The sequence below is a fragment of the Odocoileus virginianus genome, chromosome 30 (genome assembly GCF_023699985.2).
Source record: "Odocoileus virginianus isolate 20LAN1187 ecotype Illinois chromosome 30, Ovbor_1.2, whole genome shotgun sequence".
Classification (NCBI taxonomy): Eukaryota; Metazoa; Chordata; class Mammalia; order Artiodactyla; family Cervidae; genus Odocoileus; species Odocoileus virginianus.
The window spans coordinates 12,475,896-12,764,253 of NC_069703.1; the positions used below are offsets into that span (position 1 = coordinate 12,475,896).

At 42.1% G+C, this 288,358-nt stretch overlaps 2 protein-coding genes, 1 long non-coding RNA gene and 3 pseudogenes across 3 annotated transcripts; 3 read left to right on the forward strand and 3 right to left on the reverse strand.

Annotated features, from left to right (window-relative positions):
• Window positions 1-4,288: 4,288 nt before the first annotated feature.
• On the reverse strand, window positions 4,289-211,345 carry PLEKHM3 (pleckstrin homology domain containing M3). The gene is made up of 8 exons (XM_020893655.2): window positions 211,169-211,345; window positions 184,998-185,907; window positions 163,766-164,701; window positions 129,934-130,079; window positions 118,880-119,073; window positions 101,140-101,203; window positions 39,908-40,065; window positions 4,289-10,503 (listed from the first exon to the last, which is right to left on the reverse strand). The coding sequence occupies exons 2-8, from the start codon at window positions 185,590-185,592 to the stop codon at window positions 10,326-10,328; spliced, it is 2,271 nt and encodes a 756-aa protein (XP_020749314.2). The 5' UTR covers window positions 185,593-185,907; window positions 211,169-211,345; the 3' UTR covers window positions 4,289-10,325.
• LOC139032173 (uncharacterized) lies at window positions 31,016-35,693 on the forward strand. Its single transcript, XR_011484688.1, has 2 exons — window positions 31,016-31,922; window positions 35,292-35,693. It is a non-coding gene; the product is annotated as an uncharacterized lncRNA (long non-coding RNA).
• Window positions 142,285-144,936, reverse strand: LOC139032137 (transcription factor AP-2 gamma pseudogene; annotated as a pseudogene).
• A 43,431-nt stretch (window positions 211,346-254,776) lies between the features above and the next one.
• Window positions 254,777-256,007, forward strand: LOC139032123 (succinate dehydrogenase [ubiquinone] cytochrome b small subunit, mitochondrial pseudogene; annotated as a pseudogene).
• Window positions 256,008-278,390: 22,383 nt separating this feature from the next.
• On the reverse strand, window positions 278,391-280,846 carry LOC110137357 (gamma-crystallin F-like). Its single transcript, XM_020893646.2, has 3 exons — window positions 280,838-280,846; window positions 280,516-280,758; window positions 278,391-278,663 (listed from the first exon to the last, which is right to left on the reverse strand). Exons 1-3 carry the CDS (start codon window positions 280,844-280,846, stop codon window positions 278,391-278,393), a joined length of 525 nt encoding a protein of 174 aa, XP_020749305.1.
• A 5,588-nt stretch (window positions 280,847-286,434) lies between these two features.
• Window positions 286,435-286,823, forward strand: LOC110137358 (ubiquitin-ribosomal protein eL40 fusion protein-like; annotated as a pseudogene).
• Window positions 286,824-288,358: the final 1,535 nt, after the last annotated feature.

The following is a 288,358-nucleotide window of genomic DNA, read 5'->3' on the forward strand; positions in this document are numbered from 1 at the left end:
TCTAGGAACCAACCCTGTGTCTTGAGCTAGTCCTTTCAATTAGTCAGGTATTCAGCATCCATTGGTAAGTCACTATCATCATGTCAGGGGTGCAGCCGACTCCTGAAGTGCCCCCTTTTCTCAATTAAAGACAACTTTTCCTCCAGCTTTGGTGCAGCTTTTTGAATGGAGAGGTCAAGGATGATGCACCCTGACAGTGCTCACTCTCGTGTGTTCTTGTCTGCTGGCTGCATGGGCTGGCATGAATGGGGCAGGGGGTACTGTCCTCCGAGGAGACTGGGACCCCTGCTCCCTAAAGAAGGAGAAAGGGAAGCTGGAATGGAGCCATAGCCCTTTACACTGTGGCAAGCCTTCAGGAGGAGCACCTTATTTTGTAAAATCTTTACTGTCAGAACAAACAAAACAAAACAAGGTATTTGGGGGACCCTGAGATAAATTTGATTTGGGATTGAGCAGCAGATGATAACAAGAAATTATTACTACTTTTGTTCAGTGTGTATTGGCATTGTGACTCGGTAGAAGAAAAATAAACATCTTTTGTAGATGTGTGCTAAAGCACATCAGCATGAAATACCATTATGTCTGAGATTGGCTCTGTGATATTATCTCAAAAAAAGAAGAAAAACAAGAGTAGGTGGAACAAACAAGGCAAACATCGAATTTTTTTTTATTTTTAAAAAAGCTTATTTTTAACCTCCAGATATCCCCATGGTGGGCTGCATATGAGCTGACTATTGGGGTTCCAGGGGCACAGGTTTGGGGCTGATTTGGGTAGAGCTAGTTCCCAGGACTTGCTGGTTGTTGGACCACATGTTGATTTTGATATACGTTTGCCACAAGTATTGGTGCTTGGCAAACTCCGTCAGTCAGCGCCGGGCCTCCGCTGTCCCCCTTCCCCTTGGTGTGGAATTGAACTTGCATGAGCAAGAAGTGTTTCCTGAGATGTCTGTCATTAGACATCTCCTCTGGGCACTGGGGCTGCAGCGGCTGCTTCCTTGGTGGCCTCACTCCTGGGCAGCAGTGAGAAAGCCATCTGGTGAGCTTGACCCAGTTTAGAATTCACATTCACTTCCCTGCCTGCGCAATTGGAATTTATTTCCTCTGCAAAAGGCTTGAATCTCAGAGCAAAATACCTCCAGCTGGGCTTGAGTATGCGTGCAGTGATCCTAATGGAGAAAGATTCTGGTTTATTTTCCTAACAGCATGCACCTTGCGGTCTCCTTGGAACCCGGCATTATTAAGAGTGTGCCATCACAATACAGTGCGGAAGCTAAGGCAATTTGGATGTCCTTGGGCCCCAAATTAATATGTGCTTTGTATAGTCTTGTAATCTGGAAGGTAATTTTCCATCATAACACAGTGAGAGATGTTCCTTTTATACATTTGAGATAATTTAGCTCAATGTTCATTTGAAAAAATGATGGTGCTAATAGCAGCTCTTCAGCTTCAGAACAACAGACCGTCCTGGGAGAGCACAGAAGCCATGGAAAGTGATTCTCATATCAGGCTGTCTGGAAGGGATTGGATAAAAGCTGGAGGAATTTCCCCCAGACCAACAGCTGCCTGAGATTGTATGGCAGGATCTGAAATACTGTATGAACCCATGAACTTGAACTGATTGGCTTAAAACCAGTAGTTCTTAATGGAGGAATATGAGATAAGAGTGAGGGGCGAGGTGGTTATTATGAATCTCCTGATTGTCCAGGTAAATTGTAAGTCATTGCACATAAATCAGAATTTCTGTATGCTCAGCTGTGGGAACAGTTTGTTCTTCCTGCTGGATCTTTCTATCCAAGCTATGAAGGAATAGATGCAAACAAGGGAGGATAAATGAATCTGCTGTGTGGGTTTTGCCTTGGGCTTCCTGAGTATTATATACCAGGGGCCATTGTTCTCTTGGGGAAGGAATCCTCTACTCCAATCAGAATCCAATACAGTAATAAAAATCAACTTTAAACACCCACCCCCAACCTGGCCCCGCTCAAGTCAATAATGTAATTTTTAGGGATGTTGCTTAGAATGAGTCCCAAGTTCATTTCTACTTGCATCCCTGCCCTCGGAAAACACTGTCTTTCTACAACGATTCTCAGTAAAGTCTTTGCTGTGGAGGTTCCCTCTCTGGTAAGCACTGTGGGAATGGAGCATTGTATACGTGCTCCATCAATGAGGAATATTTGTCATCATCAAAGTTACTGACTTCATAAAAGGAGGCGAGGGGAAGAACTAAGTTTCCATTCACCTGCAGCTGGCAGGAGAGCTTGAAGATTGTCAGTTCAAAAGATGCCTGGATTCAGAATGATTGTGGTTTATTTAAGGTATATAGTTTTTCCACGAAGCCAAGGCAAATCCAGACACGGCTCAGGTTTTTCCGAATCTCCCAGGCCTTTCTGGGCAAAAAGTGCCTAGTGATTTTCCATTTAAACAGCACTGTCTGGAGTGATAAGTCTCATGTTTGTCTGGTGGGCCTGACCAGGGAGCAGACTGTCACATGCATACATTCGAGGACAATTGCAGCATAATGAGGATGAATGAAAAAATGAAAGGAGGGTACAGGACTGTCTGTGTAGGCCAGCTTAGTCACCTGTGGCCATGACTTCTATTCATCCGGCTGTCTGGCAATGGTATATGCTGGATAAATAGACACAAACACACCCTGGAAGAAAATGAAGGGGGTATAAAGTTCAGGTTTTATGAAAACAATGGCAATCTATGAGCAGCAGGTTCCAAAGTACTGTATCTGTTCGGTGTCTGTTGGGAGGAAGGGAGACAACAGCTGTGAGCTGGAGGGCAACTAAGACTGCTCAGTCCCTCTACATACCTTTGACATCCTTCCCACTGTGGACTACCAGTATCCCAAGCATTTGGCTATTTCAGGGAAACTTGTTTCATTCAGTCTAGTGGGTTTTAACTTTCAGGATGCACAGGGATCACCCAGGGAACTTTCAAAAAAATACAAATACTCAGGTCCCATCCAGAAAATTTGGATTCAGTGTTCTGTGCTGGGATCCTGAGTTTTGCTTGTATTTTTGTGTGACTTCTGTGGGAACCACCAATTAAAGTCATCATCTAGTGGCTTCATCAAAGGACAGGACTGGAAATGATTCAGGGAGATTCTGATCACATCTCCTGAGGGTGGGCAGAGAGGAACAGAATGGTGTCTCTTTCCACCCTTTGGAAATGACTCGTGATAATGCGAAAACTCCCTGCAGTTATCCAGTCACTCAGGTTTGCTGCCACTGGGGGAAGGCTAACCAGTCCTGTAAATCACAGGAATCGGGGCTCTGGCTGCGCTGTGTCTAGTTTGGTTCAGTGAAACATTAACTTGTTTCTTTTTATTGTGGATTGTGGCAGGTTGCTTGTGAAGATGAGGTCCAGTTGTTCCTGGGACGGAATGGGCATGAGCTCGTCGCTTTCCTGGGGGTGGAGGAGGGGCAGCTGAGCATGAACTTGTTTAGGTGTGTCCTAGAGAGTGAGGCTCAGAGTCCACCTGTGGTAAATGTTTAACCAGAAGCACCTTTTCTGGTCTCTTCAATGTTTTTGAGTAGGTGAATTTCAATGGTGCTTTTGAAAGGTTCCAAGTGGATAGTGTGCCCATGGTCTTCTTTTGGGGCCGTGAGGGCCAGCCCTGGGGAAGGTCGTGTAGGTATTTTCCATCACCTCTCGGCTCCCAGAGGGCTGCTGTCCTCACAGAGACAAGTCCCCTCTACTTTCGCTCTTTGCTTTCAAAGCACGGTCTTCATGGTCTTCAGGAATGACCAGTGGCCTTGTCTAATGGCCCACCATCTGGCACTTGCTTCTCTAATTTGGAGAGTGCAGTGGTGATGAAAACTTGGGGAAGAGCTGGGATAGATGCTCTGTGTGGGAGCTGGGGCAGGTTGTCTCAGATCAGAAAGAAGTCATGGTCTGTTTTGGCGAATGAGGCCTAGACCACCACATTTGCAATTTTTTCAAAGTTTCACTATATTTTTCATAAGCATAGGGAGGGCTGATGAGAATATTGAGGTTGAAGAAATTAGGAAAAAAATGAAGTCTATAAGATTAATATTAAGAGCTGTTTTATATATCTATATATCTGAATCACTTTGCTGTATACCTGAAACTGACATTGTAAACCAACTACAGTTAAAAAAAAGAAAAGTAAAAATCTTAAGAACTATTTTAAGATCCCAGTAGCTCACTTTCAATAAAGTTTAAATCTTGACTTTGAATTAACATCCAGCGCTCATCTTGGGCTTTCACCACCCCCGCAAAAACAGCATTTGAATGGAGTTGTTATGAGAAGAGAAAGTACTTTCTGCATTGTTTATTGAGAGAGAGATAACTTTATACATCAGGAACTGGTGCACTTAAATTATATGACAGATGACCATAAAAACTAGGGGTCTTGTCCACAACACAGTTTCTTTTTTTATTATTACAGTTATTGATATTTTTAAAAATGATGTAAACAAAACTATGGATAACTTATGCCCAAACAAAAGGCGATAAAATCCAGAAAACAGAAACAATACATATATAAGTTACAGTAGATATTACAAATAGCTCAACACATAGTGACAGAGTAATAGCCCAAGCCCCGTTTTAGACAGTTCTGTATAGCATGAACAGAAATAAGGGAAAATGACATCTATCTGACCCAGGAGCGTTAAGAACAAGTTGTGCAAAGACTTCCGCACCCCACGTTTGATACTCTTCATTTGCAACCTACACATTTCCTCTCCTTTTACTGTTCTCTAAAGACAGATTTTTTTTTTTTTTTTTCTCCTTGAATGTTCTAGGATAGGCTATTCACAATAGGATCCTGAGAGGTGACCAAAATCAGAACCTAAGCCTTTGGTGGTGAAAGCCTAATGTAATAGTTTGGTGGACTGCCCACGCCATGTAGAAATGTCTTCACCACAATCCATCCAAGAGGCCTCTCACTTCCCACTTGGAAGACAGGTGGCAAAATAAAAGAAACCCTTTATACACTAAAGGAAAAGAAAATCCTTGTGTGTGTGTAATTTTTTTCACCTGAAAAAGGCTAAGTTCACTGACTTTACAGAGTCGAATCTGAATAACCAGTGTAATTTCTCTACCCATTGGCCTTGGTGACATCATGACATTCCCCTGAGTTTGGTTCATGAAAAGCAAGCAAGCAAACAAAAGGAGTAATTTGAGAAACAGCATAAAACAGATTCAAAACATTATGTGGTCGTATCTTTTGTGATTCCTGGTTTAGTGTCAATGGCGCCAAGGAGTGTTTCCACTAGTCTGCTCTGACAGTGTGTTTCCAGCAGGAACCCTTGTACTCATGAGGTTAAGGCACCAGGTTAAATGAAGGTGAAAGGTCTGACATGTGCATGGAATATGTGGGCTCCAAGCATGCCTGTGTTGAGAGCAGCCAGCAGGGAAGAAGCAAGGTGATCCATATTGAGGCAAAGGGCCCTGCAGGCTTCAAGTGGGTCTGCTAGGCTAGACTAGAAGCAAGAGGCAGTACTGTAAGGCACTCCTACGGGGAAAAATTCATGAATACGAGGGTCAGTGTGAGGAGCCACAAGCCCCAGAGGTCCACCAGCCAGTTTACCAGGCCTGAATCTGGGCTCAGGACTGCGGCAAGGAAGGTCAAGGGAAGGGAAGAGAGGCTGGTCTGCAGCTCAGCGGCCTAGGAGGGTATCTTACTGTGCAGAGTTGCCATAAGCGCCTGAATCTTCTACCTGGGTAACAACTGGCTTCACTGCAGACCTTCCTAACAAGATGGCATCTCTCTCTACAGGGAAAATCCAAGCAAATCAGCAGCTGTCTTTTCACTCGGGGTTAACAGTGCCTTCCATCACCTTGGAGGCCACTGCAGGAGGAAAGGGCTCTATCGCATGATCCCTTGGAGCCCATTTAAAATAAAAGCCCTGCCGGCCGTGGGTGTGCTTGAGACAGTGTTCCACACTTTTCTTCTGACTTTTGTCAAGGACTTCTGACAGTGGCTTGGGGGTGTTGGTACTTCACTGTTGAAACACTGTCCCCCATGATAGAAATCACATTTGTCTGTTTAGATGAGCTCAGCAGGGCTTGTCCACCTGTCACTGGGTTCAAGTAGTGAAGTAGGGCAGTGAGTTCTACTAGACTGAGGACTGGAAGAACGGTGCAGAGGACACAACACTCGGAGCTGTTGTTAATGCCCAGGTGTTGGCAAGGACCAGGGAAAGGAAAACAGAGAGTGGTGCCAACGAGGGCACGTTGGCTTCTTTCAGTTTTGCCCCAACTCTCTACTTTTCTCACATTATCTTAGAGGAAGAAAAGTAGCGAGGCAGGAAACTCAAGCAATAAGGGGGCGGAGGGAACTGCACTTATCTCTCTTTACCGGGAGAAGTAAAAAAAATAAAAAGGAAAATCACCTTGTGTTGACTCCAGGCAGTATTAGAATTAGGACCTGAAGATTTCCTTCACAGTCTAGTTACTTCAGTCAAGAACAGCCGGTCAGTGGAGGTGAGGAACACTGCCCCCACACATCAACAGCAGCATTGGCTTAACCCTAAGTTAGGAGTCGAGTGGATCTTGGCTTCCTCGGTCATGCCTCTCTTTGCAGAAAGTGCTCAGTGCAGCTTCACGCAAGTCCTACCCTGATACAGTGATTTATGTGTGGCCCTTTCTGGCTCATGGGTAGAGACAAAGCCACAGGTCTGGAAGTCATGACTTTTTGAGAAGCCATGGGAAGAAGCTATCCAGTGTCGGTGTGCAGGGCGTACAGATGCAGAGACAAACACAGGCGGGACCCCATGCAAGGGCACTCACTCCAGCTTAGCAGAGGTGGCCGACAGCAGCCACACCGCTGTGAACAGCTCGGCTCTCCGCGCAGCCGGAAGGAAGCCAGGCACAGTCCCTCAGCGGGGGTCCGAAGGACACCGCTGGGTTGGCTGGAAACCACAAATCCCAAGTCCTCACGATAGTCTCTTCTTGGTGGAGGCCTAGTCTGGAAGAATCCAAAAGTGATTGCCTTCTCAGCTCATCAAATATTAAAGCTCCTGGAGAGACTACTCTTAAGCACAATGATCGTGAAGACGACCATGATACAGTCCCCTGAAAAGGCAATGAGGCAAAGGGGAAGACGGGAGTTTTACATGGTTTTCACATACAGAGCTTTCAACTTGTAGAAAGAGCCACCCTGGAAAGAACACGACTCCCATCCCAGTTGACTGCTTTTTAAGTACTTTGTGGCCTTCCTGCCGTGGTGCAAACTGAGGTCTATTTTGGGAACTGGCTTTTTTACTGCAGGGTGAGATGCCAGCATTTCACTAGGCTTGCACTGTCCCACAGTTGAGTTTCTGGCACGGTGAGGAGGGATTTCCTCAAGTGATACATCAGGGAAGGGGCCTTTCAAGAGAAAAGAAGTTCCCTGGAGTCGGCTGCCAGCTCTAGGAGATTAATGGGCCATTTTCTCCTGGGCTTTATGTATGAGATATTTAATGTGGGATGAAAAATGGACCACGAGGGAAAGCAGGTATTAGCTTAGGTCTTAAGGAGGTGGTAATCCACAGATCTGCTTTCGTTCCGACAGTTTCTAAGCAGTGGAACAATTACCTACAGTGCACCAAGTAATTTGTTAGGGTCGAAAACAGTAAGGGCATTCAGGTGTGCGCTAAGGCATCCTGGGTTGAAAACAGCAATTTTGAATGTTCGTGGCAGACCCAACTGCTAAGCCGGCTCTGCCCTGTCCGTTCAGGTTTGCGGGTTGGTGGCTGCGTGTGTCATGTAGGCCTGCGGCTGGCACCAGCCAGGCTGTCGGGGCTTCACAAAGAGGAGGGAAACGGGCTGCTGGGGTATGCTTCCAGTTCTGGTAGCTGATGGTGAGAGCACATTTACTATTTTTTTTTCCCCTTTCGAAAATAAGCAACAAATGATGCGGGTGGAAAGGTCTCCTTAGAGGTTCACAGGGACTGCCAAGATTCTGCCGGGCCTCGAAACAACCTTGGTAAAAGCCAAGGCCTCGGGAGCACAGACCCAGAGTGTCACGCTGACTCTCAGTGGGTCTGACCCTGGGGCCTGTGAGACAGGACAGGAAATTCTGTACATGCAGCCAACATGCTGGAAGGGGGGAGGTGGCCCTGTCCTCCGGGTCTCCAACTGCAGTGTGCTGGGGATGGCCCTGCTGACAGTCGGAGTCACAGATGCATTAATTACAGCAAAGGCAGAGGTAAGCTACAGGGACAGGGAGCTGGGGGCGGAGGGAGAAGGCACTTTGCCATTGGAGCACATCTGTTTTATAATAAGCAGGTCTGTAATTCTCTTGTGAAAGATCACGTTTTGCTATCTTCTCTGAGGCTGGAATATATAAATACTGTATTTCATGAAGGGGAAGAGTAAAGGGGAGATGATCAAATTTGTTTGCCTGTTGGCCAAGCGCTTGTTTGAGATCTTCCACCCTTTTCTTTCGTGTGTAACAGTTTCTATAGAGTGGGGTGGGGCGGGGAGAGGGAGTCAACTTGTTTTTCTAAGAGTAAAAGGCACCGTAAGGCATCTCATGAATGGGGCCCCGGCCTTTTAATAAGTTTTCATGCCTTGGCTACAGCTACTATATAATCAGAAGATAAATGCACGAGTGTGCTGAGCTATTAACGTTGAAATGTGTGGTCTGGGGCCAAAGGAATGGGTATGAGTTGAGAGGTGAAATGCTCGTACCCAACAGTCTGCACACAAGTGAGTCTGAAATGTCACATCTCCAAACGGACAGAAGCATCGTGAGCTGGGATCGGAGGGAGCCAGGTGTGGGGAAAGGAGCAGTGGGGTTAACCGTCCCCATGGGCTGTGGGAACACTGGTTCTCTAGGTCCTGCTAGGAGTGTAGCTACTAAACCATGGAGGCTTTGAAGGCATCTGCTCAGAGGAACGGTAAGAATCTTCTCATATAACCTACTGAGAATTGCTTAAATATAAGCTTAGTTTTTGGTTCTGGAAAGAGTTAAGGTGGAAGGAATGGGAGCCATGCTTTCCGGTGCCCAGCTATCTGCCAATTTAGTCACCGTGGCCACTGCGCCAAAAGGATGATGCAGAGGAAGAATACCCCTGGCCAAGTGCCTAAGCAACTCATTCTCACTTTTATTCCCTATTAGCTTAGCACTTTGCACCTCACTTCACGGTGGCAATGATGCATGTGTGTATATATATATTTAAATAATATTAGATTTAATTCCTGAATTATATTTGTCAGTTTGGTATTTTCTTCATAGTCTAAAGTTGGTACTGTGAAATTCCAAGGTGCTCTGATTTTTCAAAACAATTAAGAAAGTATGAAAGCAGACGTGGTGACATTGACAAATGAAAGGTCAGAGTGAAAGGGCAATGAAGAACAATAAAAATAAATAAAGTGTAATGAATAGGTGGAAACTACCCACACAGGATTCTGTGAAAAGAAAACTGCAGATCCTCTCTTGGAATGTGTGTACTCTACACCCGACCTCCTGGTCTACAAACTGATGTATTTAACAATCCTAAGCAATTTCCTCCAGTCAGTGCCATTTAAAAAAAAAAAAAATCATCCTGTCACCCATGGAACTCCTAAGAGACTACTCTTCAGGGCCATGTTTCCAGCCTGGCAAATACAGTCACATCTCTGGGCGGGTGTTGGGATTCGTACCAGCAAACAGACGGACAACATGTAGGTTACCGAGGTCTCTTGTCAGGAAAAATGCTTTCTGAGATTAACTTCAGAACAATTTATCTAGCTCCGCTGATAAATTAGGGACACACGCTTTCTGTCAGAGGGAGCTCACGCTCCTGACTCCCGAGCTGTTTAACTCAGCTTAGGGATCCCAGCCTTTGCGAAGACACGGAGGTGAGAGCCGGGACATGGACTCCTGGAAGGATCCAGGAGTCACTGCTGTGTTTTGAAGCTTTTCTTATGAAACTTGATGATGGGTGCTTGCCTCAGTTACCTCATCCTCTGTGAAGGCTAAAAATAAATAACACAAAAATAACTCAAAGCACTCTTCTGGAGAAAATGCTTTCTCCTATGTCCTGGGTAATAAATGGCTCCTGAGAGCCCCACAATGTCTGAACTATAAAGCCTTGTGTGTAAACCACGTTTGGCTTGGGGGCAAAGCAGCTGAAATTCATGGCTAAGTGTAATCCCGCTATTGGTAACTTCGTGAGCCACAAAACTCCATGGACCTTTAAGACAACGACTTATACTGAACAGGACGTATAGGTATGTGTGCGTGTACATTTATAAATATATATATCTAGCTGAGGATGAGACGTTAACTTCTCCCGGAGGGGTCTAACTGTCTAGTTTGGAAGCCACTGGGGCTGATGGATTGTTGAGAGGTCACCGCCCGGCCTTGGACTCCTGCTGAGTCAGGTGTTCTGGTAGGACAGCTCAAACATGTTGCAAGCCTCCTCCAGGCTCTCGTCCATGTTCAACCTCCGCCAGAAAGACTTCTGCTTCATCTGCAGCTCTCGGCGGACACATCGCGGGCAGGGGACAGACTTCTCTTTGCATTCAGCATGGAAAACAGCTCCACAGCTTTCACACCTGCAAGAGCCAACCATGGAGATGATGAGTAAGGCTGAAGTGAGCAGGGCAGGAGGCTGGAAGTCCAGACCTCTGCACAGCTCAGGTCACAGCCTTTTATTCCTGACCCCTCGAAGAGATGTGACTCATAGAAGTGGGTTCTTTCCTTTTCCAAAAGACTCAAGGTTGAATTTCATTTGAAAAACATGTGTTTTTTTGTTTTTGTTTGTTTGTTTTTTCTGATTAGAACTAGCTGGAGACAGGCTTATGTTTTCCGGGTGGAGGGGAGTCAGCAGTCAGTTAGCAGTTTTGTGATCATGGTTATGATGGACAGCTCTAGAAGCTCCATGTGTTAGCTTGACTGAGAAAGAGGTGGGAGTAGTGACTCTAGGGTGAAGTGACAGAAAATAAGAGTGGAGTGCCCTGCCGACTGAAAACACCACCACCACCAGCAACAACCCCTGTGTCACAGCTGTGAAAATGTGGCCTTCACTTCCGCTCACAAGAGCCAAGTGGTTCCCTGTTACTCCCTACCTTTATTTGACACTTTGGAAAGTGGCAAAATGGCATATTTTCCATTTCTGAATGATAGGCTGTGGTCTGTTGCTCTTTTGAGTTTTGTTTTTTTAAATTAGAAACTCCCGCAAACCTTTCTATATCTAGCTTCATAACACACGTGGGAACAGTAAAGCATGAGAGAGTGGGGGAGAGGTCGTGTTTTTTAAGAAAAACAAAAAACACACAAATACTGTAATTTATGGAGAGGAGACATTCCAGGTGGATGATGTTGTTGGCTTGGTGGAAGCCTGTAGGAGTCTAAATGCCTTGTTTTTACTGCAAAGCCTTTAATAATGAGTAACTGACAAGCTTCCCTGGTGGCTTAGATGATAAAGAATCTGCCTGCAGTGCAGGAGACCTGGGTTCAATCCCTGGGCCAGGAAGATCCCCTGGAGGAGGGCATGGCTACCCACTCCAGTATTCTTGCCTGGAGAATTCCATGGACAGAGGAGCCTGGCGGGCTACAGTCCATGAGGCTGCAAAGAGTCAGGCATGACTGAGTAACACTTTTCTCACTTTCAACTGACAAGCACAACTATAATTGCTCCAGTGGGTGGCTTGCCAGTGAGGATTAAGTTCTCATCCTTCCTCACGTGAGTGGCAACCAACTAGGACCTCATCCCAGGAGCCCAGGGAACTGGGCCTGTGTGATTTTGCTCCACCGGCAGTGTCCACACAGGTTCAATGATGGCTGTGAAGGAGCCAGTCGTCAGGGCTCAGCCTTATGCCTCCTACTTTTCTTTGAGTTTCAGACCTGGATGTGGGATGGTCTCTGGAGCACCACTCCCTGGCCTGCTATTGGCTCAGGATTCAGAAAGTTTGGTTAAAGGAGGATCTTCCCACCCACCCTGGTACCCAGGAGAGAAGGCAGGGACTTAGAGGGAGAGGCACTAGTGTGTGGGGAGGGGCTGCATCTACCAGCTTAAAGCTGTATCTATCTTAAATCCGATAAATCTGTATCTACTGATTAAAAGACAGAAGCTTCACTGTACCCAGAAGTCTCTACCCCCAGCCCAGCTATCTGGCCTAAATACTGCATAGCAGTGGTTAGTAGGGCAGGCAGGGTGAGATGGCCTGATGCCAGTCCACATTCAAATCACATTCTGCCTACAGGACTGCCATGGATGGAGCTGTGTGCCCCCCAAATTCCTATGCTGATGCCTCAACCTCCAATGTATCTGTATTTGGAGATGGGGTCCTCAGGAAGTAATTTAGGTTCACTGGAATCATAAAGATACGTCCTGATCTGATATGATTTGTGTCTTCTTAAGAAGAGAACTAAAGAGGAACTAAAAGAGTCTCTTGATAAGGGTGAAGGGTGAGCGTGAAAGAGCCAGCTTAAGACTAAATATTAAAAAAGCTAAGATCATGGCATCCGGCCCCATTACTTTATGGCAAATAAGAGGGGGAAATGGTGGAAGTAGTGACAGATTTCCTCTTCTTGGGCTCTAAAATCACTGAGGATGGTGACTTCAGCCATGAATTGCTTCTTGGCAGGAAAGTGATGACAAACCTAGACAGTGTGCTGAAAAGCAGAGACATTACTCTGCCAACAACGGTCCATGTAGTCAAGGCTATGGTCTTCCCAGAGGTCACATACAATTGTGAAAGCTGGACTGTAAAGAAGGCAGAACGCCAAAGAATTGATGCCTTTGAACTGTCGTGCTGCAGAAGACTCCTAAAAGTCCCTTGGACAGCAAGGAGATTAAACCAGTCAATCTTAAGGGAAATCAACCCTGAATACTCACTGGAAGGACTGATGCTGAAGCTGAAGCTCCAGTATTTTGGTCATCTGATGCAAAGAGATGACTCACTGGAAAAGTCCCTGATGCTGGGAAAGATTGAGGGCAGAGGAGAAGAGGGTGTCAGAGGATGAGATGGCTGGATGGCATCACCGATGCAATGAACATGAACTTGGGCAACTCCGGGAGATGGTGAGGGACAGGGAGGCCTGGCGTGCTGCAGTCCATGGGGTCACAAAGAGACAGACATGACTGGGCGACTGAACAACAACAAGAAGGACAACTGAGGGCCCCTTCTCTTCCCCTGCCTGTACTCGGAGGAGAGGCTATGTAAGCACTGAGGCAGGAAGGCAGCCGTCTGCAAAGCAGGAAGAGAGCTCTGGCCAGAAACCAAGCCCTGCTGAGCCCTGACCTGGGACTTCCAGCTGCCAGCACTGTAAGAAATAAATCCAGTCTGTGGTATTCTCTATGACAGCCAGAGCTGACTAACAGAGTGACCTTGAGGAAGTTACTTCACTTCCCTGAACTTCAATTTCCTTATCTGCTAAGTTGGGTTTCCATTAACATGTACCTCATCTGGCGCTGTGTGGCTCCAACGGGATCACAGATACAGTGTTTGCACAGTTCCTGGCACCTGGTTAACACTTAATTACACAGCTGAGATGGCTTCTTCAGTGTCAGCAGCTACCTGCTGCCTTCCTGCAAGTCTTCATTTCAGCCTGATTTCACCTATGCCACCGTGGTGACCTGAGGGCACTTTGATCAACCCCGTCACTTCAGAGAGAGGAAAACTGAGGTTCTAAGGGGGATAGTAGTAGCTGTGTCACGAGGACACAGTGAGTAAAAGCCAGGGCAGAGACGAGAACCCAGGACTCCCGGCAGCCCAGCCAACGCTTGTACCTGAGGCCTGCCTTCCTAAGTGAGAGTAGTGTGTGACCATAGAAGGACACGCGGGGCTTCAAGTCAGCATCCTTGTGTCCCAATCTCAAATCTTCCTCTCAGTGACCTTGGGCACGGAATTTATATTCTTGGTACTCACAATGACTTCCTTCCTAGTCAGTGGGGTTCTCAGATGGAAACGGGTGGATGTAGGTGGAAGGGCCGGTCAAATGGCAAGTGGTTCGAGGAGCAGGCAAGGGGGTACACCAGCTCCCACTGTGACGCCAGCACCTGCCTTCTTGCCTGGAGCTGCCGGGCTGCCCACGTGGTGGGGCCATCCTTATCATCTCCCTGGCCTCAACCCCTCCCTCCTTCCCAGGGAGAGTGGCAAATGCAGGTGTCCTAGCGCCTCTCTGGTCTGGCCGGCTCGTCCCCGGTGGCCTGGCCTCGGTGGGTCACACCTCTGTCACCTCCTACTACCGAAGGGCAATGAATGATAACTTTATTTAATAAATTTCCTCCTTCCTGCCTCCTCTATCCTGCTGAGTTAGTCCGTGACTTACACACCTAGGGATGTTCCCCCAGGGAATGGCTGATAAGGAGACAGCCCTGGGTTCCTGCAGTACCACGCCCTGTCTCTGCTGATACCCCTCTCCCACCCCACTGTGAGTGGAGAGGTTGAGTCTTATCAGATATTTCTGGTGCAACAAACACCCATGGGGTGACGCAGGGACCAAGTACACCTGCTCTTTCTAGCCAAAGGTCACTAACTGGGGAAAAAAAAGTGTAAGATAAAAAATGAATGATTTCAAAATAGAACCAAGTCCTATTTTTTCTAACAATCTATAGCCAAGCAGGCATCTTTTGACCTGTATAAGTGGATAGACTTATCGATGTCTTTCCCAAATTCAGAGATTGTAGTGTTAAATTTTCCCCTGACCCTCCCTTTACAGAAAAGGAACAAGGGCAGGAGAAGGAAGGAGGGAGAGAGACTCTCACGTAAGAGTTATGAGCTCTGTAGTAAAAATGTAGTGTCCAGGAAAAAATATTTACATTAAAAATGCAATATGTAGGTATTCTTTTCTTTGAGAATAGGACTTTACTAAAAGGGACCTTTCACACTAAAAAGATTCACTGACCCCTTAGTTTTTACTGAATTTCCTAACTGTATTAAAAACACAAAATACAATTAAATGTAACTTTTAAGGAACACATCTTTTTTATAAGGCAAAGCTACCAATGTATTGTCTGGGTAGAAAATTGCTACAGATGATGAAGGAGCAACGTCCCTTTGGCATTCCTCAGTGATACAGCAAATGAAAGCCAGCACCTTCATTTCTGAGTCATCCAGTCCAGCAGTCAGCAGTTTTTTGGATGCTGCTGCGGCCCCTGGAGAACAAAGGCCGCGTGGCCTCCCTTTCCAGTGTCATGTCATGGAGGATGTGACCGCACAGACATATACTGGCTATAACCAGGGCCGTGCAATAGATTTTCCTATTTTTTCCTTGAAAGAATGCACTGCTTCACTTAGTCCAGGGGTCTCAACCTTGGCACTAGTGATGTTTGGGACGTACAGTCCTTCGTTGTGTGGTGCTATTCTCAACACTGTGGGCTTCCCAGGTGGCGCTAGTGGTAAAGAATCTGTCTGCCAATTTAGGAGATGCAAGAGACACAGATTCGAACCCTGGGTCGAAAGATTCCCCTGGAGGAGCAAATGGCAATCCACTCCAGTACTTTTGCCTGGGAAATCCCATGAACAGAGGAGCCTGGTGGGCTACAGTCCATGGGGTCGCAGAGTCGGACATGCCTGAGCAGACACACCACCACCTTCTGAGCACTACAGTATGTTTAGCCGTATCTCTGGCCTCTGCCCCCCTGATACTAGTGGCAAACCCTGCTCCTCCCATCAATGCCCCCAGACACTGCCAACTGCCCCTGGGGTGGGGTGGGCGGCAGGCAGGGGTAGGAAACCTTCTGGGCTGAGAACCCTTGACTCAACCTATCTGGACAAGGTATCATTGAGAGGGTACCCGGGGAGTACATAAACAGCGCCCTCTCCAGGTGGAACCTGCACGTATGCCCTGCGGGCTTAGAGTCAAATTAACCAATAAGGTCCAGTGTAGTGTGTTTATTCACATCACTTTCACTAATACATATTTTAATATATCACTTGATTAAAATAGCTGAAACTCACTTAGCATTAACCATCCTGTGGTTTCTAAAATTAGTCTGTGTGTTGTGTTAGTTGCTCAGTCGTGCACGACTCTTTGTGACCCCATGGACTGCAGCCCACCAGGCTCCTCTGTCCATGAGATTTTCCAGGCAAGGATACTGGAATGGGTTGCTGTTTCCTTCTCCAGGGGATCTTCCCAACCCAGGGATCGAACCCGGATCTCCGGCACTGCAGACAGATTCTTTACTGACTGAGGTATCATTTAAGAAGTCCATACCCATGGCTCAATTCTGCGCATTGACTGTGCTGTGCTGTGCTGAGTCACTCAGTCGTGTCCGACTCTTTGCAACCCCGTGGACTGTGGCCCGCCAGGCTCCTCTGTCCATGGGAGTCTCTAGGCAAGAACACTGGAGTGAGTAGCCTATCCCTTTGCCATGGGAACTTCCCACCTCAGGAATCGAACTGGGGTCTCCTGTGTTGCAGGCAGTCTTTACCAGCTGAGCTACCAGGGAAGTCCATGCATTAACTAGTAACCCTCAACTTTCTGTCAGCTCACCTTGATTTTTCCATTCTCCCCAAAGGCCATCTTGGTGACTAACCCTGTACCACATTTATCCCTTCTTTGGCCAAGAACTTCCAGGGTATTTCTCTGTGGCGTTCTTTCCTTCTTCGAGCCCTATCTAAGCCATCTAGAGAACCAAAACCAATACTTTTCTATTTGCCCCATAAAATAAATCCCTTTTACCTAACTGTGAAGCAGTTTGGTTTCAGTGACTTCTGCAATGGAAAGGAGACCAGTAAAATATCAGCGAGGCCACTTACTGCAGAAGGGAGAGCACAATGAGAGAGGAATCCTGAAATCATGGCCCTGGCATCACTGGGATCTTGGAGAACTTACTTCATCTCAGAACCTCACTTTCCCCAGAAGGCTAAGAGAAAGCTGGATGAGATGGTATTTAAGGTTCCTTCCAACCTGCAGATTTTGTGCAGGGGAAAAAGAGCTACTCTGGGTTTTATCTTCTTCTTCCAAACTTCCTTGGCCCCAGGTCTGTGGATGAATGAGTGGGAATGTAGCCCTGCTTGTCCCTTCTCAGAAAAATCTCAAACTGACAAGCTGGGCATGAATGAGCCTTAACATGAGATGAGCCTTAAAGTGAAGAGTGAGATTTTAAATGTTATTGGTGTTCATTAGTCAACTGATGAAATAGCTTATATGTACTAGTACATATAGCTCTGATCATCAGGAATTTGGCCAAAAGGAGTTGACTCTGCTCCTTCAAATAAAATTTCAACTAAACATTAAGGACTTCTCTCTAAGTCTTCTCCCAATCTTCATCAGCATCCCTTTTGCCCAAGAAAAATCCCCAGAATTGTTAAATGTTAAGGGGTTTTTATTTTGTGGGAGTGAGGACTGGCTAGAGGCAGTAGTCATTCACCAGCCTACACGGAAGTACTTACTTTTGTGTTTTAAACACTGGGACAGCCACACTGGACAGGACCAGGTGCCAATCAGTACAGTGTACACCAGAGGGTGTGTGAGGAGAAAGGAGCAACTCGAGGTCCGAGTCTGCGGAAGCCCTAGGGGTCAATGCTACTAATGATCGGTGCACGCCTGGCAAACTGGTCCCCTTCCTTGGAACGGGGCAGAGGAACATCTCCACCAGTTGGGGGAAACAGAAATCTCATTCTATGTCTTAATAAAGGCATCATCAAATGAGGCTCTATTGTTGTTCAGTCGCTAAGTCACGTCTGACTCTTTGCAAGCCCATTGCCTGCAGAGACTCCTCTGTCCTCCACTATCTCCTGGTTGCTCAAAGTCATGTCCATTGAGCTGGCGATCCTATCTAACCATCTCATCCTTTGCCGCCCCCTTCTCCTTTTGCCTTCAATCTTTCCCAGAATCAAGGTCTTTTCTAATAAGTCAGCTCTCCACATCAAGTGGCTAAAGTTTGGAGCTTCAGCTTCAGTCCTTCTGATGAATATTCAGGGTTGATTTCTTATAAACAACCCTAAAACTTGGCTTACTGACCTACAGCAAATGAAAGAGAGGTCCAGAACCCAGAAATTGAAGTCAATTGCCAAGAGATTGGACAGACAGGATGTTCTTATTATAAGCTATCAAATTTAAGAAAACTCACCTGTGACAAAACTAACAGAACTAAATATGTGCAAGGGAAAAGGCTTGCTTCTCAAATACTATGGCAAAGAAGCAAGAATTTCTGGCTGCTGAGAGTTTCCTGTTCTGGAATGCTGATGATGTGAAACCAATTAGAGACAGGCTGATGAGGGCTTTGTCTGTGCCCTTCCAGCTTCTAGCAGCACACAGGGAGGTCACAGGAAGCTGCTGGAGGCCTCTGCCTCAGGTTCAGGTCACCGAGATGCTTCTGCTCTGCTCATGTTGGGTTCCTCCCTGGCTGCATTTTTATTTTTGGCTCAGGCAGTGACCTCAGATATTTCACTAGGATTGAAATTCAGGCTTAGCTTGGTTGGATCTCTGACAAGGGAAAGACAGGCCCACAGCAGGGTGAGCTCTGGCTGATTTCCACTCAGTGGCGCCCACGACGAAAAGGGTGGGGCGCAGAGTGAATGCACGTGATCAGGCATGCGTGTGCGGTTTGGGGTATGGCTGCTCTGTAAGACGCCTCACAGGGTCACTAGTTATTATCGGTTTTTCTCAGAAACCAAGATGATTATTCAAATCTCTTAGCTAAGGGAGGTCAGTCATTGGGGCCTGGTTATTTTCATGTTTGGGGTTGGTGTTTCCTTCTGTTCTTGAGTCAGTCAATGGATGTCAGCAAACAATTTATAATTTGCTTAAATAGGAAACCAGCCAGTATCATGTACGGCATGTCTGTCTCTGTGTGTATGTGTGCTATGCATGTATGTACATAGCTGTAAGTATGCTGTTTAGAAGAATACACAGAATATGTTACTAAAATTCAAAGGTAAAATGAATTAAGTATGATTTAACTAGATGACGCAATCTAACAGATTCATTCTTTTGAATGAATGGATGAGCAAGCCTTCTGCTGGGATAACCGGAAATCCATTCCCCAGGTGCCCCTGGGTTCTGTCTGACCCAGGAGAAGCAGGTGGAAGGGGAAAGGGAGACAACAAAGGGTCCGGCTCCTCGGAGAGCGAGGGCAGGGACAGCTGCATCTGGGTCCATCGCATTTAGGGTCGTTAACTGTGATTTATTTTTTTGGCTTGGGGTAGGGAGGTGGGTAGTGAAAAGGTATCCCCTATAGTTTGACTGGAATTCCATGAGACTAGAAAAGGTCAATGATCCAGTGCCTTTAGCTAAATGTCTGGCAGATTTAGGCATGTTATGTGCTAATTTGTAAAGCTGGTCCAGTAGTTCTGAATTGTAAAATGCACAAATTAGATATTTAAATCAGACAACACCTATATGGCCCTTTGCCTCTATTTTTACATAAATTATCCTTAAAATAGCTCTCCTAGTTGTATTCCCTTTTTAAATAAGTCAGTCAGTAAATAGATAAACATGAAATGAAATAATAAAATAACTGGTGGCTTCTCTGGTCCCAGAACTAGTAAATGGTGGTCAACTTTAGCTGTGATTTCTGTCTTGTGATTTAAATCTGGCCCTCTTTCCACAGTTACTAGCCACATGACCATTTAAGTTATTTAGTATATCTGCAAATACCTGCTAAGACTCAAATCTGGGAAGAACAATTGGTATGCCCTGAAATGATCTTTTTATTTACCTTTTAATCCCTGAAGTTAATTAAGGAAGGTTTTTTCCCTGATTACAGCCCACAAAGCATTTGGCTTTCACATGTCTTGCACTTTTAGTTTGTAAACCCAAGCTCAGCTAATACCTTTGACAAGAGCTTTACTTAAAATCTTGGCTTTGGAAATAGAATGTAAACAAGGGTTAATTAATTCATTTGCTAATTTTGCTACCCTACTGGGGACAGTAACTCACCATTATCTTTAGTGCTAATGCTTAATAAATGCTTCTTGCTAATTTGCAGGTGGTGACAGGACTTCTCAGTAATACTCTGTGTATGTAAAATCATAATAGATTTGACCCTAATGAAATATCTTTTTGGAGATAGGAAAAAACTGGAATTTCTGACACTTCTAAGTTTCTTTTTTTTAATAGTTCACCTGGCAGTTAATATCATTCTCAACAGACAAACATCCATTACTTCTTGGGATTACTTTAGGAAAATCTTGTTTTAATATTAGAAAAAGTAAACTGAAGGAGGATTTTAAAATTTTCTACAATTTTTGTGAACAGCTAGGATACATCATGATTGTACCCATTAAAAAACCATAAATAAGAGCAATGACTTTCTGTGAAAACCTCTAAAGTAGTTCAAAATATCTAAGAGTCCAAGAGATGTTGAGAAATATCTTGCTACATCTAAGATAAAGACAGTAAATATAAGAATATTATTAGGCTAATGGAGATTTGAAAAAAATTATCTTGGCTTATATATATAGACTGCAGTTTAATTTACCAGCCTACCTTTAAAATGTAAAACTGAAAAATTTAACTGTCAAGGTTTGAAGTAAACCTCTTTAAAAGAAACAATAATTTATAAAGATAGATACCAAGATTCTGATGGGATTTACTTATATTTAACATACTACATTTCAGTTCTTCCTCAAGACACTTAATGGAACACAAATAAAAGAAACTTGTCAAGCATGGGTACATTAGAAAAGTGCAAAAATGTTCAGAAGGTAAATCTAATATAAACAGCATGATTAGTTGCTTAGGAATAAGTTAAATGATGTAAATTTAAAAGGAGAAAGGCAGTCAAATAAAAGACCCAAAGTGTTTTGTCATTACTTATTTTGCTATTTGTCTCTTCTCATCAATACAATTTTCCACAACACAGTATTACTTTATTTTCTAATACTCAATGTGTTCTAGGCCAATAGTTCTCAAAGTGTGGTCCCTGGACTAGCCAAACCAGCATCACCAGAGAATTTGTTAGATATGTAAATTATTGGGTTCCAAGCCAGACTTACTGAATTATAAACTGCAGGGTGGGGCTTGTCACTCTATTTTAACTAGCCCTCCAGAGAATTCTGATGAATAAAAAAGTTTAAAAACAACTTCTCTAGGCCAATCATTTCCAAAGGCAGTTGTTCTATCTAATATATTAGACAGAGCTATTCTATGTATTCTTGAGGTTCCCTGGTGGCTCAGATGGTAAAGAATCCGCCTGCAGTTTGGGAGACCTGGGGTTTGAACCCTGGGTCAGGAAGATCCCCTGGAGAAGGGAACAGCTACCCGCTCCAGTATTCTAGCCTGGAGAATTCCACGGACCAGAAGCCTAGCAGGCTATTGTCCATGGGGTCACAAAGAGTTGGATACGACTGAGTGACTTTCACTTTTCGTTCTAAATACTTAGAACAAAAACATGAACTTAGCAAAATGAAATAGGAAGTGCTGTTAATTACTGTTTTTACATAGGACTTTACATTTCATGTCTATTAATATTTTCCTATAGCTGATAAGTAAGCGTCTCAATTTTATTTTGCTTTTCTTTATCACAAAATGGAGTTGTTCTTATATTCATTGGCCATTTGCATATTTTTGCATATTGGTTTGTGTCCTTTGCACATTTTCCAATGATTTTATAGATTTTTTTTTTTATATTTGGGAAATTAATGCTTTGTTGCATGTGTTGTAATATCTCTCCGAGTTTCCTGTTTACATTTGCCTTTATCTGTAAAATTTTAGGCATTAACTTTTAGAAAATGTACTTAAGAGCATTTTGCTTTCATGGCTTCTGGGTTTGTGTCAAGTTTAAAGAGACCTTCCTCATTTTAAGATGATAAAAATATCCACCCTTCTTTTCTTCTAGTACTTTATGGGTTTTTGTTTTGTTTGTTTTATATATTAACATATTTGATACATTTGGAATTTATCTTGATGTAAGGAGTACGGTAAAATCCAGCATTATTTTTCTTTCTCCCATGGTTGTCTGGTTCCCAGTTCCTTTTATGGAATGATCCATTTTTGTGTCACTAATTTGCTGTGCTACCTTTATTGTGCATTAAATTTCCCTATAACTTGGATTTATCTCCATGCTTTCTGAAATCCTATTCCACTGATTTATTTTCCTATGCCAACACTATACTGCTTTTTTATTTTTAAAAATATTTTTATTTATTTATTTGGTTGTGCTTAGTCTTAGTTGTGGCACTGGAGATTTTCAGTCTTTGTCACAGTATGTGAGACTTTAGTTGCAGCATGCAAACTCTTAGTTGCAGCATCTTGGGACCTAGTTCCCTGACCAGGGAACTGGTCAAGCCAGGGCCCCCTGCATTGGGAGCGAAGAATCTTAGCCACTGGATGGATCACCAGGGAAGTCCAAACAGTATACTGTTTTATAATACATTCAGATATCTGGTAAAAAAAATAGTCTCCCTTCAAGTAAACAACTTTAGAATTAATCTAAAGAGTTACAATTAATATAACTAATTAATTATAATTAATATAATCTAAAGAGTTAATTAATCTAAAGAGGGCTTCCCTCGTAGCTCAGTTGGTGAAGAATCTGCCTGCAATGCAGGAGACCTCGGTTCAATCCCTGGGGCGGGAACATCCCCTGGAGAAGGAAATGACAGCCTACTCCAGTATTCGTGCCTGGAGAATGCCATGGACAGAGGAGCCTGGCAGGCTACAATCCACGGGGTCGCAAGAGTTGGACATGACTTAGTGACTAAACCACCACTACTGCCCAAAGAGTTATAAGATTCTGTCTTGACTCTATTAAGTTCAATGCTGCCCATCTTTACGGTTTTTTTTTAAATGAAAAAGGTTGAAATGTATATCATCAACCAATTACATTATAATTTCATTTCTTACTTTTATTTAAAAAGAGATGCACCAGTATAAACATATCAGGTAATCAAGGACCAATTCTGACTTTTTTTTTCAATCTTTAGATATTTGACAGTTTGAACATCTCAGTTATTTATTTTTATCTTTATACAGTGACAAAAGTATTAGCTTTTGGGGGGTTAAACTAATAAGACTGTGAACATGTTTATTAGATTAGAAAACATGGTTTAACTGCCCAATAATGTATAAGGTTTTAGCCTACTGTGCTTGAACCAAACACACTGAAAAAATAATGTAATAAGGCCTAAAACACTGAATGACAGAAAAATGCAGGAACAACATGCCTTTTTTTTAGCAGCTCCTTTGATTCAGTGAGAACATTATTTGAAACTTTGACTTCCACTCTGCATATTAGTAAAAGCTGGATGGGGATGGAACCCAGGTCTCCCACATCGCAAGCGGATTCTTTACCATCTGAGCCACCAGGGAAATCCAAGACCACTGGAGTGTTTGCCCTTCCCTTCACCAGGGGAGCTTCCGAACCCAGGAATCAGACTGGGGTCTCCTGCATTGCAGGCAGATTCTCTACCAGCTGAGCTACCAGGGAAGCCCCTGAAACTGATAACACAGTAATAAAAAAAAGTTATGGATAGTTATACGATGTACACAAGTAATAAGCAGACACATGAGATACCAGGACGTCACGGCAAGTTGTATTTCTTTCAGCACTGTGTATATTGACTCATAAGACAGGACTAGGGTGGAGAAGGCTAGAGGGTTGTATATCAGCAAAGGAAACTCTCAAGGGGAGCAATGTGTTCGTTCACTGGGAGAAGCCAGTGGGTGCCTTTTGCTTAGGTCCGGTTAACAACGTGCTTGCTAACTAATAACTAAGCCTTTCAGTGTCTCTGGGAGGTGACGTGGGCAAGCCCTCTAGACCCCTCAGTGAGAAAAACTGAGATAGGAAACTTTTGTGGGGTTAGGTGGGGAGGAGGGCTAAGAACTGCTCTTAGGTACTTTCTAAGCATTAGGGTTTGCCCGATTAGGTCTCTCTTTCTCATTTTTTAAGATTTATTTATCTTTTGGCTGTGCAGTGCAGCATGTGAGATCTTACTTAGTTCCCTGACCAGGGATTGAACCTGCGCCCCCTACACTGGAAGCTCAGAGTCTTAACCACTGGACCACCAGGGAAGTCCCAGGTCTCTCTCTTCTAAACAGTGGACTTTATATAACTCTCAGGAAAGCGGAGGAAGGGAAAAGTCACCTTTCATGCTTGCTGCTCTGACATTCACATCACTGGTGTCCCTTAGCCCCTGGGCTGGTGCCTCTTTCTGACTGCAGGAAAATCATGCCCTCCCTCAGGCTTCACTCTTCCACCCTAATGTCATCCTACCCAACTCCACCCCTTGTCTTCCCAGCGAAATTCTGCTTGCTTCTTCATTCTCAATTCTGAAGTTTTTCTTCCCAGTCACTGATACAAGCTGCTTTCCTACCTAAGTCTTTTAATTTAAATTTCCTTTCTCTCCACCACCTCTTTCTAGAAAAAGAACGCGTCAACTCCCCTCTTAAAGAAGAGCTTTAAGATACTTCAACTTCCCCATGCTGAAGCCTAACTAGATCTTTTAGCTTAAGTTACCTTACTTCAAATCAGTGGCTTCCAATATTTCCAGTGCAGTCTTTAAACCTGTCACTGGTTCATTATTTGCAAGTCAGTCTATTATGTTACTGGTTTTATAAAAGGCATTTCTGTTTTTCACATGAATTATTTTTAAAAAATATTTATTTATTTGGCTGTTTGGGGATCTTCAAAACGGGGATGTTCCTACATTGTGTCACGTGGGATCTCTTGCACATGGACTCTAGTTGTGGTGCATGGACTTAGTTTTCTGTGGCATGTGGGACCTTAGTTCCCTGACCAGAGATCGAATGGGCATCCCCTGCACTGCAAGCTGGATTCTTAACTGCTGAACCACCAGGGAAGTCTCATGAACCACTTCTTTTAATACTCTCTTTCCCTGTTCTCTCATCAAAAAAATTCTTCTCGTTAATTTTGGTGAGAACACCCACGCCCACCCTCATCCATCACCAGAAGTAAGTGAAACTAGCTAGTTAAGGCTACACAGCAGTCTTTTACCCTCCCCCTCCTAGGATGCTTTCTGCCTCCCTCAAACTTCAGGCAAGTGCTGGTAACATGGTGAGGCAGAAAGGATACTGCGCTGTTTGACAGCCTGAATCTCCAACTACCTACGGGAATGGTGTTGCAGGGGATGCTGGCATCCATGGATGGTGGGGTGGCATGGGGAAGGGGAGTGTGTTGCAGGGTGTGGGGGCGATGTGTAAATGACTGCTAAGCTCCCCAAGTTCTATGCTCTCATACAATTCAGTCTAAAGAGCAACTTTTGTACAGAGTGCAAATGTCAATGAACTGTGCCTTTAACTCTGTTTTACGTACTATGAGAGAATCAGGAACCAGACGATTCTTAATGGTAGCTATAGATGGCATAGGCAGATGTTTCCTGATGCAGCATTGAGTGGTTTACTATTCAAAATACTGAAAGGATTTAATAAAGATATGATAGTGCACATTAGATGCTGAAATAAAAACAAGAAAACAACTAACAGGATACTATCTGTACTCCTACAGTTGGATGAAAAAGTCTCAAACCATCATAAACCTATACTGACAAAACCAACATACTATTGTACCTCTTGTAATTCTAAAGTATAAAAACAGTTCATTTCAAAACATATTGCTCAGTCTGAAAAGTCAACATTTTTTTATATGGAAAGGTAAATACTCTTTCTCTTCTCCATTGTGTATTCAGGTTACTTATTTACAGTCCCACAGAGAAGGAAAAAGCACACACTAAGAAGTTACCTAAAAGATGTTTTGAAAATTAAGTTACCTGGGTAGCTTAGCAAAGCTCAAGTTTTGACAGTGAAGTCTCCACTGGGCCAGTAAAACACATCTGTCCCTAATATATAATTGAATGTTAGCGATCACTCGATAAAAGTCAGATATCTTGGCAATGTCTACATTTAAGCAGGCAAATTCCCTGAAATGAGCTTAAAAGCTATTTAAAATAAAATAGCTAAGTACGGATTTGAAAAGCCAAAGTAAAATAAACCATCCATTCATAAACGATTTATTGAGCATTTACTAGATGTAGAGGATGGAGCAGTGAGCAAAACAGAGTCTATTTTCTTAAGAATCCTACCTTATTTCAAAATGGTGGACTGAATCAATATTTGAATTTATATCTTAATCCCTTTGGGTGGATTGTATTTAAAAAAAGCAGTCAACTTCCCTGAAAACGTCATGACAAACTATCAAGAGACTAATACAAAATGTTAAGCCATGGACCTGAAGTAAAGCTGATTCATGTCAATATATGACAAAACCCACTGCAATGTTGTGAAGTAATTAGCCTCCAACTAATAAAAATAAATGAAAAAAAAATCAATTTTATTTTTTCACTAAAAAAAAAAAAGGTCTTACTTTGGTCAATAAGAGCTTAAAACAGTGTCACATGCCTGACAGGTAGGAGGGTAGGGGATGGCTTGTTGAAGGTCACGAAGCAACTGAGTGGCAGAGTTAGGAATGACATCTAGGCTTTCAAGTCATCAGTCCAGTGATTTTTCTGAGGACTAGCCTGCCTCTGTTTATTAAATGGATCTTCACAATTTTACAGCCAGTTACATTTTTTTCCCTGTAAAATTACGCATTAGTGAAAATATACAGGTTAAATACGACTATTTTCCTGGTTCTACTATGATGTGATAAAATGACTGGATGCAATCTCAATTTTATTAAAAAATATATATGCATACATAAGTATGGAGAATTCTCTTCATTATATTTTCATGTACTTTAAGCATTTTCTCTAATGAACATCAATCAATTTTACAGCTGGAAAGGTAAAACAGAAGTTAAATAACTTACCCCCCACTCCAAACCACAAAAAATTAGGTTAACTGAAAAACTTAGAGATAAGATGACTAACACAATATTAACCAGACACGTAACTAGAAACTTGGTAAGAAATATGTCTGGGGGAGACAAAAGCCATCTATTCAAGTGACCAAATGACTTCAAAAAACAATAGCAGCCTCACCAGCTAGGATTGTGTTTACAAATGCATGGTATTTATCAAGTGGCTTAATGGCATAAAGGGTCAGGTCAGTGCTGAGGATTACACAAAAGTCTTGCCTGTATCAGCAGACGTTCTGAAACATTTCAGTGTGTGAATATAGGAGCCACCAGGCCAAGGTGAAATGTTATTTACCAAGTTACTCTTTGACCAAAGTTTAAAAGCCAAAAAAACCAGCGTTGTGCTCCAGTTTTTATCAAGGAGAACCTTTACTCAATACATACACTGAAGAGCAGGCAGTCAGGTAGCCTAGTGGAGCAGAATTCCATCTTGGAAGTCAGTGTCCTCCTTCTGCCCCTCACAAAATCTGCATGCTCTTTGGGCTTCAGTGTTTCTACGCTAAAAATGTTGACATGGTCTCTACAGGTCCTTCCATCTTTGTGAGTAATTTTGATTCTAGAACATAGGCGGGGGAGTTGGAGAACTATGGAGAAAGTTCCTTAATATGCTCTTCTTCAACACCAGAGGGAGAGAGAGAGAGAGAGAGAGAGAGAGGAAAGAGAAAGAGGGCAAGCAGCATTAAGCAGATGCAAACCACTGGTTCCTCAGCAAAGGCACCTACGAGGAGGAGTCCAAATTCCCTCGAGCTGCTGGGAGAATCCCACACCTCATTACAGTACTTGCTGAGTGGCTGCGTCCCAAGAAAAGCCACAGAAAGGAAATATCATTAAAAAAGTGTATATGCATTGGGGGGAAGCTGTTCCCTCCCTAACACCCGACTCAGCCAAGGCTGTTGTTCCCTATTGTTGAACAGGATGTAACAGGACTGCCAAGCACAGCCCACGAACCTGCTAATTAGGTGCACCGACAGTGTTTGTTTTGGAACCATTTACCAACAGAGGAATGTGTCAGGCTGATTAGTGAAAAAAGGGTATGTAATGTATGTGTATTCGAGTCCAGATGAGGGCATAATCCAGGTATTTGGTCTGTTTGTGCAGGGACTCACACAAACTGAAGGCTGAGCAAATAGGAAGCTACAAGGGAAGACCAGCTTCTGCGTGGTGCGTAGAGTTTTCTCCTACTCCCCTGACTCCCACCAAAAGATTCCTGCCTAAACGTGAAACTCTCTTTCATGAAATGACAAACTCTCACAGGCTGCCCAGAAAAATGGAAGAGACTTTGTAAGGTCGCTGACAGATCCAGAGTTTGATAATTTTCTAGGCACGTTAAGTGACAACTTAGGCAAAACCATCTCCACAGTTACCTTCCATGAACAAATCAAAGGAAACTAGGGCAGTGGGAAACACAGCTCTTAATGGACTGTTGAAGCTGTGCTAAGAATTGCCCATCTCAGCATGTTCTGTGTGAAGAAGTAATTCTATACTTCATAATGAAGCAGTTTTCTTTCTCTCTTTTTAAACAAACCTTTTAAAGGTTGGACTACAGTTAGGCACTTGAAGCTTCATGTGTTTATGAAGCTTAAAGAAGGGCAGAGGGTGCCAAGACAAAGAACAAAGTCCATGCCCCAACAAGTTCGGGTCCTCAGGGGCAGGATGATATGAATTGCAATGAGATGCAAAATGACAAAGGCCAATTCCAGAGGTCAAGGTGTTGCGAGGAGTCCCTATGCTCTTTGGTACAAGCTAGACATTTCTGGAGTTTGGCCAAAATGGATGAAAGTGATGGGGCTTGAACTGAATTCTTTAGGAGACTTTTTTTCTTCTTCTGTAAGCTAACCTGACAAATGGCTTGCCTGGTGGCTCAAACAGCACAGAATCCGCCTGCAATGTGGGAGACCTGGGTTTGATCCCTGGGTTGGGAAGATCCCCTGGAGGAGAGCATGGCAGCCCACTCTAGTATTCCTGCCTGGAAAATCCCCACGGAGGGAGGAGCCTGGCAGGCTACAGCCCATGGGGTCGCAAAGAGTCGGACACAACTGAGCGACTAAACACAGCACAACCTGACAAAATAGATTTTAAAAGTGAAAAAGAGGACAGGACCTCTTAGAAACTCCCTGACTGTGGGCTGTTCCATGCGGCCAGTGTTTGTTCTCAATAGACCAATGTAGGGAGTATCCTGTGAATGTGTGCAGACTGGATGTGGGTCCGAGTGTGTTAACTCAACCGGTAAGAGTTTGGTGTTGGTACGTTCAGGGTCCTGTGTGCAATCGTGGTTTCCTGAAGGAGAGTGGGAAGCGGCTAACTACTAGCTCACACTCAGTCTGCTGCTCCAAGCCCCTAGCGCTTTAACAAAACACGTAACCCCTTTAGAAGAATACCCAGTAGCCGCAGATGCCCTAACACAGGAAGAACACACGCTCGGGGATGCCTTCCTAGGACAAGGGCATGTCACCACTCTCCCTAGGCCAACACTCACGCCCGAGAAATACTTGAAATGATAGACCAGCTGCTTCAACCTTATGTAGAAAGCTGCAGTGTTACTTCAGACTGAAACTGTGCTCCTCTGAATGTTAGTCGTTCAGTCATGTCTGACTCTTTGCAACCCCATGGATGGTAGCTCGCCAGGCTCCTCTGTCCGTGGGATTTTCCAGGCAAGAATACTGGAATGAGTAGCCATTCCTTTCTCCAGAGGATCTTCTCAACCCAGGGATTGAACCTGAGAATTGCAGGCAGATTCTTTATTGACTGAGCAACCAGGAAAGCCCAATGCTCCTCTAGTTTCGTAAGTATTTTTTCCCAGGTTTATTGAGATATAGTTAACATATAATATTGCATTAGGTTCAGGAATACAACATGATAATTTGATATAGGTACATGTTACAAAATGATAACCACAATAAGTTTAGCTAACTGTATCACGTCACATAGTCCCAATTTTTTCTTCTGCTGAGAACTTTTAAGATATATTCTCTTAGCAACTTTCAAATATATGATATGGTATTGCTATCTCCAATTCAATCTCTGTATTGGGAGAATCTCCTGGAGGAGGAAATGGCAACCTATTCCAGTATTCATGACTGTGAAATTCCCAGCACAGAGGAGCCTGGTGGGCTATACTCCATAGGGTTGCAAAGAGTCAGACATGACCTAGCGACTAAGCCTGCTGCTGCTGCCACCACCATGCTATACACTATTCATCTTATAAACGGAAATCTGTACCTCTGACCCCCTTAACTCATTTCGCCCACTCCATACCCCCACCCCTGGCAACTGCTAATCTGATCTAGCTATGAGTTTGCTTTTTTAGATCCCACATTATAGGTGATATCATACAATATCTGTCTTTCCCTGTCTGACTTTTTTCACTCAGTGCCAGTATTATAAATTCTCTTAAAATCACTGCAGATGGTGACTGCAGCCATGAAATTAAAAGATGCTCCTTGGAAGAAAAGTTATGACCAACCTAGACAGCATATTAAAAAGCAGAGACATTACTTTACCAACAAAGGTCCATCTAGTCAAAGCTGTGGTTTTTCCAGTTGTCATGTATGGATTGAGAGTTGGACTATCGAGCACCGAAGAATTGATGCTTTTCAACTGTGGTGTTGGAGAAGACTCTTGAGAGTCCCTTGGACTGCAAGGAGATCCAACCTGTCCATCCTAAAGGAAATCAGTCCTAAATATTCATTGGAAGAACTGATGCTGAAGCTGAAACTCCAATACTTTGGCCACCTGATGCAAAGAACTGATTCATTTGAAAAGACCCAGATGTTGTGAAAGATTGAAGGCAGGAGGAGAAGGGGATGACAGAGGATGAGATGGCTGGATGGCATCACCGACTCAATGGACATGAATTTGAGTGAACTCTGGGAGTTGGCAATGGACAGGGAGGCCTGGCGTGCTGCAGTCCATGGGGTTGCAAAGAGTTGGACACGACTGAGTGACTGAACTGAACTAATCAGTTTTTTAAAAAAGCTCTGTCAGTGTTCTTAATGAACACACATAGCATACTTGGGAGAGTTGGACCAAACAGTAAATACTTACGGGATGCTTACTATATGAAACCCACCAAATTCATGTGGTGGTGGTTTAGTCACTAAGTCATACCCACCTGTTGAGACCCCATGGACTGTAGCCTGCCAGGCTCCTCTGTCCATGGGATTCTCTAGGCAAGAGTACTGGAGTGGGTTGCCATTTCCTTCTCCAATGAATCTCCCCAACCCAGGGATTGAACCAGAGCTTCCCTTGTGGCTCAGATGGTAAAGAGTCTGCCTGCAATGTGGGAGACCCGGGTTTGAACCCCGGGTCAGGAAGATCCTCTGGAGAAAGAAATGACAACCTATTCCAGTACTCTTGCCTGAAAAATCCCATGGATGGAGGAGCCTGGCAGGCTATAGTCCATGAGGTCACAGAGTCGGACATGACTGAGTGACTTCACTTTCTTTCTTCTTTTCCTGCACTGCAGGCAGATTCTTTACCATCTAAGCCACCAGGGAAGCCCACTCCATATCTAAATACAGGAGTGGGGTCATTAAATCTTAAAGTGCAATGTTTTCCATACTGGAAAACCTGTGGGGATGGCTTGTCTGTGACATGAAAAATTCAACATGGCTGAATGTATCAGATTGAAAGGATGGAACTGATTTATGATAGCTGGTATATTTTGTAAGTCTTATGTTAAAACGCATGCAGAGTGTTATCTAAGAGGGAGCATTTATGTCCTTGTGATGTGGAAACATTTCACGGTTGAGGGCTGGCACTTTCACAGACATGTGTGAAGCAGGATGGCCTCCTCAGCAGCATTCCATCCTTAGTAACAAAAGAAGATCCGTGATATGCAGAGATGTTGGAAAGAAAGCTGGATAGAAGGTAATTTTAGGATTAAAAAAAACAACCACCTAAGTTCTGGGTCATTCTGTGGGTTTACGTGACTTTTTTGCTTTTATACTGACTGCTTTCCCTTACATCTTAGGGCTGTTATCCGTCTAATCTTCTGATTTGTCTTTCTGAGAAGTTAGAGCCCTTATTTCTTACTCTCCATCAAGAAGGCTGTGCTTCGTCATTCCTGCTTCCTCGGGATGTAGACCTGGACCGTTGTTTTCACGGAAGGTCCCGCTCTCCTAGAGCTGAGCTCTCCTTTCAGTCCTCTACAGGGGTAAATGCTGGATTGGGCTCAAAGTAAAGCAGTTTGTGATTCTCGATCTTCGCACTGTATTCAAAACCTTGCAACCTGGATTTCAGTGTTTTCCTACATAAAGGAGAGAGGTATGTGTTTAATCTGGGATGTGCCTTCCTAAACCTGATAAAGGCAGGCCCTCATTCCACAGGTACCCCTGGCCAAACATGGCCTGCCCCGGCGGCACAGAGGGGGAAGCCTGGCTGTGGTCCCCTTTCCCAGGTCCCCCGCCCCCTCAGGATAGCCCTTTGGCCACTTCACAAAACAAAGGCAGAGCTTTCCCCCAGCCCAATCTAACTCCAGCTCATTGCTCCAAGTATAAAAAAAATCCAGGTTGGCAAATAAAGGGAAAATTGTAAAGAACAGTTTTGCCGGGAAGTTTCTTTAATAACAGGTACATACGATTTTCAAATTTCTTTTAGGGGGTATGCTGCAAAAACAGTTTGAAGACTATAGGTACAGAAAAAACGGTGATGTACAATGGAAAAAGCACGGATTTTAGAGTCAGATGTATCTGGGTTCACATTTTGGCTTTATCTCTTGGGCCAAGTTAATTGCCTCCTCTGAAACTAGGTTTCCTCATTATAAAAATGGAGGTAACAATACTTCCTCAGATGACTGGTAGAAGAATTAAATGATGAGATATGAAAACTGCTGGCACTAGTAAGTATTAGTGCCATTCCTTTACAAGCCCAGAATAGTTGCTATGTCAGCCAGAGATGCTGTTCTAGAAATTAATACTAGGGTTTTATTTCTAAATTACACATTTGTGAAGTTTCCTTCTGCAGAAAAATTCATTTAATAAGGAAAAGAAAGTCTTAAGAGTTGACCGATGTTTGATAATGTTGTTTAATCACCAAGTCATGTCCAACTCTTTTGTGACCCCATAGACTGTAGCCCGCCAGGCTCCTCTGTCCATGGAATTTTCCAGGCAAGAATACTGGAATGGGTTGCCATTTCCTTTTCAAGGAGATCTTCCCGATCCAGGGGTTGAACCCACATCTCCTGGATTGGCAGGCAGATTCTTTACCACTGAGCCACCTGGGAAGTCCAGGTGATACATGGCCATAATCAAATAAGCATGTTAGAACTGGGTATATGCTGGTACTGAAGTGCATGAATCAGTGCTTTAGAGCTCAACATGGAGTTTTCTCCTCTGTTTAGAAATTGTGGAACATCTTTCTACCCACAGTGCATGTCATCCCCCTTAGGGGAACCCCAGGTCGACCCCCTCTCCTGTGGCTCCTCCCACATGTGAACACAACCGCCTGGTGTCTTGTCGGTCTCTTACCGGAGACCGTCAACTATTTGTGAGCAAGGAGCATGCCGAGTTCACTCTGTGTCTCCAGAACCCAGCCCAGTGCACAAACATAATATGCTCAGTGAATCATTTATTGAAGGAATGAATAGTTCTAATGCTTGTGGAATGTTCTTTACTGAATTGTAATTATGTTGTTCACATGATAGTTGGGTCTGAAAGGATATTAAATACAGTTCTGAGGGCACAGGGGTGCTGAATTTAGCCAAGAGGGTTAGACATGTACGTGGTAACAACTTCACTAAATTTCTAGGATTTTCACATATAGATTTTTAAAACATTTTACTATGGAAAATGTCAAACATATTCAGAAAGTAGAGAGGACAGGATAATAAACCCCTGCATACCTATCACCTCGCTTCAATGATTATCTCTTTCGTCTATACTTATCCTCTCCCTCCCACATCAGATTATTTTCAAGAAAACCTGATTTATCATCACTTCATCCGTAAAGATTTCAGTTACACATAGATTTTAAAATTTATCCCACTATTATTTTTATTTATGGATGTGTATGTGCTCAGTTGTGTTCCACTCTTTGTGACCCCATGGACTGTGGTCTTCCAGGCTCCTCTTGTCCATAGGATTTTTCAGGCAAGAATACTGGAGTGGACTGCCACTTCCTTCTCCAGGGGATCTTCCCAACCCAGGGACTGAACCCCGGTCAGCCGTGCCTCCTGCGTTGGCAGGCGGCTTCTTTACCACCAGTGCCGCCTTTACTTAGTACATCTTTATAGATATGTTTTAAATCTGCAACTCTAAATTTCTGATTACAGTTTTCCTTCAGTAAATCTTTTACGAGGGTTTCTGTTTGTCCTTTTCCATTGATGTGTACAATCCACGTCCAGCGTTTAAGTGGAAATTGAACACCATGAAAAAGCTCAGCAGGTTCCTGGAAAGTATTATGGACCTGGAATTCCAGGAAGGCTCAGGGCTCCTTCAGACTCGGACATCTGTGCAAGCAAATAAAGGGAGCTGAATCTGACTAAGGGAGAAACAGAGGATTCTGACTGTATTCCTTCCTACAGGGTAAAGGCCTTATGAGCCCATGGCTGTGCTAACGTGGTCATTTTGGTTGTGAGAATCCAGCATCTTGGATGACCACAGGTATCTTAGAGGAGGGGTTCTTTCTCCTGCATGTAACTCAGAATCACATGGGAAGTCCTTGAAGATACTGAGTCTGAGGATTAAAGAAGCCAGATCTCACAGGAGATCCAGATGTGCAGTGAGAGAGGAGCGCCTCTGCCTCGCAAGAGACAAGTACCGAGACTGGGGGCTTTAAACGCGTGTGCACCCCAGCACCCCGATTCTGGTTTCTAATATTCTCTATTAAAAAGGAGCAGGGGCCCCCTGGAGAAATGGCTGCTTCTACGATTAGGGCAGGGATTATGTAAGATGAGCTAGGAGCGTTGGGCAGTGCTAGAAAGTAAGGAACTGCTCAACACCAGAACCTCCATAATCACCATGATATGCCGAGGGGACACAGGAGCCAACTGAAAGAGCTTAAAAGGCTGAAACCGGAACGGTTCCAGTAACACAAGCACATGGTACTGGATTACAACCCAAAGTACAAAATACACACTTTTTATTTGTTTTATGTATTGTGGGCTCCCTGGTGGCTCAGATGGTAAAGAGTCTGCCTGCAATGCAGGAAGACCCAGGTTCGATCCCCTGGAGAAGGAAATGGCAACCTACTCTAGTATTCTTGCCTGGAGAATTCCATGGGCAGAGAAGCCTGGTGGGCTACAGTCCATGGGGTCACAAAGAGTCAGACACGACTGAGGGACTAACACACACACATAAAATGAATAAGCATGAGTCCATACTGATATGAATGAATAATTGAAAAAATAAATGGGAAAGAAGAAACAAATCTCTTGGGCAGAAGAATTCCAACTGACTTTGTACATATTGCACTCATATAAGTCCCCACTGCTTAAGTGTGGGTTGAACATACTGACTTCCAGAAGGAAAGTATAAAAAGGTGATGGGAGTGGGTGGGGGGATGAGTAACTCAGAAGTGAAGACACAAGGCTACAGTGATCAGTCCCGTTCACAGTATGTACCCATGATATGACATCATGATGAAAATCACGATGAAAATGATACTACCTCTTTGTTCTTCCTCTCAAACCCATAGAACCTGGTATAATCATAAGAAAGACAAGTGTGTCCCAATAGAAGGACTGTACAAAATACCTGACCAGTACCCTGCAAAACTGTCAAGGCCATGAAAACAAAGTCTGAAAGATTGGTACCACCATGGAGCAGAGAACGATGAAGCAATTAAACGTCATGTGACATTCTGGAACAGAAAAGATGACTAGGTAGAAACTAAGGAAATCAGAAAAAAAAAAAACTATGGATTTTAGCTAATAATTGTGTATCAATATTGGTTCATGAACTGTAACAAATGTACCATACTAACGTAAGATGTTAATAGTGAAAACTGGGTATGGAATACAAAGGAATTTTCTGTATTATCTTTGTGGTTTTTCTGTAGATCTAAAGTTGTTCTAATAAAGTTTATTAAAACTTTTCAGCTTTGATCTTTGAGCCAAATGTTCTGCTGATTGAACTGTTTTAACAAGTTTTATATTTCAGGATAGGGCTTCCCCGGTGGCTCCCCAGGAAAGAATCCACCTGCTAACACAGGAGATGTGGGTTTGATCCCTGGGTCGGGAAGATACCCTAGAGAAGGAAATGGCAACCCACTCTGGTTGCCTGGGAAATCCCATGGACAGAGGAACCTGGAAGGCTATATAGTACACAAGGTTCCAAAGAGTTGGGTACAACTTAGCAACTAAACAGCAACATTTTTACGGACAGTTGTAGGTTTACAGGAAAACTGAGTAGGTAGTACAGAGTTCCCATATTATGACTGACCTCCAGTTTTCCCGATTATCAACATCTTGCATTAGTGTAGCAGTTTGTTACAATTAATGAACCAATATTGGTATGTTATTAACTGAAGTCCACAGTTTAAACTAAAGAGTTATTCTGTGTTGTACGGTTCTATGAGTTCTGACAAATGTATAATGTCATGCATGCACTATTACAGAATCATATAATCTCATTGCCCCCAAACTTCCTGTGGTTCACCTATTCATTCCTCCCTGCCCTCTCTCAGAGAAGACCCTGGTAACCATTGATTTTCTTACCGTCTGTATAGTTTTGCCTTTTTCGTAATGTCACATACTTGGAATCATATAGTAAGTAACTTTTTCAGATTGGCTTCTTTCGCTCAATAATATGCACTTAAGTTTCCTCCACGTCCTTTTGTGGCATAATAGCTCATTTCCTTTATCCCTGAATAACACTGCACTATATGGATATACTACAGTTTCCTTACCCATACACTGGGTTGTTTCCAATTTGGGGCAATTAGGAATAAAGCTGCTATAAACACCCACATGTAGATTTTTAAGTGGACATAAGTTATAAACTCATATTATTTAAAGGTATACTGCTAATTTTCAAATATTTGGGTATTTGGCAAGTATCTTTCTATTATTGATTATAGTTTAATTTCATTATGGTCTGAGACCATACTTCACATAAATTCTATTCTTTAAAATTTGTCCAGATGTGTTTTATGGCCCAGAATGTGGTCTCTCTCTTAGTAAATATTCCATTTGAGCTTGAGAAGAATGTGTATTTTGTTTTTGGATGGACCACATGAATTGACATAGATGTCCATTATATTCAGTTGGTTGATAGTGCTTTTCAATTTAACTATACATTCACTGATTTTCTGCCTATGGGATCTGTCAGTTACTGACAAAGGGGTGCTGAAGTCTCTAGCTATAATAATTATTATTTGCTCAGTTGTGTCTGATTCTTTGTTTCCCCATGGACTGCAGCCCACCAGGCTCCTCTGTCCATGGGGTTTCCTAGGCAAGAATATTGGAGTGGGTTGCCATTCTCTTCTCTAGGGTATCTTCCCGACCCAGGGTCTCCCGCATTGCAGACACCAGGGAAGCCCAACCATAATAATGGATATACTTAAATATAATTGTGGATTCATCTGTTTCTCCATGCAGTTGTTGGTTTTTGCCTCATGAATTTTTGACTCTCTGTTCATAACACATTAAAGACTGTTATTTTTTTTTCAAAGAACTGATCCAGTTATTGTTATATAATGCCCCTCTTTATCATAGTGTAAAGAATTGGTGTTATTTCTTCAAATATTCAACAAAATTCACCAGTGAAGCCATCTGACTTCTTCATGGGAAGATTTAAAAATTACTATTTCAATTTCTTGTTGAAGGCCTATTCATATTTCTATTTCTTCTTGAGTCAGTTTTGTTACTTTGTCTTTCTAGAAATTTATCCATTTAATCTAAGTTGTCTAACTTGTTGGCATGAAGTTGTTTATACTGCCTGTTAAAAATTCTTTTAATTGCTATACCCTTTTTCTTTCTTGATACTGGCAATCTGTATCTTCTCTCTTAATTTTTTGGTCAGCCTACCTAAAAGGCTATCAAGTTTGTTAATCTTTTCAAAGAACCAATGTGTGGTTTCATTGACTTATTGCTTTTTATTTCATTGATATCTTCTCTAATCTTAATTCTTTCTTTCCTCCTGGTTGCTTTGGATTTACTTTGCTTTTTGTAAGTTTCTTAAAGAGGAATTTTAGGTTATTAATTTGAGAACTTCTTTCCTCTTTTCTGATATAGGTGTTTATAGCTATAAATTTCACTCAAAGAACTACTTAAGCTGCATTCCACACATTTTGATATTTTGTATTTCATTTTCATTCATTTAAAAATATTTTAGGGATGTCCCTGGCAGTGTTTAAGACTTCACCTTCCAATGCAGGGGTTGCAGGTTCAATCCCTGGTTGAGGAACTAAGATTCTGCATGCCTCACAGCCAAAAAAACCAAAACACAGAACAGAGGCCATATTGTAACAAATTCAATAAAGACTTACAAAAATTATCTTAAAAATTGATACATTAAAATGGTGAACTTAATGCTCTTTAAAATTTTTAAAGAATTTCTCTTGTGGTGGGTTTCTTCTTTGACACATGGGCTTTTAGAGCATATTATTTAATTTCCAAATACTTTGGGGGTTTTTCAAAATTTTTTTCTACTGGAGATCTTAATTCCATGTTTCAGAGAACACATCTGGTATGGTTTCAATCTTTTAAATTTATTGAGACTTCTTTTAAGGCCCAGAATATATGGCATATTCAGTTGGAAGTATTTTTTTTAATTTAATTTTTACTTTTTTATTAAACATTTTTTATTGCAGTATAATTCACATAAAACTCACTCTTTTAAAGTGTAAAATTCACTGCTTTTTAGTATATTCACAAGATTGTATAACCATCACCACTATCCAATTCTAGAACATTTATATCACCACCCCCCATTAAGTCCATGCTCATTAGTAGTTATTCTCTTTCCCCCTTCCCCAAGCTCTAGGCACCTACAAATCTACTTTCTGTCTCCATGGTTTTGTCTTTTGGGTACATTTCATATAAATAGAACATATGTGGCCTTTTGTGTCTGGCTTCTTGCACTTAGCATAATGGTTTCAAGGTTCATCCACTCTGCAGCATATAATTCATTCCTTTTTAGATGGAATGATATTTCACTATGTGGATAATATCACATTTTATTTATCTAGTCATTAGCTGATAGGCATTTATATTGTTTCTACTTTTTGATTACTATGAATACTGTTGCTATGAACATTTGTATACAAGTTTTTGTGTGGTATACATTTTTAAGAAGTATATAATCTTTAGGCTATGAGCTAAATAACAGTACTCAGGAAACTGGAGGCAGGAGTAGTGTGTGTGTGTGTGTATGTGTAGGGAATCTTATGTTTATGTGTCTGTCTTTCTGTGTGTGGGACCTAGACATTTACAAATAGTCTTTGGGTTTAAGAAGAGGCCAGAAGGGCTGAGTGGACTCTTAATATCTTAGCTCTACCACACAAGCTTCAACTCTCCCCGGCTACATGCCTCACCTTCTATTCTGAACCACAGAGTAAGTGAGCTCAGCAGGGTGGGAAATGAGCCATGACATTCATGCCCAGAGAAGCCAATGCACTTATGCACAAACAATGTATATTCCTCTTACGCTTTTGGAATAAAAGGAAAAGTGATATGTATCATTTTATGATGCAAGAAACAGGCAACAGGAAAAATCCTGCTCTTAAGTCAGGGGGAAAAAAATCATCCATCAATCAATGGAAGTGATGATACCCAAATATTACTTTGGTTAGAAAAATAATCCCACATGGACTCCCACTTTTCTCTCCTTTGGATCCTAAACCTTTCATCACTAGACTGTAGTGCATCTATAGAGAAGAGCATGTGGTGTGCCAGACAGCTGTTTAGCCTTGTCCTCTGGTTTTCTTCCTAGTCATCCATCCAGTGTGGGTCTCCCTCTGAGGCTACGATTTCCATAGCCTATCACTTGACCCTGGGATGGTTGTGAGAATTCTTCCACTGCCATCTTTATTCTAAAAAATGAAGCTGAATACTCTTTGTTACCAAACAAGGCAGATCTAGACTGGTTTTTTTGCAACTTTGTTTTATCATTCTGGATAAAGGTAGCAAGGTGAGTTGGAAATAAATGTAGGAAACCAAAGAGTAAATAATATTCTCCAGGAAAACGGGAAATCTGATGCAGAGGCAGAGATAGAGACACAGTACCTGACTAAAGGTTGGCCCGATCGGGCCCAATAACACTGCATGTGACATATCCAGGTATACTGTTATAAGACAAGAGATTCTGTACCTGCTTGTTGAAATGTCCTCAAAAGGGTAGAGGATCTCTCCATTGTTACAGATTTCACAGATGAACCCCTTCTGGCTACAAAGACTGCAGCTGTACACGTGGGAGGTGGCAAATTTAATGACCTTGCCCAAGAATGGAGCCAGCTTTCCCTCTATTACCTGCAGAGAGAGAAACAGAACAGGGAAGAAAGCAAATTTGTTGAGAACAAAAAAGTCTTGTAGATGCAGGACTGGAATTCCTTTCCTTAACACAACAGGAAAACCTCTAATTATAATTTCTCAGCAACTCTGAGAAAGGAAAGACATAGTATTTTCGCTCCAAAAGAACCCTCTGGCTTAAACCACTGGGGGTTGAAAAATGAAGATGTTGAAACTTCTTTTGTATTTGCTCTTTTTCTGTAGTGTGCTGTAGCGGATAGAGGACCAACAAACGGGGAAGCCTACTTTCATAGACTTAACAGTTACGGTGTGGTATACGAGGAATGTGGCGGATTTCCCAAAACACATTGAAAACATACAGGGTAACTACTGATGTAGAATTTTATGTTATTTTATATAGTCAATAATATCTGTTTCCTAATGAGTTACTAGAATAGTTTTTTCACCAGCTCACCTAAGAACATGTAACAAATGTGGAAAAATAGGTTTCTCTTGCTGCTGCTAAGTATCATAATAACAGAAGCTGCAATTTGGCAGTCTGAGGGCTATATTTAGCCTGAAGATGTTTTTTTAAATCTCTCAAGTGTTTAAAAAAATGAGCCAATTTAATAATTTGGGGGGGGTGTTACATAAAAATTCAGATTTTTGGCTTCTTTTGAAAAATCATTAGATCTGGCAAAACTAGGCCTGGATTCCGACATGATGATGATCCTGGCTGTGAGTGGAGGCTGCCGGCTCCTGCTGAGACACGTGCTCTTCAACTGACACTTGTCTCCATGAGGCCCCAATGTCGAGTCTGCCTGCATTCCACAGTCCCCTCCCCTCAAACATTCATGAGTTTGGAGCTGATGGTTCATCAGAGCGCCCTCTCACTTAACTAATAATGCACAGGCTTCAAAGACTTTAGCAGTTCCTATACTAACAAGATAAAATCTGCCTTTATTTCTCTCTTACTGAGGCACATGCATATATATGCTGATTTTGATATAAGAAAAAAATGAAGATTGACTTTAATTTGGAAATAGCTGGAAATAGATGGATATGTTCAAATGAATCATAATCAAAATGAGAATTCTACATAAAAATAACATCTGAGAGCAGTAAATCGTACTTAAGGAGATATTTCAAGGTCAAGGTGAACAAATAGTAGTAGCTGATAAAACAAAAGTAAAAGACTATAAGGAATATAATATATTCTGTAATTTCTTTACACACTAACAATGAAATATCAGAAATATCAGAAAGAGAATGTAAAAAACCAGCCCTTTTAAAGCCACATCAAAACAGTAAAACACAATACTCAGGAATAAACCCCACCAAGGAGGTGAAAGACTTATATACTGAGAACTATAAAACATTAATAAAGGAAATTGAAGATGATTCAAAGAAATAGAAATATATCCCATGCTCTTGGATTGGAAGAATTAATATTGTTAAAAAGGCTATACTACCCAACGTAATCTACAGATTTAATGTGATCTCTATCAAATTACCTGTGAAAGTTTTCACAGAACCAGAACTGATAATCCCGAAATCTACTGGCCTTTCCCTGGTGGCTCAGACAGTAAAGAATCCACTTGCAATGTGGGAGACCTGGGTTCGCTCCCTAGGTTGGGAAGATCCCCTGGAGAAGGGAATAACTATCCACTCCCGTATTCTTATATACTGAGAAAAACAAAACATTAATAAAAGAAACTGAAGATGATTCAAAGAAATAGAAAGATATCCCATACTCTTGGATTGGAAGAATTAATATTGTTAAAATGGCAATACTACACAAAACAATCTACAGATTTAATATGATCCCTATCAAACTACCCATGACATTTTTCAAAGAATCAGAACAGATAATCCAAAAATTATCTATACAGAACCATAAAAAGCCCAGATTTGCCAAAGCAATCCTGAGGGAAAAGAACAAAGCAGGAGGCATAACTTTACCAGACTTTTAGACAATACTACAAAGCTATAGTAATCAAAACAGTGTGGTACTGGCACAAAAACAGACACATGGATCAGTGGAAGAGAACAGAGAGCCCAGAAGTAAACCCACACACCTATGGTCAATAAATCTTGACAAAGAAGGCAAGAATATAAAATGGGAAAAAGACAACCCCTTTAGCAAGTAGTGCTGGGAAAGCTGAACGGCTGAATCCAAATTAAATTTGAACACACCCTCACACCATATACAAAAATAAACTCAAAATGGGTGAAAGACTTAAATAAGACATGATACTCCTAGAAGAGAATATAGGCAAACATTCTCCGACATAAATTGTACCAGTGTTTTCTTAGGTTAGTCTCCCAAGGTAACAGAAATAAAAGCAAAAATAAACAAATGGGACCTAATCAAACTTACAAGCTTTTGCACAGCAAACAAAATCATAAATAAAACAAAAAGACAACCTATAAACTGGGAGAAGACATTTGCAAATGACGTTAACAACAAGAGCTTCAGTTCAGTTCAGTCACTCAGTTGTGTCCAACTCTTCGTGACCCCATGGACCACAGCACACCAGGCCTCCCTGTCCATCACCAACTTCCGGAGTTTACCCAAACTCATGTCCATTGAGTCAGTGATGTCATCCATCCATCTCATCCTCTGTCATCCCCTTCTCCTCCTGCCCTCAATCTTTCCCAGCATCAGGGTCTTTTCAAATGAGTCAGCTCTTTGCATCAGGTGGCCAAAGCACTGGAGTTTCAGCTTCAGCATCAGTCCTTCCAATGAACACCCAGGACTGATCTCCTTTAGGATGGACTGGCTGGATCTCCTTGCAGTCCAAGGGACTCTCAAGAGTCTTTTCCAACACCACAGTTCAAAAGCGTCAATTCTTCGGTGCTCAGCTTTCTTCACAGTCCAACTCTCACATCCATACATAGCTACTGGAAAAACCATAGCCTTGACTAGACGGACCTTTGATGGCAAAGTAATGTCTCTGCTTTTCAATATGCTGTCTAGGTTGGTCATAACTGTCCTTCCAAGGAGTAAGCGTCTTTTAATTTCATGGCTGCAATCACCATCTGCAGTGATTTTGGGGCCCCCCCAAGATAAAGTCAGCCACTGTTTCCACTGTTTCCCCATCTATTTGTCATGAAGTTATGGGACCGGATGGCATGATCTTAGTATTCTGAATGTTAAGCTTTAAGCCAACTTTTTCACTCTCCTCTTTCACTTTCATCAAGAGGCCCTTTAGTTCTTCTTCACTTTCTGCCATAAGGGTGGTGTCATTTGCATATCTGAGATTATTGATATTTCTCCTGGCAATCTTGATTCTAGCTTGTGCTTCATCCAGCCCAGCGTTTCTCATGATGTACTCTGCATATAAGTTAAATAAGCAGGGTGACAATATACAGCCTTGACGTACTCCTTTTCCTGTTTGGAACCAGTCTGTTGTTCCATGTCTAGTTGTAACTGTTGCTTCCTGACCTGCATATAGGTTTCTCAAGAGGCAGGTCAGGTGGTCTGGTATTCCCATCTCTTGGAGAATTTTCGACAGTTTATTGTGATCCACACAATCAAAGGCTTTGGAATAGTCAATAAAGCAGAAATAGATGTTTTTCTGGAACTCTCTTGTTTTTTTGATGATCCAGTGGATGTTGGCAATTTGATCTGTGGTTCCTCTGCCTTTTCTAAGTCCAGATTGAACATCTGGAAGTTCACAGTTCATGTATAGTTGAAGACTGGCTTGGAGAATTTTGAGCATTACTAGCGTATGAGATGAGTGCAATTGTGCGGCAGTTTGAGCACTCTTTGGGATTGCCTTTCTTTGGGATTAGAATGAAAACTGACCTTTTCCAGTCCTGTGACCACTGCTGAGTTTTCCAAATTTGCTGACATATTGAGTGCAGCACTTTCACAGCATCATCTTTTAGGATTTGAAATAGCTCAACTGGAATTCCAGCACCTCCACTAGCTTTGTTTGTAGTGATGCTTCCTAAGGACCACTTGACTTCACATTATAGCATGTCTGGCTCTAGGTGAGTGATCACACCATTGTGATTATCTGGGTCATGAAGATCTTTTTTGTACAGTTCTTCTGTGTATTCTTGCCACCTCTTCTTAATATCTTCTGCTTCTGTTAGGTCCATACCATTTCTGTCCTTTATTGAGCACATCTTTGCATGAAATGTTCCCTTGGTATCTCTGATTTTCTTGAAGAGATCTCTAGTCTTTCCCATTCTATTGTTTTCCTCTATTTCTTTGCATTGATCACTGAGGAAGACTTTATCTCTCCTTGATATTCTTTGGAACTCTGCATTCAATGGGTATATCTTTCCTTTTCTCCTTTGCTTGTCACTTCTCTTCTTTTCACAGCTATTTGTAAGGCCTCCTCAGAGAGCCATTTTGCTTTTTTGCATTTCTTTTTCTTGGGGATGGTCTTGATTCCTGTCTCCTGTACAATGTCACGAACCTCTGTCCATAGTTCATCAGGCGCTCTATCGGATCTAGTCCCTTAAATCTATTTCTCACTTCCATTTGATATAGGATTTGATATAGGTCATACCTGAATGGTCTAGTGGTTTTCCCCACTTTCTTCAATTTAAGTTTGAATTTGGCTATAAGGGCTTCATGGTCTGAGGCACAGTCAGCTCCCGGTCTTGTTTTTGCTGACTGTATAGAGCTTCTCCATCTTTGGCTGCAAAGAATATAATCAATCTGATTTTGGTGTTGGCCATCTGGTGATGTCCATGTGTAGAGTCTTCTCTTGTGTTGTTGGAAGAGGGTGTTTGCTATGACCAGTACGTTCTCTTGGCAAAAGGCTTTTAGCCTTTGCCCTGCTTCATTCTGTACTCCAAGGCCGAATTTGCCTGTTACTCCAGGTATTTCTTGTACCATTACCACAATCAATTTTAGAACATTTCCTCCATTCTCCTCCAAATCCCCACACCCATTAGCAGTCACAAATTTTTTCTCCCTAACCCATCCCACAAGTAATCTCTACTTTCTGTCTTCGTAGCTTTACCTACTCTAGCTATTTCATGTAAATAGAATGCTATAATATGTGGTGTTCTATGCCTGGCTTCTTTCACTTAGCATAATGTTTCAGGGTTGATGTTGATTTTTTGAAAAATTTTTCTTTCTTTCTTTATTTTTGGCAGCACTGAATCCTCACTGCTTTATGTGGGTTTTCTTTAGTTTTAGTGAGTGAGGGCTACTCTCCACTGCAGTATGGGGACTTCTCACTGTGGTAGCATCTCTTGTTGTGAAGCATGGGCTCTAGGCATGCAAGCTTCAGTAGCATGCAGGCTCAGTTCTCGCAGCTTGCCTTCAAGTGGGCCTAGAGTGCAGGCCCAGTAGTTGTGGGGCACCGGTTCAGCTGCTCCACTGCATGTGGAATCTTCCTGGACCAGAGGTCAAACTTGTGCCCCCCGCATTGGCAGGTGGATTCTTATCCATTGTGCCACCAGGGAGGTCCTGATTTATTAATGAAATAAGATTCTGGTTTTATTTATGGATGATAACCTTTTTCCTTGAATCTATCCAGCATATATACTAATCAGGTTTAAACATTACTTTCACTGTGTGTTATCTCTTCCCTCAAACCTTTGGTTGAATCCTTATTTTACCATTAGTAAAAACTCTTCATTCATTCATTTCAGAAAATTGCATTGAATTTGCTGAATTCAATGCATAGTCGGCACTGAATATACTCGGCTATTGAGAGAAGCATGAACTAGACAAAACTGGAGCTTGTATTTTGCCTGGTATACAAGTGTCTCCATAGGCTAATTCCAAACTGTCTATCCAAATTCATTTTCCATTCCTTAGTATTTATGTTCTGTTGTAGGGAACTTTGCCCTGTGTAGAAGAATATGCTTGTTCTTCCTTCTGTGCCTTCACCAATGTATTTCTTTTATCTGGAGTTTCACTTCTTGTCTTAACACTTACTTAAATCTCACCCAGGATTCAGGGCTCAGATCTGTTCTGGCTTGATCTGGACAGTCATCTTTGGCAACTTCACCTGCCATGGATCTCTTGTGCTTCATATAACTTATTTTGATAACCACACAATTTAATATGGAAATTGATGTTCTCCTGTATTTTTTGCTATCCTTTAACATGTGATTGTTTTGCTTATCCAACTGTAGACTGAAAATGTAAAAGTGGAGGTACTACCTATAAAATGGTGATTTTGCCCATAAAAGTAAAATGGCAGTTTTACTTATAAAAATGGCAATTTTATGTAAAGCAACCTAAAAGAATGTAAATTGCTTAAAGGCAGACTGAATCTCACACTAGTCTTAAAAACCCTCTCTCTGCCAGGCATCGAGGTTCATGCTGAATGATTGAGGATGCTTTCCAGTCTTTTTCCTTTGCTGCAACAGTCATATCTTTGTGCTATTTTTGTGTCACAACATTTTGAATCATTCTGCTGTGTGATTTGGGGAGGAGAACGAAGAACATGTGGACTTGGTGGCAACTCAGCTAATTAGAAACCCCTTCCGCTTCCTTACACTTAAGTCTTCCTATTTGTCAGGTGAGGTTCAGGGCCATGTTTCAAAGTGCTGAAGTTGCTGGAATTTTTTTATTCAGAAAGTCAGGTAATACTCTCTAAGTTTATTTTAGAATTGACAAACATTTCTTTAATATTACAGGGAAGAAAACTTTATACTGATTTCCACCATTGCAACAAAAAGAATAAAATACTTAGGAGTATATCTACCTAAAGAAACAAAAGACCTATACATAGAAAACTATAAAACACTGATGAAAGAAATCAAAGAGGACACAAGCAGATGGAGAAATATACCATGTTCATGGATTGGAAGAATCAATATTGTCAAAATGGCTATACTACCCAAAGTAATCTATAGATTCAATGCAATCCCTATCAAACTACCAACAGTATTTTTCACAGAACTAGATCAAATAATTTCACAATTTGTATGGAAATACAAAAAACCTCGAATAGCCAAAGTAATCCTGAGAAAGAAGAATGGAACTGGAGGAATCAATCTGCCTGACTTCAGACTCTACTACAAAGCCACAGTCATCAAGACAGTATGGTACTGGCACAAAGACAGAAATATAGATCAATGGAACAGAATAGAAAGCCCAGAGATAAATCCACGAACCTATGGTCACCTTATCTTCGACAAAGGAGGCAAGGATATACAATGGAAAAAAGATAACCTCTTTAACAAGTGGTGCTGGGAAAACTGGTCAACCACCTGTAAAAGAATGAAACTAGAACACTTTCTAACACCATACACAAAAATAAACTCAAAATGGATTAAAGATCTAAATGTAAGACCAGAAACTATAAGACTCCTAGAGGAGAACATAGGCAAAACACTCTCCGACATAAATCACAGCAGGATCCTCTATGACCCACATCCCAGAATTTCAGAAATAAAAGCAAAAATAAACAAATGGGACCTAATGAAACTTAAAAGCTTTTGCACAACAAAGGAAACTATAAGCAAGGTGAAAAGACAGCCCTCAGATTGGGAGAAAATAATAGCAAATGAAGCAACAGACAAAGGATTAATCTCAAAAATATACAAGCAACTCCTCCAGCTCAACTCCAGAAAAATAAATGACCCAATCAAAAAATGGGCCAAAGAACTCAACAGACATTTCTCCAAGGAAGACATACAGATGGCTAACAAACACATGAAAAGATGCTCAACATCACTCATTATCAGAGAAATGCAAATCAAAACCACAATGAGGTACCATTACACGCCAGTCAGGATGGCTGCTATCCAAAAGTCTACAAGCAATAAATGCTGGAGAGGGTGTGGAGAAAAGGGAACCCTCTTACACTGTTGGTGGGAATGCAAATTAGTACAGCCACTATGGAAAACAGTGTGGAGATTTCTTAAAAAGCTGGAAATAGAACTGCCATATGACCCAGCAATCCCACTTCTGGGCATACACACCAAGGAAACCAGATCTGAAAGAGACACGTGCACCCCAATGTTCATCGCAGCACTGTTTATAATAGCCAGGACATGGAAGCAACCCAGATGCCCATCAGCAGACGAATGGATGAGGAAGCTGTGGTACATATACACCATGGAATACTACTCAGCCATTAAAAAGAATTCATTTGAATCAGTTCTAATGAGATGGATGAAACTGGAGCCCATTATACAGAGCGAAGTAAGCCAGAAAGATAAAGACCATTACAATATACTAACACATATATATGGACTTTAGAAAGATGGTAACGATAACCCTATATGCAAAACAGAAAAAGAGACTCAGATGTATGGAATAGACTTGTGGACTCTGGGAGAAGGAGAGGGTGGGATGTTTCAGGAGAACAGCATTGAAACATGTATATTATCTAGGGTGAAACGGATAACCAGCTCAGGTTGGGTACATGAGACAAGTGCTCGGGCCTGGTGCACTGGGAAGACCCAGAGGGATCGGGTGGAGAGGGAGGTGGGAGGGGGGACTGGGATGGGGAATACATGTAAATCCAGGGCTAATTCATATCAATGTATAACAAAAACTACTGTAATGATGTAAAGTAATTAGCCTCCAACTAATAAAAATTTAAAAAAAAAAAAAAAAGAAAACTTTATACTGATTTCAAAGGGTAAAGGTAAAATAGGAGATTTAATCTTGTTTCAAATATAACAACTAGCAACACTGGGAAGCTATTCTGGCTTCTGGTCTAGAGGCTCCAAGCACTAAGAGAAGCAGGCTCCAGGGATCTGGAGCTCATATCTCATAGCTATATCTTTACTTGAGATACTTGCTTAAAAAGAAATAAGATGTCCTACCATCTCCTCCTGCCCTCAAGAATCCTGCTTTTCATTCCCACTTTCCTAGCCAAGCTGGTGGGATGTTGAGGTTAGGACCATATTCCACAAACACCAGGAAGATGAAAGCCTCAAAGAAGACCAAAGCTCGAGGAGCCTTTCTTTTTCACTTTTTCCTGGTCACAGGTTAATATAACTTTACATCCTTCCATCACAAGTCACAAGGCCATTCAGCTTTAGCATTTAGAAGACTGGTGGTTTGTTAACCAGGCACTCATTTGGATATGTTGTAAATGCTGGTGAAACAGACCTCTGAGATGAGGTTTAGTTATCCTAGGCTTAGTTATTTTCCCCAAGTGCCTGTTAATGTGAACAAAATCATGACAAAGTAATTAGCAGAAAACAGGTAGCTCTTCATCCATCTCCTCAACCTCCCTCATCTTCTCCATATACCAAATTGTTCTATCTCCTTGAGAAAAAGGCATATGTCCAAAACATGGTGAAATAGTTTGCTTCTGTTTTCCATTGAACTTGATTTCTTATATGAAAGAAAGTCCTAGTCTGATTTAATTTGGAAGTACTGCATATATGATTATTCCAGGGGTATCATAGGGACTTCGTGTTCAACGAATACACACTTCCATTTGTAACTTAAAATTATGTGTCCTTTTTATTGCACTGTAGAATAAAGACAAATGCAATATCAAGCTGATACCTTCTTCAAGAGTTTTCTATTTTTGACTTTCACAGTCTCTTTACAAATTATTTTCACTCTATCAACTCAGGTACTTCTAGAACTCAAGGAACAGTCAAATGTCACTTTCCATGATCCCACAAACTGACAAATACACCAAATATGCTTACCCTTCTTGTGTGACAGCAGCCCACGAAAGCTGCTGGTCGAACTTCCAGCTCAAGGATACACACATTTTCCCCCCTCTTCTATTCTGGTCAAGATGGTCAGCACTGGAATTTGAGGCCTATGGCTTTCTTGCAGACTAAGACAACAGACTTTATTTGATTTGCCTTCTTGCAGAGCAATCAAAAATTACAATTAAGTTAAAAAATAACCTAGTGCTGCCTTCTCCAAACCACAGTTTCAGAAACAGCTGCTCATTACTCATGTGTGGCACCAGGAAATTGCAGTGTCATGTTCAAGGTCTGCAGCCAATAGAGATCTGTGGGATTGGGAAAAGGGCACAAATGATTCTTTTATGTCCGTTACCTTCACTCCCTTGGCACCACCACAAAATTCAAAATCTACACTGGGATAAAGACGGAGCACTGGGGGACTTAGACAAGAAACAAGAAAGAAAAAGCTCCTTCTCATTGAATGTATGCATCGATGCATTCCTTCCCCCTAATTTGTCAAGTTACCTTCCATTTCAATACTGGCCTTCCTCTGCCATTGTGTAGCATCTAGATTCTGGACAACTGTTGGGAAGACTGTGATGGGGAGGGCTGCTGCACTTGACAAATGGCCCCTCCTCTGAAAGTCTAACCAAAAGACCCCATTCATGTCCTACAAAGCCACCTGCCACTCACTACTAACAAGCAAGCTTGGTGAAATGGAAGAATCAAAACTGTCACACACTGTAAAATGATTTCAAATATAATTTCGTTTGCATGTGCTTGGCCAGAGGATTCTGAAAGACAGCACTCACTATTTTCTTTCTGAGTGACATTTCTTAGCGTTAACAGGTGGGGACAGTGATGGTTAGTGATCTAGGCCAGGTGAGTTCCTGAAGATTTAGGAAAAACAGTCTGTGGAGTCTGCTCAAGTTTGAAAAGCTAACACATGCAAGAATAATTCTGAATTCTCATTTGATTCTAAATTTTACTCCCTTTTTCTTAAAAAAATTGATATATAAAAATTGTTATATTAGTTTCAGGTATACATTGTAATAATTTGGTATTTGTATATATTGCAAAATATCACCACAGTAAGTCTAGTTAACTTAATTTTATTCCTCTTAATAATAAATCCTTAAAAACAGAAAATAGAAAGCATACTACCATATTATTTGTCTTAAAAACAGAAAATAAAAGGCATAAGGAATTTTCCTATTCCAAAAAGTTTGTTAAAATCCCATTTCTCCATAATTAGCCTTAAAGCTCCTTATCATGGCTCAATGCTGGGATGTTTGCACAAAAACAGGAAACTGTGTCTTCTCTAATTAGCTGCCCCCACACCCTTCTTTATCCATTATGGGACTGTTCTAACAGGACAAAGGTTCTGGCTAATCAAATACTTCACTCATGGTGGATTATGACGTCAGCATTGAGCTCTTATCTGATTCTCTCCCAAGGGTGACAATCTCTACTTAGATTCTGGAAACTATGTGGTAATTTAGGTTGTCTGGGTTGACGTAATTGGGTAGATTTGTAAGTGGCCATCACCATTCCTATCAAATTATACTTTGCTTCCTGGTAGAAACTATCTCAGGGACTAAAAGAATTTCAACTTTCTCCAATGGCTGAATGGTAAAGCTGAGCCCAAGAACGTAAATTTCTTAATTCACAAAAAGATATAGGACAGGGTCTACTTCAGTTTCTCCACATTATGGAAAGTGCCTCAATGGCTATAGGCTCGTGAAGCCATAACTTATGGAACTTCAGTAGAAGCATTTGCAAAGAGTAAGTACAATTATGTGGCCCACGTATTCTGAGCCCCAAAGCAGGCCATGTGGTCTCATATAAGTGCATGTGTATTATTTACGGGGAAAGTAGATTAAGATATTTTAAGTTGAGACAGTTCAGGAAATCCTTATGGTACGACCAGCAGAATCTTACTTCTCTATTGAGTTAATTAGCTATGTGTCTAATATAAATCTGATTTCAAGTAAGTAAAGTTGCTCAGTTATGTCCGACTCTTTGCGACCACATGGACTGTAGCCTAGCAGACTCCTCTGTCCATGGGATTTTCCAGGCAAGAGTACTGGAGTGGGTTGCCATTTCCTTCTTCAGGGGATCTTCCCGACCCAGGGATCGAACCCAGGCCTCCAGCATTGCAGACAGATGCTTTACCATCTGAGCCACCAGGGAAGCCCCAAGGTCTCAACTATTCATTTTGGCCCAGTTATGCCATTATTACTCACTGAATAGTATACAAGGAAAGGCTCTAAGTCAGTGGTCCCCCAACCTTTTTTGGCACCAGGGACCATTCCATGGAAAATAATTTTTCTATGGACCAGAGATGGAGGTGAGATGGCATCACTGACTCAATGGACATGAGCATGATCAAACTCTGGGAGATAGTGAAGGCCAGGAAAGCCTGGCATGCTGCCATTTATGGGGTTGCAAAGAGTTGGACATGACCGAGAGACTGAACAACAATGAGAGGTTGGGTAGGATGTGGTGGGAGGGGATGGTTTCGAGATGATTCTCATTAGGAATGAGCAACCTAGAGTCCTCACGTGTGTAGTTCACAATAGAGATCATGCTCCTATGAGAATCTAATGCTGCCACTGATGTGACAGGAGGCTGAGCAATGTGAGCAATGGGGAGCGGCTGAAAATAGAGATGAAGCTTCGTTTGCTGCTTGCTGCCACTCACCTCTTGCTGCATGGCCCAGTTCCTAACAGGCCATGACTGATACTGGTCCATGGCCCAGGGACTGGGGACCGCTGCTTTAAATGGCTTCTTTAACTTGGCTAAAGGGGCCTAGAGAGGTGATGGGGAGCACCCTGGTAGCTCAGATTATAAAGAATCTCCCTGCAGATCTGAAAGAGACACGTGCACCCCAATGTTCATCGCAGCACTGTTTATAATAGCCAGGACATGGAAGCAACCCAGATGCCCATCAGCAGACGAATGGATGAGGAAGCTGTGGTACATATACACCATGGAATATTACTCAGCCATTAAAAAGAATTCATTTGAATCAGTTCTAATGAGATGGATGAAACTGGAGCCCATTATACAGAGCGAAGTAAGCCAGAAAGATAAAGACCATTACAGTATACTAACACATATATATGGAATTTAGAAAGATGGTAACGATAACCCTATATGCAAAACAGAAAAAGAGACTCAGATGTATAGAACAGACTTGTGGACTCTGGGAGAAGGCAAGGGTGGGATGTTTCAAGAGAACAGCATTGAAACATGTATATTATCTAGGGTGAAACAGATCACCAGCCCAGGTTGGGTGCATGAGACAAGTGCTCGGGCCTGGTGCACTGGGAAGACCCAGAGGGATCGGGTGGAGAGGGAGGTGGGAGGGGGGGACCGGGATGGGGAATACATGTAAATCCATGGCTAATTCATTTCAATGTATGACAAAAACTACTGTAACGATGTAAAGTAATTAGCCTCCAACTAATAAAAATAAATGGAAAAAAAAAAAGAATATTAAAAAAAAAAAAAAAGAATCTCCCTGCAATGCAGGAGATCAGGGTTCGATTCCTGGGTTAGCAAGATCCTCTGGAGAAGGGGATGGCAACCCACTCCAGTATTCTTGCCTGGAGAATCCCATGGACAGAGGAGCCTGGCGGGCTATAGTCCATGGAGTTGCAAAGAGTTGGACACAACTGAGTGACTAACACACACACACATACAAGGGGAAAACTAAGGCCCAGGGAGGTGATGGGGAGCTAAGATCACCTAGCTGGGTTATGTCAGGCCTTGGGACCCCCACTCCTGTCTCCTAAGTACTCTTCACTACTCTCAGAAGGGGTCCTAATGAGGGCATCTAGGGTCAGAGTACAGCCTTGGGGTTTGGTTCAGCCTGAGAATCCTGAGGTCACTGGATACCCACTGAGCCACCATGGAGAAATGGAGGCTTTCTAAACCGACTCAGTCCCTGCATGGAAATAAGATGCACAGTCTAGATTGGTTCAGGTTTACTCCCACAGTTTTGATGTGAACTGGATCTGTCTTTGGCTTATGTAAGGATTTATTTTCCAACATATTTACCCCTTGTACAAAAATTCTCTTGTGTAAATTTCTAAACATGGAGTATCATTCTTATTACTGAGTGAATGACTGGGAATTCATGAATTAAAGTAACATGAACTTCAATTAAAAATTAAAAAAAATAAAGTAACATGAAATTCTATGATGAAAATGGACTTATTAACTTAAACCCTAGGCTATTTACCAAGAGAAGTAACTTTATTAAAGGAAGAAGCAACTACGGCTGGAAAAAACCAAAGCAAACTAAATCAACTCCCTGAAAGCACATATGTAAGAGAAAGTGAAGAAACAGTGCTTTTCAGAGGGACCTGTTGAGGACATCTTACCAACAACAACAAAAGACCCCATGTTTAAAGAAGTAGAGAAACAGTGGAGAAATTAGAGCAATGTTACCTGATTATGTATGGGAGTGACCCACTAAGGGTTAGGGGAGACGTAAGAGGTAGAAAGCAAAGAACAAAAGGAGAAGTATGTAAAGGATGGAGTTTTGAAAAGAAAGTTTTCTTTAAAAAAGGGAAAAGCAACTCAGACACTCACAAAGAGAAAAAAGGATTGAAACTGATTTGAGATCTGAGGTGGGAGCTAAACATCTTGACTTCTCTTCCCAGTTCCATCCCCACTAAGCTGTCTGACCTTTTTAATAAGTCCCTTAATTTCTCCATGCCTCAGTTTCCTCACCTACAAAATAAAGTGATCACACTAAGTCATTCAAAACTAGATGATCAATAAGGATTTCTCTCAGCTTGAAGATCCTATGATTTTGTGACTAACAGACAGGGAAAACATCAAAAGAAGCTTGTTGAATACCCCCAGGAATGTAGAAAGGAAATGTCTGGGGAGATAGATAAAAGGTGAGTTTAACCAGACTAATTAGAAGATACCCAAGGAAATTTTCAAAAGAAGTAAAATAATGTCACCAGCTTTTTATTCCTCTGCTTGCTGAGCGCCATTCAAAGAGAGAGTTAATGCTTTTCAGGAATCATGCCCGCCCAGGTGTGCAACCAGATCTCAGTTTTCCTGATGAAGTCTGCAAATCCTTTCCTTTCATCAATGCACTTAATTAGTTAATGTTTAGATGGCACTTAGGGATGAAAAGTACAATATAAGCGCCCAACATTATTACTCAACAGCTTTCATGAGACCATCAATGCCTAAGATTAAATGAGAAACAAAAATGAGTTCCTGACTAGAAGGTTGTGATCTAATAAACTGCTGGGTCACCGATGTGAGGAAAAACAAACTCTGCACGTAAGTGGAAATAGGTGTTCTTTATTAGCTTGCATGCCATTGTCTTAAGAATGAGGGCAGTTTTTTATTCTTTGCCTCAAGGTATCAATAAGTAGCAAACCACCAATCAGTACTGATTATAACTTCACACATCCTGTTTTTGAAGAATATTATCTGCTGTGTGTGTGGTGTTTATGCTGTATATCTGTATACCCAGAATATGGATTCAAATACATATGGAAATTTAGTATACAGTGAAAGTGAGGAGAGAGAAATTATTTAGTAAATGATGGTGGGGCAATTGGTTAGCCATCAGAGAAAAAAAAACAAAGCTGAATCTCTAATTCACTTCATGAAAAAATGTAATTCCAGACAAATGGAAAATTTCAATATAATAATAAGCCATAAAGGTATTTTTTAAATTATAAATGTATTAGAGAAAAATTTCAGATAAACACTTATGTGAGTAAATATTTTATAATCTTAGAAACCATGGAAAAGTGATAAATCTGAATATGTAATATTAGAAAATTAGTTATAATACAAAATACCATGTACAAAGTCACATGACAAAAAATTGGGAAAAATATTTCCTACTTAGATAAAAAGAATGCCAATTTTCTTAATATAATTTAATTACAGGTTAATGAAATAAAAAGACAATTAACAAAAACTACATATGGCCAATATAATACAAAAAAGATATTCAACCTTACTTACAAAGAAAAAATACAAATCAAAATCATAGTGTGAAATTATTTTTTATTTATCAGGATGGTTAGGATTAAAAATATTGTTAACACAGAAAGTTAATGTGGATATAAGAAAACAATCATTCTTAAGACACTGAATGGAAGTAAAAATTGGTTTCTCCTTTTCAAAAAGCAAGTGGCAATATATATCTAACTGCAAAGCATACATACCCTTTGACCTGGTAGTCTCATATTAATGAACTTACCCTACAGACCCATTCACACAACCGTACAAGAACATGTATGAGGGTGTTCATTGCAGTACTGATTCTAATAGAGAAAAACAGCACAGGTTAAAAAAATCAAGATAACTGTATTATGTATCTAATAAAAGAATGAGGTAAACCTTTATGCATACTGAATGGGCACATGTGCCCAATGTCCACAGTATACTCTTAGTTGGAAAAGGAAAAATGCAGAAACGTAGTATAGTTTGATCCCATTTGCAAAGCAATAAAAATATTCACAGGTGTACACAGGAATGTCTGGAAGAAGATAGACTGACTATAAAACAAAAGCTACCTCTGCAGAGTGTGATGTGAGGAAGAGAAAGACGGATGTTAAGAATAGAATTCTGTGATTATCAGAGAAATTAATACAATAATAATCCCATTTACAATTACATCAAAAAGAATAAAATACCAAGGAGGTAAAAGGCCTATACACTGAAAACTATAAGACCTTAATGGAAGGAATTGAAGATACAAGTAAATGGACAGATATTTCATGCTCATGGATTGGAAGAATCACTATTATTAAAATGTCCATACTATCCCAAACAATATACAGATTCAGTGCAAACCCTATCAAAATTCCAGTGGCATCTTCTACAGAAACAGAACAAATAATCCAAATATTTGTATGGAACCACAATACCCTGAATAGCCAAAATAATCTTGAGAAAGAGGGAAGCATCACACTCTAATTTCAAAGTATATTACAGAGCTATATTAACCAAAACAGTGTTGTACTGGCATAAAAACAGACACATTGATCAATGGAACAGAAATAAACCCATTATATATATATATATATATGTTCAATTAATTTATGACAAAGGAGCCAGGAATATACACTGGGGAAGGGGGAGCCTCCTCAGTAAATGGTGCTGGGGAAATGGAACAGCAAAATGCAAAAGAATGAAAGTGGAACACTATCTTATACCATTTACAAAATTAACTCAAAATGTATTAAGAACTTGGAAGAAAGATCTAAAATCATAAAACTCCTAGTAGAAAACACTGACAGTAAGTTCCTTGACATCAGTCTTAGAGATGATTTTTTTTAATCAACACCAAAAGCAAAGGCAGCAAAAGCAAAAATGAACAAGGGAAACTATATCAAACTAAGAAGCAAAGAAAACCATCAACAAAAGGAAAAGACAAACTCAAATGGGAGAAAATAATTTACATATCTGATAATGTTAATATCCAAAATATATGAAGAACACATACAATTCAATAGCAAAAAAAAATCTGATTTAAAAATGGGTAGAGGATCTGAACAGACATTTTCCCAAAGAAGACATACAGATAAATAGTTACATGAAAAGGTGATCAACATCACTAATCATCAGAGAAATGTGAATCAAAGCCATAATGAATCCTCTGGTCCCCTCACTAGTCCCTCCCTCTCCCGGTTGAGCAGGCACTTGCTCCCAGCACCCAAAGGCACCCAAACCCCTCCTGGTGCCCAAATGATTTCCTCTCACCCAGCAGCCTCTCAGTCCTCCCAGGGCAAGTGAAAGGGAACGCTCCTTGCACTGCATGTGGGAATATGAAATGGTGTAGCTGCTGTGGAAAACAGTCCAGCATTTCCTGAAGCAGTTTAAAACAAAGAGGTACCACATCCATTCCTCTGCATATACTTAGAGCATTAAGTACACGGGTCCACAAAGACTTGTACAAAAGTGTTTATAGCAGCATTATTCTTAGTAGACAAGAAGTAAAAACAACCTAATGCCCATCAGCTGATGCATGGATAAAGAAAATGTAATATATATCCATTCAGTGGAATATGATTCAGTCACAAAGAGGATGACTTAACTGATACATCCCACAACATGGGTGGACCTTGGAAATACTACAGTAAGTCCCCTTCAGCACCATCCTTCAGCTCTACCATTTCCCACCATCCTTCCTTCCTTCAGTCAGTAACTCTTCTTGCCCATTCACTCCATGCCAGCCCCAAGAGGTCAGCTGTTGTATTTTACTACTGTACTTTTCAAGGTACTATACTGTAAGATTAAAAATATTTTCTTAAAAAAAAAAAACCACACAATGAGATACCACCTCACACCTGTTAGAATGGCTGTCATAAAAAAAGACAAGAGTTGGTATAAATGCGGAGAAGAGGGAATCTTTGTGCACTGTCAGTGAGAATGTAAACTGGTGCAGACATTATAACAAAATGTTTCGGTATAGAAGATCCTCAAAACACTAAAAAACAGAACTATCATATGATATAGTAATGCAAATTCTGAGTATTTATCCAAAGAAACCCTGCTATTTGTGACAACACGGATGGACCCTGAGGGCATTATGTTAAATGCCGTAAGTCAGACAGACAAAGGCAAATACAGTATGATCTCCTCATATTTGGAATCTAAAACAAAACAAGCCAGCTTATAGTTACATAAAACAAATTGGTGGTTTCCAGAGGCAGTGGGTGGGGAGTAAGTGAAATAGGTGAAGGGAGTTAAAAGGTACAAACTTCCATTTATAAAATATATAAATCATGTGGATATAATTTACAGCATCATGACTACAGTTAATGACACTATACTGCATATTTGAAAGTTGCTAAGAAAGTAGATCTTAAAGTTCTTAGGACAAGAAAAGAAATTCTGTTACCTATTGTGGTGATGATCATTTTGCAATATATACAAATAGTTAATACTACATTGCACACTTGAAGCTATCATATTATATGTCATTTAAACCTCAATTAAAAAAAAAAACCTACCAGAGAGACTCACACAAAGATGATAACTTCTTAAAACTAACACAGTAATAGTAGCAGTGGAGAGGGAAGAAAAATTTTAAGAAAAAATTGAGTGGTGACATTGAAGAGCACATTTGGTGACTGTGTGAATGATGTTTGTGATAAAGAGTTAAACTCTGCTGATATTTGACTGCAAACAGCTTTTAAGCCTCACACCTGCTTCTTGTGCCCCACACCTGGGTCAGCTGATAAGGAAGCCCAAGCACCTACAGGAGATTCAAACCACCCACTCTCCTGCCTTCTGATGGCAGTCCTCACCTGGCCCACTCTCAACCACAATAAAAGCCCCAAGCCAGTCTGCTCTCTGCAGCCATTCTGGACCAGCCTGAGGCTGCTTTACTCATCCCAGAGACCTCAAATTATATGTAAGTAGTAAACCTTTTCATACCTTCGAAAAAAAAAATGTACATAATTCTGTATTTTTTAATGTTTACATGAATACGTGTGGCCGCTTTTTATAGTAAATGCTTAAATTGTTAAAAGAGACAACAATAACAGTGCCACAAAGCATGGCTTTGGAAATATGTATACATGTAGCTTGCATATGCATATAATGTATAAGCATTACAAAAATGTAAAGAACCTTCATTTTCTTGGTTGTATATGACCTGTGTTTTCACTTATCCCCATGTTTATTTTCACAAAAGTTCTTGAAAACTGCCTATCAGTGAACCTGTCATAGCCAGATCAGACTCAATGCTTGTATCCAAGGAGATCTGTCTGTCTAATCAGAATGTTCTCGTGACTTATGGGTTTTTAGGTTTGGGAAGGTAACACTGCCCTGCTCAATTAGAATGATTTATAAGATACGCATAGTGTCAATAGCCATATCTAATTCTAGGCAATTTAAGGTTGGTTTTTGTTTACATAATTATCACTGAATTCTAGACATTTAATCTTATCTTTTTAAATACCTAACTGGGAGTTAGTAAGTAAGCAGTTGGTTAGGATGAATATCCCTTTTTCTACGAATGGCGTTTAAATGTTTTAAATGCCCTTCTCCAGCTCTGCTGGGCCTTCCTGCTCTATCAAAATTGACCCTCCCCCTCAATGCTCCAACCCTGGAGGCACATTACTTGATCTGGATCACCTGGTTGGTCTCTCAATTCCTACTGTTTTAGATTGTATTTTTGCAATCAACAGGAAGAGAAACAGAATTGGTATCAGATTTTAAGAATCCATTCCCCACCTATTCTATTCAGAGGTCACAATCATTCCACATCTCCCAGGGCACCTGCAGGGGAAGTGTGTTGCCCCGGTTGAACATTCTTACCACTTCATTTGGTGTCAGTCCGAGAAAGGTCAATGTACTGACTAACCTGCTTTAGACATGGCCTTAAGAAAGAAATGAGAATGGTGGTTTTACAACAGGAGCACATTCAAAGATAAGATTAGCTTCAAAGAGGCTCAGTAAGATCTAAACGGAAAAGTGCTCTAAGGTAGGAAGCCCTGTAAAACAGTGGACTTTCCAGAGAGCCAAGGGTGGGCAGTCTGTAATCCAGCATCTAATACCCTTCTCCACAACACCTGGATGGCCCCCCTTTCTTGGTTCCAGCATCTTGGCACTCCTGGGCTGGAAGAAGACACAGACTCTCCTCTACATTCGTTCACTACTACTACAGGCAGCTCCAACAAAGAGAAACTATCCACCAGGTCAGAACTTTGTATGAGTTGTAGAGGTTTGTTTTCCTGGGGCTTCCTGTCCTTCAGAAACATGGTTCATTGAGATAAGGATTTCACTGGTTGTTCTTCAGTGGCCCAGTCGTGTTCGACTTTTTGCAACCCCATGGACTGCAGCATGCCAGGCCGGTCCCTCAAAGTGTGCCCAAGTTCATGTCCATTGCATTGGTGATGTCATCCAGCCATCCCATCCTCTGACACCCTCTTCTCCTTCTGCCCTCAATCTTTCCCAGCATCAGGGTCTTTTCCTATGAGTCACCATTCGCATCAGGTGAACAAAATACTGGAGAATCAGCTTCAACATCAGCCCTTCCAATGAATATTCAGGGTTGATTTCCTTTAGGATTGACTGGTTGGTCTCCATGCTGTCCAAGGAACTCTCAGGACATCAATTCTTTGGCACTCTTTCACAGCTCAGCTCTCACAACTGTACATGACCACTGGGAAGACCACAGCCTTGACTACATAGACATTTGTTGGCAAAGTAATTTAGTCTTTGCTTTTCAAACACTGTCTAGGTGTGTCATAGCTTTACTGCCGAGAAGCAATCATTTTGTGATTTCATGACTGCAGTTACTATCTGCAGTGATCTTAAGAGCCCCCAAAGAGGAAATCTGTCACGACTTCCTCCTTTTCCCCTTCTATCTGCCATGAAGTAATACAGCTGGATGTCATGATCTTAGTTTTTTTAGTATTTAGTTTTAAGCTGGCTCTATCACTCTCCTCCTTTACCCTCATCAAGAGGCTCCTGAGTTCCTCTTTGCTTTCTACCATTAGAGTGGTATCATTCGCATATCTGAGGTTGTTGATGTTTCTCCATCTTGATTATGGCTTGTAACTCATCCAGCCCAGCACTTCTCATGATGTGTTCAGTGTATAGGTTAAATAAACAGGGTGACAGCCAACAGCTTTGTTGTACTAGGAGAAGAGATTTCATTGGTTATCTAATTTATTACGTTTCTTTAAACTGAGGTATAACATAGATAAGGTGCATGGATCTGAAGTATACAGTGCAATGACCTTTTAAACTTATGTGTGAAACTACCTGTTTTCTTGGCCTCCAGCCACAACCACTCCAGTCCATTCTCTGTGCCATCGTCAGAAGGATCTTACTAAAATACAGATTTGACCAAACAATAAAAATAATGACATCAGCTTTTGTGCCACCCCCACAGCAGTGATTAGCTGTTAATATGTGCCAGTCACGGCTCTAAGCTTTTAAATTTATGATTTCCTTCAAGATAATACAAGTCAAGCACTTGGAACATTGGCAGGCATGCAGTGAATATTAAATAAATAAATATTATTTGCAAGAGCTCTAAAAGGTCATTATTGTACAGCACATGGATCTCTGCTCAATGTTATGTAGCAGCCTGGATGAGAGCGGATTTTGAGGGAAAATGCATACGTGTGTATATATATGGCTGAGTCCATCCACTGCTCACTTGAAACTACACAGCTATCCCCCGATACAAAATAAAAAGTTAAAAAAAAAAAGAGCCCTAGAAGGTCAGTATTTTTATTGTTAATAATTTATAGGAAATAGAACTGAGGCTTAGAATGCTTGAGTCATTTGCCCAAGGTCACCCAATTTGAATGTGTAGAGCAGGGAGCTGGACTCTCAGAGCCCAAGTGCTAACCACGAGCTGTTAGTGCTGTCCTAGAGCTGGCTTTTCCTAAACGAGAACTCCCAAAGCCTCTTTGGCCCCTATGGGATGAGGTCTCAACTCCTTAGCAGGCCCTACAAGGGATTCCCACCAGCTAGGTGCAGCCTGTGTTTCCACACTTGCTTCTGGTTTTTATCTACCTTGCACCTATCTCCTGCTCTCAGATGCCTGCCTACTCATCACTCCCTGAAAGAGTTTTGATCTTAATAGCTATCATCATTGCTCTCAGCATGTGTGAGTTCTGGGTGCTTCTGTATCTATTCCCAGTTCTTACTGCAACGGTCCGAAATAGCATTACACTCATTTTACATATAAACTGAGACACAGGAAGATTACAGGACTTGTTTCATAGTCAGTGAAAATGAAAGCGTTAAGTCGCTCAGTCATATCCAACTCAGTGATCTCATGGAGTGTAGCCTGCCAGGCTCCTCCATCCGTGGAATTCACCAGGCAAGAATACTGGAGTGGGTTGCCATTCCCTTCTCCAAGGAATCTTCCCAACCCAGGGATCAAACAAAGGTCTCTCAAGTTGCAGGCATATACTTTACTGGGAAGCCCCGTTTCATCGTCAGAGAGCCCATCAACGTTGGAATCTGAACTCAGGCTGTCTGACTGCCATGTGTGATCCGTCCTGCTCTGCTGCTGTTCCCTTCAAGCCACACGCTCTCATAACTGGCTCAAGTGTCACCTGGTTTCCAGGGCATTTTTCACTCTGGCCACTAATGTACCTGTCTTGCTCTGTTGCTTTCCACAGGTATAAAGAGATGACTCGTTAAAGAAGAATGGCCCATGCTCCTCTATTCTAGGCCTTTCCAAGTGCATTCAACCTCTGCATTAAAAAAGCTGAAACTGAATATTTCTGGAATATTCCCAATGCAGGCCCTGGAACCCAACATTGAGATGACAGCTCTGTCCAAACAAACTGGCAAGTCTTAGGCCAGACGGAGTTACGATCTGATGGTGTGAACACAGAAGGCAAATGGTGACGTTTCTGATGGCGTGAACACAGAGGGCAAATGGAGAAGTTGCTGCCAGTTAAACACCATGTGTATTTTAGCAGAACCTCTTGGGGCTGTGTGATTCATGCGCTCCTGGGACATGGGTAATTCCTGAGAGATGAGCTAGCCAGCTCCACAAACCTGAGGACAATGGGAGGATGAATTCTGTGGGCCACTGGAAAGGCCGGAGTGGGCAATTTTTGAACTGATCTTGAAAAGCATTTTATCACTGGAATAGCTAACATTCTTGTTGATTATGTAGAATGAAAATACCAAAGCATTTGAACATTTGATACATGTTCAGTTCCTTTTGTACCTAAAGAACGGATATTAATGCGCAATCTGTGAAAGTCCCACAACTCGACGGGGAGTGACTGGCTCTGTAATGAACTCCTGATAAATTGTGGCAGCATTCGATTGTCATTACTCAATCATACCTGTAGTTAAGATTATAAAATAAGTCACTTGATTCTTTAGCACATTATTCTTCCATAAATTTAAACTAATACTTGTTTTTTAATCCTTTTTTATTTATCTTTTAAACTTCAAACTTTTTATTTTGTACTGGGGTATAGCTGATTAACAATATTGTGGCAGTTTCAGGAGAACAGTGAAGGGACTGAACCATACATATACATGTATCCATGGATGGGAGGGGGGTTTGGGGGAGAATGGATACATATAAACTAATACCTGCTTTAAATTCCAAGCTAAAAAATCTCATTGTTAAGAAAAAGTACAGAAATCCAATTCAGAATGAACACAATTATTAAATTACAAAGTATATTGGTTGGACAAGGTGATTCCAAAGTTGATCTAGAAGAATAAAAGGGCAAGTATAAATAAAACAATTTGAAAAATGAGAATATGAGATTGTATTTATGCTACCAGACATCAAAATATATCATACAAGTCAAATAATTGGTGCTGGCAGCAGAACGGCTATTGAGGAAATAGAAGTGACTGCTCAGAAACAGATCCTAGAACACATATGTAATTAAATTATGATAAATATGGAATAAAAAGCACAGGAAGGATGGATTACTTTTTTTTTTTTTATATATAATTTTTTTTTTTAAATTTTTATTAGTTGGAGGCTAATTACTTTATATCATTACAGTAGTTTTTGTTATACATTGATATGAATTAGCCATGGCTTTACATGTATTCCCCATCCCAGTCCCCCCTCCCACCTCCCTCTCCACCCGATCCCTCTGGGTCTTCCCAGTGCACCAGGCCCGAGCACTTGTCTCATGTACCCAACCTGAGCTGGTTATCCGTTTCATCCTAGATAATATACATGTTTCAATGCTGTTCTCTTGAAACATCCCACCCTCGCCTTCTCCCAGAGTCCACAAGTCTGTTCCATACATCTGAGTCTCTTTTTCTGTTTTGCATATAGGGTTATCGTTACCATCTTTCTAAAGTCCATATATATGTGTTAGTATACTGTAATGGTCTTTATCTTTCTGGCTTACTTCGCTCTGTATAATGGGCTCCAGTTTCATCCATCTCATTAGAACTGATTCAAATGAATAAATGGAGCTGAAATCACTGCCTAACCATTTGTGGGAAAGTCAAACTATATCCTCACTTTATATCAAGAAGTAGAACAAATCCCAATATTTATTACATTATTAAATATATAAAGCTACCTTTAAAAAGACAAGAACATTCAACATGCAAATGATGATTATCTGACCTGAGCGTGGTGAAAGGCTTCTCAGCCTTTAAAGCAATGGAAAAAAATCACACAAGGGGAAAAACGGACAGATCTGGACACATAAGAGTTAAACTACTGAGCAAAAAATCATCATATATAAAATTCAATTCAAGGGCAAACAACCAAACTACTGAAAATGCCACCCATAAACTATTGATAGCCTAATACAGAAGGAACTCACATAAACTGAAAACACAGCTTATCCCCAAATGGTCAAAAGATATGGTCAAACAACTCATGAAAAAAAAAAAAAGTATTAGCAAGAAACATAAAATGTTCAGCCTCACAAATGAAAAGTAGATATGTAACAAGGAGAATTTTTTTTTTCTGCTTCTAACATTACCAAGTATTTGCAGTTTTTAGATGACAATGGCTAATGCTCCAGTGTTACAGAGAGAGCATCTGCTTACACTGTTGGCGTGGGTATGTGCTGTACTGTGCTTGCTTAGTCGCTCAGTCGTGTCCGACTCTGCGACCCCATGGACTGTAGGTCGCCAGGTTCCTCTGTCCACGAGGATTCTCCAGGCAAGAATACTGGAGTGTGTTGTCATGCATTCCTCCAGGGGATCTCCCCAACCCAGGGATTGAACCCAGGTCTCCTGCATTGCAGGCGGATTCTTTACTGTCTGAGGCACCAGGGAAGCCCTGGTGTGGGTGTGGGGATAGATACAGTAAATTGCATCTAGAGCTTTTCAAAAGTTCAGACCCTCTACTTTAGTAGTTCCTCATTTGAATTTATCTTAAATAGAAACAAAATGATTTTGGCACAAGGATGTATATCATAGTGTTATTTGTAATAATACAAAATTGGAAACCCCAAAATGTCCAATAAAAAGGAGGTTAAACTAGCTATAGCAATGGGGATTTTAACACAGGAGTTAACAATCTTCAGAAGCACTGGGTCTTTGTGAGTTAAAAGCAAGATAAAATTTTATATGCTGTGAAGAATGGCCATGCTTTACCCCTACGCATGCATAGAACAGAGCTTGCCAGATATGTACCTCAATGTTAACCTTTGTAGGGGGTTCACAGCTGCAGTAGCCAGCCCTGGCAGGGTCTGCGAGTCCCTTTAATTCCCACATCATCATCCTAGGGATCTTACCACCCCTGGTTCTATACAACTGAGTGGTGGGACCCAGACCCAGGTTTTCAAGGGCTGGGATCTGAACCTCTCTGCCATGCTGCTTGGGCGGTTCTTTTCTCTTCAGTAACTTCCCAAGTTTTCTGCAATGAGTACACTTTTATAATCCAGAAGAAACCCACAGCTTTCAAAACAGTGAATCGGGGCCAAGAGCCCCTGAAAGTTTTGTGTTCTGTCCCCTGACAGCCCACAGTGTGGGAGACAGTTCCGCCACTCTTCCCCCGGCTCCGGGTTCTCCTTCCCTTCCCTTCCCTTTCTTCTGCTCGTTCCAGTGTAAGTCACGGAGTCACTTGGCCGAGAGGCGGAGTAAAGCCCCTGGTGCACAGCAGAGCCATTCCAGGGCCAGCCTGGCCACTCATTTTCTTTCCTTTGCCTCCTTCTTTTCCTTCCCTCCTGGCCTTCCAGCACCCCCTGTGAATAAGCCTGGTTCAAAGTTCTGGCTTAGCAAAACAAACCAGGGCATCCTGGGGTTAACTGTGGGCTGGCCTTTCACAGTTCTGTGATTAAATTGCATTTTTCAGTGGTTCTGCCTTTAAACTCCAAGTCTTTTAAAGAGAAATTTAAGGAGAGCAAAACATAGGAAACAGTGCCAAACACCAATAACATATTTTAGTCGTTTGGGGAATGGGCAGCTTTAGAAACCGCAAATTCCCACTTATGCAAGGGCGACTTGAGCTTTTTCTTTATTGCTTAGTGACAGAAGCCTGGCTATAGACCATGGTCAGAGTTGCTCTCTTATTGTCTTTTCTCTCTCTCTCTCTGAAAACGGTTATAAATGGCCTGAGCTATCACAAGAAGAGTTGGCTAATCCAACATTTCTAATCAAATACCCAAAATCATTTCCCACTGATGCAGTTAGTTCAGATTAAAAGGCAGATCCAAGTCTCTGTCTCAGTAACCTGCTATACCTGCTCAACAAGCTCAATCACGTGGAAACACACACACAAAACTTGGGAGGCTCCGCCCATTTGACTTTACCACCAATTGGCAAGGCTTTGGTGCCATGTGTTCAAATAGAAATCTGTCTCCTTTCTCCCAAAGAAAACAACTGAAAATGGAAGATAAGATGTGAGTATTGTTTTGTGACTATGCTTTCCAAAACAAGGCTAGCACAACACAAAATGGAAAGAATCTCAGAGAGCTCTCTTCTGTGGCCTTATAGCTATTCTGACTATCAGGAACAATGAATTCTAACGCCAGAATCTGATGATGAGGTTCTTATAGACCCCTGCCATTGGAGCCTAGATGAAGGTGTGACCCAGCCAGTCCTAGGGCATGAACTGGTAAACTGTACTACATTCTCACCAAACAAATTGGAAATAAGGTGCCAGTGAGGTTGGGCTTCCATACCTACTCCTTAAATTACTAGCAAATGTGAACTAGCCCCACTTGAGAAGAAGAAGATAGCAATGAAGTTCTAAAACAACTTCTTTATATAGAATACTGAACATTTTTGGTAGTAAGCATGTGTAAGGTGTACAGAGCCACTATAAGTCAGGGAAACAGCTTTGGAATGAAGCATCTGAAGTAGCAACCAATTAACATGGGTACAAGAGTTTAGTTTTATACTTATTATTATTACTTTTGGCCATGCCATGAGGCACATGGGATCTTAAGTTTTCTGACCAGGGACTGAACCTGTGTTCCCTGCATTGGAAGCATGGAGTGTTAACCACTGGACTGCCAGGGAAGTCCAGATATTAATTTTACTAAGTAAAGGCTAAACTCAACTGATTCCATAAAAATTGCAAACAAAAAAACCTAGAAAGTAAGAACTACAGAAAAGTAGAAAAAAGATGAAAACATCCTCAGTAAAACACCAGCAACATATAAAAAGAATTATATGTTATTACCAATTGGGATTTATCCCAGGAATGCAAGGTTGGTTTAACATCTGAAAATCAAACAGTATAAGGGTTTGATTACATTAAATCACATTAACAGAATAAATGACAAAAACCACATAATGAATACAGAAAAATCATTTGACAAAACCGAGTGTCTCTCCACGATAAAAATACTCAACAAGTAGGAAAAGGAGCTTGTATCAGACTGAGGAAGGTACCTAACTATAAAAGAGTCAGTTCATTCTTAATAGTGAAAAACTAAACGTTTTCCCCTCTATTCTCAATAAAAGATTTACCATATCTATTCAACATTGTACTAGAGGTTCTAGCCACTAATTAGGCAAGACAAAGAAATTTAAAACTGCAGATTGAAAAGGAATACTTAAAACCATCTCTAGTCTCAGATGACAAGATCTGGTATAAAGAAAAGCTAGAAACATTTTGCTGACAAGAAAGTCATAAAAAGAAAAAAAAACTATTATATTTTTGAATAAAACTCTGTAACTATATCCATGTAGGCTGCTTATAGTCTTAAGAGAGTCTGACTGATTAACACTATCCAGTTCAGAGTTACGGAAACACTTACTAGAAATCCCATTCAACAAGCTAAAATGGTAATATTACTGTCAGAGCATGTAATAAATTCCCATTTCAACATAAAGAGGTATACATATATTTTTATTAGGAGAAAATCAGTATCTCTTCCCCTATCTATTAAACATATTACATATTATTTAAGTACCTACTGAAAATATCTTTAAAAGTAGCAATGAGTAAGATTCCAAATGGTTGAGTCCAGTTCAGTCAGTCAGTCATGTCCAGCTCTTTGTAACCCCATAGACTGCAGCATGCCAGGCTTCCCTGTCCATCACCAACTCCCAGAGCTTGCTAAAACTCATGTCTATCGAGTGGTGATGCCATCCAATCTCATCCGCTGTTGTTCCCTTCTCCTCCTGCCTCCAATCTTTTCCAGCATCAGGGTCTTTTCCAATGAGTCAGTTCTTTCACATCAGGTGACCAAAGTATTGGAGCTTCAGTTTCAGCATCAGTCCTTCCAACGAATATTCAAATGTTGAGCCTGCCTGAATATCCACATATTTCAGTCTGGCCCTGTCTCCTACAGGTATTCTAAGTCATGGCTACTCACAAGGGAACAAAGATGACATCAGTGTGGTAGGGCTGTTCCAGCTCCCTGTGTACGAGATCATAAAAGACTCCATATGGACATGGGGCTTAGAGTTGACTGGAAACAAGCCATGGCCATCTATGGCTAAAATTGAGGCCGAAGAGTAGATGAGGATGAGAACCTACATGTTTCTCTAAAAAGATCCTTTAAGGCACAAAGAAAAGCCAAGTTAAGGAGAAGACTACTCAGACATCTTAGAGTTAGTGAAAAATAAAAGCTCCATGTAATCCAGTAATATCCACGAGTCCACAGAGTGATCCAGGTGCTTGGGAATGTCTGGTCTGAGCCTAGTTTATATTCTCAGCACGATGACAATGGCAGTGATCCTGTTGCTTTGGGTTTGCTGACCAATGCTAGTCTTGAACTTGCCAGATCTTCCCTGGCTAACTCGTACATAACCTGAAAAACCACTTTAAATCTTGCTGGAGTCCTTCAATTTTGCTTCTTGTTTGTATTTTGGCCCTATAGTCAAACCTTGCAACTCCAGTCTCCTTGACTTTGGGCATTTTGGGCCTCCTCCTTTCCCTTTTACAAATCTTTCTGTATCTCCAAATGTAGCTCCTCTTTCTAGACCAACTTTGAAATCTCATGTAAAGTACTAATGTGTTGATTAAACAATGAAGAAACAGGAAAAAAAAAACCAACCTTTTAAAATTTTCTTAAATCTGTCCAAGTTTTTAGCTTCTCTTTCTCCTGAGTCCCAGAAACAGCAGCACCAATATTAAAGAAAAACAAAACAAGACACTCACTACTTAAGTATTTCTCAACCATGCTCTGAACTTTCCAGTCTGGAAGTGAAAATGAAATAAACATGTTAGGAAGTATAAGTATTCTAATAGACTGGTTGCTTACAACAGTTATTTCAGATATCTCATCTCTCAAGAACTATTTTATTAACAAGTAGCACTGCAATCCTGGCAGGAAAACTATAAACCTAGAGAAAAGATGTAACAGAATTCCACAAGCAGGAGCTATTTAATAATTTTCCTGAAGAAAATGCTTGAATGCACTTTATTATTATTTTTTTTTTTGAATGCACTTTAGAAAGAATTGGCATGATTCCACATCACCCTCTCAGAAGTACTCAAGGCTACTTGGGCAACTGAAAGGAATCATACTATGAGAGTGACTGAGCAAGAGCACCCAGATTTCATGTTTTCTGGATCAGTACAATTTTTAAAGGGGCTTCCCTGGTGTGTCAGCAGTAAAGAATTCACCTGCAATGCAGGAGATGCAAGTTCGAACCCTGGGTTGGGAAGATACCCTGGAGAAGGAAATGGCAACCCACTCCAGTATTCTTGCCTGGGAAATCCCATGGACGGGGGAGCCTGGCAGGCTACAGTCCATGGGGTTGCCAAAGAGTTGGACATGACTGAGAGACTAAACAACAACCTTTTAAAAAGTGCCCTGTTTTTAATTTTGCCTAGGAAGGACATTAAGAGCAGCTACTATCACCACATTTCACAAGACAGGACAAATTCACCACATTATATTTTTCTCCCTTCTGCATGACCTGGTGAGAGCTCTATCCCAGATAAGTCTTCAACCCACAGAAGAAAACTGAGATTTTTGTGTGATAAGAGAATAAGGATCTCACTACTTGCCAAAACTATTGCTTTAAAGTGAATTTCAAAATAGAAGAACTGGGAAAGTTCCAAAACTTCAATCATGTGAAAACACCTTCACGGATGATTTCAAAGCAACATTTCCACTTGTGTTCAGTTCAGTCGCTCAGTTGTGTCCAACTCTTTGCGACCCCATGAACCGCGGCACAACAGGCCTCCCTGTCCATCTCCAGCTCCTGGAGTCCACCCAAACCCATGTCCATCAAGTCGGTGATGGATCCAACCATGTCATCCTCTGTCATCCCCTTCTCCTCTTGTCCTCAATCTTTACCAGCATCAGGGTCTTTTCAAATGAGTCAGCTCTTTGCATCAGGTGGCCAAAGTATTGGCATTTCAGCTTCGGCATCAGTCCTTCCAATGAACACCCAGGACTGATCTCCTTTAGGATGGACTGGTTGGATCTCCTTGCAGTCCAAGGGACTCTCAAGAGTCTTTTCCAACATCACAGTTCAAAAGCATCAATTCTATGGCGCTAAGTGTTCTTTATAGTCCAAATCTCACATACATACATGACTACTGGAAAAACCATAGCCCTGACTAGACGGACCTTTGTGACAAAGTAATGTCTCTGCTTTTTAACATGCTGTCTAGGTTGGTCATAACTTTCCTTCCAAGGAGTAAGCATCTTTTAATTTCATGGCCGCCATCACCATTCACAGTGATATTGGAGCCCCAAAAACTAAAGTCTGACAGTGTTTCCATTGTTTCCCCATCTATTTGTCATGAAGTGATGGGACCAGATGGCATGATCTGAGTTTTCTGAATGTTAAGCTTTAAGCCAACTTTTTCACTCTCCTTTTTCACTTTCATCAAGAGGCCCTTTAGTTCTTCTTCATTTTGTGCCATAAGGGTGGTGTCATCTGCATATCTGAGGTTATTGATATTTCTTCCAGCAATCTTGATTCCAGTCGTGCTTCATCCAGCCCAGCGTTTCTCATGATGTACTCTGTATAGAAGTTAAATAAGCAGGGTGACAATATACAGCCTTGACGCACTCCTTTTCCTATTTGGAACCAGTCTGTTGTTCTATGTCCAATTCTAAACTGTTGCTTCCTGACCTGCATACAGGATTCTCAAGAGGCAGGTCAGGTGGTCTGGTATTCCCATCTCCTTCAGAATTTTCCACAGTTTATTGTGATCCACACAGTCAAAGGCTTTGGCCTAGTCAATAAAGCAGAAATAGGTGTTTTTCTGGAACTCTCTTGCTTTTTCGATGATCCAGCAGATGTTGGCAATTTGATCTCTGATTCCTCTGCCTTTTCTAAAACCAGCTTGAACATCTGGAAGTTCACGGTTCATGTATTGCTGAAGCCTGGCTTGGAGAATTTTGAGCATTACTTTACTAGCATGTAAGATGGGTGCAATTGTGCCATAGTTTGAGCATTCTTTGGGATTGCCTTTCTTTGGGATTGGAATGAAAACTGACCTTTTCCAGTCCTGTGACCACAGCTGAGTTTTCCAAATTTGCTGACATATTGAGTGCAGCACTTTCATAGCATCTTTTAGGATTTGAAATAGCTCAACTGGAATTCCATCACCTCCACTAGCTTTGTTTGTAGTGATGCTTCCTAAGGCCCACTTGACTTCACATTACAGCATGTCTGGCTCTAGGTGAGTGATTACACCATCATGATTATCTGGGTCGTGAAGATATTTTTTGTACAGTTCTTCTGTGTATTCTTGCCACCTCTTCTTAATTTCTTCTTCTGTTAGGTCCATACCATTTCTGTCCTTTATTGAGCCCATCTTTGCATGAAATGTTCCCTTGGTATCTCTAATTTTCTTGAAGAGATCTCTAGCCTTTCCCATTCTATTGTTTTTTCTATTTCTTTGCATTGATCGCTGAGGAAGGCTTTCTTATCTCTCCTTGCTATTCTTTGGAACTCTGCATTCAAGTGGGTATATCTTTTCTTTTCTCCTTTGCTTTTTGCTTCTCTTCTTTTCACAGCTATTTGTAAGGCCTCCTCAGAGAGCCATTTTGCTTTTTTGCATTTCTTTTTCTTGGGGATGGTCTTGATTCCTGTCTCCACTTGTGTTAATTAATTTCAATTGAGTCACTTGTTTGCTTAAGTAAATACATTTTAAAATGACAGTCTCATATGAATACCATAAATGGTAGGCCAGGATCCCTTGCCATAAAATCAAGATAACCTAACTGTTGAAAGGTCCTGAGCTTCCAGTAACTCTGAAAGGGAGATATGCAGGTATTAGGGGTTCAAGTCCCACCAGCAATGGAATGAAACTTTGCTTGATACAACCTCAAGGAAATATCATTTAATGCCATGACCATTACTGCCTAAAAGCATATCTTATACCAACTAATATCATTTTGGTAGACATTCCATAGAATCAGAGGTATCCTTACATAGTAATTAAGAGCAATGGCTAACTCGGTTCAAATTTGGAGACTTTCCCATGTACCAGCTAGTGACCTTCAGCAAGCCATTTACCTTCTCTGCTTAGGTCTTCGTCTATGAAATGGGGATAACAATAATACCCACTTCATTGTAAGGGTCAAACAAGTATCTACAGGTATAGTTCTTAGAATGGTAAGTGACAGGTGTTAAGAGCTCAAAAATGTTAATAGTTATTCTTCTTATCCTACACTCAGAGGAACACCAAAAGGTCTAGGCATCTGTTAGACTATATCAGGCCTACAGTGATACAATAATATGTTTCTGGAGAAAACATATAGCTAGAGAATAAGAAGGAAAATTCCTTCACTAATTTGCATTAAAATGAATAACTTGGTAGACATGCATCTAAGGCAACTCATTGTTCATTTGGTTTGTTTCCTTCCATGGCCCATTTTCTAGGTCAAAAGCAAGTCTGAATGATATATTTTTGCCTCTAAGGCATAGTACATGGTGCATTTGACACAAAAAGATTACACCATAGAGAAAGGCTTTCAGAATCTCAACTGCAAGTCACTACTTAGGTAAACAAGATCATCTAAATATACTAGGCTTCTAAGTATGTCGTCTCTATTTAGAGTAAACAATAGAATTAATGTAGGATTGAACCCTCAGAGTGGGGGGATTTAACCCTCACATGTTATGATTTAATTTATATTATGAAATACAGTTCAGAAGGACTTACTCATTACCAAGTCATCAAATAAATGAGCTAACATCAAAAAGCAGGAGTTCTAGGGGGCTCCTAAGATGGATTAGTTGGTCTTGAACAAGAAAGTCATATATTAACATATCCTAAGCTGTTGCCTTTCATGTGTCTCATCCCTTTTGTCCCTGGGACTAAATTTAGCACAGTGAGAACAGCAGCACTGCCAAGGCAGTCAAGTAGAAAGAGAGGGTATTAATTTAGTAGATCTTGGTCAAGGTTAGGGCAAGAGATAGTGGACAAGTACACATTTAGTTTATTAAACTACAAGATAAGGTCAAATTGAAAATTTATAGTTAATCTCTAGACCTTCTAATGGGTCTACTTGGTGGAGGTCTCATTCAAAGGAGCTGGATTATAAAGATATTTTCCCCAGTTTGTTCACCGTAGATCAGTTTCTGCCATTGCTCCAAGATGCTTCTTGGTAGCATCTTTTTCTCCCCCTCTTCTCCACTCAACTTTGGCTGTTTCTTCCTCTAATGTCTCAAGTTGAACATCTCAGCTTTTCCTTTTTGCTGTCATGACCCTCCATTTGTAACTTGCCTCCCTTTTCTCTCCAGCCCCCTTCCTTGCAAGGCTTCTCTTCTGATGAGACCAGGTTGTCATCCCCAATATCTGTGCTCTTCCAGGCAGGTCCCCCAACTTTTCTAGCGTATTTGGCATCAAACATTAACTATTCTTTCTAAAAAATGTAATCTTTCATTTCTTCACCTCTTCCTTCCCTACCATCAGGGATATTTTTTGGAAGAATTCCTTCACTCTACTTTTATGTCTATAAGTAACAGAATGTTCCAAATTTTGGAAGTGGAATTAGGTCACATCTTTTAATTTTCCTTTGTACCTTTTCCCTAGCACTTCATTCAGAAGCTTAGCTTGAGTTCTTTAAGAAACCAAAAAGAGCTGAATAAGCCCAGATGCAGGGCTTCCCTGGTAACTCAGTCAGTAGAGAATCTGCCTGCAATGCAGGAGACATGGGCTCGATCCTGGGTGGGGAAGATCCCTGGAGAAGGAAATGGCAACCCACTCCAGTATTCTTGTCTGGAAAATTGCATGGACAGAGGAGTCTGGCAGGCTACAGTCCATGGGGTTGCAAGAATTGAACACAACTCAGCGACTAAACCACCACCACCAAGCTCAGATGCAAAGCAGTGAATTCCCTTCCCCTTTCTTTACCGAGTTTGCATCTGGTCTGGGTATATAATCAAAGAATGCCCAGGACTGGAGCTCAATTAACCTTAACTACTAGCAGTGGCTCTAGCTTTCAGTGAACCCTACACCCTATCTATAAGTGGCCTCTATAGTCTGGTGTAAATTAACGCCTTTGGATCTGTCTGATTCCTTTACAATGATCTGAATGGGTCATTTATGAAAGTAAACAGTGCCTTAGAAATATCACTCCACCACCAAAATAAGGAACAAAATCTTCATATCCATTCATGGGGAGCCTGCAGAACGCTGGGCACTGTTCCAGGTGCTCAGGATATGGGTGGACAGCTCCAACAGGCCCTGTTCTCCTGGAGCAGCGACTTCCTGAGAGTATTTAAAGGCCAAGGAAAATCATCACAGTCACACTGGTCAAGGAAATCAGGCTAAAACCATCCTATTAAGGAAGAGGGGGGCAAGTCACTGGTGGATGGGCCGCTGTTAATAAAAGCTCCACCTCCCTGAACTAGGATACACATTTAAGAGTGGGCAGGAGGTTTAAAAAAAAAAAAAAAAACTAACCCAACCCAAAAGATAATGGGAATCATCTGTTCTGCTCTCATGTGCAAACCTATAATTTATGGAAAGATGGGAAAGAGAAAGTCCCTGAGGAGACCCAGCCAAGTTCTGCGGTGAAAATTCAACTCTACTCAAAGCTCAGACTGGAAGAGGTGGGGGTGGAGCGGAGCAAGAAGCCACAGGAAAAATAACACGTCCTGAGGTGGCCAGCTGCCTGTCCTTTCCGACTTCCAAGGCCATTACTGGGACAAGCTGCTTTCCTCCTCTTCTCCTGCCACCCCCAACCGTTCCCATCCACGGGTGATTGCTTTTTCCTCTTTATTTTTCATTCATTTTTTAAGGATCCCAAACTGGCTTTAGCGCTCATAATTCCTGTCACAAGGTAATGTCAACAGTATAAATTATAGGGCATCCGAGGAAGCAGGTAGTTAAGATCAAGTGCGAACATATGTTATTAAATTAAAAATGGAGTTACCAGGAATCTTATGGAGAAGAGACCATTTCCTTAAATATATGGCTGTGTATAATATATATTTGCATATATATGTGTGCACACTTACATATAAAGTAATTTACTACTAAAAAATATGCTATACAACCTGATAGTTGTACATGATAGCAAAGGCCATCATTAAATGCAGTGTCACTAGCAGAATCACTCTACCAAATTCTGATTTTGCATTTCCATTCTATATCCGAATGGCTACATATTGTCTCTTTTTTTTATTTTTGGTTCTTCTATTGGGGTATTGTTACTTAGCTTTATAATACTGCCTTTAAAGAGTATGGTTATTAATAAGTTGACTACTATTTTCAATGTAATTTTTTTAATGCCAGTATCAGTGCAGTGCCATTTGAAAACATTTTATTACATGTAATAATTAGCTAAGGTACTTGATAAAATGTCAATGTATACTTGACTAGTTTCCTTATCAGTCACATAAGGTAAATTATAATCCACGTCAGAGATGAAAAAATTGAAGGCATCCAAACTACGAGAGATTGGTGGTAGAGGCAGAAGTAGGATTTGAAATAAATGCCTAATTGTCCAGGGAGGGAATCCCCTTTGAACCATTTCAGAATTTCTATTGTCAGTTAAGGTGTTCTTCCTATTCACAGACAGCTAGAACTGCTAGTCAGACTAAAAAAATCCAGAGAAAGAAGCGCCGGCGTCATAGGGTGCAGCCTAAAGGCTCATCAGTGTGATAAATCTGCTGAACCTTATTAATATTACGGTGAGGGACTTTCCACAGCAGCATCCGTGGAGCTTTCACTATACACCAGGCATTCTTCTAAGCACTTTATGTATTTGTGACTTGCTTAACTTTGCCATCTTGTGAGGGAGGTACTTTAATCATCCTCATTTTAATGACAACTGTTTAAGTGACTTGCTCAAGATTACAAGATGCAAACCCAGGCTGTCTTGTTGCCAGCCTCTGTACTCTCAACTACTGGGCTACATGCAGAGGGCAAGCTGCAGCCACACAACAGGCCATGCTTATTTAAAGCTTTACTGCAAAGACAGGTGTCTGAACTCAGAACCAAATAGTGCCAAAGGTAAAAGAAAAAAGAAGATAAATGTCAGCCAAGCCTTCAGTTCACAAAGGCTCACCATGCAACAACGGCCTGAGGTAACACACAACTCCTTTCAGGTTCATTCTCATCCTTGTCTTGCTCTTCTAATCACTGATTAATTCAGCAGATGTTTACTGGGCACTTCCTCTTGCATATAAGATAGAGACTTGCATTCAAGGTTGACTCTTTCACTTATAGTAATAGAGTTAGTGGCTCAGTCATGTCCTACTCTTTGCAACCCCATGGACTATAACCCACCAGGCTCCTCCATCCAAGGGATTTTCCAGGCAAGAATACTGGAGTGGGTTGCCATTTCCTTCTCCAGGGGATCTTCCTGACCCAGGGATTGAACCCAGGTCTCCTGAATTGCAGGCAGACTCTTTACGTCTGAGCCACTAAGAAGCTTTCACTTAGTTATGGACTGCTTTAAAAGTTCCTGTGAGCAGGTCTAAGAGCTAAGCAACTCAGGTGACATTTTATTTGGGGAACGTGTCTTGTAAAGAATCATACTACTACCCTTTCTGCTCCCAGCTTGGGGACTGAGGGCACCCCACTGGGCCAGCCCCTCCAGATCCCACATGTGAAGGGTGGATCTTTCTTCCTAAATGTATCTCTTTCAGGGCACTACTCACTAGCACGTGTGTCTTGTTATATGCATTTTTAATTCACTGCATCACATTTCTAACAGTTAACAAATACCTGAAAAGTTGTAAAATACAGTCCATAAATCAAAGGGTGCCAGGAGTTTCCTGAGAAGCTCATGATCATTAAAAGTAACTTTTTTTTTTTTTTTACTGTAGTAAATATACATAGCATAAAAGTTACCATTTAAATATTTTTAGGTGTATCTGATTACTTTTGAATACACTTCATGGATTACTCTTCTAAATACTATAAACTACTACATCTTAACCATTTAATGGGTAATAAAATCACCATCCAGTCATTAAGCTGGTTTTCCTAACGAACTAACCATAGTACTGTCTGAGAGACCAGCTTCTCTCCAGATTGGGGGCACTTCTGTTCTTGGGGGTGCCCCTTTCCTCTCCACTGCTGATGGACTCAGAAGCCAGCTCGAGGTTTGAAGTTTCTTCGCCTCCCGCATCCTAAGCAGCTGAATCAACTTCTCTCTCCACCCCTCTCATTATCCCATTCCATCCACGCCATTGCCATCCATGGGGTGGAGACTCAGCTTGTAAGTGTGCAGAAGAAAACCCCAGAAGCAAGAAACTAGAATAACTTGCCCCTGCTAACAAAACAAACCAGAAAACACAGGAGAGGCCAAGACCTCACAGTCGCTGAGTTCCAAATCCTTCCTTATCCCAAGGAGACAGACTGCCTGCCTCTCTATTCTAAGCTCAGGCAATGTGGCTTAAGCAAACTCATAGGAGGAATTCAAGCCTCAAGATCCATTTTCAGCTTCTCCTGGATCCCCATGTGCCTTTTTATCCTTACTCCATCTTGGCCAGCCAAATGTGAAAGCCTGTGTAAAGACCATTACATGCCTCGCTTTGAAAGGGCTTTAATGCCCTTATGAACTAACTCCCGGCTGAAATCTTTGGTCCCATGGAAACAGAGAAAGCAGCGGCCAGTTACAAAACAAAACAAAACAACAACAAAAAAGAGCTGTTATCTCTGTGTTAAATTAAACTCAGAACTGCTTAATATCTTGGCCAACTTACGCCACAACTATTTTGGCCCTTTCTGCCACCCCAAAGTCTTCTGTGGCCGAAATGCACCATGGTGCTGCTGTCTGACACCGTGCCAGCAGGCCTGTGCCAAAGCCAAGTAACACCCTTCCTTCTTGGGGTTTTGAGGGAGCAGGGGAGGGTTGCTAATTCCTTTCGTGACCACTGACTAAGAGCTGAGTGGCCAACAATTTGGTAAATTATATACACACCTAAAATGTCAGCTGCATCAGAGATTTTTGCTCTCTATCTTTCCAGTAGCTGAAGGGAAGAGAACCTTGAGGCTAAAGGCAATTCTAGACGAGTTGGGTTTCCTAACCACATTTGGTAGGAGGGCTATTCGCAGGACTCTAGGCATGCAGGATCCCCAGCAGCAAAGAATCATCTTTGATAAGTGTATATGCCAATGATTCAAACCAATGGAAAGGGCTGGGAATTAAAATTAGTCACAGTTATAAACACACACACACGAAAGAGGAGAAAGAGAAGCTCGACCACAAAAGTCCTTTTTGGAATCAGACTAGCCGTAAAATACAAAAACACACATGACACGGGTCAGCCAGTTTTGAATGTAGAATGTGTTAACTCCAAACTTTTGAAATGCAAAAAGCAAATTCATAGCACAAAGAATCCATATGTATTTAGCCCTGCATTCCCTTTGGAACTGTAAGTTAATATATTCTGTGGATAATCCATTTCTGTGTTCTAGAAACTTGCTGTTTTTGACATCTACAGGTCAATGGGTCGGACAGTATGGAAATACTTTGACCACTATGGCAGAGGTCAGAATGCAAACATTTTAGGGGGTCTGGCCTGTGTGCGGGAAGCTGGGCAGGGCACTGGGCCTGACCACTACGATTCCAGGGTCTCCACTAAATGTCCTGGGCTCTGGGATCTCTTGCCACACATGGTGCTGGCCCTCTGGCACCTCATTCTCATCCCCCTTGCTTAGCATTCCCTCCCTCCACCCAGCGGAAAGACTTGGTGGGGCTTTGGCAATGGCAGGGCTCAGCCTTGCCACCTAGGGGATCCCGCTACCAGTTTGCCTTTAGAAATAAGACAGCATCAGTGCTTGAAGCAGATGGTACAGTGTACTGGCTTGGAGTGCGTGCCCTTAGCAAAGGAACTCCTGTAGCTTCAGTGGTAATGAGGTAGTGGCTGGTAGTTATTGATTTTTGTTTCGATAAGTCTGAAAATTTTCATACAAAATTGAAAAAATTTGAAAAATAAGAGTATGTGCTAAAACAGGATGGCCTGGGTTTGAACCCCAGCTCCTCTACTTTAACTAGGAGGCTTTGGGCAAGTTCATTCCACTGGCAAAAGATGAATAATAATACTCTTGTCTTACAGGGCTGTTGTGAGGATTACATGAGTTAATCCATTGTAGATTTTGAACCGGATTTGGCCTAAAGTAAGTACTCAAAAATAAAAATAACTAACATTTCTTGAAAGTGAAACTGAAAGTCGCTCAGTCATGTTTGACTCTTTGCTACCCCATAGGCAAAAAGTCCATGAAATTTTCCAGGCCAGAATACTGGAGTGGATAGCCTTTCCCTTCTTCAGGGGATCTTCCCAACCCAGGGATCAAGCTCAGGTCTCCCACATTGCAGGCGGATTCTTTACCAGCTGAGCCACAAAGGCAGCCCAGCATATAATAAAAAGTAACTATTGTTAATCTAATTATTAGTACAACCTCCTTATTTTAGAAAGATTTTAAGTGCCCGGGATAGAATGTGACTTGGTAAGAGATGGTTCAAGGTGCTCAGTCATGTTTGACTCTCGGTGTCCCCAAGGACTGTAGTCCGCCAGGCTCCTCTCTCTATGGAGTTCTCCAGGCAAGAATCCTGGAGTGGATAGCTGGGTAGCCATTTCCTCTTCCAGAGGATCCTCCCCACCCAGGGATCAAACCCACGTCTACTGCATCTCCTGCATTAGCAAGTGGATTCTTTACTACTAGTGCCACCTGAGATACCCTAATATGTATGAGCAAGGATAGGCTTCCCTGGCAGCTCAGACAGTAAAGAATCTGCCTGCAATGCAAGAGACCTGGGTTCGATCTCTGGGTTGGGAAGACCCCCTGGAGAAGGGAACGGCTATCCATTCCAGTAGTCTTGCCTGGAGAATCCCATGGACAGAGGAGCCTGGTGGGCTACAGTCCATGGATCACAAAGAGTCAAGACAGGACTGAGAAACTAACACTTTCACTTTTCAAAGGATAGGCTGCTGTTATTACTGTGGGTAGCAGGTTTCCTGAATGTTCCTCTCTCTCTGCTTGCTGCGACGTGACAGTGGAATGAGCCCTGGACCTTCAGTGAGACTGTGTCCTAACCACTCAGGAACAAAGCCCGCAGGGTGAGAATCCTGGCTCTTTCTAGTCCCTTTCTTCCACCTGTCAGATGATGAGTTCCTGCCTCCAGCAGGCAGTAGGCAGCGAAAAGAGAAAAAGGGGAAACTCCAGCCGGTAGTTTTATTATCCACTATTGCTGAGACTTTCTCTGCACCCTTGACCTCTGCTCCAGCCAAGAATCCATTCACAGTATCCTGCCTTGTTGTCAGGTCTATGCCTTCCCTTATGAATGCCCTGTCCTTTTATTGTCTGAGCTGCAGTGGGCTCTCTGCTATTAGCCCTGCCAAACATCAACCCACTGATCACCAGATAACCTGAGCGACGCTGCCCATATTATAGGAGCAAACCCACTAAATGGCATATTATCTTTCATATGTTTTTATTGGCCAACTTTTATATGCTGGGCATTATTTCTAATTGCTAGTAGGTAATAAGGTATTAGGAAGACAATTTATCTGTTGAAGAACTGATGCTTTCTAATTGTGGTGTTGGAGAAGACTCTTGAGAGTCCCTTGGACAGCAAGGAGATCACACCAGTCAATCCTAAAGGAAATCAACCCTGCATATTCATTGGAAGGACTGATAATGCAGCTGAAGCTCCAATACTTTGGCCACCTGACGCGAAGAGCCAACTCGCTGGAAAAGACCCTGATGCTGGGAAAGATTGAAGGTTGGAGGAGAAGGGGGTGACAGAAGACAAGATGGTTGGATGGCATCAGCGAATCAATGTACATGAGTTTGAACAAACTTTCAGAGGTGGTGAAGGACAGTCCTGGCATACTGCAGTCCATGGGGTTGCAAAGAGTTGGACATGACTTAGTGACTGAACAACAGCAACAAAGGGATGTACAAAAATCAGTATATTTGGCTTATTTTTGTAAGCTGTCATTTAGCTTGTATTTGCAAAAATGCTTAGAACTTCTATTTAATGACAAAAAGTTGAAATACCAGTTGACCTTTGGCATATGGAAATCTTTCTGTTTGTTGCTTAGAACTGAAGGAGCTGAGAGCTGGTTCTCCTCCCAGGTTTCTGGCTGTGCCCCAAGCTTGGCTGTTTTACGCAGACTGACTGGGAAACCTCAGAAAGTAGGTACAGGTAGAGTGGCTTCCACAATTTAATTGCTTCTCAAGGATCCTAAAATCATAGAACCAGGGCCACAGGGCTGGAAGGGGCTGTAAAAATTCTTAATTCAACCTTTTCACTTCACAAATGAGGAAACTCAGGACTCAAGAAGTGAGGTGATCAAGGTGGTTTTTATCCAAACACAACTGTGATTCTCCTCTTGGGAACAGAGATAGGGCAAAGCCAAAGTCAGAGAAAAAAGTGGTCCAAAGTTGGATGTAGTGTATGAATTTGTCATTTAAAGATGCCGTATGGCTTTAACCACACGGGTTAACAGGGTTGAGAATAATCCCTATGAGGGTTAAGTTAAAAATCCATTAAAAAAAAAGAAACCTGGATTTTATAAGCTATGAGAAGTGATAAGGATGGAGATATTTTCAGAGGTAAGCTGTGTTTCCATTCCTCACTAAGACTTAATAGAACACATGGGTTCAGGGAGACGCGGAGGATTTCGACACAATTCAACACCAGTTCATTCCAGGAGTAAAGGCCCTTCAGTCCAGCTCCCTTCCACCTCAGTGTTAAAGGAAGCTAGAAAGCCAATTACTCTCGCAGCAGGGCCTCTCCCATACTGCATGGAAGAACGTACTGGAAACCTGTGTGCTTTACAAGCAAGTAAAACTATAATTGCAGGTGGGAAAGAACACAGGTTCTCTTTGTTTCTGCCAACATTTCAGTCTAGTAAGCTCCTCCCTTCTATAGCTGCAGAAATAGCACAGACTATTTTCTTTAGCGTACAAAATATATATTCTACGGTTCTATAAAACTTAACACAATGCTTTTTGTTAACATTGAAAAGATAATCTCTGCACAGCCCACCAAAAGGGCATGCATTCTTCAGAGACAGGCGCTGAAGGTGCCCACCTTTATATGGAAAGCAACACCCACCTTCTGGTTTAAGCTTGGAAAGTCTCTCAGCAAGACTAATGAGGGTGCAAGGGTGGGAGGGTAATACCTGACTTGCTCCAGCGGAGCCTTAGGGAGGTCTTGTTGCCTGGGAGAAAGTGGGGGGTGGAGGGTTATCCAAGTGCAGTCCTCCTTGTGGGGTCACTTGGGGGGTCTGGTCCAGGACCATCCTGGAGGCAGGAGGAAGCTTTCCCTGCCAAGGTGTTGCTCATATGGTGACTCTGCTTCCCAGGGGGACCTAACAGTAAAGAACCCACCTACCAATGCAGGAGACATCAGAGATGTGGGTTTGATCCCTGGGAAGATCCCCTGGGCTAGGAAATGGCAACCCACTCCAGTATTCCTGCCTGGAGAATCCCATGGACAGAGAAGCCTGGCAGGCTGCAGTCTGTCGGGTTGCAAAAGAGCCAGACATGACTGAAGCGACTTAGCATACACGCGGGCAGCTGCTGCCACACTGGAGGAACCTGTGGCCTAGAGCCCCCTGCAGAATCTGAGAGGCAGAACTCAGGGTGCAGCCAGCATTGCTTACGTTGTGACAACTGCAGTCTAGTGTCCACAGAGGCAGAGCTGCGGTGCCACTGAAGAAAGTTGCAGAGGGCCATTTACGAAGGTCCATGTCTCCAGGCAACACTGCACCAGCACGGGTACCGCGGGCACATCTCTCTCTTAAACCCTCTCTGTTAAGCAGAGGTCTAAGGGTCGTACATATTAACTTCTCTAAAGCTCACAAGCACATTTTGGGGCAGGTACAATTACTACCCCTGCTTCAGGAATGAAGTGCTGCTTCTTTTTTTTTTTTTAATATTTTGGCTGAAGCACGCAGGATCTTAGTTTGCTGACCGGGAATTGAACCCTTGCCCCCCTGCAAAGGAAGTGCAGAGTCTTAACCACTGAATCACCAGTGAAGTTCCTGAAATGCTCCTTGAGGCACCAAGTGAAGTGACTTGCCCAGGGTCACCTAAGTGAGTCTGGGGTGAGCATCTCAATGTGGGCAGCTGGCTTCCAAGGCTCCATGTATAACCACTGCACTGTTCAGCCCCTCTTCGATGCCTAAGGTCAGGTATCATCACTCCTTTGGAGACCTTTGCTCCAGGCAGAAACTTCATCCCCTGTTGCCCTCACACTGGTTTGCTGGTCTCCTAAAACCTCCTGACAGCCATCTTAGTTTTGATTTCTATTTAATTTTCCACCTCAGAAAGCAGTGCCGGGGAGGGGGGAATCTGCTGATACTTTTGAAAATGATTTATTAACCAACAGTTCGAGGAAATGGAGGGCTTCCTGGCTGCCACCTGACCTCTGTCTGCGGCCTTCCTAATGTTTGCATTACTTCCCTGACCTTGCAAAGTGACCTGGAATAGTTTGCCTGCTTCCTTTTGCGTGTCCACTTTCAGAGCCCAGCTGTCAGCCCGTGCGAGTCTGTCAGTGAGTATCTCAAGGGTTCGAAATGGGGTGTGCAGCCTTTGGAGGAGCGCAATCTAACACTAAGCTCCAAATTCCTTCCCATAATTGAGCATTCATTAAGTTTGACGGAACAAAAGCTGGCATTCTCTGTTAGAAAGCAGGGGTCAGAACCAGTAGCTGTGTTTTGTTTGGCCTGCAGAGTGTTTAAATATTGAGAAATTTCACATAAAAATACGGACTTCCAGCTCCTCTTGGAGAAAAGGGAAGGGATGACAGCTCTGAGCTCAGAGGAACAGCTGTCCCCTTCAGAGGGGACACTCCCTGGCTTCTCAGCATGACCTGCAGACTCACCCTTGGCCTGCTTTGGGCATGGGTGCCGCTTTCCTGGCTCTGCAGGAATTGGAGTCGACAAAACACTGTTCTGAAACTGCACTTCCCTCCCCTGAAATGTGAGCTGGCTTGGCTAGGCCGGTGGACCAGGATTGAACTGGGAGAGCTGGTGCTTCCAGAGGGCAGTATGTGCGTGCTAAGTCACTTCAGTCGTGCCCAACTCTTTGTGACCCTATGGACTGCAGCCTGCCAGGCTCCTCTGTCCATGGGATTCTCCAGGCAAGGATACTGGAGTGGGTGCCATGCCCTCCTCCAGGGGATCTTCATGACACAGGGATCGAACCTGTGTCTGTCTCCTACATTGGCAGGCAGGTTTCTCACCACAAGCACCACCTGGGAAGCCCCCCGCCTGCCAAGAGGGCAGACGTGGTGCTTTTTCTTTCCTGTCCCCGCACCTGGCACATAACTGTCTGGCACATAACAGACATCACTTAGGAGTCTAGCTAGAGTGACTAGCTCTCTGGGCGGGGGGGAACATTTCTGAGTGACAGAAACCTGCTCCCCAGCTACAGAAGTCCAGGCTTATTAATGCTTCAGTAGCTTTTTGAATGACCAAGGCTGCACCCTATACTTTTTAATTGGTTATGCTATAAAGATCTTTCTTGCTGTCACAAATGATATTGAATCCTGTTTAAAATCCCAGAGAGTGTGTTGATTGTTTACTGGAATTTAGCAAGAAATTTAAAAACAAAGAACAATATGAACAGCTGCCCCCATCAGCCTTCTAATTTTTCCTCAAGAGAGTCCGGGGTGATACTAAGGAAGACCAGCAAGTTACAAATGCAGATGGAATTGCAGGCCACTAGCATACGCAGCCGAGCTACCAGGGAAGCCAGGCTGGCGGGCTACAGTCCATGGGGTCACAAAGAGACGGACAGAACTAAGTGACTCAGCACAGCACATGCAGCCAAACGTTTCAGCTGAGACACACACGCTAATGCTGCCCAATGAGGCTGCTCTGCTTCCTCGGTCCATCTCCAGATGATGTGGCTGTGCTCAGCCGTGTCTGACTCTTTGCCACTCTTTTGACTGTAGCCCACCAGGTTCCTCTGCTTATGGGATTTCCCAGGCAAGAATGGGTTGCCATTTTCTCCTCTAGGGGATCTCTGCAACCCAGGGATTGAACCCATGTCTCCTGTGTCTCCTGCACTGTGGGCAGATGCTTTACCCACTGAGCCATCAGGGAAGCCTATCTTTAGAGCATCAAACAAACGAACTTTGTCTTTTTTAAAAAATATTGAACTATAGTTGATTTACAATGTTGTATTAATTTCTTCTGAGCAGTAAAGTGACTTAGTTATACATATCTACTTTTTAATATTCATTTCCATTATGGTTTATCACAAGACACTGAATACAGTTCCCTAAGCCATACAGTAGGACCTTGCTTATCCATTCTCTGCATAATGGTTTTCATCTGCTAATCCCACACTCCTAATCCTTCCCTCCCCTACTCCACCCCGCTTGGCAACCACACGTCTGTTCTCTACGTCTGTGAGCCTGTTTCTGTTTTGTAGACGCGGTCATTCGTGTCATATTTTAGATTCCCCATAAAAGTGATACCATATGGTATTTGTCTTTCTCTTTCTGACTTACTTCACTTAGTATGATCATCTCTAGGTCCATCCATATTGCTGCAAATGGCATTATTTCATCATTTTTTATAGCTGAGTAATATTCCACTGTGCATATGCATCATTTATACACACACACACATCTTCTCTATTCATTCATCTGTCAATGGACATTTAGGTTATTTCCATGTCTTGGCTGCTGTGACATAGAACAGTGCTGCTATGAACACAGACATGCAGGTATCTTTTTGAATTATAGTTTTGTCTGGGTATATGGCCAGGTGTGGGACTGCTGGATTATATGGCAGCTCTATTTTTAGTTTTTTGAGGAACCTCCATACTGTTTTTCAAAGTGGCTACATCAGTTTACAGTCCCATCAGCAGTGTAGGAGGGTTCTCTTTTCTCTACTTCCCTTTCAGCATTTGTAGACTTTTCTGGGGTTCCAAAATCTCCATGGATGGTGACTGCAAGACATGAAATTAAAAGATGCTTGCTCCTTGGAAGGAAAGCTATAGCAAACCTAGACAGTGTAATAAAAAGCAGAGACATCACTTGCCAACAAAGTTCCAAAAGAGCTACTATTTTTTCCCTGTACTCATGTATGGATATGAGAGTTGGACCTTAAAGAAGGCTGTGCACTGAAGAATTGATGTTTTTGAATTGTGATGTTGGAGAAGACCCTTGAGAGTCCCTTGCACTGCTAGGAGAGCAAACCAGTCAATCCTAAAGGAAATCAACCCTGAATGTTCATTGGAAAAGACTCTGTTGCTGAGAAAGATTAAGGGAAGGAGAAGGGGTTGACAGAGGATGAGATGGTTGGATGGCATCACTGACTCAATGGACATGAGTTTGAGCAAGCTCCTGGAGATAGTGAAGGACAAGCAAGCCTGATGTACTGCAGTCCATGGGGTTGCAAAGAGTCGGACATGATTTAGTGACTGGACAACAGACTTTTTAATAATGGCCAAGCAAATGAATTTTGAACATGCCAGAAACCTCCTTAGCCCCCAACTCCTGACTGGACATAGCCTTCTTATTATTATCCCTCTGCTCTTTGAAGACAAGTCACAAATGTGGTAGAATGACTGGCATGAAGCATCAAGGGGTAACACCCTACTGGGTGTCACCAGATTGAAGTAGAACTATAGGTAGTCTCTACTAGCTCTTGGCACTCAAGCAGAATACAGGGGTTTAACCATAACCATCAGGCAATGCTAGTCCTTTTCTGAGAAAACGAGCCCTCTCAACTTCAGGGCTCTGGGCACATAGTATGTGCTTAATAAATATTTGCTGAATGAGTAAATGAATAGAGAAAACACCCTGCTAGAGTCTGATGGAGACCTGGGTACATGTTTCAGATGTGCAGGTGGAATGAAAAGATTATAAATGTCACACTCTTTGTTGCTTGAGGCACATCACAGAGTCATTTCTGAGGAGGTTGATGCGATACTATCATACTTGTCCCATGAACGTTCTGAGAGAATTTATCAATATCCTGAAGCATGCAGACGAACTGTCAGAATCAGTAATAAAAACTACTCTTCGTAAATGTCCAAGTCAGTAACAAGAAATTTTTCCTGCTTGCCTCTCTCCATGGGTTAGGTCACAGAAGGGTTCAAGGCTACCATGGCCTGGAAGTCCTCTTCCCATTGCCTGGCACCTGCTCACATCTATAGAGCCTCACATTTTAATTTAGACTCAGCCACTCGGAAGCCTGCTCTGATGGACAAGTTACTGGGTGTTCCAGTTACTATTGCTTGTAAACAAATTACCCGAAAACCTAGTGGTGTAAAACAGTCATTATGTTCAGATTGTACAGGTCAGGCTTTCAGGCAGGACACAGTAGAGATGTCTTGTCTTTCCTCCATGATGCCTGCAGCCTCATTGGAGCCTCTGCTGAAAAGACTTGAAGGCCAGGGGTGGTGGGAGTCATTTGGATGTATCTGTACTCACATGTCTGTTGGTTGATGATGGCTGTCAGCTGGAATGACTACATGTGACCTCTTTCTGCAGGGTCTCTGCATGGGCTAATATGGGCTTCCTTACAACATGGTGGCTGGTTTACAAGAGTGAGCATTCCCAAAGAGAACCAGCTTGAAGCTGTATCACTTTTTAAGACCTAGCCTTGAAGTCACATAGCATCATTTTCATGGTCACTGCTGCTGCTGCTGCTGCTGCTTAGTCGCATCAGTCGTGTCCGACCCTGTGCGACCCCATAGACGGCAGCCCACCAGGCTCCGCCGTCCCTGGGATTCTCCAGGCAAGAACACTGGAGTGGGTTGCTATTTCCTTCTCCAATGCATGAAAGTGAAAAGTGAAAGTGGAGTCGCTCAGTCGTGTCTGACTCTTCACGACCCCATGGACTGCAGCCTATCAGGCTCCTCTGTCCATGGGATTTTCCAGGCAAGAGTACTGGAGTGGGTTGCCATTGCCTTCTCCAGGCCCATCCAAATTCAGAAAAGAAAAAAAAAAAAACAAAAAAAACCCAGATACCCCTTCTCAATAGGAAGAATGTCAAAGTCACAGTGTAAGAAGGGCATGTGGGATGGGAGATACAGTTACAGATATCTTTGTGGAATATAACCTTCCACACTAGTTTAGATGTGTTTTCTGACTCGAGCTCCTCCTGAACTTAAAAACTGCTTGTCTGCCTCCTCCTGAGCCTGTGAGCTCAGTGAAGGAAGGAGCTGTGTGACTCACTCGCCTTCCGTTCCTAGCACAGTGCCTGGCACACATGATTATTGAATTGAACGAAATAAAAAGGAAGAGTCGGAAGGACTCTTGGAACCCCCTTTCATGCTGGCTGTTGGTGGCATAAGGGAAGTTTGACCAGGGCAATAAAAGAAACACCACAGAAATGTACCCAAACACCTTTCTGCAGCCTAAGGCTATTCCCTGGAGCCTATCACGTATGATAAGGGAGTCTGCTTCCTTATGTCTCTCAGGCTGTATAGGAAATAACTTTAAGAATTATAACTGACTTCATGTGCTTCTCTTCTTGAACTTTTTGGAAGTATTTTTCCTCCTTATATCTCTGTGCTGTAAAAATGGCAAGTATGAGATAAGAGTACCCAAAAGGCTGCCTTTTTTTTTTTTATACACACACTCGCGGTACAGCAGAAAGTAAGGAGTCAGAAAACCCCAACTTCAGTCTTGGTTCAGACACTGAGCAGAAGCCCTGGAGCTTTGATATGCTGATTTTTCTAAATCTCAGTTTTCTTGCCCATAAAGTGGGTAGAAAAAAGGTGATAACACAATATACAAAAAAAAAAAAAGATACTATTACAACGTATGGTGGTTTTAAAACATACTCACATATTCTTTGACATACCTCCTTTTAGAAGACGGACTTTAATTTGTCCCGTAAACGTGGGCCTGACTTAGTGATCATTTCAAATGAACAGAGTATGGCAGAATATGACGCTGACTTTCAAGGCAAGGTCTCAGAGGTCACTCACAAGCCAGCCATCATGTCATGAGGACACCTGAGCAGCTCATGGAAATGCCCATGTAAGGAGCAGCAGAAGACTCCCACCAGTAACCAGCACACACTCGCCAGATGGGGCAGTAACCCACCTTGCAGGGAGACGGATGATGTGGTCCTGACCCGCCAACGCCAGGACTGCAGCCTCCTAACGGACTCCACACCCACACTGCCCAGCTAGACTCCTGGATTCCTGGCCCACAGAAACCATGGGAGGCAGCATTTACGTTTAAGTTACTAAGTCTTGGGGTAATTTCTTATACAGCACTAGGTAACATATATAATTACACCCCACTAACCAACCAAAGGTATGGCCGGCATTTGTTTCTCCGAACACATGATGGGTTAGTTTTGATCCAAATACTGTCTTGCCTGCTGCCAGTGACTCAAAACATATTTATGTGTGAGGTGGCAGGCTGAGGAGGAGGTTGGGGGGGTGCTGGGGGGAGTCCAATTTCACCTTTAGTAAGAGCCACACTAACCTGACTTTCTGTCTTTGTAAACAGGCCCTCACCTAGTCAGTATTACAACTGCTATTTAATAAGTGGGAAACAGCAATAAGTAACAGAACCCCCCAAATTAACAACAGAACGCAGATGGTCAGAAGCCAAAGCAGTCGAGGGGGCCAGGAAACCGGACTCCAGGGAAGTGGCTTCAGCGCTGACCGAGACCATCCAGTGGTGTGGCCGCATCGTCACCCACCAGCGGGCTGTTTATACTCGGGGCGGGGGTAGGTTGGAGGGCAGGGGTGGCTCAGGGTTGGCTTCTGGAATCTTAATCTCTGAGCTCTTTCTCACCTGGTGTCCCCAGAAGGGCAAGCACTGTGCCCCTGGCTAGCCACGTTTCGTGTTGGCGTCCCTGCCCGCCGTCCCTAGCCCTTTGCTTGTCGGTGGGCTAGGTGTGTGGCTGCAGTCGGGTGTGGGGCCGCGGTCTGCAGGCAGGCAGTTTTCTCTGGGCGAAGACTAACCAGCTGGTGTAACGAACAACCTGCAATACCACCATGTTAATCATCTGTGTTAACCCACTCGGCTAATCAGCCCCGACACGAAAACGCCAGCAGTCGTAATCAGCAGGCCTCTGAGGACCAGAGGCCTCAGGGAAGGAGTCAGAAGACCCCGGTTACAGCCCTGGCACTTGTCACTTCCCCCTCTCCCCTCCCGCCAGGATCTGAAACCCTGGGAGACCGAACATGCATTGGGAACCGTTCCCACCTGCTCTCTTGAGAAAGAGTGACTTTCCATTTGCTCTGCTACCAATCTGCCAATCCTTCAAAGAGCGACATTCGGTCCCTTCCCTTCACCGTGAAACATCACGTTCCCTTCAACATGCACTGTTGAAAACCCTCCTTATTTAAATGGCATGATTTGCCTCCCAGATAACTTATGGTTCTCTCTCCTAACTCATTCACTGGTGGGACTGACCCTGATGAAAGTTGCTCACAGAGATTTAGTGATGTTTTAATGGAGGCCTCGTCCCCGTCTTGCCCCAGATTTTACTCAGGAGTTTCTGAAGGCTGTGACAGCTACAGGGGACACAGGTTCTGGCCATGAAGCAACTCAGGCAAGCTGTCACGCTTTGTTTTTCTGCTGGTTAAATCCCAATGCTCCTAATTAGTTATCCTGCCAGCTAAGGCCTGGGTGGACAATGGCGTGGGGACCAGGGGTGCCGAGAGGCTATGAATACAAGTTCCTCGGGCTCCTGAGGTCTCGGCACCACTGACTGGGTTGTGGGCACCGAGGCGCTGTGATCCTGGGGGCTGTGGATTCAAAGACGTCAGCCCCCGTGTGAATAAAGGTCATCACCTGTTACTTCTTCGGTGAAAGGGCAGCTGCGCTGGGTGCCCACTCAGGCTCGGCCTTTGTCTGCTGACTCTGTGAATAGCGCCCACAGAGAATAACATTCTCTGATTCTGTATTTGCTTGGTGGGGCAGAGCCGTGCAAAATAACTTGCATACTTCCTCAGAGAAGAATTCGGCCAAGTCTGGTTTTAAAAAATGGCCTTGAAATGCCTTAAACGTCACCTTTTGTGATCATATTCACTAGCAAGAACACACTAGAAAATCTTCATGGTAGGGCTGGCCACCGCTTGTGTGATTTCTTCAGGAGCCAATTCTGACAAATGTTTAGGCCCCAAGGAGGACAATTTCTGAGCTCTGTGGGAGTGGGGAACTAGAGAAAAAGCTAACTGAAAAGTCAGTTAGCTGTTCGGGAAGGTTCAGTGTTCAGAAAATTTGCAACATCGAACAACCTACTGTTGCTCCAATATGTAAAACACTGAGATTTTATTTGCTTTCAGAATTCTGTGCATTGTTTTTACAAAGCAGCATTTCTAACATTGTTTTGTTTATGGGCTTATGTTAAATTAGTTTGTTTGCTTTTCTTTTATGGGGAGAGAGTGCTAATGAGTTCGGGACAGTGTATGTCCATGTGTGTGTATTTATCCACCCATCCATTCATCCATCCATCCATTGTGTCATTTGAACATTCACATGCTCAGTTGCTTAGTGTAAATGTTCACTGCTTTAGCATAAAACAAACAATTCAGACCACCCGAGGCCCCTCTAGAAAGGCAGCAGGCATCTGATTTACCCCCCGGCCATGGCTCTAGGGCTATGGATCCTCTGCTCCAGCACTCTTCACACTTCACATGTCTTTAGTAAGTACTCCAAAGTTCAGATTCTTCCACCTTTTTTCATAATTAAAACTCACCTATTGGAATTTATCTCCCCTCAGGTATCATTCTGTGCTGTCAACTTAATAAGACAAAAGAATTTGTGCTAAAATAATAATTTACTCCCCTCAGGAAATATATAGGCATACCTCAGAGACACGGTGGGCTCGGTCCCACACCACTGAGATAAAGCAAGTATCACTGTCAACCAAGTCACATGAATTTTCTGCTTTTCCACTAAACTGCTATTAAGTGTACAAGCATTATGTCTTAAAAAAAAAAACCACACATCTTAATTAAAAAATACTTTATTAATAAAAAATGCTGATCACTATCTGTCAACGTGGGGTTGCCACCAACCTTCAACTGGTGAAAAACACAGTATCTGCAGAGTGTAATAAAATGAAATATGCCTGTGTTTCATATTAGCTAGAACTGCATTGTCTTAAGCTGGACGTAGGGGCTAGTCTGGAAAGTTAGGGCCCAAGGAAGGTGAACAATGGGGAAATCAGTTCTGAGATTGCCCCACAAGAAGTGTGTGTGTGTGTGTGTGTGTGTGTGTGTGTGTTGGCAGGTGAGGTGGTGAGTGGTGGAGGGAGTGGGTGGGGAAGGGCTGCTCTCACCAACTGCCTCACCCCTGGGATCACGCTGTATCCTTTCTCATGGATCGTGTACAAATGGAATCATTCATTGCTTAACTTACACACGTCCCAAAGGTGAGTAACACCAGAAGAGTTAGTCATTTACATACATCTTAGGCTTTTGTCAGAACAGCACAGGTAGCCAAAATTTAGAAGTCAAGTCTGACCTTTCCTTTCAGCAAGTAGAAAGAACTTCAGAAGAAGCCTCCTATCACTTACACAGCCCGAGGAATGACATATTAAACCGTGCTTCTGATTTGCTCCTTGAGAGCAGCTAGGATCTAGTGAATGCTAACTTGCATATACTAATGTATTCTACTGATAAAATGTGGGATTTGCTTATCAGTGTTAAAAGAGCCAAAGGGATCTGAGTAAGGAGGCGGTTGTCACACATGCATCAGAGGAAGGGGAGAACTAATACAGAAAGCCAAGTATGGAGGGTTATGGGACTGCTTCTGCTGTCCCACTGGAGTGTATCTTTTTGTTATATTCCTGTTGTAAAGCCTTCCCATAAATTCCCAATAATGCTGGGCAGATTGAAAATAACGAAACACAAATTCTATTCTACTTTCCTTTCTCAAAGTATCAAACTGGGAAAAAAAAAATCTCTAAAAAAGCAGCCTTGTTTCCCCATTAAAACATGCACCAACACTTGCCCATTCATTCTCACATGCTTAAGATAGACATTGCCTGCCAAATCCTTTCTGAGGAACTGCTGTGTTATTTTAAAACACCACTACACATTAAAACCTCCTGAAAATTTGTAAGATTTTATTTAAGAAAAAAAAAGCACATTCTCTCAGATTTATATTCAAGGAGCAAAGATGGCATGGTTTTCTAGCAACATCTACTTTACTGAACAGAAATTCATTTGAAATTCCAAACTTCAATGAATAACTCAAGCTGGTGTACCCACCCATCCCCCAGCTCCTGGGATTCAGAGAGTCTCTGCCTCCACGTTCTGTGCCCTGCTACTAGGGCAGGAGAAGTACTTGTCCTGTCTTACGTGTTACAAAGCTGTCACTGATTGTTGTGTTGCTTTAGCTGCTAAGTCATGTCTTTTGTGAGCCATGGACTGTAGCCCACCAGACTCCTTGGTCCATGGGATTTCCCAGGCAAGATTATGAGTGGGCTGCCATTCCCTTCTCCAGGGGATCTTCCTGACCCAGGGACTGAACCTGCATCTCCTGCACTGCAGGTGGATTCTCTGCCATCTGAGCCACCTGGGAAACCCCTGCCACTGATCAGGAATGGCTGTGGGAGTTAACTACTGCATCTGCCACCCGCTAGTGAAAGCCAGTGAGCAGCTTACTTACCGGTGAGATAAAAAGACAAGTAAGCCAGAGCAAGAGAAATGTCATATGACATCCCTTGTATGTGGAATCTAAAAAGAACTGATACACATGAACTTATTTACAAAACAGACTCACAGACTTAGAAAAGGAACTTATGGTTGCAGGGGTGGGGGGCAGGAAGAATGGGGGGAAGGGATAATTAGGGATGGACACGTACACACTACAATATTCAAAATGGATAACCAACAAGGTCCTACTGTATAGCCCAGGGAACTCTGCTCAATGTTATGTGGCAGCCTGGATGGGAGGGGAGTTTAGGGGAGAATGGATTCAGAATGTATGGCTGAGTCTCTTCGCTATCCACCTGAAAATATCAAAACATTGTTAATCAGCTATTGTTGTTGTTGCTCAGTTGCCCAGTCATGTCTGACTCTTTGCGACCCCATGGACTGCAGCACGCCAGGCTTCCCTGTCCTTCACCATCTCCTGAAGTTTGCCCAAGTTCATGTCCATTGCAATGGTGATGCCATCCAGCCATCTCATCCTCTGATGCCCTCTTCTTCTGCTCTCAATCTTTTCCAGCATATCCAATATACTGGATTATATCCAGTTATACACCAATACAAAATAAATGGTTAAAAAAAAAAAAGACAAGGATTTGGCACTATCATAAGCTACAAATGGTGCCAATAATTGGCAACACCACTCACTGGCCAGTGGGCAGGTGATTAAAGTGCCCAGAACAACTAGAGGAAGTCTCATTTGCTGAGGAGTGTCAGTTCCTGCTATTTATTTCCCACGTTCAAGTGTACAAAAGTAGACAGAGTGCATGCAAAGAGACCAATGAATTCAAATACTAAGAAGAGGGGGAAATTTTTTCTTGAGTGTAATATCAGAGGCATTAAGGGAGTTTGAAATCTGCTGATTTACTGAAGTGAATCTAGCTGCTAAAACTTTGGGGACTATTACTTATAAACATGAAGACAGTGAGAAAGAAAAAGGTTGCACATTTTTTGATACCACAGTTCTTTCAGTGTCTTTAGTTAGGGTGGTAGCATTGTGTGCTGTATTATTTTAAGATTTTTGGATATATACTTAAATTATAAATCCCCTTTTATCATGTTTATTCAATTTTTACCTTTCTTTTTCTCTCTGGAGAGGAAGGTATTTACATTTTGTTTTTTAAATAAAAGCTAACGGGAAAACTCAAGTTCACTTCAGAGAAATTTGTAGAAAGGAATCTTGGCCCTTAGGAAGGATACTTATATTGACATTTGTAGTCGTGGTTCAGTCGCTAAGTTGCATCTGACTCTTGGAACCCCGTGGACTGTACCCTGCCAGGCTCCTCTGTCCATGGGATTTTCCAGGCAAGAATACTGGAGTGGGTTGCCATTTCCATTATTCAAGATTAATTCTTCAGTTACTTACTTGAGTTTCTTCCTCTCCCTTGCAAAATTTATAAACTGAAATTCATTTTTCTACAGTCATTTCACTTGATAGAAGTGACACTTTTATTTGTTGTTCCATTGCTAAGTCGTGTCCTACTCTTTGTGAGCCCATGAACTGCGGCATGCCAGGCTTCCCTGTCCATCACCATCTTCTGGAGTTTGCTCAAACTCGTGTCCATTGATTTGATGATGGTCTTCCAACCATCACATCCTCTGTCGCCTCATTCTCTTCCTGCCTTCAATCTTTCCCAGCATCCGTGTCTTTTCCAATAAGTCAGCTCTGCGCATCAGGTAGCCAAAGTATTGGAGCTTCAGCTTCAGCATCAGTCCTTCCAATGAATATTCAGGGTTGATTTCCTTTAGGATTGACTGGTGTGATCTTCTTGCTGTCCAAGGATGCTTTTACAGAGACCTTTATTTTAGGAGTGAGGATGGGAATTGAATGGAGGAAATAACTTACTCTGAAACTCCTGAAGCTGACTTCAAAGAGGGTGGCATAGCACCCAGACAGAGGAGGAAATGGTACAGGACGACCTGGGGCTGGCAACTCGGTTAGTGAGGAAGGATATCCTGCTATGTCGGACACGGACTGTCACAAAGCAATAATATTTTTTCCCCATTCTTGTGTTTACTTGTCTTATCTATTTGCAAGAACAGCTCAGATTCAGAAAACAGACCAGACATTTACTCTGAAACCAAGGGAAGATGGGGCAGAGGTTTCCTTCAGTACTGATAGCCTAGATGTAGATAGATCAAAAGCTAAATCCAATTTAACCCACCTCAGGCAGAAAAAGTAATTGAATTAAACTTCCTCTCAATATGATAGGTTTGGAGATCTTAAAGCCAGGCACAAAGAACCAGGTTAGAGTGAACTGTGGAGTAAACAGACGCATGGAGCTCTGGCCACCCCCGCAGACAGGGAGTTTGATAAGCTGTTGATTGCCTCTACTGCTTTACGATGGAGGCTGAAACTGATTAAGCTGCTTATGGGGCTCTGAGGCTAATGGTCTGGCCCACCAAGAATACCACTGCCACTGATTTAGGTAAGCTGCTTGGCATTGTATGGTTTGATTATTACAAGGGGGAAAAAAAAGAAAAAAGACAGCAGGGTATAAGAGAGCTTTTTAAAAGAGAAAGCTTTATTATGCCAAATAGCTATACTACTTTGCCACCCCAAAATGAATATGGAATTACTGATTCTTCCTCTTCATCTGGTATCAAAACTTGTTTTTGAAAGGCTTCCTCAAAAAGTACTCACTTTGGAGCCTACTCATTCCATTTCCAACCACCTTTACAAGAATACACCACCGGTGCCTTTAAACTCACTTCTCCAGTGCCAAGAGTCTGGGTCCTTAGATCACTGATCCTGATCCTAGAAATACATAGGTGTACACTGGGTCTTGTAACCAATTCCTCCCCGTGAATGCCACTGGGCAATCACAATTAAAACTGCATCTCTTTCCACACCAGCCAGCAGATCACTGTTTGATTATGTGGTAAAGGGTAGCAGGACTGAAGGGGTGGAGGGAGCTGGTAGGAGCAAATAGATTTAACTTGGGTGCACAAGTGAAAATCAAAACCCTAGTGTCCTCTCAGCCCTCTCTAATAAACACTCTAAAACTATTCCTACCACTAAAATAAGTTTCCTACCTCTGGGGGAGCAAAACAACAACAACAACAACAACAAACATAAAATCCTTGAGGTGAAATTACTTTTCAAGGTTTTATTTATTTTTTAAGTCTTGAAAATGAGTGAAGGATTTGAACACAGATTAAGTTGACCTTTCTTCAGGGCAAAACAACAAAGAAAAGAACTGAATCACAGCAGTTTGATATGTTCTGAAGGTTGTCACAATTACTATTATTATTATTATATAATTAGACCAGGAGCTGACTGTGGCTCAGATCATGAACTCCTTATTGCCAAATTCAGACTTAAATAGAAGAAAGTAGGGAAAAGCACTAGACCATTCACGTATGACCTATATCAAATCCCTTATGATTATACAGTGGAAGTGAGAAATAGGTTTAAGGGACTAGATCCGATAGAGTGCCTCATGAACTATGGACAGAGGTTCGTGACACTGTACAGGAGACAGAAATCAAGACCATTCCCAAGAAAAAGAAATGCAAAAAAAGCAAAATGGCTCTCTGAGGAGGCCTTACAAATAGCTGAGAAAAGAAGAGAAGTGAAAAGCAAAGGAGAAAAGGGAAGATTTATCCATTTGAAAGCAGAGTTCCAAAGAATATCAAGGAGAGATAAGAAAGCCTTCCTCAGCGATCAATGCAAAGAAATAGAGGAAAACAATAGAATGGGAAAGACTAGAGATCTCTTCAAGAAAATCAGAGATACCAAGGGAACATTTCATGCAAAGATGGGCTCAATAAAGGACAGAAATGGTATGGACCTAACAGAAGCAGAAGATATTAAGAAGAGGTGGCAAGAATACACAGAAGAACTGTACAAAAAAGATCTTCACAACTCAGATAATCACGATAGTGTGATCACTCACCTAGAGCCAGACATGCTGTAATGTGAAGTCAAGTGGTCCTTAGGAAGCATCACTACAAACAAAGCTAGTGGAGGTGATGGAATTCCAGTTGAGCTATTTCAAATCCTAAAAGATGATGCTGTGAAAGTGCTGCACTCAATATGTCAGCAAATTTGGAAAACTCAGCTGTGGCCAAAGGACTGGAAAAGGTCAGTTTTCATTCTAATCCCAAAGAAAGGCAATCCCAAAGAATGCTCAAACTACCACACAATTGCACTCATCTCACACGCTAATAAAGTAATGTTCAAAATTCTCCAAGCCAGGTTTCAACTATACATGAACTGTGAACTTCCAGATGTTCAAGCTGGTTTTAGAAAAGACAGAAGAACCAGAGATCAAATTGCTAAACTGCTGGATCATCAAAAAAGCAAGAGAGTTCCAGAAAAACATCTCTTTCTGCTTTATTGACTATTCCAAAGCCTTTGACTGTGTGGATCACAATAAACTGTGGAAAATTCTGAAAGAGATGGGAATACCAGACCACCTGACCTGCCTCTTGAGAAACCTATATGCAGGTCAGGAAGCAACAGTTAGAACTGGACATGGAACAACAGACTGGTTCCAAATAGGAAAAGGAGTACGTCAAGGCTGTATATTGTCACCCTGCTTATTTAACTTATATGGAGAGTACATCAGGAGAAACGCTGGGCTGGAACAAGACTGCCGGGAGAAATATCAATAACCTCAGATATGCAGATGACACCACCCTTATGGCAGAAAGTGAAGAAGAACTAAAGGGCCTCTTGATGAAAGTGAAAGAGGAGAGTGAAAAAGTTGGCTTAAAGCTCAACATTCAGAAAACTAAGATCATGGCATCCAGTCCCATCACTTTATGGCAAATAGATGGGGAAACAGTGGCTGGCTTTATGTTTTTTTTTCTGGCTCCAAAATCACTGCAGATGGTGACCACAGCCATGAAATTAAAAGATGCTTACTCCTTGGAAGGAAAGTTATGACCAACCTAGACAGCATATTGAAAAGCAGAGACATTACTTTGCCATCAAAGGTCCGTCTAGTCAAGGCTATGGTTTTTCCAGTAGCCATGTATGGATGTGAGAGTTGGACTATAAAGAAAGCTGAGCACTGAAGAATTGATGCTTTTGAACTGTGGTGTTGGAGAAGACATTGAGAATCCCTTGGACTGCAAGGAGATCCAACCAGTCCATCCTAAAGGAAATCAGCCCTGAGTGTTCATTGGAAGGACTGATGTTGAAGCTGAAACTCCAATACTTTGGCCACGTGATGCAAAAAGCTGACTCATTTGAAAAGACCCTCATGCTGGGAAAGATTGAAGATGGGAGGAGAAGGGGATGACAGAGGATGTGATGGTTGGATGGCAGCACCAACTCAATGGACATGAGTTTGGGTAAACTCCGGGAGTTGGTAATGGACAGAGAGTCCTGGCGTGCTGCAGTCCATGGGGTTCCAAAGAGTCAGACTTGACTGAACGACTGAACTGAACTGATTATTATTATGCAACTGACTCTTGAAGAATCCAGAAAATATGGAAAAGGAAGCAACGCTTTCATGTAGCGTCTCAAAATTTGTTAGAGAATGAGCTGTTGATTTAAATGATTAAGCAAAGCCTAAGATATTCAGAACTTTGGGTTGGTTTTCTTCCTGGCTGTTAACTTAGTCAATCATTGAAAGGATATACGTACACTAATAAAAGTATAAAAAGATGATTTTCACTCATACATGCTCTGTTCTGTTTTGTTTCTTTTTTAAAGTAACACCATCCAACTGTTTGGCTTGAACATAAGTCAGAGTTTAATATATTCATTGTCCTTGATGTCTTTTTCCCTTGTACATTTTTTTTTTTTACTGATTCAATTCACCTACCATAAAATTCACTCTTTTGAAGTATACAATTCACTAGCTTTTAGTACAGTTACAAAGTTGTGCAACCATCACAGCTAATTCCAGACGTTTTCATCATCCCCAAAGTAAGCCCCACACCATCAGCATCCACTCCTCACCCCACGGCTTGTCCTGGGCACTGGCAATGACTCACCTTCTTTGCCTCTAAGGACTGGCCTCTTTGGGACATTCTAAGAAAAGTCTACATAAAATAAGGACCATAAATATGTATTCTTTTCTGTCTGACTTCTTTCAGCATGATGTTCTCAATGAATGTACCCTTCATTCCTTTTTATGTCCAAATACTATTGCTTTAAGTGGATATACATTTTTTTAATCCATTCATTAGCTAATGAGCACTCAAGTTGTTGCCACTTTTTAGCTATCATGAATAATGATGTTTGAACACTCCCGTACAAGTTTTTATGTGGACATGTGTTTTCAGTTCTCTAGGGTATGTGCCTAGGAGTGGAATGGCTGGATCACAGGGTAACTACACTTAACTTTTCAAGGGACTGCCCAACTATTTTCCTAAGTGGTTGCACCACTTGCCCTTCCTACCAGCAAGTGTACGAGAGCTCCAGTTTCTCTAAATCTTAGTCTGCATTTCTTATTGTCCTATAATATCTTTTTACATTAAGTTTTCTCATTCTGAATAAAAAATAATTATCTGGGCTTGTCAATATAACTACACCAATGATGGGAGAATTCAGTAACCAAGAACACAGTCAACAAAAAACATGTCCCCAGGGAGGAAACAGACATGAAATGGCCCCATGAAGCGCTTACCTGCTGCAGATCTGCGAGGGAATACAGGTGGATCTGTTGAAGGAGGTATTCTCTGGGGAAAATTCTGAAAACAAGGACAGAAACACAAATTGTGGTACTGCCACAAAACACTTTTTCTGAGAAGTTTCTAAGTTCTCATTCAAGAATCCCCTTCCACCTAATAATTCCTCCTTCCCACATCCTCTGAGAAACATATAATAATACCTTTTTCCAGGTAGTTTTCTTCCTAACACAGATACCAAGGAAGAAGTAAAAGTGTGATCTTTGATTTCTGATATACTCCAAGATGCTAGGAGTACAATGCAGTGGTCCAGACCTGAGGACCAGAGCGCCAGGTTTCCTGCACCAGCTGTGGTCCTGAAAGGTGTGTCATCTCAGGCAAGTCCTAAAACCCATGTAGCTTGAGTCTTCATTGTTTAATGAAGATGACTGAACTCATATATTAAATATCTTTCCAGCTCTATTATTCTATGTCTAAATGAACAGACTGTGGAGTTGAGAAAATCAACTAGAGTAGCAACCTGTGTGTCTTTTTCGAGAGGCTCCTGTGGCTTTCATTAGTGGGGATGGTGGTGCCAGACCTTCCATTAATGAACTATCCTCTCACATGTATAGGGATGAGCTTTGGAAACCAGGTATGGATGGAAATAACTGGACAGAATATTTCAAGTTGAGGCTCCCTGACAAAGTTCAATATCTTTGGATGCTGTCAGTTCATGGCATCTGGAAAAGGGACAGTGAGTGAACATGAAAAAAAAAAATGAATTAGAGACAAGTATATAGATACCAAAGCATAGATGGCTAGAAAACACGACATACACATACACACACACTCATATAAAACAAAACTCACAGTGCTAGCATTTTCTGTCTTTGCCTTAGGATACAAGAAAATTGCACAGAACCACCCAAATGAAAGAAACCATCAACTTAACGAACGTTTATGATGATCTACTATATGCCAAGCACTGTGCCAGGCACTAGAAGACAGTTAACAGTCCCAGTATCAGAGCTCAAGGAGCATATAGTCAAGTGAGGGGAAGATCACAAACTGTTAATTACAACATGGTGACTGGATGTAAGAGCTTTGCATGGGGTACATACTTTTAGACTGGTACAGCATGGCAGGTGCCCACCTTGGCTGTCTATTAGAATTACTTGGGAGCTTTTAGACAATAATAGGGCATAAGAATCAGTAGAACCCAGAAATCAGTCTTAAAACAAAAACTCTCCCGGTGATTAGAACAGCCAAGGTTTAGAAACCACTGGTCCAATACCTAGCTCATTGGGGAATTCATTATTCAGTCTTTCAATTAAGTGCGCATTACTGGACAAATCCTAGAGATTAAATCCTTCATCCTTCCACTCATCTTTCTATCCATTCGATTCTGATTGAGCACAGATATGTGCCAGCTACTGTACTAGGCCACAGAAGAAAGAAAGGGCATTGAACCAACGAGAAAAAGTCCCCGGCAGGGAGGCCCCCGTTAGGCATTTTGTATTAATAGTTTGGCTCTCTCCTGGGAAGAATGATAGATTCTGAAGAATTCTGCTGAAAATCCCTGTTTCATCCACAGAGTGATAACAGACCAGTGAGTCCTTGTCTCTGAAGAACAGGATTCACTTCCTGAGGCTGGGATCCCTTCAACTTGGATGGTTTGGGCCTGCACATGTGACAGGAGGTGGCACGCAGTCCCCGCCCAGCTGGGAAGAGTGCAAGGGAGGTGCTCAGTCCCTCCACGTGGGATGAAGCTTTCCTACTGCGAGGCCCCAGTTCACACACATATGGTACAGAGATCGTCACCAGGCCTGTTCCTCAGGGCCCCTACAGGCTTAACAATGAGAACAGCCTGCTTCGGGTGTGGCCCTCGATAAACATCTCATTTTGGTTCTCACAGCAGCCCCATGTGGTAGGCACCACCTCCATTTGACATAAGCGGAAACTGAGGCTCAGAGGCAAAGACTATTTTGCCCAGTGTCATAGAGCTGGGCTTCAAGGCCAGGACTTTCTGACTCCAAAGGCCTGTTCTTCCTCTACTTTCCTGGAGATAAGGATGGAAGGAGAGAGGCGGGTGTGAGCTGACAGTCTATTTAGCTGTATAATACATTGCTCTTCTGGGTAGGTGCTTATCACATGTTTAGGCCAGCAGCAATATAGACCAATTGCTACTTTTTAAAAGAAGGAAAGTGACACTGATGTGCTAGGTCATGCCCTCTTCCTGAAGGCAGTGGGGAGGGTGGCAAGACTGCAGGCAGGGACAGTCCTGACCAGGCACCTGTGGCCCAGGGTAACCGCAAGGAGAAAGGAAAGGGGTGAGTGCACACAACAGGCCGTTTGAGAGGACTGGCCACACGTGGAATGGGTGAAAAAGGAGGAAGGAACTGCAGGTGATTCTAAGATATCTAGCTGGGATGTCAGGATGGTGATGTCACTGGCCAGCACGGGGCAGGCTGCTGGGGGACGGGATAAAGCACTGAGATTTATCTGCGCTGGACAGCGAGTGCTTGTGCAGGGGAGAGCAAGTGCGGCCCTTGGGGGTGTGGGGCTGAGAGATGTGGGAGAGCCAGGGGCACTTCTGACATCAGCACAGAAGCTTTGGGAACGGGGCGGTGGCGGGGGGGAATGGATCTCGGAGGAAACCGAATAGGAGGAGGCTTGGTATGAACACGGGTTGTTTTATTTTGTCTCTTACAAATCCTAGAAGTATCTGAAGTACACTTTGGTAGTCTGTAATTTTTCTCATGCTTGAAAAACTGCTTTGAAAAGAACCAGGATGTTCACATGTACTTGATTTCCCAATACAGCCTCCCTTTGTGAAATGTTTGTGCCCTTACACCCATTATCTGTCTTCCCCTAATCTTACACAACCGTGAACCATGGTTCATTGATAAAATGAAGAAATGAACAATTATGTAAATCAGACCTTATTCAGTGAAACCAATTGTTTCACTAATGTCCTTTTTCTCCTCAAAGGCCTAATCCAGAATATAAGATTACATTTAGATATTTTTAAATATATATAAACACTTGCAAGTTGAGACCCAAACATATGTGCAGAGAAGCAAACCTAGCATGCAGTCTTTCTGTGGGATCAGTAGGGCAGCAGAATATGGTCATCTAATATGGGACAGAGGATGTTTGAGTGTAGTTGAATGGGAGGAATTATCTTTTTAAGAGGCAACTGCTTCGTAATGAAGTCCCTTAAATAAAATGAAAGCAGTGTATCAGCAGTGCTGAGAAAAACAGACAGAGTGAACTGAACAAGTAGGCTGGGAAATCATTTCAAGGTGAGCTCCTGCCTTTTCTGCTGGTTTGAACACATGAAGGTCAGCTGGAGAAAATGTTAGAAGGAAGGTGACTGAAATGAACCCTAGCAGGGTAGCATATCGCTAATGTTTTGCTACTTAGAGTTCTTCTCTAAAATCCTTAAACTCCCACAACTGAGAGTATATAGGATGTAAGAATCAATTACAAATTTACAAGTGGAATCACACTGGTTTACCCTTACTGGAGAACTACAGTCAGTCGGTGATCAAGTCAACAAACACTACTGAGAGCCTAAAATGAGCCAGGTGTTGTGCTAAGGGCTGGAGATGGATATGTTCAATGAACACAGCTGATGAGCAACAAAGAGGATTTCTACTTTCTCCACTCTAGGTGGGTCCTCACTGCCTTCAAACACTGTTCATTCTTCTCACAATAACTAACCAACTTTGGGCACAGTCGTCTCTCATACTCCTTTACCATGATGTGTATACAGCTAAAGTGAGCTATGTGTTGTTTCTGTGTGTAAATATATTCCACATATTTATTTTCTCTTTCCCTCTGGAAGAAATTCTCGGCCCTTCCAGAAGCACCGTATTTGCTGGCTCCTCTTTGGCACTCTTCAGTGTCTAATACTAATAATTTACAAGAGTTCAGTCCTAATGACACAAAGAACTGGAAAATGCAATATACACAGAAAAGGAAAACGAACTGAGTATATTGTGTTTGGAGGAGGTGTTGTGTCCAAGAGACTTAGTGGTGGCCACAAAAAATACAGACTTTTAAGACAGGTAATGCTAGTCAGCTTTTCCTCTCCATGAGGATGGAAATTGTATCAAGAAAGCATTGAAGTCAAATATGAGAATAAATTTCCTGAGAGGGAAGACAGTGTGGCATTAAAATGTGTCTTTTTTAATGTAAATAAACACTTTTTAATGTACATAAAAGAAGAAAAATATTTATTTAAAGGGAGGGACTTAAAAAAAAAATAAAGGGAGGGACTTGCTTTTCTGCTTAGAGGGGAGAAGGGTTCAAAGGTGGGCTCAGAGAACCCCATCAGCTTGTCCCTCTTTCTCATTGCCTGCGTCTTCAAGGCAGACTGAATTGGTAAGACATTCTCTGAATATCTTCTTTTTAAAATTTTTTATTCAGTTTGTAAAGGTTACCTTCCATTTACAGTTACTGCAGTGCTCGCTTTAGTGGCACATATACTAAAATTGGAACGATACAGGTATTGCAAAATACTGGCTATATTCCCCATGTTGTACAATACATCCTGGAGCCTGTCTTACATCTGAGAGTTTGCACCTCCCATTCCCCCACCTTACATTGCTGCCCCGCTCCCGAGCTGTTAACCACTGGTTCCTTCTCTCTATCTGCGGGTCTGCTGCTGCTTTGTTATATTCACCAGTTTGCTGTATTTTTTCGATTCCACACATAAGTGATATCACACAGTGTTTGTCTTTCTTGGGATATTTTCTTTAGGCTGATGTCCACAGGGGAAGTGCAGGGCAAATAAAGACATGAAAGCCAAGCCCAGAAAAAGCAAAGGCAACTTCCTGTTTGGGGGATGCCAAGGGCTTCCCCCCACAGCGGCTTCGGCGTACAAGGTGGCCCGGCTGACGGGAGCTCTTTAGGGAACGGATGGAACAAGTGGGGCCTCCCAGGAGTGAGTAACGGAAGACCTGGTGGAGAAGTCACAGGCCCAAGGTGTGCTTGGGGAGCATCATAGGGCTCTGCAGGGGACATAGCCACTTCAGGGAGAGCCGGGGAAGCAGCTCCCGTGTGGGAGGCAAAGTTTGGCACCTCCTTGAGAGGCGTGGCAGCACTGATTTTATAATTTTACCATTCATGCGCTCAGTACAGAATGAATGGTCATTGAGGATTTTTGGTCAGAAAACAACCTGTGATCACCATATGGCGCAGGAATTCAATGCAAATGAAGCTCAGCCCTATGACCTCTGTGACTTGCCACCGTGGTGAAGAATCTAAAATCAGCACACATTTTGACTGTAATAAGCAGGTGCTGGGTACACATAGGACAGGAAATTTGGAGAAGACATAGTTTTCTCCCCCCTGATACCTACCAATAAGTGAGATAAACAGACAAGTAAGCAGATAACTCCAGCTCCAGCATGGAGTGCATGGGTGAGCGAGCCTGCAGGACGCCTGGTCAGGAAAAGCCTCACAACCAACACGTCAGAACCCACATGAAGGAGTGGAAGGGCGGGTATTCCAGGTTAGAGGGGACGATGTGGGTAGGACAAGCATCGTTCTCTCAGGGAACAAGCTCTGTATGTGTACGTGTGTGTATGGGCCCATGCTGGGAACCAGGGTGCTGCAAGGTGTGAGCTTGGAAAGTGTGCAGCCAGACGTGACAGAGCTTAGATGCATGGAGCACAGTCTACCCCCGAAGAGATGAGAGCCACAGGAGCGCCTCAAGCAGAGAAAGACAGCATTCGATTTGTGCCTGTGTTCACTAACTTGTGTCCGACCCCATGGACTGCAGCACGCCAGCCTTCCCTGTCCTTCACTATCTCCTGGAGTTTGCTCAAACTCATTCTTTGTGCCCATGAAAGTTCATTGACAGCACAAAGGGAAAGAGACTAAAGAGATGGGATGATTTCGGGGGTAAACTAGCTGAGAAATGATGGGAGCCTGAACAGAATTTAGATAGTCACCCTTGGGTTGGAGAGAAAGGGAGCCTACCACAGAGACATTTCTGCAGCACCATCCACGTGCCATGCAGACTAACAGGAAACGGAAGCCAGGAAGGAGCCTGGCACTGCTCATGGTAAATGGAAGCTGGTAAGTGGAAATTCCATTCAGTGACACAGGGAATGAGGAAGAGGAATTGGCCATGAGGAGAAAGGGAAGCTCAGCCATCGGGGAAGAGGTCTGGAACTGTCTGTGGAATGTCCAAGCGGAGTCATCACGTATCCAGAGAGGAGAGCTGTGTGCCTACAAAGACACGCAAGTGAGGAACAACCCAGGACAGCACACACTAGAGCAACAGAAAAGACCAGATGCTGGCAAAGCAGCACGATTGCAAGAACAGCTGCAGGAAGAAAGCTGCAAAGGAGCAGTCTGATAGGAGAAAAAGCAGAAGCGCCAACATCCAGGAAGCCAAAGGAGGAGAGAATTTTAAGGACAGAGGGTCAATGGCATCAGAGGCCTGGAGAGGTCAAATAACCCGGGAAAGACACTCACGAGGCCTGAAAAGTGCCTGCTGGATTTGGCAAAATGGAATTCATTAGTGACCTCGGGAGGAAGAAGGACACCAGACTGCAGAGGGGCGAAGGACTGTGGATTATTCTTTTAAGAAACTCACTTTAAAGGAGAGAAACTGGGCCATAGCTACAGAAGGATGCAGGACTAAGAAAGGATTCTTTTCTTAGAGATGGAAGCCACTTGGGCATATTCACGTGCTAATATTGAAGAAGCCAGTGCAGAATCAGAAGCTACAGAGAGAAAAGTGGGAAAAATGACAGAGCCTGAGCCTGGAAAGGCCTAGAGGAAATGGGACACGGGCCCCACTAGGAGCTCTTCCAAATAAACGTTTGCCATGTGTGAGGGTGAGTGTACATACATACACTCTTTTCTTTACTGAAATGCTTCAAGTTTCTACTAAGACTTTATGTAAAACATAATTACTGATTTCCCCAATGTTCCCTCCAGACCTCAACATAGTAGGAACTGAAAGCTACAAATCAACTGAAGGTTGTCTGACTTGGCAGTGCTTCGGTAACCGGCCTCTCTGCTGCAGGAGGGTGCGGCCTTTGATTTCTGGGGAGGAAGCTGTGTTGAGGGTTTTCTGTGCAGTGAGTGATCTCACTGTACTGCCAGCCTAGTCATTACCAGGTCAGACAGCATTTCACCAGCAGGCTAAGCATGACGACAGCCCCTGCTCATGCCAACGTAACTGTCCTGACACCAGAGCCGGAGGACAAACATCCTAAGGAGAGTCAACTCCGCGCCTCACTCACCGACTCAGGGAACACGGCATCGCTGGCAGGCGGCACCGGCAAGGTCTCTGACACCAAAGGGCAGTGAAGAAGCCTGCTGAAGGACCATGGAGACCAACCAGCCCAACTGTTTCTCGTGCCGACTACTTCTATTTCATAGCCTTTAGAATTTCCTGACATACTGAGCAGGCAAGTCAGGCTTCATTTACAGATTGTTCCAGGGAGCAAGGTGAGAAAAGATTAAAGGGGAAAAAAGGTCATGAGTGATTCAGATCTCCTATATTATATAGGTGGCACCTGGGGTTAAAAATGCAGAAATAATGGCCTATGAAATCAAAGGCAGGAGTCTAGATAAAACAAGTAGGGAGCCCTCTTCTATTTTGTACCAGGACACTGAGTCAAACACATCAAGACTCATTTAACCTGACTAATTTCTGAGGACTTCAACTCAGTTTCCACTGAGCCCTGATGCTCATGAAAGAAAAGGGACTTAGTCAGGCCCTGAAGTAGGCACACCCTTTGCGGGATATGACAGATTTAGTGATATCGCCATATCCCTAAAACTCAGTTCTTTGAGCTGCATCACTGGCATTAAAAACCCAATGATTAAAATGAAAATATCTTAACACATGTAACAGATATGCTTTAAAGACTCATCTCACACAGGGTGAGGGGAAGGAGCAGGTGAGACAAGTGGAGAGAGCAGCATTGAAACATACACATTATCATTTATAAAATCAGATAGCCAGTGAAAATCTGCTGTATAATGCAGGGAGCTCAACACTGGTGCTCTGTGACAGCCTCGAGGGGTGGGATGGGATGGCAGGTGGGTGGGAGGTCCAGGAGGGAGGGGACATACGTGTACCTATGGCTGATTCATGGCAGAAACCAACACGATCATGTAAGACAATTATCCTCCAGTTAAAAATGAATCAGTTAGAACTTCCCTGCTGGTCCAATGGCTAAGACTCCACTCTCCCAATAGAAGGGCCTGGGTTTGAGCCCTAGTCAAGGAAGGAGATTCCCCATGCCACAACTAAGACCCAGAGCAGCCAAATAAATAAATATTTTAAAAATAAATAAGTTAAAAAACAGACTCATCTCCCTCCCTTCTTCCATATGTATCTCTGTCTCTCCATCACTCTCTCTCTCTTAAATACACACACACAGATACACAAAATAAAAAAGACAACACCAAGGGAAAATCTCCAATTTTGATTCTAAACTGTAAGGATCTAAAGAAAGATTATGTGTAGAAGTGCATAAGGAGTAATTTAGAAAGGAAAACCACTCATTCCTAAAGTATTACTGTGTTTTCCAAGAGTCGGTGCTCCAGGTGAGGTAATTTGTACGGAATGGAAAGGGTTGCAGTATTTTTCCTTTGGAGGGCACACATACCCACACCGAAATCAGCAAAAAGCATGGTGAAATATCCCCAGGGAGATGCAATTTGGTGTTCTTGATATGAGCTACAAATTTTTCCCGAAATAGTTACATTAGACTGGATATGGATAGGACTCTTATGTCCGGCCATGCTCCTAGCTAATGGAAGAACAATTTTAAATCAAAGGCAGATATTGTGATACCCATCCATGTGGAAGAAACAAGCTTTAATCATTTCTCTAGATACTTCATTTTGCTAATCTCATTGGTTGAAAAAGTAGCAAGATTGCATCAGATATTATATCTTGGCAGACAGGTATAGGAAAAAAGGGTCTCTTTTACATGTTCATTCAGAAACTGTGCCTAAGTTTCTTCGATCTAAAGCCTGGAGTAGAAATACTTGGGAAGTAATTTGGGTTGTTATTATTCTGGGGTCTGATTATAAAAATGATAGATTATATCACATTATAGATCCTAGCTCAAATTCCTATGGTATGCCACAATTCCAAGAAGATAACACTTTTTCTGCCATGAGTTTTATTTTTTGTCATCTCTTGGAATATGATTGTTGATGATCTACAGATTTCATTTAATCTCAGAATAAGATAAAATAACTTTTTAACTTGCTATGGATTTCTCCATAAATAAAAAGTTCTGTGTACACTGTAGTAAAATTAATATATAACTTGTCAGAGCTCCTTTCTCAAAGCTTATTAGTGTTTTAGTTTTGAATGATGGCTTTGCAGTCTGTAGCTCCTTTTTAAGAGTACTGATACTAGCACATATATATATATAATTTGCTGAATGAGATCTCTGGAGAAAAATGAGGGGAGGGGAGGGGCTCAGGAGATGAGGTGCTTAGCTGACTTGAAAACTTTGGTTCTTCGAGTCATTCAACAGAAAAGGAATTCTTAAAGGAAACTGAAAATGGCTGCTTTCAAAAACTATCAAAATAACATTTTGTGTTTTAGTAGGTTTTGAGTCTTGATAGATTCACATAGCTAATCTGTTGAGAGGAAAGCCCCAAAGACACTTTTAACTAGCTAACTTAAAAACTAGCCACAAAGTCTCGGCAATATTAAATCTTACAGAGAACACAAACAGCTGTGTTCATTTACTGGGCTTAAAGAAATGTTATCTATAACTTTGAAGTGCTAATAATCTCTGATCTTTAATGAGACTAATTTAGTGATAATGTTGTGGCTAAAATGCGCTCATCCTTCTAAAATTCAGTATTAACCAGATTTTGGCTAATGATCGGTTGTACATTTGGATCTTAGATTTTGGCTATAGACACTCCTCATTTGCAGTTCAGAGACATAGAAAGTCAAGTCTGTGTAGACTGTGTTTTAAGAATGAGGCTGCCAGAGGAGACATTAAGTGTATTCAAGTCACAAGAGCAGGCAATCTTTTCTCTCTGTAACAGATAATCCCCCTACCTAATATGCCTGACTTACTGGGAGGTAGAGAGATGAGGAGCTGTTGCTATGAAATGATCTCTCTCAGCTCATGTAATCTTTTGTTGGGCGCACTGAATAATATCCTCATATACTTCCAAGATCGAGGATGCATCAGAATGTTCACGCATCAAAACACCATTTTCACTCAGAGATTCATGATGCTTTAGACAAATATTTACTGGCATAAAAAGATGTTCACAATATACTAAGCAAAATGACTGGGTTAAAAGTAGCATGTACAGTGGTGGTCGGTGGTGGCTTTAGTCGCTAAATTATGTCCAACTCTTTACAACCCCATGGACTCTAGCCCACTAGGTGCCTCCGTCCATGGAATGTTTTAAGCAAGAATACTGGAGTGGGTATCCCCTTCCCCAAGGGATTTTCCTGACCCGGGGCTGAACCCAAGTCTCTGGCGTCCCTGCATTGGCAGGCAGTGTTTTTGCCACTGACATCACCTGGGAAGCCTTGGCTAAGTGGTAAAGAATCCACCTGCCAAGCAGGAGACTTTGGTTCGATCCCTGGGTTGGGAAGATCACCTGGAGTAGGAAAAGCCAACCCACTCAGTATTCCTGCCTAGAAAATTCCATGGGCAGAGGAGCCTGGCAGGCTATAGTTCATGGGGTCGCAAAGAACCAAACATGACTGGGTGGCTAACACACACAGTCACACACACACAGTACAGTTAAAGGCTCTGGAGATACAACAGGGCCTAGGAACATAAAACAGATAAAAAGCCATGACCTTTCGTAGCTTACATCTAGTGTGGAGAGCACAGGGTCTCTGGGCACAGCTATACAGGCTGCAAAAAGCATGACCTCCACAGCCACACGTGTGGCTCCAGAGAGGGAGACAGACAATATAAAACACTACATTACGTGGTAATAAGCAGAGACTAAAAAGATGAAGTGTGAGCGTCAGGGAGGGCGCTGGGTGCAATTTCAAATACAGTGGTCAAGGATGCCTCATGAACATGATGACTGCACACAGATCTAAGGGAGATAAGGAAGCCAGCTCTGCAGTTACTTGGGGAAGAGGAAAACAAGCATAGAAGCCCACGAGGGAGCCTGCGTGCTGTGCACAAGGACTAAACAAGGCTGGTCTGGCTGGAACAGAGGAAAGCAGAGGCACGTATCGGGAGATGAGGGCAGAGAGGGGATGGGGAACCAGCCATATTCGTCCTCGGCTTTTACCTGGGTGAAGAGAGGTGAAGCTATCAGATAGTCTGAGTCGGGGGTGACATCATCTAATGTACACATTAACTCTAACTGTAGTCTTAAGAACAGACTGAAGGGGGAGACCAGTTACCATGAAAATCCAGGGGACAGCGACAGTGGCTCCGACCCAGGGGGTAGCAGGGGAAGTGATGGTTTTATGACGATTTCAATTTGACTGGATCTATTTTGAAGGTGATGCTGATAGGATTTGCTGATAGGTGCGGAACTGAGAGAAAGGTGTTTGGCCTGAACTGGATGGGTGGAGGTGCCAGTAAGGTGGATGGGGGCCCTGCAGCAGGAGCAGTTTGCAACAGGAGCGGGGGAGGGGATACGAGCTCAGTTTTGACTATATTAAGTTTGAGATGCTAGTGGACACCCAAAGGGTGTTTCAACCTTTGGACTTAGCTTCCTGTCTAGTGAACTCAGTAGTCAGACAGACAGCTTTCCCTGGGGGTAAGGAATGGGAAAGGAAACTTGGTACATTAAAAGACATTTCTGGGGACTGTTTCTAAGAGCTGAGCAAGCTGCTCTATTTTGCTTGAAGGAAGAGGAGGTAAGGACAGTCTGACAAGACAGACACACATACATATTCACTCATATTTTTCTGGCACTCAGCAGGCTAGACAAAATTAATAAAAATGCTGGTTTCTATGACAGAAATTTCTCACTGTTCAATAAAGCTGGTATTTCAGTGAGAACTAATTCTGGATATAATTTCAAATAAATGTGAGACTGAAAACAGCAAAAGGTGACTTTCAAGGTAGAAGAATCACATTTGGCATTGTCTAGAGATTCCTGGTGGCTCAGACAGTAAAGAATCTGCCTGCAATGCTGAAGACCCAGGTTCAATCCCTGGGTCGGGAAGATCCCCTGGAGAAGGGAATGGCTACCCACTCCAGTATTCTTGCCTGGAGAATTCCATGGACAGGGGAACCTGGTGGGCTATAGCCCACGGGGTAGCAAAGAGTCAGATACGACTGAGCGACTAACACTTTCTTTCACAAAGATTCCTAAATTAAGCTGTCAAATTGTTCAGAATGGTCTAAGCCAAGAACTAAACAAAGAGGTAGGACCACCTGCTCCCCCAGAACCATCACAATTGTGCTCTAGGTAACTGGGAAGGCAGGCATAACATTGCCTATTGGCCTCAAGTAGTGCTGGAGAGAAACTAGTTTTAAATATTTATAATAATAGGAACTTTGGATTCACCAGGCTCCCAAAATCCCAATCATCTGTTAATGATAGAGAATGGGAAACACTCAGGCATCCACCAATTGATTTCTGTAATATCTTGATTTCTGCAATATCTGTAACTGATTTCTGTAATATCTTTGGACTAGATAATTTCACTTCAGCATTCAGAAGAGAAAATATGACTTAATTCAGGATTTCTGAAAACCTAGTCTAAACAACTGGTATTGCTCTGGCAATGTTTTTCAGCAATCCAAGGCAAAATGAGACCAAAAAAAGAATAGTAGATTGAATTTTAAATCTATTTGACTTTAAAAAGCTGTGTGATTGCTGTTCACCCTTTTTTTCTTTTGCATTATTATGTTCTTTTATGAAATGATGGTGAGAAAGAGATTGTAATATTTATTTTAGACATGGATAAGATAACCCTATAGACACCTCTACATTTACAGGTCTGTGCAACAGAAAGGTCTGGTAAACACAAACCTGGAGGAAAATATGCTCATTAGCACTAAGCCAACAGTCATGCCTTGCTCTCCAAGCCCAGCACTGGCAGTGAGAACGGCAATTGCACCTTCCCACGCAAGAGACATTACTATCTGCCACCTTGCTGCCTTCACACTCTGCTAGACAATCTCAATGAAGGCCTTCAGGAGGAATAAAAGGGCTTCCTTCCTCTGAAGAGTCTAGAAACTTCTGGACATCACCGCCACCAGAAAATGCCCCTGGGAAAGCAGCAGCAATTTGAGCATCAGAAAGCCTGGTTCCAAGTGTGAACTCTGCTTCTTGCCAGTTCTGTCACCTCAGGCAAGTCACGTAGCATCTCAGAGTTATAGTTCCTTCCATTTTTTCTAAATACCATGTCTTACCTATTTGAAGGGCTCTTGTAAAGACCAAAGAGTATATTTATGGGAAAGTACTTTTTAACTGATAAAATCATGATTATCTGACCATCAGAAATAAATAAAATGGGCTGAGGATGAGAAGCACAGGGCAGCAATATATTATGTACCAACTGTCAGTGGGCTTGGGGAGATAACAGGAGGGGCAGAGACTATGGCAAAGTGGAGAGTCTAATACGTAATGCTGATTGCTACATCCAGCAATGAGGGAAGTCTTGTGTACTCAGAGCTTCTGATTTCCTAAGAGAAACGAGAGAGCTTTATTTTGTGTGAGCATGAAAAGGCCTAGTTATTTAAATGTTCGCTTCTGCTGCTGCTGTTCCGTCGCTAAGTCATGTCCCACTCTCTGCGACCCCATGGACTGCAGCACACCAGCCTTCGCTGTTCTTCACTATCTCCCAGAGTTTGCTCAAATTCATGTCTATTGAGTAGGTCTGACATTTGCTACTATTTCGCAACTTTAAAACCTGGTGGGGCCATCCCTGAAAGGCCAAACAAAACATGTCTGAGGGCAAACCTGGCCCCGAGGTGACCATTTATGACTTCTGATTTACGCTTGGATCCCACTGTTCCTGTGTTCAGCAGAGCATGCTGGGCCGAGGCACTTCCCAGCTTTTCCCAGGGTCTCTCCTGAACACATCCTTAACTGCTGCTCATCCGGATGTATCCTGACAGTGCCAAGATTTTCCACAGAATACTTCACGCACCTCCACATGTGGACACTGTAAATAATTCTTCTCGTGAAAAGTTAACTAGACCTTGAACTGATCCAGCAAGGTCGCCATCTGGGAGTCCTCAGAGGCCCTGAACTGTCAGCACTGTAAACATTTTAGACTTTGTGGAAGACACTGACTTTTTCTAAACTAATCACCCCTGCCAGTCAAGATTTGCAGTTCGGGTTCAAGAACAAGGCGTTCGTTTAACAACAATAACAAAAACAGTGAGGATAAAAACCGGACGGTCATTGTAATGACAGGCCTAAAAGCCAAATGCGACTTCCCTAATAAGGCAATGACCAAAGTTGGCTCCCTGGCGGTCTAGCGCCCATACGATTAATCAGTCTGTTTCCAGGTTCCTCACGACAGCAATATTAACAGTTTGCTTTATTCTGTTTATACGGCGCTGACAGGTCTTCAGCATGTTGGGCCTACTTGCTGGAGATTAATGGCAACTTTTATATGGAGGTAAAACCCAGGCAGGGAGAGAATGCCTTTTACGACTAGATAAGAACTGGATTCCCTTGCTCTATTTTGGTTCCCTTGCTGCTCATCAACTCCTCCCTCTTTTAATTTCTATATGGTTAGTTGTGCCCAGCAGGTCCTTCTCACTGTCGAAACTCCCCTGCCCCACCCCACTCTAGAGGTGGTACCCCCGGTTAAACAAAGGAAAGCTTCGGTATCCTGCTTTTGAACAAGTTTATTGCCACTGAAGGTACTGTTGACTGATATTGTTTTTAAAAAGTCAGATTCCGTATAAAAGTGAAAGACAGGTAAGAGATGGCTTCTGGTGACAGGCATTTTAGCATGAGGTGGTGATCCCCTCTGTTAAGTGGTTATTTTTATAGACACTGAAGAAGGCAGAATGAATAAGCACGGTCCAGCTGTAAGAAGTATGGACATCCCAGAAAACCTTAGACATATTTCACTAAACAGTCATATTTTAAAATAAATCCAAAAAAGTTCTTAACTCCCCCCAAAACCACCCCCCTCCCAAAGCTGAGGACTGCTTGCTACTGGTGTACTTTTCTCTGTGCCAGGTTGGAGAGCTTGGTAACCTCAGAGATTATATAAATATACAGAAACTAAGACAACAACAAAAAAATTATAGCACCTCTCCTAGGGCTCTGTAGGAATCATCGTCTTATTCTTTGCTCTTAGGAAGTCTTCGGGAGCCTTCTGCTCCACCCATTTTTATGCAATAAATGCACAGATAAGTATGCACCGCATACCCAGAAACCGCAGGCCTTGTGCCAGACTAGCTCTTCAACCCACTTCCTCTTGCTCACCCCTCTCCGGACACAGTGTGGAGCAGGAAAAGGGGCCTGATTCCAGTTACACAGCATCAGGGGCTGCTTTTAAGTGGACTCTTTTAACAAAGATTTTTAAAGCTAGAGACAAGAACAATCTAGGGTAAGAAAGCAGTATTAATAATAACAGTATTTATTATTTACTGTGTATAGGCACTACTGTAAGCCCTTCAGTTGTAAAAATCCATTTAATTCCCACAACAGAATGTACTGAGGGAAGAAGTAAATAATTATTTGTGTTTGAGAGAGTAGAACAAAATACTGGGTTAGACTGGGGTAGATCTTTAATTCCATATTTATGCTTTAATAATTTGCCTGCTGTGAAGATTCAGTTGGCGAGGAAAGAAATCCAAGTGAGACGGACTAGCTAGGATACTGTAATGGTCCTGAGACTGAACCAGGGGAGTGCATTGGAAGTGAAAAGCAAAGGAAAGATTTGAGAGCCGTCCCAGAAACAGAACCAACCAAATCTTTTTGGGGCTGGTTTGGTCTGTTCATTTATTCAACAATTTCTGAAGGTTTCAGAAGGTTCAAATACTGTGCTAACTGACAGGGAAGTAAGAAAAAGAAGAATCTGAAGATGACTCCTTTCTCCGAATTGGGCTACCAGCCATGGCTCAGTGGTCTAAAGTGACACTGTGACAGACATCCATCCATCACCCATCCCTCCTTACATCCATACATTCAGTACTTACTAAACATGCACCATCTGCCAGGCACTGCACTGAATAATGGTCATGAACAAGTCCAGGAAAGAGAAATGAAGAGGGGAAAAAAAAGACTCCTATTTTCACTCTCACAGCCCCAGGACTGCCTTCTCTCTAGAACTTCCATTCCTTTCCTGGTGGTCTGGCCATAAGGCGTAGTAGTGCATGGTGGTAAGCCACCCAACTGCTGGAACAGCGTAGGTATGCTTAGTCATCCATATGAAGAAAGGATCTCCTAGTTAATTTCTAAATGTATGCCCAGATTTGGCATATTTAACCACAGCAAAACATTATATCATAAAGGTATCCAACATGATTTCCATGTGTAGATTTTAACATTATTCAAAAATAAAAGCACAAAGAAAAACCAGCTCTGAGCAAAGCCAAAAGGTACTGAGAGTAATAGAACAAACATACTTTGAATGTCAAAAATCTTGTATCTAGTTTGGTTGGTAGGTTTGTTGGAAACACATAATTTTATTGCCTTTCAGGCAAAGCCCCGATCTTTTAAAATTAAGATTTGCCTAGACTTTACAAGAGTAAATCTTGACTACTTTCTAGTGTTTTCTGAAAAACAACTAGGTAAAATGACTACTGCTGCAAAGTATTTTCCTCCACAGCAGCTGCCTTTTCATTATTATTTTTAAGAGAGCTTGTCTAGATATTACATATCCTTTACTATCTACATTTAATTGTTCTCAAAATATCTTCTTCAGAGGCCTGGGGTTCTTTGGATATTAATTAGATTTCAAATAGCAAACAATCACTTTCTGAAACTTCTTATTCACATATGCTTGCCTCCAAAAACTATGACTAATGTATGCCTTCAAGTTGCCATTAAAAAAAACAATTAAAAGATATGTTTAGGTACTTATGAACACCAACAACAATTATTTCAAGTATAAGCTAGTTTGTGTCTACCAAGGGTGAGAATTTAAATGCCAATAAAACCTAGCCGTAAAAAAAGGAATTTGATGAGAGCAGACACATTTTTTAACTTCAATTTTATGTTAAGGATCATAAAGCTTGAGAATGGACTTGTGTGTTCCATAAACTTAGACATAACCAACCTATGGAAAAGCAGCCTATGCCAATGATAACATGAAAAGGCAGAATCCTGAGTCTTTTTATGGTGGGTTGTTCTTCTTTTTTTAATGTATTTTAATTTCAGCTCTACGGCCTGTATCATTTACCAAGTCTGTTTCTGTCTATAAAATAAGATTTGAATAACCACTTACTAATTTCTCATTGAAAAAAAATGTTTTTGAGCTATGAAATATTTCAAACATGCTCATTTTCACTGACGATAATAGGAACTGAAATTGGAGAAACTATAAGACACTACAAAATGAAGACACTTCATGAATATTATCTCAAGTTAACCTATAGGTGAAGAGAGGTCTTCACCGTCGTGGGAACTCGATGCATGGGTTAAAAGCCTTCAGCTCCGCTGAGATATTATTTTCATTGTGCTTGGCTCAACCAGACAGAGGCCCTCAGAGGAAAAAGTCAGATGAGCCCCGAGGGAGAACCACAGAATTCCAGCTACTCCTCGGAGATCATCTAACCACCTCCCGGGGCGGGCAGGAAACACAAACCGGAGCTGTCTGACATACGTGACTCTTACCTGCGGCGCAGATCCTCGGCCACCGCCGCCCGGCAGCTGAACAGATAGGCTCGCAGCGACTTCAGCCGGCGGCGCAGCCGCACCACGGCGGCCAGCGGCTCCGCGTGTCCGTACAGCATGGGGTTCTGCTGCTGGATGTCGATCAGCGGCTCCTCGTACACGTACTCCAGGAACTCCTTAGCCTGCTTGGACACCTACGAGAGAAACTCCCTCCATCAGCGCCAGCGCGCCACCCGGCTCCCCACGCCTCCTCCAGCTGGGGACCACAGCTCAAACACCAAAATGACGGCGTTTTCTGAACACAGCCAAGCGAAAAAGCCCATGGTACAGCCAAGTATAAAATGTGGCTTTTCTTTCTCTCTTCCAAGAAACTCAATCGGTGAAAGCAACCTGGGCACTGAAAGGAATTACAGCATATATTAACTCTGTTTTTTGATTGTGTGATTCCCTGGAGAATCCATGGACAGAGGAGCCTGGTGGGCTACAGTCCATGGGGTTGCAAGGAGTTGGACATGACTGGGTGACTAACACTTTCACATATATGATAAAATGACACAGAACTATACAGACTCAGTATACCAATGTCAATTTCCTGTTGTTTTTTAAAAAAAATATTGTATTACAGTTATTTAAGATACACCCAGTGGCAAAGTGGGTGAAAGATACACAGGACCCCTCTGTATTACATTATCTATATACAACATCCTGTGAATCAATAATTATTTCAAAATAAAAAGTTTTAAAAATAATTCATTAAGACTCTTAACAGCAATGCTGATTTTAGAAACTAAAGCTATGTGCATATATATGTACATATATTCTATAGTATTTTTATAAAGTAGTTACTTTAAAAAGATAGGTAAACCATGTACGTCAAAAGGAATGAAAGAATGTCTCTCAAAAAGGGGGAAAAGGGGATATTATATACAGAACAATGTGCATAGAAAACAAGCTCAAACGTACACTTTAGTGAGCAGAAAAGAGTTGCTTTTATTAGTACAGGTCTAGACTTGGGCTGGGGGCTTCCCAGGTGGCACTAGTGGTAAAGAATCCACCTGCCAATGCAGGAGACATGGGAGACCGGTGGCTCACTCCCTGGGTGGGGAAGATCCCCTGGAAGAAGGCACGGCAACCCACTCCAGTATTCTTGCCTGGAGAATCCCACGGACAGAGGAGCCTGGCAGGCTACAGTCCATGGAATTGCAGAGCTGGACATGACTGAGGCGACTTAGCACAGGCTCATGGACTTGGGCTGACTCTAGTCAATAGATGCAGCCAACTCTATAACCACTTCTGGCAGTAAACAGCAAGAGTATGAAAGCTGATTTTAAAATGTCATTTGTCAGTAGAGATAAATAGAAAAAACAAAATGCACCTGAGCTACAGCTTAACTAACGCATGACCCATGGGTGGTTTGGGGGAATCTTTACATACCAATTCACTGCTACGAGGACATGAACCTCTCCACAAAGCTTCCACTGAAACCTCTTTAGTAATGGGAGTAAGACTGGAATTCAGCATAAACAGAACAAACAACTTTGCTCATTAACAAAACTGAAAATCCACTGTTCCCACTCTAGAAGAGTGTTGATGAATCATAAACAGGATATGCTCCCTAACCTCCTGGGATTCACTGTTGAGTATAACAGACCAATTATTAAAACAAAAATATACACGTAGCACACAGCCAGTCATCCACTGCAGAGGAACATGGATGAGGTCCACTGGGAGCTTGAAGGAGGGAGACGTCAACCATGCTGGGGAGAAGGGGGCTAGGAGCCAGGGCAGGCCTGGCAAGGCAGGCGACACCGGCTCAAGGTCTAGGAAGATAAACAGAAATGCACCAGGTGGGTAAGGACGGGACAACAAGCAGATACAACCATGCACTCGATCAATCTGTACATGTGCTAACTCAGTGAAAGTGAAAGTCGCTCAGTTGTGTCCGACGCTTTGCAACCCCATGGACTTTACAGTCCATGGAATTCTCCAGGCCAGAATACTGGAGTGGGTAGCCTTTCCCTTCTCCAAGTAATTTTCCCAACCCAGGGATCAAACCCAGGTCTCCTGCATTGCAGGTGGATTCTTTACCCACTGAGCCACCAGGGAAGCCCAAGAATACTGGAGTGGGTAGCCTGTCCCTTCTCCAGGGGGTCTTCCTGACCCAGGAGTCAAACTGGGGTCTCCTGCACTGCAGGCGGATTCTTTACTAGTGGAGTTACTAGGGAAGCCCAGTAACTAAATGTATGGTTATTGTATGTTGATTAAAACACGTGTTTATGAAATTCACTATTGCCATGTTCTTCATTATAAAGCTCATATGTAATTATAGAGGTGCAAAAGAAAAGCATCAATGCTTTTTTTCTAATAAGAGTAATTTTCCCTATAGAAGCAATTATTTTTGAGGTGCCTGTTCTGTTTCATGGTCCTTTGGGATCCTGCAGAGTTAAAGAGTCAGAGAAGATAACAGTCTCTGCAGATGGTGCTCATGAAGCGGCACTGAGAATCAGCCAAAACCTTGCACTATGTAATCAGACTGGAAACAGCAGCTGATGGGGCTAAATAATGCCTCATTTTGAGGTCTGGAGACACAGGTACACCCATGGCAGACACCAGAGCAGGTGTCTGGCCACTCAGTGGAGACCACAACGGGCAGGATGCTGCCCTCACACAGCTCACCGTTCAGCAGGGAAAGACAGAATCGGGTTCAAATGTTTTGTTTATAATGGTTAAATATTTGCTATATTTAAAATTTTTAAATGAGGAAAAAACGGATGGTGTTTTGGAAAATGAAGTACAATCCACTTGAAACTGTTGCTGAAGAATGATGTATTGTACAATTCAATTAGTCTTTCTGGCTCTATTGAGTAGTGTTTATACTGAGCCAGGGCCCTGCTGAATTAGGTTAACAATGCTACCTTTTAGTAGGTGAACAGAAGGACAAAGGGCACTGGCCCGTCTCCCAGGCCTTAAAAGGCTTCTCTCTTCAGGTGGTACTTAAGCCCGAGTGGGGGAAAAAAACAGTCTTCTACAGAGACAGTAAAAGCAGTGAGACAAATGGGATGGCAGCTACTGACATCAGCATTCATACACTAAAATCACTAGAAACAAAAACAGAGCTAGTCTCAAGAAAGTCTAAGGCCCTGTTTCCCGAAGTTACTAGCTAGTGTGGAGAATACAGGCACACTATGACCCCCGCTGCCTGAGTGTGTGAACACATAAATCCCTGCCATGCTGAGCTCTTTTTGGCTGCAAAGCACATGCTCATTTTTTTGAGAACCAACCACTTAAATCAGTGAGGGAATTTGGGAGAGGACTCAAAATTCCATATGAAATGCTATTTTTGCAACATAGGAAATCGGTGGGGATATAGTGATCGAAGTTCGAAACTATCCTCTATGCTGGTATGAGCACTCTACTTTCAAACTCAACTGTAATTAAAAGGTTTTCTAAAAATATATAGTTGCTTATGGAAGGAAGACAGTGATATTCTTAAGTGACGAAGTTTACATGAGAGAAAGTTTCTTTCTCGTTAATAGAACCATTTTATGAGCTATAAGGGAACACTAAATATATTCTACTTAAGAGCCAAGAGCTACTGTCCTACTTCTTGCCTACCAAATTATGAAAAACATCAAAAACCCGAGTGCTGTTTCTGATATGAAAACTCAGCTCATAGGCACAAAAGGATAAGCCCAGTATTCCTTACTTAAAAAAAAAAAAATGAATGGCTTAGGTTGGCATTCTTTTCCATGATCCTACTCCACTTAGATTAGAAGCAATTTTTACAGGGTTGAAAGTTCGTTTTTCCAACCTATTGGCCTGTTAGTAGCTTACTAAACAATTAATCAATTGATTAATTATATTACTATTATTAATATTAAATAATTAATATTAATAATATTAGTACACCAGTTTCTTTCCATAGCTACTTTAACTTTAGAATAGTTTAAGCTGTAAGAACTTCATTCTGTGATTGTGGTTTTGTTGCAGTTTGTGAACTGGTTCTCTCTTCACTTGGGAAATCCCTCGGATAGAGATCTGGTGGGCTACAGTCCATGGGGTCGCAAAAAGTCAGACACGGCTGAACGACTAACACTTTTTCTCTTCACAGACCTGAAGTCAACATGATTCGGGAGAGGTGAGGAGGAGGGGAGCCAGGTAGAAGCAGGTCTCTTCCCCATCTCACACTCAGGAGGAGTTGGAGAAAACAGCACAGTTCAGGTTATAATCATCCATAAACCAGTAATGACAAATCTGCTAGATACACATATGTATTTATAAATAAGCATATTTGTCACTTGATTTTAACAAGCTAACCATCATTAGTATAGATTTTAATATAATACATCTTTTGTTATGCTGGTGACAGCTACCTCTGAAAATAAAAATTCTCAAATGTCATTCAGGTTTCTGTAATTCTGAGAGGTTCTGGAATGGTATCCTGGTATGTGCCCCCACAAAAACAGTCCTGGATAATAATGTGATGGGGCAAAAGCAATGTGGTGACCAATGATAGCAATTTGGAGAGGAGGAGAATGATGTGGTGGTGGTGATGAGGAATTTAGTTTTTGTTAAAGGAGGAAAATGGATCAGAGTAAAACAGATGAGAACATAATCTTAGAATAACAAGAATGGGTACAGATAAAATAGATTGAGTGCCAAAGAACTGAAGCTTTCAAACTGTGGTGCTGGAGAAGACTCTTGAAAGTCCCTTGGACAGCAAGGGGATCAAACCAGTCCATCTTAAAGGAAATCAACCCTGAGTATTCATTGGAAGGACTGAAGCTGAAGCTCCAATACTTTGGCCACCTGATGTGAATACCTGACTCATTAAAAAGACCCTGAGGCTGGGAAAGATTGAAGGCAGGAGGAGAAGCAGATGATAGAGGACAAGACGGTTGGATGGCATCACCGACTCAATGGACATGAGTTTGAGCAAACTCTGGGAGATGGCGAAGGATAGGGAAGCCTGGCGTGCTGCAGTCCATGGGGTCGCAAAGAGTCGGATTCGACTGAGCAACTGCACAACAACAGATAATTTAGTTCAGTTTTTTCTTAACCTGTGTCCCAAGAATGCCAGTCATATAGAAAAGATCCTCTGAGGTCCAACAAAAAACATGCCACATGCCACATTCTTCTCTTGATGATTCAAAGTGTAGTGTGTTAGCATATTAAAACTCTGGGACATGGAGTACTAGAGAAAACCTGCTGAACCCAGCCACTTTCCAACCAATCTGGCTACAGACAGGGTGGCTGGTTAATGTCATGAAGACTGTAGTGAGGGGTAGGGGGTGGTAAGAATCAAAGTCAGCCGAGGTTCCCCTCATCATCTGGAGGAAGGGACTTCTTTCTCTACCATTACCTGCACTGAATAGAAAATTGAGTCCAGAGAACTTAAATGACTTATCTGTGGTCAGCTCATGGTAGATCTTAAGCCAAAACTCAGATGTGGGAATACACTGCTCTTTGTTAGCATTGTTTACATTCACAGTTCTTTTTTAGATACTCCACCAACAACTGTCTGTTCATCACTCTTTAAAAGAGGAGATCCCAATTCCTGTTCTGTCCCTCTCTCCTCCCCAGTCAAATAGAAAGCAAGTGGGCTACCAATGGAAATGAACCTATAATTTAAGGAGGCAGTACACTGGTGTGTGGGTTTCCATTTGTCTTTACTCTAAAACAAAACTAAAGTCCAATAACACTTCAATTATCTAGAAGTCACTTATTTGTACATTTATTTACTGTCTTTTATATCACCTGAAATTCATGATGCAGAACATATGTCCTAATGCCTAGAATGGTAAGCACAGTAAGTATTCAGTAAACATTTGCTGAACAGATGAATGAGTCCTTTACAGGGCTCTGGCCGTGACTCTGAATCACACACTTCTATCAGTTTGATTATTTGTTTCTAAGTTCACAATATATTTAGAATTAATAAAGCAGGAAAGGGGAAGGACAGCTAGAGGCAGCACAGTGACAGCAGAGATAGAGCTGACATCCTGGTACCAAGGGAAGGAGGCACCTGCAAGGAGATGTTAAAGTATAGCATACAACCCGATGGAGAGCAATTTGGCAACATCTATCAAACTCACAGGTGTACGTACTACATCTAGGAAGTCACCTACAGACAGACCCATTCATGAATCAAAGAACTTACATTCAAAATAATGTATAAAGTTGTTCATAGAATCACTGTCATATTAGAAAGACTGAGAAAACTTTAATGCTCATCAAAAGAAGTTGGAAAATTGGTGTGTTAAATTCATGATGGAACATGGAATGGCTATTTTTTAAAAGTCCAAGGAAGAGTTTTATGACCTAAATGGAATGTTTTCTAAGAGCAGCATGTACACTATATTGCCTATTGCCTTTTTTGTATAAAACACATGTAGGTAAAATATCTCTGGAAGGAGTGATTTGGTTGCCTGTGGGGAAGAACAGGATGGGTGTGAGGAAGAGAAGGGAAGGAGATTATCCATGTGTATATGTCCTTTGTACTTTTAACCTCGAAATGTGAAAGTATATTATGTTCAGAAAAAGAAGAATAAAAGTATAGCAGTACAAGGTAATTTCCTTACAGAAAGAACAGCCTCCCATACCATGCTAAACCACATTGAAGTTATTGGTTACAAGATTTAGAAGACTCATATTTATAATGATAATTCTGAGGTACTAAAAAAAGGTAATTTCTAGTACAAATTTTCTGAAATAGAGTCTACAGAGCTATGTGACAGTTAAAATTTATAAAATAGTAAAAATAATGTAATCACATTACTAAAAATTTGGAGACTAAAGAGTAGGAGAAGGCTTCCCTGATAGCTCAGTTGGTAAAGAATCCGCCTGCAGTGCAGGAGACTGTTCGATTCCTGGGTCGGGAAGATCCGCTGGAGAAGGGATAGGCTACCCGCTCCAGCATTCTAGGACTTCCCCTGTGGCTCAGCTGGTAAAGAATCCACCTGCAGTGTGGGAGACCTGGGTTCCATCCCTGGGTTGGGAAGATCCCCTGGAGAAGGGAAAAGCTTCCCACTCCAGTATTCTGGCCTGGAGAATTCCATAACTGTATAGTCCAAGGGGATGCAAAGCGTCAAACACGACTGAGCGACTTTCACAGAACAGCAAAGATTAGGGAAAGAAAAAAATCCACCTATAATCACAGTAAAATAACCACTGATTGCTTTGGTATAAGGTTTCCTTCTAGCATTTTCCCCCACCTCTATTACGAAAAATCATAGCAAAGTTTTAAGAAGATCAACACTTCTTGGTCTTATTAAAATAGGTGCTGTGGACTAGTGGAGGAGGGGAGGAATCAAGAGATCTTAAGTTTAACTACAATTTGTTCTCAAAATCTCCCAGTGACTCTGAACAAGTGGCTTTTCCCATCAGCGAGCTACTCTCCAGCTCTGCAAGGCCAGCAGAGCTTGCCTTGAATGCCTCTTAAGATGAAGAGATAGGAAATGGTTTGTGTAACATGGAAAACCCCTAACTAAATGGAATGTGCATGTTCAGGCTAGGAAACAAAAATATTTTTTAAAAGCACAATTTAGGAAGAGTTCAGGCTAAGTTTGATTTCTTTACTACCTCTTTGTCATGCTTGATATTTTTGAAAGGGGGGAGGGTAAGAGGAAACACTATTGTCCAAAGACAATTTCATTAGAAAAATGGCTGTAGAATTGGAGGATAGAATTTAGCTGCTAGGTAATCCTGAGGCTCAATTCAATCTGCAGGATGTACATTGGAAAACAGATGAAATCCTGCTTTAAAAATAATTAGGATTATTATTACTCTGCAGGGCAGACAAGGAAGCGCTTAAGATGACAGATTTCATTCCACTCTGCAAAACCATTTGTTCACTCTTTCAAATGGATATTCAAGCCAGTCACGTACTTGCAATTAGGGGGAGCAGGCGGCTCGAACAGAACGATGTCTGGTCTTGGAAACTGATAGGTTTGAACTGATCCTCACAATTAGGAACATTAAGTTAAATCCCAGCATTTGAGCAAAGACAGACAGACATTGGACTAAATGGAACACAGTTACTTAATGTCAGTGAGAGATGATCCAGATAAAGTTGACCAGCTCTGTTCTTGATTTAAAAATCTTCCCTTGTCTCCTGAGCGCCTAGGAGGGAACAGTCTCACAAAGGACACTTTCCTGGATGAAGTGTGGTACCTAATATCCTTATTACTTACCTGTCCTCTCAAAATCAAACCTTGTCACTTGAAGGACCACCACCACAAAAATATCTGCTTTATAATAAGATTATAATAAGCCTGAGCAATGGCTGGATCGATGGTTTCAGGGCCCTTCAGCCATCACTGCAAACAGACCTGGACCTTCTCCACTGCATGGCTTCTTAAACCACGCCTGAGTTTTTTACTTTCCTCATTCAGCGCCACCTTTTCTGCTTTAGCTCCATTGATAGGCACATATTCTGAGGGCAGGTGCCACCAGCCTAAGCCCTCAATGATCATGGAGCTGGGGCTGCCTCACTCACTCACTCTCTACACACATCTCAGCTGTCAAAGCCCTGCTCCAAGGAGATTAAACTGTTCAAACAAAAAACTCAACGAGTGTTCTTGCCCTAGAAATAAATGTTTATCTATTACACACATGGCCAATATATTTATAGCCTATATTCAGAGTGTCAAGTACAAGATGCAGAGGAGAGAATGACAACTCTGTGTGACAGAGGGGAAGGAAAGAATCAGGAGAGGAAAGAAGGTTTAAGCTGGGTTTAGGATTTGAATGAGGGCAAGAGGGAGACAAGAGGTGTGAAACAGCCTGGCAGGGCTGGGTGATGGGGAGTGTGCTCTTCCTTAAGAGACTCAGGGGTGGGAGGCAGTGGATGGACTGGCTAGAAAGGCTGGGACTACAGATCATAAATGTCTTTATGTCAGGTAAAGAGATTTAGAGTTATCTTGTATTCAATCATTGTAAAAGCTGGCATTAATTGAGCACTTTTTTACATTCTAGACACTGCACTAGATGTTTTCTGTGAATTATTCATTTAAGCAAATAGCAACCTTAAGAAGTAGGGGCTATTCCTACTATTGTGTGTATGTGCTTAATCACTCAGTGGTGTCCAACTCATTGCTACCCATGGACTGTAGCCCACCAGGCTCCTCTATCCATGGGGATTCTCCAGACAAGAATACTGGAGTGGGTTGACATGCCCACCTCCACGGGATTTTCTTGACCCAGGGATGGATCAAATCCAGGTCTCTCGCATTGCAGGCTAATTCTTTACCATCTGAGCCACCAGGGAAATCCAATTAGATAGCTACTAAGTGACAAAGCTAAGACTTGAAGCCAGGAAGTCTGAGTTCATTCTACAGATTAGGAAATGGAAGTTCAGGAAAGTTCAAGTTATTTGCCTCAACCCGTCAAGCACCTAATTAGAGGTAGAGAGAGGATTTTGATAAAGGCCTGTTGAACAAAAGTTCCTGCTATTAACCCCTAAATAAGTGCAATTCCAGAGATCCACACATGCATGGTGGTGGCATAGGGAGAAATTCTTATTTAGTTGCTAAGTTGTGTCCAACTCTTTGCAACAACATGGACTGTAGCCCACCAGGCTCCTCTGTCCATGGAATTCTCCAGGATAGAATACTAGAGTGGGTTGCCATTTCTTCCTCCAGAGGATCTTCCCAACCCAGGGATCAAACCTGCATCTCCTGCATTGCAGGTGGATTCTTTACCACTGAGCCACCAGGGAAGCCCATGGGGGGAACTTACAAAGTACAAATGGAGAAAGCAGGAAGCATCAGAGGTTTCATCAAGGAGGACATCCTTCTATCGGCTCTGGAACAAAGAGCAGGGATTCCTGAGATGGGTAAAAGTATCTGGAGCACATGTGGAAGGACGATCTCTAAATGAGGGAAAGGGCTCTTCTTCCCAGCTCAGGAGGGGAGGCAGTAAGGACAGATACAGGTGTAGGCAGACTTGCAGGTATTTGTATTCAAATCTCCTAGCTTCAGTTTCTCCTTGAAGTAGGAGGTATATGCTGAGAAGGACTCCTCAGGGAGGAGGCAGATTAAAGACATGTGGATGATTACTGAACGCAACAGGATGCAGGAAAGGGTCCAAGCCGACTGGCCAGTGACAGTGGTCAGTTTCACTTTAGACTTCAAAGATGATAGGTAGGTAGTGGCTACACATTCCATTCCCGCCCATGTTGCTCCCGGGAGATACCGTTACAAGCCTCAGACATCTGTTAGCAAGGAGGTATAAAACCCATCATACAGCCTGTTTTTGTATGTAGCACCTTGCATGGAAGGTTTGTTCAAGGCAGATGTGACAATATTCTGGCAGAAGAATGAGGAAAGCTTCTAGTCAGATCAGGTAACAGAATTTTCTATTGGGTCCCAGGACCCAGGACCACACAAAAAATAAACAAGTATCCTAAGCCTAGAGTATGACTCCAGTGGGGGTTAGATTTCTTGACTTGCCAAATTTGATTTATGCAATTTGGTTTACACAAGGGTAGACATGCTGTGTAACGGAGCTAACCAGTTAACAGGTCTAAAGGATGACTAGGTTGAAAACTACAGTTGAAATAAATGCCACCAGCCAATTAAATCCACAGGTCTCACTTTTACTAGCAAAACTGGAGCTGGAGTTAAATGTAGAAATTATCAGCCTACGATTCCCAGCCTAGAAGGGAGGGAAATAATGCAATGGTGGTTTAGTCGCTCAGTTATGTCTGACTCTTTGCGACCCCATGGACTGTAGCCCACCAGGCTCCTTTGTCCATGGGATTTCTCAAGCAAGAATACTGGAGTGGCTTGCCATTTCCTTCTCCAGAGGATCTTCCTGACCCAGGAATCAAACCTGGGTCTCCTGCATTGCAGGTAGATTCAAGGGAAATACAAGGGAAGCCCCAAATAATTCAATAGAAACAGTACCAAGTGGGAAAACAGCATAAAGTTGTAGCTTTTATGAGATGACCTTTATCAGGTCTGCTTCAAAGTCTCATTCTCTTTAGAATCCACGCGACAACAAGTAAAAAAGCAAAATCACTATTATGCAGTGAACCCAGGTTCAGCACCCACCTTGTATTTTGAAGTGTCCCAGTTGTGGACTATGCGGGCCGGGATCAGGAAGCTGTCGTCCGCGTGGCAGCTGCCGCAGTAATACCACCCGCTGTAATTGCACACCTTGGCTCTCCCGTTGGAAAGGCCTATGGGTCTCTGGCATCCTGTTCAGGGCAGAAGAAAAGTCTGTGATTGTGGTGCTTCTCTAACACTGTAGAATGAAGTTACACAATCCTCAAGTGAAACGAAAGTCAACAGCAGGAAAGAAACTGCAGAGAATACATATACAGACACGTCCCCTTCTTCTGCCTGCAATGCAGGAGATGTGGGTTTGATCCCTGGGTCAGGAAGATTCCCTGAAGGAAACGGCCACCCACTCCAGCATTCTTGCCTGGGAAATCCCATGGACAGAGGAACCTGGTGGGCTGCAGTCCAGGGGTGGCAAAAAGTCGGACACGACTGACTGAGCATGCACGCCTCCTTCCTAGCCGGGCAGCTTCCCCCCTTTCGCCTCCTGGGGGACTGCTGACACTGGTACATTTCTGATTTCTTCTGATTCCACTCTGTGCACAGCAGCCAGAGACCGTCTCTCTACAACCAACGCCCCTTCATCTCCTCTCTTCCTCCTCAGAAATCCTACTTCCACCAGGCACTTGGCTGAGGGCTTCTCATATAGGATTTTATTTAACCCATGCAACAACTCTATGAGGAAGATATTATCAGCTCTTTTTTACAGATGAATAAACTAAGGTTTAAGTATTTTGTCTTGAGGTCACCCAGCCAGTCAGGGTTTCTCTGGTGACTCAGATGGTAAAGAATCTGCCTGCCATGTGGGAGACCTGAGTTCAATCCCTGGGTTGAGAGGATCCCCTGAAGAAGGGAATGGCAACCCACTCCAGTGTTCTTGCCTGGAAAATCCCATGGACAGAGGAGCCTGGCAAGCTACAGTTCACGGGGTCGCAAAGGGTTGGACATGACTGAGCGACTAAGCCCAGCATAGCCAGTCAGAGATGGAGACTGGGTTGGGTTCTAAACTTGTCTGATTCTAAGATGATCCTAAAACCTGACATGTAGCCTTCCTTTGCTGGCAAAATCAGTGAAAGGAATGTGTCCTTTTGATTGGCCCCTACCTCTCCTTTCCAACTACCTACTCCTATGAGTCTCCAATGGGAACAGAACCTCTTGGCTGAAGTCAGAGAAGTCTCTCCTCATTGTTCCCCAAATATACACAGGGTGCTCACTTCACCCTCCACATCTTGGCATGATTTACTTCTTTCATGATATCCTTTTCTCCAGTCTCTACTTTGCCAGATCCTGCCCATCACTGAAGACCACTGACTGCCTGCAAATGATTGCCAAGGCCTTTTTCATGATTCTGTTGAGTACCGTCCTGGTATTGACAGGGAAGCTGGTAATAATCATGGCCTTGACAAAAAAAGAAGCCATTATTTACCTTTAGCTAAGAGGAACTACATTCTGTTGATAATAGAAATTCTGTTACAACCAACCTAAAAGACAACATCCAGAACAGGTCATCAGGATTATATAAACAGCATCACTTTTCTGACATGTCTTATTTACGGATTTCACTTTAGAAACCCTTCCTCATGGCCCATTTCATGGTTGGATGCCAAGAACTATATTGATCAAAGAAATCTCATATTAAGCTTATTTCATAAAATGGGTACAAAATGAAACTGTTAGTCGCTCAGTCATGCCCAACTCTTTGCAATGCCATGGACTGCAGCCCACCAGGCTATGTAGCCCTCTGTCCATGGAATTCTCCAGGCAAGAGTACTGGAGTGGGTAGCCATTCCCTTCTCCAGGGGATCTCCCTGACCCTGTCATAGAACCTGGGTCTCCCACATTGCAAGTAGATTCTTCACCTGAACCACCAAGAAAGCATAGATTATTCAATAATAATAGTAATAATAACATAATCAGAGTTGCCCCCCATTTCCACTAGAAGGAGCTCAAACATGTTTGACAACCTAAGAGGATACTTACATAAATTCATGAATGAAAGTATCAGAAAATTCCTAGAGTTTTCATGTTCATCACAAATAAAATGACATCAAGCAGGTCCACAAAGTACCCTCCAGAAAGAGAACTAGATCCCACTGTTTTGGAATACAAGAGATATTGAAAGATGGGGAGTAAATGTATTGGAATTGTGCTTCCAGAGTTTAATACTGTCTTCTTAGAATAACTACTTCTTTACGGTTGAGGAGCAACTAAGATCATAACAAGCTCCTATTTTTCAGATTGGCTGAGGACTGAGATATGCGTGAAATTGATAAGGAAAAGCTAAACACACCTGCTGCTTCTGTTGCGAGTGGGAGGTGCCGTCACCAGGCTCTGAACACTGAATGCCATCTGCTGCACCCACTGAGCATGGTGCTCATGTGGCATACAGTGCATGCCTCCTTAAACTACTGTGCTTTTTGATGTGCTTGTATAGCCCCAACCACACTATAAACTGCTCAGATCTATTTTTTATCCTCAGCACTTAACACAGAGCTTTACACACGACAGACCAGCCATAAATGTTTATGTTGAGGAGACGATCAACTGAATATTATTTGGCACATAAACAGCCTCATGCATATAAAGAGATTTTAACGTCCCAGAACTATTCTGGAATTGATCCTCCTAACCTGCTCACCTGCCTCTTGAAAACAGCCTACTTTGGTGAATACCCTTATGCAGATATGTTGCCCACTCCAAGAATTACACATTACACATGGCCACATGTGGACTGTGAAACACAGTTGAGCAGAACTTGACACATTCTAGACACTGGAGACATTCAAGCCGACTTAACACCGAAATGACACTGAACAGAATTCAATCTTCCCTAATGATTTAGAAAGTGAACATGATCTTGTAGAAATCTGGGAGCACCATTATAGCTGAAACGTTCACCATAAAACATTGCAAAAAATAAATGTAAGTTATTTTAGCTTTTTCGCTTTTGCTTGTTTGAATTTGGGATACAATAAACATCAGTAAGCATTTGCTGAATGCTTTAGTAGATCCTACCGGGCTTATTATTCTATAACTTTTAATGACTTTATTATTATCTCCTAGATACAACCTAATACATAGGCAATATTAAAATACACAAGCGTGCTTTTTAAGAAAGCATATAGCCTACAAATGTTTATATCAACCAGGCACACAGGTTCAAAGCTTAACAGGCTGAGGGTTCAACTCAATAAGCTAAATAGCCTCAGCACTTTGCACAGGTGTCCAGGCTCATAAAAGAGAAAGAACATGGCCAGGGTTCATACTTGTTTTAGCTGAGATACAAGCAGCAGCACATAAACTCCTCCCTCTAGTTCTTGGGTGTCTTTACTTTTATAACTTATTTAGAACCATGCTCTCCTCCTTTTGATGCTGAAATCACCCTACAAAAATGAATATAACAGAATACCTCATTCAAAATGAGGTAGAAAGCAGAAAAGCCCTGAAAGAGGAAGTCTCAAGCATATGTCATTTGTGGCAGCTTACTTTATATAGCCAAGCACGAAGAAGGAAGATTTTCTCCTTGTCTGTCAATAATCCAGCCAATGAGAAGCCACCACAATCACATACCCACCGTCCTCCAATGAACTTTCCTTCAACGCAGCCCCTCCCAGTTTCCCCTTTCCTAATAGAATTGCTCCTCTGCACTGTTCTCCAAACTTGCTTATGGTTCACCATAGTTTGCATGTTCCAAAGCAATTCCTCTGCTATTCCCAAATAAACTCAATTTTGGGCACTAAACTCAACTTTTTTGTTTTAAAAGTTGACAGCTTCTAATGACCTAAGTTTTGACTTCTCCCTGTGCACAGGAGTCTTCTGGATACACGTGTACGGGCAAGCATAATTCTAGAGTCACGTGTACGGGCAAGCATAATTCTAGAGTCAGGAACCCTGGTGGCTCAGATGGTCAAGAATCTGCCAGTAATGCAGGAGACCCAGGTTCGCTCCTTGAGCTGCGAAGACCCCCCTGGAACAGGGAATAGCTACTCACTGGCAACCCACTCCAGTATTCTTGCCTGGGAAATCCCATAGACAGAGGAGGCTGGCGGGCTACAGTCCATAGTGTTGCAAAGAGTCAGACATGACAGAAGCAACTAACACAGAGGCAGGACGCTTGCTCTTTCCTACGGGAACATGATGAGCCTGACCTATAAAACTCCCCAGGCAGCCTTTCCTTACCACAAAATAAAGGAGTCAGCCTAAACCAGTGGTCTGCCAAATTCAGTGAGCATCAGAATTTTCTAGAGATGTTTGTGAAAAATGTAGTCCCTCTCAGCCCCAACCTGGCCCCAGAGATTCTGACCCTGTACATCTGGGGTAGGGCCCAGGAATTTGCATTTCTACCCAACCAACCACCACCAGGGACTGTGGTGGGTAAAAGCTGGGGAGAGTTCCCTGATTTCTAGGTGACTGCAAAAGTCCCTCCATGCTCAAAAGTTCTGATTCTAATTAAGTGAACGGCAGAGGGAGGGTAGATTGCGAAGTGAAAAGCTCATAATTTGTCACATAGTTTACTTTCTAGGCTTCTAAACTCAACATTTCAAATTCTTAGTCAATTTTCAAAAATTTACTATGTAGTAACAACAGTTCATTTTACCAGTGTTTTTTTCCAGCACATTCACTGAGAAACATCTTATTTGACTTAGAAAGAATTAAAACTTTTAATCTCCAAATCCAATGTAATCTGTCATTGAAAGAACACAGGATAGTCAGGAAAGATTAGAGTCCAGTAAGTGGCCTGGTGTAGATTCATTTTCTAAAAAATAACAGATACCATTTATTTGAAGAAGGATATACCCGTTCTTTCAATTAACTGCAAGATTTCCTGCTTTAATATCCTCCTAGCAAATTGTGGACTGAAACTGAAACAATTCCCCATAACACCCTGGGATTTTACTCTATCACTATGAGGTTTTCAACCAGAGGCGGGGCGGGAATGTATTATCTTAATAATGACCACTAGAAAAACACATTTTTTGGAGGAGGCCAAAGCTGGACTCTGACAAGGAACCTTCTGAGGAGGAAAAATAGAGCTGCAAAGCAGAGACAAAAAAATAATTAACCGAAATAACTAATTAGAACTTATTTACATATTACATTTTCATGTACTTTCAAACAGACTTTTCAACAATGTTTCTAAATTAAAAGGCATTTGTAGTAGAGAACACTCCACATGTAGGATCAAAGTAAATACATTCTTCCCCGTCTCTTTTTGAAACTTTTCAGAGAGTGTATTCAATTCATAGGAACAAAAAACTATCTCACAAGAGAACCTACTGCCCCTTTCTTTTTTTTTATTGCTTCCCACCCCACTTCAATCTTTAATGAACACATGTTCTGAAGAGCTTAGCTTCCTTCTGATACACTTTGGGAAACAAATGTCACTATTTAACCAAAATCCTATTTGCAGCTTGTACAGTCCATTTCCCAAGGGGCCTTTCACTACAGACACCCAAAAATGTCTGTTGCTGGGGGCTGAAGCAGAAATGTTGGCATAATTCTCCACGAGGGCACAGTCTTTCTTCTAACGAGGGTACCTAGTTAGTTCATTTGGCTGCAATGAGGTGTTACTGAGGCTGAGATCTTGAGACGCCAACCAACCATCTCCCTCTACTTCCTGGCTCCCGGCGACAGCCCTCTTTGCCCCGGCCGGCAGGTGGAAAATTCCTGGGCACAAGAGAAAAGTAATGAGGTCTGTGCCTGGACCCAGGTGATTCACTAGTGAGAGAACTCACCCAAGGCATTCTAAGTGGAGCCAGCCTCGCTACCCTCTCCAGCTCATTTGGTAGGGGAAATCCAGGACTTTGTATTGGGAAGGAAGAAATGCCCTCAGAAGAGAACAGGAACAAACAGAAGACAAGGTGCCTTTATAAAAGAGAGAAGAGAAAGAGGGTGCACGGACGGACTTTCATTTGCTCTGTTAAAATAGAAAAAACAAAACTGGCAAGTTTCGTTCCCTCTTTTACCGGGCGCAACGAGTAAGGACTGATGCCCTAAGAGCTGAAGCAGCCCAGTTCCTGCCTCCTCCCTCCCCCCAGGTGTTCTCTGGGGGAGACAGTGAGCCTTGGGAAGTGCTGGGCAAACATGGATTGAATGCCTGGAGCCTAATCAAATGTCCTAAGAATCAGATTTTCTAAAATTAAGGAAAACAATAGGACTTCCCTGGTGAGCCAGTGGTTAAGCTTCTACTGCAGGGGGCAGGGGTTTGATCTCTGGCTGGGGAACTAAGGTTCCACATGCCTCCAGGCATGGTCAGAAAACAGAAATGGGGATTTCAATGACTTATAGTTTTATAAGAATTAGGGGGAAAAGGCATAAAGAACTTAGCTTTCCTAGCTTACAGTCTATAACCATTGGCTCATTAAGAAAACATCAAATAATCACTTTTTAAAAATAATATATCACACTTGGTATACAGTAGAAAATTCTGTTTCACGAGCCTAGCATTAGCATAAAGCTGGGCACAGTGTTTAAACAAAGGCTTGCTGGACACAGGGAAGAAGTGATTTTTGCAAGGTAGCTTTGGTGTACACTAAGGGAACTTGAGGGCAAGAGAAGGGGTGACAGAGGATGAGATGGTTGGATGGCATCACTGACCCAATGGACATAAGTTTGAGCAAACTCTGGGAGATACTGAGGGACAGTGCTGTAGTACATGGGGTCGCAAAGAGTCAGACATGACTTAGCAACTAAACAACAAAAAAAGGGAACTTGGAGCAAAGCACCCTGGCCTCCAGACTTGCATCCTCCACTATCAAAGGGGATGCAGCTGCCAGGTGAGACTGGTCACATGTGTGTTCACAAGTTAACACAGGTGGAACCAAGGCTGCAGAATTCTACATAACTGCAACAGAAGAGGACAAAGGTAAAGGACACTGAGAAATACCTCCTTAGAAATAAGTGATGCAAAACTTCATCCTATCTCAAGCACCTAGGTTACTCTATATCTTTGGGACCAGGTGGTGACCCATAAAGTAGGAGACATCTACTTAGTCATAAAATCAATTAAGACAAGAAATACTTGGATTGGAGAATCGGCACATGAAACAAATGGCTCTGAGTGTGCATTTTGTCTGTTATAACGAAAATAGTACCTATAAGCATCTCAAATGAAACTAAAGGAGCAAAAGGGGAAATAAAGAAAAATTAAAAAAAAAAGAAAACTCAATTGTGTCCCTCCTCTAATTTCGCATGTGAATAATATGAGATGCTGCTGGTAGTCGCTGTCTTATATGGTCTCACTTTGGATAGTATGCTGTGCTCAGTCATGCTTGACTCTTTGTGACCCCGTGGACTGTAGCCAGTCAGGTTCCTCTGCCCACGGGATTATTCCTGCAAGAATACTGGAGTGGGTTGCCATTTCCTTCTCCATGGGATCTTCCTGACCCAGGAACTGAACGCATGTCTCTTGTGTCTCCTGCATTGGCAGGAGGGTTCTTTACCATTAGTGCCATCTGGGAATCCCCTGAATGGTGATACTTCCAAATTGTATTCTCCATAAGGTTTTAAGTCCTCTGGTAGGGAATTCCCCGGGAGATGAAAATGTCACGGTTGGGAGGGAATACACACACTCAAATGTAGTCCTGAAATGTACTGGCTGCTTTCTTCCAACACTATTCTGAAAATCATTTCTGTTCATGAGAAAAGAATTTTCGTCCAGTGGGCTTCATTTTATGTTTGTCTATAAATGACTTGCATGGCACTGAGAGATTGTAAAGAGAAACTGTCACTCATTGTTGGCCAAAAATCTGACTCAAAAAGTTGGGCTACAGAGTTAGAGGGCTAACACATGTTAAAACGTCTAAGTAACACTCGGAGGGAAATGTTCCTACTGTGGCTGACACATATTTAGGATAATTTAAGCTGGCACTTGTAGCGTGGACTGTAACTGTTGCTAGGACAGCTATATCCTTAAGTACACAACAGAAGTAAATAACTCCTCTCATACAAAATGCATGTACCTAACTAAGGAATTTTCCTTTCAACACAGCAAGATGGCAAATGTTATGCCTGTAAGGCATGAGCACTGCACCTGGACACAGTGGGTGTTCAGTGCACATTATATTGAGAGCCAGACAGAGGAGACCAAGACCCAGAGCCATCAACTGTTCAAGACAGAGGTCATCTACAAGTTCAATCATATGTTACTTGACTATATTTGGAGGACAGTGGCAACCAAAGAGAGATCTTTAAAAAATCTAATCTGAATACTAATTGGTTTAAAATTTTTAAGTATTCTAGGGCTTCCCTGGTGGCTCAGTGATAAAGAATCAGCCTGCCAATGCAGGAGACAAGGGTTCAGTCCCTGGTCTGAGAGGATCCCACATGCTGCAGAGTAACTAAGCCCGTGAGCAAAACCCACATGCCACAACTACTGAAGCCTGTGGGCCCAAGAGCCATGCTCCTCAACAAGAGAGGCCACTGCAATGAGAAGCCCACACACAGCAACGAAGAGTGGCCCCACTCACCGCAACTAGAGAAAAACCCACACAGCAACAAAGATCCAGTACAGCCACTAACATAAACATATAAAATTATTAAAAAAAATAAAATAAAAGCATTCGCCAAGCTGTTAGCTGAGTGTTTTTTTTTCCACAATGAAATATTTAAATTGCTAAGTCAGTTTCGATTTGCATGTTTTATTAACAGAGCTAGAAGTACTATATTTAAGTAAGAAATGAAGCGAAAAATCATGTCAGGTAATTACTGCGGATTGAAAATATAGGCAGCACACCTGGTGGTCTCATGGATCTGTCTCTTGTTTTGACAATGTCTGGATGGAACAGATGCTGGGATGCCCCTTCTTCCTACCTCTGACCACCTTCCAACCTCCTTTCTAGTTGTGACTGCTGGGACCCTCACCATCCTCTGCCTCCAGGACTGGCCAACGCTGGTTTTTGTGGTTAGCGCCTCACTGCCAACCAGATTCATCAGAATTATTCCAGCGAGGTAGAGTCCACTGTCAACTACCTGGTCGGCCTCCTGCACCCACGGCTCCATGGGCGTCTGCACTGCGTCACTGTGGCTCTGGGGTGCGCGAGTCACTTCTTCTGCCAGGTGGCTTGGGAGAAGCACAAGGGCGACGACTGTCTCTTGAAGATGTAAAACTAGCTCGGTGGCTGCACCCTCTTCCAGGACATGCAGAGGCCCTCCCAAGATCAGTGGTATGAAACCCTGGAGAAGACCCTGAACTGGGCCCGGTGGCATCTGCGGGCCCTGGGTTCTGTCCGCATAGACCTCTGCCTCTGTGATGTCATGGAGAGTCACTCCCTGGATGAAGGGGTGAAACTCATCAAGGAGATGTGCTGCACGTGACTAGCCCCTGCAGGTGGGGCTGGGTGAGTGTCTCTTAGGAGGCTCACCCTCTGGCAGGACTAGGAGCCTCAGAGTCCTGTGGGACCCACCTGCATGCCTCTGGTGTCAGGGCTTCTGGCCCCTGCAGTCACTAGGCAGATTTTTTTTTTAGCCACCCTGGAGATCTCTCTTGAGCTGTGGACCAAATGGAAAGAAGAAAGCTTTTGCAGGAAAAAAAAAAAAAGAAAATAGAAACTAAAGACTTTCTTCTCTTGGTAAACTCTATGTTTATTTGTTTAATCTCATGGCATGTTGTTATTAAGATTATAAATCGTATGAAATAAATTAATAAATACCAAGTAGACTCCAACTCAAGTTGAGAAGTGTCAAGATTTATTGGTCTTTCGGGTAAACAATGATTGAGAACCAAGAGTCAATATTTAGTCAAAATTTATCTTGAAAGGCAATAAATCTTGATTTTTGCTAAGGCAAGTTAAGTAAATATGTGCACTGTTCAAGAGATTCTGACTGCTTTTCTATCTACTAAATAGCTACACTGAGTTATAATGATCTGTGACATGGATTTGCATTTCCAAAGAAATGTTTTGAGCTGAGTTACTTTTATTTTTTTTAATGATAAGATGTTTCAATTCCAGTATTTAGAGTAGTGTAAGATAAGTTTAATAATGAAATCTTATAAATTCAGCACCTAGTATATTTAAAGCAGTCTAAAGTTAGTATTTTTTCATACTTGTTTTCCTCTTCAGAGTTTCTCTTTAAGTTCTATGCCTGTCTGCTCTTTCCATAAAGACTTTTGAGAAAATGGTAAGAAATTTAAACTGGAAAGAATAAATAAGCAAATGGATAAACAAATACTGACATAATGCTTACTATCGATGTATACAAGGTTTTGTTTTAAGCACTTTACACGCACACACATTCATTTAATTCTCATCATTCTGTGAGGTACGTATTATCCCCATTTTATAGATGAAGAAACTGAGACAAAGGGTGGATACAGTAATTCTGTTCATGGTTGTACCTCTAGTGGAAAAGGCAGGACCTAGATGAAGTGCCTGATTTAGCACTTAAATCAGTCGCTCACTTCACTGAGCGACACCAATGAACGATACAGGTGAATTTTCACATGGTCATCTCCAAGCGGAAGATATCACAAAAACTATCTCCTTGTGGATGACAATATGACAAGCACAGAAAGCATGAATCAATTATATGCAAGAACATCACTGAGTTCATCAATGCATTGTGCCTTGGACCACTCAAGCATTAGCATCTCCCCTGAATATGAAAGGTGAAGCGGGCAAGGATACAGATCTGTAAGGTGGCAGGCAGAAGACAGCAGAGATGAGCAAAAGAGGAAGCAATCATTCTAATTGTGGCAATTGATGAAGGCTGTGTAGACATGGGGGCATTTGACTTTGGCTTTGAAAAGAAAAAAAATACATTTTGCAAAAGAATGGTTTGAGTCAGAAAAATGGTAGCTTGTTTGGAGAACACTGACTACTCTAGTTGTCTGAAACTCACTGTGACTAGAGGGGTGTTGGGAAAAGAGCTTGGAACAATGAACTGAAGCTAGAACATAAGACTCCCGCATGCTCAGGGAGAAGTCCTTACTAATCAATCCAGGATGAGTATTAACGAGTAAGATAAAGGAACAACTAGAGTTAGAAGCAAAACTACAACCTGAACTTTGGAAAGATTAATTGACAAGAAAACAGTGGGAGGGGAGAGAATCAGTTGATAAGTCACTGCCTCAGCCTGAGCTTAGGCAGGCAGGGAGATAAAGAAGTAGTGGGAGATAAATACTGCAGTGAGAGATAAAGTGCAAATGATTTGGTAGGTGAATAACGGGAAGAGCGTGGCAAGGGGATTGCCAAAAGACGCCCATGACACTCTGAGCCTGTGATGGTTATATAAGAAATCTATCAGTCAGAAGGGGCGGGTGGTTTACATGAGAAAATGCTGTTAGAAGCATTAAATTAAAAGAATAGTTCAGGAGGACTTTCTAGTAGTCCAGTGGTTAAGACTCTTCACTTCCTATGCAGGGAGCCTGGGTTCGGTCCCGAGTCAGGGAACTAAGATCTCACATGCTGAATCTTGACCAAACAAACAGAAATTTAAAAAAAAAAATTGTTTTTAAATAGCTTAAAAAACTTGAACTAACAGATCAATTAATACCTAAAACTCAGCCAGTTGAGAATAATTCACCTCTATAATACAAATCAATTGGAATTCAATCTTTTGTTTCTTGTGACTGAAAGCATCTGATATAGTTACACTGAATGATGGTTGGTGAAAGTTCTATTTCTATAACCTACTACTTTTACTTCTGAGCCTTGTGGTTCAGACAGTAAAAAAATCCACCTGCAGTGCAGAGCATCTTGGTTTGATCCCTGCGTTGGGAAGATCTCCTGGAGAAGGAAATGGCAACCCACTCCAGTATTCTTGCTGGGAAATCTCATGGACAAAGGAGACTGGCAGGCTACAGTCCATGTGGTCGCAAAGAGTCGGACATGACTGAGCGAGTAATACTTTAATAATACTACTTTTCCTTAAACCTACCCAGTAAGAGGCTGAGGTCTCATTAGAAACCATTCAGTTCAGTCGCTCGGTCATGTCCAACTCTTTGCGACCCCATGAACTGCAGCACGCCAGGCCTCCCTGTCCATCACCAACTGCCAAAGTCTACCCAAACCCATGTCCATTGAGTCGGTGATGGCATCCAACCATCTCATCCTCTGTCATGCCCTTCTCCTCCTGCCCTCAATCTTTCCCAGCATCAGGGTCTTTTCCAATGAGTCAGCTCTTCGCATCAGGTTGCCAAAGTATTGGAGTTTCAGCTTCAACATCAGTCCCTCCAATGAACACCCAGGAATGATCTCCTTTAGGATGGACTGGTTGGATCTCCTTGCAGTCCAAGGGACTCTCAAGAGTCTTCTCCAAATCAACATGGATTTCAGTAGAAGACACTACTTTATAAAGAACTGAGGAAGAGCTGAGTGAGGAAGAGGAGACAGTTGGTTGCCCTTGTTTCTTTTTTTTTTTTTAATCGAGAATACTTTTTATTATACAGGTTTCATATACACAACAATTATTTAGGGAACATTTACAGGCAAGGAGTTCAATTCCAAAACTCCATTTTCACCCACACGCACTGTACCTCGCACTGTACCTCTTCGGGGGGTCAACCCAACAGGAACAAGACAAAGTTATTGCTTTGTGGACAGACAGTTTCAATTAAATAAGAGTCTTCCAGAGTCAAGAACAGAGCTGAAGATCCTCTTAACTCTTAATACTCTGTGTACATACGAATAAAACCTAAAGATGTGTCTTAGATTACCCCATCACCTTTAAAAGTTAATATTAAAATCGAATCCCATTTCAAAAAGTCATAAGAAGTGCACCCATATTTACAGACCCCATTAAATTATGCATAAATAAAATCTGTACACTCAACGCAGTTTCTCAAAATACAGAGCCTCCTCTGGGACTGGGGGATGACAGACAGCAAAAAAAAAAAAAAATGCTCCATGCCTACCCTTTTCAAGTTTCACTAAGATGTGAAATAAATATGCAAAATAAAGCTTCCATACCTTAAAGGAATATGTCATTTCAAAAAGTCTCCTCCTCGAAGAGTTAACTTTCAAAGTTTTTTTTTTTTTAAAGAAAAAACATAAAGTCATCAGCAGGCTTTGTTTCTACAAGTTTCGTAAAACCCGAAGGGCCCCTTTGAACAAGGGGTTTTAAAGTGTTACAGATGCCACCTATTAACCAGTTGCTAGGTGGACAGAATCCTTGCCTCCTATCGGTATGCAAGACAAGGCTAAAGAAACTACATAAATACTTTTACCTCAACACTAAAAGTTATTGTTGATCTGAATCCCATCAATTTGACCTTTCAACAGCTGAGTGAATGTGAGTTTTTGTTAGCCCGGGGATTTATTTAAAAGGTTCGAAAACTTGTAGCACCACTTCCAGAGTAAGGAAGATTGGGGTTCCAAAAAAATAAAATATAAGCTTAATGAGTGAAGAACCAGTACTTCCAACATCTCGTCCAGAGTTAAGGAGACGCTTCAGCACTCCCTAAACACTAAGGAATCCAGGAGGGCACGTGAAGAGCTGGAAATCGACGGAGGCCCTCTCTCAGGGGAAGGTGGGTAACAATGCTGCCCCCCCAGGTAAGTGGGGTGCCCAGTCTGTCCTGGTCGAGATGATCTGGGAGTCCTTTTCCTTCCAAACTCTTCGGCCCTTGGTCCACCACCCCCTCATTTTACTTCCTGTGCTTCTCCAGCTTCTCCAGGGTTTTGCTAGAATCGGCTGGGCTCTGGTCTCCGGGATTCATGTAGGATTTGTCTATGACTATCAGGGCCTCTTTTATGTAGTTCTGCACAGCAGACACTGCAGCGCAGATGGCCTGGCTGCCAAACCTGTGGGTAATCAGGCTGAAATGAGACAAGCAGTTCTGAATGTTGGTCTCCAGGACTGGGGTGGGTCAGTTATTCCCTTTGGGAGTTCGGTCTTGATTGAGAAGATCTGTAAATTCTTTACACACTTGCTGTGCGGCCAGCAGCATGTTCTTCCTAGTTGCTATCTCATTCCGCCCACCGAGATGAGGTCTGGTTAAATACTCAGCCACAGATTTACTAGGAAATTCTGCTTCACAGACATAGGCAAAGTCCCGAGCCAAATGAACTGCCTCACCTTCCACAAGAGACGTCAGGAGGGTGACGTGAGCCGCTTTCCGTCTCCCGGCTGGAAGATTCAACCCAATCTTATCCAACTTCTCCCGCAAGGACCGGCCACCATTTTTAGACTTGGCTCTTCTGAGAACACCTCCCAGTAATGAGGCATTTAAGCACTCAGGCGGGGACAGCCGCCTCTGGACTTCAGCAACTGTCACTTTGTATTTAGATGTACAGCTGAGGAGGGACAGTCTTCCAGGGACTGAGCAGAAGACCTCACTGGGATTCATCACAGCCCCCACCAGCTCCTTCTGACAAGGGAGACTCAGGGGGTTCTTCGTCATGGAAATAGGACCTTTGCGAATAACTGTCTGATCATGCAGAAGTAGGTGCTGGTCGTCCACATTCTGCACCTCCTCCATCGGGTGTGCCATGTCGTGGAGCCCCAGGTGTTCGGCCAGGCCCGCGGCGTCCAGGGCGTGAGAGTGGGGCAGTAGCAGGTCCGAGCGTCGGTAGGCCTCCCTGCGTGCGCTCACGGCACTGCCGTCCAGTCCGGAGAGATGGGGCAACAGGCCGGCCGGGCGCCCGTGGTGCGAGGGCAGGCCGGCCCCCTCCTGGCTCTGGCGGCCCGGCCAGGCCTGCTGCTGGCTGCCGGTGGGCGCGGGCTGGTGCAAGGGATTGATGGCAGCGGCGTACGCCTCTCCAAGGTGCGAGTAGGGGTCGGCCGACTGAGAGTAAGCCAGCTGCTGGTAGGGAGGCGGCAAGTAGGGGGGCGGCTGGTATTCGGCGACTCTGGTATGGGAGAGGGGCGGCGCGGGGCTGTAGAGATGCTGCCCGGCGGAGGAGAGGTGAGGCAGGCGCGGGTTCCCATTGCTGCTTGCGTCGTGGCGATCCTCGCAGTCCTCTTCATACTTGATATTATCGGTTATTTTCCACAACATGGCGTCCGGCGTCCCCCAAAACAATCGCCAGTTAAATCCAGGTTCCCCCCACCCCCCGAGCGGTAAATCCAAAATCGGGGTCAGGGTGGCCAGGCGTCTGCAGCCGCCCCCGCCGCGCGGGCCTAGCTGTTCGAGTCACTGGGCGCACATCGGCGGCTCCGCGATTGTAGATGCTGCCGCCGCGGGTGTGAAGACCGCTGCAGGGGACCTGGAAAGCCGCGCCCGCACTGTGTCCCTGCCCTTGTTTCTTGAGAGCAGTGGTTCTCTACTAGCGGAAATGTCTGTCCCAACAGGGAATATTTGTAATGTCAGGACATTTTTGGTAGTCACAAAAGGGTGAGTGGGGGTAGCTTCTGGCATCTAATGAATGGTGGCTAGGGATGTTGCTAAACATCCCTCAATGCACAGGACAGCCTCCTACAACAAAAGGCTGTCTGGTCCCAAATGTCAATGGTGCCACGACTGAGCACACACGCATGCCCTATGTAATCACTCTTCTCTACAAGCGATCAATATACCATCTATTATCTTGCTGTTGTTGGTCACTAAGTCATGTCCAACTCTGTGACCCCATGGACTGTAGCCCACCAGTCTCCTCGGTCCATGGAATTCTCCTGGCAAGAATACTGGAGTGGGTTGCCATCTATTAACAGGGAGGAGTAAAAGCCCTTTCACCAGCTCTGCTCTCCTGTCTAAAGAGAATGATTCATGCTGCTGAGTCTCTTCAGTCCTGTCCGACTCTCTGCGACCCTACGGACTGTAGTCCACCAGGCTCCTCTGCCCATGCAATTCTCCAGGCAAGAATACCGGAGAGGGTTGCCACGACCTCCTCCAGAGGATCTTCTGGACCCAGGGATCGAACCCACGTTGAATGTGTCTCCTGCATTGGCAGGCAGGTTCTTTCCCACGAGAGCCAACTGGGAAGCCCAGTTTACATGAGAGGCGCCTCCAAAAAGAGGTCTTGTCCACACTACACCACCGTCTACTAGACTACCTGATAGTTATACCTCCTCCAAGCCTGGGGCTCATCTCCATAAATTACTCCGCTGGTGAAACACTTGCTACCAGTAACTCTTATTTGAAAAACAAAGACAGAAACAGAAGGGGCCAGACTAAGTGGATTATTTTAAACATGCAGACAGCCGGTGGAGAAATAATGCTCCTCTGTCGTGGTTTACACAGTGTCCCCTCCAGTTCTATCTTAACCCAGGATCTGTCATTGCTAAATCATAGTTATTACTCTAAAATGTAGGTTTTAGAACCTACGATTCCTACCAGCGTGTAAACAGATGGCTCCATGTATATCAGTCTGGATTCCCCATTTGGCAGCCCTGCAGTCCTAGACAGACAAGTGGGGGGTCAACCTCGCCATCCTCAACATTAACAAGGTGAACATCAGGCTGGGTTACTTGGAACTTATACGCTAAAAGCTTTGGGGGAAGATATCTTCTTAAGTAAACCGTCTTACTGGAATGTTTCTCTGGAGCATATATAAGCCTGAGGCCCAAGGAAATCAGTCACACCGATGCTATCTGATACTGTTAAAAAATTTTTTTTTTGTTCATTATGAACTTTTGGTGTTAATTTTTATTTTTAAATAATATTCCATTAAAATAATGTTTATCTCGGTTACCGAGGGTTTTGGTTTTCTTTTTTTTTTTTGCATTTCCTTAAGCTTTACACCTCAAAAGAGTGCCTTACTCTCCTCATCCTAGTCACGGCCCTGCTCTGAATCCTTTTTTCTTCACAGAGGATCCATCATGTGCCCCCAATTACGTTGTTTACAGTGACTTCGCCTGGTATTTAACATTATATTAAGCCAGCACTAATTCTTTCTGTGATTCCCCGGTTATATCTCTATTATGATTGCTTGGAAAGATCAATAACCTCTTATTGGCTTAGAGGTTCAGATTATCTTTCAGATTTACTTGAAAAGCACCTTGTCCCTTCCTGATTTGTTTTAGAACCTACATTTCCTTCCAGCACGCATACAGAAGGCTCCGTGTGCATCGGCTCCATCGGCCTGTAGCTTCTGTCACACACACTGTCCCATCAGGGTCCCCTCCGAGTTCTCCTTCACAGCCCTCCTCATTCTTAATGCCTGCTTCTCTCTGCTTATTTTGTGAGAGTCTTCTCTCTTTGAACTTTACAGTATCTTTAAAACACAACCTTTCCTCTTCCTTGCTAAAACCTGTGAAGAAGCCCTGACAACATCTCTTATAGCAATTTCTACCTGAGCTATTTTAGTAATGACAACAATTTGATAAAATTAAAGTCATGAGAGTGGATCCGAGCAGTACTAGGAACAGCCTCAAAGTGAAAAAAAAAATCACTTTCATCAGCTTCAAGTCCACGCTTGAATTCCTTCATTTTTACCTCGAACCAAATTCTTTGTGTTCCAGAAGATTTAGGAACTGCCTTAGTCTACTTTCTTCCTGTATTCTTTTCCCTTATGTCTTCTTTGTCTTGCTTTCCAAGTTTTTCTGTCTCTCTAAAAACAAAGATTTGCAACCACCGCCAAGACTAATCTTTTAACTATATGGTTCTTAACTACATGGTTTGCATTTGAAGAAGATGGGCTGCTGGTGTCAGGATATTTAGAGTAGGTAGGCAAGAGAACAAAAAATACCTACGACTCAGAAGCAACCACAGACAATACATAAACAAAAGTGTCACTGTGTGCCAATAAAACTTTAATTTATGGACACTGGAAGACACACAGATACACACAACACCTACAAGTGAGAAATGCCTATTCCTAGGTCCTCATGTTGCCATTTGAGAGGAACTTCCTAGAGCAGTATTCCCAGCTTCTCTCCCCATTGCTCAACCAGCCCTCCTCACAGATAAGGAAATGAGGTATCTGAGCAGGGAGTTCAGAAGAAGGACCTTGGCATGCTCAGCTGGCCTGCAGCAAGCAGTTTTTCTGTTGGCTGTGGCAAGAGGACATGGCCTTAGGGACTCCAGTTGTGACCATGTGAAGAAGTCTCCCTAATTTAAGATTCCCTTAGACAACACTACATGTGATCTGTGAGCAATGCATGCAAGAATCTTGATCACCATCCTCCTGACCCCTAGAAGCAGAATGAAGAAGTATGATTTATTAACTCTGGAAAGCCTCAATATGGATGACGGCTCAGACAGACAGCATCCAACGATGGGAGTGGGGAGGAAAGAGGCAGAGAATCAGGAAACCACAGTATGTCTGTAGGCGGGTGAAGATTATTGAGGGGAGGGTCATGCAGGACAGTTGGACTCAAGGGGTAGCCAGGAAATCCCCCACATAATTGGACACCTTTTACTCAGTTAAGATTCTTCATCCTAACAATGGATGATAAACTTCATTTTTTTCAAAGTTTCCCATCCACTTTTACATCATAAGAACATCCTCCCTCATATTTTCTGGGGAAAAAAAAATGCAGTGATAGATAATATTTAGTACTTTAAGTGCAACTGACATTTTATAACATTTGAATTGTACATAGTCAAGACAGTTTAATCGTCCCTCAAGTTATGGTGTCAAAGCTGCTGACCTGCAAGATGGTGACAGGCTAGCTCGAGGCTGTAAGATAAATCAGCCACAGGGCTGTAAACAGAAGACTGAGCTCTTGTGCTCCTAATTTATTACTTATCCTACTGAGTCTGGATCCTTCCCAGCCCCCAGATCACGTGTGTCTATTATTTTGTCTGGTCTCTAAAAGTCTGGGGGTTGAGAAGAACATCTTTACTGGGAAAGGAAGAAAGAGACCAAGGCTTTCAAACTAAGTCTCTCCTCTGTGTCAGAGGTATGGGCCTGGTGATTTAAGGAGGAAGTGGTTTTTAGCAAAGCTTTTGGTTCAGCCACACGTGATTTATTTACATTACTGAAAAAATATGGGCAAGACACAACCCTCGGTACAGACCTGGTTAGAATGACTATAGTTAATAATATTATACTGTATACTCGAAAGTTGCTAAAAGAATAGATGGTAAAAGTTCTCATCACCAAAAATAAGTAACTATGTGAGGTGATGGACATGTTAACTAATCTTTTTGTGACAATCATTTCACGTTACACACATATATTAAATCATCATCTCGTATACCTTCACATTACACAATGTCAACTATGAATTATGCCTCAATAAAGCTAGAAATAAAAGAATGTGATTTTCACTCTTTTGGAAGCTGATACAAGGCTACATGTCTTTGGTTTTGAAATCCTGGCTCCCATATCTAAAAGTGGTGTATAGCATAAACTGCATTTTCAGTTAAAGGTAACATATAAAATTAATTTTGTTGATCATCTTTATAATAGCCGTTTAAAAAGGAAACACTCTTATTTTAAACCAGGGTGTGAGAGCGGTACCTGGTGAGACAGAAGGGATCACAAAGTCACTGGACGTGTCCATCAACCCCCCACCCTGAGCTGGGGCTCTGGGAGCCAGGCTGGGCAGCCCAAGACTGGCCAGTTTCTTATTTGCTTCTGAAGCTGCTTGGTCCCAGAGTGACCCAGGGAGATCCCACCAGAAACCTCCCCTACCCTGGCAGATGCAGTCAGTGCTGGAAGGCACCCACCAGCGGCGTACCAGAAATGAGGAAACAGGTTGAGCAGGCCAAGCCTTTCTCATTCTCTGAGGTGTATGCTCAGTCATGTCTGACTCTTTGAGACCCCATGGACTTAGCCCACCAGGCTCTTCTGACCATGGGATTTCCCAGGCAAGAATACTGGAGCAGGTTGCCATTTCCTACCCCAGAGTAACTTCCTGACCCAAGGATCAAAACAGTGTCTCCTGCATCTCCTGCATCAGCAGGTGGACTCTTCACCACTGAGCCACCAGGGAAGCCTGCTCACTAAGAGGCAACCACAATAGCACTCACCCTCTTTTCATCCAGGCTCCATTTTTGCAGTAGAAATGGCCCACTCAATATTCTGAGCTGTTGTAGGATAATGAATTATCTGGTCTTTCTTCCTTGTTCCTGGCAGCGAGCTCCTAAAACCCTTGGAATTTCCTGAGTGACACAAGTATCTTTATTATTCATAAACCCCGTGGATCACAACTGAGTTAATGCTAGTGAGGTAAGTCCTGGTGGGCCACTAAATAGCTTCAGGATGGGGTGAGGCGGTGGTTACCAGAAGGATCAACCACAGAGTCAGAGACCTGGGACTAGGAGTCAGTGTGACCTCTGGGAGGGGAATGGGACTAGAGATTGAGTTCAATCACAAAGTCAGTGATTCAATCACACATGCCTGTATAATGAAGCCCCCAAAAGAACTCTGGACACTGAAGCTCTGGGGAACATCCTGGCTGATGAACACATTGGTGTGCTGAGAGGGTGATATGCTCTGATTCCATGGAGAGAGGAGGGCAAGGAAACTCCTGTGTTTAGAGCCCTCTCAGACCTTGCTGTCCCAGTCCCTCCATTTGGCTGTTCCTGATTTTATCCTTCCTTAACAAAAGTGTAATCATAAGTACTGTCATTTCTTAGTACCCATAGGGTTTCGGCTCCAGGATCCCACTATGGATAACAAAATCTGCAGATGCCCAAGTCCCTTAAATAATAGGATGTAGTATTTGCATGTCCTATTATAGTACATAATCTATACACAGCCTTCCATGCACTTTAAATTATCTCTATATTACTTACAATCCCTAATGTAAATGCTATGCAAATAGTTGCTGATACTTTCTGGATGTATTAGATTAGCATGATAGCAGAGGGAATTAAAAAGGTCCTGAGTCAGTCTGAGGGGTTGGTTGGGGAAGGTGTTCTTGAGAAAGGGGTATCTAAGTAGTGGCCTGAAGAATGAGTTGGGGGTTAATGGTGAGGGTGGCAATATTCCAGGGAGAGGCAACCACGCATGGGAAGGCTCTTGGGCAAGCGCGAAGGAAGTGGTACATATAAGAAACAGGGTGAAGGCAGAGTGGCTGGAACCCAGGGAAGGGGAGAGCGACAAGAGGGCAAGAGGTGATGGTCAGGAGGTGGGCAGGGGACATATCACGAGGGAGTAGCTGTAAAGATGCCAGTCTTCACGTCAAAGGAAGTGAGAAGCAACTGAAAAATGGTGTAGAAAGGTCTACCAGGGTCAGTCTAAATTTTAATAAGATCACACTCACTGCAGTTAAGGTAAGATTTGGAAAGGTTAGAATGGAAGCAGGGAAGAATTTCTTGGTGGTCCAGGGAATTTTGTGTTTTCACTGCTGAAGGCCCAGATTTGATCCCTGGTTGGGGAACTAAGATCCCACAAGTCACACCTTGTGGCCAAAAAAAAAAAGATTGAAAGCAGAAAACCTGGTTAGGAAGCCACTGTAGTCATCTATGGGAAAAATGACCAGGCTAGGAGAAAAGACAGTGAGGTAAAAACCATTCTCAAAATTCAAACACTAAATATGCCAAATATAAAATGAAAACATAACATTAGAGTGTCTCAAAGGAAAAAAAAACCCCAAAATGTGGGTCAAGGACTTGAGCTAATCACTTCCTTCATTTGTAGTCACCACAGGGTAGAACCTTAACAGAACATCATTATAGTTTCCAGGATATAATGAGGATATGAAAACCTACACATGATCAGCAGATTGATATCTCAGAGGTATCAATGGTCATAGGTAGAAGAAACAATTAAAGGAAACATACCTATATAACCTAAAGAAAGCTGAAATACGGCTCAATCCATTCTGCAGGCTAGGTTGGTGGTTTCTCAAACTTTGCATGTGTGTAAACCAACTGGAAAGCTTGTGAAATCTCTAGCCCTGATCGGAGAGATCCTGACTCCAGCAGGTCTTAGGCAAGAATCCAGCCAGGGCACCTCATATCACGCTCATGATTTGGATGCAAATGGTGCTCCAACCACAGTTTGCGAGGTGCTGGGGTCCTGCCCTCAAAAAAGTGAGACATAAGTCACAGGCCCATGAGTCCAAGAGTGGAGGTGGGTGGAGTCAAGGAGGAAGAACAGTCCAGTTTACCCGCAGGATAAGAATGGGTTTGGGGAGAGTGGTCATGAAAGGCTTGGAAATAAGTCTCTAGGAGTATAAAGGGCTGTTCACACCTAGAAGTCTTCAACAAAGCACAATACAAAACTGTACCCAGAACACTGGCTGTTACCCGTGATCTCAGGGCACAGGGCTTTGTAGGCTTGCTCCACTTTATATCTGAAACATGCAAAGGAGTTTCCTTTGTTTTTAACTAACATAATTTAATGAAAACATTTTCTATATTAGAATGTTTCAAGGTATAAAGACCTGTTCATAGCCATATTATCTAGGGTCCTCAATTTTGGAGACTGTATTAGGCCCATGTCTGTTGAATGAATGGTTGGAAATATTAATGCAAGAAATAAGTTGGCACTACTCTATTACCCAATTTCCTTATTCAGAGATATATGATAAAATGGCAAGTTTTTCAGTTAAGAATATTTCTGCTTTTAGGCAGTATAATGGAGTTTAGAAAACCTCTCTAGTACCTCTTATTCTTAGGACTTCATGAAAAGCTTAGTTTTTCAAGGAACTTAGCTAGAAATTAAAAGAACCTACCCCAGTCTCTCCTAAAACCACACCTAGACCAATTTCCCTCCCAGTGAAAGGTCAGTAAATAGAAACTTTTAACTCAACGTAGAGTCCAATAGTATATTAACACTTACTTTAGAAGTTTAGCCGGAAATGAACACACGATGAGAACAATGTTAACCATAAAGGAAGCTACAAAAAGGGACAAGAACTTTCCAGACCAAAGTATAGCAACAAAGACTAGGAGAAATGAACAGCTTTTTTTAAAAAAGATAGCACAGCTATGGTCTATGAAGTTCAGGAAGGTCTATCAAAAGATCCCTATCTTCTGAAATTCAAAATGATTTTATTCTTCTGAAACATATCAAAGACAACATGTGACTTCTATGATGAGAATACCAGGAATAAATCAAAAAAGCAAATTTATATCCTATAAAATCAAACGGCCTACTTATATAAAGTGATCAGATCTCTCTGAATTTTAGGATGTGAAATAGTTCAAAACCCAAATTATATAACATTCTTCTTCTTCCATAGTCACAGTACTATTTCAGTGTGTATTCACATTCTTAATATACATTTAGTTTTATTGAAAATGAATTTCCTGGACCTAGAAACTTAGACTGCGAAAGAGTAATTTATCCAATGACAGATATCAGAATAAAAAAAAATCCCATCTCCTGTCTTCTTAGTCAAATGATGTGTCTAATGGTTTAAATACTGTTACCCAAAGCAAAAAGGTATTGCTTATTAAATGAAGTTTAAATGGAGGACCACATTAATTTTCTCTAATCTTCTATAGACATTTCAAAGAACCACAAGATGAGAGATAAAAAGGGACCATACAGAGCAAAACTGTCCCCTCTAAAGGAGCCCAGACAGATGGAAGTGTTGGAAAGATACTCAAAGACCTTCAGCTGCTAGAGTTACTCATTCAGTTGGCTTCCGGCTTTCAAGTTCTGTGAGGACACATAATGGGATTATCTTGTTCGCTATGCATCAAGCACACTACATAAAATATAGTAGAAATTCAATAAATATTTGCAGAAGGGCTGAATTAATACACCTCTTCATCCTGCAGAGGAGAAACACGTAACTCAGACAAGTTAGAAGACTGGCCTTGAGGCCAACGTTCCAGACCTTTTGGTCTCATTGGCCAGGACTCCTGCCACTCTACTCATTTTCACCCATGGCCATCAAACCCTCTTCAATAAGGAAAATCCATTCTATTCTGTGCATTTCTGTTACTTTGACCCAATGGAACTACACAAAGTAAGCCTATTTTTCTTCTAAATGGCAGCCTTCAAATAATGTGGGAACAAGACAGGTCCTCCCTATTCTAGGTGACATTTGTATGGCATGGTTTTTTAGTCCCTTCACTATCCTATCCAGTGTCAGTAGATGTGGCTGTTTGTTCTTCCAAAGCAGCATCCATAACTGAAATTTTCAGGAGCACTCCGGCCACAGTGAGGATACGTTCTCTTCTTTCTGGGCCTGTTTTGTGGTTGCACTTTGTGTAGCCACAACAGCACAAATGCTGGCTTCCCCAGGGCCTCATCTGTATGACCACATGAGCTGCTATTAGATTAAGTTTCTCCTCTTTCCATCTTTGCAGCTGATTCTCTGAACATAAGTATAGGACTATCTATTGATCCCTACTAAATCTCATCTGTATGACCACATGAGCTGCTATTAGATCTAGTTTCTCCTCCTTCCATTTTCACAGCTGACTTTCTGAATATAGGTATAGGATTATCTATTAATCACTATTAAATCTCACCTCATTTGGTCCATTCCCCTAGCCATGTTTCAGAATCTTGACTGTCACTCATCACATTAGTTGTCCAACCTAGTTTAGAGATAACTGCAAATTTGGTACGTAGGCCTATGATATCTTTATCCAGGTAATTATTGTCCTATGTAGACAAATATTAAAACTAGATAATTCTTACATATAGACAGCATATTAAAAGGCACAGACATTACTTTGCTGACAAAGGTCCATATAGTCAAAGCTATGGTTTTTCCAGTAGTGATGTATGGATGTGAGAGTTGGGCCATAAAGAAGGCTGAGTACCAAAGAACTGATGCTTTTGAACTGTGGTGTTGGAAAAGACTCTTGAGAGTCCCTTGGACTGCAAGGAGATCAAACCAGTTGATCCTAAAAGGAAATCAACCCTGAATATTCATTGGAAGGACTGCTGCTGAAGCTGAAGCTCCAATACTTTGGCCACCTGATGAGAAGAGCTGACTCACTAGAAAAGACCCTGATGCTGGAAAAGGTTGAAGGCAGGAGGAGAAGGGGACAACAGAGGATGAGATGGTTGAATGGCATCACTGACTCAGTGGACATGAGTTTGAGCAAGCTCTGGGAGATGGTGAAGGACAGGGAAGCCTGACGTGCTGCAGTCCATGGGGTTGAAAAGAGTCAGACACGACTGAGTGAGTGAACAACAAAATTCTTATATAGCATTTACTATGTGCCAGGTTATGTGGGAGATCTGGGTTGGATCCCTGGGTTAGGAAGATCCCCTGGAGAAGGGCATGGTAACCCACTCCAGTATTCTTGCCTGGAGAATCCCCATGGACAGAGGAGCCTGGCAGGCTACAGTCCATGGGGTCACAAAGAGTCAGACACGACTGAGCGACTAATCATAGCATATGTCATGTGCAAGGCACTGTTTCAAGACCTTTTAACCCATTTTATTCTTACTACAAACTTATGGAGTAGATGTGATTATTTTCTCACATCTGAAATTTTAAAATGAAGGTACAGAGAGGTTAACTAATTTACCCAGAGTCACAGAGTGAAGAGTAGATCTAGGAACTTAGCCAGTCTGATTCCAGGGTCCTAGCTCTTAATTACTAAAGTATGCTGCTTCTCACTTTTTTCATGTATCTTTACTAACAACATTCTAGGCTGAAAGGAATTTGTTAGTCAATAATCCTTGGGTAAAGCTGTCAATCATTCACCATTCACAAAACAACATTATTAAAATCTCTGATAACCTAAGTTTCTCCGTCTTGAAGGTTTTTTACCAAATGCTTTTCTGAACACTAAGCATGGATCTGACCTAACTGTCTAGTAATCCCTCACTTTCCTTTGTGCATCCTCAACCAGACTATAATGTCCTGGGGGTCTAGGCCACATCTATGCTTCTCTGGTATCTCCTATCTATCGCACCTACTACATAATGAGCACACAATAGAAATTCAGGTTTTATCTTTGATAGATGATAAGGAAATGGCAACCCACTCCAGTACTTTTGCCTAGAGAATTCCATGGACAGAGGAGCCTGGTGGGCTGCTGTCCATGGGGTTGCACAGAATCGGACATGACTGAAGCGACTTAGCATGCATGCATGCATTGGAGAAGGAAATGGCAACCCACTCCAGTATTCTTGCCTGGAGAATCCTGTGGACAGAGGAGCCTGGTGGGCTTCTGTCCATGGGGTCACACAGAGTCGGATACAACTGAAGCGACTTAGCATGCATGCATGCATTGGAGAAGGAAATGGCAACGCACTCCAGTATTCTTGCCCAGAGAATCCCGGGGACAGAGGAGCCTGATGGGCTGCTGTCTATGGGTCGCACAAAGTCGGAAACGACGGAAGCGACTTAGCTCAGTAAAAGCTGAGATGATGGTCCCCTGAGATTAATTCTCCAGGAAACAGATGGAGAAAGTTTAAAATGGAGGAGTGAGGAGAGACACTCCTTTAGCACTTTAGCTTTCAAGTTCTCTACAACAGGGTTCTCTGACATGAACACAGCCATGACGTGCAGGTCTCCAAACCACTGGCAAGACCCCTTTGTCTCCCAGTCGCATCCAGCCCCCCATACACTTCAGGAGGGGCAGAAGTTCTAGATATTTGAAGAGCATAGCATACACCACACTCCTACTCCCATATCCCAAGGTACCCGGAAGAGCATGTGTGTGGCATACATGAAAGTGTTAGTCGCTCCACCGTGTCTGACTCTTTGGGACTGAAGCCCGCCAGGCTCCACTGTCCATGGGATTTCTCAGGCAAGGATACTGAAGTGGGTAGCCAGTTCCTTCTTCAGGGGATCCTGCCGATCCAGGGACCGAACCCGAGTCTCCTATACTGCAGGCAGACTCTTTACTGTCTGAGCCTCCAGGAAAGCCCCTACATACAGGAGGGGTTTCATAAATGCATGTTGAAATAAATCCTCCACTGAAACTCCACTTATGGATTTTACTATCAGAACCCCTCCATGGTGCTAATCAAGGTTGGGCAAATAAAACTTAGCCCTCCAGCACACACACAAAACGAACTAGAGATTTCTTCTCTGGGAGAGAGCAATCAAATACACTCAAAACCAAAATAACTTAGACAATACAAAGTTCGACCCCATGGGCTATACAATCCATGGAATTCTCTAGGCCAGAATACTGGAGTGGGTAGCCTTTCCCTTCTCCAGGGGATCTTCCCAACCCAGGGATCGAACCCAGGTCTCCTGCATTGCAGGTGGATTCTTTACCAGCTGAGCCACAAGGGAAGCCCAATACAAAGTGAGATGGTAACAATGGACTAAATAGTTCTCATTACTCCAAGCTATTTATGTTTTGAGGGGCACAGCAGTCTTCCTTAATTGTTTTTTTCTCTTCCAATTGGCTACCTGCCTATTCCTTAAGTCAAATAAATCTTCACTGTATTACCATTCCAAATAAGTGGGAGACATGTTTGAAAATAGTAGTAAAGAGAGGAATTGGAGCTATCAAGGAAAGTCAATTTCTTTTTATTTCTATCTCTCATTTCCTTAGGAGGTCTAGCACTTTGGCTACTACAGATCCCCTAATTTTTCACATGGGAATCAAAACAGATTTTTGGCCATACTGGAATTTGTTTTTTCAAGAACGTAAGTAATAAGCTGTATACCTTTCCTATTTGGCACTTAAAAATACTGTACAGAACTTATTTTACCTAGACTCATGCAGAATCAGCTCCCAAATCCAATTTCTCTTTTTCTTAAGAATTGCCATTCTGCATGATTTACTCTGAGGCCAATAAGTAACTAACTGTGCCCAAGTCAGAAATATTGCTTACTTCCAGACTGGCAGCTATTTAATGAATAATTAACCACTCCATACTTTCTATCAGGGATGCTTGTATTACCAGGGTAAAGGTATCTTTTATGTCCAAACGATGCCATAAAACAGGCCTTTGCCAGAAAGACGCCCTCATTTATCACATGAAATGCCATGGGGTATTAACAAGGTCGATACTGTTTGTTTAATATATTTTGCTTTCATAGGGGCTTGAAATGATTTGTTTTTGCAGCTGTAACAGAGTTAAATTTGGGATTTAGCTTCAGCTTAGCTAGCTGAGCATATATAACCAGAGGCTATTAATTATCTGCCTAGAGGCCTTTGGTCATCTTCCCACCATTTACAGCAATCTTAGGGTGCTGAATTACACCACAAGCAGCCATGTTCTATCCTAAAATAATCAATCCTGGCTTCTCAGGAACTGAGGGGAGATTAAATAATTCAAATTTTTATTTCTTATTCTACAACACCGCCCCCACCTACACACATAAACGTGCACAGATTCTTAAAGTTGAAAGATTAGCTTCAGACATCCGTTCCCACACACGAGAAACTAAAAAAAACAACAAACAACAAAAAAACCCCCATTTTTCTGAGCTTAAAGCACCAATAATCAGCCCTCTTCCCCTTTTCTCTCTTCTCACACTGCTGTTCTGCCTTAAATGGACCAAAGGGAGAGGAGGAAGTTTGCTCGAAGATAAACTTGTCAAAAGCCTGTACTACAATTCTAATTCCTCACTACCTGTTTGTGAATGTCAGCTGGGAGCAACTGCTCAAAAGCTTTGGGGTGAGGGGGGTGGAAAGCAAAGGGGAGAGAAGGGGAAAGAAGGGGTGGGGCAAAGAAACTGGAGTGCAATTCAAACAAAAATGAAATCACACACACACACACACACACACACACACACACACTCAGACACACAAAAAGAGGGGGAAAAAGGCTCCCCCCACCTCAGGTCCTAACAACATACTTCTTTATCAGAGGTTCATTGTCAATCAATTAGCCGAGGCAGCAGGGGTCTGTGAGGTGGGGGCGCCGGGGGAAACAATGGGCGGCCCTGTTGTATTACTGTTTAATCACTTTTGCTAAATAAATAGAGCAGCCCCGAGGTGCTGTCATGTCAAGGGAATTTATAACAAAAAAAAAAAAACTTCATTTTTCATTGGTCATTCCTTTTTTCCCTTCAGGACAAGAGAGGGTTATTACTGTAGCCTTAAGTTCCATCTTTGTGTTTCTTGCCTTTGATTTCCACTCGGACCCTGCCACTTTCTGGCACTAATTTGTCAGGCTGGACAAAGAGAGGATTTGTACCTCCTCTAAGGTCTCAATTAGGAATGGCTTCTGCTGTATTATGTGCCATTCAGAGAGGACACAATGCCGGTAATTACAGGAATTTGCACTAAATGGCTGAAGAATTCACAGCAAAACTCCCCCCACCCCTTGGGCTTACCCCTCCCAAGGGCTGGGGGGGGGGGGGGTGGTGGTAGAAAAAAAGGAAAGCAAAAAGCTCTTAATGCCAGAGAGATGTAATCACCAACAGCAGTCCTAAGAGGTTAAACAGCAGCCCAAGGAGTAAAACCATAAAAACTGACAGTGTGAAATGGTGGAGGGGACCCCCCTCAGCTCACTCTTTTTCTTGCTGTCTCTTCTGTTCACATTTTCAATTTTGGTTCACAATCAAGAACACTGCCCCACAGTGGGCCATCCGATTTCACCTCCAAATGAGTGTTGCCATCTCTTGCCACATCTCTAAACAAGGCTCTGAGCTCTTTCATTAGAACACTCAACTGCTATGTTTCTTGACTGTTGGGAAATTACAGGAAAAATATCTGTATATATCACTGCCAGGAAATCAAGTATCTGTTGAGGGGAAATGGGTATGTACACATTTTCTAATTCCTGAAGAAAACTGTGCTACTGCTTTATAATCAAATTTATACAGCATTTTGTGAATGACCTCATTTAGAACCACTTACAGGTACATACCCCATAAATATTTTAATAAGTTGCACAGTCATTTGTTTTAGCATTAATATTTTAACACTACAGATGCTCTATTGCCAAACATAATTTTGAATCCCAACCAGTGACTTCATTAAAGAAGCATTCCTTAGTTTCTGCTAAAGTGCTTCTATAAAGTTGTACTAAAGCACTAGCAAATTAAGTGTTCCTAAATACCACTTTCCTCGTGTGCTCCTTTGCCCAGGAACCTTCTGGGACTTCAGAGTCAAACATGAAGTTCAACCTTATCAAACTGCCCTTTTTTGTGGGTCAGAAAAGACACAATGTTTGCAGTTTCACAGACTTCCACTTGGCACCACCTCTGACAGCTCCCGAATCTGAACTATGGGCCTGGCTTCCCCAGCTCCATTCACAGTTGCCATTTGGCATTGGTGATGAATCTGGTATTGGTGATGAATCTGGTTAATGTCGGTTTCCCTAGGAGACTGCAAGTTCCCTGAGGGCAGGGACCATGTTGGCTTCCTCGCAGCACTGACTCCTCCAGGCACATCTGAGGTTCAGGCATGTGGTCAGAAACTCAGCACACAATAAATGGCAGAATGAATGGAAGAATTTAATTTTCAAAGGCACGTTCTCAGAAAGAAGGAAGAGTATGTGTAAGGGCCTTGGAGCCATGAATGAGCAAGAATAGGTTACAGAATAGCAGGAAGACCACTGTAGCTGGGTTTCCTAGCATCCATGGAGCTGGAGAGGGAGCCATGTAACAAACCACACATAATCAAACACAACTATAAAAAGTTCAAGCGCATGTTAAGAAATAAACAGTTATGTGCAAGCATGTATTTTCAAAACCGTAACCTCAGGCATTTGGGGATGGTCAGGGTCCATTTTCTCTGCCGGGGCTCTTTAAGTTTCTAAAAAGGATATAGAAAATTCTTCACCTACAGAAAGTATTCAGTGAAATGAGGCCAACTGCACCATTTTGTAGATTTAAAAGCCAACATCTGTGGCTCACCCGAATAGCAACCGAATGACATCATGATAAAGACCTGCTCAGCGCAATCTTCCACTGTTAAAGTTTATTCATCAGGAATATTTAAAGGGGGAGGGACCAAGTGGACATAAGTACTTGTAGTCTAAAGAGGCCCACTTAAACAGTGAAATACTGTGAATTAGCTTCTCCCCCAAAATGATAGAGAAAGCCAAGATTCAACTAAAAACAGTTTATTGGACTTTTTGACAGCTTGGAAGGTAAACATGCTATATGCAACCAGCTCTTTGACTGAATGCACGTTTGTATGAAGATGAAAAGCTAGGGGACCCAAGGACTAAATGCACAAACAGCTGGTTTAGATTAACTGTGTTTGTGAGAGACATAGGTCAATTTTTCAAGTTCCATCTGCTATAATAATCTTTGATATAAAGAAGAGCCTCCTAAGTAACTTAAAAAAACATTCAGGTTTGCTTACCAAGTTTGGGCCTTTTTCTTTTGAGACTCTGCCCCCTACAGGAGATGGAGTATGCCTATCTGAGATAGGAAACCAGTATTCTGGGCACAGGTATTTAGCAAAAATGCAAAGCCACCCATAACCCACGTGTACCACACAGCAATTGAGCGTAGCTGTTTCTGATGGAAGAGGGGCCGTGAAGTGAAATTAAACATTTTACTTGAGAATCAGCCACACTGTACTGACTTCTCCCCTCGCCAAATGAGAAACCTACTTGTGCCCTGTTAGTACTCCAAACCAAAAGCAAGAAGGTAAAAGCTGAGCAGGCAGGACGCTTAGACTACCTTACCCTGTCTCCGGGGTCCCTGTTACCACCATCCACAGCCTATTCTCCAGACCGCCAATCAGTGGGCATGATTCACACAGCAAAGGGTGGCATCCTAAAACACGGACCCTAAAGCAGATGCTCTGGGGCTTTCCAAGTGGCGCTAGTGGTAAAGAACCCGCCTGCCACGGCAGGACACATAAGAGGCTCCATCCCTGGGTTGGGGAGATCCCCTGGAGGAGGGTACGGCAACCCACTCCAGTATTCTTGCCTGGAGAATCCCATGGACAGAGGAGCCTGGCGGGCTACAGACCATACGGTCACAAAGAATTAGACATGACTAAAGCAGCCTAGCAGGCACACACGAAGAAGCTGCTCCAGGTTCTATCCCAGCCCATTACATCATCCTTTTCCTACTCTTTTCCACTTAGCTTCCTTCTCCCTGTCTCTTCCACTCACCTTTCTATGTCTTTTTCCTGTTCTCCTTTCTCCATCTGCCAGATGTGGTATAACTGCCCAACAGTAGCCTCCACCTGTACTCCTCCTTCCTCTGGGTATCAGAGATGCTACTCAGGCAGTGCAAGGTGTATGCAGGGCACACTCCATCAGGAAGCAAACTTAGGACAGGAAGGCGAAGTAGAAGGCCACAAAGGGATCATTTTGTGTAACACCTGAGGCTTTTCTTCCCTCTTTTACTAGGAAGTTCCCGATTCATACTCCGGTCTCCACCTTGAAAATGAAGCTGAGCTGTTCTTCCCGATTCCAATAACACAGCAGATTTGTTGCCCTCCTCAGCAGTCTAAAGCAACAGGCGTGCACCACAATTCCAGCGCATCCACAGAACAAGCACTCATAAATTATTATTGACTGGCTGAACTCTGAAATATAATATATGCACTAGTATATGAAGACACTGCAATGTTAATAATTTCTAAAAACTGTGCTAAAACCAGCATCTCCCTATCTCAAAAACCTTTTCCGAAAGTAGCTGGCTGACTTAATACAAGATCACACAAGCTTGCAGATGTGTGCACCTCACCTAGTCTGGCTTCTTTATTGGCTCGGAGTTGCTGGTCTCTCCCAGCCCACCCTGCAAGTGTCTGCTCCCAAACTACTGAGGCCCTCCAGACAAAGCAGGGATGATTCACTTAATCCCCACTTTGAGTAAATTATTTTTCAATAGAAGAGGCAACCATCATAACTAAGCTAAATTCAAAGGTTCACTGTGCCACCACTTTTCTGAACGCAGGAAGAGGCATGAAATTGAAAATCTGCTCTTGACTGGTGGCAGGTCCCTTGTTCATTTTTAAACAACGTACTTAAATCTGATCCACCTGAATTGAAATTTTCCAAATCAGGCTTCCAGGTAAAGCCACCTCCGTAGTAAATTTCTTGTGACAAATTGCATGGGGTTTGGTCAAAGGGAAAGGCTTGCCAGGTGGCACAGTTGGTAAAGAACCCGCCTGCCAATGCAGGAAACACAAGAGACATGGGTTTGATCCCTGGGTTGGTAAGATCCTCTGGAGTAGGAAATGGCAACCCACTCTAGTATTCTTGCCTAGAAAACCCCAAGGACAGAGGAGCCTGGTGGGCTACGGTCCACGGGGTCGCCAAGAGTCAGACACGACTGAGCATACAAGCATGCACAGTGAAAGGGGAATAATTTGATTTCACTCCTAGTAGACACACAGACCTGGTTTAGTGAGGGGTGTGTGCTTTCCAGTTTCCTATTTGCGGGAAGGTGAGAGGAATGGTGAGTAGGGGAGAGAAGCAATAATAGGGATTTAAGGACTACCAGATGACTGGCCTTGGCCTGCACCTTAGTCTCACCCTCCACAGCAGTTCCGGCAGCCCTAGGAGTCCCGAGGATGAGGGCCTGGCCCATCGTGACTCAGAGGTCACCTGCTCATTCATCATCACCCTGCACTTGGCCACCTCCAGGGTCTCTATCAAGGCTGACTTTCTGGAGTCTACCTTAACAGAATCTGACAAGGTCATGATCAATGACAGTTACTGACTATGGATGTTTTCCTTACCTAAAGAATGCCAGCAGTCAGCTTTGGGCATGGATGTCTCTTAGAAGACATCTTACATTCCCAGTGACCTTGATTTAAGAAGGCAGAGGAAATGAAATCACAGCAGATGCAGGAAGTCTACACTCTAGCCTGCTGATGCTGCAGCCGAGTCATTTTGATTCAGTGGGTAGATCATAGCTGCTTCTACTTACTTCATCAGCATGGTATGAAGATGGAGAGGTGGTTTAACCCAGCAAACTCCTTAAAGGAGGGGCTTTCCTGGTGGCTCAGATGGTAAAGAATCTGTCTGCAACATGGGAGAGCCGGGTTTGATCCCTGGTCGGGAAGATTCCCTGGAGAAGGGAATGGTTACCCATTCCAGTATTCTAGCCTGAGAAATCCCATGGACAGAGGAGCCTGGAGGGCTACAGTCCATGGGGTCACAAAGAGTTGGACACGACTGAGTGAGATGCAAGAAGTATCGGGGACTGGCTTCTCAAAGGGATTTTTCAAGTGAATTCCACTTGTGGGATTCAGAATTTTGTTCTTTAATGAGTTTTAGGCTGAAATGTTGTTTCATACCTGCACATTTGAAACTTTGAGCCGTGAGCCCTCGTTCCAGGGACAAAGTCGTCAGGATGCTAAGGAAGCTAGTGGTCACCGACTGGCGTTTGCTCTTCCTGAGTTCGTGCCCTCCCATCTGATCCCTGGGTTTGGTCCTCAGCGTGACCTGCAGGTTCTGTTCTGAACTCCTTGCTGCGTTGGCAGCTGTTTTCAGGGCCTCCATCCACTCCTGAGCCCTCTGCCGCGTCTCAGCACGGAGGCGGAGGATGTCTTGGGGAAAGATGACTTGAAAGCAAGAGTCACAGTCGTCCAGGTGGTCCAGCTGGACAGCCAGACACACGTCCACATTGTAGCTCAGCAGGGGGTCCTCGTCCAGCTTGCCTGGCGGAAAGGCCATCAGACAGGTCCTGCTCAGCACAAACGTGAATGCCTTCCAGTTGTTCTGCATGGTCAGCCTGTACAGTGTCCCGGATTTGAGGATGTTTTGACACTGTTTGGGGCTATCCAGCACAGGGGATGGCATGAGCAGCTCGCGGGATTTCTTCTGTAAACAATGATTCTGTGGACAGTCGACGTGATGGCCAAGCCCCGGGGACTCGGCCAGCTCTCCCGGCCGGCCCATGTAGGCTGGTGCAGCGGCGTGCACACCTTCCCAGAGCTTCTGCCCCCAGTCCAAAGCCTCCCATGGCGACTCGGCCTTTAGCTGCAGTTGAGTGTTGTCATACAGGACGGTGTCCACCAGCCTGGCCTCGAGGTTGCCCAGAACGGATATGCTCTGGAAGTGGGACAGCTGGTACGTGGCGTAGAGGTTCTGATTCCCACTGCTGTCGAGAATGTAGAAGTATAAGCTGTAGGGGGAGAGCTCAGCGTAACAGCTTTGCCAGTAACTGTCGTGGTCTTTCCGAACCTCCAGGTAACCCTTCTTCAGGATGTTCGGGAATGCCGGCTTGTGTTCTAGAAAGAAAGGAAAAAAAAAAGTAATGTATTAATCCATGAACATGAATGAACTGAATGAGATGACAAGGCGGGCGCCAGAAAACAAGCAGATCAGGGCCTAACCTGCTGGTTCCAACCAAACACAATATTAAACAGAGGTAGTAAAAATTCCAAGAGAGTGTCTAACCAACAAGATGTAATTGAGGGAAACCCTCACATCTGAAGAACTTAACTAGGGTGGAATTCTGACTGCAAAAGTAAGTACTGGGCAGCTGAGGGTTTGCTGTCAATGAGACAGGTAGAAGCCCATTTGGAAAACAGAAACATTGGAGTGACTGGGGTTATGCTCCGTGGGCCCGTGAAACAACCACTTTTTGCCAGAATTTCTGGTTTTCTAGGTAATGTTCTTTTGTTGTTGGTTAGTCACTCAGTCATGTCCGACTCTTTGCGACCTCTATGGACTGTAGCCCACCAGGCTCCCTCCTCTGTCCATGGGATTTCTACGGCAAGAATACTGGAGTGGGTTGCCATTTCCTTCTCCAGGGGATCCTCCTGACCCAGGGATCGAACCCTTGTCTCCTGCATTGGCAGGCAGATACTTTACCACTGAGCCACCAGGGAAGCCCAGTGTTCTACAAAGCACCAGATATGAGAGAAAGAATGCTCCTCCTGCCACCTGACCTGACTCTCTGCCAATACTCATCTTTCCTTAGGTTGGTAAAGACAGGAAGGGCCAGCGGAAAGAACAGAGCGTGATGTGTGCTGCTCACAAGCTCCTGTTTCCTAGACACACCCATCAGTCTTCAAGGCCAGGCCAGGGGCCTTCTGGTTCATAACTAGCTCTCCAGACATGACTCAACTAGCTTACTTCTCAGGTGTCTGCTGGGATAGCCGTTCTCTCCCCTCTCTGAATCTGCTTACACTATTCGCTTCACTTGCAGTGCCCCTTCCACCACTTCCACCAGCTACCACACACTTACCCTTCACTCAAGGCTCCTCTCTTCTAGAAGGAGTCTGCCCTGACTCCCCTAACCCCACGCCCTAGTCTGCCCACACACACCTCTGGGTCAGTAGCAGGGATCCTTACTATTATTCTCTTCTAATGGGCTCTTCTCAGGCTGTATTATAATAACTTATTTAGATATCTGAACAAATAAAATAAATGCTGATGTTTTTAAAGAAGTGTGTCTGCCCTACTGGACTATAAGCTCCACGGAGGACAGGGGCGAGGTCTGTCCTGACATCCTTATATCACAGTACATAGTGCAATGTCTGGTACATAGTGGGTACTTAGTAAAATCAGAATAGAAATAAAGCTTCTAGAACATAAAGCTTCTAGCATAATGCCCAGCATATAGTAGGGGTAACTCCCTTCCCTTCTCTTCCCCTCTTCCCCATAAGTTCATCTGGTCATGCCATCTTAAATTAATGATTAGCTGCCATAGATACAGATGTCATACTTTAATAAAAGGGGACTGTCACTTGGGAGATGTCCTGATACTTTCATCGGGCGTGAAAATGAGGTAGCTCTCCTGCCTAGTAAAGTTTTTCATTTCTGAGATGTTTCTCAACCTTTTTGCTGACACATCCGAGACAGTCATAAACTAATTGAGTCACTCCCTAAAGAAGACAAATCACATTCCCAAAGGGGTAGGATTTCTGATCTTGGATGGAGAAAAAAATAAAAAAGAGTAACACAGATCTAGATCTTAAAATAGCAAACCAAAAGAGAAAAGGAGAGAAATGCAGCAGAGAAAAGCTAATTTCACCTACTTTACATCTCTGGTGCTGACATTCATTAGTATTTCTGTGCTAATTCAAAAGCCATTAATTTCTTGCAACCTGCACTAATCCCTTTGTAGAGAGAGATAATGGAAGACTATTCTCAGGTTATCTATCTTTTCTGATAATGCAATAAGAGAGGCAGTGCTGTTAGACACACTGCTGTGGCCTCCTCCCTCTCATTTCCATCAGGCGCCTATTCAACCTTTTCCATAACAAGACCCATAACCACGCATCCCTCCATCCCCAGCCCTCCTGAGACCCAACAGCTCAGCTACGCATTCCTGAGCAAAAGAAAAACCATCTCTCTTGCTTTTAGCTAGGAAATTTCCTCTCCTTTTCTCTCCTCCCTGAGAGCATTTTATAACAGCTACCACAAATTAGAAATTCTAACTTTAACTGGACCCAAACCAGAAGCACACCTCACTCCTTTCTGATTGTACAAGCTAGAGGGTGTGTGTGTGTGTGCGCTCAGTCACTCAGTTGTGTCTGATTCTTTGCGACCTCATGAACTGTAGCCCGTCAGGCTCCTCTGTCCATGGGATTCTCCAGGCAAGAATACTGGAGCAGGCTGCCGTTTTCTCCTCCAGGGGATGTTCCTGACCCAGGGATTGAACCCATGTCTCCTGCACTGGCAGGTGGGTTCTTTACCACTGAGCCACCTAGGAAGCCTTTATAAGCTAGGAGAACAGAGGCCAGCTTGGGTGGACTGAATGGAAGTCTAGTAGGGAGTCTCAAAAGTTCCCTGACCTTCTTGCTGCAGAATAAGGTCAAGAATGCAGAGTGTTTCAATATTTTCTTCCTACCTCAGCTCAGCCCTCTCTAAATAGGTATGTTAACAAAAACCACTACAATATTGTAAAGTAATTAGCCTCCAACTAATAAAAAATAAATAGGTATGTTAAACTGAGAAAGAGAACAGGGGGGTTAATCATAGGAAATGACCCATCCTTACAGACCGCAGTTTGAAGTGTAATTTCTTGAAAAAGAAGAGAACAGATGTGATCAGAAAACTATTCTCCGAGTGTATTCCCTTTTGGAGGGCCTGTTTATATCAAACCTTATCAGTATGTTGTGTGTGAAGTATGAATTATCGCTGACTGTGGAGGGCTGGAGAACTACCATTTCTCTTTAATCTCTTGCTGTTACTTTCTACTGAATCTGAAGTTTATCTTGAATATTTTTGCTATTGACAAATCAGAAGTTATACACTTAAATCCAAGCTTTCATTAATTTACCATAGGTCAATTTTTATTTCTCCAGACCATATCATTTCATCATCTACATTTTTCTAAAGTGTTTCATTTCACAAATGAACAATATTATCTCTGTCTTAACTAATATCATAAATGATTCAGGTAGAACCTCTGAAAAAGATTATCACCATTTCCCCAGTGAAAACAGAAAGATGATCAAAATGAATCACTGCATCTTTAAATTTCATACTGAAACTAGAAGAGACTAATTCTCTTGTGAAAAAGAGCAAGAAACAAGACAAAAACATAAACAAAAAGAGCCTGAGAATTCTGTTTCCCCACTGCTTTCCACTGTGGCCAGTCATGAAGACCTGGCTCAGCTCCTCCTGAACAAAGACCCCTTTTTGCTCTCCTTGTTCCATACTACTCAGAGCAGTGGCTTAAGGACGAAAATTGCCACTGACTGAAGAGGAAAAGGGGATTTCCCCATCTTATGCACCTGATTCATCTCTGTCCTGCCAACCCACCAAAGAGTTCCTCTTTGGCCATTATTTCCTCTCTCTGTTCTCCAAAAAAAAGTTTCCACTCTCATAGCCACCGTCTTAATCAAGATCTTAAATGGGCTCCCATGGTAAGTCCTGCTCCCCACCCACCATGTCCCACTCAGTTACCAGGGTAACCTTTCTGGACCACTTACAACCTTTCTCATGCCTCCTCATCAGTCCAAAACCCTGCACAAGTTTCCTAGTCCTACAGAATAAAGTTCAAACGCCTTAGGTTGACCTTACGTTTTCCTATGGACCTAACCCTCAGTCTGAAAAAATTACCAAGCTTCTACACTATTGGTGGGAATGCAAACTAGTACAGCCACTATTGAGAACAGTGTGGAGATTCCTTAAAAAACTGGAAATAGATCTGCCATACGACCCAGCAATCCCACTGCTGGGCATACACATCGAGGAAACCAGAATTGAAAGAGACACATGTATCTCAATGTTCATCACAGCACTGTTTACAATAGCTAGGGCATGGAAGCAACCTAGATGTCCATCAGCAGATGAATAAATAAGAAAGTTGTGGTACATGTACAAAATGGAATATTACTCAGCTATTAAAAAGAATGCATTTGAATCAGTTTTAATGAGGTAGATGAAACTGGAGCCTATTACACAGAGTGAAGTAAGTCAGAAAGAAAAACACCAATACAGTATATTAATGCATATATATGGAATTTAGAAAGATGGTAACGACTACTCTATATGTGAGACAGCAAAAGAGACACAGATATGAAGAACAGACTTTTGGACTCTGTGGGAGAAGGTGAGGGTGGGATGATTTGAGAAACTAGCATTGAAACGTATATTACCATATGTGAAACAGAGTCCAAGTTCGATGCATGAAACAGGGCACTCAAAGCTGACGCACTGGGACAACCCAGAGGGATGGGAGGGGGAGGGCGATGGGAGGGGGGCTCTGGATGGCAACACCGGTACTCCCGTGGCTGATTCATTTCGATGTATGGCAGAAACCACCACAGTACTGTAAAGTAATTAGCCTCCAATTTAAATAAATAAATAAAATTTAAAAAATCACCGGGTTTCTGCTAATGTCTCCTCTTTAACTCATGCTTTGTATGTGTGTGTTTGCTGGAATATTTGAGAGCAAATTGCAAACATTTCATCATTTCTAATGTCAATACTTCAGGCTATACCTCCAATCTAAAAGATAAGAGCTTTACAATATATGTCATACCATTTTCATGCCCCAAACATGAAGGGTCTCCTGCATTGCAGGTAGATTCTTCACCAACTGAGCTATCAAGGAAGTCCCTCCCAACATCAGGGTCTTTTCTAATGAGAATTCTTTGCATCAGGTGGCCAAGGTATGGGAACTTCAGTCTCAGTCTCAGTCCCTCCAATGAATATTCAGGGTTGATTTCCTTTAAGATTGATTGGTATGATCTCCTTGTGGTCCAAGAGACTCTCAAGAGTCTTCTCCAACACCATAGTTCAAAAGCATCAACTCTTTGGAGCAAAGCTCTCTTTATGGTCCAACTCTCACATCCAGACATGACTACTGGAAAAATCATAGCTTTGACTATACATAACTTTGTGGCAAAGTAATGTCTCTGCTTTTTAATATGCTGTCTAGGTTTGTCATAGATTTTCTTCCAAGGAGCAAGCGTCTTTTAATTTCATGGCTGCAGTCACCATCTGCAGTGATTTTGGAGCCCAAGAAAATAAAAGTCTATCACTGTTTCCACTGTTTCCCCATTTATTTGCCATGAAGTGATGGGACCAGATGCCATGATCTTCATTTTTTGAACGCTGAGCTTTAAACCAGCTTTTTCACTCTCCTCTTTCACTTTCATCAAGAGGCTCTTTAGCTCTTCTTCACTTTCTGCCATAAGGGTGGTGTCATCTGCATATCTGAGGTTATTGATATTTCTTCCAGTAATCTTGATTTCAGCTTGTGCTTCATCCAGGCTGGCATTTTGCATGATGTACTCTGTATGGAAGTTAAATAAGTAGGGTGACAATATACAGCCTTGACATACTCGTTTCCAGTTTTGAACCAGTCTTTTGTTCCATGTCTGGTTCTAACTCTTGCTTCTTGACCTGCATACAGGTTTCTCAGGAGGCAGGTAAGGTGGTCTGGTATTCTCAACTCTTGAAGAATTTTCCACAGCCTGTTTGTGATCCATACAGTTGTGATAGGTCTTTTAAGCCTCTTTAAATCTCTAACAATTCCTTCTTTCTCCTTTGTCATGGCATATATTTTGGACTTCTCTAGTGGCTCAGATGGAGAAGGAAATGGCAACCCACCCCAGTGTTCTTGCCTGGAGAATCCCAGGGACGGCGGAGCCTGGTGGGCTGCCGTCTCTGGGGTCGCACAGAGTCGGACACGACTGAAGCGACTTCGCAGCAGCAGCAGCAGTGGCTCAGAAGTAAAGAATCTTCCTGCCGATGCAGGAGATGCAGGTTCAGTCCCCGGGTCGGGAAGATCCCCTGGAGGAGGAAATGGCAACCTACTCCAGTATTCCTGCCTGGGAAATCCCATGGACAGAAGAGCCTGGCGGGCTACAGTCCATGGGGTCACAAGAGTCGGACACAACCTAGCAACTGAACAGCAACAACTGATTGAAGAAATTAGTTCCTTTGTCCTGGAGAATTTCGCACAGCCTGGATTTGGCTGAATGTGTCCTCAGGGTATTGTTCAAATGCTCCTGTTTCCTAGGTTTACTGTCCACTGCTATATAGATCTCGAGGTCTTCTTTTTTGTGAGAATATGCCACAGGTGGCTGTCCTGTGGGATGTGGAGATTGATGAGGAGGGTCAAAGGATGTTAGCCTGATCCCTCTGTTATGAATTTCTCCAGGGGCCTTCCACACACGCCGGCCACTCTCCTCCACTACCCACACTCCAGCCAGGGGGCTTGCTGTGACTTTCACTACTGGCCCCTCCCAACCATGGATTCTCTCTCACTGTTCCCCCCAGCCTAGATTTCCCCGAATCTCTTCTTGTCCATGTTTTCCTCCTGTGTAAGAGCTAGTATAAAATCTCACCTCTTCCCGAGGCCTTTCCTCATCCCCTCTAGTTGGACACAGCTGTCGTCCCCTGAAGCCACAAGGCGCTATGGCTATACCACCTTGGTGACTCATTTCAGATACTATTTCACACTCATCAAATATGTATTAAATTATATAATAAAATATTCCAAGAAAATCAATAAGAAATGTGAAAAAAGGATTCTGCCTCCACATCCCAGCACTCACAATCCTTCTGCCCAGACTGTAGAGTGTCTGAGACTAAGCTTTAAGACATTATATATATATATGTAATAATAATATAAACAATAGCGAGACTTATTCACAGATATTACCATATGTAATTAAACAAAATGGGCTTCCATTTTGGTCACCTTATGCAATTTTGTTTTTAAAAAAACACCATTTTTTTTTAAATGCATGTCCCAGATCACAGTTAATGAAACATTTAGGTAAACATTTAGTTTACCAAGAAAGTCTGAATGGCCTGAGTCAAGACAAGGAATGAAGTCTTAGGAATATGACTCCCAAAGATCAGGCAATAGTTCAGAATGAAAGACAAAGAACAATGTTTTAATGTTTTCAAAGAACTCAAAAGCCTCTGTGCTGACAATATTCCCAACCAAAATTATCTAGGCAAATTAAAGGAAACATTTAAGTTCGTGTAACAAGACGAATAAATGTGAAAAGAGGGCGCCACCCTCACATCCTAATAAGCATCCTGCAAAGCCCCCCTCCTAATTCTATAACTTCTGGGGCCATAAGTTTAACATATGAATTTGGAGGGATGCAAATATTCAGACCAGAGCGTTGGTCAAACATAAATTCATGTTGTTTAACTTCTTTTATCGCTTTAATCCTGGCAATTCATTCTTTTATTCATTTCGTGGATCTCAAACACAATCCCAGAACAATTTTTCCACACCTTTTTTAGTCCTTCAAACTCCAAATGCTACCATCTCTTTCTATGTGCACCAGAGGGAGGGCCTTTATATATATTTTACTTGGCTTCACTTCAACATTACACAAACCAATGTACTCTACAAGTCTAAGAGAGTACACTGGTTAAGACCACAGGTGCGTAAGCCAACTGGCCGAAGTTTATATCATAATTCTGTCCTAACTGTCTGGGTAACCCTGGACAAATGCCTTAACCCACGTTTCAGTTTTATCATCTTTAAAATGGGGCTATAATAGCACCTGGGCTTCCCAGGTGGTGCTAGTGGTGAAGGATCTGCCTGCTAAAGAATCCACCTACAGGAGACATAAGAGATGTTAAGAGATGTGGGTGCAATCCTTGGGTCAGGAGCATCCCCTGGAAGAGGGCATGGCAACCCACTCCCAATACCCTTGCCTGGAGAATCCCAAGGTGGGCTGGGATGGGCTATAATGCCTGGTGGGCTACAATCCATAGGGTTGCAAAGAGTTGGACATGACTAAAGTGACTTAGCACGCATGCATGATAGTACCTACCTCATTGTATTATGATGAAGAAATCAGTAACTCTCAGAATGATGCCTGACACATCTTAAGGATTCAGTCGATCTGTTTCCTAGTTCAGCTTCTGGTCTCAAAGGAAGACCAGGAAAAGCTAGACCTTCCACCTGCACTCTGAAGGTGGAATCTCCCTCTTCAGACTCTTCCCCTATTACATCTGAAAATTACCCCTCTACGATCTCTTCTCCTCTTGCCTTCTAATATCCCAAACTGTATTGTGTCTGTTCCAAAGTACTCACTCGCACCTGCCTCTCCGACGCCTCAATCTGTCTCCTTCCTCCAGATTCTAGATGCTTCCTATGTCTCTGTTTTCTGTCCAGCACAGTCTGGCCTCTGACTACCGCTCTGACCTCACCTCACACCATCTCACATTTCTTCTCTAACTCCAGCCAAAAGCCTCTTGTATTTTTTGAATGAGCTGAGTGCTTTCTGGCCTCAAGGACTCTGGAGCTGCTGTGTCCTCTCTCTGGCACATCTCCCCCCAGCTCCACTGACGTCTTCATCTCCTCAGCTTTTCACCTCAAAGGTGCCATCCTCAGTGAGGCCACCGCCCCTCAGCACCTCAGCTAAAGGGCCCCTCTCAGTCTCTTATCTTACAACCTTCTTTTATTTCTTTCAAAGAACTGCTGCTCCTTGAAGACAGGGGCCTGGATGTCCCTCTCACCCCCATATTAGCGGCACTGGCTCCACAAGCACTTGTTGGATGCACGCACAAAGGACTCTGCTGGGATCTGTGGGAACACCAAATGAGTCAGACAGATCCTATCAAGAGTTCACAGCCCAAGGACAGCCGTTCCTTCTCTTTTCACAAAAGAGAAAAGTCACTTTCTTTTATGGAGCCAGTGCTGGGGAAAGTCACTTTCTCTTTTCACAAAAGAGAAAAGTCCCACTTTCTCTTTTGCCACGGTCATCCTAATTTGAGTCCCATCACTTCACATCATGATGACTGGCAGAGTTTTCTCATTTCCACCCCATCGACCAATCCTTCCATACTCTTAGGGCCTGAGGGGACCCAGCAAATAGCAGCTCTCTTCTTCAACCAAGTTGCAAACCAACTGAGATTGATAGAGGGTAGTCAGACTCACGGCAATTCGAACATGAGCCAGCTGGAGGTTACAGGTTAGGGGTGTAGCCAGGAACAGAGCCCCAGAATTACACAGACTTCCCTGTGAGTCACCAGCAACACTGGATCACCGGATCCAGCGAATCGCTAGATCACTCAACATAGACCTTCCCTCCCAGGGGGCAGCCCACACAGGGCTGATGGGTGGCAAACTACATCGAGAGGAGCGGGCCAGAATCAGTGTTTCCTACAGAGGCTGAGTGACACATGCCTGCTTCCTCTCCTAAAGCTGCCTGGAGGTTCTTTCTCCCCGGGAGTGCAGTGTGCAAAGACAGGGAGAGAGGACAAGAGTGGCATGCAGGACCTTAGTTCCCCCACCAAGGATCAAATCCATGTCCCCTGCAGTGGAAGCTCAGAGTCTCAACCACTGGATCACCAGGGAAGTCCATATCCTTTCAATCTTGACTCTCAAGAAATTTTCAAGTGCTTCTTGCCCAATATACCATGCTAATTCTCTCTGTCTGGCTTTGAAGGTCCTCCATAAACTCGTAGTCCATTATGAGTCCTGTTCTGGCTTAGCCTCTGACCAGCCCCCCACAGGCTGTGTTCATCTCCACCTCTGCTCCGCTATGTGCTCAACTCTCAGCGCTCAGCTGGAACATCCTTTCCTCAATGAAGACTTCTCTGACATGCTAGATCAATTAAGTCTCTTTGCTTTCCAAGTCTATTTGTTTCATATTCTAGTATCTGACCGTGTTTAAGCCAGAAACTAGGGAGAAGTTAACTAGTATTGGGTCTTTGTTCTCATTAGAGTCACAGGAGGGAAATGAATTTAACAGGATGCGCGTCAATTACGACACTGTCACAAATGCCCACGGCAAAGAACATGAAGAGAATGATCTACAGGAATCAAAGAGGGGCTGGGTTCTGGACATTTTATATACGGTACATAGTGCTGGCTACTGCAGTGCTCACGGATGGTCATTAACAAACTTATTCTGGGAGAAATGAACTAAGCTCAAGTGGTATCTCTTTCATGAGCTACTTCGGAGGTCTTCCTTTGTTGGTGAAAGAGAACGTCCCATTTGTTTTCCCTTCATAAACTTAGGGGAAAGGACATGCTATCTGTGTAAGCTCTAGAAGAAACAGACCTATAACATATCTGACTATATAGGAGTTAGATACACGGTTAGGGATCTTCTCCGTTCTTTGTGCCGTGAGCAACAGTGATAGTGTATAAGTCAACACAGACCTGGTCAATTTTACTTTTTGGATGTGAACCTGACCAGAAGATCACAGACTCGACCTCTTAAATTCAGAGGTTTTCTGTCTTCTGTAACAAGGATAATCTCTAGTGTTTATGGAACTTTTTTTACCCAGAAAACATTTCCAAACATCAGCTTTCAAATGATGCTCACTGTCTGCCACGGTGAGCTTCTCATTCTGTTTCATTAATCTACAGGAATTAAGTATAAAAGAATCTCCTATACTGAGGCCACCAGAGTTTAAGATAAGTGCTCCATCTTTGGGTAACACTGAATCACAGAAACTCAGAGGCAGAAGGGGCTAGAAGTCTCCAGCCCAGCCCTATCTGAGGCAGAGCCTGTCAGGCGCCTGTCTACTCTGTCAGCTATCTCCCTCATCTTTACCAAGAGAACCCTAATTGTGTTTAGGTGTGGAGATGGCTTCTCCCCGTCCCCACAGAAAGTATCATGGTTTGTTTAAAGCAATTGGTAACCCCATTTTCCTTTGCCAGAGGTTGCTTTAGGGACCAGTATGGAACCCAGTTCTGACTGATGATGGGGTGCTCTTGGGGTCCTCTGAGAAAAGACCCAGACACGAGCCCCTGCTTTCTCCCTTCCTGATTTTGGCTGCTGATACATATCTTTGGGGCTAATGCAGCCATCTTGCATCAATGAGGGAAAGAAGAGACACCACCAATATACTGTGGACAGCAGAGAAAAAAGATGAAAAGTACCTGGATCTTTGATGACTCTAGGGCCACCAGAGGGAGGTGTCCTTAAGTATTTACTGCCTACAGTGCTTGATATGCACTATGTCCAATAGCTATCTGTTAGATGAAAAAATAAAATGATAAATGGCCTCACTATTTATGCCACTTTTACTGAGTTGAGTATTCTATTACTTGCTTCTAAAAGCATCTTAACTGATTTAACAGATTTGGAATGAGGTTCCAGGAAACAAAATGACTTGGCCAAGGGTATACCACAAAGTGTGCAAGTTGAGGGTGGAACGCCAACCTCCAGATTTTCAATCTAGATCACACTGTGTTTTATTTGCGGTGGAGGGAATGAGTCTGAAGCTTCCTCAGACTTGAGAGGCAGTTTTATAGCGTGGTTACGTGTGGCCTCCAGAGTGGGCCTGGAGCTTCTCCACTTACAGCCTGATGACCTTGGTGAGATTACCTTTTCTAAGCCTCCATGGTCTCCTTTGTAAAATCAGGACAATATTATCTAACATATTAAATTATTATTAATATTAAATAAGATAACAGATGAACACTTCTTAGCACAGGTCTGGGCATAAAGTTAACTCACTAAATGATAGCTTTTACTGACAGTATTAATAATAACTAACTTTACTCAACTTGACTCAGGCTTTAGGTAAGGAAAGCTGAAACAGAGGTCAGGTCATTTTCATTCTGGAAACAAAAAAAAAAACTGTGCATCCTGATTTTCCAAGTAACAAAACATAGAATTCAGCCAAACAGCCTGCATAGGCTCATACCTGATATGATAGAAAGTCGTCTACAATTCATTGCATCAAAGAACTGCCAACCTACTGTGAGAGGTGAATGGTCAAGCAATTACCTATAATGCATAGCAGAATAAAACGCGTTGTGGAAACATGAAGTAAAAGAAAAAGCATAATTGTAATTAAAAATACACAGATACAGAGAACAAACCAGTTGTTATTAGTGGGGAAAGAGGTCAGGAAAGGAGAAAGATAGGTGAAGGACGGTATGAACTAGCAGATATAAATAAGTTACAAGAATGTAATGCACAGTACAAGAAATATGGCAATCTTTTATAATAACTTTATATAGAGTACAGTGTATAAAAACAGTGTATCACTACATTGTACAGCAGAAGTTACAATGCAATATTGTAAGTAATATTGCAATATTGTAGTACAATAATGTATTTATTGCAATATTGTAATTACAATAATGTAATATTACAATGCAATATTGTAAGTCATCTATACTTCAATTTAAAAAAATAGAAAAAGATGGAAAGGTCTCAGAGAGGATGTGGCATTTGAACTGATCCTTGAAAAATAATGGAGAATTGTGAAAAGTAAAGAAGGCTGGGTGAAGAGACATCATGAACAAAGGCTAAGTTGGTTGAACACACATGGCACATTCAAAATTAGCACCTAGATGGGGGAGGAAGGGGCTTCCATGGTGGCTCAGGATGGTAAAGAATCTGCCTGCAATGCAGGAGAACCAGGTTCGATCTCTGGGTTGGGAAGATCCCCTGGAGAAGGAAATGGCAACCCACTCCAGTATTCTTGCCTGGAAAACCGCATGGACAGAGCAGCCTGGCAGGCTATAGTCGGGGTCACAAAGAGTCAGACATGACTGAGCAAATAACACCAGGGATCTTTATCACTAGGTGGGGAAGAAAGGTGCAGGTGATAAACTTAGAAAGATTATCTGGATGCTTTAGAAAATTTATACTTGATTTTTCTAAAGAATTGGGAACCATGATTCATTTTTAAGAACAGAGTAGCAAGAAAAGATCTGTGTTTTAAGAAGGTAACTCTAGACATTTGTAAAATTAGTAACTATAGTCCTCCTTAGCCAAGAAAGATAAAATACATTAACAGAACCACCGCAAAAAAAAGTCAAAGACACTTCATTTTCAGAGTTCCCATAAAGATTTGTTAGGAATTAGGATGCCAGTTGGCGATGAGGCATGTTGTTTCTGAAAAATATAACCAATGGAAACTATACAACCATATAAAATCAACTTTCTGTGACCTATTTTTGCAACTTCTTTGCACTGACTAATGGTACTGAAGGGTGAATCACAGATTCAGCAGGAGCCATGTCCTGGTGACTTCACTTGTTCTAAGCCCACAGGAATATTCCCACTTCTGTTGGCTCCAAGGTCTTTGAGAAAAGTCATAATTGAAAAAGCAGTCAATTTAAGTCCCAAATTTGGCCTTTTTTTTTTTCCCCCTCTAGTGAAAGATGGGGGGAAAGGGAATTAAAATGGAGTAACACAGAACTCAGGATAAAGAACCACACTGCCATGGTTGTTCTAGCCCAACATGAGATCTCAGTACAAGAAACACAGACAGAGGACTGGTACTAGGTCCCAGAGAGTGAGACTGACGGAAACAAAAGCCCAGCTGACCACTACACTTGCCCAGCAGATGAAAACGTGAACACAGCTAGGAGGGAAGCACCAGTCAGATTCGGGTTTCAGAGCTCCACCGCTAAGGCCAAGGATTTCTTTTAAACTGTTTTATTTTAAAAATTGCAACAGCAGTTCATCCAGAAGTAGAGTCACAAGGCACACAGAAATCCTTCTGTGTAAAATAATTACAACCATGCCTATATTTCCAGCACAACTTTCCATCACTGATCTGACTACAGTAATTAGCTCCCACACAACCATGAGTCGAGGTCAGTTCAACTACATCTTAGAATCATTTTAGAGTTGGAAAAGATTATAAAGACAACTTAACCTGCTTTACTAGGTTACAAACGAAAGGCAACAGACAAGTGATTTTTCCAAGCTTATGTGGCGACTTAGGAGCAGAGGTGGGATAAAATGCTTGCAAGCCCTAGGTGAGTGTTCTTTCCATAAAGCCTCCCCTTCCTCTACTACATGTATATATTCAGAGCAATAAGTGTGTGTGTGTGTGTGTACACCTAATTTTCACATTGATAACATTCTAGTGTCCACATTTTCCTATGACTTTTCATGTTCTTACCTTAATATATGTTTATATTTGGATTGTAATTCTACAGTATTACATCCTCATCTTCTTTACCTCATGGAAAATTCCCTGCTGCCTACAGCTGTACCATTTATTCAGTAAACAAGAGTAGGATGATAGTGGTGCCAAGGGGTAACAGGTTAAAGCAGATACTAGTTGGGAGCATGTCTGTATAGAATGAAAATTACTATAGTGCTAGAACTAAAAAGGAGCCATTCTGGTGCTGGGAGCAGGGCCTCCACTCAGTGCTGGCTCCCAGTCACACCTTGTTACAGCTGCCCCGGGAACACAGACCCTGGGATGGCAGGAGGAAAGGAGTTGGCTCTGGGGAAGCTTTGGTCTCCACCAGCTACTCTGAGGTGGCTCAGTGGTAAAGAATGTGCCTGCAATGCAGAAGACCTGGGTTCAATCCCTGGGTTGGGAAGATCCCTGGAGAAGGGAATGGCAACCCACTCCAGTATTCTTGCCTGGGAAATTCCATGGACAGAGAGGCCTGGCAGGTACAGTCCGTGGGGTCCCAAAGAGTTGGACTCGACTGAACGACTAACACTTTCACTTTCACCTACCCTGAGGTTCTTTAGAAATAACTGCCTGTGATGTGAGGTGACGGATGTGTCACTTAACGGATGGATACATGCTTCTGTAGTGTATACATGTATCAAATCATGACGGACACCTAAAATATCTTATAATTTTGTCAATTATACTTCGGTAAAGCTGGGGATAAAAAAGAACTGTTGCTGTCTCCTTAGATCTATTCCTTCCCATCAGTTTATGACCTCACCCTTTGGGCGTGATAATTCCATCCTCAGGTAATGCAGACAGTCTTAACTAGGTTGGATTCAAGCTATACTCCACCCACCTTGTAGGGCCCACTGGCAGGACCCTTTGTTCAGTCAGCACTTAGCACAGTCTAAGGTTTGCCTCTGCCTGAGGCAATGCATTCACCGGCTTCTGAGTCAGACTGAGAAAGGCAGCAGGAGATGGGGCAGAACTCTGAGCCTTCTTTCCACGGTCGCAAACCAGGGGTTTGGTTCCCTCATGCTTTTCTGCATGGCTAACATTCAAGACTGTGAAAAGCAAAGCTGCAGTCTTCCTTCTGCAGACTCACTGGTCCCATAAAGGACTGTGACCAGCTCCGCAACCATCCATGTAGTAAATGTGCTAAACCAGGAAACAAACCTTGCTTAGCTAGACTGCTTTGGTGCGTCTCAATTTTTCCTAACCAGTGATTCCCCAAGGGATTAATTTTAGTTGACAAACATTATCCAGGTCTGTTTCTTCCATACCACTTCCTACCCTTTATCCCAACAGGGACTGATTGGCAACACAGCTTCCAGACTGCAGGGTTCTGGAGACAGAACTACTGGCTTCCAAAGTAGGGGTTCAGGTCTAGCTTCATGGTTAAGAGCATGAACTCTGAAGAAGGAGTGCCAGGTTCAACTTGAGGATCCACTTATTACTAGTAAGGGGACTGTGCCTACTAGTTACTAAAGCTCCCTGTGCCTCAGTTTCCTCATCCTTAAAATGGGGTCAGTAAAAATGAATTAAATAAGCTACTGTCTGCAAAGCACTTAAAACAGTCAGTGAACAAAGTAAGTATTATTGTTATTTTTTCCTTTCTCTCTCCACCTGGGCTCTCTCACTTATCCTGAGGATAACACACCAGGTACTTGAATGTTGGCTTTGACAGTAATAAGGAGGCTATTGATCTGTTTGATGTATATTGCTCTCATATATACCAAAAACCTAGTAAAGAAGTGATCTTCAAACCCAAAGCAATAGCCTTCCATAAAGAAACATTATGAGGGAACAGGCAAAAGTTGAAGAGTGATGCAAAAAATTACCTCCCAGGACTGCCAACTACAGAAAGGGCAAACCACAATTATCTCCCCAGGCTCTGCGCTCACCGATTCCTCTACAAAGGGCAGTCGTAACCGTGCCTGTGTGACCCTGGAGTCTGAGATGGTATCCGGAGACTCCTCCAAGGCCAGGACACCGTTCTTCCAACACGAGGGGCTATTTTATAAGCCATATCTGTTTGATTCTCTCTTATCACAAGGAGAGTACATGGCAGCCTTTGAGATGAAAGCAAATCTTCATTTTTCACTGCTGCTAAAGAACTTCACAGAAAAGACATGCAAGGTATGAGATGCTATGAGATGATCCGGCAAGGCCCTTGGAAAAGACGGTGAAGTGGTCCTTTTTCTAGAAAGGCATAAACCAGCTAAAGAAGTTGATGTTCTTAATTTATCAGCTTTATTTCTATCAGAATTATGTTCATCTCACATGTAAAAAATTGTTTTGAGCATGTATTATGTTTAGAGCCCTATATTAGGTACTGAGGATAAAACAATGCATGAGAAACAATCCCTTCCTCGATGACCAAAAACTCTGGTGTGGAAGACAGTAAACTGTTGATGACAAGTCAGTATGAGACAAGGAATGGTCTATATCTCATTAAGGAACCAGTGAATAGCTATGAGAAAGTACAATGCAGGAAGGCCAATTGAAGAAATATTTATTGTGAGGCCATTTTATGAAATTGACTATGCCGGGAAAAACCAGGAGTGACAGGTAGGACCACTTTGATTCTCATGGATGAGTTTCAAATTCAATTATAATAGTAATAATATTACTAAATGTTTAAGACATTTATTTAGTGTTTGAAAGTGAAAGTGTTAGTCGCTCTCTCGTGTCTGACTCTTTGCGACCCCATGGACTCTAGCCCACCAGGCTCCTCTGTCCATGTGATTTCCCAGGCAAGAATACTGTAGTGGGTTGCCGTTACCTTCTCCAGGGGATCTTTCAGACCCAGGGATCAGACCCAGGGATCAAACCCAGGTCTCCTGCATTGGAGGCAGATTCTTTGCTGTCTAAGGCAGCAGGGAGGACTTAAGTGTTTACCACATGCCAAACAGTTCTGAGAAGCACTTCAGATCTTTTAGCCCCTTTAATGCTCATGAGATACTGAGGTAAATACTATTATCCCATGCTTTATGGCCAAAAAAATAAAGGCTCAGAGAGGTTAAGAAACTTGCCCTATGTTACACATCAAGTAAACACTGAAACAAGGATTGAAACTCTTAACAGTCTAGACGTGGAGTCATTTTTTTAATACGCTCGCTATTTTGTCAGACCAGAAGGCCTTCTTCAGACAGGCTTGCCCATTAGCCAAATAGCTCTTACTATACCTCAGCTACCCACTGCCCACAATATGCCAAAATCTGAGTTGCTTTATGCCCAGAGCAATGTTTATCTTCAGTAAGGCTCAAAAGCCCAGCCAGTCACTGCCAAATGAGGCGGAAGACACGGGGCCCTACCTAACAAAGAAGACCCTCAGGTGTATTGTTCTGAAGGCAAGAGAAGGGATGGGAGTGGGCAAAAAAGGAGGAAAGGGCAGCTGAGGAGAAACCGACTCCTGGAAAGTCTCTAAGCTACTCAAATGAGCTCAGAGAAGGATCCAGAAAAGAGTAAAAAATCAACTGGAGAAGACCACAAAGTAATACAGCCCATGAGTAAGGGAGACACGCAAAGACAAGGGCTGGACACGAAGCCAAGCTGCCCTCCTCAACGGAAACCACCTCACTCACGTTTGTTTCTTCTGCGGAGCCCTCAGCCTCTCATCACCCTGTTAGCTGAGGTGGAGGATGTGAGGATGATGGGCTCTTTTCTGGACACTGAACTTCAAGTGCCTGGGGGACACTCCAGCAGAGATGCCCCAGGCAGTGGGATGTGTAAGTCTGAGGCTGAAGAATGAGGACTAGCCTCACCCCAAACCTCCTGGGTCCTCAGTCCCAGCTCTGGCCAAGACACCACAGTACCTTCCTCGGCTTTGGACATACTCCTTCAAGAGGAACAATGAGTCTGGCTGCAGTTTGGGTGGTTACTTTCAAAGATTTTAAAGTGAAGTTCACTCAAAGATCTTGGCTGATTTTGACAAGGATGTACCTGGGTGCTGACACACCCCCACCCACCCCCAAATGTAGTGAGAATTACAGCTGGGAGAGTGGGTGATGGGCCACGAATCTAACTCCTCTCCATACAGCCTCTCCACCAGCCCAAGAATGGGCGGCCAGTGGGCCCTGCTTCCCCCTGCTCTCAACCGAGTGAGCAACACAAACAATATTTGTATCTCCTGTTCTCCACAGCAGGCCAGACAGAAAAGATGTCAGAAACCTGGCAGGTCATTTCCCAACTTTATTAATTCCTGATAGATTGTGTATTCCATGGATACCCAAAAGCTGGCCAGGTGATATAACATCAATACCTGCAAAGGCCATTTGTTACAGTTTGCTTTTCAAAATACCATTCAGTTCTTATATTTCCACATAATACTCAAATTTTTTAAAATTGAGAATTAAAAAGTAAATATCATGGTCCATCATATCCTCAAGGGAGCAGCTAACGAAGTTTCTCTCTTTAGGTTCCTTTAGAGAACTTGAGGAAGGCCAGTTTTTGCATTTACAATCTAGACAAGATAGGAAAAATAAAACTGTAGATACAACATCCTAATTTGGGTTATGCCAGGGATTTAGAATGGTGACAGGGGTTTAGTGATTTTTTAAAAAAATCTATGTGAACTCCAAGAAACTAAACAAGAACTGAGCTTGCTTACCAGTCAAGAGCACAACTGTTTACACGGCATGGGTGTGTGTCCAGTCGCTCAGTCATGTCCAACTCTTTTGCGACCCCATAGACCACAGCCCTCGAGGCTCTTCAGTCCCCGGGATTCTCCAGGCAAGAATACTGAAGTGGGTTGCCATTTCCTCCTCCAGGGGATCTTCCTGACCCAGGGATAGAACCCGCATCTTCTGCATTGGCAGGTGGATTCTTTACCACTGAGCCACCTGGGAAGCCACTTGTACATAAGCCGAAGGCAAAACTCTCATTCTTAAATAAATACATGTAACACTAAAACAGAAACAAAGTGCAAAAAAAAAGTCTCCCCAGTTAATTGAACAGAAGCCATCTAAACTAGGGTTTCCAAGGTGGTGCTTGTGGTAAAGAACCCATCGCCAATGCAGGAGACATAAGAGATGTGGGTTTCATCCCTGGGTCAGGAAGATCCCCTGGAGGAGGGCAGGGCAACTCGCTCCAGTATTCTTGCCTGGAGAATCCCATGGATGGGGAGCCTGGAGGGCTACAGCCCATGGGGTCACAAAGAGTAGGACACGACTGAAGTAACTCAGCATGCACTCATGCATCCAGATTAAAAGGTTATGCAAGGTAGTTGAAGAATCATTAGTAATAAATGATTATTGTATAAATGTATACATGTATAAAGCCTGTATAAATGAGGTTATCATCAAGAAAAATGCTGAGAGAAACAGAGAGATGGTTTGTCGTGTCTCACAGAAGAGGAAGTTCACATGTGAGTACATGAGTACGTATCCAAGTGCACGTGTGTATGCATACAAAACAAGAGAAAAAGAAGCTTGGGGCCTACACCATGAGGTCCTAAGCAACCTTCTCACACTGTTCCTCCCATGATCATCATGAGATCCTTTGATCTCCTCGAGGGTCAGCCCACACTCCTCTGTCTGTCCCTCTGTCCACACCATAATCCTGACTGAGAGTCCTCCCACCGCAACTCTCTTTCTGCAACGCAGTGTCCTTCAAGGTCTAGCTCTAGTTCCATGACGTCTCACTATCCTTTTCTGGTAAGTCCAGCCCAAAGCGTCCTCTCCTTCTTCTATCTTCCTACAATCAGTGTCACTCACTCATTAAAGAAAAATCCCAACAACATAAAGTTAAACAAAATTCCCTTCCAGGTGTTTCAGTGGAGCATCTCCTTTCTCTCATCACTGGGTGTTGTCCTGAGTCTTTGGGAGTGTCTGACCTCCTCAGCCTAAGGAGAAGTTTTTTAAGGCAGGGACTGTGTCTTCATACATCTTTTAAGCCTTCACAGTACAAGACTGTGGCGAATGTGTGGTCTGATAAACATCTACTGATGTGAATAAGTGGTATCATGCAATGCCAAAGGAAAGGACTGCATTAATTATGGGAATATCCTGATTCTAACAAAAAAGATTAGGAAAGAGAATTAACCACAGTTATCCTTTCACTCCGTAGCTCCTAGGACAATAAGACTGGAGACTTCAGATAAGGTAAGTGTGAAAATAAGTGGAAGAAGAGGATTAAGAAGGCAGAGACAGACGTGGACAGTGGAGAGGCAGACTTTCATGAGGCAGATGCAAGAGCGGCAAAGCAAAATCAACCACTGTTCACTAGCAGTCAGCTGTGAAGACATACCTGTATTTCCTTGAGCATCTTCTACCTTGTTTGAAGAGGCCAACAGAAAAGAAGGCCTGGCGAAGTGAGGGTCCTGAAGAGATACTTCTTGCTGCAGAGGCATGGCTTTGAGGACCACCCTCCAGTCCACCTGGGTAATATCTGACCTTGATCGAGCATGCCCAGGCTTAAAAGTCGAGGTCTCATCCAATAAGTCATTCACAGAACGAGGCCTGTCTCTTCGACGCTGACAGATGTTGAAAAAATTAAAGGTGGATGCTTCCTTTTGTTCCATCCAGGACAGATTATCTGGGGTTGTCCCCTTCTGGACCATAAACTGTTCTTTGGCAGGGAAGACATTTGGAACTTTGGTGTCTAAGAGTCTGGTCTTACAATGGTCCCAGATCACACCCCCCTGGCCCAGGGAGGTGACATTTCTGATAGCACCATTGTCTATGTTACCGAGGACCTCCCGCCCCACCAATTCAGGGACTTCTTGGATCCCATAAACCTCTGCTTGCTGCACAGCCTTTTCAAGCTTATTGTCAAAAGTATTAAAGAAATCCTCGGTCACTTCCAAGGCTGGGCTAATATCATCCACTTCCAAAGCTTCCATGTCATACGCTCCAAGGGGCCAAAGCCTCCTACACTGGTTCAGGAAAGGGCTTCATGAACATTCACCCAACAAGGAGAAGTGTCTTGGGCAAGAGAGTTCTGGAAGCAACTGGAAGGAACTTTCATTCAGCTGCCCGGAGCAGGTCAAGCACAAGGGTGGCTGATTTCCAGAACATGAAAAACACTTTCTAGATGATAACAGTCATCAACAAAGGTACTGGGAGACAAATATTCCTTTGAGAATACTCTTCGGGGATACCACTGTCAAGACAACAGGAGTATTTGTCAAAGCAACATCACGACCATCTTTGATTTCCTGAAAGAAAATAAACAGAACAACATTGGCACATGGTTCATTGTATTCTACACATACGAATCTGCCCAATTACATCCTCATCTTGACATCTTTTCCATGGCAGTCATGTCCAAACGTGGACAACACCCAGAAGTTCTACTGTTAAAGAGTACACATCTCAAAAAAAAAAAAAAAGAGTACACATCTCTACTTTGTGTTAAAACTTACACAGAGCAGAGCGTGGGACTCCTGATGAGTGGAATTAGTCAAGAGCTTTTACTCACACAGAGAGGCCTTTTATAACATGTGTGAAAAGACTGCCCTGGCAAATCTCTGTTGATACTGAACTAAAACAGTAAGCAACAGAGACTAGGAATTCTGTGACTGGACCTATATCATAATCAGTCTGAAAGTCATAATTGCATGAGTCTTTTCACAAACTTTGAAAGCACTGATGGTTTGTTCAGCTCAAAGGTGCAAAAGGGAAGCAGAGAGGAAGAATGGCCCTTCTTCCTCTGAATGTCACTGTGCTATGCTTCCTAGGTTTGGATGACGTAATGCCTGAAGATGACTCTGGACAATTTTTCCAGTCAGCCTGCAAAAAGGTTTCAGTGTTCAAACTCCCTGAGGCTTTGAGGATTGCCTATCTGTAGGTTCGGGAGATTCCCTGGTGGCTCAGAGGGTAAAGCGTCTGCCTACAGTGAGGGAGACCTGGATTCAAACCCTGGGTCGGGAAGATCCCCTGGAGAAGGAAATGGCAACCCACTCCAGTACTCACGCCTGGAAAATTCCATGGATGGAGAAGCCTGGTGGGCTACAGTCCATGCGGTCGCAAAGAGTCGGACCCGACTGAGCGACTTTACTTTCACTATGTGTAGGTTCAGGCTTGGGGCTGGGCAGAAAGAATCCTAACACTACCTCACTCTCTGAGATACCTAGATCCCCAAGGCCAGGCCAAATGGGAACAGTAATGCTGTCCAATAGGGAAGACACTAGCCATACATGGCTATTTAAATTTAACTTTATTAAAAATCAAATAAAGTTCTTCAGTCACACTAGCCACATTTCGCATGCTCAACATACACCTTTGTATCTTCACCAAAAAACGAAGAGACAAACAAAACAACTAGGTAAACTCCGTTTTCCTTAACTACGTACAAGCAAATAAAACCAGGCAATTAGCAATACCTTTGCAAGTGGCTATAAAGGTACATAAATATGCTATTTTCTCTAAAACTGCACAATTTCTGTAGTACATTAAAATCATTTTTAGCACTTAGGCCATGAAGTCATTGTATTTAAATCAACAGCACTAATCTATATTGCTTAATGTGTTAAGCTAATATATATAGCCTTTTATTTTAAATGTATCAAGGTGTGCAGGTTATAGGAACTTGATGGCTAACCTCTTGTAAACTGATAACGACTGTGAATCTATCTACTTTTTAGATTTTGATGTTTATTATGTTGGCAAGGAACTGACTAAAAATCAGTTATAACATTTTTCAAGTTGCAAACAGGGTTTTGTTTGCTGTGTCTGTGCTAAGCCTGAGTCTCCTGAATTTTACAGCAGTTTTACTACTTCTGTAATTTTGGAACTTGTAATTTTCAGTGTCATCTTGTACACCAGAGGCTAAGAAAAAATATAAAATAAATCTTAAAAATTTTACTTTTTTATTGACTAAAATTCTAAATGAACATCATAAAGTATGTTTCCCACTTTACAGAAGAGACACTAAGGTGCAGAGCACAAAGCTATTCACCTAAGATTCTATTTTGAATATTCCTTTCCTTAACCAGTGCTGAAAAGTCAGTCTTTATATATGATAGAAAGCATAAATACCTTCAAATTGACTTTTTAAAAAAAAATCAAAATGTCTAGGAATATATTCATTGTGTTTCCTGCTTTTGCATTTGCAAGCTAGTTCAGTTCAGTTCAGTTCAGTTGCTCAGTTGTGTCTGATTCTTTGCAACCCCATGGACCACAGCACACCAGGCCTCCCTGTCCATCACCAACTCCTGGAGTTTACCCAAACTTATGTCCATTGAGTTGGTGATGCCATCCAATCATCTCATCCTCTGTCATCCCCTTCTCCTCCTGCCTTCAATCTTTCCCAGTATCAGGGTCTTTTCCAAAGAGTCAGCTCTTCGCATCAGGTGGCCAAAGTATTGGAGTTTCAGCTTCAACATCAGTCCTTCCAATGAACACTCAGGACAGATCTCCTTTAGGATGGACTGGTTGGATCTCCTTGCAGTTCAAGGGACTCTCAAGAGTCTTCTCCAACACCACAGTTCAATAGCATCAATTCTTCAGTGCTCAGCTTTTTTCACAGTCCAACTCTCACATTCATACATGACCACTGGAAAAACCATAGCCTTGACTAGATGGACCTTTGTTTGCAAAGTAATATCTCCACTTTTTTAATATGCTGTCTAGGTTGGTCATAACTTTCCTTCCAAAGAGTAAGCGTCTTTTAATTTCATGGCTGCAGTCCCCATCTGCAGTGATTTTGAAGCCCCCCAAAATAAAGTCTGACACTGTTTCCACTGTTTCCCCACCTATTTGCCATGAAGTGATGGGACCAGATGGCATGATCTTAGTTTTCTGAATGCTGAGCTTTAAGCAAACTTTTTCACGTTCCTCTTTCACTTTCAGCAAGAGGCTCTTTAGTTCTTCTCCACTTTCTGCTATAAGGGTGGTGTCATCTGCATATCTGAAGTTATTGATATTTCTCTCAGAAATCTTGATTCCAGCTTGTGCTTCATCCAGCCCAGCGTTTTTCATGATGTACTCTGCACATAAGTTAAATAAGCAGGGTGACAATATACAGCCTTTACATACTCCTTTTCCTATTTGGAACCAGTCTGTTGTTGCATGTCCAGTTCTAACTGTTGCTTCCTGATCTGCATACAGGTTTCTCAAGAGGCAGGTCAGGTGGTCTGGTATTCCCATCTCTTTCAGAATTTTCCACAGTTTATTGTGATCCACATAGTCAAAGGCTTTGGCATAGTCAATAAAGCAGAAACAGATGCTTTTCTGGAACATATAACCACTGCTGGCCAGCTCTGCTGGTTTGTGGAACACTTCATGCCAATGCATTCTAAATTTGTAAACTCGTAGCCATGGTAGAGGCCTCTGAGATCATCCTTGCAACCCCAATTGTCCACAGAAAGGGACACTGAGGCCCAGAGAGACTAAAAGGTCCCAAGGATACTTCGAATGCAATGCCTCATTTAACCCTCATTAAGGGCAGTAACAACTCAACTTGAGAACCACCTCAGTACTGTTTACCCAGGGATTCTAGAAGCCACTCGTCTACCCATCTAGTCATGATTCATTAAGGTCACGACAGACAAAAGATGCTGACAATGGAAAGATGAATCAAATACACTCTGGCCCTAAAGAGACTCATGGTCTATCACGATGAGCCTAAGAAAATAAGTCCAAAACACTTCCTTGATAGAGAATGGAAACAGATTTGGTGGGGGAAGGAGGGAGGGGGTTACCTGACAGCAAGGGTGAGGGAGAGATTAAGGACATGCCCTTTGAGTTGAGCCTAGAAAACTTAGATGGTATTTGCAAGGATAGTTCGGAAGAAATTAGGAAGAGCAAATCACCTTTTGGTTAGCAAGGGATTTTCAAGTTCATTATATAAAATGACTTTTCATAGGCAATGGGGTGAGCAATACAGTGGAGTATAGCAAGCAAGCTAGCAGACCCAGAGTCAGATCTAGCTCCGAATCATAATTCTATCTCACTCTAGCTATGTAATTTGGGGTAAGATTTCCCTGACCCACCCCTACTCCAACCCAAGTCCTCTGGACTAATCTGTTCTTCCTATTCTAGGAATTTCATTTTTGGTGCTTTCCACTGCTTCTGTCCGGAACCTACACAGCTATTTTGTTTTCTGATGTAAACATGCACTAATCGTACTCTTCACTGTGTACCCCGGAATTTCCAGGCCATACTTCCTCTCCTCATTCCTCCACTTAAGACACACAAGCCTTTTAGTTCCTCCTCCAAGGTTTACTTTTTGGATCTCCAGGCCTGTACTCGGCTGATCCCATTGCCAGAGGAGTTATGCCCTCCTGGACTCTTCTGCCCATCACATCAATGCCTAATCATCTTTGAGGGTCCAACCTAACAGCAAGTGACATACCTGCACTCTCTAAAGAGGGCCACAACAACAGTTCCTATCCCATGTGCTTTTCTGCAATGAGAACTTGCTACTTCCCCATCAGAAAGTGTTTACTTCTCCTCTCCCGAGAATGTAGGCAAGGCTTGTGATGTTTTGATCACTAGTGTGTGGCAGAAATGGTACTGAGCCCATTGGAAGTGTAGCCCTGAATGGGCCTGGCAGCTTCCTCTTCCTATTTCTTGGAGCTTGAAGCTAATTAGACAGAAAGTCCAGGCTACTCCGCTGCAGGGAGAGGCCAAGTATTAGAGCACAGAGGCTCCAGACACATGAGGGAAGAAGCTGTCTTGAATGGCAGCCTAATTGAGCTCTCCGATGATTCTAGCCCCAGTCAGTATCACGATCCCAAGAGAGAATTTTCCAGCTGAGTCTAGTTATCTCAGACCCATGAGAGAAAATAAATTCTTTTAAGACACTAAATTTCAGAGTATTTTGCCACACTGCAAACAATCATTAGCACTCATCACTTCCTTAGAGAAGCATTCTTTGGTGTCCCAGACTAGGTTAAATGTCCTTGTTTAAGGATACAAGGGCCTTGGTTCAGAAGAGCATCAGCATTTCTGTAAGTTATACACATGACATCCGTAATTACTAGTTTCGATGTCAATATCCCCTCAGACAGCAATGTTGTTCACCTATGGGCCCCCTAAACACAGTTGAGGCTCAACAAATTGTTGAATAAATGAATGATTAAAAAATAATAAATAAATAAAATTATTTTTGAATGGCAATCTTTAGAATCAGGACACAGTTTTCTTCCCCTCTTTTTCTTTTGTTGTCAGTACTCAGACAAGAAAGGAGCAGGGCACAACATTTAAAAGAATGACATAGCCTGAGGACATGACACACGGATTAGAAACAGCCGTGTCCAACTCTTTGAGACCCTGAATTCTCCAGGCCAGAATACTGGAGCGGGTAGCCTTTCCCTTCTCCCTGGGATCTTCCCAAGGTCTCCCGCACTGCAGGTGAATTCTTTACTGCCTGAGCCACCAGGGAAGCCCCGTATTCTAGTGGAGCACTTACTGTTTAGACACTGATCTAAATGCCTTCAATGTCTTTGCTGCTGTCATTCAGTCACTCAGTCATGTCTGACTCTTTGCGACCCCATGGACTGCAGCACGCCAGGCTTCCCTGACCTACAGCAACTCCCGGAACTTGCTCAAATTCATGTCCATCAAGTCAGTGATGCCATCCAACCATCTGGTCCTCTGTTGTCCCTTTCTCCTCCTACCTTCAATCTTTCCCAACATCAGGGTCTTTTCTAGTGAGTCAGTTCTTCGCATCAGGTAGCCAAAGTGTTGGAGTTTCAGCTTCAGCATCAGTCCTTCCAACTGATGATTGATTTCATTTAGGATTGATTGGTTTGATCTCCTTACAGTCCAAGGGACTCTCAAGAGTCTTTTCCAACACCACAGTTCGAAAGCATCAATTCTTCAGCTTTCTTTATAGTCCAACTCTCACATCTATACATGACTACTGGAAAAACCACAGTTTGATTAGACAGACCTTTGTTGGCAAAGTAATGTCTCTGCTTTTTAATATGCTGTCTAGGTTGGTCATAGCTTTTCTTCCAAGGAGCAAGCGTCTTTTCGTTTCATGGCTGCAGTCACCATCTGCAGTGATTTTGGAGCCCCCCAAAAATAAAGTCTGTCACTGTCTTCATTGTTTCCCCATCTATTTGCCATGAAGTGATGGGACCAGATGCCATGATCTTAGTTTTCTGAATGTTGAGCTTTAAGCCAACTTTTTCACTCTCCTCTTTCACTTCCATCAAGAGGCTCTTTAGTTCCTCTTCACTTTCTGCCATAAGGGTGGTGTCACCTGTGTATCATATTCATGGAAATTAAAAGGTAGAATGGGGGTTACCAGGGGCTAGGGAAGGAGGTAAAAGGCAGTTGTTGTTTAATGGGTGTAGAGTTTTAGATTTGCAAGATGAAAAGTTCTGGAGATGTGTTTCACAGCAATGTGAATATAAATACTATTGACCTGCACGAGCCAGGTGAGCGCAACCGTGGATCTGACAGCCCAGAGGAGGGCCGAGCCCGGGGAGTAGTTAGGACAGGGCCCTGATAGAGATCTGGCCTCATGTGGCCCCTTAACCGCATCCTGCTTACCTGGGAGAGGCCCTGAGCAAGAACCCAGGTTATATCAAGCTGCGCAAGATCCGGGCAGCCCAGAACATCTCCAAGACGATCGCCACCTCACAGAATCGTATCTATCTCACTGCTGACAACCTCGTGCTCAACCTACAGGATGAAAGTTTCACCCGGGGAAGTGACAGTCTCATCAAGGGTAAGAAATGAGCCTGGTGACCAAGAACTCTGCCTCCAGGGAGGAAGCGGATCTGTTTCTGCCCTGGTGTTTGAGGAGTGATTTTGGGAGCCCCCCAAAATAGTCTGCCGTCTCATGTTCCCCACTATTTGCATGAACTATTGACCTTAAAATGATTACAATGGTAAACTTTATGTTTGTTTGTTTGTTTTAACCATGACTTAAACAAAAACAAGCAGAGGGCCACCTTTTCTAGTGGGCTGTGGTTTATAAGATCTAATTCCTGGCCTAGAAGATCTAGTCCAGCCCCCTGAGGAGACGAGGCCGAAGTCAGGAGTGACAACTATGGGTCTCAGTACGAAGAATGGAACTGCAGCTGCATCAGTTACCAGCAATGGGACTCTGGTAAATTACTTCATCTTCCTAATTTCAACCTTCTCATTTGCAAAATCAGCAAGTTAATATAAATTAACTTTAAATTTAACTTTAACTCTCCTAAAATATCAACAGCTGAGAGAACAGGACAAGCCATGGCATGGTTCCCGGCACACAACCTATGAATGTTGCCGTTGTTCACTCGCTCAGTCATGTCCAGCTCTTTGTGACCCCGTGGACTGCAGAACATCAGGCTTCCCTGTCCCTCACTATCTCCCGGTAACAGCCTGAAAGTCCTCACCTGATGGCTTCCATCGCCTTTCCTCTGTAATGTCCTACTCTCCGAACCCCAACCCCCCCACCCTTCAACACACACACACACACACACACACACACACACTGGCCTCCCTGCTGGTTCTCCGACTTGCAGACATCTTCTCCCCTCAGGGTCTTTGCACTGGCTGACCCATCGCCCCCATACCAACATGGTCAACTGTCTTTTTAAGTGACTGTTCATGTCACCTTCTCAATGAGGCCTGCCCTGACCACCCTATTTTAAATTACAACATATGTCTCTACCCTGGACTTCTGATCTCCTTTACTCTGTGGGGTTTTTGTTCTTTTTAATAAATTTTAAATTTTAGAACAGTTTGAGATTTACATAATTATTGCAAAAACAGTACAATGAGTTTCCGTATACCCCACACCCAGTTTCCTTCATGTAACATCTTGCATTAATATGGTATGTTTATCACAATTAATGAACCAATATTAATATATCATTGTTAACTAAAGTTCATACTTTGTTCAGATTTCCTCAATTGTCCCTAATATCTTTTTCCTGTTTCAGGATCCTAATCAGGATAACACATGGCATTTAGTTGTCAAGTCTCTTTAGCCTTCTCATGGCTGTGACAGCTTCTCAGGCTTTACTTGTTTTTGATAACTTCGACAGCTTTGAGGAGTACTGGGTCAGGTATTTCACAGGCTGTCCTTCAACTGAGATTTGTTTGATCATTTTCTTGTGACGAGATTAGGGTTATATGTTTGGGGGAGAAAAACCAGAGAGGTAAGGTGCCATTCTCATCATATCATAAGAAGAGTAGGTACTATCAACATGACTCACTACTGCTTACATTAACCGTGATCACATGGCTGCATCCTTTTTACATCTACCATCCTCTATTGTACTGCTCAGTTTAATTATTATTTAATGTCTAGTGTTTCTCCCTCCTCATTAAAGTGAAAGCTCCTCAAGGGCAGGAATTGACACTTATTTTGTTCACTCATGTATCCCAAGTACACTAGAGAAATACCTGACACACACACAAAGCACTAAATAGATGCCTGTTGCATGTATGCATTGTTATTCCTCCACAGGACATTCACGGCCCTTCAGGACCTATCTGCCTCTTTATTTTGCCGTTCCCGGCCAACACTCACCTTGCTGTTTTATATCTCAGTGCTTTGGCCCAAGCTGGGGGACGTTCCAAATTGCTCAGGCTCTCAGAACACCCTGGATTTGCCACAACGTACTGAATGCTCAACAGTCCTCTCTCGATCCCGCTCTACAGTCCAAGGACTTGACAGCAGGCACGTGATGTCTTACTGACCCTCTTCTACAATCTCTAGGTCTTCAACCTTCGGTGCTTCATGTTCCAACCTTTCTCCTCTTGGAATTTTTCTTTTCCCTAGGATGTATAGTCCTCAAATCACTATGCAAGGGTCTAACACCAAGTTTAGTCTCTGTAAGTGAACACCTCTTACTAGCTTGCCTCGTCTGGTATTGAAATTAATTAAAAAATAATAACACATTCAGACAGATCAAAGAGAGAGAGCACTTTCCTCTGACAAAGTGACCTGAGTGAAATCACCGTGGGGGTGCAGTCTGGTTTGCTTCTACACAAAACTGGAAATCAGGAGCTAATAAGAACTGAGTTCTAAATCTAGTTCAACCACACATGTGCTGGGTGGCCTCTGGCAAACCGCTTACACTCTGGGCACCTTACTCAGCGACTTGCATCCAATAACATTGATAATATCAAACTGCTTCACGTGTGGGTCATTCACTGGGTAGCTGTTTCGATTTCAACACACCTTTTTTTAAAAAAGTAAACAGCTGTATAATTATGGAGCCCTCCACTGGACCTCCCCCATTCAACAGCCCTGTGCTCCTGGTCTCTCCTTGGAAAGACATGTCAGCCCAATAACAGCAACGTCAGCAACCAACTATTAATAGGATCCTACTTTTCAGCCAACTCAATGATCTACAGACATTTTATCTTATTTTTATAAAGAATACTCGTTCTGTAAAAAACGTTATTTCCCCAGCATGACAGGTTGAGAAACTGAGGTCCATTTGTCAAGTGTGGTCATAAACACTCAACCCAAAGAATCCCATGCATGCATCCAAACGTAACAGGATGCGGTATCAGTGTACTGCTATTTCCTAACAAGGAAATCTGCTGTTTACATGCTCATTAGGCAAGGCTAATTAGCAGGATGAATACAGCAGTCCTCCCACACAGAAGCAGAAGCAGATATGAGTAATAATACCAGTCCAGCCCACACAGACAGGCCACATCTCCCAAGTTGGATGGTAAAAATGCTGACTTCCTCCCACTTGACTAAACGGCTTGTATTCAGAATGTAATGAGTGCTCAAGAGGCTGGGGCTATGTAGTTTTAGAAGCAGCTGGACTATGAAGAAAAATGCAATGCTAAAGACACCCAGGACAAACGGTTTCTGCCAATTCATCCTCAAATATGAGAAACAAGGGTGATTATAAGAATGATAAGCACATGTGGCTCTCACATGGTCTTCACTTTGGTTAAGGCCACAGCTGACTGGAAATCTTCTACAAGTTACATAATGTAAAGGTTCCACCACAAAAGGATCTGACCCTAGTAAGGATGTTTCTGGGCGATCAGGCTACAAGAGGCATGTAATGTGAGCACATTGATGGAGCACAGGCAAGCCAGGAGCAGCAGATAAGGAAATGGTGCTGGTGTGGACCTCAGAAGAAGAGTTCAGAGGTCTTTCAGGGGAGAAAGACAGGTAGAAACCCAGATGGAATTAAATGGCTACATTTTTCTAAGTTTCAATAAATGAGAAGTGTATTGATGGACAATACATAAGGAATATAACATTTAAAATATAATTTTAAAAAAAAGAAAAAAACAAACAAACAAAAAAAAAATAAAATATAATTTTATAGTGTTTTTCCCAGTTCTGAAGGTAATAAATACTCATAAAAACCCTGGAAAATACTGACAGATGTGGAAAAGAAATGAAAATCAGTCATGACCTCAGAATTCAGAGAAAACAAGGTTTTTTTTTTTAATCTAATATTTAATTGAAATCAGATAATATATACAGTTTGGGCATTCGATCTGTTTAGATATATGCTCAAAAAGCAAATACCAATAAATAACTAACCTTGAAAAAAATGTGCCCGAGTGTGCTGTGTCCAGCAAGACCTATAGCCTGGCATCAGGCCCCACTTGACTGAACTTTCTTCCACCCAGTCCAGGGACCTCCTCACTACACCACCACTAGCTCCCTCACTGCAAAGCCCTGACCTGCCCTGAGCCTGTCAACCAGCCCCTCCTCAAACCTTTCCTCCTCGGGATTCACAGGCACCGAGGTCTCTGTTTTCCTCCTCCTTCTACCTCCCCTTCTTGGTTCCATCTTCTGCCTTTTCTTACTGGTCTCCTCGTCAAATAGGGCCTCACCTCAATTCTCTTCTCTGACCATGGCCACATGTACTGCTCGAGTCAACTTGTCCACACTGTGGCATCAATAATTACCTCCATGTTCACACCTCCCAAACTTCCACCTTCAGTCTTCATAGGACTTGGGTCCCATGTTCCCAACTTTTTGTAAGACATTTCTACCAGACTTGTCTTCTGGCAAAATGAAGCTCAACTTGTCTCAAGCCAACTCAGTTGTTCACTCAATGATTATTTGCTGACTGCTCACTAGGGGCTGTGTGCTGTCTAAGGTACTGGCAAGACAAGCAAATACAACCCTTCAGTACAGCTCCCGCTGATGACGGCACAACTCTCTGATCTAGGCCTTTCACAGTCTGGGACTAGCTTGCTCTCCAACTTTCCACTTCGCTTTCGTAAGACATTCTTTTCCTCCAAGCTGGAATACTACTGCTCAAATTTTAGGCTTTCCCAACTCTAACACTTTACTTACAGTTATCTCTGAGGTACCATCTCCCATCTCTACCTGCTGAAATTCCATCCACTCTTCAAGCTCAGTCGCCACCTCTTTCACAAGCTTTCTCTGACTCCTGACCCTGAAACAGTCTGCTCTTTCTTCAGCCATCTATAGAACGCCTTTGGTACCATGCCCGCAGCATACATTGCACAGTGCCTGTTCTTCCTGAAATGAGGATGATGATAAACTATCAAAAGCATATTTTGTGCCAAGTACATTGCTTAGTACTTTATATCTGTAAGCTTCACCATGTTTAAAGTGGTACCATTATTCCCATTTTTACAGATGAGGAATCTGAGGTGCAAAGATACCAAGTAACTTTTCTGCAAGTCACAAGCCTACCCTACGGGACATACAGCAACTTGAGAACAGCAATTCTACCCCATCGCATGTTTACAACCCTCACTGGACCTAACACTATGGCTAATATATAATGTGTGTGTGTGTGTGGGTGTTCAGTCACTCAGTCGTGTCTGACTCTTTGCAGCCCATGTACTGTAGCCTGCCACGCTCCTCTGTTCATGGGATTTTTCCAGGCAAGAATACTGGAGTGGGTTGCCATTTCCTACTCCGGGGGATCTTGCCGACCCAGGGATTGAACCCATATCTCCTGCTTGGCCGGCAGATTCTTTACCACTGAGCCATCTCGGAAGCTCAGTACACAGTGGTCAGTAAACACTGGCTGAATGAACAACTGCATGAAGTCTGTTTTCAAAATACTGACATCTATACATATAAACAGCACTCTGGTTTTCTGGCAAAAATATATTTGAATTCATAAGCTCATCTAAGTAAAATCTGACATGATTTCCAAAACACTGACTTGAGCTTTTACATTTTTTTCTTGGTTAGAAAAAGCTTCCAAGCTATTGAAACTGGGTTTAAAAATAACATGGCAAAGGTTAGGTAGCAAAGACCTCACTCAGACCTTTTATGAAAACAAAAGCACCTATGCAACACTTAGGAATTACTCTCAGAACCACTCCAAATCCATAGTTCGGCTGGTCAAATTTCCCAGTGACAGAGCTCAAGCTCTTTCTAATACCAGGAAGGACATGTTCCCTTTGAAATACCCCCAGGCAATCAACCTAAAGCATTTTTCAGTCCATCTCTGTGATTATTGTTTGTCACTTGCAAAAGTCATTGAGACATGTGACGCCCCAAGGTATTTTCCCAGAAACCAAACTAAATATAAGCAAGGCATCTCAAATTTCCAACTAGTCTGGTCTTGAAGGCAGTAACATTATTATGCCCCAATGTCAACCACTGGATTAGAAACCTAAGGCTTCTGATTCGGAAGCCCGTTTTCATAAAACCAAAATGTCCTGGTTTTAGCAACAAAACAGACACAAACTTCAGTTACTTAAGTGTCTAAAAATGCAGACTCACTGTTTTTCATTTCCCTTTACCTCCATGGCAGGAAATAGTGATTAAAAACATACAAAGGAACCACTCAAATTATCTTCATCCCGGGACTGAGGTGAAGAAAGTGACAAGTTCCATCATAAAAACCATATGTGCTAGAGTCAGCCTCCAACTGCAGCAAGGAATAACTGACTAGTACAAGGAGGATGAGATGGTTGGATGGCATCACCAACTTAATGGACATGACTTTGAACAAACTCCAAGAGACAGTGGATGACAGAGGGGCCTGGGCCTGGGTCACAGAGAGACGAACATGACTTAGCAACTGACCAGCCAGCTACAGCGTGGAGGTACCAGCCCAGCTAAACCAGCTAGCCTGAAACCTGCACAGCGAAGGTGATGGCCACTCCAGGGAGACAGACTGAGACCCAGCTACACAAGGCACCCTAAAAGCTGGGGAAGGAGCTTTCTAGATTAGCCTCTTTAGATTGTAAAGATGTCATCAGCTCATACAACTATTTGACTTTATTGAGAGTAACTGTTTTCAGGTGCATGGTTTAGTGCGTGGTTTATAAAGCACTTGATAAGCTTCTGGATAAAATTTTGTAGTAATCTCAACAAAGAGAAGTAAGTAGAGAAGCAGGATTATTTTTTAGAGATGACGAAAGAGACCAGAATGACTCATCTATTGTTAGTCGAAGGCCCCATGGAAAAGAAAAAGAAGTTCCTGCAATCCCTGTCTAATTACTGAGTACAAGCTCAATTCAATTACTTTTAAATCACCTTAAATCACTCAGGGACCCTGATGCTAGAAGGACCATAAACAAGGACTAAGTAAGTTGAGTTCAATCCATGAGCCACCCAGTTTTGAGTTTGTTTGCTGGGACAGAGGTGTAGCAACAGGAAAAACACACATTTCTGACACCAGGAGAGGGCTGATGGCTCAGTACTGCCTTCTAAGCTGAATGACCTCCAGTAAGTCAGGCTGACTCACGACTTCTTGGCCCTTCTTATTTGCAAAGTGGAAATCCTGCCAATGCCTGTATCCCTCAAAGCATCTCTCCATTAGACAGCGGTAATGCACAAATGCAGATAATATATGTGAAATTTTTGTAAAATCTAAAACAATTACTATTCCTGTTAGAAGCTAGTAGATTCCTAAACATACAAACATTTATACTCAACAAGTACTCACAGAGGATGGACCAAGTATCCAAACACTACATTAGAGATGCTACGGTCACAAAACACAGCTTCTGCCCTCAAAGAGCTTGTGGGGAAACACAACAAAACCAAGTATAAAAAGCACTCTAACAGAAGTATACAAAAAGTGTTACAAGAACATAAATAAGAATCATCACAAATCAAGGGACAATAAAAGGTCTTAAGTGACAAAACACAACTAAATCACATAATAACATGTATACAGAGATGACTTCAGCTGAAAGAAACCAAAGACAAAGGAAACAAACATACAAACAAAACTAATCAGACCTGCTCTAGAAATGATGCTGCTTCTGGCATGAAGCTGTCAACTTACAGGAATATCTTGAAAGGTCCCACCAAAGGGTGAGCTCAACATGAACTCACCACTGCACAAATGGGAGGCATGCATGCAGAGTGCTTCCTCACAAGCTGCCCAAGTCTACATGACCCATGGGAATATCCCTGGCCAAAAGAAGCCGCTGCTGGGTGGCTAAGATGTCATGAGAAATGAACCCGTGCTTCGCTTCCTGTTGACTTAATTCCCTAGGTCACTACAGCTGATTAGCAGAAGGGAGAATACTCACCACTTTAACCTTCAAAGCAACAACCAGCTTATGTGTGAGCACGTATTCACAAAACTGGTTCCTCCAGACATTTAGGGTAAATGTACATGAGAAGTAATTATCTGATCTTTTTTCTTTCCTCGGTACACTTGAACCTGCTTAAATATGAGCCCAGATCTTTGTTAAATGGCACCCAGAGAGTACCAGACTCATGATAAGGTCTAAGCAGAAGGTGACTCACTTCTTATTTGAAAGGATGGAGGTACCCAGTGATGATAGACTGCTTCCACAACTTCTCCCTCCCTTTTGGACTCAATTATTGACAATGACCTTGGTTGGCTACCAAGCAGCCTCTTACCAATTCTCTCAGAAAACAAATGAGGCTGCCAAAAGCAGACAAAACATTGTCTTTGACCGTCAAAGATAAGGACAAGGCAAGGTAAAAATAAGAAAACAAGTCTTTGCTATTTTACTACATACAACACATAGGCCAAAAAATTCTCTGTCCATCATATAGACAAAGGAAAAGTTTACAAAATATGAAAAGGAAGAACACTAAAAACTACAGTTTCATCTCTAAATTTTGGTTTAAATGTCTTTTATTATGGACCATGGGCTTCCCAGGTGGCTCAGTAGCAAAGAATTCACCTGCCGACACAAGAGACCTGGGTTTGATCCCTGAGTTGGGAAGATCCCCTGGAGGAGAGCATGGCAACCTGCTCCAGTATTCTTGCCTGGAGAATCCCATGGACAGAGGAGCCTGGCGGGCTACAGTCCATGGGGTCGCAAAGAGGCAGATATGACTGAGCACGCACACATGCACAGACTATTATCATTAGTATAAAATGGATTTTTATGAAACAAGTCTGCAATACAAAAACCCTCTGAAGTTGAATTCTGGAGCTCTGATTGGCCTATTTCTCTGACTGTTTTGATCTGACATTAGGATGATAAGCTTATGGTAGTTGGGATTCAAATAGTTCCCCAGCATGAGAAATGACTGCTACTAAAGTCTTCAAAAATGCCCTGCAGAGGACTCCTTCAGTATAGATGGACATACATTAAATGTGGAAGGTGTATTTAATGAAAAGTTTAAAAAACTACATAGAGTTCTTACAGCTCCTGTGCCAAGGCCAAGGTTTAAGTCATTGTAACATTTACTGAGCATTTCAGTTCAGTTCAGTTGCTCAGTCGTGTCCGACTCTTTGTGACCCCATGAACTGCAGCACGTCAGGCCTCCCTGTCCATCACCAACTCCTGGAGCTTACTCAAACTCCTGTCCGTGGAGTCGGTGACGCCATCCAACCATCTCATCCTCTGTCATCCCCTTCTCCTCCTGCCTTCAATCTTTCCCAGCATCAGGGGCTTTTCCAATGAGTCAGTTCTCTTTAGGTGGCCAAAGTATTGAAGCTTCAGCTTCAGCATCAGTCCTTCCAATGAATATTCAGGACTGATTTTCTTTAGGATGAACTGGTTGGATCTCCTTGCAGTCCAAAGGACTCTCAAGAGTCTTCTCCAATACCACAGTTCAAAAGCATCAATTCTTCAGTGCTCAGCTTTCTTTAAAGTTCAACTCTCACATCCACACATGACTACTGGAAAAAAGTGCTATTGAGCACCTACTAAAGTGATTATGTGAAGCCTTGTATCTTCATTATGCTGTTAAATCCTCCCAGCAACCCTATCAGAGAGCTGCTGCTCTTATTATTATTACCACTTTACAGATAAGGGACTTGAGATTTAAAGAAATGCAGTAATACCTTGTCCAAGCTAATACGGCCAGTAAGTGAGTGGAAACAAGCCTCTAAAATGCACATACCAGCCAGTAGGACAATAGCAAACTAATTACCTTGAGATAACACAGCTAGAATTTTACACATAAGGTACTTTGAGTGTTAATTTCAAACAGCAAGAACTTTAATAATTATTTTTAAATCTTTCTATTTGTGAATCCCACAACTCAGAAAGTTAATTGCTAAATATACTTAATTTACAAAAAAAAAAAAAATCACCTCTGTACTATTTCTGTGTCACTGTAAATTCTCTAAGGGAATGGTGGATGAGAGGTGCCTGAACAAACAGAATAAAAGGCTGTTCTAACTAGCTAACCTCAATTCTCTGAAGTGACCTTGGACATACTGCTTGGAATGTCTGCAAGGGTATAATAACTGTGATTCCATTTTGGCCAAACAAGTGCTTTCAAAAATGTTTACATAGTCCTAATTGCCCTAACCTTTCACTAATGTTTACCAAAGACATCATTTTTCATTTAGCCAATAAATAGAAACACTTGTAAAAATGTTTGCTTAAAAAAAAAAAAAACTAACCCTGCAAATAAGTGTTTCTGTCAAAAGAATTGAAAGGAATATTTTCAAGTTAGATGTGACTATAGGTAATTCAAACATGCTTCAGCTATTAAGGTACATCCAAATAAACTAAAAATAAACTTTTTTGGGGGGGGCAACAGGTAGACAGAGGGACAAATACCAGTATATATGGGATTCAAACAAAATAACAAAGTTGACCCACAACTTTCAGTCTTGTTTCTTAAGATGACATGCCCAGGTTTCATATGACCCCACTACAGTGAAAATATAGATACTATATCTGACCTTTTAGTGAAGGGTAATGGTGTTGGAGAAGACTCTTGAGAGCCCCGTGGACTGCAAGGAGATCCAACCAGTCCATCCTAAAGGAGATCAGTCCTGGGTGTTCATTGGAAGGACTGATGCTGAAGCTGAAACTCCAGTACTTTGGCCACCTCATGTGAGGAGTTGACTCTTTGGAAATGAGTCCCTCCTGATGCTGGGAGGGATTGAGGGCAGGAGGAGAAGGGGACGACAGAGGATGAGATGGCTGGATGGCATCACCGACTCGATGGGCATGAGTTTGAGTAGACTCCGGGAGCTGGTGATGGACAGGGAGGCCTGGCGTGCTGCGATTCATGGGGTTGCAAAGAGTCAGACACGACTGAGTGACTGAACTGAACTGAATTGAACTGAATTACTTTTGGACCACAAGGTCTGGAATTAGAAGACCTGAGTTTGAAGCGTCCATGCACCACCACTACTTCTCAAGTTATTTGAACCTGAATTCTAGTTCTTTCAATGTAGGTCAAATAAGGATTCCTTTCCTACCCCCTCCAAAGATTGTTTTGGAGTGTAAATCAAATGACATAATGTAAGTGTTTTAAGAACTCAAAAGCACGGTACAGAATACTGACAGGTGTCGTTTGGATGGTACCAGGGAAAAGGTCACCACAGTCTCTTTGATCTCCTTCCATTACAAACCAACAAACTAGTGGAGAGAGTGGTGACAGCGATTGGTTCTGGAAGCTCTGAGATAAGGTTTTAATTTACTCGAGGTTTCCTCCTGCACTATTCAGGCAGCATTAGTTTCCATGCTTTCTGGTGGTCTTAGAGTGGAAGGATTCACTAGGACAAGATTCAGGGTGATTCAAAAGGAATATTTCTTCTCAAAGAAGAAATAATGCAGAAGTAACATCTTCCCTTGTCCCCCAGGCTCCTGTACATCTCGGACCCTTTGGCCCGTCTCCTCTGCCAAGTTTCTTAAAGAAATTTGTTTGTTTGTTTTTTTAATACTCGCTGACTCGACTTCTCACCATGTGGAAGCACTCTGATTCTGCCTCAGATGAAAATGCACAGGCAGAGGTCAACAACCACCTTCTTATTGCCAAACCCAGGAGATTTTTCACTCCACAACTGCCTGACCCCTCAGTAGTACTGAACTATTGAACACTCACTCTTTACATTGCTCTCATGAATGCATGACCACAGTCTCTTCCAGCACTTCTCCTTTATCCCTGTATGCGCCTTTCAGTCCCTTGTATGAGCTCCCTTTCCTATGCCCTTATCACGTGGCTGACAAAGGTCTGTACAGTCAAAGCTATGGTTTTTCCAGTAGTTGTGTGTGGATGTAGAGCTGGACCCTAGAGAAGGCTGAGCACCAAAGAATTGATGCTTTTGAACTGTGGTGTTGGAGAAGACTCTTGAGAGTCCCTTGGACAGCAAGGAGATCAAACCAGTCCATCCCAAAAGGAAATCAACCCTGAATATTCATTAGAAGGACTGATGCTGAAGCTGAAGCTACAATACTGTGGCCACCTGATGCGAAAAGCCAACTCATTTGAAAAGACCCCGATGCTGTTAAAGATTGAAGGCAAAAGGAACAGGAGGCAGCAGACAGCGTCACCGACTCAATGGACATGAATCTGAGCAAACTCTGGCAGATAGTGAGGGACAGGGGAGCCGAGTGTGTTGCAGTCCAAGGGGTCTCAAAGAGTCGGACATGAGTGAGTAACTGAACAACAAAATGCCCATATCAGAATGTAGCTACTCCCCTATTTTCCTCGTAACCCTCTTATTTAGTTCCTCTTCCACTGGGTGATCTTCTCCATCCCTGTGGCTTTCAGTAGAAGTCCACGTGGAGATGAGAAGTATTGTTCTCCTGAGCTCTTGACTCACACATGCCACTGCCTTTCAGACATCCCCTAACTCCTAACGTGCACAAAACCGAACTCCTCACCTAACCCTCAGCCTGCCCCTCCTCCTGGCATTCTCCATAGAGTGAAGGACATCATCATCCTTGACCCTACTGGCTCCCTCCCCATCAAATCACTCTGAACAGCAAATCACATTAATTCTACTTCTCTGAGATCTGCCAAATTTATCCCTTTCTCTCCTTCTTTACAACCTTAGTTCAGACACCAGCCAGTTTCTGTCCTTTATTTTTGCCTTCCACTAATCCATTCACTACACTGCAGTCAGAGAGGGCTTTCTAAAAATAGTGATAAAACTCTGTTATTTTCTGGATAAATCTTAATATTCCTTAACACTGCCTATCACAGCTCCAGTCAACTTACTTTCCTAGGGTTACCTCTTGAATCTCCATCGTCTCTTATCCCGTACCCCCCACACAGGCCCACGACTTGGCTAGTTCTCATTCAGCCTTCAGGTCTTTGCAGAGGTACCACTTCTTCCCTGACCTCCCATGTCCATTCTGGACATCCCTCTTGTGAGGTCCCACAGCACACACATTTCCTCAATTACAATGCTTTTCACTCTGTAAAAATAGCCTGTTTACTTGTCTGTCTCCCCTACTAGACGGCAACCTTCACGAAGGCAAGATTGTGCCTGTTTCCTTCAAGATTGTATCTCTGACTCCAAGTATAAGAGGTATGTGTCATGGCATAAACAAGTGCTCAATCCTTACTTGTCTAATTAACAAACCAGTGAATCCCTGAGGGTGGAAGAGAAGTCGCTCTGGAAAAGTTCATGAGAAAAGATCATTTAGCTAATTTCCTGGAGCATAAAAACTGTTGGGTTACATTTCCAATGTTTTCTAACCTATAATACATGTTCCTTGTTCTATGAAAATCTATAATCACATCTGCAGACTATGGGGTGAAATGGATATTTAGCAATTTTGCAGTTAGATAAATGTCCACAGGTAAACTGGATAATACAGACCAAGGCAGCTTCAGTTTGCACTGAATTATAAATTGGTTACACTAATCATGGTAACTAGGTGAATAATCTCTTCCATATTCATAAATGTGACATATAATCAGGGAATCAAATTTAAAACACAAAACTCAAATTAATGAGTGTATGAAAAACAAACAAAATGTTGGTGAAAAATAGCATGCCTGACATCTCAATACAATGGCCTCTATATTTTGACTTTGGTTTTTTGCTCATAACTCATGTTGCCACTAACATTAACTACACTCATGGAGCAAATAAACTTCTTACCCTGTTGTCAACATGAAGGTGAATGATGTGGGCTTTTTACTGCTGTCTGCTAATACCTACAGTAGCCAAGGACGCAGAGCAAACATAGGCATGGAATTCACTGCGGGTGGTTTTTCTAACCACACTCAGTAACCAGTTCTCTGAATTACTTAGCTTGCACCAGAAACTCCAAGCTAGAATACAGTCCAGGTGCTTAAGAACCAAATACTAAATCCACTCTAAAAGAAAAAGGAAAAAGAAAAATGGTGATTCCTTGTTAGATATTCCTCCACACGGTTTCTTTTAAAGGATACACACGCCCCATGAAGAAATCAGCATTTGGCTAACAGCCAGTGGGGTAAGAGACACTTTCAGTACTTTCCTACAGATGTGGAGGAGAGGGCATATCAAAATATCAAAGGAAGGTAGTAGAAAAAGGAAGAGGAGCAGCAGTGGTCTGGGGCTCCTGAAAAGTGTCCATAGAAAGAGAATCCTAAACATTCTACCCAAATGGTCTAACCTTTTCAGGTTTCTATTAAAATAAGGTTTTCTGAAACCAGTAATTAAAATAGTACCCTGCAACCTGCCTGCTTAAATATGTAAATGTATGACTTGACTTCAAGTATCATAGGAAAGCTGCACACAAGATTACACTGGAATAGAGTATGTTAAGTACTTGATAAATATTCAGTAAGTATTAGCTTTGTATGGTTTTTAATGCAGATGTTACCAGCCTAGTTTGGTTTTCCTAGTAATAAAATGCAAGGTTTTTTTTTTTTCTTTTTTTTCGCTAATGGCTATATATCCATCATAGTTCTTTGATTTCCACTTGTATAATTAACCTGAGTCTATGGCCCAAAGACTAAAATCCATCAATCAATGAGAAAACAAAGACTTAAGGAAACTCAACTATGAGCTTCCTTATTCTATTATTTCAGTATGCTACTCACCCATCCTTCTACCATAAAGCTTATACTGATTATCTGTATTGACAAATAAGTTATCCTACTTTGTTTTCAATCTTCTCAACCATATTTATCATTTCCTATCTCATTGTCTTTCTTTAAAACATCGCTTTCTCACACATATTTTAGTTATTTATGAATTTTTATTTTCTCCATTATTTGACTGGACAATGTCTTAGATTCATGGTATTCCCCATAGCATAGAGTTTTTAACAGCATTTAAAATAATATTTGTTAACTATTATGGTTATAAACAACTACTATATTCTTACTGTTAAACATTTTGAAAATACTGTAAAATGTTCAAGGGAAAATAAACTATGCCTAGTCATCCTCCAATGGGAAAAAGAAAGTGCTGCTCCATTTTGGCCCTTTGAGCCACTTTCCTTATGTAGGTAGATTTTCTGCTTTTTTAAACATAGTTGAGAGTTATTAAGGTCTTCCCTGGTGGCTCAAATGGTAAAGAATTTGCCTGCAATGTGGGAGACTCAGAGTTAGATCGCTGGGTCGGGAAGAATCCCTAGAGAAGGAAATGGCTACCCACTCCAGTATTCTTGCCTGGAAAATCCCATGGACAGAGGAACCTGGAAGGCTTCAGTCCACAGGGTCACAAAGAGTTGGACACAGTTGAGCGACTAACACTTCTCACTTACTACACATATATTTCTCTAACCAATCTCCTATTTACCAAAAATCGGTAAATACCTTTCCATACTGTTAAAACCCTTCAGAAACAACCTTTAAAAAATCTGTATAACACCATATCTTTTGACAATACCATAATTAATTCAAACTGTTCCCCTCCTGTTGGGCATTAAGACTATTGTCAATACCTAACTTTTCTAACCAAAGCTATATTAAGCACTTGTGAATGTCAACTTTTTAAATACTTCTTATAAGTCCCCTTGGACAGACTGCTAGAACTGGAACTACTGGACTGAGGAGTAGACACATTAGTGAGATTTTTGACATTCAGCCAACAAGTTTTTCAAAAAGGTTTAACATCTGTGTACCTCTCACAGCATCTGAGAGTGTCTGCTCTACTGCACGCTAAATGAAGTGAAGAGCTAGAATTTTTTAAAATCTATGTAAATTTGAGAGCTGGAAAAACAGTCCCAGGCTGTTGTTTCAATTTCATTTATTTGATTAATGGAAAGAGAAAGCATTTTTTTTTCTTTTTCATTTGAGAATCATTTTCATATGACTATTAGCCCTTTAGTTTTCTCTTCTATGGATAGTCTGTTCCTGTCTTTATAGTCTTCTATTGTGGTGTAACAAATTCCCACAAACTTAGAACCTTAATACAACACCCATTTCCTCGCAATTCTGAAGGTCAGAGTCTGGGTGGGGTTGGCTAGGTCCTCAGCTCAGGCTCTCCTTCACAAGGTTGGAATCAACGTGCTGGCCAGGCTGTGTTCTTAACCAACGGCTCTGGTAAAGAATCCAGTTCTGAGCTCATTCAATTTGCTGGCCCTCATTCTGAGGTCCCACTTTCCACGCTGGGTCACCCTCAGCAACTCTAGGTCTCCTGCCTTTCTCAAGGCCGACCCATTCCTTCTCAAGCATTCCCTCCATCTTCAATACAGCAACAGCATGTTCAGTCCTTTTCTGGCTTCAGAGCTCTCGGATTTCCCTAGTCTGAGAAAGCTCTCCTCTTTCACAGGCCCCTTGGATTAGGTCTGACTTCCCTGGTAGCTCAGACAGTAAAGTGTCTGCCTATTATGCGGGAGACCCGGGTTTGATCCCTGGGTCAGTAAGATCCCCTGGAGAAGGAAGTGGGAACCCACTCCAGTATTCTTGCTTGGGAAATCCCATGGACGGAGGAACCTGGTAGGCTACAGTCCACAGGGTCGCAAAGAATCAGACACGACTGAGCGACTTCACTTCACTTTGAATAGATTTGGCCCACCAGCTCATTCCCCTATTTTATATTCAACTGTGCCATGTAACATATTATGATCAAGGAAGTGACACTTCATCATTGCAACAGGTTCTAGGGATTAGGGCATGCAATCCCGGGGGAGGGGCATTTTCAGAACTGTGCAGGCCACAGTGTCTTAGGTGTTGCTTCTGATCATTTGTTTGTTCTCTTTATGATGTCTTGACTGCGTGAATTTACCAAATAAGTGAATCTTACTGATGACTGCCAGAGGGTGCATTTTCACAATAGCAAAGACAGCTGTGGACAGGGCCTGCTAAGTGCTAATAGAGATTCTGAACACAGTGGATCCTCTGCACCCTGGACTTCCACATCCGCAAATTCAACCAATCACAGATTGAACATATCTGGGGAGAAAAGAACTCCAGAAAGTTCCAGAAGCAAAACTTGAATTTAATGGGCACCAGGCAACTATCTGCAGATTCCCTAATGACTCAGTGGTAAAGAATCTGCCGGCTAATATAGGAGACGCAGGTTCGATCCCTGGGTCAGGAAGAGCCCCTGGAGGAGGAAATGGCAACCCACTCCAGTATTCTTGCCTGAAAAATCCCATGGACAGAGGAGCCTGGTGGGTTACAGCCTATGGGGTAGCAAAGAGTAATATATGACTTAGCAACTTAAAAAAAAGGCAACTATTTACACAGTATTTTCATTGAAATCACAGCTATTTACATAGAATATACATTATATTAGGTACTACTAGTAATCTTATAGTACCGAGGAGTCTGGCAGGCTACAGTCCACAAGATCACAGAGTAAGACACAACTGAGCGACTAACACTTTCATAAGTAATCTAAAAATGATTTAAATTACACCAGAGGATGTGTATAAGTTAAGTGCAAGGCACTACATCATTTTATATAAAGGTCTTGAGGATTCTTGAATTTTGGTATCTGAGAGGTCTTGAAACTGAGTCCCCTTGTGTATCGAGGGATGACTGTATATAACTTTGCTAACACTGCTGTTTTTAAAAGATTTAATTGTGGGAAAAGTTACAATATGAAAGTTACTATCCTATTTTTAAGGGTACAGTTCCTTACTGTTAAATACATTTACCTTGTTGTGCAACTAATCTCTGGAACTCTTCATTTTGCAAAACTGAAACTATACCCATTTAACAACTGTCCATTTCAACCCTCCCCCAGCTCCTGGCAATCACCATTTACTTTTAACATTGCTATATCTTTATGTATTTTTTAACAAACATGTATATTGCAATTTCTACATGTGCTGTTCTAAGAACTTTAAAAATATTAACTCATTTAATCCTCATAATAACCATATGAGATCAGTACTCTCATTCCCATACCAAAGATTAAGAAACACAACAAATAAACTACTCAAGGTTACACAATAGGAAGTGACCAAGCAGGAATTCAAACCCAGAATGGCTTTATAGTTCTTGCTATGAACCATTACATGGTGAAAATACTCACTGTAAAGGCAAACTCTTCATTCATTAATATTATTTCCTTGATGTGCATGACTTTAAAACACTCTTTTATGTGCAATCACTCTAATATTCTTCTAGTAACTAAAAGTTAGACTATATGAACCAGAAAAACTAATGCCTACTTATTTTTCAGCCCAGTTTTGGTTAAGGCATTTTTTTTTAAGCTAATGAAACAAAAACTGCTTTGTATCTTAAAGTGTGCCAAAGTATCTTATAAATGAATACAAATTGCAATTGACTATGACAACTGAAATTAATATATCACAGGAAAAAAGCCTAGATATTTCTCTTTTCCAAGAAGAAAGAAAACTTCCAAATAAGTTTACAACAGCAATACTCAATCTCGGTTTAACCTGGTAGGTTCTAATCTGTTTTGCTTTGCAAGCTATAAATCTAGATCAGTCTTTATTTGTCATTCATTTGTATATCTCAGTAGTAACTTAATTTATTTGAGGAGTGGGTCTAAAATTTCCGGATCTCAATCTTTTAGCTTAGTAATCCTTTTATAGAAGACCAAATCATGCTTGTCATCAGTCACACAGTGGCATTTACTATATATTAAAAATGAGCAAGGTCAACAGAAGGAACAATCGTTGTAATCTGAGAGCCCTAGTTAGATGCGAATTAAAAGCTCTGCTGAGGCCTCGTTTCTAGGACCCATGAGGGGTGGTGAGGGGTGGAGGGGAGGACTAAAAAAAACCGCACAGAACAGGATCAGCTATTTCAACTGCTTTCTACTTATATACCTGATTCATAAAAATAAATAGACAATGCATCATATAATCTCCTCTCACCTACTATCCACTGCATTATTGTGCAATTTTCAGGATGAAATAAAAACCAGAGGATGGAAGAAATAGCAAAATCACCGCTACCCTAGGGAGCTTCTCGGATATTTACAATGCTGTCATCCCCACACCCTTCCCCCAGTGGCCAGCCAGGCGGCAAAGAAGCAGGCAGATGCTCACCTGGCCACCAACTGCTTTTCTCCTTTCACCTGCAGGGCCTGCAACCTACTCCAGGCTGGGGCTAGGTTTCGGCAGCCCGCCCTCCTCACGGTGACAGCCCATTTGGCCAGCGACCACTCCGGCCCGGCTTTCTGTTTACAAGCGCTTCTTGCGGTCCCACACTTAAATGCTTCCTTCCAGCAGCCAGGGAAGCGAGACTCCGACACACAAGGTTCCAGGTCGCAAGGACTCGTCTTCCTTGCCCTAGGGACCCAGCGCCCGGCAAGGCCCAACCGCACCCTCCTGGCCTTCTTACCTCTCTGTTTTCTCACAGTCTTCATCACACACGTCTTGAAAACAGTGCAATGTGCCTCAGAGCGTCCTCTCTGCTCTTCTCAACGCCCAAGTGGATGTTTACAATTAGAAATTTTTACTTGGAACAAACCTGGAACTAGTTTTTAGCAGCTCCCTTGGCTAAGAGAATTTGAGAAAGAACTTATTTCTGAAAATAGGACTATGAGAACCTAGAGGTTGCTTCGCATTTGCGGTTTGGAGCTGCGATGAAAGTCAATTTTCATTGCCCTTTCATGTTGTAGCCTGCAGGTTGAAAGAGGATGGTTTTGAGAGGTCTTCAACTCCCACTCAGATTCACATCAAAACAGAAAGGGCGTGTGTGTGTGTGTGTGTGTGTGTGTGTACAAGCACACTGGCAGGCGACCTGAGTTCTCCCCAACCCACCCCCAGTGACCTTGGCCAGTTTACAAGAGGATAGGCTGGTCTGACTGGAAGACTGTCCTTGAAGTTTCCTGCTTTATTCTCCATCATAGCACACTTAGCCATTTTCTCAATTTATAATTACTTTTTTTTTTTAACTTACCTGTTTTGTTGGCATCACTACCCCCACTCCAGCCTCACCTGTGAACTCCCTGAGTGAGTGACTGAGTGAGTGAAAGTTGCTCAGTCATGTCCAACTCTTCGCAACCCAATGGATATACAGTTCATGGAATTATCCAGGCTAGAATACTGGAGTGGGTAGCCTTTCCCTTCTCCAGGGGATCTTCCCAACCCAGGGGTCGAACCCAGGTCTCCCACATTGCAGGTGGATTCTTTACCACCTGAACCACAAGGGAAGCCCGAGTGCAGGAACTATTTCAGTTTCACTCACCACGACTTTACAGGTACAAAGTGCGGTGGCTTCTGTGCTTGCTGATCAGGGGCTTCCCTGGTGGCTCCGAATGTAAAGAATCTGCCTGCAGTGTAGGAGACCCAGGTTCGATCCCTGCGTTGGGAAGATATCCTGGAGAAGAAAATGGCAACCCACTCCAGGATTCTTGCCTGGAGAATTCCATGGACAGAGGAGCCTGGCAGGCTACAGTCCACGGGGTCACAAAGAGTTGGACCCGACTGAGCAATTAACGCTTTGACTTTCACAGTGGCAAGGTATATAGGTTTGAATGAATGAACAAAGAAATGGACACACACACAAAAATTTGTCAAAGGAGTCCAGAGAAAGTAGCAAGATAAGATTTGAAAAATATGATTCCCCCACTCTCTGGAAGATGAATAAAAGTCTTTCCCCACTGAATTAAAAAAATATATATATCTCTTTTGGTTGATGTTTAGAGTTTAAATAAGTTTGTCAGAAAACTTACACTGCAATTCGAGATACTTGTTGTTCCCTAAACATGCAGTATTCTCTTTTGCCTCAGGACTTTTGATACTTGGTTCCCTTTGATGAGAGTTGTCACCTCTGCCCCCATGCCTTTAGCCCAGCCAACTTCTCCTTGCTCTTTAGGAAGCAAGTGTCATCACATCTCTCCTGGAAGTCTCTAACTGAGGAACCTGATCCTTTTAAGTGTGCCCAGAGGAACTCATATGTTCTTCTATAAATGCATTCATCTATATACTCATTAGTCTTCCCAGGCCATTGATTCTCAAACTTCAACATGAAACAGAATCTTCTAGAACAGTGTTTCTCAAACTTTAATGTGTGGGGATCCTGTTAAAATGCAAGAGGTCTGTTGTGGGGCCTTTGCACCTCTAGTGAACTCTCAGGTGATGCCACATTTTGAGTGTCAGGCTCTTAGATGCTTGTCAAAACTGCAAATTCCTGGGTAACATACCCATTGTTGGGCTGCATCCCACAGGCCTATAAGGCCTGCAGTTGTCCAGTTTTAAGACCAAAGAAAGAGCTTGGAGTTAGCAACAGAGACATCTATGGTTTAATGGGTGGGGGATCTTATATGTCTGAAGCAAGAATCTGAAATGACATCCCATGGTGTTCAGTGGACTGGTAGCAGTCTTCACTCCTGGGGTAGGTTGCTAGTTACAGGGGGAATTGACAATTGACATCAGATAGGCTCACGGCTTACCAGGGAAACCAGTAGAGGGGCATGCCCCTCACTGTCCCTTTGATAGGAATGATTGCCAGTTAAGGCCTGGGGCAAGTACATAGGAAGGCCAGTCATGTGAGTAGGATGTAAGTGAGCAGGGGAATGTACAGAGAGCAAGAAAACAGCCAAATCGAGTGGCCTGAGCGTACACCCATAGATTTTTATTCTGAAGATCTACAATAAAGTCCTGAATTCTGTGATTTTACAAGTGCCTCAGAGTGCTTCCAGTGTAGGTGATCACTGGGCTGATGCTTTGTCATTTTTCCCCACTATGCATTAAGCAGACTATCTGGTACCTAAAATGTATTATAAAGCTGCATTTACAGAATGACTAGATTTACTCATTATCACTGATACAGATCCTCAGCACCGAAACAACTGGATGATCCCAAACATAACAGCCATAGCATGCTTTTTCTTTACTTTATTTTGCAGAGCAATTTTGGGTTTGCAGCAAAATTGAGCGGAAAGTACAGAGTTCCCAGATACCGGCTGCCCCTGACATATACACAACCCCAATCCCACTATCAAGATCCTGTACTCTGATGATACATTTGTTACAGTCGATGAGCTTACATCGTTATTACCTCAAATCCAAAGGGCCACCTGTTTATACCTTTTAGACCCCACAGTTATAGTACCAATGAAATCCCTACTTACTCAAGGTAGTTTGTGTTGGTTTCTGTCATTTATAACTGAAAGCATCGTGACTAACACTCCATCTCCAGACATACTTCCAGAATACTTCTTTCTCCCACTCTATACTGTGGATTTACTTTTCTTTTTAACCACTCCTGGATACTCTTTCATTAATTCCCATTATCTTGCTTTAGATTGCACTATTATATTCCCTCTGCCTCCCCTGAAGGGCAAAGAACTTGCTTTATTCATCTTTGCATTTTCCACAGCACTTTTTATGGTTTGTTTTTGGGTGTTTTGCTAAGTCGTGTCCAACTCTTTTTTGTCCCCATGGACTGTAGGCTGTCAGGATCCTCTGTCCACAACAATTAGGGTACCTAGTTACTGATCTTCATGGGGCTTCCCAGGTGGTACTAGTGGTAAAGAACCCACCTGCCAATGCAGGAGACATAGGAAACAAGGGTTGGATCGCCGGGCCAGGAAGACCCCCTGGAGGACCCACTCCAACATTCTTGTCTGAAGAATCCCATGGACAGAGAAGCCTGGCAGGCTATGGTCCATAGGGTCAAAAAGAGTCAGACACGACTGAAGTGACTTAGCACACACACACACACAAATCTTCATAAATGTACATTATAACAAAGTAAAACACCAAATGACATGTAAGGAGATTCTATTATTGCATACCTTCATTAAATTTTTTTCCTCCTAGCTTTCCTTTATAATATAATGGTCAAGCCAGGATTCAATAAAGCAATGTTATCTTCCAAGAAGTAAAACAAAAGTCTCATCAAAAAATATTTTAAAGAGAATCAAAAAATATTTTAAAGAGAATCAAAAAATGTTGATGCTATTTATAGGCTAGAATTTGCAAGCCAAGTATACCTCACCCCATGTACACAAGTCTACCCAAGTAAAGATGATTGGGATATGCACTGAGAGAAATAGAGTATAATTTGTTTGTCTTATAAGGTAAATTAAAAGCATTTGAGATGTAGAAATCTAAAGGCATAAATGGACTTGCTTAAAAGTACAAATGAACTTTCTATTCAGCTTGGAGGCACCCACAAGCCCTCTCCATTGTTTTTTTTTTTTTATTCCAGTTAATTTCATTGTTAAAATATTAAAACAGTTCCACAAAGGCTACTTCAGCTCAGTTCAGTTCATTCGCTCAGTTGTGTCCGACTCTTTGCACCTCATGAACCACAGCACTCCAGGCCTCCCTGTCCATCATCAACTCCTGGAGTCCACCCAAACCCATGTCCACTGAGTCGGTGATGCCATCCAACCATCTCATCCTCTGTCGTCCCCTTCTCCTCCTGCCCTCAATCTTTCCCAGCATCAGGATCTTCTCAAATGAGTCAGCTCTTCGCATGAGGTGGCCAAAGTATTGGAGTTTCAGCTTCAACATCAGTCCTTCCAATGAACACTCAGGACTGATCTCCTTTAGGATGGACTGGTTGGATCTCCTTGCAGTTTAAGGGACTCTCAAGAGTCTTCTCCAATACCACAGTTCAAAAGCATCAATTCTTCGGCACTCAGCTTTCTCCACAGTCCAACTCTCACATCCATTCATGACCACTGGAAAAACCATAGCCTTGACTAGACGGACCTTTGTTGGCAAAGTAATGTCTCTGCTTTTTAATATGCTGTCTAGGTTGGTCATAACTTTCCTTCCAAGGAGTAAGTGTCTTTTAATTTCATGGCTGCAATCACCATCTGCAGTGATTTTGGAGCCCAAAAAAATAAAGTCAGCCACTGTTTCCACTGTTTCCCCATCTATTTGTCATGAAGTGATGGGACTGGATGCCATAATCTTAGTTTTCTGAATGTTGAGCTTTAAGCCAACTTTTTCACTCTCCTTTTTCACTTTCATCAAGAGGCCCTTTAGTTCTTCTTCACTTTCTGCCATAAGGGTGGTGTCATCTGTATATCTGAGGTTATTGATATTTCTCCCAGCAATCTTGATTCCAGCTTGTGCTTCCTCCAGCCCAGTGTTTCTCCTGATGTACTCTGCATATAAGTTAAATAAGCAGGGTGACAATATACAGCCTTGACGTACTCCTTTTCCTATTTGGAACCAGTCTATTGTTCCATGTCCAGTTCTAACTGTTGCTTTCTGATCTGCATACAGGTGTCTCAAGAGGCAGGTCAGGTCATCTGGTATTCTCATCTCTTGAAGAATTCTCCACAGTTTATTGTGATCCACAGAGTCAAAGGCTTTGGCATAGTCAATAAAGCAGAAACAGATGTTTTTGTGGAACTCTTGCTTTTTTGATGATCCAGTGAATGTTGGCAATTTGATCTCTGGCTCCTCTGCCTCTTCTAAATCCAGTCTGAACATTTGGAAATTCATGGTTCACGTATTGCTGAAGCCTGGCTTGGAGAATTTTGAGCATTACTTTACAAGCATGTGAGATGAGTGCAACTGTGTGGTAGTTTGAGCATTCTTTGGCATTGCCTTTCTTTGGGATTGGAATGACAACTGACCTTTTCCAGTCCTGTGGCCACTGCTGAGTTTTCCAAATTTGCTGACATATTGAGTGCAGCACTTTCATAGCATCATCTTTTAGGATTTGAAATAGCTCAACTGGAATTCCATCACCTCCACTAGCTTTGTTCGTAGTGATGCTTCCTAAAGCCCATTTGACTTCACATTACAGGATGTCTGGCTCTAGGTGTGTGATCACACCATCCTGATCATCTAGGTTGTGAAGATCTTTTTTGTACAGTTCTTCTGTGTATTCTTGCCACCTTTTCTTAATATCTTCTGCTTTTGTTAGGTCCATACAATTTCTGACCTCTATTGAGCCCATCTTTGCATGAAATGTTCCCTTGGTATCTGTGATTTTCTTGAAGAGATCTCTAGTCTTTCCCATTCAATTGTTTTCCTTGCACTGGTTGCTGAGGAAGGCTTTCTTAGCTCTCCTTGCTGTTCTTTGGAACTCTGCATTCAAATGGGTATATTTTTTCTTTTCTCCTTTGCTTTTTGTTTCTCTTCTTTTCACAGCTATTTGTAAGGCCTCCTCAGACAGCCATTTTGCCTTTTTGCATTTCTTTATCTTGGAGATGGTGTTGATCCCTGTCTCCTGTACAATGTCATGAACCTCTGTCCACAGTTCATCAGGCACTCTGTCTATCAGTTCTAGTCCCTTAAATCTATTTCTCACTTCCAATGTATAATCATAAGCGATTTGATTTAGGTCATACCTGAATGGTTTAGTGGTTTTCCCCACTTTCTTCAATTTAAGTCTGAACTTGGCAATAAGGAATTCATGATCTGAGCCACAGTCAACTCCCTGTCTAGTTTTTGCTGCCTGTATAGCGCTTCTCCATCTTTGGCTGCAAATAATATAATCAATCTGATTTTGGTGTTGGCTGTCTGGTGATGTCCATGGGTAGAATCTTCTCTTGTGTTGTTGGAAGAGGCTGTTTGCTATGACCACTCTGTTCTCTTGGCAAAACTCTATTAACCTTTGCCCTGCTTCATTCTGTACTCCAAGGCCAAATTTGCCTGTTACTTCAGGTGTTTCTTGACTTCATACTTTCCATTCCAGTCTCCTACAATGAAAAGGACATCTTTTTTGGGTGTTAGTTCTAAAAGGTTGTGTGTCTTCATAGAACTGTTCAACTTCTGCTTCTTCAGCATTACTGGTTAGGGCATTGACTTGGATTACTGTGATATTGAATGGTTTGCCTTGGAAATGAACAGAGATCATTCTGTCGTTTTTGAGATTGCATCCAAGTACTGCAGTTCAGACTCTTCTGTTGACTATGATGGCTACTCCATTTCTTCTAACTAGCTTCTATTTCTAAGCTTCCTAACGGTCCCAAATCTCTTTCCAAGAATTCCCTTTCTACCCATCCTAAGATCCAATACCCAAAGGATTGATATCTGATCCCACTCTTGCATTAGAGGCAGGATTCTTTCTGATTAGTTGATGGTCAGACCATATATGATTTTGGGTCTTTTGCTATTACTTCTACAAATAGATAAACAGGAAAAAAAAAAAAAGGTGAAAAGCCTTCAACAAAGCAAAATATTCAATGATTCCCAACCCTACTACCATAGACTATGTCTTTTTAAACCAGAAAGATCAAGAATGAGTAATAGCACCTTACAAAAAAGTTTCTATATTTGGGCAATGTGAATGTGGCTCATTTTAGGCATTCAACAAGCACATACTACAGGAATGTGTTGTCCTCTTGGTCAGGGGTTCATGGGCTTGTGGTGGCTTGTATGTGGTTAGTACTAACTAGGGCCTCCATTAAGAGCTGCAAAAAATGACTCATTAGAAAAAACTCTGATGCTGGGAAAGATTCAAAGCAAAAGAAGAAGAGGGAAGCAGAAGATGAGATGGTTAGATAGCATCATCGACTCAATAAGCATGAACCTGAGCAAACTCCCAGGAGATAGTTAAGGACAGGGAAGCCTGGTGTGCTGCAATCCATGAAGTCACAAATAGTCAGACATGACTTAGCAACTGAACAACAACAAGAACAACAAATTACCTGTTAATAGAATGGTCCAGAAAGTTAAAAACTTGTAAAAGGAAAACTTTTTCAATTTTGATGTGGGATAGAACTGTTCTGTATGATATAATCTCAACTTCCTTCTGGGAAAACCTAGCATTCCCAATAAAATGCCTAAACAATCAGCAAAGTTAGGTAAACTTTAACAGTGTTAAGAGTTGCAGGGGGCGGCGCGGGGGGGGGGACTTCCCTGGTGGTCCAGTGGCTAAGACTCCAAGTTCCCAATGCAGGAGACCAGGGTTTGATCCGTAGTTGGGGAACTAGATCAAACATGCCACAACTTAGAGTTCTCAAGCTGCAATGAAGACCTAACATCCCATGTGCTATAACTAAGACCCAGCACACCCTAATAAATAAATAAATAAATAAATAAATATTTTTTAAAAAGGAGTTGCTGGCCTTCAACATACCCTGAAAGCTATCTGAGAGGCTGTCTCCCAGACTATAGTCATAATTTTGCCTCAATTAAAACAACTCACGAAGAGAAAAAATAAAAAGAGTTTCTGGTTGAATTCCCAGGAATCAGACTCGGAGAGAATTCAGCATGCAGGGTATACCCAGGGGACCAGTATACATGTACGGGGTGGATGAGAGCCAAAGTGGGACAGGGGGACAGGTAGAGTTGTGCGGCCTCACAGCAGCCTCACCAGCCCATGAAGACCTCTGAGCCAGAACAGCTTGTCAGAGGCTTCAGAACAGTCTTGAACTGGGCAAGGAACAAGTAGTGTGCTGGCAAATTGAACTCCGAGGAAACAAAAGCCCTGACTTCTTAGTGTTGGCTGATTTCCATAGTGTAAACACCATACCATACCTAATTTTATGAATGTCATGTCACTGAACAAGGAATTGGAGATGGGCAAAAGTCAGGCCTCAAGAGCCAGAGGAAGCTGGCTCCAGTTTACCACCGACTAAGATGACTAGGCCTTTCCTTTTCCACATCCATCAGTCAATGGATGCAGGAGGGATCATGGCCTTGGGCAAGACAGCCTTCTGCAGCTGACACAGTCCCTGAAGGGTTTGACCACTGAAGGCGGTCTCCTGACACCACTCCCAGCAGCTGGAGCAATGAGTTCTTTTCTGATAGGGAGTCTGGGCCACCCATCACAGAGTCCACCATACTTGTTCTGGGAAGCTAAGTCGCCTGCCTACTCAACTAGCTGTCAGTCAAGAGTCTAGTCACCTTTTACCTCTAGATGGAAAGATGTCCAGTGGTCCCAAATGATAAATACCCAGAGAGTGATAAAGGCAAAAGAAACTCCAGAAGTTCAGAGGCAGCCGGACCCACTCAGACAGGCCTCCACAGAAAAACAAGGGTTTGCGCCTACCCTGAAGGATGAGTAGAACTGTGGTAGAAAAGCAGAGTAGACTGATGAGCAGCTATCTTGTCTCACAATTAGAAGCCTGTCCCTAACACTTACTCATTCTCAGGCCTTGCACAAATTATTTCACTTCCTTGTGCTTCAGTAGGTAAAATGGGCATGGTGATGATAATAATAATGCAATAATAGTAATAATATTATCTACCTGAAAGTGTTGTTCAGTTCAGTTCAGTTCAGTCGCTCAGTCATGTCCGACTCTTTGCGACCCTATGAATCGCAGCACGCCGGGCCTCCCTGTCCATCACCAACTCCCGGAGTTTACTCAAACTCATGCCCATCAAGTCGGTGATGCCATCCAGCAGCATCGTTGCTGCAATAAGTTAACTCACAGTAAAATTTGTATTAGTGTTTGGCAGTATAAGGCCCCTGATAAGTGAGCTGTTATTTCATGGAGATAAACATGAAGATATCATACTGCAGAGTAGTGTAAAAAAATTTACACACTCACACTTTACATTTATGCAAACTTCATTTCACTGGAACTGGGGAGCTGAGCAGGTAGACCCTGATATTTACAAAAGCCAGGGCAAGAAAACAAATGGATGTCTTCTGTTTCCCAGCCCAGACCGTGTCCTACACCACAAAGCCCCAAATATGTATGTATAGACACCTCAGCTGCCATCCCAGCCACAGTCGATCCTCAAACTTTTGAGGACATACTGGCAGCTGGATCAGCTTCATTTACTGCTTCCCCAGCCACAGTCGATCCTCAAACTTTTGAGGACATACTGGCAGCTGGATCAGCCCCCAGGAATGCAAGCCCTGGGGAGCAGCCCATGCAGTGCTGGAGATAGACTCTTGGCTTTGGTACAGGGAATTCTGATACCCCAGGAACCTGGTCTAGAAGGAGGGGTCTCCAGGTAGTCACCTCCTTGACCAGAAAGAGATGTAGCCAGAGAAGGACCTAAAGCAGGTCAGCAGATCTAAGGGTAGTCCTCGGTAGTTCAACTGGGGATCAACCCTTTTTACTCAATATTCCATCTTTAGTCCTTATGGGATTACCGTAAAGTAATCATGTCATGCTGATTCATGTTGATGTTTGACAAAAAACAACAAAATTCTATAAAGCAACTATCCTTCAATTAAACAAATAAATTTTGAGGAAGTAAAAAAAAATAGACAAAAAAGATACAAACAAACAAACAAAAAGGTAATCATGTCATAAGAGAGGCTTTGTTGTACTAGAAAAGGCATTGGACTGAGGATCAGTACCTCTGAAATTATGATCCTAGCCACAAAGTCTAGGATCATATATTATACTTGTTGCACCAAACACCATCATAGTTCATAGTAAGATCTAACAGAAAATTTATATTTGTAATATTGAAGACACTCCAAAATCACTGCAGATGGTGACTGCAACGATGAAATTTAAATAGACTCTTTGGAAGTAAAGCTATGACCAACCTAGACAGCATATTAAAAAGCAGAGACATTACTTTGACAACAAAGGTCTGTCTAGTCAAAGCTATGGTTTTTCCAATAGTCATGTATGGGTGTGAGAGTTGGACTATAAAGAAAGCTGAGCACCAAAGGATTGATGCTTTTGAACTGTGGTGTTGGAGAAGACTCTTGAGAGTCCCTTGGACTGCAAGGAGATCCAACCAGTCCATCCTAGAGGAAATCAGTCCTGAATATTCATTGGAAGGACTGATGCTGAAGCTGAAACTCCAATACTTTGACGACCACCTGATGTGAAGAAGTGATTCATTGGAAAAGACCCTGATGCTGGGAAAGATTAACGGCAGGAGGAGAAGAGGATGACAGAGGATGTGATGGTTGGATGGCATCACTAACTCGATGCACATGAGTTTGAGTAAGCTCTGGGAGTTGGTGATGGACAGGGAAGCCTGTCGTGCTGCAGTCCATGGGTTCACAAAGAGTCGGATACAACTGAGTGACTGAATTCAGTGTAAAAGACTATTGAGTTCCAGAATTCAATTTGGTTTTAAGAGTAATTTTCAAGGTGTTTTTCAAAAATCCAACCCAAAGTTCAAGCCTGTCCCTAAGAGCTGGATCCCCCTTTTCTTTTTTATCTTCTGAAAGTCACCATCCTTCCTCACACACCCAAAACTGTCACACTATTCAGCCCTTTTCACCAGAATGGGAATCACTGATACAAAAGAGCCCCAAGGCCCAAAGCACTTACTTTAGTTCCTGCAGTAGGAGTCCTTATTTCACATATTTTAACTGATTATTATGCAATTGAAAGCTGTTATTCAACAGGTGGATTGTTAACAGTCTGTGTACAAGAAACCAACATCTCTCAGATAGATATCTGTTTTGAAAGTTTGTGCTTTCGAAAGTAAATAACATCAGAAATTAAATTATACAGAAACATATATGTAAGCTGTTAGCAGTCACTGAAATGAAAGATAGATGTTAAAGGGAATGAGACTGGGATGGTAAGTAATGAGAAGTGAGAACATCTTAACTTCTTCTGAGGAGAATTTCCCCTGGCCTATGGTGTCTTTCTGGAATCCAGAATTAGAAAATAGCTTTATCCTGTTGGCTGGAGTGTAATTGTTCTCTCCAAAAGTTGTTAAGTGGTGTGTGTACATGTGTGTGTGTTGAGGATGCTTTGTGAGACTCACTGAGTTACACATAACTCACTCCCACGTATCTGTGTGACTGGAGTCATCTCAGATTGTTCTGCTGACTTGTTTTCACACACTGCTTCAAAACTGTTGAATTAGACCACTCTGGGACCCCTGAGAAAGTCCTCCAGACCAAGGTGGGCAAGAGCAGATTCCAGCCAGAGCTGACTCACTTCAGTGCATCTGAATGTTATTTCACACATTTTCACGACAAAGTTGCTCCTGACTGAACTTATTCACACTTTCATGTTGGAGCATTTGGCCCTTGCTAATCCCCTACCTAGGGATCAAACCTGCGTCTCTCCTGCATTGGCAGGCGGATTCTTTACCACTAGCGCCACCTGGGAAGCCCCAGATAAAGTAAGTTTGCCCTTTTCCTCAGTCTCTGCCCATGATATAATTTGTTTTTAAATATAACTACATAGTTGTGGAATAAAATTCATATTTTATGGTGATACGAGAAAAATTTAAACATAAACAATTCTTCTCTAACCTCTGGCCTCCCCTCTCCCCAGCTGTGTGTTGCATATTTGCAATGCATCGACCAAACCTCCCCCACTGGTAGGAATACCTGCTCAACTCTAAAGAGCAACCTTCTCCCAGCGGGCATCACGACTCATTTAAGATAACATTCCTTCCTGCTCTTGCAAGGGGTCACGTGAACCACCACAATGACGCTTACATTTGCATTATGTAAACTGTCAATGACACATCATTTCATGTACAGCCCTCTGTCTCAAGGAAATTTATATAACTGTGCGTTCTACCAGGTGAAACAGTTCTCAGAGCTTTCTGAGATGCTCTTCCCAGCTTATAATCCTCAAGTTTGGCTCAAATAAAATTTTCCAATTCTTCCTTAGATTGTCGATGTAGTCTAATTATTGGAAAAAAAGAGTTGCAAGCATCAGGAGAGAGGGCCACAGGACAAAATATTCCAAGGATCTTGATATTTCCTCCTGTTAGCCTTGTCTCCTACTCTTTTTCTTCCACATTTTTAAGCTTTTCAGCTTTCAACAGTAGACATGTATTGCAGTGACTATATTCTTGGCATGATTGTGGTCTGAGACTTGAAGGTTTTAGAGGGCAGATAAGTTGAAAATCACATCCTACAGAGAAGTGCTTAGTAAATAAGAAAGAGAGGCATCTTCTACAAGCATTTGAGGAGATCCCTTGTCACTTTCAATAATAGATTTCTGCCCAGTGGATGACCCAGTAAACACAATGATACCTTTGATTCCTGGGAGGGATAGGTTTATTAAGGAAGGGAGGAAAAGAGGAAGAAAGCAACATTTAAATCTAATCTCTCATAAGCTGAGCTCCTCAACACACACACACATTCACACATACACACTCACTCACTCACTCATTGGCACACAGACACACACAGAGTTTGCTATTCTTTAGCTAATGGGATTGGCACCGCTTAAAGCAGATTGCTAGGTCATTGTCTGCGACCACAGCAAGAGAAACATTATTTAAAGGCCATTCAGACCCTAAAAGAAGTGGCTGAGCAGAGTAATTATCAGAGACTCTCCATTAACTAGGGCATCTTTGCTCTTTGTCTGAGTTGGTTTAATAAGGCCCACTAATGGGGCTGTGGGGGAGGGGGCCCGCTAATGGTTCTAAAAAAGCCCCTTCTTTGCCACTTTATTTCTGGGGACTGTCTTTAGAGACGCTGACCGTAAAGCCAGAAGTTACCGAACTGCAAAATGACCTTCACAGAAACTTGGTGTGGACCCCTACTGCTCAGGACTCTAGATTTCAGAATGAGGAGACATCGTTGTCCCTTTCTTCTTTATTGCAAGGTGATTTCCCCCTGCTTCCTCTTACTGGTCCTTGGCCCTTTGGATTTTTGGGGAATGTGTCGTTGGAAACAGCAGCACTCAGTAGGAATAAAGCAGAATGATGCCCTGGGCAATCTCCCCTTTAGCCTGCTGCTTCTTCTCATCTTCCAGGGATCTACTTCTCCAGAAAAATCCCTGTCCCTTTATTCCTTTTAAGTCTGTGGTGCACTTACGTTTCAGACTTAGGATGGCCACTTGGATTCAAACGGCCACGTTATAATCAGCCAGCTTTAACAAAGGCCTCAAACACTCAGCTTTCCTGGAGGCTTGTATCTCACAAGGGAACACTTGTGCATTACTTATAGTTTTAGCTGGGAAGTGACCTGAGCTGTCCATTTCTCACTTCCCCTGGTCCAACCCTAGATGAAGCTGTCATCTCTTCTCCCATGGGTAACTGCAATCCTCCCATAGCTAGTCTTCCAGCAGCACTGTCTGCCTCCCAATTCAGTCTCCCTACAACAACCAGAGCAACTCTCTCAAAACAGAAATGTAATTAAACATCTCAGTGGCCTCCTGTTATTCATGAGAATTCTTGATATAATCTACAAGACCCAGCATGGCCTGGCCCTTTCTTCCTCTCTAGTAATGTCTTATATTGTGCTTTCTCCAGCTATTTATTCCAGTCACTGGAGCCTTTTCCAGTGATTGATCATGTCCTGCTCATTCCTGCCACAGGGCCTTTGCACATCTTTCTGCCTGGTATTCATTTTGCCGAATACCGTCCACTCATCCTTCAGCTCTCAGATCAGTAGTCAGATCTTCAGGAAAGTCTTCCCTGACTGCCCTTTCTGGGTCAATAACTTTTATTTCAGCACAAGCTGGAATCAAGATTGCTGGGAGAAATATCAATAACCTCAGATATACAGATGACACCACCCTTAGGGCAGAAAGTGAAGAAGAACTAAAGAGCCTCTTGATGAAAGTGAAAGAGGAGAGTGAAAAAGTTGGCTTAAAGCTCAACATTCAGGAAACTAAGATCATGGCATCCGGTCCCACCACTTCATGGCAAATAGATGGGGAAATAGTGGAAACAGTGGCTGACTTTGTTTTTTTGGGCTCCAAAATCACTGCAGATGGTGACTGCAGCCATGAATTAAAAGACGCTTACTCCTTGGAAGGAACTTTATGACCAACCTAGACAGCATATTAAAAAGCAGACAATACTTTGCCAACAAAGGTCCGTCTAGTCAAGGCTATGGTTTTTCCAGTGGTCATGTATGGATGTGAGAGTTGGACTGTAAAGAAAGCTGGGCTCCGAAGAATTGATGCTTTTGAACTGTGGTGTTGGAGAAGATTCTTGAGAATCCCTTGGACTGCAAGGAGATCCAACCAGTCCATCCTAAAGGAGATTAGTCCTGGGTGTTCATTGGAAGGACTGATGTTGAAGCTGAAACTCCAATACTTTGGCCACCTGATGCGAAGAGTTGACTCGTTTGAAAAGACCCTGATGCTGGGAAAGATTGAGGGCAGGAGGAGAAGGGGACGACAGAGGATGAGATGATTGGATGGCATCACTGACTTGATGGACATGGACTTGGGTGGACTCCAGGAGTTGGTGAAGGACAGGGAGTCCTGGCGTGCTGCAGTTCATGGGGTCGCAAAGAGTCGGATGCGACTGAGACTGAACTGAATTGAAATTTTATTTCATGCATTTATAAACCTTATATGCCTTCATGGTATGTGTGCATGCTCAGTTGCTTCAGTCTTGTCTGACTATTTGCAACCCCATGGACCTTAGCCTACCAGGCTCCTCTGTCCATGGGATTTTCCAGGCAAGACTGTTGGAGTGGGTTGCCATGCCCTCCTCCAAGGGATCTGTCTGACCCAGGTATCAAACCTACGCCTCCTGAGTCTCCTGCATTGCAGGCAGATTCTTTACCACTGAGCCACTAGGACAGCCCACTGCAATTCAACTGTTACATTTATTGGAATGATTTGTATATTTATAATTACCTCCTCAAGAGACTGTAATGTCATGAGAATAATCATAATCTCTGTAAGCAATAACTACATTTGGTTTTGTACATCACTATATCCACAGGCAATCCCAAAGAATGCTCAAACTACTGCACATTTGCACTCATCTCACACGTTAGTAAAGTAATGCTCTAAATTCTCCAAGCCAGTCTTCAGCAATACGTGAACCATGAACTTCCAGATGCTCAAGCTGGTTTTAGAAAAGGCAGAGGACCCAGAGATCAAATTGCCAATATCTGCTGGATCATCGAAAAAGCAAGAGAGTTCCAGAAAAATATCTATTTCTGCTTTATTGACTACACCAAAGCCTTCGACTGTATGGATCACAATAAACTGTGGAAAATTCTGAAAGAGATGGGAATACCAGACCACCTGACCTGCCTCTTGAGAAACCTGTATGCTGGTCAGGAAGCAACCGTTAGAACTGGACATGGAACAACAGAGTGGTTCCAAATAGGAAAAGGAGTACGTCAAAGCTGTATATTGTCACCCTGCTTATTTAACTTATATGCAGAGTACATCATGAGAAATGCTGGGCTGGAAGAAGCACCTGCTGGAATCAAGATTGCGGGAAGAAATATCAATAACCTCAGATATGCAGATGACACCACCCTTATGGCAGAAAGTGAAGAGGAACGAAAAAGCCTCTTGAAGAAAGTGAAAGAGGAGAGTGAAAAGTTGGCTTAAAGCTTAACATTCAGAAAACCAAGATCATGGCATCTGGTCCCATCACTTCATGGGAAATAGATAGGGAGACAGTAGAAACAGTGTCAGACTTTATTTTGGGGGGCTCCAAAATCACTGCAGATGGTGACTGCAGCCATGAAATTAAACGACGCTTACTCCTTGGAAGGAAAGTTATGACCAACGTGGACTGCATATTAAAAAGCAGAGACATTACTTTGCCAACAAAGGTCCATCTGGTCAAGGCTATGGTTTTTCCAGTGGTCATGTATGGATGTGAGAGTTGGACTGTGATGAAAGCTGAGTGCCGAAAAATTGATGCTTTTGAACTGTGGTGTTGGAGAAGACTCTTGAGAGTCCCTTGGACTGCAAGGAGATCCAACCAGTCCATCCTAAAGGAGATCAGTCCTGGGTGTTCAATGGAAGGACTGATGCTGAAGCTGAAACTCCAGTACTTTGACCATCTGATGTGAAGAGCTGACTCACTGGAAAAGACCCTGATGCTGGGAGGGATTGGGGGCAGGAGGAGAAGGGGTCGACAGAGGATGAGATGGCTGGATGGCATCACCAACTCAATGGGCATGATTTTGAGTAAACTCCGAGAGTTGGTGATGGACAGGGAGGCCTGGAGTGCTGCGATTCATGGGGTCACAAAGAGTCAGACACGACTAAGCAACTGAACTGAACTGACTGATATCCTCAGGGCTCAGAACAATATCTGTGACCTGAGTACTTGCCTATTTTCAATTTTTCAACCAACATTTGTTCCCTGAGAGGTTTCCATGACTACTACATTTGGGAATTACCTATACCCCATATTTTCCCCTATCAGAGTACAGGCCCGTTCTCATTTCCTGTGAGATTAGAGACTAATTTTCTAGTTTCAGAGGTAGAACTAAAAGCACATTCTTATTCCCCCAATAAGTGGACTCACATGCAGTAACATTGATTCACAAAGCTCAGAGAAACACCGCAAGCTTTAATGATGCCTTCTGTCTTGTCATGACCAGTGGGAAAGAGAATGGGTGTGTAGCGAAAGAGGGAGTCAAGGATTACAGATTGTCAGTACTGCAGGCATATCGGCATGGAGATGGCCAGGCATGATCGTTCCGGTTGTTTTTGGCCCCCATGAAAACTGAGGACTTTCTTTACTGGTTGGAGCAAGAAGGGTGGCCCTTGGCACGTGCAGAGTAAGAGCACAGATTTGGGTATGTGTTCTGTTGATTGGACTGTTTTGGGGAGATGGCCATCAAGGCTGGCCTGTGTGGGGCAAGCTGCGTGTCCCCTGACTCGCACTAAGTGGCATCAGGCATTCAGACAGTGGACTCACCAATCGCACATAGTCACTCCTTTCAAAAACCAAGGCTAGAAGTCAACTGCACACTTGAATTTCACAGTCATGGCCAACTAAATTCAGACTGCTGTATTATAATCAAGTTGCATCATCCAGCCTTGAGCTTCCACTAATTTAGGAACAGTTTGGAAATTAAGAAAGAAAGTCTTATGATAAAGTTATGTTTTCAGATAATCTGAGGTTCCACAAAGAAACTGTCTGCAGGGGCCAGCATGTCTGTTGTCCCATATCCTGTTACTGTAAATTCACGTGGTCACACACATGGATTCCAGATGTATTCAAGTTCAGAACCAGGACTAGAAAGTTTTCTGGACTTGGTAATAGTGGAATAGATGGCTGCAAATTGTTACATAATCTCTGCTGCCATCTAAATTACTGAGAAAATCTGCAAACCCCCAAACCTCAGTTAACTTTTATCCTATGAGCATCTCTCAACTCTCAAACTGAATATAAAACAGGGTGTCTACTTATCACAGAGAACTGGCAATCTGTAATGAAAGATACATGTTTTATAAATAAATGAGACAACAGGTACAATGAATCCTGAATTGTTGGGTTCCAGTCCAGTGTCTCTACAAATGTGGTCCATCAACACCACTTGGAAGCATCTTTAGAAATGCAGGCTTCAGGGCCTACTGCAGTTCCGCTGAAACAATCTCTGGGGGCAGAAAAACAGGAGGTTGACAATTTCTCCAGGGGATTCTCATACATACTGAAGTTTTAAGGCATTATAAAAGTTGAGGAAAGAAGTTTGAATGGAGTGAGAACTTGGGGAAGTGTTTCAAGGAACCCCTTGAGTTTAATCTGGGTTGTCCTTGATGACTAGGTAAATATAATAGAATTTGGAATAATGAAGGGTTCATGGGAGGGAATTCCAGGCAGAAGGAATAATAGGAACAAAGGCTTGACTGGGAAAATATACATGGCATGGAAGAGGCTAATGAAAGCTGAAAGTTTGGGAGTGGTATGAAGACAAGGCTGGATCTTGTAAGGAAGTGAGTGTTAGAAAACATGCTACATATAAAATATGAATCTATGTATGCGTATATATCGATATCTAGCTTTTTCTGATTTCAAGGACAATATATTTTTGTATAAAAACATAAGACATTAGAAACGTAAGCAATAGAGAAGAAATATAATGTTTCTCATGACCTCAAAAAGAAAAACAGAAAGTAACATTTTGATGTAGCTTCCCTTAGACTTTTTTCTGTGCAGAGTCTAATCCCCTCTCCCCCTGAAAAAGACAACAGATAAAAGTCTGCTCTGCTCAAGACTGTGTAACTTCTTTTGTTCACTTCACAAGACAGTTCTCTACATTCTTGTCAGTCTTTTCTGCTAGTCCTAAAGAACGACCTCATTTTGTTTAATGGTCCCATGTATTCACTGTAGAATAAGGTAGCACTTAATGCATGCCTTGCTGTATCACTGTTGGTTCCTAGGCTGGGGAGAATCTGATGAGGGGGTGTTTTAGAATATAGTTGTAAAGACAGCTATGCTCCGTGATGTGCTCAAACTTTGAGAAGATCAGCTGGAGTGGAAGCCTGGGTACTCCGAGTCAGCTCTTTACTGAAGTAACCATAGGTTGGTATAGCTAAATATTAATATCGACTTCTGTATCTGTTTGTATATGTATATTAATATATGTGGGTTTCCCTGGTGGCTCAATGGTAAAGAATCTGCCTGAAATGCAGAAGACTGCCTGCAATTCAGGAGATGCAGTTTTAATCACTTGTTTAGGAAGATCCCCTGCAGAAGGAAATAGCAACCCACTTCAGTATTCTTGCCTGGGAAATCCCATGAACAGAGGAGCCTGGCGGGCTAACCCCCATGGGGTTGCAAAGCATCAGACAAATGAGGACACATGCACGCAGTATTTATATTCGTGGTGACTGAATATGATAATATACTATTTTATTTTCTCTTGAAAATACTTTCACCAAATACTTTCACCAAAAAGGAAAGTAACAAGTGGAAAAATATTAAAATAGAAAGTGTATTAAAAATATTTTTTTAAATATAAGCATGAAATAATGTGACCTAGCACAGCAATAATCTCTACTACAACAAAGGTAGTAGATGGCAGAGGACGAGATGGCTAGATAGCATCACCGACTCAATGGACATGAATCTGAGCAAACTGCAGGAAAGAGTGAAGGACAGGGAAGTCTGGCGTGCTGCAGTCCATGAGGTTGCAAAGAGTCGGACACGACTTAGCGACTGAACGACAAGAGAGGTAAACATCTTCTGAAAAATGGGTTGTTTTAGCAGATTGTCCATTCAGACTGCTGTAACAAAATACCATAACCTGAGTAGCTTTTAAACAACAAAAATTTGCTTCTCACCATTCCAGAGGCTGGGAAGTCCTAGATCTTGGCACCTGCAGATTTGGAGCCTGGGTAAGACCCTCTTCTTCATGGAAGGCACCCTCTCCCTGTGTCCTCACATGGTGGAAGGGGCATGGGACCTCTCTGGGGTCTCTTTAATAAGGGCACTGGTTCCCTCACTCGTGGAGGCTCCACCCTCCCATAGGCCTCAACTCCTAGTAGTGTCATCTTTGAGGTTAGTATTTCAGCATATGAGTTTGAGGGGGCAAAAGCATTCAGAACCTATCATGGATCTTTCTCCTCTATAGCACTAGGACTGTGCATTAAAATTCTTCTGATTCTTAACCACAAGTCTTTCATTGTGGGAAATTCAAGTATACCCCAAGTTTGTTTATTTCAATAAAGAAAACATTTCAGTAAAGAATCTGCCTGCCTGTGCAGGAAACTCAGGAGACATGGGTTCGATCCCTGGGTTGGGAAGATCCCCTGGAGGAGGACATGGCCACCTACTCCAGTATTTTGCCTGGAGAATCTCCTGGACAGAGGAGTTTGGCGGGCTATAATTCATGGGGTCATGAGGAGTCAGCCATGGCTAAGTGCACACAAACCAAATCCCCAGACAATTTACCTCAATGATATCCATTCTTCCCTCCAGAAAGAACTCCAACTGTATTTGGGATGACCAAATAAAAAATGCTCTTAGCCAAAAGAAATACAAAACCAACAACTTTATTGCTCATTCTTGCAGTTAAGAATAAGTTCTGGCCAATGAGATGTAAGCAAAAATCTGACAGATGAGGTTTCTAGGAAAGCTAACTGTTTTCCTCATTTGAAAAAAAAGACGGGTTTGGCTTGTGGTGAGCATTTTGCTTTTGTTTTTCTTGCTGTATCTTGAGGGGACTGTTAGCACAGGATCTTGAGGTTTAGCAGCTACTCCAAGAACTTAAGGAGAAAAGACAGAAGTGAAGGATGTTGACACCAAAAAACTAGAGGGAATATGCATCACTGATGGCACTGTCCCTTATGGGAGAAAAATATTCCCCTCACTGGTTTAAGCCATTGTTTAAACCACTAGCTTCCCAATATGAGGACTTAGAACATCATTCCCAAAGGATTAAACCACAGAACTTTCTTTGGAGGACAGTTAGAAAAAAAGAGACCTAGGGTCTGACATTCAGTTTCCCACCCACCCCCTCACCTAGACTTACCAGAATTATTAAAACCAGCGGTCACCCAAGGTAGGGCAGTGAGAGCCTAATAAAACCAACTAAATGCTGTCTGCTGTTCATTATCACCATGTTCCTACAAATGTCAAAGGTCAGAGACAAAATACTCCTCCCTGGAAAAAAGTCTTTGCCTAAATGCTAAACAATTGTCGAGGTTCCTGAATTTTAATAAGATGCATGAATGTCAACTTAGCACATTTTATTTCTTGTTCTTTAGTAAATGTTGTGTTCTACAGGGATATTAATTACAAAAACTCCCAGTTATATGCTGGGTTTTCCACACACGGGCACATGCAAGCTCATTCCAAAGGTACCTTTATAATGGTTCAGGATTGTCCCATCTCACTTTAGGGACCCCCGTTTGTGTTTCCAACCCCTGTGGTACCACAAATGCCTGTGTTTAAGCAGTAGATTTGACATAAATATCAGAGTGGTTTCAAAGACAAATAATCAGAACTTCTGTCATTGTGACTACCTGAACTTTTGGTATTTAAAAATAGAAAAGAGTGAAATAGTGCAAACCGAAAGGTGAATATTTCTGATTGGCAATTGCAAAATTTAGTTTATATATAAAATGTTTTACTGAATTCTAATATTATCCTTAATAGAACTCTTTTCTTGTTTATTAGTTCTTGCAATTATTATTAAATCGTAGTGTTTTAATTCATTACTGTGACTGACCAATATATAGGTACAAGTTTTTCTTTTTTTCTTTTTGACCAGAAAAACCTCACATCATTGTAATTTAGAAGTATGAAGCTGTATTTCCCTTTTTTGTAGTATAAGTTTTTACTAGTATAGTTATATATACAAAATTTAATAAACTATTTTTACCATCTACATTTCTTTTCTGACTGGTTTTGTTTTATTTAATTATTATAACTAAAATTAATTTTGCCATGTAGAGGATGGTGGTGGTGATGGTTTATTTAGGCTCTAAAAAGTCATGTCTGACTCTTGCAAACCCATGGACTGTAGCCTGCCAGCTCCTCTGTCCTTGGGATTTCCCAGGCAGGAATGCTGGAGTGGGTGTCATTCCAGTCTCCAGGAGAATTCCCAACCCAGGGATCAAACTGTGTCTCCTGCATTGGCAGGTGGGTTCTCTTATTGCTGAGTCACCTAGGAAGCCCCGTATAGGGAATGGGGATGTTAAAAAATAAACTACTCTGTCACTGATCAAAATGATCTCAATTTTAACTGATTTTCATCATCGGTCATTTCATTTCGTGACTTACCAATTCAAAAGTTTGTTAGAGTCCATCGTAGGTAGTCTTATTAAAGGGTTCGTGGGTGGTGTCCTTTCTGCCTGCTGGCAAATAGGAGTCTTTGCTGCCTTTCCCCGAGGGGCAACACAGCTAAATGCTATTCAATTTCATCCTCATTCCTTTGGTTCGGAAGCATTGCTTTATTGTCATGGGAATTTTATGCAGCAGAGAAAGTAAAGCTTGTGAAAAGTCTGAGTTTTTAAATTTGCTTGTTTCAGGTAGCTTTTCTTTTCTTAAGAAAGAAAATAGAAACAGAAAAAGAGACTCAGATATATAGAACAGACTTGTGGACTCTGGGAGAAGGCGAGGGTGGGATGTTTCAAGAGAACAGCATCGAAACATGTATATTATCTAGGGTGAAACAGATCACCAGCCCAGGTTGGGTGCATGAGACAAGCACTCGGGCCTGGTGCACTGGGAAGACCCAGAGGGATCGAGTGGAGAGGGAGGTGGGAGGGGGGACCGGGATGGGGAATACATGTAAATCCATGGCTGATTCATGTCAATGTATGACAAAAACCACTGCAATGATGTAAAGTAATTAGCCTCCAACTAATAAAAATAAATGGAAAAAAAAGAAAAGAAAAGAAAATAGATTATGGCAGGATTTTGTTTCCTCTTAACCTTGTGCTTTAAAAATTTTGTACAAATGTATTTTAAGTGTGAATTTCTTCTTTAAAAAAAAAAAATTAAAGTATTTTGTTGTTTAGCCACTAAGTTGTATCCAACTCTTCTGCCATCCCATGGACTGTAGCCTGCCAGGCCCCTCCGTCCATGTGAATTCCCAAGCAGGAATACTGGAGTGCGTTGCTGTTTCCTCCCCCAGAGGACCTTCCCAACCCAATGATCAAATCAGCAGATTCTTTACCACTGAGCCACCAGTAAAGCCCCTGCGTATACCTTTTTGAATTAGAGTTTTTATCTTTTCTGGATATATGCCCAGGAGTGGGATTGCTGGATCACGTGGTAGCTTTATTTTTAGTTTTTTAAGGAACTTCCATACCTTTTTCCATAGTGGTTGTACTAACTTACATTCCTACCAAGAGTATAGGAGGGTTCTCTTTTAAGTGTGGGCTTCTCTTGATTGACTTTAGCTAGGCCGTGGTTTAGCACTTTTAGTCTAAACATCTTTATTCATTCATTCATGTCTTATCTTATCTCAGATCTATTTTATAATGGTGCTGACATTTTTTTCCTAACCCAATGAAAAACACAAACACAGCCCTATCAGCAGTCACTCATTACTATAATTTAAAAGCCTACCACTCCTACCCGGAGAGCATCATGCTTAGTAGAATAAGTCAGACAGAGAAAGACAAATGCTGTATATTATCACTTATATGTGGAATCTAAAGAATAAAACAAACTAGTGAATATAATAAAAAATAGCAAACGAAGCAACAGACAAAGGATTAATCTCAAAAATATACAAGCAACTCCTCCAGCTCAACTCCAGAAAAATAAATGACCCAATCAAAAAATGGGCCAAAGAACTAAACAGACATTTCTCCAAGGAAGACATACAGATGGCTAACAAACACATGAAAAGATGCTCAACATCACTCATTATCAGAGAAATGCAAATCAAAACCACAATGAGGTACCATTACACGCCAGTCAGGATGGCTGCTATCCAAAAGTCTACAATCAATAAATGCTGGAGAGGGTGTGGAGAAAAGGGAACCCTCTTACACTGTTGGTGGGAATGCAAATTAGTACAGCCACTATGGAAAACAGTGTGGAGATTTCTTAAAAAGCTGGAAATAGAACTGCCATATGACCCAACAATCCCACTTCTGGGCATACACACCGAGGAAACCAGATCTGAAAGAGACACGTGCACCCCAGTGTTCATCGCAGCACTGTTTATAATAGCCAGGACATGGAAGCAACCTAGATGCCCATCAGCAGACGAATGGATGAGGAAGCTGTGGTACATATACACCATGGAATATTACTCAGCCATTAAAAAGAATTCATTTGAATCAGTTCTAATGAGATGGATGAAACTGGAGCCCATTATACAGAGCGAAGTAAGCCAGAAAGATAAAGACCATTACAGTATACTAACACATACATATGGAATTTAGAAAGATGGTAACGATAACCCTATATGCAAAACAGAAAAAGAGACTCAGATGTATAGAACAGACTTGTGGACTCTGGGAGAAGGCGAGGGTGGGATGTTTCAAGAGAACAGCATTGGAACATGTATATTATCTAGGGTGAAACAGATCACCAGCCCAGGTTGGGTGCATGAGACAAGTGCTCGGGCCTGGTGCACTGGGAAGACCCAGAGGGATCGGGTGGAGAGGGAGGTGGGAGGGGGGACCGGGATGGGGAATACATGTAAATCCATGGCTAATTCATTTCAATGTATGACAAAAACTACTGTAATGATGTAAAGTAATTAGCCTCCAACTAATAAAAAAAAAAAACCCTAAAAAAAAAAAAAATACTCACAAGAAAAAAAAAGAAGCAAACTCATATAGAGAGAGAACAAACTAATGAGAACCAGTGGGAAGCTGGATGACAGAAGGAGGGAATTAAGAGGTACAAATTACTACACACAAAATGAATAAGTACAAGGATTTACTGCATAGCACAGGGAATGCAGGGTTTCCCAGGTGGCTCGGTTATAAAGAATCCGCCTGCCAACAGAGGAGACAGGGGTTCGATCCCTGGGTTGGGAAGATCCCCCGGAGGAGGAAATGGCAATCCACTCCAGTATTCTTGCCTGGAAAAAAAATCTCATGGCCAGAGGGGCCTGGTGGATTACAGTCCATGGGGTCACAAAGAGACACAGATGAGCATAGACGCACACACACAAGGAATATAGCCACTATTTTATAAGGACTGTAAATGGAATATAATCTATAAAAATTTTGAATTGCTATGCTGTACACTGGAAACTAATATTGTAAACCAACTGTTATACCTCAATATAATATATACACCCATACATACATATATATACATACACACATATACCCATATACACATAGACACACACATACACACACACATAGCCACACATACATACATATACACACGTACATACATATAGCCACACATACATATACACACATACATACATATACACACACATACACCACACATACATACATATACACACATACATACATATACTCACACATACACACATACACACATATACCCACACATACATACATACACACACATACACACATATACCCATATACACATAGACACACACATACACACACACATAGCCACACATACATACATATACACACGTACATACATATAGCCACACATATATATACACACATACATACATATACTCACACATACACACATACACACATATACCCACACATACATACATACACACACATACATAAATATACACACATGCATAAATGTACACACATACACACATATACCCACACATACACACATATACCCACACATACATACATATACACACATACACACATATACCCACACACACACACACACACACACACACACACACTCACACATACATACATGTACACACATATACCCACACATACACACACATACACACATACATATATATACTCACACATACATACATATACACACATATACCCACACATACATACATATACACACATATACACATATACCCACACACACACACACATACACACATACATATATATATACTCACACATACATACATATACACACATATACCCACACATACATACATATACACACATACATACATATACACACATACACACATATACCCACACATACACACACATACACACATACATATATATACTCACACATACATACACATATACACACATATACCCACACATACATACATATACACACATACATAAATATACACACATATACCCACATACACACATATACCCACACATACACACATCCATAAAAGCACACAGCTCCTTCCCTGGCGATTCTGGTTCTGAGCCCAACAAGCTGTGGCGTGCCTCCTCACCCCCATCCTCCTGTGGAGAATGACTCTTTTATTGGATCTCTGGTGATGAGTGTTTCCACTCCAAGCTCTTCTCAAGGAACATCTGCCGACTCTCTTCTTTGCTCTCCATCTTTTGTTTCCATCATCTAAACTTTTTCATTTCTCTCTCCTCTTCTCTGTATTTGGGGAGTTATTTAACTTGTCATCTATATCACAATGGCCTTAATTTTGCCATACCTTCCAACGTTGTTTTTTAAACTTCTAGCATTCAGTTTTAGTTTCCCTCCAATCTTTTCTTATCACATCATTCTTCCTTTAAAGAAAAATCTTGTTGCATTTTCACTAGGGTGCACCCTACTGTTTTCTTGTGCTATTTCCCTCTTTTAATAACTCCCAACCCTTCCCTTTGGAAAAGTCCACTGGGACCCACTAAGGCCGTCGGTTCCCTGAATTTTCAGTAGTCTGCAGTGGACCGAAGCCTGGAGCAAGCTCTTCTTAGGAGGCTCCTGTGAGTTGTTTCCTTTCTCCTCTTCTGCAACAGCTTTATTTTTCCCCCTTAGGTTGCTGTGTTTTGTTATTTTTACTCATCCTTGAATAAGGTAATCTATACCCAGACTGAAGCTTTATCCCAGACATGTTCTTGAATCCATTCCTTGTCAAGTGGCGTCATGCTGAATCCCTCTTCTCAGACATGTCTGGAGAAGAGGTCTTTCACACAGCTCTCAGACCAATTTTCAGGATGTGGCCGGCTTCCACCCGTGCTCTCCTGCAGTAGGACCTTTCATTGGAGCTCCCTTCTCGATTGTCTCAGCCCATCCCATCCCTTCCTTCCCCCTGAGAACTAATACCATGGGAACTTCTCTGGGGGTCCAGTGGCTAAGACTCTGAACTCACAATGCCAGGCACCTGGGTTCAGTCCCTGGTCAGGGAACTAGGACCCACTTGCCACAGCTAAAGATCAAAGATCCTGCATGATGCAATGAAGACCCAGCACAGCCAAATAAATATTTTATAAAAGGAACTAACACTATGCCAACACTTGTCATAATTATTTCCTTGTTTTTGTTTTATAGTCTTATCACCTATGTGACAAAGCATTCCTAAATAATTTAGCTAGTATTGACTTTTATTCATCACAGTTGAACGGAATTTTATATCTTTTTGTGACTTGCCTCTTTCACTCAATTTAATGTATTTAGTATCCTCTAAACAGGCACACTCCTACAGTGGAGGAAGTCGAATTTATTACTGGGTGTTGTGAGAGAGAATGCAGAGCAAGAGGAAGCAAGAAGCATCTCAGTAAGAAGATGATTGGGTTTCTTAGAGGACCTCATCTTATGTAAAAGTGATCTGGAAGAGTTTAGGGAAGTGGAGCTTTGCTCTGGTTTGACTCCCCCTGGTAATGAAGTAATTCTGTGATTGGGTATTACACTAAATCTTACCTAGAAGGAAGACTTGGGAGAGTTTGAAGGCTACTGTGCAAAGAAGTGATGTGACATGAAACAAATCAATATTTAATGAATATTAGACCATTAATGGTGTTTCAGGCTAGACTGTACTAGGACCTGAGCAGAGCAAGCCATGCACAACTGAATTAGAGAGAAATAGAAGAGTCAGCTCTAAGACACACCACGATAGGAAAATTAGATCTGTAAGCTGGCTGTTTCATTTAAGGAGGAGGCCAAAAGAAGAAAGATCAGTCGGTTAGTTAAATACGCTGAGTTGACCTTTAATTTGTCATCTCTAAAAGTATCAGACAAATCCTGTTTGTGTTTTACTTGATCACAGCTTCAACAAAATGGTTCAAATCAGTAATAGAGATGAGAGACTGTAAAACTAACTAAACATCAACTCCTCTCTTTTCCCCTCCAAAACTATCTCATTCTGTAGGAGTTTTTGTTAATTTGACATCTAGTAACCAATCAAGAGGCTGTTAGTTGTGGTACAAAAAATATTTAATAAAAACATTAAAACCTTCAAACATATGCAAGAATAAAAGAGTAATACAACAAATGCATTTGTACCCACTATTTTTGTGATATTTGCTTTTGACATTTTATTATGAAAAAATTATAGGTTCAGTCCAGCTTCATTCTTCCATCGTTAGAGGCAATCATGATCACACATTTGATGTTTACTCTTTACTCTTTGATTTGTTTCATGTCACATCACTTCTTTGCGCAATAGCCTTCAAAGAGTAAATGATTTCTTAAGTGAAAAATTGCACATATTTAAGGTGTACCACTGACTACGCCCAAGCCTTCAACTGTGTGGATCACAATAAACTGTGGAAAGTTCTGAAAGAGATGGGAATACCAGACCACCTGACCTGCCTCTTGAGAAACCTGTATGCAGGTCAGGAAGCAACAGTTAGAACTGGACATGGAACAATAGACTGGTTCCAAATAGGAAAAGGAGTACGTCAAGGCTGTATATTGTCACCCTGCTTGTTTAACTTATATGCAGAGTACATCATGAGAAATGCTGGGCTGGAAGAAGCACCTGCTGGAATCAAGATTGCCAGGAGAAATATCAATAACCTCAGATATGCAGATGACACCACCCTTATGGCAGAAAGTGAAGAGGAACGAAAAAGCCTCTTGATGAAAGTGAAAGAGGAGAGTGAAAAAGTTGGCTTAAAGCTTAACACTCAGAAAACTAAGATCATGGCATCTGGTCCCATCACCTCATGGGAAATAGATGGGGAGACAGTGGAAACAGTGTCAGACTTTATTTTGGGGGGCTCCAAAATCACTGCAGATGGTGACTGCAGCCATGAAATTAAAAGATGCTTACTCCTTGGAAGGAATATGACCAACCTGGATAGCAAATTAAAAAGCAGAGACATTACTTTGCCAACAAAGGTCTGTTTGGTCGAGGCTATGGTTTTTCCAGTGGTCATGTATGGATGTGAGAGTTGGACTGTGAAGAAAGCTGAGCACTGAAAATTGATGCTTTTGAACTGTGGTGTTGGAGAAGACTCTTGAGAGTCCCTTGGACTGCAAGGAGATCCAACCAGTCCATCCTAAAGGAGATTAGTCCTGGGTGTTCATTGGAAGGACTGATGCTGAAGCTGAAACTCCAATACTTTGGCCACCTCATGCGAAGAGTTGACTCATTGGAAAAGACCCTGATGTTGGGAGGGATTGGGGGCAGGAGGAGAAGGGAAGACAGAGGATGAGATGGCTGGATGGCATCACTGACTCGATGGACACGGGTTTGAGTAAACTCCGGGAGTTGGTGATGGACAGGGAGGCCTGGCGTGCTGTAATTCATGGGGTCACAAAGAGTCGGACACAACTGAGCGAGTGAACTGAACTGAACTGAACTGAAGGTGTACTACATGATGATTTGATGTATATATTCATAATAAAATGATTTAATTTTTAGAGTCAGGATAATTAGCATATTATCTCTTCACATAGTCGCCAGTTTTGGGGTGTGATAAGAGCACCTAAAATCTACTTCCTTTGCATTTCTAGTATTCAATATAGCAAATTTCTAGTATTCAATACAGTAATAAATGATAAAAATTATAGTCATCATGCTCTACATTCTATGATTTGGGTACTGATACCTTCTATATGGATCCCCACCCAATATACAATATTAATCATTTTTTTTAAAACTTTTTATTTTTTTGGAGTATAGCCAACTAACAATGTTTTCATAGCTTCAGGTGAAGAGCAGAGACTCAGCCATACATACACAAGTATCCATTCGCCTTCAAACTCCCCTCCTATCCAGGCTGCCACATGACATTGAGCAGAGTTCCATGTTGTATTCAGTAGGTCCTTGTTGTCACCTTATTCGTTATGTTTTAAAAGTTTCTAGGAGGGAGCTCCCTGGTGATCCAGTGGTTAGGATCCAGCACTTTCACTACCATAGCCTGGGTTCAATTCCTTCTCTAGGAATTAAGATCCTACAAGCTTTGAGGTGCAGCCAAAAAAAAAAAAAGTTTATAGAAATGTAACTTATGTAAAAATACATATTGTACTGATAGTTACTGCATATAATATGATTAAGGTGATTGCAATTTCTCAATTTTATGCTTTTATTATCCCTGTTGCTACATAAAATTTGGTTCATTTGTTTTAATTTTTATTATGTGAATTTTTATAGAAGTATAATATACAGAAAAGCATACAAACTATAAACACACAGTTTGATGAATTTTCACATAGTGTAACCAGAAGCTATTAATAGATCAAGGAACAGAACATTAACAGCTCTCAAAATATCCTTTTGTGAATGAAATAATGCCATGTGCAGCAACAAGAATGGACTTAGAGATTATCATACTAAGTGAAGTAAGTCAGGAAGAGAAAGATAAATATCATACGATATCACTTATATGTGGAATCTAAAATACTACACAAATGAACCTACCTATAAAACAGAAACAGAGTCACAGATATATAGAACATTGACTGCCACAGGAACAGTGGGGGTGGTGGAAGGATGGATTGGGAGTTTGGGATTAGCAGATGCAAATTACTATGAGTAGAATGGATAAACAACAAAGTCCAACTGTATTGCATAGGGAACTATATTTAATATCCTGGGATAAACTGTACTAGGTAAGAATATTTAAAAATGTCTATACATGTATAAATCAATCACTTTGTTGTACTGAAGAAACTAACATTGCAAATTAACTATAGCGTAATTTTTAAAAATTGCACAAAATTCCCTTTATACATTTCTATTCAATACATTCCTCCTCCAGAGTAATCACCCCATCAACATAGATCTGAACTGTTAGGAGCGTAATCAAAACAGTGCAGTTTTTCTATTTTGACTTTTTTTGCTCAACATTATATTTGTAGGATGCATCTATATTGGTATTCATGTAGTGATAGTTTGTATTTTTTCATTTCTTTGTGAATAAACTGTATATAATTGCTTTATCTATTGTTCGAATATACCACATTTCATTTATCTATTCTACTGTTAATGGGTATTGGAGTTGTTCCAAGACTTTGGCCATTATAAATAATTCTGCTCTGAACATGTTTTCTGGTGAATAGATGCATGCATTTCTGTTGGATATATAGGAGTAGAACTGCTGAGTCCAGCTTTAATAGTTATTGCCAAACAGTTCCCTAAAGTGAGTGTACCAATTTACAATCACTACAATCCACAGTCATATATGAGAGTTCCAGTTGCTCCATATTCTCACCAATACATGGCATTGTCAGTCCTTCTCTTTTTAGTTGCTCTGGTGATAGGTAGGGTGCCTAGTTATAACTTGTATTTGCTTGTTGACTGGTGAGTTTTAATACATTTTCCCGTGTTCATTGGCCATTTGGATTCCTCCTTTGAGAAGTTCTTGTTCAAATCTTCTGTCTGTTTTATATTTTGTTGTCTTTTAAAAAAATGATTTGTAGGATAAATGCATTGCTAATAGTTTCATTTATCTGTGGTTTTCCATTTCACTTTCCTAGGGATTTCTTTTAATGAATAGCAGTTCTTAATTCTAATACAGATTTACTTATCAGGTTTTTTCTTCTTTATGGTTAATTTTTTGTGTGTCCTATTTAAGAAATCTTTTCTTATCTCAAGGTCATAAAGGACCTTTACTTTTAAACTAAGGTGTTTTTTTTTTTTAAACTGATACATAATATTTCATCTGGTGATGGAGATTTACACTGTATCCAGTTTCTTGCTGGGGTATATGTATTTGTAAGAGTGTAGGCTTCAGCCTCAGATTTTGGTTCCGATCCTATAATGTCATTTCACTGCTGTGTAATATTGAACGATTCACTTAAACTTTCTGACTTCTTTTACCTCATCTGAAAAATGGAGATAACAGAGCCTATTGCCTGTCATAAGCAAGTCATATTGCTTTTTGAAGACAAAAGTGGTCCCCTTTCTTAATTTCTTTGATGTGTCCCAGAATCTTTAGATATTAGAATACAAATTCCTTGGGTTTGATGCTTTAAATTTTCTTTATTGAAATAAAGTTAATATCACATGGTAAATTGTTTAAGCAATACAAAAATATGTAAAATCAAGAGCATAAACTTCCTCTTTGCTATTCACACACCTGTGCTTTTCTAGTGTTGTCATCTGTAAAATGGAAGTAATACTAAAAATATAGGGTTGCAAAAAGGATTTGGTAGGTTATTGCCTGTAAAGCACTTAGAAGAGATTTTGGTACATAGCCAGTGCCGAATACATATTAGTTATTTTTATTGTTTTCTTGGAGGTATTTCCCTATCAGTTCATGTAATTCCATGATATTCTTAAAAGGCTGTATGTACTTTCTTAAATGGGTACCCCCAGATTTTCAGATTTTCCCATTAACCATAATTCCCTTCTGTTTGTAACTTGGAGAGTTTTTACAAGTATATCTTTTGTAAGTTTTTGAATTTGAATTGTAGAATCAAAAGATGTGGTGTGTTTATATTTTGAAAGATATTGTTAAATTGTCCTCAAAAAAGGGTATGAATTTGTACTTCCATTAAGTATAAGAATGCTTGTCCTATACTATTAACAATATTCATTATTTATTGAATTTTGTAATCTAATGAACAAATTCAACATACCTCATTAAAAAATACACTTAAAAACTAACAGCTTTATTGAGATATAATTCACATATCAGACAATTTATCTATTTAAAATTCACAATTCATGGGTTTTAGCATATTCACAGAATTGTGCAGTCACCATCACAATTGTCATGACCTCAAAACAGATGCTAAGTATTAGAACTCACTCCCCATTTCTCCCCAATTTCCAATCCCCCAGCCCCTGGCAATTATTGATCTACTTTTTCCCTCTTGAGATTTGCCTATTCTGAGGATTTCATATAATTAGAATCACACAACATGGTCTTTGCGTCTGGCTACTTTCACTTAGCATAATATTTTCAAGGTTCACTCATGTTGTAGCCGTTATCAGTACTTCATTCTTCTTTGTGGCTGAATAATATTCTAAAAAAATGGATGTAGCACATTTTGCTTACCCACTCATCTGTTGATGAACATTTGGGTTGTTTACTCTTTGGGGCTATTATGAATCATGCTACTTTTTTTCTTTCCTCTTTTTTCTTTTTCTTTTTTTTGCCACACCAGGCAACTTTTGGAATCTTAGTTCCCTGACCAGGGTTTGAACCTGGGCCCTCCTCAATGAATGCTCTGTGTCCTAACCACTGAATTGCCAGGGAATTCCTTATGCTACTTTTTATTGGTAAATAACATTCATTGTATGGATATACTCATTGTTTTAATATGCAACTATTTAATTGTGAAAGAGAGGAAGATTTTAATATATTTGACCATTTTCCATTTGATTTGTTTTTACTCAATGAATTGTACAAAATATTGCATATCAATGACTATCTCTCTTTACTAATTATATTGCAATATTTTTTCCAGTTTGTATATGCTCAAATTTATTTTTCTCTTCCTTTAAGACATTAGGGTTGTCTGTCTTACTTAGAAAGTCTTTTTATATGCCAAGATTATTCACCAAAGAAAGCCTTTAAAGTTCCGAACTTTTAATATTGTAATTTTATATAAATTACAGTTTACCTACCACTGTTTATTAACTAATGCATCTTCCCTTCCTTTCATCTTCCCCAAATTTGACACATTTACCTTTTCATACTGGAGAAGAAAAAATGGCAACCCATTCCAGTATTCTTGCCTGGAGAATCTCATGGATGGGGAAGCCTGGTGGTATACAGTCCGTGGGATCACAAAGAGTCAGATATAAGTGGGCACACAGCGCACCTTTTCATACATAATTCACATGTGTATTTGGGTTTATTTCTGGTCATTCTACTCTTTTGAGCTACCTATTTCTTCTCTAGAATATTTTGATTATTATAATGTTATCACATATTTTAATACATGGTTGTATTAATTATTTCCTCACTATTTTTCAGAATTTTTCTAACTTTTCATTTACATTCTTAATGAACTTCAGTATTAGTAGAATTTTAAAAAATCTTGATGTTTTGTCTTTACATTGAATTTATAGATCAATTAAATTAATGCTTTGTAATTGCAAATAACTTTCTCTCTTAATGCTGTAAGCAGAGGGGAAATCCAAAGCCACTTTATGTAAATTTGACTTTTATCCCAAATTTGACTCTTAATGTTCTTGTCAAAATTATTTTCATGTTATCCAAAGTGATAGGTAACAAACAGAAAAATAAATTAGCTCTGATTCTTAGCTTCTCATACCTCTTAATTTTGAGGAAAAGGAAGAGGAAGTTAAGGGAGAAGAGACTATTTTTCTTATAAGTCACATCTCAAATATGATGTAAAGGGTATTTCTTCTCTAAATAGCACAAAACACTTTAAAAATAATACTTCAACCTCTAAAACATCCCAATATCACATAATTACTATTTCTAATTTATAGACTGAAAGTGCAGGGCAGAATCTTGGCCACACTTTTTAACTTTTATATATTTATTCTTACATGATTTTTATTATTTTGAATATTATGAAGAACTGAAAATAAATCTTTCCTGCTTTTAGGCTTTTGGCAGCTTCTACTTGAGTAAAATAAAATAATAGATGAGGTCAAAAGAAAAACTTTTAATCTATCTATCTATAGATATAGATGAAGGTAGAGATAGAGTTGATAGTGATTTTACTCTGATACAAGCCACTTTATGTAAATTTGATTTTTATCCCAAATTTGACTCTTAATGTTCTTGTCAAAATTATTTTCAGGTTATCCAAAGTGATAGGTAATAAACAGAAAAATAAATTAGCTCTCATTCTTAGCTTCTCATACCTCTTAATTTTGAACAGTTTCTTCTGGAAAATCATAAAATTAAAGGTTATTTTCCTGCAATTTTTCTCCCCCTAAATATTTGGATAACATACTGGGGTGACTAAATGGATCGTTCATATCTACTGTGAAGACAACCAATCTGTAAAGAAAAGCTAAGAGAACAGGGAGTCCAAATGCACTTGGAGTACCTGGAAATTACACCTGGCAGCCAGCAACCTTTTGTGCTTCTTTGTTGTACTGTGTTTTCTGGCCGAGGGCTTTCAAGGGTACCTTTATTTCACTGATTACTAAATTAGTGTTGGATTTAATGAGCGAGATCTGTCCTTTTATTTGTGCCTTTTTTCCTTCTTCTTCTTACTTAAAAAAAAAAAAAGGATCAGCATCACAAAAGCTTTGTACATTTCTAGTTTGCTTTTGATGATATGACCATTTGCTCCCATCTATCTCCATGGTAATGAGCTTCTTCTACCCCCACTTTCCGAAGCCTCAGATACTTAGGAAGCTTCAGTCCCAGAGTAGAGTTGCATGCTAAAATAATGCAGAGAAACAAATTGGTCTCTGTAAATAGGCTCCATCTTCAAAGCATTAGAATATTCTTCAAAATGTAATCCATTTTCTTTGCTTGAAAACAGGTGTGTTTTAGATAAAAATATTTGAAAGTAAAATTTGGCATCTCAGGAAATGCATCTTAGTAAGTACCTATTTTCCAAAACAAGGCTTAGATAGGATTTCAAAATTAGAAGAAGCCTCAATTTCATCTAGCCCAAGATTTTTACTGTACATTTGAGGAAACTGAGGCTTAACAAAGTTCATTGTCTTTTTCTAATCATAAATTGGGACTAGGACTTACATATTCCAGCAAGGTATTCTTTCTTCTGCTATCAATAGTTCAACAATATTAATAACTATTAATGATATTATTAGCAGTTTCTATTACTTAGTTCTAATGAAAGTGATAATGCGTAGAATGTGTTCTGTAAAATGTAAATAATTACTATTAAGTCTATGCTAGACAACTTTTCATTATAACTTGAAGTTCTTTAAAAGCTGATTTTTCAGTTTTCAAATTGTACCATCTTAAAGAATATACTCATAGAAGTCAATATTCCTAAAAGATTACATATATGTTTATATATATACACACAAATATGCATACACATATATTTTAGTATGTAAATACAATAGCAACAGTGGTAATTTCTGAGTAGTGATTACTATTTTCTTTTTTATAATTCTCTGTATTAAAATGTATTGCTTTCTTTATAAGAAAAAAATACTTTTTAATTTTAGAAAAAAAATGTTGCTCATTTGTTGCTTAAGATGTAACTCATTCGTATTCGGCCCATGCCACTGTTCTTTTCCCATCAAAAAGACCCAGAATAATTTATGGTTCACAAGAGCTGCAGATATTCTGCTCTGTTCCACCTACTAAGATTCAGTGTGAGGCCTGAAAGGGCCATACTTCTTCAGAATTCACAGAATATCAGGGGTTCTCACTTAGCCAAGAAAGAATTGACTGTAAACCCAAGATCTTTGTAAAGAATATCCTCTTCACAACTCTTTTTTTTTGACCCACTTTTTGCTTATTGTTTCGTTGAAGAGCTACTTTTAAGGTAAAGATAACATTAAATGCTACTTCTATGACCTTTTCAACCCCTCGAAGTACTTCACATAGCTTAACCCATTTATGGTCTCATTAAAGTTAGGTGTTCGGTCTTGGGGACTCAACACAGTTCACAAACAAAACGCAATGATCAACTGTATCTTGGAAATCATAGGAAACTCTCCAGGAAGGAAGAGGTGTCCAAGAATAACAATAGATGGGCCACAGTATCTGACATGGTGACAATCTCTAGCAAACTCGCCTTTGTGGGGCAGATGCTGAGAAAATGTCCCCTAAGAGATTTCAATTTAAGGATCAGGACTTGGTTATTATTTAGAGCATCTACCCCCAGCTAACTAACATCCCGTCAGACTGAGCCAGTTGCGAGCTCTAAGTTCATCTCTGCTCTTAGGCATATAAAACATTGCAAAAACCGAGTGTAACTTCCATTAATTTCTCCCTGTTTGACTACAACCAAAGTCAACGAGATTCAAACAGCTATTATTAAATCAATAATAATATTGATTCAATCTTTTTTCTAGAAGGATAATGCTTGAGACCTTGAGAAATGATCAAATGGTCATTTATTCTATCTTCTTTTCACCGAGCTTAAACATCTTCCTGGGAACAACTCTAACTGAAGACCACAGAAGAATAGAAAAGAAACATGCAATTTATGATGGGATGTTAAAAATTAATGGGCAGTAACCAAATATCTTGAAACAATGTGTCCAATATAGATCTCTAGATTCTTGCCCTTCTGCATATATGGTACTGTTATTCGCCGGGTTAAATCCAAAATCACGGAGTTATCCTTGGCTCCTGTCTTTCCCTCACTCCCAAATTCAGTCCCTCAGCAAATCCTGCTAGGTCAACTTGCAAAAAATTCCCGCATTCCTCTGCTTTTCCACTTTACCTCTCCACAGCTGTCCCTGGTCCAGGCTCCTGTCATCTCTCATAGGAACTCCACGACTCCTATCCAGCCCCCCGTTTGTGACCCACACTATGATCTATTCTCCCCATGGCAGTCAGATTTAGCACATAAATCAGATTGTACATGTCACGCCCCTGCCAAAAGCATCCCTTTTCACAGAACAAAATCCAAGCTCTTTTTATTAACCTAGAGTTCCTACTGGATCTAGGCACGCCCACCTCAAGCCTCTTTTCTCGGCCGCTGCCTTGCTTTCTCCTCTGACTATATTGGACCCCGCTGCCCCTGGCTCTGAAGTTGCTCCCCTGTGTATGGAAGGCTGTCTCCAAGGGCCTTCACGTGACTTCCCCATTCATGTCATTCAGGACTGCCCGATTGCTTTCTTCTCCCAAGAAGGGCTTTCTCTCACCATCCTGCCTAAGATGGTACCTTGCCCTTCACTCCCCGACTTGCTGTACGCTTCATCATACCACTTGACATTATCCCTTAAATGTTTGTTTTCTGCCTCTGCATCCAGGATGCAGTCATCACAGGTCTTTCTTGTTCTCTATTACTATCTGAGCTCTGAGAGCAGTTCCGCACACACAGAAGCCACTTGATAAGTGTCTGTAGAGCGAATGAAAGGTCTCATCGTATAAAAAGTCTTTCTCCCATGAAAGAGGCCATTATGGGGATGAAGATCAATGTTAGAGGTGATCAGGATACCTGGAGAATACGAAATCAGCATTCAGTATATACAATAGCAAGCAAATTGCATTTCTACCATGGATCACCGTAGACATACATAAGCACTTCACATGGATATTTGGGTGTAGATTTTTGGGGCTCAGAGAGGTGCTAACCCAACAAATACACTGTATTAGACGCTGAGGCTCACTTCAGTCTTTTATGTAAGTGTTTATCGCCCCCTTCAGGTAGTTATGTTCTTAGGGTAGTGACTATGTTTGCCCACCTCCCTGTATTTTATTGCAAATTGTAGGTATACCACCTACAATAGTTGCTGAACTGTATAACACGGGTTCTTTCCACATCTGGGGTAAATTTTTAGAGAACTGCTTGTGTCCCAAGTCTGATTACTTTTTAGATTTGTGTGTGTGTGTGTGTGTGTGTGTGTGTGTGTGTGTGTGTGTACACATTCTAAACAAAAATACCTATTTTAAATAAATGGTGCTGGGACTATTTGGAAAAAGATAAAATTAAACCCATACCTCACACCAGAGTCAAAAATCAATTCAAAGTGATCAGAGATCTAAATGTAAAATACTAAATCATACAACTACCAGAAGACAATAGCAATGAATTCTTCAACTTTGATATGGGAAAAGACTCAAAATCTAAAAGCAATGAAAAAATACATTTAGGTATATTTGACTACATGGAACATTAAAATTTTTGTTTCTAGATGGCTAAAACCAGCCAAACCAGTCAATTCTAAAAGAAATCAACCCTGAATATTCATTGGAAGGACTGATGCTGAAGCTGAAGCTCCAAAACTTTGGCCACCTGATGTGAAGAGCTGATTCAACTGCAAAAGACCTGGATGCTGGGAAAGATTGAGGGAGTAGAAGGGGACAGCAAAGGATGAGACAGTTGGATGGCATCACCGACTCAATGGACATGAGTTTGAGCAAATTCCAGGAGATAGTGAAGGACAGGGAAGCCTGGAGTGCTGCAGTCCATGGGGTTGCAATGAGTCAGATATGACTTAGTGACTGAACAACAACAATGGCTAAAACAAACAGCTAACAAATTGGGAGAAAATATTTGTAAGATGTATTACAGATAATGGGCTAATATTCTTTTTAAAATTTATTTATTGTTTAATCAAAGGACAATTGCTTCACAGAATTTTGTTGTTTTCTATCAAACATCAACATGAGTCAGCCATAGGTATGCATATGTCCCCTCCGTCTTGAACCTCCCCCCCATCTCCCTCCCCATCCCACCCCTCTAGGTTGACACAGAAGAACTCTAAAAATGAGAGACATGGACCCAAAACCTGATAAGAAAATGGAAAAATACACTAATACAATTCTTTAAATAAAAGGGGGAGTTTTAATTTATTAGTTTTATAAGGAATAGACCATCTGTATTCAGTCTCCACAAGCAAAGAGAAGACCCAAGTAGAATAATCGAGAAGAATCAGGGTGAAAGGAACAAAAACCAAACGGTGCAGAACCCTGGAGCTAGCAAGAGCCAGGAAGCTGTTACTACCCTGGGATGGCTGGAAGGAAGAGGCTGCGTAGGGCGCCCCAGAACCAAACCACAATGACTCAATGGGGAGGGAGCCGGAGAACAAACACCGTGCCTTCATTCACCAGTCCCTACTCCAGCCATCGATCTCCCGCTGGGGTCACCTCGTGGCTGGACTCAACCAGGAGCCTCCTGGGACACAGAGCACGTGAAGAGAGCTGAAGATGTTATCTGGAGAGATGAATGGGGAATATTCAGAACACCCATTATTTCATTATTACAAGCACACTGTGTACCGCATTTGAGAAGGGTCTCAAATGATCACAGTACAAACCACCAAGAAACTAAGAATCTGAAGCCACTCCCCACCTTTATTTTTCCCCAAGATTTATTTTTTAGATGGATCATCTTTTTTAAAAGTCTTTACTGAATTTGTTACAACATTGTTTTTGTGTTACGTTTTGGGTTTTTGGCCGCTGCCAGGCATGTAGGATCTCTCCAAGCAGGAATCAAACCCATAGGCCCTGCATTGGAAGGTGAAGTCTTAACCACTGGACAGCCAGGGAAATCCCTAAGGCCATTTCCTTCTAAGAATATGGCCTCGGCAGGAGTGAAGTTATACCTGAATTTCTGTTATCATGAGGTTTTTACCTATATTATTTTCACCATAGGAATAAAAAAATGTGGCAGATGGGAGGTAACAAGAGATTTCTGATGCTACTTTCACTGAAGTATGGGATCTATGTTGCTTTCCCTTGATTTTGGGTGAGTTCTGACTGCTTTGATCAGTGGACTATTGTGAAAATGACAGCTCCCAGACTTGCCCTTAAGAGACTAGCAACTTCCATTCATGTCTCTTGGGACAGTGACTGGAGCCCTGAGCTGCCATGTAAGAAGACTGACTCTCCAGAGGCTGCCATCAAATAAGGAAGCCTAAGCTAGCCACACAAAGAAACGCCCTGGAGAGGGAGAAGGGGATCAAGAGAGGAAAAAGAGATACCAGCCAGCTTCCAATTGTTCTAGCCTTCCAGATATTCAACTCATTACAGGTGAAGCCCCAGGCATTCTGGAGCAGAAATGGGCTGTCCTTGGTGTGCTGTGTCCAAATATAGTAATAGTAAGTAATTTATTCAACCACTAGGTTTACTGTGCAGCAATAGATAACTTGAACAGAATTTTGTCCTTGGAAATGGGATGCTACCCTAACAAATACCTAAACCATATGATACTGGCTTTGGGACAGGGTGGCAGGAAGAAGCCAAAAAGGGCATGAAGGCAGTTGGTGAGGGGGTGAAGGATGCGGGACGCTGGAAAACAGAGGACCCCTCTTATGTAGTGGCAGAAAGTCTAGCAACACTGTCACCTGTGGAAACTGAAAATTAGAAAGGCTGCTTAATTACCTCATGGGGTCAGCTGGGGAGATGTCCAAGTGGAATGTAGAAAGTGCCAAGCTTAGACTTCCCTGGTAGCTCAGGCAGTAAAGCTTTCCACCAACAGTGCGGGAGTTCTGGGTTCGATCCCTGGCTCAGGAAGATCTCCTGGGGAAGGGAATGGTATTCTTGCCCACCCACATCCCCCCACCACACACCCCCCTAAAAAAAAGAGGAAGCTCAACGAAAGTGCCAAGCTCCTTTTCCTAGGTCCCATGATAATGTGTAAGATGGGAGGGTGGTCCAGGGGCTAAGACTCTACGCTCCCAATGCAGGGGGCCAAGGTTCAGGCCTTGTTCTGGAAACCAGGTCCCATGCACTGCAACTAAGAGTTCTCAGGCTGCAAGTAAAGATTCCACTTGCTGCAACTACGAAAAAAAAAAAAAAAGATCTTGCATGCAGCAACGAAGATTGAAGATCCTGGTGCTGCAACTAAGCCAAGTATGTACACACAAGATGGGAGAGATGACCCAATTCTAATGTTTCTAATGAAGAAATCATGCACGTTTTTGGCAGAATTGGGAGAAAACACAAAGAAATAAAGATTTACTTGGTTCTCAAATAAAACCGTCAGTCATCCCCAGTCACTCCCATTAAGAGATTCTTAAAGAAGAAATGGCTTCAGGGCTAAGCTCAAATCCAGAGTGTGGCTATAAGATACTCTATCAGAAAAATTCAGGGCAGGCCTTGGAGTACTTCAAAGAACCTTAAGACTATGTCTCACAGACCATCTCAGTAAACATCAGAGCTTCCAGGAATCTCAAGGTGTTGTCCCACATCAGCCTCAAAGGAGGTCCGGGATTTCTACTTTAAATGGGCACATTCTACCTCACAGGATGGCAGGGGCTATGGAACAAAGTCACATTCGTTTCCTTTAAAATATATGCTGAGTGTCTGCTCTCTGCCAGGCACTGTACTAGGCTTGGGCAAATTCCTGATAGATACCAATTGTCAAGATTCTGGAGCAAGAAATTGGGATTCTCAGAAGTTCTTAGAAATTCTCAGAATCATAAGTTATTCTATTATTTTTTCTATAATACCTTTCTTAACATTTAAAAAAATGATTTGTTTTGGCTGTGCTGGTTCTTCATTTCTCTAGTTGTGCGGCCAGTCTCTAGTTGCGGGGCATGGGCTTCTCACTGCAGTGGCTTCTCTTGTGGAGCACGGACTCCAGGGTGCTGGGTTCTGTAGGTGTGGGTGCATCTAGGGTGCTGGGTTCTGTAGGTGTGGTGCAGGGGCTTAGTCGATCCACAGTGTGTGGGACCCTCCCAGTAGTACCCATGTCCCCTCCACTGGTAGGCAGATGCTTAACCACTGGACCACCAGGAAAGTCCTTCTTTATATGTTTTTAAATAGCAACTGACCATTAACAGTAAATGGTGAACCATTTTTCTGTGACAAGGTTATGCTAAAAGGTTTCCAAGGTTTTCTGCAAAAATCAAAAAAGGAGTAGTAAATGAATAGTTTATTATTATGGAAATATATACTGATGCAGGATTATACTACCTTTTGTAAAAAAAAAAATAATAATAAGCAGAAACCTCAATTAAAATAGAGTCAGGAGACCAGAAGGGAGAGCTGTCACGCGCTAGATGATAACTGAGCCCAACAAGGGGAAGAAAGACTTCTCTTTCTTTCCTGGCAAGAGCTCTGCCAATGAGACTCACAACTCAGCCAGTGAAAACCCACCAGACTTCAAACTCTCAATTCCTCCAATGGACTCTTTGTTTACCACCTTCCCCTGCCCCGCCCCACCTCCAACTTCCTTTTCCCTCTTTAAAACAGTTCTCCTCTCCACTTTTGCTGGGGACTGGTGCATGCACCTTGGAGAAGGAAATGGCAACCCACTCCAGTGCTCTTGCCTGGAGAATGCCAGGGACGGCGGAGCCTGGTGGGCTGCTGTCTATGGGGTCGCACAGAGTCGGACACGACTGAGGTGACTTACCAGCAGCAGCAGGTGCACGCACCCTAGTTGCAGACCCTGAATTTTAATCCTTTACTGATTTCAAATAAACTCATTTTTGCTGGAGCTATAACTGTAGTCTATTTGTTTTAGGTTGACAATTTCAGCGACATCTAAAAACGATCTCTACCTGGTATCCCTATTTGATGATAAAACATTAAAAGACCAACAAGTGCCAAGTACAGTGGTTCTAAAATTTTAAAAATAATACCATGAACATTTAAATTTTAAAAGTTATCATTCTTTTTTAAATTGAAGTATAGTTGATTTACAATATTGTGTTAGTTTGTGGTGTACAGAAAATGATTCAATTATACATATATGCATCCTTTTTCATATTCTTTTCCATTATGGTTTATAATAAGATATTGAATATAATTTTCCCTGTGTTATACAGTAAGACCACATTGTTTATCTATTTTATATACAGTATTGTGTATCTGCTAATTCCAAACTCCTAATTTATCGCTCCCCCATTGCCTTTTCTCTTTTATATCTGTAAGTTTGTTTTCTATGTCTGTGTGTCTATTTCTGTTAAAAGTTATCATGCTCCTTTGCGGCGCCAGAGAAGGGCGAGCTCTGTTCCTCCGAACCCCAGTGGTCAGACCAGCTCTTGTCTCAGCATTTCTCCAGGACCGACCTGCCCAAGGATGGTGTGGAACACAGCATATTCACCTGTCACCCAGCCACCATGCTGGTTCTAAGGCTGCATCTCTCCACTGGACTGGTGAGAGGGTTGTCAGTGTTCTGCTCCTGGGCCTAATTCCAGCTGCTTATTTGAATCCTTGTTCTGCGATGGACTACTCTCTGGCTGCAACCATCACTCTTCACAGTCACTGGGGCATTGGACAAGTTGTTACTGACTATGTTCACGGGGATGCAGTGCAGAAAGCTGCCAAGACAGGCTTTTTGGTGCTCTCGGCTTTCACCTTTGCTGGGCTCTGTTACTTCAACTATCATGACGTGGGCATCTGCAAAGCTGTGGCTATGCTGTGGAAGCTCTGACCTTTTAGACTTAATACCTTGAGAATTGATTGTACACCTCCTTGCCTCTGCTCTGTCATGCCATTTCAACTCACAATAAGAAGGAAAAACATTGGTGAGACAAACCTCTTCTCCTAATCACCTGATTGTTTTTAGAATTTAATCTTTGAAGAAAGATTTGAGAGAAGTTGTATCTTAAGAAATTATAAGACTGAATTCTGTATTCTGGGGAGCTAATGAAGTGTCTCAGCTTTTCACAAGTCTCATAGTATAACTGAACTATATATATGAGCTTTTTGCCTTTTAATTTATCAAACTCTTAAAGGGAATTCAGCTTTATTACTCTGGATATCTGATCAAACGTCTATATTTGTCCTAGGATGATGGAGAAAGGGAAAGACTTAATTCATAAGTAAAGACTGCAGAAAATTAGGCAGCGTTTAGTTTCTGTAAACCTCCCCCTCTGTTCAGTTGATACCAGTTACTGAGGGTTACATGTCTTAGGGAAATTTGAAAATTAGAAATGTTGATATTTCACATTACTGATTTCTAAATCCTAGGAAGAAGAGCCTGGAGAGTTTCTGAATGTAGAGAATTTCCATTTAGGGAAGAGTTCCCTTTATAGATGTTTCAAATTGTTACAGATTCTAAACCAAGACTTAATCCTCAAATGTGTTTATTTTCCTTATCCTAAAATAATCTGTCCACAAATATAAAATTATTAGTGATAAGTTGCTGTTTTCCCACTGGGAATTTCTAATGTGAAAATGTATTCCATGAAGGTAATTTTTTTTTTTTTTTAATTTCTTTTTTTTTTTTTTTTTTAATTTTTATTAGTTGGAGGCTAATTACTTTACATCATTACAGTAGTTTTTGTTATACATTGATATGAATTAGCCATGGATTTACATGTATTCCCCATCCCAGTCCCCCCTCCCACCTCCCTCTCCACCCGATCCCTCTGGGTCTTCCCAGTGCACCAGGCCCGAGCACTTGTCTCATGTACCCAACCTGAGCTGGTTATCCGTTTCACCCTAGATAATATACATGTTTCAATGCTGTTCTCCTGAAACATCCCACCCTCGCCTTCTCCCAGAGTCCACAAGTCTGTTCCATTCATCTGAGTCTCTTTTTCTGTTTTGCATATAGGGTTATCGTTACCATCTTTCTAAAGTCCATATATATGTGTTAGTATACTGTAATGGTCTTTATCTTTCTGGCTTACTTTGCTCTGTATAATGGGCTCCAGTTTCATCCATCTCATTAGAACTGATTCAAATGAATTCTTTTTAATGGCTGAGTAGTATTCCATGGTGTATATGTACCACAGCTTCCTCATCCATTCGTCTGCTGATGGGCATCTGGGTTGCTTCCATGTCCTGGCTATTATAAACAGTGCTGCGATGAACATTGGGGTGCATGTGGCTCTTTCAGATCTGGTTTCCTTGGTGTGTATGCCCAGAAGTGGGATTGCTGGGTCATATGGGAGTTCTATTTCCAGCTTTTTAAGAAATCTCCACACTGTTTTCCATAGTGGCTGTACTAATTTGCATTCCCACCAACAGTGTAAGAGGGTTCCCTTTTCTCCACACCCTCTCCAGCATTTATTGCTTGTAGACTTTTGGATAGCAGCCATCCTGACTGGCGTATAATGGTACCTCATTGTGGTTTTGATTTGCATTTCTCTGATAATGAGTGATGTTGAGCATCTTTTCATGTGTTTGTTAGCCATCTGTATGTCTTCCTTGGAGAAATGTCTGTTGAGTTCTTTGGCCCATTTTTTGATTGGGTCATTTATTTTTCTGGAGTTGAGCTGGAGGAGTTGCTTGTATATTTTTGAGATTAATCCTTTGTCTGTTGCTTCATTTGCTATTATTTTCTCCCAATCTGAGGGCTGTCTTTTCACCTTGCTTATAGTTTCCTTTGTTGTGCAAAAGCTTTTAAGTTTCATTAGGTCCCATTTGTTTATTTTTGCTTTTATTTCTGAAATTCTGGGATGTGGGTCATAGAGGATCCTGCTGTGATTTATGTCGGAGAGTGTTTTGCCTATGTTCTCCTCTAGGAGTTTGATAGTTTCTGGTCTTACATTTAGATCTTTAATCCATTTGGAGTTTATTTTTGTGTATGGTGTTAGAAAGTGTTCTAGTTTCATTCTTTTACAGGTGGTTGACCAGTTTTCCCAGCACCACTTGTTAAAGAGGTTATCTTTTTTCCATTGTATATCCTTGCCTCCTTTGTCGAAGATAAGGTGACCATAGGTTCGTGGACTTATCTCTGGGCTTTCTATTCTGTTCCATTGATCTATATTTCTGTCTTTGTGCCAGTACCATACTGTCTTGATGACTGTGGCTTTGTAGTATAGTCTGAAGTCAGGCAGATTGATTCCTCCAGTTCCATTCTTCTTTCTCAGGATTACTTTGGCTATTCGAGGTTTTTTGTATTTCCATACAAATTGTGAAATTATTTGTTCTAGTTCTGTGAAATATACTGTTGGTAGTTTGATAGGGATCGCATTGAATCTATAGATTACTTTGGGTAGTATAGCCATTTTGACAATATTGATTCTTCCAATCCATGAACATGGTATATTTCTCCATCTGCTTGTGTCCTCTTTGATTTCTTTCATCAGTGTTTTATAGTTTTCTATGTATAGTTCTTTTGTTTCTTTAGGTAGATATACTCCTAAGTATTTTATTCTTTTTGTTGCAATGGTGAATGGTATTGTTTCCTTAATTTCTCTTTCTGTTTTCTCATTGTTAGTGTATAGGAATGCAAGAGATTTCTGTGTGTTAATTTTATATCCTGCAACTTGACTGTATTCGTTGATTAGCTCTAGTAATTTTCTGGTAGAGTCTTTAGGGTTTTCTATGTAGAGGATCATGTCATCTGCAAACAGCGAGAGTTTCACTTCTTCTTTTCCTATCTGGATTCCTTTTACTTCTTTTTCTGCCCTGATTGCTGTGGCCAAAACTTCCAAAACTATGTTGAATAGTAGTGGTGAGAGTGGGCACCCTTGTCTTGTTCCTGATTTCAGGGGAAATGCTTTCAATTTTTCACCATTGAGGGTGATGCTTGCTGTGGGTTTCTCATATATAGCTTTTATTATGTTGAGGTATGTTCCTTCTATTCCTGCTTTCTGGAGAGTTTTAATCATAAATGGATGTTGAATTTTGTCAAAGGCTTTTTCTGCATCTATTGAGATAATCATATGGTTTTTATCTTTCAATTTGTTAATGTGGTGTATTACATTGATTGATTTGCGGATATTAAAGAATCCTTGCATTCCTGGGATAAAGCCCACTTGGTCATGATGAATGATTTTTTTAATATGTTGTTGGATTCTGTTTGCTAGAATTTTGTTAAGGATTTTTGCATCTATGTTCATCAATGATATTGGCCTGTAGTTTTCTTTTTTTGTGGCATCTTTGTCTGGTTTTGGAATTAGGGTGATGGTGGCCTCATAGAATGAGTTTGGAAGTCTACCTTCTTCTGCAATTTTCTGGAAGAGTTTGAGTAAGATAGGTGTTAGCTCTTCTCTAAATTTTTGGTAGAATTCAGCTGTGAAGCCATCTGGTCCTGGGCTTTTGTTTGCTGGAAGATTTCTGATTACAGTTTCGATTTCCTTGCTTGTGATCATTTTGTTAAGATCTTCTATTTCTTCCTGGTTCAGTTTTGGAAAGTTATACTTCTCTAAGAACTTGTCCATTTCTTCCAAGTTGTCCATTTTATTGGCATAGAGCTGCTGGTAGTAGTCTCTTATGATCCTTTGTATTTCAGTGTTGTCTGTTGTGATCTCTCCATTTTCATTTCTAATTTTGTTAATTTGGTTCTTCTCCCTTTGTTTCTTAATGAGTCTTGCTAACGGTTTGTCAATTTTGTTTATTTTTTCAAAAAACCAGCTTTTAGCTTTGTTAATTTTTGCTATGGTCTCTTTAGTTTCTTTTGCATTTATTTCTGCCCTAATTTTTAAGATTTCTTTCCTTCTACTAACCCTGGGGTTCTTCATTTCTTCTTCCTCTAGTTGCTTTAGGTGTAGAGTTAGGTTATTTATTTGACTTTTTTCTTGTTTCTTGAGGTAGGCCTGTAATGCTATGAATCTTCCCCTTAGCACTGCTTTTACAGTGTCCCATAGGTTTTGGGTTGTTGTGTTATCATTTTCATTCATTTCTATGCATATTTTGATTTCTTTTTTGATTTCTTCTATGATTTGTTGGTTATTCAGAAGCGTGTTGTTTAGCCTCCATATGTTTATCACAAATATAAAATTATTAGTGATAAGTTGCTGTTTTCCCACTGGGAATTTCTAATGTGAAAATGTATTCCATGAAGGTAATTTTTTTAAAAAAATAAAATGCTGCATAAAAAAAAAAGTTATCATGCTTAAAATGAACTTTTAACAGCACACAAAGCATGAATTGCTTTGATTGTCTTAATTTTTGTGTTGCTTTATGACAAATATTTCAGATACTGAATATTCTTTCATTCTGATATCTAGTTTTTTAATTAATCATTTTATTTGCCTGGGTGGAGTTCCAGTTGCAGCATGTGGAATCTACTTCCCTGACGAGGGATCAAACCATGGCCCCCTGCATTGGGAGTGCTGTCTGAGCCACTAGATCATCAGGGAAAGCCTTGTTCTTTAATTTTGTGTTGATAGTTGAATTGTTGAGAGTATGTCTAGAGGTATCTTCAAGCTGATTGTTAAGATACATGTAGTTTATTATAAATTAATTCCCTTTCTAAAATTAATTTTTATTGGAGTATAGTTGCTTTACAATGTTGTGGTAGTTTCTACTGTATCCCTTTTTAAAATGATTAAAATATTGTATTTCTCTGATTTTGATTTCATTCTTAAAGTTTATATTATTTTTGCTAATTCAGATTTTTAGACCAGTTTCAGATTTCATGATGGATAGTCCACCAAAACATTTACTCTTCTCCACATTTCTTCTGATAAGGCATATTTTGCTTCATAAGAATCTTTCCAGTAATGATTTTGCTAACTAAGTGATTTTGTTCTTGTTTGCCAAAGCAAAGAAGTTGTCCATCTCATATAAACTACTAACATTGCTTAAATGTTTAATGAGGGATATTAGATCTTTTTTCCTACGTTAAGCAATTTGATTCTAATTTTTTTTAAGCAGAATTCTGTTTTTGCTTAGAAGAATTGCATCGTGGTTACTTACTTTTTCAGCTGTTAATCAAGCCAGTTTCAAGCAATTTAATATTCCTCTCACAATTTCATAATATTCCTCTTTGAAAACAAGTGTCCCAACTTCAGTAGGCATAAAATCATTTTTCTCATTTGGGGTCTTTAAAAATCTCTCAATTATTATTTTTTTGTGTGTGCTTCAAGGTGCTTTGTCATTCAAAAAAACCTGTAAGTTTTTTACCCCCATTCTTGTTGCAAATGAGAATTTTTCACTGGAGAAAGTGTGAACAGTATTATAATTTTTCTGATTCTAAAAACTGTCAGGAGGACATCATTTTGCAGATCATACTGATTAGCCCCAGCCACATCATCTGGATCTGAGCTCATTGCTCTCATCTTTCCCACGTTCAGAATCCGCACTGTGTATGCTTCCTCTTGCTGGTTATTTTTGAGGCTTTCACCCTTCGAGGCTTTGAGCAAAACTCTCTGCTACAGCACAGTGAAGTAGCACAACTGCTGGAAACTTCCCAGATTTTTTTCATGACCGCCACACCATCACTGTTGGTGGATGTTGGTGGATTCCCTCAAACCAGTAACAGCTCCATGCAGATCATTAATCTTTATTTCTTGCAGGAAGAATTATAATATTTTCCTCTGTTTTCTCAAATTATTTTCTCAGAATTCAGAAAAATATCAAAATTCCAAGAATTTCTGGAAAGGAATAGAAATACTACAGCAGATGCTGGGGTTACTGCAGTGAACAAGACAGAACAGATCCCTGCTCTCATGTAAACACAAATGAATGATCTATTCCAGGTAGTAAAAGGGTGCTGAAGACAATAGGGTGGTGTGTCTGGGGACGGGTGTGGTGTGTTTGTTAGTATTGAGGTGTGGTGCCATGCATCTGTAAAGCTACAAGGAGCAGTTTGTTTCTATCTCATATAAAAGATACCTAGAGGCTGGGACTTCCTACCCTACGCCCATCCCACAGTATCATTAGTTTTCCAGGTTCCTCTCTGCCCTTCTTCCCATCATCACTACTGCCTCAGAGTCCAAGATGCTTCCAGAAGCTGCAGTTATTATACTGGTGTTCTAGACAGCAGGAGAGAGGAAAATAAGAAGGACTTCTCTGCTTCATTTTTTTTTTAAAGATTTTTTTTTATATGGATATATTTTTTTAAGTCTTACTGAACTTGTTACAAATTGTTTCTGTTTTATGATGTAGTTTCTTGGCTATAAGACATGTGGGATCTCAGCTTCCTGACCAGGGACTGAACCCACACTCCATCACTAGAAGTGAAGTCTTAACCATTGGACTGCAGAGAAGTCCCTCTGCTTCCTCTTAAGGAGGCTTCTAGGAAGTCTCACACAACGTTTCCAACTACAGCCATTAACCAGATGCGTGGCCACATTTGGCTGCTAGCATGGACAAGCATACGGGGCATCACAGTGCCCTGCTAAAGGTCGAGGTTCTATGGGAAGGGACAGCCACGAGTGCATGGTTTACGAAGTCTTTTTAGGAAGTGACAATTCGCTGGAACTTGAAGAACAAAAAGCTTCTTGTGTGATGATGAGAACAGAACATCTCAGGCAAAGGAAACAGCAAATGCAAAAGAGAAGTGATGGAAAATGTGAAATGTTTGTTGACTTCATGAAATCAAGTCAAGTGAGACCGGGAAGATGTAAGGAAAGGAGAGAAAAGGGTCCCGCAGACGGGCAATGTCTGGACCACACAGGCCTTCACCTGCCACCAGGAGAGATTTGCTTTCATTTTTAAACAATTAAAAAAAAATTTTTTTTCAATTGCACTAGAAATTAGTTTTAAGGGAGGGAGAGCCATGCCTTAAATGCTTATTGGAATGCTTAGGTGCTGAAGAGATCTACTCATTAATACACTAGTACTGACTTGGTTTTAACCTTGATCATTTAACTGGATGTGGTGAATTATTGCTTATTTTGCCTTTGTTTCTCTGAAGGCAACACATAAAATTCTACCAGCTCATTAGCTACCTCAATGAGAAACAGGTAATATCATACAGTGACGTACTTTCTGTGGGGGCCTGGGATGCTGCAGATGTGAGAGACTTCAGGGTGCTAATGAATAAGCAATAGTAATAGCATATCTGTGACTTGGGGGTGGCTCTTTTAACCATTCCTTTTTTATTTTTTACTTTTTTTTTTTAAGGCGATTAGGCGATTAGTAGGAATCTGTATTATATTGTTAGGCAAGAGTACACGGCCACATGGACATATGTAAATTGACACTTGGTTATTAATTTCTGTTAGATAATTTGTGCTCCCTAACACTATCACGGAGAGTTGAACAAAAGCCATGAGAACTTCAGCCTCGGTTCTCCACCAGTTTAGAAATTGCCGCAAATGCCTGTCTGTGGTCGCCCTCTAGTGGTCCAATTAAGCCTAACATTTAAACACCGCATAACAGCCAATCTTTTCTATTCATCCACCAAGAAAATATCAAGTGACTTCCCTGGTGCTCCAGAGTTAAGTTATTCATCTACTCACCCTTCTTGTTTCAGAGAGGAGGACTTCCCCATAGTTCCTCCTCTACAAATCGATTTGTGTGACTATCTGATTGACATCCATCTCCTCCCCGTCTAACTGGACTGTACTGTGTGAGAGCAAGGACCTCTCTTTGCCTTGAGTTCCTTACCCCATTCTTAAATAAATATGTATTAAATGATGAATAACTGAGCACTAAAAACCTGAATGTCAAGAACCTTTCCTACTTCTTCACTCCAGCCAACTTCACTAATCAGGAGAAAATGAGTTCAAGATCTCTGTGCTTGCTATTTTCTTTTCTTTCTTTCTTTCTTTCTTTGCTATTTTCTTTTTAAAGATTTTTTTGATGTGGACCATTTTATTGAATTTTTTACAATACCGCTTCTATTTTATGGTTTGGTTTTTTGGCAGTAAGGCATGTGGAATCTTAGCTCCCTGACCTGGGATTGAACCCATACCCACTGCATTGGAAGGTGAAATCTTAACTACTGGAGCACCAGGGAAGTCACCTGATATTTTCTTAAAGCAATTGATGCTATGTAAAAAATTTTAAATTAAAGTATAACATATATACCAAATTGTAAGTACACAGTTCTGTGATTTTTCACAAACTGATCACACCCTGTAACCAGTACCCATATCAACAAGCAGAACATTAGCAGAAACCCAGACACCCTCCGGTGTCCCTTCTCATCACTATTCAAACCCAGCTTTTAACATCATCTAATCATTTTGCCTGTTTTCTTAGTTTATAAAAGATGGAATTGTACAGTATGGACCTTTTGTATCTGGCTTCTTTTGCGATGTGTTACATTCGTGAGTTTCATCCACATTACTTTCTGAAAACTTATCTCAAAGATCAAAAATGACATGTGCAGAAAAATTACAAAAGACTGCTTAAATGACCCTAAGTGGCACAGCCATATCTCCTAAGCTGAGCGCAGTCCCCCAAACACGTGGGGAGCCAAAAAAAAACAAGCTATAAAAATGAGACCCAGGTTTTTAAAGCAATGACTTAGAACCCTCTGTTCCTCCCCTCAAGTCACTGTATTCCAAACTTCATGGCATTTTTTACTCCAATCCAAATGCTTGGACTAATGTCCATCCTTCTCCAAGTCCCATGAATTTTGCACTTTTCCTAACTTTTTTCCTGTTTTGTTTTGTTTTTTTAACCTATATGCTTCTTCTTTGTGTGAGTGTGTGTGTGTGTGTGTGTGTGTCCCATTTCTTGCTTGAGGTTGAGGTGGGAACCATGAAACTGAGTTTCGACATAAGGGAAGGAAGTGGAAAGGGATCCAAGATGGAAAAAAATGGCGGCCGGAAATGACATACAGGTGAAACAAATACCGTCTCAAGAAATACTTTCATAATCTGAAGGAAAAATAGATTAATTACAAAGGAATAAAAAATCCACTAAATAAGCCATAATTATTATATTAAAGGAGAAAATAAGATTTAATTTCTCTCAAAGGAAGGCAGCCTAAGCCATCAAAAAACTTCCATCCACATTTATGAAATATTCAAATATGAATAGCCACCCACTTGGGGGATAGTCTAGGAATGTGTTTGAAGTTGAGTGGCTCTGTAAGCAGCAGTTTTATTATAGAATAACTCCACGTGTCTACCTTACAATAAAGTAGAACACTTGATAGTTTAAATATTGGCTTCCTGAACATGATCATATTTGCTTCTCATAAAAATCTGGCGAGGTAGATAGGGCAGGAATTCTATAGGTATTTGAGAGAAAAGGAAACAGTTTCACAGAACAGAAAGCCATGCAACTGGCAAGAAGCATATTGGATGAGGAGGTAATGGACAGCATGGTGACTACAGTTAATAACACTGTGTTGTGTGTTTGAATGGAGTAGAAAATGCAACCCACTACAGCATCCTTGCCTGGAAAATTCCCTGGACAGAGAAGCCTGGCAGGGTCCATAGGGTCGCAAAGAGTTGGACAGGACTGACTGCCTGAGCATGCACGCACACATGTGTATTCGAAAGGGGCTAAGAGAGCAGATCTTGAAATTCTCACCACAGTAAAAAGCCTCTGTAGCTATGTGTGGTGACGGATGTTAACTAGACTTGTGGTGACCATTTCACATTATGTTGTGCACCTGAAACTAACATAATGTTTTATATCAAGTATTATATCTTTATAAAAACTAAAATAAAATGCATATGAGGCCAAAAAAGGAGACCACTGGAGACTTGAAGTCAAAGCTTTTGATCCCAGATCTTAATCTCTTCTTGCTGCACAATCATACTGTTAATTATAAGAGGGAGTTTTACAAAGAAATTTATAGCAGTTCAAAGTCTGGTTTTCAAAAATGAGATAACAGACTAAAGGACTATATAGATGCTATGGTTGTGAGGAGTCTTGGCCATTCAAAGAATTGTGATTATTTGCAATTCACTCTAAGTCTTGCCCTTAGGAAATCAGCAAGTTCATTGGCCCTACTTTTTACACAGTTCATGGTAGAACAATCTTAACTTCACCCAGTAATTCCACGCCAGGATCCAGTTGGTTTTATCAACAGGAATTTCTTACCTAACTCTAAATCCTCCCAACAGCAAGTTTTTTAAAAAGCACTCTAAATCCCAGGAAAGAAGAAATCATATTTTGCTTCATAAAGTCAAAACTGACCGTGCTGCCCTGGGAAAGCAAAGGTGCTGGCACTAGACTCTACTCTCAGCTTGTCTTCCTGGTGATGATGATCTAGTAGCTAGTTTGCAGGCGTTAGCAGAACTGTTTGCTACATGTTGGGCCACAAATCAAGTCTCCAGTTTTCTTTGGACTTTGTAGTGGCGGGCACTGGCACCTTGGAGGCAGGCATCTGGACTTTCCCCTGCTTTCAATCTGTTCCACTTTTCAGTATCCCTTCTGCCTTAGGGGAACATCTCTTCCTCATTTTCAAGCTAGGTGGCTTCCGTGTAGCTCATTCTATCCCTAACTCCAGGAATAAGCCCAGGCGTCATCTTAACCCCTTGGAATAGTCTGTTCTATTGGCCACAGTGATCAGCTCAGGAAGAGGGAAATTAACTCAAAGTAGGCCAGGGAGACTCAACGCCAAGACTTTCTAAGGACTCCCCACTGGGATTCGGAGCCACAGGATGCCGCACACCTGGAGCTATGAGGCCCTCCATGTATGGGAAGAGCCTGGTGAGACCAGAGCCCACACAGAGGAAACCAGGGCTGAGGAAGACAGACGTCTACAAAGAACAGCTCCTGATAATCTGACTTGAACCCCTGCACCCAGCGTGCCCAAGGCTTATAGATCATCCTTTCGGTTAAAACTTGTATGGGTTAGTTTGCAGACATTTGCAGTTGGAAGAGTTCTGCCCAGAGCAATGTACAAGAGATCTCAGTTGACAGTTATTTGCATTCTGACCCTCTGTAGCCTAATCTTTCCTTTCCTATTTTGCTAGAAGACAGACATGAAACCCAAGAACAGGCCAGACAAAACAGCTGCTGCTAATCTTCTACTAAATGCTCTCTGAGCAAACTTGGATCCACAACATTTGGGGGATTAAGTGTAAATCACTGAACCCTTATCTTTAGCAAGTAAGATATTTGTTCATATAGGCTTCTTTAAATAGTCAACTTTGCCTCTAATTTTAAGTTTAGGTTTTTAAAATGTCTACAAAACTCTATTGTTGAAAATGTAAGCTGGAAAACGTCTGTCAAGTTAAAAACTTACTTAACAAGACTTTAAGAGAAGGGAGAGCCTCATATTCTTGGGGGAAAGGCTCAATGAATTTCAGGGCCATAACTTCTGGTTTGTTTTCAAAGGGAGGATGAATAATACCAGTTACCCTTTTTTCTTACTTTTCTTGCTACTATTGGTGTCAAAACTAAAGAAATTTTTTTTTTCAAGATTGTAGTAGTTATTTGTGGTGCTTTGAATATTAAAGAAACTCAACTCATGAAATGAGAATAATCCATTAACTACAGAACAGTATAACATCCAATAACAATGCATTAGATATAACAACAAAGGAAGCTTACATATTGTGCACTTACTATATGACCAGTCCTGCACTAAAGGCTTAATGTGCGTTATTTGATTTATCCCTCACAACAATCCCATCAATCATCTTGAGTAATGAGGTTTAGAGAGGCTAAATGACTTACTCCTGGGCTCCTGGGAAAATATGAATCCAAATCCAGGGCTGTCTGATTGTAGGATTTAATTACCAAACTATGCTGTCTGGATTTCTAATCCCTTCTTTGTTCCTCATTGTGCATAAATTTAACTGAGAGGATATTTTGCTTGCCTGATTGATTGTCATGATTTTTTAAAGTTTAAATCAGTATTACAAATCAGGCTGGTGTGTGGCTAGTTAACATCAGAATGCATTGATACAGTTTTAGATTTTCATGAAGAGTGGGAAGATCTGGCCGCCTGGCCCTTCTTTTCCCTAGGAGAGAGGCAGGGGTTATGTCTGGCTGCCCTCTGTTGATGGGGCAGGTCCACTTGGAGATGGACCAGTTCTCTGTAAATGTATTTTACATTTACATTTACATTTACAGCTCCCTGGCTTCCTGCTTCTATCCCTCCTCCCAGTTGCCTATCTTCTGTCTTTAAAGAAACATAGATCCAATTTCATGAAGCCTGCTGAATGCTTTCCAGAGTCTCCTATTACCTGAAAGCACTTCCTGTGCTGCTCCACCCCATCTTTCTGGTACATTCTCTGGCCTTTCTATCCACCCACTCCTTCTATTGTGTCCTCTGGCCGTGTTGGGTCCTCACTGTCCACCTGATGCGCCACATGCCTGCCCCTATACACCCTCTGTGTGTTCATGCCTTTCTCTTGCTGTTCTGGTGCATCCAGGTCTGTCTCTTTCTTCTCAATGGTTCAGTTCTTCAGTTCAATTCAGTTCAGTCGCTCAGTCATATCTGACTTTTTGTGACCACATGGACTGCGGCACGCCAGGCTTCCCTGTCCATCACCAACTCCCGGAGTTTACTCAAGCTCGTGTCCATTGAGTTGGTGATGCCATCCAACCATCTCATCCTCTGTCGTCCCCTTTTCCTCCTGCCTTCAATCTTTCCCATCATCAGGGTCTTTTCCAATGAGTCAGCTCTTTGCATGAGGTGGCCAAGTATTGGAGTTTCAGCTTCAGCTTTAGTCCTTCCAATGAATATTCAAGACTGATTTCCTTTAGGATGGACTGGTTAGATCTCCTTGCAGTTCAAAAGCATCAATTCTTTGGCCCTCGGCTTTCTTTATAGTCCAACTCTCACATCCATACGTAACTAGTGGAAAAACTATAGTTTTGACTAGATGGACCTTTGTTGGCAAAGTAATGTCTCTGCTTTTTAATATGCTATCTAGGTTGGTCATAACTTTTCTTCCAAGGAGCAAGCATCTTTTAATTTCATGGCTGCAGTCACCATCTGCAGTGATTTTGGAGCCCAAGAAAATAAAGTCTCTCACTATTTCCATTGTTTCTCCATCTACTTGCCATGAATTACTGCAAAATTGCACTTATCTCACACGCTAGCAGATTAATGTTCAAAATTCTCCAAGCCAGGCTTCAACAGTACGAACCATGCATTTCCAGATGTTCAAGCTGGATTTAGAAAAGGCAGAGGAACCAGAGATCAAATAGCCAACATCTGTTGGATCATCAAAAAAGCAAGAGAGTTCCAGAGAAAGTCTATTTCTGCTTTATTGACTATGCCAAAGCCTTTGACGTGTGGATCACAATAAGCTGTGGAAAATTCTTAAAGAGATGGGAATACCAGACCACCTGACCTGCCTCCTGAGAAATCTGTATGCAGGTCAAGAAGCAACAGTTAGAACTGGGCATGGGACAACAGACTGGTTCCAAAAAGGGAAAGGAGTACGTCAAGGCTGTACATTGTCACCCTGCTTATTTAACTTATATGCAGAGCACATCATGAGAAATGCTGGGCTGGAATCCAGCTTGTGAAGCACAGGCTGGAATCAAGATTGCCGGGAGAAATATCAATAACCTCAGATATGCAGATGACACCACCATTATGGCAGAAAGCAAAGAAGAACTAAAGAGCCTCTTGATGAAAGTGAAAGAGGAGAGTGAAAAAGTTGGCTTAAAGCTCAACGTTCAGAAAACTAAGATCATGGCATCCAGTCTCTTGTTTAACTTGTATAAATCTTCTGAGAAGAGCCTGCCAGTGACTTATGGTATCGTGCCCTAGATCTGAGGTGGCTTATCAAACCCATTTCTCCCCAGATAAAGTCAGGATTGTCATGGAGGGCAAACCACTATTGTCATGGAAAGTGGGGGTTTGGCTGCTCACCATTCAAAAGTCAATACAGAAGCAAGTTTGGTGGAAAGGAAAGCTTGCTTTATTTCTGATGCCAGGAACTGGAGTGGAGGGTTAGACTCCTGTCCAAAGGCCGACTCCACCGCCACTGACAATCACTGGGCGAGAGCTTTTATAGATGGAGGGAGGAGGCTCCAAGTAGAAACAGCAGCCTTTCTGACAGTTCACTTCTGACAGTTATCTTGAATTTGGTCCTGCGGTTTTCTGACCAGCATTATCTTGATTGTTTTAAGTACAATTAATCTTTGGTTCCAGAGTCAGTTTGTTCCCATTTCCTGGAGGCTAATTCTCAGAACTGTGGCAGTTTATGTCATGGCTACAATCTGGTCATCATGCAGATAACTTCTTCCACCTGGTGAGTGTTTCAGTATCTCTAAGACAGCTCACAGAATATGGTTCAGAATATTATCTATAGCCTTTGAGGAGGAACTAAAAATCCTCGACTGTGTTTACTGACTTTTATTTTTATTTAGTCTTGTTGGACTGATTTTTCCTTTGTTTCTGTATTTTCTCATTTCGCTGATTAAACTTTTTCTTTTCCTTTTTTTTTTTTTATTGCTGCACTCACAACATGTGGGATCTTAGTTCCCTGACCAGGGATTGAACCTGTGCCCCCTACATTGGAAGGATGGAGTCTTAACCACTGGACTGTTAGGGAAGTCCCTAAACTTGCCCTTTGGCTAAAGTTTTTCCACAGACAAAAGGTAGGCTGAGGACGCTGGGGGCAAGGACCATAGTGTCCTGCCCTGTTTCACTTTGGAGCCCACGGATTTGTTGCAGGAATGCCCGCTGGCAGCAGGGATCCCACAGTCATAGCCTCCTTTGTGGTCTTGCTGGAACTTGTCTGAAATGATGGAAGCTAGAGCATCCAGTCTGATTTCATGAGAGTTACAGGCCTGAGAGGTCCCCAGACAGCTCTTGCATTTTAGGTGCGAAGATCCCTCTTTCCTCTGTTTCCAGTCCTCTAGGAGGGGTGATTTTCCTGTCTTTCTCTCTGCCTTTCTTCTCATTTTGGGTGAGAATACATCCTTCAAGTAAATTATTGCTAGAAATGATATGTCCAGGAAATAGTGTACAGTTACCCTTAGACTAACACAGGTTTGGACTGTTTGAGTCCACCTCTAGGTGGATTTTTTTTGTTTTTGTTTTTGATAAACATGCAGTTGGCCATCTACATCCACAGGTTCCATCCAGGGCCTCCAGCTTCAAACCATGGTTGGTTGAATCCTCAGATGTCAAACTGAAGGATGCAGTCGGCCAACGGTACCAGTCATTTAAAGAAAGAAATTGTTTATTTGGCTACATCTGGTCTTAGTTGCAGCATTCTTTATCTCCAGAATGCAGAATCTTTACTTGCAGCACGTGGGATCTATTTCCCTGAGCAGGGATTGAACCTGGACCCCTGTGTTAGGAGCTCAGAGTCTTAGCCATGCGACTGCCAGGGAAATCCCTCTTCCAGCCATTTATAGAAGAGACTTGAGCATCTGGGCATCTTGGCATCCCTGGGGTCTCCTGCAAACCATTTCCTGCAGATTCTGAGGGTTGACTGTACATATTTCTGGCCCCCTCCTATCCCCTCCCCCCAGCCTTCCTTTGTCAAAGTAGTCCTTATCCTGCATGGAGGCAGTGTGCAGGATCACACACTGCTTGTTGGTAGTTAGGTAAACTTTGAGGATTCTGGAGTCAGAGAAATCTGGCTTCACATCCTGGCTCTGCTCCTTCTATGTGTATGTGGCCCTAGATTAATCATTTAACTGCTCTGAACTTGTATCCTTGTTAAGTGCAGATACTGCCAATACCTGTCTCATATGGTGGTTGTGAAAAAGACTGGACAAGCAAATGGATGTGAAGTGATTGGCACCATGCTTGCCACCCTGGACACACTATAAAAGTTGTCAATTATTATTGGCTATATGGCAGAAAGAAACATCAGCAAAGCAGCAGGACAGACTTCCAACACTGTTGTCCTTTCAGACGCTGCTTGATCCCTGTTCACTGATGTGGGAATTATATTACACAGTGACAGCAAGTCAGCTTTCCATGTCTGGATATGTACTCCAGATGTTTAAGGAACTTCAGTATTTCCTGTGTCGTAAAGTATCAATGGAAAATTATCTGAACAGTGCTGATAAGGTCTTATCTCTAAAATTTTAATAATGTGTATTATACCTCATGGGGAATTTTTTTGTTTGCTTCTGAGTTAATGGAGATATTAAAACTGAGAGCTCAGAGGGGAAAGCGGGCAGCGAAAAGTCGGCTTCCCACCATGTGGTCATGTTAAAAAGCTCCCTGTGGCGAAGCAGTTTCAGTGAATCTTCACTAGCCAAAATCAAGCTGAGATGTAGCAGTTTAAATGGTTCCAGCTTTTGTCATTGGGATCACCATCAGGGTGGCCCCTGTGTCTCTCTTTATTATTTATCTATTTTTTAGTATTTTCTTATTTTCTAGTATCGCAAAATGTTCCATACTCATATTTATTTTCTCTGTTCCTGCCTTGGAATTAGTCACTTCTCCTAGTAGCCCTGGTTCCTTTTTTGGAGAGGCATTCTTAGACGTAAAGAAAAACACAATGGTTTTCCCTTATACCACACACAATACCCTGAAAGCTTTGTATTCTGGTCCCCCAAATGTATGGAGCTTCCTCCCCCCTCCCCAACCTCCCCATCAAGCAATTCTGCAGCACCAACTGGGTGTTGTACAATATAATGCAACGTTGACACTATCTACCCAGAGGTAGCATCAGATTCTGTGGGTTAAGGGTTCAGTCTTAGGAGACTGCCTCCATCTTCTTAAAAAATTAGTTAGATTCTTTTTTCACATGGGACCCTTTTAAATACCTGAAAATACCTACTAGTTCTTCTCCAGTTTCAATAGTCCCAGTTTTTTCACTCTTAGGAAATGGTTTTTAGACTCTTCACAATTCTGGTATTCTCTTTAAAAAGTGTGACATCTTAGTAAAGATACCTTTATGATGTATTGCCTAGAGATGAGATATTTGTTTGACTAGTTTGGAGAACATTAAATATATTATTTCCTGTATTCTCAGTACTATAGCTCCCTTATATACACCTATAATTACATTATTTTTAGCCAAGCTTAGAGTTTCTTGACAATTTTTAAAATTCCACAACAAGTACAAAACACTATACTCAGGACAATAAAAAGACAAACAAAATGTAACAATAATAGCTAACATCTAAAGAGTTAATATATATCAGGCATTTTATAGCATTTTACTATTATTAGCCCCACTGGGCAGCTGTAAAAACTGCAGCTGAGCAGTTAAGTGCTTCCTTGACGTCTCACAACTAGTCCATGATGATGTTAGGATCAAAGTCTGATTCCCAAAACTAGCACTTGAGAATGCAGAAGCAATACTTCCATCAGAAAACCAGCTAGATGGTTATGTGCTAAGTCTCTTCAGTTGTGTCTGACTCTTTGCTACCCCATGGACTGTAGCCCACCAGGCTCCTCTGTCCATGGGATTCTCCAGGCAAGAATACTGGAAGGGGTTGCCGTTCCCTCCTCCAGGGAATCATCCTAACCCAGGGATCAAACCCAGGTCTCAGCAGTGCAGGCAGAGTCTTTTACCTTCTGCTTCTTAAATGAGTACCATGAAAACTGTGTACCATGAAGTATTGAGTGGAGGGTATAATGAATGGTGAAGGGGGAAGGAAACATTTTTAATAGAGCCTGATTAAATAAATATTAAGAGGAAGAGTTTTCCAGAACAAAAGAGGCAGGAGAAGTGAGCTGTAGGACGTGGAAGCCACGGTGAAGAATCTGGTAAGACTTAGAATGGACTAGTCTGATTTCAAGGAAAGAAAAGATGATGAGGTAAAATAAAATTTATCTTACTTTCCAAGCCAGGACACTGGGAGGTGAGGCAGGTGGCCACAGAGTCCAAGTGAGTGGGAGAGGTTACATTTCCAAGCGGGAGTGCAGTGGAACCAGTAGGATTTGGGCTGATTTGCAGTGTCCCCCTCTTCCCTGGTGGCTGAGCTGGTAAAGAATCCACCTGCAGTCTGGGAGACCTGGATTCAATCTCCGGATTGGGACAATCCCCTGGAGAAGGACAAGGCTACCCACTCCAGTATTCTGGCCTGGAGAATTCCACGGACTGTATAGTCCATTGGGTAGCAAAGAGTCCAACTCGACTGAGCGAATTTCACTCACCCTTCTGTGTGAAATGTTTGGTGGAGCTTTTCTGGAACTTTCAACAAGGCCCAAGGAGTATGAGAGCAGGAACTATATTCTTGAGCTCTATCAACATTTCCCAATTTCTAGCTTTAAGACCAGCACAAGCTGGAAGGGGGAGGTTTCAGGTAGGAAGAAAAACACATGGCTCAAAACAGCCTCCAGACATAAAGCTTGGTTGTTGTTCCAAAGAGCGAAGATAGTGGCTTTCAAATGCAAGGGTTGGCAGAGGAGTTGGACAAGGAGCTCTTCATTATCTCTGAATACACTTAGACTGATCTGAGACATCGTGAGACCAGTGCTGTAAGAATAACCATATGTGGGGGCTTCTCTGGTGGCCCAGTGGCTAAGACCCCCAAGCCCCCGATGTGGGGTGCTCAGGTGTTTTCCCTGGTTAGGGAAACAATCTGGCACGCTGTAGCCCTTGGGCTGCAAAGAGTTGGACACGACTTAGTGACTAAACAACAGGGAACTAAGAGCTCACATGCCACAGCTAAGATTCAGTGCAGCCAAATAAATAAATAAACAACTATTTTCAAAAAGAGTAACTGTTTCTGTCTGTAGACATGAGAGAAGGAGAGAGAAACAGAGAGGCAGCCAATGAGATTTGGCGTAGCTGCTTCTTTTTTCTAAGAGATTAATCATGCAAACGAGTATAGCCACTATGGAGAACAGTGTGGAGATTCCTTAAAAAACTGGAAATAGAACTGCCATATGACCCAGCAATCCCACTCCTGGGCATTCACTCCAAGGAAACCATATCTGAAAGAGACACGTGTACCCCAATGTTCATCGCAGCACTGTTTATAATAGCCAGGACATGGAAGCAACCTAGATGTCCATCAGCAGACGAATGGATAAGAAAGCTATGGTACATATACACACTGGAATATTACTCAGCCATTAAGAAGAATACATTTGAATCAGTTCTAATGAAATGGATGAAACTGGAGCCCATTATACAGAGTGAAGTAAGCCAGAAAGATAAACACCAATACAGTATACTAATGCATATATATGGAATTTAGAAAGATGGTAATGATAACCCTATATGCAAATCAGAAAAAGAGACACAGATGTATAGAACAGACTTTTGGACTCTGTGAGAGTAGGCGAGGGTGGGATGATCTGAGAGAATAGGATTTAAACATGTATATTATCAAGTGTGAAACAGATCACCAGCCCAGGCTGGATGCATGAGACAAATGCTCGGACCTGGTGCACTGGGAAGACCCAGAGGGATGGGATGGGGAGGGAGGTGGGAGGGGGGATCAGGATGGGGAACACATATAAATCCATGGCTGATTCATGTCAATGTATGGCAAAAACCACTACAATATTGTAAAGTAATTAACCTCCAACTAGTAAAAATAAATGAAAAAAAATAATAAAATAAAATAAAAATAAAAGAGATTAATCAGTATTCTGGTGAAAGAACTATTCATATACAGTGGTACAAGAGAAAAAATGTAAAGGAGTTGGTTGAGAAATCATAAGCGAGTAAGTGTTGAGCTTGAAGGTGAAGTGAAGGACGTATTTGAACAAAGCTATGGGGTCTATTTTGGGCTTCCCTGGTGTCTCAGCAGTAAAGAATTCACCTGCCAATGCAGAAGACTCAGGAGACACAGGTTCAGTCTCTGGGCCAGGGAGATCCCCTGGAGTAGGAAACAGCAACCTGCTCCAGTATTTTTGCCTGGAAAACCCCATGGACAGAGGAACGTGGTGGGCTACAGCTATGCTGCAAAGAGTTGGACACACACAGACACACAGACACACAGACACACAGACACACACACACACAGACACACACACACACACACAAGATCTATGTTACTCATGATCTCAGAGTTTCGTAAATTAGAAGTGGATCTATTGGATGTTGAGAGATGAAGGGGTAGACATAGGTTCTGTGAAAAGACACAAATAAGTGCTGGATTTCCTGCTGAGAAGGGCCACAGCTGCTCAGGGGAACACAGATCACCCATCAATCCTGTCTTCTCTTAGGAAACCACCTTCTCTTAAGATATGCTTATGCGATGTCACAAAACTCTCAGACATTGCTATTTGAATACAATTTACACTTACTTAATAAGATCCTTGGCCAAGTTATAAGTTTACCTGCCCTCATGGCTTTATTCAGTGTATTTAAAAGGTGCAAAATCATCTCATACCATTTGTGAAGTCAGGGAAAGGCTTTTGAACTATATGTGCTTTCCTTCCAGTGAACACTGGGTGGCGCTGTCACCTAGAAAAAAATAAATCTAGACAGTTGTGCACCAGGCCTCGGCAGCTCTTACTACAGCGCTGAAGTCCTCCATCTGTTAGTAAATCGAAATGTGGGTGCATAGGCACCCTGGTATTTTTAAGTCTTCATTACAATTTTTCAAATTTCCTCAGTGAACTTGTAGGTAGCACTTTCTAGTATAATGGGCAAAAAGTTAAAAGTGATATAAAACAATTGGATTCCATTTCTCTAAAAATGTTGGCATTGTTCCTACTGACTTTAATGTTGCTAGATGTATCTGGTCTGAAGAACTAGCTAAAAAGTCATTAAGTTTAAAATAAACGAACAAAAAACCTTTTTTATTGTTTAAAAATGTATTATTTTTTAAGTGAAAGATAAAATTTAATTGTGTAAGTCACTAAACTGTTGGTACTGTTTGTTGCAGAAGTTAGCTTTCCCTGACCCATACTTTCTTCTTTGCTTCATGCCCTTAAAGCTAGGGTTCACCTTCTCTGTCTACACACAGTCCCTTGGGCATTCTGTTCAGATTTAATGACTTTCAGTACTGTCTACCCACTGATGACTTGCAAACATGGATCTCCAGCCCAGCTTCTCTCCTGAACTCCAGGCTAATATAATCAGGAACCTGGTTAATGACTCCACTTGAATGCTCACTAACACCTCAAACTTGTCTTGCCCAAAATGGGATGCCTGGTTTTCCTCCAAAGTCCTGCTCCCCTGTGGTTCTTCCTGTTTGGGTTGAAGGCAACTCCGTTCTTCCAGTTGCTCAAACCAAACTTCTCTCTCAGCTCCATGTTGAATCCAGCGAGAGTTTTTGTTGTTTCTGTCTTCAGAATCTCACCACTTCTTTCCTCCATGAATGCTACACCACGACCTGAGCCAGAGTCCGCTCATCACTGGCGTCTCTCTGCTTCCTCTCCCTTTCCTCTTTCTTTTTAAAGTTTCTTCAAATAACCTTAGCAATTAATCCTAATGGGAACAATCCCTATCCTAAAATAATGTATTCAATATTCCAGTTTTGTTTTCAGAGGGAAAAAAATGTTTTTTAAAGAAAGCTGGAAGAGCTGAGGTAAAAAGAACTGAAGGTGCTTAATAAATTAAGAAGTTATTGGAATAAGTTCGATGAAAGGTCATGAGAGAAGGCGTGGCAGTGAGAATAGAAAGGTTTTTAATAGCTTGTGTTGATTCTTATACGACCACCTTTTCCAGTTCAGAGGTCTGAGTGGCTGGAGAGCTGAGACCTCTTGGGGGAGAATGGGGTCATGTGGCTTGTGGAAGAAGCCGTAGTGCTAGTGGTTTTTTAAAAAAATATTTATTTTAATTTATATATTTTTAACTGGAGCATGGGCTTCACTGGTGGCTCAAATGGTAAAGAATCTGCCTGCAGTGCAGGAGACCTGGGTTCAATCCGTGGGTCGGGAAGATCCCCTGGAGAAGGGAATGGCAACCCACTCCAGTATTCTTGCCTGGAGAATTCCAGGGACAGGGGAGCCTGGCGGGCTACAGTCCACGGGGTCACAAAGAGTTGGACACGACTGAGTAACTTTCACTTTCACTTTTGCTTTACAATATTGTGTTGGTTTCTGCAATATATCAACATGAATCAGCTACAGGTCTATGTATGTCCCCACCCTCCCAACTTCCACCCTATCCTACCCCTCCCTGTTGTCAGAGATCACTGGATTTGAGCTCCCTGCACCATACAGAAAACTTTCATTGGCTATCTAATTTTACATATGGTAATGTATATGTTTCAGTGCTGCTCTCTCAATTCATCCCAGCCTTTTCTTCCCCTCCTGTGTCCAGAAGTCTGTTCTCTATGTCTGCATCTCTACTGCTGCCCTCCACATAGATTAATCAGTACCATCTTCCTAGATTCCATATGTATGTATTAATATACGATATTTATTTTCCTCTTTCTGACTTACTTCACTCTGTATATTCACTTTAGGTTCATCCACCTCATTAGAACTGAATCAAATGCATTCCTTTTTATGGGTTACTGTTTTGTAGTAACACTTCTGTATTTTCCTTTTATTAACACTTTCTTTATTGTCTTCCACAAAAATATTTATTTATTTATTTGAGTGCATCAGGTCTTAGTTGTGGCATGCAGGATCTTCATTACTTCCATCTTTTGTTGTGGCATTCAGGCTTATTTGCCCCATGGTATGTGGGATGTTGGTAATTTGATCTCTGGTTCCTCTGCCTTTTCTAAATCCTGCTTGTATATCTGGAATTTTTCGGTTCACATGCTGCTGAAGTCTAGCTTGAAGGATTTTGAGCATTCCCTTGTTAGCATGTGAAATGAATGCAGCTGTATGGTAGTTTGAACATCCTTGGTGTTGCCTTTCTTTGGGATTGGAATGAAAACCGATCTTTTTCAGTCCTGCATATTGAGTGCAGCACTTAAATAGCACCATCTTTTAGGATTTGAAATGGCTCAGCTGGAATTCCATCACCTCCACTAGCTTTGTTCATAGGAATGCTTCCTAAGGACCACTTGACTTTACATGCCAGGATGTAAGTAAGTGTTTGGACCCAGACATTCCATCCAGACCCCGTCCTCTTAACTGCTAGCTATGCTTTCTATTGACACGTGTAAGAAAAACCACACTATTCCTAGCTTTTATTTTTCTGAGTCCACCCAAGGAGTCTGAAAGGAAAAGAAGGCTACATAACTGCAGGAAACACACAGGAAATATTTTATTAGCTTCCAGATAGAGAAAAAGGTAGAGTAAAAATATTTCAATAGAAATCCACAGCCCTCCTCAAGGAGCCCACTCGGGCATCCACAGCCCCCCAGTCGTGGTAGCGCCTGTAATCCCCCGGCCGCAGCAGGTACTGCCGCCCCCGGTAGTTGGGCATCTCATAGAGGATCCACCAGCCCTCCAGCACATTGAAGGAGTGGATCTCACTGAAGTGGAAGCGGTCGTGGAGTGAGGAGCAGTCCTCTGTGATCTCCACCATCTGGCCTCGGTAGTCCTCTCGCTCATAGATCCTCAGCCGGTGGGAGCTGGTCTATGGGTTCAGCAATCAACAGATGGGAAAAGTCAGAAAACCTAGTCTTTAGCCACCAATCACTCACACTCCTTGGGGAATGGGCATTTAAAAATTTTTTCTATATCAAAGATGACCAAAAGACAGCCAACACCAGGGTCAACTGTATACAGCTGGGTAGACTGCACACTGCAAAATTGAAGAGAGTGCCATTCACGTAGATCAAGATACGCAGGCCTTCCCTGGTGGTCCAGCGGTTAAGACCCCGCCCTTCCAATGAAGTGGGTGTGGGTTTGGTCCCTGGTTGGGGAACTCATATCCCACATGCTGTGGGGTGTGGCCAAAATAAAAAGGATATGCATGGTGCTCCCTAGAGTTTTCTAGGACCACAACCTATATGAATCACATTTAGTACCTACTTAGTACCATTCTTAAGTAGCAATTTTATATATAATTTTTGTTCTCTCCTTTATAAAGACCATTGACTTACAGTGGTCTGGAGCTCTCCTTGGAGGATATGAAAATAATTAGATTTTAAAATTAAAAGGCAAATATATCCCTGGCAAGAGGCATTAGTTTGGATCTCAGTAGCTTCAGAAAGAGGCTGGGGAGAGAGAAAGCAGAATTGCTTTCCCCAGAGTAAGGCACAGATTGGGACCAGACATCTCCTCATCCCTTCCTTTCTGCTCTGAGTCCTGCTATTCTGAAGTCCTAAAAAGCAAGAGCCATCATAATGGTTAGGGTTCAGTCCTCACCTCTAACATATGATCCGGGAAAACACTTTAAGGTTATTAATAAAAACAGAAGCTCAAAATCATGAGGGAGGCCTGTCTAGATCAATAGATTATATGACGTTCAGGAAAATGGAAGGGAGGCAGTTAGTCCTGGGTGAATCCTGTCTGTCTCTTCTGAGCACTTGGCTTTTATCTGCTTGTTTCTTCCCAGCAGGAACGTATTCAGTCTCCCTTCTTCCACCATCAAACTCTCCTTAGCAAAGGTTCTCATAAGCAGTTCATTCTGAGGCATAAAAAAACTGCTAATAAGGCATCTTCCATGGTTTGCAAAGTGTTCACATGTCCCTTGTTTAATCTGATCTTCACAACCGCCTGACACACACCACGTTGTCTTCTTTTATGAGAAACTAATGACTAGATCTTTCAGGCTGTAATCAGAGGAGTCAGGCCTGGAAGGTGGACGCTGAGATTTCCAGGCTCCTAATGCCAGTTTGGGTCCTATCAAGGCATTAAACCCTCTGAGGGTCTTTCAAACTTACCCAAAGTGGTACATTTTCCACAGGACTCGGTCATAGTCAAATTACAGCATCCCTAACTGTGGAATTCCAGGCTGCTCGGGCTTTATTTGGATAGCAGTGACTTTGCAGGGGCTACTGGAGTCACAGTGCTGGTTAGTTGTTTTGCTGAGTCAAAAAGCAGGACTTGAGGGACCCTGGATGTTCAAAGTAGTCAATATCTGTAGGAGGGGGTGGCTTGCCAGGTACCAGGCAATCTCCTTCCCACCTCATCACAGCTCTAAGAATTAGCCGCCCTAGTAGCCCCATTTTACAGGTGAGGAAAGAGACAAGTAGCCCAGGGACTAGCCTAAGACCACCGGAGTGTGAGGAGTTCATCGCCTGTGCCACAGGCACTCTGAACAAATACCATGCCACTTTTCCCCAGTAGAGGTGACTTTAATTTTAGTAAAGGAAAATGAAGTCTCAATTAAGAGCACTGTATTCTCAATTAAGAGATATTATAAAGGAAAAGAGAACCCGGTTAGAACCAGCAAAGGAAGGCCACCGTCCTACAGTCTGACCACGGCGCTGGGGCATCGGTGTGACCCGAGGCCACGGCAGGCCCAGGGGGACCGGACTCACGTGGGGGATGAGGCGGCAGGAGCGGACCGAGTCGCTGAGGCCCATCCACTGCTGGTAGTCGGGGTAGTCGCCGCGCCGCAGGAAGTACTGCGGGCCCTGGAAGTTGGGCTGCTCGTAGATCATCCAGCAGCCGCTGTCCACGCGGATGGAGTTGCAGCGGCTGAAGTAGGGCTGCAGGTTGGGGTGGTCGCTGCTGCACTCATAGTGGCGGCCCTGGAAGCCCCGGTCCTCGTAGAAGGTGATCTGCAAGGAAGGGAAGGAGAGGCTCAGAGGCCTGGCCTCCAGCCGGGCTGCGGGCCCCTCCCGCCGGCGCGGGGCTCACCTTCCCCATGGCTGCTGGACGCGGGGATGGAGCTCGGGGCGGCGGGGCCGGCGCGCGGTCTATATAGCGGGAGGGCTGCTGCGTTGGCAGGAACAACACAAAAGGGGCCCCCGGGTGCGGAGGATTTCCTTTCTGTCTCTTTTCTATATAATGACGGCGGGGGTGGGGTGGGGGACTTTCTGTATGTTTTCTCTTAGACTCTCCAGAGCTTTCGAACTGATGACCCGCGTAAAACTGTCATTGGTGCCTCTGGGGCCTTTAAATGAAGCCTATTCAGGAGATGGGAAGCGAGCAAAAGCGCTTAACCGGGTTAACACTTGTACTGAAATATTTTATTTATCTTTTAAATATTCTAAGTGATCTCTTTTTGAGGAACAACACGGGGTAGTGAGCGGGTCAGAGGTCAGGATGGGCCCCAGCGGGAGGCGTCTAGATGAGAGAGCTTTTCCTTGGTGCGAGGATGTGGGACACAGAGGCCCCTGCCTTCTGCACAGGACGGTTGAAGGAGGATGGGATTTCCCCGAGAGAACCTTCTTCCCTCCTCCCGGCTCAGGAGCGGATGCAGCAGGCATTACACCGGAGGAAGAAAGGTGGTGGGCGCTGGACCCCAGGAAGCCCTGTTCATGCGCCTGGCTCGGCTCTGCTCCCTGGAGACGGAGTGGACCAGGGTCACCTGCAGACGCAGCAGTGTCTCCCAGGAAGCTCCCAACTCTGGAGTTCGTGAGGCAACTCATGGTGGTTATTAGTCATACACTAACTTTTTATTTAACCAATAATTTTTCAAATTAGGGGCTAAGCCCAATTAGTTCTGTTGTTGTTCAGTCCCCATGTCCGGTCTGACTCTTTGCCACCCCATTTCACTGCAGCATGCCAGGCTTCCCTGTCCCTCCTCATCTCCCGGAGCTTGCCCAAGTTCATGCCCATTAAATCAGTGATGCCATCCGACCATCTCTTCTTCTGTCGTCCCCTTCTCCTCCTGCTCTCAGTCTTTCCCAGCATCAGGATTTTTCCAATGAGTGGGTTCTTCACATCAGGTGGCTAAAGTATACGGAGCTTCAGCTTCAACATCAGTCCTGATAAGTATTCAGGATTGGTTTTCTTTAGGATGGACTAGTTTGATCTCCTTGCTGTCCAAGGGACTCTCAAGAGTCTTCTCCAGCACCACAGTTCAAAAGCATAAATTGTTCAGTGCTCTGACTTCTTTATGGTCCAGCTCTCACATCTGTACAAGACTAGGGTCTTGACTAATAGCCTTGACTAACTAGTTCTAGCTGCGTACAAATTCAAGGTTATATGCAAATATAACAGATTTATAATCCTACAATCTTGCAAAGACTCTCCCTTCTCTACCTCCCCTGGCTCCTGGGCAAGCCTGGTTGCTCTCTGGTTAATATTCTGTTTCCACAGGCTGGAGCCTTCTTTCCTTCCCTTAAACCACTCCTACCCCACCTCCACCAGCGTCTTCGTGCTCCACTCTTTAGAACAGATTCTCTCAACCTCATACTGTTTTGAGAGTTTGGGTCAAAAAAATCTTAATTGTGCAGGTCTCTTCACTGTATTTGAGGATGTTGAACAGCATCCCTGGTCTCAATCCTCTAGATGCTATTAGCATTACCCTCATAGTTATGGCAACCAAAAATGTCTCCAGACATTGTCATATGTCCCCTGGGGGGAGCAAAATCAACCCTGGATGCAAACCACTGCTTTAGAAGGATCTTGTTCTCAACTATATGCAACTGTGATACATCCTCTTTCATTCCTCAGTCTGGATTCTTGTTACTTAAGCCTAAAGACAAAAAACTGTTTGCCTTGAAAAATTTTATTTGAAACACATAAGTTTATTAAGACTTTTTCACATTGTTTCTTTCAAAAATTCTAATTTTATAGAAATATGAAAATTATAGAGAAGAAGAAAGGAGGAAAAAATTAAAATCATAGGACCATGTTTTGAAAACCACTGTCAGGACTTCCCTGGAGGTCCAGTGGTCAAGACTCAGTGCTTCCAATGCAGGGGGCGTGGGTTCAATCCCTGGTTGGAGAACTAAGATCCCACATGCCTCATGTTGTGACCAAAATCAAAAAACAAAATCACCATGGACAAGTATTTTAAAATCTCCTTTCAGAACCCTCTTACACTGTTGGTGGGAATGCAAATTAGTACAGCCACTATGGAAAACAGTGTGGAGATTTCTCAAAAAGCTGGAAATAGAACTGCCATATGACCCAGCAATCCCACTTCTGGGCATACACACCAAGGAAACCAGATCTGAAAGAGACACGTGAACCCCAATGTTCATTGCAGCATTGTTTATAATAGCCAGGACATGGAAGCAACCCAGATGCCCATCAGCAGACGAATGGATGAGGAAGCTGTGGTACATATACACCATGGAATATTACTCAGCCATTAAAAAGAATTCATTTGAATCAGTTCTAATGAGATGGATGAAACTGGAGCCCATTATACAGAGCGAAGTAAGCCAGAAAGATAAAGACCATTACAGTATACTAACACATATATATGGACTTTAGAAAGATGGTAACAATAACCCTATATGCAAAACAGAAAAAGAGACTCAGATGTATAGAACAGACTTGTGGACTCTGGGAGAAGGCGAGGGTGGGATGTTTCAAGAGAACAGCATTGAAACATGTATATTATCTAGGGTGAAACAGATAACCAGCCCAGGTTGGGTACATGAGACAAGTGCTCGGGCCTGGTGCACTGGGAAGACCCAGAGGGATCGGGTGGAGAGGGAGGTGGGAGGGGGGACTGGGATGGGGAATACATGTAAATCCATGGCTAATTCATTTCAATGTATAACAAAAACTACTGTAATGATGTAAAGTAATTAGCCTCCAACTAATAAAAATAAATGGAAAAAAAAAACCAAAATCAATTGTTAATGATGCAAAAAAATAAATAAATAAAATAAAATCTCCTTTCAGTATGACAAGATGAAAAAGTTCTAGAGATCTTTGCATAGCAACATCCAAATAGTTAGCAATAGTTGCTCCCTGGTTTGGGAAGATACCCTGGAGAAGAGAAAGGCTACGCACTCCAGTATTCTGGCCTGAAGAATTCCATCGACTGTATAGTCCATGGGGTCACAAAGAGTTGAGTTTCCCTGATGGCTCAGTTGGTAAAGAATCCACTTTAAATGCAGGAGACCCTGGTTCGATTCCTTTGTTGGGAAGATCCACTGGAGAAGGCATAGGCTACCCACTCCAGTATTCTTGGACTTCCCTTGTGGTTCAGTAGGTAAAGAATCTGCCTGCAATGTGGGAGACCTGGGTTCAGTCCCTGGGTTGGGAAGATGCCCTGGAGAAGGGAAATGCTACCCACTCCAGTATTCTGGCCTGGAGAATTCTACAGACTGTATAGTCCATGGGGTCGCAAAGAATTGGACACTATTGAATGACTTTCACTGTACTATGTGTTTAAAAAATGGTTAAAATAGTAAATTTCATCTATGTGTTTTTTTTTTTACCAAAATAAAAATGACCTCATTCCTCCCCCACAAAAAAAGCCCTCTTAATTTTCACTTCTTTGACCTAATACTTTCACCTGTAAGAACTTGTCCAAAGGAAATAGCTAAAGGTACATGAAAATGCTATGCACAGTGGCATTTTATCAAAACACTCTTTATAATATGAAAAATTAGATTCTAATTAAATGTCCAAAATAGTGCATTAACTAGGTAAATTTTAGAGCATCTCTCTGATGAGATGCTACACAGCTATCAAAAATCATATTCACAAAGAATTTATTTAAGGATACGGAAAATACTCAACATATATTAAAATTTTAACATGAGTATATTATAACTGAAATCTGCAAAACATTGCTGAAGAAAAGAAGATATAAATAAATGGAAGAACATCTTATGTTCATGGATTGGAAGACTTAATATTGTTCAGATATGAATATTTCCCAAGGTGGTCTACAGATACAATGTAATCCCTGTAAAATTTTAATGATATTTTTTGTGGCAGTAGAAAAACCCATCCTAAGATTTAGATAGAATCTCAAGGGATCCCAAATACCCAAAACTCTATGTGTGTGTGTGTGAGAAGCAATTTTTAATTTTTATTTATTTATTTAATTTTGACCTTACCATGTAGTTTGTAGGATCTCAGTTCCCTGGTGGCTCAGAGAGTAAAGAATCTGCCTGCAGTTCGGGAGACCTGGGTTCAATCCCTGGGTTGGGAAGATACCCTGAAGGAGGGCATGGCAACCCACTCCAGTATTCTGACCTGGAAAACCCCCATGAACAGAGGAGCCTTGTGGGCTACAGTCCACGGGGTCGCAAAGAGTCAGACAGGACTGAATGACTAAGTACACACAGTTCCCAGATGAAGGGTTGAACCTGGAGCACTGCAAGTGAAAGTGCCAAATCCTAACCCCCAGACACCAGGGAACTCCCCAGAAACAATCTTGAAAAAGAAGGACAAAGCTGACAGTCTCACACTTTCTGATTTCAAAATTACTACAAAATCACACTAATCAAAATAGTGTGGTACTGGCATAAAGATAAACATATGGACAAATGGAAGAGTAGAGAACATAGACACAAACCCTTATGTATATGGTCAAGTGAATTTTGACAGGGTTCCCAAGACCATTCAATGAAGAAAAGACGGTCTTTTCAACAATGGTCCTGGGAAAATTAGATATCCACATGTGAAAGAATGTAGTTGGGGCCTTACCTTACAACGTGTATTATACAAAAACTAACTCAAAGTGAATTAGAGACCTAAATATAAAAACTAAACCTGAAGAAGGAAAGGAGCAGGTTGCCCTGACTGGACTGACTCCATTTTTAAAAGAAAAGGAGCTGCATCTTACACTTTGGTGAACTTTGGACTCCATACTCGGGAGGCCATAGAGATAAAATACTGACAGCCAAGCAGGCTTCCCAGACAGATAAAAACCCAAACAGGCAGACCCTGTACCTAGATCTCCCAGAGCCAGAAGGAAAGCAATGTCCATTAAGTAATCTTAATAATGTTTATTGATGTAGACTAAACTTTACGTCAAGATAGCTTTAGAATGTAAGTCTATGGCTGTAACCTGATCATATCTCTTACTAACATTGTCCCAGGTGGACTTTGGGTATACAAATACACTTTGGGTATAAAAGGTTGTCACAAAAATCGGTCAGTGTCCCTGGCTAAAGGGGAAATTCCGCCTCGGACCAGCCAGTGTAATAAACTGCACTCCACTATCCATGCTGTCCTTCTAAGTGAGTTTGCTTCACAAAACTACAAAACTCTTAGACGAAAACACAGAGAAAAATCTTCATGAGATTAGACTTGGCAATGATTTCTTGGATATAACACTAAAGCATAGGCAATAGATATATTGGAGTCTGTCAAAACAAAGACGTCTGTTGTACTCTATCAACAGAGTGAAGAGGCCACCCAGGGAATGTGAGAAACTATTTGTGAATCATGTATGATAAAGGATTGATATTCAAAATGTACAGAGAACTGATACAGCTCAGTAAAAACAATAGCAATGCCCCCCTTAAAAAAAACCCAATTTAAAAAAAGGGCTTGCCCTTTCTCTTTAATGAGGTGGTCAAGCAGCAGACTCAGAGATGCAGATCTCTGTGAAGACCCTGATGGGCAAGACATTACCCCTGAGGTCGAGCCCAGTGACAGCACTGAGAATGCCAAAGCCAAAATCCAAGACAAGGAGGGCATCCCCCCTGGCCAACCACGTCTGATTTTCACGGGCACACAGCTGGGGAATGGCTGCGCTCCGTCAGACTGCAGTATCCAGAAAGAGTCCACCCTGCACACGGTGCTTCGTCTGCGAGGCGGCATCACTGAGCCTTCCCTCCGCCAGCTTGCTCAGAAATACAGCTGCGACAAGATGATCTGCCACGAGATCTATGCTCGCCGGCACCCCTGTGCCGTCAACTGCTGCAAGAGGTGAGGCCAAACCAACAACCTGCACCCCAAGAAGAAGGCTAAATAAAGCCCCTCTGCCAGCTTCTCCTCTGACTGCAGGGTGGCCTCGTGCCCAAGCCCCGTGGCCCTGGGGCCTCAATAAAGTTTCCCTTTCATTGACTGGAGCAGTTAAAATAAAAATGTCTATGGGGTCACAAAGAGTCCGACATGACTGAGCAACTTCACTTTCTTTCAACTAAGATAATACAATGGCCAATAAGCACATGAAAAGATGCTCAACATTGCTAATCATTCAGTTCAGTTCAGTTCAGTCGCTCAGTCGTGTCCGACTCTTTGCGACCCCATGAATCGCAGCACGCCAGACCTCCCTGTCCATCACCAACTCCCGGAGTTTACTTAAACTCATGTCCATCGAGTCGGTGATGCCATCCAGCCATCTCATCCTCTGTTGTCCCCTTCTCCTCCTGCCCCCAGTCCCTCCCAGCATCAGGGTCTTTTCCAACGAGTCAACTCTTCGTATGAGGTGGCCAAAGTTCTAGAGTTTCAGCTTCAGCATCAGTCCTTCCAATGAACACTCAGGACTGACCTCCTTTAGGATGGACTGGTTGGATCTCCTTGCAGTCCAAGGGACTCTCAAGAGTCTTCTCCAACACCACAGTTCAAAAGAATAAATTTTTCGGCGCTCAGTTTTCTTCACAGTCCAACTCTCACATCCATACATTAGGGATATGCAATTAAACCTACAATGAGATACTTCATACACATTAGAATGACTATTATAAAAAATAGAACAGAAAATAAATGTTAGTGAGGATGTCAGAGAAACTGGAAAACTTGTGCATTGTTGATGGGACTATAAAATGGTAGAGTCACTGTGGAAGATTGTATGGTAGTTCCTCAAAAATTAAACATCTAATTACCACACGATTCAGCATTTCCATTTCTAGGCATACTCAAAAGAATTGAAAGCAGTGACTTAAACAGCTATTTGTACCCCAATGATCATCACAGCATTCTTTATTATGACAAAATGGAAGAAATAACACAAGTGCCCTTTTAGGAATGGATGTATGGATACATGAAATGTGGTGTATGTATAGAATGGAATATTATTCAGCATTAAAAAGGAATAAAATTTTGATAACTTTCACAACTTGGACAAGCCTTGAAAACACTATCCTAATTGAAATAAGTGAGACACAGGACAAACATTATATGATTCAATGCATTTGAGATACTTGGAACAGATTCATAAAGAAAGAAAGTAGAATGGTGGTTACCAGAGGCTGGGGGTATTATTACACAATAATGGGGCATTATTGTGTAATGAGTACAGCAGCTTGGGATGATGATAAAGTTCTGAAGATGAATAATGTTGATGATTGCACAATGATGTGAATGTGCTTTATGCCACTAAATTGTACACTTAAAAATGGCTATAATGATAAATTTTATGTATATTTTACTATGCTTTTAAAAGTCTTCCATTAGCAACAAGAAAAAAAGGGAATCAATATTAATTTTTCAAAATTAATTTCTTGATTTCAATAATTCTACTGTGGGTTAGAACTCCATGCTCTCACTGCCAAGGGCTCTCTCCTT

What these genes read in the sequence shown, in the direction of transcription:
- PLEKHM3 (XM_020893655.2), bottom strand. Translation starts at nt 185,592, where the DNA reads ATGGAAGCTTTGGAAGTGGATGATATTAGCCCAGCCTTGGAAGTGACC. An exon ending in GCCGAGGATCTGCGCCGCAG is followed by an intron (nt 101,204 to 118,879) that starts GTAAGAGTCACG and finishes CCTTGTTTTCAG; the next exon opens with AATTTTCCCCAGAGAATACC. An exon ending in GAGGACATTTCAACAAGCAG is followed by an intron (nt 10,504 to 39,907) that starts GTACAGAATCTC and finishes TGGCTCTTGCAG; the next exon opens with GTGTGAAAGCTGTGGAGCTG.
- LOC110137357 (XM_020893646.2), bottom strand. An exon ending in CCTGCCGCCTCATCCCCCAC is followed by an intron (nt 278,664 to 280,515) that starts GTGAGTCCGGTC and finishes CTGAACCCATAG; the next exon opens with ACCAGCTCCCACCGGCTGAG.